Here is a 236,449-nt window from a genome sequence, read left to right on the forward strand (position 1 = left end):
AAGCAAAACAGAAGGAAGCAAGTCCCTCGTTCCCCCTCTAGCTTCCTGTGTCCCTGTAAGCCCTTTTTGGACAGAGTCGATGGTCACCCACCTGGCAAAGCCCCAAATCACAAAGATGAGTCTAAAGGGGTAGATTTGAAATGGAGAAAACAGCTCAGTATAACCAACCCATTTCAACTCTGGCTACTTAGCTTCTATACGTCTTTGAAATTCCGTAAAACAAGCAAACAAAAGAAGTTTATGCTTTTACCGCAAAAGGTGCCATCATCCTTCTCTGTTATCTAAATGGTATTTAACAGAAGAAATTGGTTAAGCAAGGCAAAAAGAGAACACTGAGACTTCACAGAGGTGGTAAGAATAGGAAGCAGTCCCCACACCTTGAGCTCAGGCTGCAGGTGAAGAGGCTGGGTTTGTCAGCGTTTAGAAGCCGGGAGGAGGGCAGGGCCGTGGGAAGCGTGGGCACAGGCACTGTCTGATGTTGTGCTGATGCCCCAGGAGCGCAGGGCAGAGATCCCTGGCTGAGCTGGGACAGAGGCCCTTGAAGGGAGATTCTGGACAGTTTATGCTGGTGTCTGACGGGGCGCAGTGATGTTGGTTCTGGAAATGTAGGGGGAAAAACTAGAAACTAGAATTGCCTACTGGAATCAGTTCCTGCTGCCAAAGTGGAAGCCCCTTCGCAGGGTTAAGCCCTTGTTCATGGTGGTGCCTTTGTGGAGTTTACTTCTTATTTCTTGTCATTAGTGTTCATTGAGTTTTGGGAACTGTGGGATTGTAGCTTTTAGGAAATCTGGTAAAATTTCAGTCAATATTACTATTTTTATTTTCCTATCCCTCCTGCTTTCTTTCCTTGGGAGACTCCAGTTTCATGTACGTTAGGCCATTTGAAGTTTTTCCCGAGCTTGCCGAAACTCTGTTGACTTTTTTAACTCATCCTTTTTCCTCTGTGTTTCATTTTGGGTCGTTTCTGTTTCTGTCTTGAAGTTCACTCGTCTTTGCTTCTGCAATTCCTAAGCTGCTTTTAATCTCTTCGGTTTGTATTTTTCATCTCAGATGTTAAGGGTTTTCATCTTTAAAAGTTTTACTTTTTAAAAAATATCTCCCATGTCTCTACTTAACCTGCTCAATATTCCTTCAACTTTATTAGCCGTATGGAAGACAGTAAAAATATGTCTTAATGTTCTTGTGTATTAATTCTGCCATCTTCATAACTGCTAGGTTAGTTATGATGGATTTTTTTTCTTCATTATGGGTCTTACTTTCTTGCTCTGGCTGCTTTCAAAATTCTTTTCTGGACCTTTCTTTTTTAATGTAAATTTTCAATGGGTGCCAGATATTGTGAATATTACCTCGTTAGGGGCTGGATACCTCTGTACACCTGTAAATATTATTGTGCTTTGTTCTGAGATGCTATTAAATTACTTGCTGAGAGTTTGATCCTTTCTGATCTCGCCTTTAAGCTTTGTTAGGTGGAAGCAAAACAGAATTTACATTAGAACTAATTTCAGCCCGCTACCGAGGAGGCAAAACCCTTCTGAAAATCCAGCCTATTGTTCCACGCATTGTGATGTTTTCCACTCTAGCCGGTAGTAATATGGACTCCTCCTGGTTCTGTGTGAGCGCTGAGAATTGTTCCTCTCATCCTTTTGGGTTGTTCCTTCCTCAGGCTTGGGCAGTTTTCTCATACGCACACAATGATTCATACCCCGCTTCAGACTCCACTGGGACCCTCTGCCCACCTCCAGAGCTCTCTTTCATGCAGGTCTCACCACGCTATTGTGCTGTCCTGTGAATGTCAGCTAGGCCACGGCCCGGGAGCTGAAGTTCACTGGACACTCTAAGCTTTGTCTCCTCAGCTCATGGAGCCTGTTGAACTCCATGTGGGATCTCCATCCCTGCACTGAAGCTTGGAAAACTCTCTAGGCAGACAGCTGGAGCAGTTGTAGGGTTTTCTGCCTTCGTTTTTCATCTTTCATTGCCCAGTGTTCAATATCTTGGAGACTGTTCATATGTGTGTGTGTGTATATGTGTGTAAATATGTGGGCTTTTTTTCCTTGTCACATGCTAGAGGGTAGATCCAGTCCCTCTGACTCCATCTTGGCTCAAACTTGGAGTCGCCTTTGTAAAGTCTATTCTTTACCATGTATAGAAATCTAGGTTGCCGGTTTTTACTCTAGAACTTTAAAAGCATCACGCCTTTTGATTTTTGTCTTACATAGTTCCTGGTGAAAAGTCAGTCATCATTCTTATTTTTCCCTCGAGCTGCTTTCACGATTCTTTTCTGTATCCTTCGTCTTCAGCAGTTTGATTATAAAGCTGATAGAGTTGACGTTCTTGGTGTTAATTCTATGTGGGTTCAGTGGGTTTCTAGATTTTTATATCAGTGTTTTCCTTTTTTCCTTACAATATTTTTTTTTGCTTTTTTTTCCCTTTTCCCCTCCCTAGCCCTCTATTACATATATGTTAGCCACTATCCCAAAGATCCCCAAATCTCTGTTAATATTTTTAAAATCCTTTCTTCCTCTTCTTCATGGAAACTTATGTCAATATGTATTCAGCTTCACCAGCTCTCCTTTTCCTCTGTGATCTTTTTTCCAATATCTATTAAGTCAATATAGTGAATTCTTCTTTTCAGTTATTTTATCACTTCTAGAATTTACATTTAGTTCTTTTTTATAGCTTCCATTTCTCTGCTGAGACTTTGTTCACTCATTAAAATAATGTTTCCCTTTAATTCTTAGAGCAATTTTCTTGTATTTCCATAGCACATAAAGGCTGCTTTATCTGCTAAATCCAACATTTGGGCCATCTCAGGCTCAGTTTCTTTTGATTACATTTTCACTCACGCACTACGGGTCCTATTGTCCTAACTCTCTGTATGTCTAGTTATTTTCTATTATATATGCTTGACATTGTAGGTGACATGTTTTAGATATTTTAGAATATGTTATCTTCCTTGGAAGAGTATTTGTTTTCATTCTAGGAAGCAGTTCTATATTGGCTGATCACTTTGATCTTGTGGAGCTTTGATTTTTGCTTTGTAGGATGAATTATGGCAAGTTCAATGTGATTTACAAGATCTTCTAATTTGATGGGACTCGACCTATAAACTCTCTCTCCTCTGCAAATCTTCTCAAGACTTGATTTCAGGCTTTGTCTGTACCTATCAAGAGCATTTTTTTTTTTTTTTTTTTTTTTTTTTTTTTTACTGTGGAGTCCTTACTTCTAAGGCATGCCCTTTTTTAAAGATGAATGTCCAGGATATTTTGTATCTCAGCTGGAATCCTAAGGTATTAAAATGTGTTAAACAAGACCCTTCACTTTTGCTGGGCTGGCCCTCTGATGTCTCCCAACAGGGTGACCTCTGGCAGCTCTGTGCCACTCTCCACCTTGCAGCAGCTCCTCTGGTGAGCACCAGGTGATGTTGCCCCATGGGAACTGGGTGGATTCACTTAGAAATTTCTGCAGCCACTCTTGGTACAAAGGCCTCCACTCTGGTGCCCCTTTTCAGAATCTCCAGCCATCTCAGTGCCCTGAACACCGATCTTTGCTTCCTCAGCTCAGCAGGACTAACTTGCTCTTATTGGAGCCGAGGGGCTATACCTCCTTTGAGGAACTGTCCTCCAGGAAAGGGCCAGTGAGTTTCCTTCTCCCGAGGATTGTAGTCTTGTATTTCTTATAAAAGGTAACCAGTAAATTTTACTTCTTCCACTGACCTGACTTAGGAGGCACTGGGTCATGGGAAGCTAATGTGAGAGATACTCTAATCACTTACAACTCCTCCTTCCACACTTTAAGAAAATTCATAGGAAAGTTTGAGTTTCACTTGTTTTCTAACACTATGTTTATAGAGGCTGCATTGCTACTGGGTAGAGATTTCACTAGGCTGGTCCTTCTTGCTTCTCAATGCTTACATAAGAAAGGTGGATCAACATTAGAAAGTCGTACAGATTCAGTAAAAGGATTTTTTTTAAATAAAGACTGGTTGTTTCTGAGTAAGAAAAGACAATGTTCATTCAGTAAACATTTTGTTAAGTGTCTACTTTAAGAATTGGATATTCAGAGAGAATCCGAGATGCAGCTTCTGCCATCAGGGCACACACAATCTGGAGAACCATTTGCAGCTTGCTGTATTAACCCCTGGTGCTAGTCTGACTGATCTCCTGGGGCAAAATTATACCCTCAAACTGCACTGCTGATTTCTCAGAAGCTGTGACTTTATGTTTGTAACATTTTGTTCTCCCCAAAGAGAATGCTTTTAAGTTAGCTTACTCAGAGATCTTTGTAGGGTTGTGCAAAGGGCCCCTGGGAATGAATGGGAAGGGAAGGTAGTTACCATTCTACAATCCTCTTCTTGGATCTTCCTTTCTTTATTTAAAACAAAACACAAAATACTCAAAGAGCTGTGGTAGCTATGGGCAATTCCCAGAGAAGGGTTCTATTTCCAACAGTTCTGGGTCCCAGACAGGAATTTTAGTCTTTATTCCCATCTTCCCCGCCAATCCAACCCATTCTCTTTCCACCATCTTGGGTCCTCAATCCCTTCTTTTCTGCAGGCCTCTCCAAGACCTACCCCCACCCCACCTCACAGCATCCTTTCCTGGATGCTTTGTTCCTTTCTGTTCACAGGCTGAGGACAGAAAAGATGCTGAAGAAGCTGGTGCTCTGAGCTGTCGTCTAAGATGTCTTCAGGTTTTTGATGGAGAGGTGCATTGTTACCAGGAAAAAAAAAATCTTCTAATACCCAAATGTTCAGATTTATCTTATTACATTTGTGAAAGAAAAATTATCAAATTAAAAGTTAGTAAAATTCTGCTAAGATAAAAGGAATTACTAAAAACTGTACTCTTAGATTCTAAACTGAATTGAGGTAGGACAGGTCTATCGGGTCTCCAAGGGCAGTGAGGTCTGGAACCTGTATTTCAGTATCAATGGGGTATTTTAATAGCTGAGATGCTTCCTAAAGAACCTTGGGCATATTGCGTTTAGTTTGGTGCTGGGATGAAGTGGGCAGCGAACCAGGGCTCCTGCCAGGCCCAGATGGTCCTGGTCCAGGCTGGTCACTTGGGCTCTTTCCTTCCTGACTGTGGTCCCAGGCACTTGGCCCAATTCCTACTGCTTTTCTAGGCTGCCCCACCTGGGGCAACCCTGAAGCAGTCAGTCTTATCCCTCAAGCATGGCTGTGGGGTAGAATATAATTTCTCCAGCCTCAGTCATTCCCGCTATCCCCCTAAATGAATACCTCGTCTCTTTCAGACAATGGAAAATCCAGGAATAAAACTCATGCACACACACACACACACACACACAAATGGTGAGTAACTCATATCTGTAGGTCTTCCAGAGCCTGTCCTGATGTATGGTTTCTTTCTCTGAGCTGGGATCATATGGTAAGGGTTTCTTCTCTCTCACCTATTCTTTTTTTTTTTTTTTAATCTTTTGTTTTGTCTTTTTTCTCCTCCCATCTATTCTTGGAGGAAGGAAAACAGGAACTGAACGTATCTGTGCTGAAAACTTTCACGTACAACCCCACTTCACAGATAAGTGTGTTGAAACTCAGATATAAGCAGCTTGTTCCACAGTCAGCGGAACGACTCAAATTTGGACTGACTCCCTCAGACTTCTGTATATCCTGCAAATCTTCTTTTCTCTCAGATATCCTAGGTCAGGGTATAAAAAATTTTTTTAAATGGAAAAAGCATTTTTTAACACATGAAATTTTATAGACTTTCCTACTGTGTACAGTAAGTAAAAATCAGAGTTTCTCTCGTTGAAGCGGGAGCCTCATTTGGAAATCACTGGTCCAGGTCCCAAAGATTCCCTGCTCCCCGCAGGCCCTCGGGGGTGAACAGGAAGGTGGATTAGGAGCTGGTCATTCCACAGCAACAATTAGACCAGGAAACACAGTCCTTGGTCTCAACAGTCACTTACTTCTTTGGAGAGTTTCAGATGACCTTTGTTTTCCATGTCCCTAAGGGCTCTGGTGACCCTGCCGTGGACAACCTTCAGTTTTGTCAGCGTCCGCGTGACACGACTTCCAGAGCTACACATGACAATCCGTCTTTAACTGAGCGACCTACCATGATCAACCCTTTTGAGAAGCATCAGTGGAAACTGACAGCAGATGTCCTGCTGTTCCGGAAGGCCAGGACCCGGAGAGATCACGGCTTAAGTTTCCTTCTGATGCAGCCGAATGGGGCTGTGAAAAACCAGAGGTGGTTTTTGTTATGTGCGTGTGTCATGTTTCTGCTGCTTTCTAAGCTCTCTGGCCAAAGTGGATGTCATATTCTGTCCTGGGCACGGCCTCTGAGTGCTCAGCCTGGGCCAAGCACCAGGCTGGTGATCGGAGAGCTAGGAAATGAGCCAGCTGATCTGAAGCACATTACATCAGACATGGCCCGAGGTGGGAAGGAAGGCCTCCTTGCTAGAAAGCAAGGAGGATTTTGGCTCTGAGAGATTGGATTCAGTAACTTCACCTCCTTGGCTGGGAGCCAGCCCTCTTGCCAGCAGCTCTCATATGGTCTACAAAAAGTTCAGACCCAAAGTCCCCGATCCCTGCCTTACGTGTTGACGTCACAGCCTTCCTTGAGAGATCTATCACCTTGCTGGGGGCAGGGAGAGCTTTAAGGAAAGGGGAGATAGCACAAAATCTGATTGAAGATTTTATAAGAGTTTAAAAAAATCTTACTAACTTTTCTAACTTTAAATTTGGGGAGCAATGTTGACTCTGTAGTGGAAAATTGTAAACCCTGAATCAGAACGCTGTCCATCCATCACCTTCCTTTCAAGTTAAATAAAACCATATAATGGGTAGGGGTGGCTATATTGGCGTTCAACATTAAATTTAGAAATTAGAGTCTTGTAGTCGTTTCTCAATTAACTTCAGAAATTGGTTTTTGCAGTCAAGGAATTTGATCTCAAGAGCACTTGAAGTTAAATATTTTTTTTTTATTCCGTAGTCTCCAGCTCTCTCTTTGCACCGTGCTGGCTACTATGAACTGCACGTGCTAATGGTTCCATGTTCAGGACCCTGCAGCACCTCTCAGATGTTTAAAACAAAACCCCACACACCTTAATTAATTATACAGAGGCCCTGGCTGTCTCCCCTCTGAATTCTTAAAGTTGAATCCTGGGGTGGAAATTAAACTGGTTAGAGGGGCCCAGAGGGTACATGAAAGAATAAAAGACAAAGCACCTTGATAGGATTTATCACATCTGATACCCTTTTCACCCACAAACTAGGGAGCTATTCCCAGGGAAATCCACAGTTCACTAACTGAGACCCAGGAGAGAGAAATCCCAAAGTCATCTGTTGGTACTAAAACCCAAATCTTCTGACAGATTGACCCTTTTCCCATCACAAACTCTCCAATTTCAGGAGCACCAGGGTACCAGTGGACAGTGATGGCTGCAGGAACCCCTTAAGGGGTGAATGATCTGGTCAAGGGCATTGGTGTCTTCTGGTTTTGGAAAGTTGATCTGGGACTATTTGATCCCTACCTCAAACAGGTGCTTAAGAAAATCATAAAATATTTAAGAAGTGCTTTAAGTTTCAGGAAAGTAACGTTCCAGGCGGCAGAAATGGGAAATGTGTTTCAGGTACCAGCTCGCGTCTCCTCGACTCCCCCAAGGTGGCCCACTTCATCCCGGCCTGGCTGTGTGTGAACACCTAAGGATGTCACACGTAGACTTGCCACCTTTCTGTAGCCATGTGTGTTGCTGAGAACAGAGTGATACATTATTCACATGTCCAAGAAGGGACTTAAAGGGGTGAGAGTGAGAAGAGAAGGAGGTAGCAGCAGGGAGGCGAGAAGGGGAGGAAGGGGGGCAAGTGAAAGCTGACAACGCCGGGGAGCCCAAGCTGTTAACCTGCGGGGTCTGGATCTCCTCTGCCGTTCCTCCCGCAAGGCGAACCTGAGACTCGCTGGCCAGCTCTTGCAGAGAACTGTGCCAAGCTCCGCTGTGGCCAGGCCGTCTCGGTGACAAGAGACAGTGGGGAGCAGAGCTGTTCACTTGGCATCCTTCGCCATCACTAAGGTCACTGATCAAATATGAAACTGATCCCACACACATGGCTTCATGAAGATGCTCAGGGAAGAAGGAAGCCAGAGCAAGGGGCAGTGATCAGACACACATGGGCACAGCCTCCTGAAACACACCCGGGAGGTCTCAGGTCAGCCACGCTGCCGCAGTGAAGCAGCCAGCTTGTGTTTACTTTCAATGCAAAACGTTTTCCTTTGTGTATCATCCCATCACCTCTTATTTCTCAGGAAGTGATACAAAGCAACAGGCTTCACGATGCCATCAGTGTCCAGTTTGTCAGCGTTCATGTCACACTACACAGTCAGGTACTGTAACTATACAAAATGCAGAGAATAAAATGTTACTAGTTACATGGGTTAAAATGAAACTGACAGCCCCAAAGAAAACGAAACAGAAAGAAAGCTGTCGGAATCCACAGAGACCCTTGACAATATTACCAAAAAAACAAAAAACAAAAAACAAAAAAAACCAAGCCAAATAATTGTCCTAGCATGCTTCAGTTCATTGCCATAACTTCGTAAGTTCCCAGCTCTTCGGGAGAAAGAAAGTGCGTGTTCACAGCCTACAGTTCGCAAAGAAATAGCTTTTACACGTATGCAGGTCAACGGAAAACAAAACAAGAATGCAAACTCTAGGCACCAAGATTGCTCAGACAGCAACGAAGTCTAAAGAACCTGATTTCCAAGTCTTCTGAACCGGATCTGGTTTGTTGAAAAAAGTCTAGACATTGACATTAGTCTAAGAGGGCCAAGGAAGACACACTTAATTGTTAATAAGGAGAGGGAAAAAAAAACATCAAGAACTAGAACAATTAAGACTTAAATATTTTTCCTACTCTACGTTGAAGCTGAATCCCAGCTTTTCGTATTTGGAAAAGATGAGCAGTTGGTCTGCGGGGAGCAGCCCTCTCTGTTCCCCCAGCCACCCTCTCCGCTCTGACCCGGTAGCCGATGGTGGAGGACAGGTCGCACTGGGAGGATTTCCTTGAAGCAGAATTACCATTTCTCCGTGAATGGCCATTTCTCTTTTTAACAATGAGGTATAATCTGACACTAACAACGCCTGTGCCTTTTCTTGGGCTACTAACTTGATCAACAGTGTGGGCAGAAAACACTCCAACATTCTGGTGAAATCACACACATACAAAAATTATTGCACTTAAAAACAACAACAAACTCAGCCCGACCAGCAAAGGGCCAGTGGAACTCTTCGCAGGTGCTGCCCTTCCTGCCCTTTGCGGAGCGTGTGGACCTTTCTGGAGCCCGGTTGAACTTGGTCCGTTACTGAATGTCCAGAAGTGAGAGAGTCCAAAAGACACTGTAGGCTCTTTAAGGCTAAGTCTTCCGGTGCTTCTATGAGAGAAATGATTTCCTTGGCCACATACTACAAAGCAGGACTCTTTTTAACAAATGGCTAATAGGGCCCCCAAACCACGCTGGAAGCAAGGGGGATGGGTGCACATCACATCCTGTCCTGTGAATGAGAGAGAGAGACGCGGTAAGCAGCCTGGGAGAGCAAATCCGCTCAGCAACAGCTCTGTGGCTGAAGTACAGCCGTCTCCTCCTGACGCCATCACCAGCTCTCATTACACTCAGCCCCACGGCCCACGTGGACGTGGGTTCCCTGTGCGCCTTCCTCTGTGCAAGTCCTCCTCTCTGTGGCTCTGAATGCCCTTCCCTCCACCTGCACTGTCTGTCTTTCTTTATTCTTCATCCTCTGCCTCTTCATGCTTTCTGTCTCTGTTGATGGATGTAAAGGTAAAACACTAATCCTGTCCTGGTACCACTGACCCATATCTTTCCATTTTCCTTCCACAACATACCCCTGTCCTCTCCCCACACTGTCAATGCCCCCCTCCTCTGCCAGCCTCAATATATTCAAACACCTTCCATGCTAGGTTTATTGAACTGAATTAGATTATCCTTTACTTCAGCCAAGATTACTTACACCTCCAAAATCTGATCTCCTAGTGAAAATGTGAGCACAAAGCATTGGTTATGTTATGAATTTTTTTTTTCCATGAAGCAATCAAGTAAGTGCTTGGATGACAGATGAGATCAAGGATTTCAAACCTCTGTTCTCCTGAGACTATTGGCAGCATTGTTTTTCTCCTTCGAGGTGTCTACTTCAGCTCATGTCTTCTTTATAACCCCTTGCATGATGCTTGTAATCAATAAAATAGTTGCATAAAATATCTAGATAAATAGAGTCGGATGGTACTATCCTGATATTGCAGGCACAGATCCAACATCAGAAGAATCCTGGGTTCAGGGCGGAGGGGATGGAGGGCAGGTCTTTAGGAGTTGCAGACCACTCCCACCAACCAAGGCTCACTGACGCGCTATCTGCTTCCATATTTGTCTCTCCCTATGACCACCTCCCTGTGACCACCTCTGTGGAGACAGAGTCCGCACAAATGGTTGCTGCTGCCTTTGGTTGTACCCCTCACTCCCTCTCCCGTTGTTCCAAGTCCAGGTGCCTGTGACGGGCTCTCCTCTACTTACTGCTCCGGATTCTGAACTAGGACTTGCTGACGTTCTCATAGATGACGTCACTGATGCAGAACTGCTGCTTCTTCTTCGTCCACATCAGCTGCACACACTGATGGATGAAAATGTACTGCTCCTGCGCAACAGGAAAAGCACGTTTTAGAGCAGGGTATCTTCGTGCGAATGTGTGCAAAAATGTAATATTTTAATACTTTGGCATTATTAAATACTATGACGTGATGTCAAATAATTCTTATTTATGAAACACAATTTTGTAACTGGGAAATCCACTGAAAATCAACTGTAAAAATATTTTGATTAGTAATAGGGCTTAGACCATCATGACTTAATGCTAAAGACAGTGAATATTCAAACAACTAATCAAGGGGCTATTTTGAAAAAAAAAGTGCATCACCTCATAATACACTGAAAAAATTCTAGGAAATTTAATAAATTAAGCCATAAAAGTATGAAGGAAAATACAGGTTCATTCCTCTCTGATTACTTTAAGGAAGGATTTTTCTAAACGTTCAACAATGAAATAAATTACAAACAAAATTTTCAAACTATTGTATGTAAAAAGCAGTTTAAAAACAGAATAAAATAAAGGGCAAACCAGAAACTAAGAGGCACACAAATATTTTCTACAATTGTGATGAATGTCAACACCCTTATTTTGGTTTAGAAGTCATCGAAATCAGTAACATGCACACTTAAATTGACAAGTAAATAAAATACGCCAACCACTAGACCAAAGGTCCCAGGAAGGCAAGGACTGTGTCTTTTGATTCCTAATGCCTAACACTTAGTTTGTGCTTATTTAATGTTTTTTTAAAGTAAGCTGAGGAAATATTAAAACATATGCAAAAAATGGCCAAGTAATAAAAAATGTAAATTAAAGCAATTGTTTTTCATCTACGTCGCAAAGCTAAAGGAAAAAGTAACATTCGGTGAAGCGTTGAGTCTGTTGAAGCAGTCATTTTTACCTATTGTTGGTGGAGGTACAATTCATAAAATGCTAATAAATGACACTGTGGACAGATAAAAGTAAGCAAGTAGGAAATGATCCAATTTAATGTCCTATTAAAAAGGAGGATGTTTTAAGTAAGCAACGGCATATCTAAAATGAAACATTATTCAGTCTTTAAAACGAGATTTATAGAGTTTTAGGCAATTTGGGATGATCCCCTTAGCACAATGCCGAGAGAAAACAGAATGCAAAATTAGCATATGCGTATAGAGCATTTGAGCTCCATTGTGTGAAAAGTGTGCTTGCCTGAAGGTCGAGTTGAGATCAGCCAAAATACTGAGGGTAGCTGTCTTTATGCCCTGAAGTCAAGGTCATTTCATGATTTCCTTTTTCCTCATTTCCCCAGTTTCTCTCTAAGTAACACCATGATAAGTAACCTTCAAATAAGAACCATTTAAGATAGTCACATGGGATTTCAAGGAGCCTTTCGTGTGACACCCTCACACAAAGGATGAGGTTAGGTACTTCGCACTTCCCTGGGTGGATACCCAGCCTCATTGTATTTTTCAACAAAATTTGGAGAAAATGTTTTCCCTTATTTTGTGACAATGTCACATCAGTAGCTGAGCGTCTCCTTCTTGTCGTGACATGCCCCTCCGTGGTTTCTGGCTCTGTGTCAAGCATGGGGCACCGATAAGATTTCTCAACCCGTAACTGCGCAGTGGCCAAACTTTGTGTCCAAAAAAAAAATTGTAGCTAGGCCACAGAAAAAGTAAATAAAAGACTATTTACAGACACATCTCTGCACGTTCCTGAGAAATCTAAGCCGCGGATCAGGAGGGCTGGCCACTCAAAGCAAGGCCCTAACTGACCTCCAGGGAAAGCCTGTTAGAGGAGAACTAAAGAAAGCCTTGATGAAAACAGCAGAGCGCGCAGGGGAGGCGAAGACCGTCCGCACGTGGCACTTGACAGTTTCAGAGCACTTGTCTAGATGAGCTCAGTTCACCGGGTGTGCACTTTACAATGAACAGTTCATGAATGTTGTCGTTCACACATCACAGAGGAGGGACGGGAGCTCTGAGAGGTGAGGCGAGTTGTACAGTGGTCGTGCTGGGACCCGGGCCTCTTGTGGGGTCAGGCCTGAGGATCCTGCTCTCTGACTACCCCTTGCTGCCCTCATGCAGAGGTCCACACAGCCTGCCTGGTCAGCCGAGAAAGGGGAGGAGGGCGTGTCAAAATCCAGCCCATGCATTGTGTTGCAGGGACCTGAAATGTGCATCTGAGGATGTGGTCAAATCAATCAGTGACTTCTGTTGTTTGGAGAGAGGGGTGGGGTGGTAGGATCAGGGTGATGGGGCAGCCTAGAGGACATAGGAAAATGAGAAACCAGCATGGGCAGTCACCTGCTACACTATATGCTGTGATTTCTATACACGTATAGACTCAGAAATCAACTGGAGACTCATTCTGGCCTCTTGAAAATCATTAGTTTCAAAGAGGTGCTCTGAGATGCTGAAGCTGAAGAAAATATTATTTTTTTACTCTGCTCTTTTCTTATGAACCATCAGTAAACTAGGAGGCGGCAGGGCAAGCGTGTGAATGGGCTCAAGGAGGATGTTAGGAAAATTCTAACGTTCAAAATACAGGTTGAACCACAAAAAGCACAGGAAGGAGGGAAAACAGAGGTAAATAAACGGACAAGATGTTCCAGACATAACTTACAAAAACCAGCACAAATAAATAACTGGAGAGGATCACTGCAAAATCCTGAGGGAACGCAAGAGTGAACCGTAACAGCTGGGAAAAACAAGTAAACTGTAGTGACCTCCGCCTCTTCTGCTGACTTTGAATTTTCCCATGAGAGTCCAGGGAAGGGATATCATACTTTAAAAAAGACTGTGTCCCTGGAGATGTCAACCTAAAATGCTACCATAAACAAAGAAGCAAGCAGAATTTGGGGAAAGAAAGTTGGGGAGAGAACAAAACTGGTTCTCAGCTTGGCAGAAAGTCACATGGTGGCTGCCCTAGTTTCATGGGATCATCCAACCTGAAGGAAGATAATGGTGCTGAAAATTGGATGGAGGGTCTGTCATGTGAAGGTGGTTTTTAAAAGGGGGTTAAGATTCTGTAGTTGGAATGAATGGTGAAAGCAAACAGGCTATAATCAAAGCCTATAAAGTTATAAAGGTTTTAATTAAGCCAATGAGGGCAGACAATTCATCAAATCCAAAATACTTGAAATAAGGAGTGGCTAAGAGCTTCAAAGGAAGCTCGGGGATTAACATACATAATGGGGAGTTTTAATCATATAGTAGGTTATAGATTTATGGAAGTGAAAGCCAAAAATATGGACAGATTCACAAAGCACTGTCTAATCACTAGGTAGTGCGCTTCTCTGGGAAACCAGGACATTTTAAACTTATAACAAGTTCATGTCCCCAGAGCAGTCGGTTAGAAGGCGGCAGGACTGGCATAGGTGGGCTGTTATACTAAGGAAGGGAGGATGCTGTTACAGGACTTAATCCTAATCACCCATGAGCCATCTGAATGGGGAATGAGTTACTCTTCCCAAAGTGCTGTGATCTTGCTGTAGCTCAGAAGTAAACCTTTGGAACGGTTGTGCCCAGCCGTGGTCAGAAGGGAACGGGGAGGTGAGGGAGAAATGTAAAAAGGGTGGGAAAGGGGAACCGGAAGCATGGAGAGACAGCAGCCATTACTGCAGGCTTTTGAGTCACACTGCCATCTAGTGGTGGCTGGTGGGAAAAGCCGGAGGAAGATGAAGGCACCTTTTTTTTTTAACCCCCTGGGAATTGAGTCAGAGGTCAGGCCAGGTTGTGTTGTATCCCACCAGCGTTCCTCCCACACACACTTCTTGAGAAGAAGGATTAGTGTTCACCTAAAGCTAAGAAGTTGCAAGTACGGCTGGGTGACCGGGATTGCGGAGAAGCTATGGTGCTTAGGTTTGGAGCGCACACAGGCGTACGCCGTGCACTGCTGGGCTGATGCCGTCTGCAGGCACCGGCCCCGGGGGTTGCCGCTCCAGCCTGGGTGCATTCTAAAGCTTCAAGGGAGGAGAGGACTTGGGAGAAGAGGAGGAGGAGGCGCACGTAACACTGACAGATGTTTCTGGGGATGCCTTCACATTGTTACAATGATGAATCCACTCTAAATCAAGGAAACTGGTGGCACTGGTAGATTGGGGACTGAAAATCCTTAAAATCAAACGGGGGACAGAAAGCATAAATCCAACCCATGTTATTATCAAAAGTGAACTGGGATAGAGAATCCCACGGGGGACAAACTAATGACAAGCTTATTGAATCAAATCTAGCCTTTTAAATAGAAATTAAATCACATCAACTCCATACCAGATTTGGTGGCATTTACTCAGATGCACTTTTACGTTCACCAAACTCTTAGTCTATTCAAAGAGCTTTATTCCATTATAGATACATCCATGTGTTCTGTATTACTGAAGGGCGTACGACACCAATAAAAGTGCAGGCACTATAAACCGAACAGATTTTCAGAGGCCAGTATCTGTTTCTTTTATACCTTAGAGTAGTTTGAATGCACACAATAAGAATGACAGATGGAAAAATAATTTCGTAGTGATGGTTTTGAAATATGAGATTGAATAATGGAATGTTTTCCCATCAAGGGCAAATTTCAAAATACATATGATTACGTTCCTACCTCTGTCTGTACCATGGACATCCGGTATGACCTCATTTCTGACACCAGCCCAAGGATGTCCACAAACTCATGATCCCGAATGTGCTGCAGGAGCCGGTCCAGGGCAATGAACGTTCCTGTCCGCCCGACTCCAGCGCTGAAAAAGAGGTCCCAACAGTACGTTATTCAGGAAGTGCTTCTATACTGTTGGAAACTAATCGGCCATTCATTAAAAACAAAAAGCCAACAGGTAGCATCACTGAGAAAAAAAGAAGACTAAACTGACAATATTTCCCACTTAGCTGATTTTTAAGTATGCATTGTGGTTGGTGTGTCTCCTAATGGCACAGTTCTGACTCTCACTGCCACCTCCATTTAAGAGGTATGGGTCTGCACTGCCTTCGCCACACCTGCCCCTCCTGCCCCGGGCTCTGTATTCCTGAGGGAAGTAATGATTCCACAGGGAGCCTGCTGGAGAGTTGGTTCCTGCCCTCAGCTTGTTGATACACATAAACAATTCCAGCTTTGTGAGCAGCGTCAGAGGTAAGCCCTCATGCCCAGCTTGAAAGTCTAGTTGGATGCCCACACCCTAGATCGAACTCTGGGGCCACAGTGAGTTGTGTGTCTTCAACCCTGGGTTGAGTTCATCATCCCAGACCTTCCTCAGGGCACATCTGCCCTGCTAGTGAGTGCTGGTCTGCTTCAATCTCCCAGGGACCTTTTAGGTAGTTGCCTGAAAAATCAAATTTAGTCTTTGGACCCAGTCTCTTCCAGTCCCCAAATCCCAGTGCTCAAAGTGTAGAAGTTTGTGGAGTGATATGAGCTGACCAGTTGCCCACCACAGTCCCCAGGGTTGCAGCGAAAGTCAGCTCTTATTTTCCTCCAATCACGCACAGGCTGAAGCGCCAACTGGTTCTAAACTCCGAATTACGATGCAATACGAGAAAAGAGAAATCAAGACGAATTTACACGCCGGATTTGCTGGGAGAGAAATCCAACATGAGAAACCGCGAGTTCAGAGCCCTGGTTTGCTTTTTCTCCCAGACAACTTTCTTCTATCACTTTAATATGATGAGAAAATATATATGTCAACATATAAATACATATACACATATGGCTTATACCAACAAAATGTACATCAAAATTATGAGCCTTAGTTTTGAGATAATAAATGTGTTTCAACCAACAACATCAAAAAGACTTTTAGAACTCCTAGGACTTCTCTTCTCGGATACAATGTTCTGTCTCTGGGTGAACACTCGGGAAGTCACCTCCGGAACTGTTCCTGCATGAAAGAATCCACGAGTCTGACCTCATGGTTGAGCAGCTTTATTTTCTGCTTTTGGAAAAGACCGTTTGGAGACTAGATCATTTCATCTGGCGAGGCAAGGCAAAGACAGCAAGGACAGTCTCCCTAATCAGAAACCTGGTAGTTTATGAAGCATTTTTCCTTCCAGGGAGACACGTAATCTTCCTCTCTCTCCCTCTCTCTCTCTCACTCACACACACACCGCCTAGCCATTCTAGTTCACCGGGCCAAGGTACTAGATCCAGGATTACTGGCTGTCAGTCCCTCCTCTGACATCTTCACCCCATTTCTCTCTCTCCTGTGCAGCAGGAGCACATTGACACCCCCTGTGCTTCTGAGGTTGCATCAACATTTCACAACACTATTGTGTCACATTGATGGATTCTGATGGAGCTTTGTTCACCTGGCAGGAAAGAAGGCTTAAATTCAGAGATAACCCTTTGTGTCAGGAATTAGCATGGTCCTTGATTTTTGATAACGCGATAGATCATGCAGCTCCTTTCATTTCAGCTGTCTGGAAATTTAGAGATAATCTTGAAGAGCAACCTAGCAAGTATGTTTATCTTCATGAGCTGAATGTTTTCATTTCTTCTCCCTTTCAACTTGCTCTTACTTCCATTTCTATAACTCAGGGCTGTGACTGGCTATTTTTAATTTGATCTTGTATTTGGCTGTGTTAGAAACCCCATGGAATCTTTGATGGGATAGGATATCCCATCGTGCTTAAAAGCACGGCCTTAGGAGACGGGTATGCCTGGATTTGAACACTAACTTTTCCATGTTCTCCTTGCATGAACTTGTGCAACGCCCTTGAACTCTCTACTCCTTAGGGCTTTTTAAAATCTGAAAATGGGAATAACAAGATTAATTTTATCAGCTACAAGGTATATGATAGCCATATTGCAAGTAAATTGTGTATCTAGAAAGACATCAGTTAATCAGAAATTTAAAATAATTATAATTCATGTAACTGTTAATGCAATCTGATGGGCATTTATGGGATGGTGGGCAATTTCCTGTATGAAACAAAGCCCTAACAGACAGCACATTTGGTGAGGTTACCTGCAGTGCACGGTCATGGGTCCTTTGCTCTTCGTGGCTTGCTGCCGGACCATGTGTACAAACTGCAGGATACTTTCTGCAGCGTCCGCGGTGGGCACACCGTGATCAGGCCACGCGGTGTAGTTAAAATGCATCACATCCTGCATCTCGTCAGCCTTTGGGAGAAAAGCAAGCGTTAATCTCTCAGTCCACCAGCAGGACGGCTCCAGCCCCCACTGCAGCTCAGAAGCCGCTGCGTAAGGTTACAGTAAAGCCACACCCCACACCCGGTGGGTACACTTCCCTCTCCAGCTCTCGACACTGTGTCTGACACGAAGCAGGCCCTCCAAAAAGGGACTAATTGTCTAAAGCTTCAAATGGCAGGATAAATAGGCTAACCCCTGCCTGTGTAGTGATAAGAGCTTAAGCAGAGCAGGGTTTGCATTCTGGCTCTGCCATGGAGAAGGTGCATCCGCCCTGAGGGATGAGTTAAACGCTAGAAGATGCTGTCGGTACCCGACTTGGGTTCGCTTGGCCAGGCCAAGGTGCTGCCAACAGCATCTATCTAGTGACACCCTCCTCCGCACAGCTGCCTCCCATTAAAGGGAGCTGCTTGGCTGGAAAGTGCCTGAGAGATCGCGTTCTCCGGCTGAGGGCAGTCAATGAGCGACTGACCCTGGGGCACAAAAAGTCAGGATGGGACAACCCTATTGTGTCATTCGTGGGACCTGGCTGAGGCTGAGCCCATGGCTGTGCGTGGCTGCTTCCCTGGGCCATCCTGTACTACTTCTCTTGTTCCCGTACAGATTTTACCCAAGATTACACTTCCGAAAAATCCTCTATATGACAGTCCCTGTCTTGGGCTCTGATGCTAGGGGACCCGAGTCAAAACAAACTCGCTGAACACCAGTTTCCTCTTACTTAGAAGGGTCTAATGAAAGCTAGGGTAGTGTTGTTGCAGGGATTAAGGTGATCATGTTTGTGGAGGGTGGTGCCTGTTCCGTATCATTATCATTGCAACTACCAGGTAATTACTACCGCTCCCTCCCATCAAGCACAGTGCATTTAAGTGGGTGCTTCTGGGAAGGCCAGGAAGTGGGTATGTTTTGTTTATTTCCCTATTCATGTGAACCCAGGCACCAAGTAGACTGTCGTTGCCTCTGACCTGAGTAAATATCAATTAGGATGTGGGTCCTTCAAGAATTATGTTTTCAGACCCTACTAATTTATACACATAAAATTTTATTCTGCTCTTGTTATCAACTGTCAGAAATATTCCAAACCCAACCCTCACAAAGGTATCATGGATCCCCCATCCCTCAAACTTGCTAAGACCCTAGAATCCACCCAGTAGATGGAATACTATATCATGATTTGGAAGAACTTGGTCTGGCTACGAGTTTGGAGCTAAAGTTTAGGTTTTCAGGTATTAAAGAGAAATGGATTTCAAAGAGTCAGTGGTCTTGGGCGAGGTAAAAATTGTAAATGTAAATACATGTAAATAAATAAAAATATAATATTTGTATAAATATAAATAGCACTTCAATTAGACCCACTGTCCCTTTGGCCCAAGGCCATCCATCCCCAGCCATGAGCAGTGCCTCCCTCTCCACGTTCAAGGATTTTTTCTGAGACACATAGAGCATGAACTCTGCCAAGATGCTGGCCATGCTCCCTGCTGTCTTCAGGAAGTATGGCAAGAAAGTAACTCAAGCATAATGAATTGTGCACAATGAATGAATTACTCAACACTATGAGGATTGAAGGCTACTCCATCACCAGATAACTTTGGTTGCTCAAAAAAGTTCATGAAAATGTTTGTTCTTTTCAAATGTGGATCACAGGATGAGCATAAACCTTGTACATTGTAGAACATATACGTGTGTGCATGTGTGTGTATGTATGTATCTTCTAATACAGTTGATCTGAAAATGTATCCAGCTAAAATTCACAAGATGGTTCAAAAACAGGAAAGCTTTAAATGTCATCAGTCTCTCAGCAGCTGCCGTCTCAGTGTCAGATGGGCGATTCTTGTCAGCTGAACAGCAAGGCATGTGCCAGTGGGAACAAACAAGTTTTTGCTGGTTTTTCGTCTCCAGTTCTCATTCAGTTCATGCCAAGTTTCAAGTACTGGGAAGTGACAAATTGGGTGTTATGGTCCTTTTCCTCCTTTCTTATTCAATGAGAAAACCCTGCTGGTTACGTCTTACTTCGCCATTCCAAAATGTCTCTTACCAGGATTTCCTTGTTTATGTAATTTTATCTGATTATACTCTGAAAGATTCCACATATTGAGATGAAGGGAATAAGGAAGTGTATAAGCAAAAAATGAAAAATAAAACAGATAAATGTATTTATTAGCAATGCGCAATGAAGGTAATGTAACCTTTGCAGGAGCTTAAAATTTAGACTCTGTATGTCTATGGCCCAAAGAGGGCACTCTGGGACCAGATGCTTGTAACTACTGTACAAAAACATTACCAGAAAATTCTGTTGTTCATCGTTTTATTCCTGTGTTTCAGGTCCTTTGCATGGTTGCCATTGAAAGGTCATCAATTAAGACCAAGGACAAGAAGCATGATATTTATCATGCAGTGATTGATGTCACCTTCCCTTGTCAAGGGAACAGTCCCTATTTTTGCTTTTTTCTTTTTTTCTTCTAGAGGCATAACCTAGGGAAAGATTTATTCTATTCAAATATATCCCCTATCTGTCTAGCAGTTCATACTGGCTTTGTGGCTAAAATAGCCATGACAGAATGCAGAGTTCAAACGGAATTCTGATTGTCAAATATTTTCTCTGATGGCATAAGTCTGTTGATGTTTTCTCAGTGCTTTATTATTTTTGAAAACTTTCATTCAGTCACTCATTTATCCCTTCCACAAAGATTTATTAAGTGACTAAGGGTTGGGATTACAAGGATTATTAAAACTGGGTACTTGCTTCTGACACGCATGGCATACGGGGCCGGGCAGGGAGGCAGACAGGAGATGAGAGAATTGTAACCAACTACAATGCCCTGTGACGGAGCCATGTACATGAAACCAGAGGAGGGGAGGAATGGGAGAGAGGTCTCTCGAGACTAGGGAAGGGGTGTGACATTTGAGCTAAAACTCTGTGTTTGAGCAGGAATGCGCTTTGGCCATTTCAAAGAGATGGTACACCAAGGAACGGTTTGTTACAGTTACACTGGGATTTGCCTAAATTCTCAGTGTAGCAAAACCATTGTTAACTACTAGTGGCAAAGAAGTGAATTGTTTCTTGTACTGATCAGTAAACGGTGAGTTACTGAGTGCGTGTGTGGTATGGATATGAGCTATCATTTTTGTATCGTCTATATGAAGGGTCAGCACACACTTTCTGTAAAGGGCAGGTGGTAAACATTTTACATTCTCTGGGTCATACAGTTCCTTTTGCTACTATGCAAGTTTGATGTAGCGTAAAAACAGTCATAGAAAATCAGTAAACAAACTTGTGGCTATGTTTTAATAAAATGTTACTGATGGATGCTGGAATTTGAAGTGTATAATTTCCATAGTATTCCATGTAAAATATTCTTTCAATTTTTTTCCCACAACCTTTAAAAAAGTAAAACTTATTCTTAGCTCATGGGCTTTAAAAAAACGATGTGTTTTTAACTTATTTATTTATTTATTTATTTATTTATTTATTTATTTAAACGATTTTTTTTTTAAAGTTTGCCACCCTCTGATCTATACTGGGAAGAAAGGCTGTGGACAAGGACATTTTAATGAGGACTTTCCTGTTAAGCTTTGTCCTCAACAGAGCACGTTCAAGTGGAAAATGCTGGTAAAGCTCCCCTCCTGTTTTCTGGGGCCGCTCTCTGTGAAGAAGGCCCCAGGGAGACTGCGGCTGATGTAAGGATCTAGCCCTGCACACAGACATTCAGCAAGGGCTCAAAGGCCTGTCAGCAGAGGTAGCAGGCTTACAAAAAAAAATAGGCTTTTCTGACCTTCTAACCACCAGAAATCAGCAGCATTTCAAAAGTGCAATGAAACCATGATTAATTAGGTCCAGAAGTACCTTTGAAATAATAAAAACCAAAGTAGAACCAAATATGGGACAAAGCCAAACAAAACTCAAACTGCTATACCTAAGACAACATTTTAGTTTAGAATGTGTTTGTATCTCCTACATACACTCACACACGGTCAGTGTAAGTAGTGACAACGTGTCTCTGCTTGGTCATGCCCGGTTACAGTGAGTCACTGTGTCTTCTGTCACCCTAGGCTTGTCTGAGACGGGGCAGTGCAGCCTTCTGGCTGCATCTCCTTGGGCCCTCCAGCATTTCATCCCCACCATTCTCCATGAAATGGGAAGCAAGCACATCACACCTGGGATTTTTCTCTTGCAGGAAGCAGGGACGTGATTCTCCTGACCCCAGGGGGGTTCCCTCAGCACGGGGACAGCCCCGAACCTGTGCTGCGTGACTTACGTAGTTGATCCGGAAGTGTCTGCAGGCCCAGTCGTCCTGCTCGTCCTCCGAGAGCATCTCCACCGTGATGTCTCCGTAAGCTATAGGTTCTTCCGTGAATGGCCAGTAGTGGTCACATTTCACCTGAGGGGTTAATAGCACAACCGTTTAAAATGAACAGGCGAGGGGAGAAACAGTCTATGCTCGCTGAGGGAAAACAAATGACTTGCCTCTGAAGGACTGTATAGGATTATTGCGAGGATGAAGGATGAATTAACTGGAAGTTTCTGGTACCCAGTAAGCGCTGACTGTATGTCACTGGCTCGTGCAAGGTTTTGCTGCTCAGGGGGTGGGGGGTGACCCCACTAGGCACTTACCCTCCTTTTCTCGTTGCACTGAGTGAGCATGACAATAATCTGAGACTTCTGTTGCAGGACCATCTTCCAAAAGTCATTTCTGGTTTCAGGCAGTGGCCCCTGTGTCGCGATATACTCCTGGGGTGAGTTGTACCCCTGGAAGGCAAGGAGCCACAATCAACACCAAATGCAGCTTCACACAAATGAGAAAAACAAACCCTGAAAATTCACTGGGGATAAACTTGGCAAAGGATCACATGCCTGTGTAGGCAGTCATGGCAACTGATGGTATAAATCCGTATGATTTTAAATATTTTTCTCGGGAAGCCTATAAAATCACACCCACGTCTTTTTACAACCACCACCACTGTTTTATAGACACATATAAGAAGCACAGGTGTTCAGGGGGAGCTCTTTGAATTTGGTTGCCGACACCGAAATTTAAACACAAGCAAGATGATCTTTAGTGTAATTATCGACTTTCACGTTCACTAGTCCTTCACAAAGAAATCTGAGTATTACTAATCTCTGGATTTCTTTTTTTCCGTTATTCGTTATTCTATACGGGAATAATGGAAACCGTTCTTTAGAACTGCATTGCTTGGTGGAGGACGGCTCTCTGTGGAGCTGTTCAACACATCCCCGTGGCCCTGGTTTTCCTCCTCTGGCTGGGCTAGAATTTGGATGCTTGATTTTAAAATTTTTTAAATTTTGTTTACTTACAGGGATGTAGTTGGCATTGATGTAGTCTGCACCTTCCTCTTCGTTCATGGAGACTAATCTTACTCGGCTAAAGTCATCTGTAAAGAATAAGGAGAAAAGAAAATAGTAAAAATTAGAGTGGATGGAAGAATCATCTTCACTCCTTGTCCCCAGTATCAAGTCAAATCTGTCAGTGAAAGGGCAGGTAGATAAAGTTTATTTTAGCTTGATATGTTAGCCATACTGCAATCTTAGTTTCTTGTTTAAATAATATATAAATATCTCCAGGATTCTCTCCCCACCAGCACTCCTGTCCCTGGAAGAGTTGTCTCCAGGTTTTTGGCGGAGACTGTGCGGAATATGCACAGGAACTAAAGTATCTGGTAGGTTGTGTGGAAGGCTACAGAGTGCAGCCTAAACACAGGACTCCCATCTCACTCAGGGGCATCCAGGGAATTCACTAGCTTTGGGAGACCTAGAGAAGTGATGATGGAGTTGATGGGCTTTTGTAAATGGACTTCAAGTGAAAAAAGTCAATCCTGAAATGTGTACAGATAGAAGATGTTATAACAATAATACCACCCAATTTTGTCAAGACCCCTTATGAAGGAGAGAGTTCTCCTTCTAGAGCTTTCCACTTTTTCCTTCTTTCCCAGCTCCCCCTAGAGTGTTGCAGAGAGGAAAGGTAAATCTATATGGGAATCTACTTTAATTGTCCTGTACGTACTTCATGTTACTTTTCCTTTGAATGTTACTTTTATTGCAAAACGCTAGCAAATAGCAGAACTTGCCGGAAGCAAGAAAGGACGCTTTTTCACACCTTGCACTCTGTCTCCATTTTCAATGAACTGACTGAAAATTGGTTATGAGCACAAATGATCTTACCCCTAATTTGGCTGAGACTTTTTGATCTCCAAAGGGCCAAACTGTCAATCCTTTCAGTTCAGATATAATTCATTGAAAAGCACAATAATTACATCTTCCTACATAGGACAGGGCAAAACGACATCAGTGCACCAATGAGCTCAGCGCAGCCACAGGCGTGGCCAGGAGGGTACAGACCATGACTGGGCCTGCCTGGCCAGAGATCGGTGGGACTGACTAATCCACAATGACAGTCCTTCAACCTTTGGGAGACACGAATAGGATTTGCGCTATCGACAATCTTACATGGCAGGATGTTTGTGTAACGGTTTTTACATCGGTTCAGGGGAAGGTCTGCCGCAAAGTGTGGAATGTCCAGTCCAATCAATTTCAACTCCTGTAAACGACAGAGAACAGATGTGAGATTCCCGCGCATGGTGTGGGCTGGATTATTGTTCACATGGGCTCATTGTTCATATTGGATTATTCTTCATGTCCTGTAACAGAAGGCTCACAGTGACCACACCCCCTTTGCCTTATGATGGCGCAGTGGCTCCCTTTGGGGACAGAGCATACTTCTCCACCCGACTTGTCACCTTGCTTTTGGCCAATGAATTGGATGGAACGCACATCTAATCAGAAGCTTTCAATGTGCTTGCTCAGCTTACTTTCCTCTCTTGTGCTTCCTGCCATCTGCACTAAAAGAACACGCCCAGGGAAGCTGCCAGTCCCAGGATGAGAAGACGCACGGAACAGACCTGACTTGAGCAGAACCACCTCAGCTGTCCCACGGGCCCACGAGTGAGAAAAATTAATGTTGCTGCGGGTCACTGAGATTTTGAGGTTGTTTCTTATGCAATTTTATTGCAGTAACAGATGACTAATGTAATACACAAACACATCGGATAGCTAAGTGGTCATTTGGAGAAGGAAAGAATTGAGTGCATCACACTCAGGGTATGGAAATTTTGGAAAGCAGAAATAGGTTTCAGACTTTCGGAGGTACAGGGTAACTGAAATGTATGCAATTTGCATAAATATATAAGGAATTGTAGGTATTTCTCCTGTAGGCAATGGGCTTTCGAGAAGGTAGTAAAAGAGAGAATGAGGCGAGTACGGAGCATTCTCCACATTACAAGATACAGGGTCGACAGTCATTAAGTCTGGTAATGAAACCCCCAAATAAGGATAGAGCAGTAGTGGGGAGGCGCACCTGTCGATGAAAATAAGAACACCCAAATATCTGCTGGTGTGTCACAGCACTCATGAATTCTAGTACCGGAAGGTGCACTGATAGGGCAATTTTTATATAAACAGATGATCAACGTACTTCAAAAAGGTTACGTTACTGCAAAAGAGGGTTTCTAAGCTGCTCCGTCATGTGTCTGATAGGAAACAAGAGGTTGGAGTCAGGCCACCTGGATTTCCCTGCAGGCACCACTTACACTGTGATCTACATGAACGGTGCTTCCTGGAATTGTGCAGTGCACAACCTATACAGCAGATCCTGTACAAACCTGAGGGTAATATTAGTAATGGCATACATAACCAACTACAAATGGGGTTGCATATATAGTATGCATTTTTCTATAAGCCTATTAAGGGAAGAAGTAGAAACACCACTTGCTGTAAGTTTTTTTTACTCATGTGGGATGTTACTCCTCACACTTCCTCCCAATTATTATTTCAAAGAATCATAAGCTGGAGGAATATTTCTTTGGGGGAAGAATTTTGGAGAGTTTTTGAAAGACTTTTGAGGGGAGTTGGAAACATTTGGCAATGTTTTGAGAAATTGAACAGGGATATTTCTTTTCATGCCATTTGCTTCTTGGTTCAAGGGCTCATGCAAAGCAAATGCTTTAGACATCAAGTTCTTGGTGCGTCTGCTGTGTCCACAGAGAAGGTCATTGGTAGCTAGTGTGTGTCCTTAATAGCTCTGGGATGCAAGCTGCAGTCAACAAGGATGAAGTGACCTTCAGTTGCCCAGATTTCTCTCTTCCTTTGATTTCTTATCACTTTGGCTTTTCAAGCTCATAAAAATCTCAAGTTCGTTGGCCCAAGTTGAAGCCAATCTCCAGATCAACAATGCTGACTTTGATCCTCCAATTCACAAATTTAAAAGATTTTTTTCCATCTCAGGCAAAACCTTTGCTTGCCAAATGCCCTTAAACAGAAGCTTGTCATTTTGCCTTTATAACTTTTTTTTCCATTTTAAAGAGTTTTCAAAGACTGATTATATTGTTCTTATAAGAAACAAAAACATTTTTAGCAAACTTCAACCAAGTCAGTGTTATTTTTAGATTAGCGCCTTAGCTCCTTTTGGAAGTTATAAGCTTACTTAAATGATACTTCCATTGCTTAAAATTTTTTGGAAATCTACTTTCTTTGGGGAGTGCCTTCATAGATAGTTTGTCAAAATATCTGGCTTATTTCAGTGGACCACTTATACACTGCTGGGTCTTGAAAAAGGAGTTCAGTTCTCCCTGACATCAGTTTAGTTATCTATAAGATAAGGCTAGTAATTTTTCCACACCTTCCTGATGTACAGTGACTATGAAATGAAATGATTAAACTCAACAAATATTAATACAGCCCTGTTGATCTTGACTGTGAAATGCTTCCTCTTTGTTTATTTTGCTTTGCCAGGCTCCATAATTTCTCCCTCCTTTGCTATTTGCACTAACCAACCAGCAACTCCCGCCTTCGAGTCCCCCGCTTTGAGAACAGACTGATAAACTGCAGGAAAAGGAACTGTGCAAGCAGATTGAGGCTGAAAGCTGGAGCACGTATGGAAGTTGACTAACCGACAGAACTTTAATTGTGTGTTCACTCCCTGCTGTAAATGCTCTCGGTTGATAGCAGAGGTTTAATTGACTGAACACTGGAAACGTAAATTGCCAGAGTTAAACTGCAGCAAATCAGGGACGGCATGTATACACAAAATGCCTTGCGATATTGTAATTTAGCCTGGCACTAAGTGGAAAATCAAATTCTGAGTTTCCAGCTCAACAGCTTTGCAGTTACCTTCTTTCTAACCATATGGAAACTCCAGAGGCTTAAATCTTCATGAAGGCCAAGTAGGAGGTGATGGCCTGAAACCAACATAAATCATTTTTGAAATTTCTTTTGCTAGTTTTGTTTCTGATATAATTTATCATCATGGGGTTCCCTCCCACCCAGGTTACATAGTTACTTATAGTGGATTAAATGATGGTCTCTCCAGAGATACGTCCACATCTGGACCCCTGGAATCCGTGACTGTGGTCTTGTTAGGAAAAAGAGTCTTTGCAGACATAATGAAGCATCACAAGATAAGATCTTTCTATATTATCTGCTGTATTAGCCCTGAATCTAATGACTAGTGTCCTTAAAAGAGACAGAAGAGGGTGAGGCCACGTGGAGGTGGAGGCATTGGTTCGAGTTATGCAGCTACAAGTCAGGGATGCTTGGAGGTGCCAGAAGCTGGAAGAGGCAAAGACGGATTCTTTCTGAGAGCAGAGGGAGCACGGTCCTGCTAACACTTTGAGTTTGGACTTCTGGCCTCTCAAATTGTGAGAGAAGACACATCTGTTGTTTTAAGTCACCAAGATTGGGGTAATTTGCTGTACTGGGAAACTAACACAGGCACCAGCACCAGCGGCAGTCTGAGTTGTGCTGGTTGTGTTTGAAGCACCGTCTTGAAAAGCAGAGCGCAAACACGTGCGCTGTGTTAGTCAGCTGGGGTTGCCGACACAAAACGCCACAGACTGGGCGGCTCAGGCAGAAGCGTGTTCTGCATGTTGCTGCCTTTGTCATCACCCAGCGTTCTCCCTGTTTGTCTCTGTTTTTGTCTTTACATAAGGACACCAGACATACTGGGTTAAGAGCCCACCCTCCTCCAGTCTGACCTCACCTTAATTACATCTGCTAGGACTCTCTTCCTGAATAAGGTCACGTGCTGAGGTACTAAGAGATTACGGCTTCAACGTATCTTTCTGGCGACACAGTTCATCCTAGAACAGGTACTCGGGAGGAAGGATGGAATGCTGTAGCGAGGGGAAACTTGGGCAGGTGAGGGGAGACTGGGAAGAAGGAATCAACCTCAGGAGAGTCTGCCAACAGCCAGAGGGGCCGTGGGCTGTAGGGTGGGATTTAGGGCAACACTCCAGTCACCAGACAGATTGCCAGTGCAGGTACTTGGCAACAGGGACAGCAAGGAATGACAGCAGAGAAAACTCAGGTCTGGGAATCAAGTAAACCCCCTGAGTGAGCACTGTTGGAAAGGGTTCGAAGTGACTTATTTCAATGATGGCTGCAGGAAGGTCTCCAGAGAACTGGACTAAAACACAAGTAAAAGACAGCCACAAATGGAAACTACAACCAGAAACCAAAGGTCTTCTGTGAACCGTATGGTAAGTAGTGTTGCCTTGTTTTGATCTTCGTAACCACATTTCCGAACAAAGGTGGTAAGGGTTTTCACTAGCATCCCGATCAAACACAAAGCACAGAAATTAATGGCAAAATGAGCAATTTGTGATACGTCTTGTGGGCTCCTAAATCCCAAGCTCTAAAGTCTAGCTCTCCAAAGCCTTTCCAACAGGAGACATAAGAAATGAGGAGCTGAATTTAATTCCTGGGTCCCAAAGCACCTTAAGAAAAGATGTATATTTTCATTAGAAGGATAGTCAATCTATCCAGCAGATCCAAAATCAGATGCAGAGTGAAAGAGAAATTTATTCAGTGAATGCAAATTAGCAGTTCATACAGCTTCACGTGTGATTTATAGTTGTACCGGTGATACATATGAATCTAGACATTCGTTTCAATTTGCATAATGCTTATAAATGATGTAATTTCTCAATATGAGCGCAATCTTTCAATGTCAGTAACAAAATAAATACACGTATGAAGCATCATTATAAACAGGACAAATAAACTGCTCGGAGACTGAATTTAGCTAGCCCAATTCAATATCCTCTTGGGTTCCCATTAGAGTAAGAAATATTTTTTTCCTTAAGCCTCAACTATTTATCAAGTTCAGGGAAATTTGAGGGCTACCACGTGAAAGGTTTGACATGCACCCTGAAGTCAGGTCTGGGAGTGCAACGCGCCTTTGAGAGTAGAGGAGGTTACCCTGACACTGAACCTCAGGATGTGGGTGGAGCTGGGGGCTGGCAATTCATGGGAGGCTGTCAAATAAAAAAAGGAAGTGAGTCAGACCACTGGGCCACTGCTTAAGCCTGAAACCTGCAATCTAAGCCTGTGATTTAAAACAGACTTCTGGAGAGTAATTTGTGTTTTCTCATCAGAGCAGAGATGCAGTATCAGGACTTGGCACCAACTACACTACATATTTGACCAATTATATTCTAAGAATAAAGGTATGTGGGAAAAAAAGCTTCATAATAAGTAAAAATACTAAACACTCTTCAAATCAAGGTGTGATGGCTGATTTTATGTGTCACCTTGCCTGGGCTACGACACCAAGGTGTTTGGTGAAAGTATTCTTTTAGATACGAATTACACTTACAATCGGTAGACTTTGAGAAAGCAGATTACTCTCCATGATGTGGGTGGACTTCACCCATTCGGTTGAAGGCCTTAAGAGAAAAGACTGATGTCCTCCAAGGAGAAAGGAATTCTGCTTCCAGAAAGCCTTTGAACTTGACTGGCAGCATCAGCTCTTCCCTGGGTCTCCTACAGATGGCAGCCTTGCCAGCTCCCACAATTGTGTGAGCCTAATCCTGTCAAGTAAATCTCTCCATCTCTCTCTTTCTATATACATGTGTATCCTATTATATTATCATACATAGGATATACATATAATAATTACATAATCATAATCAAAATATAATTATATAATGTACAATAATTACATAACATAATTAACATTATGAGTGCTTATATGTATGTGTGTGTATATACATCCTGTTAGGTTCTGTGTCTCTGGAGAGCCCTGACAGATACACCAGGCACACAGCTTGGATGTATCCCTGGCCCACAGTGGTCCAGCGTCTCTCAGTGGAATACTGCTGGCCTGGGACGATCTTTGCTGTGCAGGACTGTCCCACTCATTGCAGAGCAGCTCTGCCCTTCTCCCCATTAAATACCACTGGTAGCTCCCTCCCAAGTCCTGAAGACAACCACACACTCCCAAACCCCCTCTAGGGGACTGCCTGGTACGAGCTCAGTTGACAACAACTGATTTTGTTCAAATTAACCATCTTATAGATGAAGAAACTGAGATGATGAGAAACTGTGATTTTTTTCCTCAACATTAATCAGTGGCGAAACGGTAGTGAGGACCTGGGTTTTTGGACTCCCAGTTAAGTGTATTCCTATCCCCCTTATAAATCCTATGAAATAAACCTGAATGTGTTCATTGATACATTGAGCATATAAAAGTCTTCAGTATGTCATAAGCGTTCAATTTATGACATAAAATGTAAAATTCCACTTTTCACATATTTGAAGCAGCTGAAGCTAAGATCTAATCACTTACTGCTTGGTTCTCCAGTGTCCTCTCTTTGTTTGGAAATAATGTTCCCCTCTTTGGTTTAGCTGTATAGCGAGAGCTTCATAGATTGTAACTTCAAGGAGATTAAAAATGTACCTACGTTATAATTTTCATTGCCATTATCAGATTTATCTAGATATTTGTTTTCTTCTGCTTTTTGGCTTATGTTTTCTTATCAAAAGTCCCCTCCTTTCGTCGATTTACTCCTTCTGAAGTGCCATCCTCACCAGAGATCTCCAATTCAAATCGAGTTTCTGTTCTTTGAGCTGTAGCATTTGGTGTAGCATTTATAACCTCTTACGCACCAGCAAACAATGGCTAACTGAGCCAGGCTTTATGTGGAAGTTCCCATGACACAGGTGGTAGTTAGGGGGCTTGGTGTCTGATAATGTATAAGGTTCTTTTCATCCTTAAATGCCCTGTTAGAATGAACACCCACACCAGGACTCCTGCTGCTTCTTGCAGACCAGAGCTGTCCTTGGCTGATTCCAGGGAAAGAAGAAATGGTTGTGAATAATGAGGAGAAAGCAGCTACAGTCTACAACCTGGTGTTTCACAGGAAAAAGCAGCAAAAGGGCTTTTTAAAAAACCCACATAATTTGGCAAAGTTACTTTATCTTTCACTTCTGCTTGGTCTCCCTGAATCACGGACCACCTGAGCCTCCTGTAGGAGTTTAAAGGATGAGAGGTTATCTAGACTGTGTTCTGAGCTGGGAAGTGCATGGGAAGAAAGACTGAGGACCAATCACATCCCTTCCACCACTGAGCTCCCAGACTCGCTCATTTCCATACTCTGACACACGGTCTTAGACTCAAACACACATGCTTCAGAAAAGGGACATGTTGCTAATTTTGTTCTTCTTCTACACAAACCATGTGTAACTCTCTTTCCCCAATTTCTCCAAGAAAATAAAACCTCCCAAAGACCTATGAGGTCCCATAGTGCGATATACTTTATCCACTCACCTCAAATTGAAGAGAAAATTTATAGTCAGAGTCTTTGGCCATATCCTTGATGTAGGCGTCAAAGTCATCCAGTTGAACTGGGCTTTGTCAAACACAAGAAAGGTACTGATGTTATTAAGTAAAACCATTAAAGTTTAAATGTATTATCTGGGTCCTATAATGCTCTTAAAATCTACCCAAATCTTAACATAAATTAATCTATCAGATTAGTTAATCAACAACTTCAAACAAATATATGTATTGAATACAATGTATTTGCTAATAGGATGTAAAACCACAGGTGGATGATATAAGCTGAGTGACTTGCAGCAAGACTGAGGGAGAGGCCAACTCTGTGGACCCCGCCAGGGTGGAAAGGTGATGCGGAAAGGAGGGGATGACGTGGAGATGGGGAAGGGGAGCCAAGGGGCGGGGCAGCAGCGTGGGTGGTGGGGGGGCATTTGGAGTGAAGGGGAAAAGATAAACAGAAGGTAACTGGAACGATGGGGGGAGACTCTCAAAAAATGGCTTGTAGAGAAGGAGAGAGGATGAGAAGGACAATGAGAAGAAGGAAGGAGGAAGCTGGCTTGATTTGAGGTTTTGGCTTGTGGGCAGGTTCCACGTCGTCCACACTCCACCCAAACTCTGGTCCACATCCTCCTTCTCTCTGCCTGGGTCTTGGGAGGAGCAAGGCCTGAGACTGTCTCCCCTTTTTGGTCCCAAGACCCTGTCCTCCAGCCTCTCTAGTCTATGCCTCCACCTCACTTCACAATCCAACCAACGATTTTGGGCAGCAAAATCTTCCTATTTCGGTCCGATTATTCCTTCCAGCTGACAGTGTCTCTCCTCTGCTTTGGCTGTTCTTGTCTGTCCTACGTCACTAAACATATGCCAATGGGATGCGTACTGATTTGAAATAGATTAAAGAAAAAACTATTCTGTTATCTCTGTGTGCCCAAACATCCCTCAAGGCTAAGTAGAAATTTTTTGCATCAACATTTCTTTTGTATTACGTGCTTCTTTAGCACAGATACCGTAGATCTGGCTGGGACCCCTAATTGCCACCCCGTGTTAATTCATCAACATTCTATCCCAAGCAAGTATGAGGAATGGACTTGATTTATAGGAATGTTCCACTCTTTACATGTAGAGTTTTTAACTAAAGGCCCGGAGGTGATGATCTAATTAGGCTTTTGAAATCAACTGGTAGTTAATTTTCACCCATCAGAATTATAATTCTTCTGACTTAATAGTTCAGTGGATAAGTGAAACCACAGGCTAGCTAAAGTAATTACCCTTTTCCATTTATTATAAAGATTTCCTGAGACAATATCTATCGAAGTAGTTTATTACATCAAACAGAGTAAAAGCCTTTCCCTGCAATAAGCACAGAATTTGAAGCTACAAAGTGGCAGTTTTTGGTACTACTTTGATGTAGCTAAATGTTAGATTTTTTTTATAGATTTAGAACAGTAGACTTCCTTCTGCAAGATGTTTATAATTCCTAACAACCCGTTCTTTCTCAGATTTCATACGGTGAGAATTTTATTCCTGACTTAGTTTCTGTAGTACACTTTCTTAGCGGTCACGGTCATTCATATGTGTAAACACACCAACACTCAATAGTTCAGCTATTATAATATGCATTTGCCTTTTTCTTCAGCATCCCTTCTATTTAAAGGCAAGCGATCTTTTCCACTTGGAAAGTGAAGATCATTATAAAGAATACTTTTTTCAAATGAAATAGTAAGAAAAACTTACTTAGTCAGTTTCCTCTTCTTTAAACCATTTTTACTCCTGAGAATTAAAAAAAAAGAAAAAGCAAATTTATCTGGGCAAAAGAATTGATTAACATAATGATTAAACTTGAAGAGTTTTAAATAATTACATCAGGCACCTCTATTTTATTTAATTTTTATTACACCTACCTCAAGTTTGCTTAATTACCTTCCCATAAATGAGACGATAATGTTAAAATTTTCAGATTTGTTTTTTAAAAACTTTACTAGATTTCAGGAACATACCTGCACTTTATATTTCAGATTCCCCTCCCTCCCAAAATGAGTTGCTCCTAGGGGTTCAGTTGCTGAAGTGTTTTGTACACAGACAGAAGTTATCTGCTCCCTGGATAGTCCGGGTCCCACACGCGAGAAGGAAAGCACTGAGGAATAAAGGAGCGCGCTGATGGTGGCAGGCGGGGCATGTCAGTTTCTTAAATAAAGACTAAAATAACCTTTCCGGACACTTTAATTGAGAATGTGAATTTTTTTCTATCAGTGTTGTCGTGTATCTTACATAATTCTACTATGGCATTAGTCTTTTTCAGTTTTGAACTAGGTTTTAAGCTACCTGAAGAGTTGTACCTGCTTGTCCTAATTCGTTACTAGTCTGCAAGGTTGAACTCATGTAATACTCATGTATGTTTCAGTTAATTACATTTTTAGGGGGATTTTAGGATAATTGTTTTCCACCAACAAGTAAGATAACAGACGTAAGTCAGATAATACTTAGTATCTGTGGAAAGATTTCATTATTGCGTTTTTATTATCTGATGCAAATGGTGAATACTGATACGTGATTGAGTATGAGTGACAATTTTTATAAGTAATGTTTAGAGGTCTTTCAAGATTGATGGAAGCACCCAGACGTTCAGAACATAAACAATCTATAGTAAATAGCCATTTGTGATCTGAATACTCTTCTGTGCCAAAATTCTAATTTATATTGAAAATTATGAATGCTTGGGTATCCCCATTTCTGGAAAGTCTTTAGCAGAATGAAGCACTGCTTCTTCTGAGCTTTCATAAAACTTGGTTCAGGGAGCATTTCTTACATGGTCTGACCATCAGACACGTGCTCCTCTCCTGACTGTCCTTTGTCCCCAGAGCTGAGCGCAGTTAATGGGACACTAGTGGGTGGTCAATAAACGCTTATTTAGTTGAATTGAAACAAAACACCTTTGTTATGTTACCCACACAATTTTAATTCCATTCAAGATTTGCAGACACTAACTACTATATAGAAAATAGATAATCAACAAGTTTCTTCTGTAGAGCACAGAGAACTGTATTCAATATCCTCTAGTAACCTATAATGAAAACCAATATGAAAATGAATATATGTGTGTATATATATATATATATGACTGAAACATTATGCTGTATACCAGAAATTGACACAACATTGTAAACTGACTGCACTTCAATTAAAAAAAAAAAGAATTTGATATTAGATTTGGGCTCATAGGGGATCCCACTGGGGATATGGGACTTGTGGAGGGGAGAAAGTAATGCCGTGAAAGACACATAGAGAAATATCCACAAAGGCAAGTCGTGCTTCTGATTTTCCTTTTCTAGTTTCCGGTGGTTTCTATTTCTGCCCAGTTTTGAATGAAGACCATCCATTTGATAGTTCTTGTCCTTTTTTTCCTCCTTCATCCTCTTTGTCTTCCATACTTGGGATTTAGAGGAAATAGACATTCTAGTTTTTACTGTTCCCTTCCCTCCTCCCTCCCCCAACAAATCCACTGTCATACTGGACACAGCTGTACCATGTAGGCATTTGGGAACCTAAAGAAATATGTCTCATCATCACTTTTTAAAATTGAAGTATAGTTGATTTATAATATTGTGTTAGTTTCTAGTGTACAGCATAGTGATTCAGTTCCACCTGTACATGTATATTTTTAATATGCTTTTTCATTATAGGTTACCCTGGTCATTATTAAAGCCTAATTTGTAAGTTACCCCATCAATCTCTGTATTATTCCTTACAACTGCATATGAATTTATAATTATCTCAACATTTCAACATTAACTTTAAAAACTTTAAAAATGAAGATATGCAAATAAGCATAGATTCACCTGATTTAAGCTTAAAACAAACTGTGGAAAATGAGAAAGTCAGAGAAGTAAGCAGGGAAATGAATATAACAGTATATGCAATTTTCTTTCTTTTGTTTTAGTTGAATTCTGTGCAGTGTACTTGAAGGGTATTTGCTGCAGGCATTCTAATAATAAGCAGAATCCTTGAGGATGATCAGTCGATCCTGAGTTTAAAGCAAATGTGTATTTTGAGGGTCAAGATGGAATTTATGTGTACTGCTCATACCTGAACACTATCTGATGTTAAATACTTAAAGTATTGATTGACTATGGTGAAGTCCTCTACTGGAAACTGTTGTTAAGAATAAACATAGAATAACGTCATTGTAGTAATAGCTTCATCATAATAGCTTCTCATCAGCTAGTACATTCCTCTGACTTAAGTACTTACACATCAGTGTCCACCACGCGTCAAAAGTTTTCTATCTAGCTCTCTTTTTAAAGAAAATACAAATTCCGGTATTAACAATCCCCACTGTGAGGCAGTTCTGTTTTTATATTTCTCCCATTGCAACTCAAAGTCCTACACTTTGCCCCCTGTATTTATTCTGTCTTCGGAGGAGCTGGAGAGCATTTGATCAATTGCCTTTTTGAATAACTAACCCTCCAGATTGCTTAAAGCTTGAACTCTGCACCCCTCCATAAGCCATTTTCATTTCCAGTCTGTGAACAATTTTTATTGCTTTTTTCGGAGTCCTTCTCAAGTTGTCCACATTTCTGGATCTGTCTGTACATAGTTTAGTATCTAAACACCATGGACTAATACTTAAGGACAATGATTTTTTTCCTTTGGGAAACTGGTACCTTTTTCCTTATGGCTCAGAAAAAGCCCTTCTAGATACTTTAGCCTCAGAATTCAAGATTATTATTACTACACTATAAAAGTTGAGAGGGACACCCTTTGAGGTTTGATTATTAAAATGATTTTAAAAATCAATAAAATAAGAATTGAAAGGAGGTTGCTTTTTAAAAAATTTCTACCGCCCAGTAATTTATTTTAAATTTGAGTACTTTCAAATTCCACAAAGAAAACTGAAAAAGAGCAATCTTTTGTCTGAACTCTTTCTTCTGTGCTCTCAGTGATCTAAAACACCGCAACATCCAACATACACAAACCTCAGGGCAGGGCTAGTAAATACACACAGCCTGGAATCACAGTGCTCTTTGCTCCTGAATGGAATGGTCCCACAGAAAAAGCACAGGGTACGGCACGACACAAGGGCACCTGTTACATATGAAGTGAGCAGAAACACCCTAGCATTTTCCATATGCATGATGAGGAAACCTGCATAGGGCAGAGGGCCTTTTAAGCTCATTTAAAAGTCAGGCAAGTTGTCTGCAATGCATTTTTCAAATAATACGGAGCAGACTGCAGTCCACTGCAGGATACGCTGATTAGCCTTGTCTTTGTTGGCACTGACAGTCCTCCACGGTCACGTATCAGTGTTTTCACTTTAGCTTTTCTTTGAATAAAAGAAATTTAAATGCATTTGGACAATACATACTGTAAGATGTTTGCATATACTAAATTTAAAAGACTCAATATTAGAGTTTTTTTCCTTTAAACACAACAGAGTGCGAATCAGGTTCTTCACAACAGATTGAATATTAAGCAGTGCTTCAAAGAATGAAGGGGAAGGAAAAAAGGACCAAGTGAATAAACACTGAAACATTATTTTCAAAGGGGGAATAGTTTCCATGTTTATTCAAAGGAAGTCGCTTTTTAGAGAGGAAAGAACAGATTTCAGAGACACTTGGTTCTGGAACCTGGGTTTTCTATATAGTCGTGTGAGGTTAAGATAGTTAATCTCCTTATGCCTCTATTTCCACATCTGTAAAATGGGGCTGAGAATGCTCTCTGCAGAGTTGTGGGGGCAATTAAATAAGAGAATTACACAAACAGGCCTGCACATAGTCAGTTGTTCAATATTCATTGAGTTACCATTATTATAAAAATATGAAGGCCCCAAATACAGAGTATAGTATTCAGGGTTTCTCTACTTAGAGCATTTCTTCCTTCTTGGAAGTATAGCGCTAATGGATGGAGATGGTGAGAAAAACAGAAAGCATCATTTACAAAGATGAAAAGCCAATGGATTGACTCAACAAAGAAACGAATAACTAGCAATAAGTGGAAGAAAAGCTTGCCAAGAACATCACAAGACGAAAATTTAATTGGGAAGACATTACAGTTAGCATCTTGGTACCATTAGCTACGTTCATCCATTTCAATACATGTTTAATAATTTTACATGCTGCTAAACCCATATACTCATTAAAAAGGATTTTCCCTTCGGTTTACTTCTTGAAAGCTAACTTTTAAAGACTTTGTGTTAGACAAACAGTAAAAAAAAAAAATCACTTACCAAGGATTAATATAAAATGCCAAAAGATAATCAGTCCAAAGACATGAGGGTAGCAGGGTTAAGAAAGCAAATATACTCCTACGCCTGTGAGCATTAATAGATAACAGATGTAAAGATGAAAAAGTGAGCAAGAGTTAGTAATACAAACTGTGAACAGAGATCAGTAAATTACCTGCTGGGATTAATTAAAATGACAAGCACCTTAATTACAATTACATATTATTCAATTCTGTGAAATTTAAACATGAGGGCTTAAGTACTATGATACTACCAAAATCAGTTTTATTCACACGTGGCCTTGTTGTAATCAGATATAATTCTTTCAACTTGGTTTGTGTCAGTTAGTCTGCTATTAGGTGATTACACTTTGCATTCAGTTAAATGAGGCTCTGAAATGCCTCATTCGTTATCTCCAGTCTTACTCTTGGATATTACCCTTGCCGTGTTAAGTGTATTTTAAAAAACCTCTAAAACATCGTTTGATAGCTGACAGCAGCTTGTGTAAGGAAATGTAAATGGTCAGTTTATGAACACTGATTCTGGTAAGTAATTTTTCAGGACACATTCTTATAAAGCTGTACTGCTGGGTTTGATGTTCTATAATATTTAAAATTTAAATTAACACATCATTTCCAAAAAAAAAGTCACCCTTAAAACAGAGGTATGGTATGACACCCAGGTATCATTCATTCAAGATTCATTCAAGATACGTAGCTCATTACCTGTCTAGTTTCTAATCTTACTTACATTCAGTTGAGTGGGAGCAAAATTATTTAGTTTCACGTTAATTCTAATTCAGACTTGATTTAAAACGCCTGGTTTGAATCAAATTTCAGGTATTTAAACCATTTGTGAAATGGAACATTTATTAATGTAGATTTCAAAATAGCCTATGTTTGTATCTAGAGTTTTTCCGAGAATTAGGGGAGAAAATGTCACCTTGTTACTTTAGCTATTACAAGTCTCCACTGAGACATGTAGTCTCAGTTAGCCAGAAAATCCTGGTGCTGGCAAAACCGTCTTTACCCAGAGCTGCAAGAGAATTTTCTTAATTTTACAGAAAGGTCCTGGAATGAATTCTCTTTTGCCTCAGTTCTCCCAAAACTGGTCTCTCATGAATTTTCCGTATTGTGACCGATTGCGTAGTCAGTCAATTCACAGCCCTCCTGAGTCACAGGTATAACTGGCTCCGTTCCCAGATGGGCCCCTCATCACTACTCTGTGGACTGGGCTTTTTTAAGGGTGGGCCAGGCAAGAAACAAACATGAGTGAGTTACTCTCCTCATTCGGGAAACAGTGCTAATTACACTTGAACAAATCTAGAAATGTTTCTTAACTTTTTACCATCCAGAGTTTATCTGTTTCTCTTTCTTCACAGTTGGGTGAATCATATCTGAGTAGCCAAAATTCCATTCAGGTTGAAGCTTCAGGGCAGCACAACATATTGTCTTGTTGAAAAGAATCCTATTTCAACTAGAGTTTCAACTAGAGTGGGTCTCAACTAGTTGCCCACTTAAGGAATTAGAATTCATAGTTTAAAGAAAGCCCTCCCTCCTTCATTAATTCTGAGGGTAAAATTTCCAGTCTTTATATTTATTTCTTTCAGATTAACCATTTTGGGGCGGTTAGGAAATAGAAAAGAATCACTTACTGAGGATTAACCTGAAATGTATGTATATTTAAATGTGCTTTGCATGAAAGAAACAAACTAGACCATGGAAGCAGTGCTGGCGTATGAAGCGGTTACTTAGTCAGCAATCTTGTTGGGTATTCATTGCTGAGTATAGGATTATTAATTTTCCTGTATCACTGTTAAGTGTAATGTCAACTAATTTAACCTCATGACGATGCTTTCTTAATTCTCAGAATACCTCTTCCCTCCAGGTCCTTAATACTCAAGCATAAAGAAACAGGAGGCTACGTTTCTTATGGAAATTTCCTGGCTTTGACAGTCTGCTGCCTGTAAGCATAGGAGTTGAGAGCCCTGGGCTGTACACTTCTACTTGATTTTTGAACCGAAGTGGCTGCTCATTTCCCCAGGCACTAAAGTGAAAGTTTTAAATAGTGATCTCCCGCGGTTTGCATGGAGCCTCCCCTCCTGCCTGCAGCCACTCTTGTTTGGCGAGGCTCCTGCATTTCATTCCAGCTCTTCTGCAGCCGCGTCCTGGGTGACTTGCACAACTGCACTTGTCCTTTGTGTAATATGGTAAATACAGAGCCATCTACTGTATTTTCTCTTCTTCTTAATTGCATTAAACTTATATCAACGAACGTACTCAGTGAAAAAGATGTAATCTTCAAAAATCCACTATCATTGAAATTATGAAAGGATAATCGGGCAAAACTATCTATCCCCCTAAAATAATGCAGTAGGGTTTGGAGCACACACAGTGTAGCTAAGCCACGTAGAGACTCTTTCCAAAACAACACTCACCAGTTGTATGGAAGCTTTCCATCTCGCTCTAAGGATGCAAAATTAACAAAAGTGCCTGCTCCACACTCCCTGTTGGAAAGAAACCACAAAACCAAGGTTACTGCTTGACAGAGTGCTCTTTACCTTGACATAAAAGAAAGTCTTTAACAGCTAACCTTCACAGCATTAAATTTAAAAAAAACCTGATATAATTTCCATGTATTCCTATTTTGTGTATGATGCAAAATAGAAAGCTAAAACAAAACAATTTTTCACAAGGGCACACGCACCCAAATCAAGTTATTTGAAGCCAAATGATTTGGTTCATAATCCTTACCAAAGGGCACTCATGATCCTAACAGAAATCTTTGAACTATTTGGGGTACAGTAGTTTTTACAAAAAGCCTTCAATAGTAAGGTATAGAAACTCTCCTGGACTGACCAAGGGCTTCCCATTTTTAGCAAATGTTCTTTGTTTCTATAGCATTTAATTTTCTCTCTATAATGACACAAGGCTCCAACTGCATTGTTTTCTTCCTCCAGAATTCTCCCCTCGTATTGTGATGCTCATTTAATTCATCACCTGAGAGTAAAGGAGTGATGCGTATGAAAATGAAATAGATGGGATTTTGCAGAGCTTCCTATCCAGAAGTTTGCCTCTTAATCTGTCAGCAGAAAGTATTGTTAAAGTTTTATTTTCCAGAAGTGGAGGAAAAAGGTAAACATAATTCTCATGCTTTCCCCACCTTTCGCTTAATATCATGAGTAAATAACATAGCTCCCTGGGGCTCATGCGTCTCATTTTTCCCTCTGTAAGAAATTGATGGGCTTATTCAGAACTGAAGCAGATTTTGCCATTATTGGCACAATGTACTAATTACTTCAGTTATCTGCCTGTTCTCATTAGAGTGTTCAAAGACTAGCTTTCTTCCTTGAAAAATACACTAACATATCATTTCATGTTGTATGTATTATAAATTAGACCTCATCAATTGATGTTTCTATGTCAATGTCCTGTATATGGGATTTATTTTACTCTCTAATTCAAGGGTTCTTAATCTGGGGTCCAAGGATAGAATTTAGGGCTCAAGGAACGCAAGTGGGAAAAAGTACACCTTTTTTTCACAACCTCTAACTAAAAGTTAGCAATTTCTTTAGTTATTAAAGTAGGCAACAAGAGCCAATCATATCATCAGTACTTTTGAGATTTGAGAATAGAAATTGCATTTATTTTTCTATAATAGACTTGCTGCTGATATTAAAATATGGTTCACAGTCATCACTCTGATGAAATTATGAGCGTTCTTACACACCTTACTAAATATTGTTATGTGATGTACTAATAAAGATGCATGCAACTCATTTGTTTTCTGAATACTTTGATTACCCTATTTTCATATAATTAATTTCTTTTTTTTAATCCTATGTGTTTTATTTTAGGCACTTAGAAGGAAAGCACTGTTCTTGAAGAGATCCACAGGCGTCATTAGACTGCCAGAGAGAATCACGGCACAAAATAATGTTAAGAATATCCACTCTAATGACCAGCTGGCTGGAGTAGAATCACTCCTCCGAAAGATTCTGCTGTATGCATCACAAAGGATGCTCCTGCAATGATACCTTCATGAATACCACTGCTTCCATTACTCCCTTTGTTTCCGCCTCTCCCCATTACCATTGTGGGCTAACATTTATTCCGTGCTTCCTATGACTCTACCATAGCTGAGTTATTGCTCCTAGCCATCTGCTAATGTAGGGCTGTTATCATCTCTTCCTGATCTACATTTTTTCCTTGGCTTCCAGGACCTCATTCTCTTAGTTTTCCTTCCACTCCACCAAATGCCTCTTGTTGGTCATTTTTTTACCATTATCTCTTATTTTCTCCCTGAAAAGCTTAATATTAGTTTGTTCTGGTGCTTAATCCAGGGCCCTCTTCTCAAATTTACGCTTAAGTCCTGGATTTCATCCAGTCTGTAGCTTTAATAACATTTGTATGGTAAGAATCCTAAATTTCTATCTTTAATCCAGACTTGTCCCCCAAACACCGGACTCTTACGTTTGGTGGCCTACAACACACCTGCCCTTGCGGTCACCTCGGATTTGACATCGACAAAACTGGAGTCCATGTTCCTCCAACTCTGAAATCCTCACCTGGAATCCTATGTCAGTTGATAGCAGCTCCACCCTTTCAGTTGGTAGGTTTGAAAACCGTGCCACCAACCTTGACTCTTACTCACTTCCATTCCACATCCAATTCGCTAGCCAACCCCGTGAGCAAATACCTCTATTTTCAAAATATATCCAGAATCAGATCATTTCTTCCTACCTCCATTGCTACTACTCTGGATTGAGCCAGTATCACCTCTTGCCTGGATCACTGTAATGGCCCCTCCAGTTGCCTTCTCTCAATACAGACTCTTTTCTACACAGAAGTCATAATGAAAATGTTAAAACATAAGATCTCCTGGCCCCAATCCTGCAATGGCTGACCTCTACTCTGAACGAAAACCAAAGACCTTACAATGGCTTACAAAGTCCTGTGGGATCTTGTGTCATCTCCTGCTAGTCCTCCCTTCATCTCCTCCGCTGTAGCGACACTGACCTCGCTGCTGTTCCTGGAATGTGCTAGGCATGCTTCTGCCTCAGGGCTTTTGCTCTGGCTGTTCCCTCTTCTGGGCACACTGTTCCTCCAGATAACACATGACTAACTCCCTCATGTTCTTCAAGTCCTTTCTCAGATGTCACCCTTTCAGTGAGACCCACCTGCCTCCCAGGGCTCCTCCCCCCAGACCCTCCACACCTGACTGCTCTCCCTCACTCTGCTCTATTACTCTTCTCCCATCATCTGCTGATGTGCCAGGGAGCCATTTCACTTCCACTTTTATTGTGTATTGTCTATCTCCTCAACCAGAATACAAGCTCTGTGAAGGCAGAAATTACTGTCTGCTTCATCTGCGGCCATATCCCAAGCACCGGGAGGAGTCTGACACAGAGCAGGTGTCCAGTAATATTTGTGAAGTTAACGAATGAGGTTTCAATGAACCGCACAAAGTCACATAGGTTGTAAATTAGAATTTGACCCCAAGGAGTGTAATTTCAGAGCTTTATACTCTAGCCACAGTGCAGTACCACCACCCTCCTGATCCTTCTAAGATTTGTTCAAATGCTGGCATTCAAGAAGCTTGCTTTTTATATTCAGAACTAATCCCTTTTCTTGACTTTCACGGCATCCCATTTTTATCTACTTTCTGGTACAGGGAAGTTTATACCTTTAAATATATTTGTTTATGTACATATCTCCAGCTAGGTGCTAACTTCCTGGTGGACAGCTTGGATTTCTGACTGTTCTGATAGTACTATATAAGGTAGCAGTTAAATCATTATTGGATGGATAAGTTTATTTATGAATGAGTAAATGATAGAACTTTGAGAAAGGAGATGAATGTTAATTGACATTTCAGCAATAATGGGCAAGTATAAATTTGATCCAAATTTCCTAAACCCAGTAATACTCAACTAGGCAATATTTTTTTTTTAAAAGAGAATTGATGGATTGTTTGGATAATGCAGGGGAATCACAGAAAGAACTTGAGAAAGTGCTTGGATGATAGATGAATCAGTGATCAAAGGAACAGGGAATCAACAAAATCATGAATCAAAAGGCTTTCAAAACTGCAAGAAAAATGATACTGTCTGTGACTCTGTGTAACAAGGACAGAACCAACAAGGGTACCTGAATGGACCTAAGCATAAACTTGACAAATATTTTCTAATAAAACAGCTTCAGCAGAACCAATGAAGAAAGGGATTTTTTTCTCTCTTGTGGTCTCCACATATATTAAGTCCTCTCATTAATCATACTGAGTATGTCTTTCTTTTAGTCCGAAATATGTTTGAAAGTATCCAAATACAATGAATGGACCCCAATGTATGGGCTACTTAAAAATGACAAGATTGATAGCAAGGGGTCTGGCTTTGTGTAAACAAACACTCTTTCGCTTTACTATTTCAATGGCAATGTTTTCTAAAATAATATTTAAAAGTCTACTTAGAAAACACAGGGTAGAAATAGACAGGAAAAACTGAAAGCAAACTCACCGCTGTATAATTTAGGTCTGCAAAAGCCATACACGTCTGATAAATAAAAAAATATTTTAAAGGCTGTAGGCAAAAGGTTAGCAAAACACAACTTACCTAGCCATCTGCAGATGCTTTTTCCTCAGAATGATAAGGGTAACAAGCAGCAATCCAATTAGCAGCGTGCTAAGGATGGCCAGCACCGAGATGACTACCACGTTGGGATTCACCTCTGTAACTAAAGAGAAAAGGCAGACGGATTCATTGCAGCTTCCATGCCATGGAAACTGACAGAACCATTCATGGTTTTTCATCTGCTCTCAAGACTAGCGAACGTGTGCTGATGACAACAGCAACAATGATGTTTGTCTAAGCCTGCAATGGCCTCCTCCTTGCTATTACTTAGTAAAGTGGATTGACAAATGATGCGCAGGTGGCTGGAAGAATTGAGTCCATTTCCAAGACCCCCATTCAGGATGCTCTTCTAAAAGGAAAACGTGAAATGTAAAGAATGCAGGTGCCATGGTTTACGTTCATCTGGAAACAAAAAATCCAGAAGTCATTGTCATTGTTTCACATTTTCAAAAGCTTAGAGAGCGGCGGGCTCTTATTTTATGCCCACGACTTTAAAGTTAGAAAGCACAACTGTACATATCCCTCGCAACTAATAACGCACATGCAAAAGGCATGAGCAAGCCGCCATCTGCTGCAGCACTCGACACATCGCTGGAAGCAGGCAACCGGATGATCAGTAACCATATGTTTAGAGGTTTCCCATCTGTACAACTCAAGAGACTAAACCTATTAGTAAGTCGTAGGGCCTTTAAGAAGAGGGGTTGTGTCCCTTTCAATACTAGGTCTTCTGTGACCCACCTTCTACGGCGCTTACGCAGTGCCTACTCCACACACTACCTGGGGGGGCAGGGTGTTAAAGGTGGGAATTTATGTCACATCTTTTTATAAAACTCTTAAACGTGGACTAGAGGAAAAGAGGCGCTACCATCCCCTACACTGATGATAAAGGCACAGAAATAGCCGGCCCCCACAACCCCTAAGGCTCTGGGTTTTGGCCATTTCCCATCTGGTCAGTACAGCTGTGGGAAGAGTCCTGGAACAGAAGGACCATTAGACTGGTGGTCAGAAGAGATTGTTCAAGTTCGCCGCACTACTGACTGCCTTTTGGGGAAGCTATTTTATTCACCTCTCCTGGTCTCATTGTCTCACTTGCAAATAAGTTTAATAATAATCACCTGTTTCACTGGTGGCTGTAGCGATAACAGATATTAAAATATTTTTAGAAAAGTGTTAAAAGGATGTAGAAATGAGAGACCCTTAATATACTTTTCAGGTCTACTTTTGCCCTGTCTTCTGAAAAAGACAAAAAGAAAAAAGAAAACAAAACAAAACATCAAAGTCTACCCTAGCCGGCACTGAATATAACATATGATTAATGTTACGTACATAAAAATGAACCCAGTAAAGGGGTCATGTGGTACTAAGAAGCTTGAGAGAGCGTCTCAGATTGCAGAATCAGACTCAAGCAGGGGAGTAACACAAGTAACAAAACTCACAAAAAGAATAAGGAAGTGGCATTATTCTAGAATTTCATCAGTTTCTAATTTCCCCACTTATACTTTCTGCTGGATTGGAAACTTTTCTGCTTTGACCCAGGAATTCAGGTTCTCCATTATCTGATCAGCGACAGCCAGGGGCCAAAAGTAGGCCAGATGTACCTGAGTTGATCCGGGCACTGTGGTTACCACTGCAGAGGATGATGGAGATTATGCAGTTGATAACAACAACTAGCATTTAGATAGCATACGCCAAGGCTTTCTATACTTTATTTCTAAGCCTCAATACAACTCAACAAGGTATATATTATTATTCCAGTTGTATGAATGGAGAAAAGTTTCGGGGATAGTAAAAATCTTTCCCTACATCACATAGCTAGTAAGCAAAATTCAGGATTGAAATGAAGAGCTCCCTGAACCCAAAGCTTGGAATTTTTCAATGCAACATAGGTTTTATTAAAAAGACGGATTATCTATATTTAAAAAGAAAATTACAGAAAATCTGGAAAGGTATCATTCCCAAAGACACCAGATTCCACCAATGCCTGTAATTACCCATTGTTGAGACGGCTATGAATGTCGGGACGCTGGGGCTGTCGTGGCTGAAGCTGGTGACACTGCAGTTGTAGGCGGTGGCAGGAAGGAGGCTGGAGATGGTCACAACATGAGAAGAAACAGAAACCGGTTCCTGGCGATGCAGAAAGCAAGGGAAATGTCATGTTATCTTCATCTACTTTGTTTTTTTAAATTATTTTTTGGATGAGCAGGTAACGTGAACAGAGCAAAAAATTTAAAAGACAGAAAAGGATAGTGAAAAATCTTTCCTTCTTTCCATACTTTCCATCCACCCAACTCTCTTCCACGGAAGCAGCCATTATGTGAGGTTTTTAAATTTTTCTTCCCATCTATATTTTATGGATGTATAAACATGTAAGATATAGTTACAATGTAAGTGATAACATAGTTTACACATCATTCTGCTTTTTTTTTTTTATCTTGGTTATCAGCATATTTTGGCATTCTTTCCGTATCAGCACAGATAAAGCTGTTTCCTTTGAAGGGCTACATAGAAATCCACTGGAAGAACATACTTTATTTGACCAGTCCTCTATTAATAAATGTTTAAGTGGACTCTGATTTTTTTGCTATTACAAACAGTGCTTGTACAGTGAACATAATTTTCACAATTATGGGAACATATGTATATGTACACACATTCATTTAATACATGTATGTATGTGTGTGTGTGTATATATATGTATATACACATACGCATTTGTACACAAAACCTGTGTATGTGTGTGTGTGAATATATATATACACACACATACATATATATATATATACATATATATTCACACACGCAAACACACTCATTCCTAGAAGTTGAATTGCTGGGTCAAAAAATTGTACATTTTTAATTCTGTAAGCTATTGACAAATTCTCTTCCATACACATTTCCAAGGGACCCATCTACCTTCAATGTGCGATAACACCTGTTTCCCTATGTTTGTTTCAACACAACAAATTCACAGATTTTTTGAGCTTTTCTGATCTTATCAGTGGAAACTCTACCTCATTGCAGTTTTATTTTGCATTTCTTTCACCGTGAGTGAGCCGGATCATCTCTGTCTATGATTAAGAGTCTTTTGTGTTTCTTTCCTATGAAATATTTATTTGGGGGCATTGGTCATTTTCTTTTTCATTTGTAGTAGCTCTTTGTATATGAAGAACACTGCCCCCTTTGCATTCTCAGCTTTGCCATAGGCATAAAGACTTTGTGTTCTCAAAAATGTTGAATGTTAACTTATTCTTGAGTAGAGCAAGTTGTTAATTTGGTGGGCCCCTGGCCAGACCACTGACCAGTACAACCGGATATAAAAAGATGATCTAGCCTAACACTCTTTTTCAAAACAAGGATCTGCAACACCTCTGCCTAAAGATGTGAGAGCCAGCAGCACAGATGTCCCACTCCCATCTCCTTCATCCTATAAAAGACCGATTGTAAGAAAAGATGTCTGCTAACAGGACTTGGTTTTAGTAAGTAGCTACCTAACCATTGTTTTCTTAAAGGGAGACGTGACTGCAGTTGCAGAGAAGAAATTTCACTGCTGGAAGAGCAGTTATTTTCAAAAAGGATTCTTAGAACAGAAAGAAAAAAAAAAGATTCAGCTGTTCGGTACAGACCAAAAAGAGATAACTTTGTAGAAGAGACTGTCACAAAGGGAAAGGAATCAAAGCAAGTTATCTTAACACTCAGGATGAAAAGATTCTTACTCCCAGAAATCCTTTTCCTTTTCAGTCTCATGAACTGCGTTCTTTAAGAAGCATTAATTGTTCCTGTGTGTAGTATTGGTCTATGCACTGTAGTTTGTGACATCCCTCACAGACTTGCCCTTTTCCTTCCATGCCTGGCTGTAAAATATTTTCCCCTTGTGGTTTTGTTACCTTCAGGGATATGGGTCCATCTCTCTCTTTCCATCCGATTGGGCCTGGTGTATAACTCAGTATTCATCACGTCTGCTGGTTGTGATTCTACAACTTTAACAATCCCCTCTCTTAGCCTTCACTTCCCCAAATAAAATTATCCTCCTTACTAACTAGAGACAGACCCTTCTTTTAAATTCCCTTAGGAACATGGATCTGCCTAGTTTTATTTGAGTTATTTCTACTCTAATGCAATATCCACAGCTCAGTAAGAAACAATTTTGAAGGCCAATATTGATTCTACCAGTTGTGTTCCATCCCATGCCTTTCATGTAACTGTGCTTCATTCATATTTGTTAATTATATTTTTTTGACTTTTTTTTTGGAGGGGGTAGGTAATTAGATTTACTTATTTATTTTAAATGGCAGTACTGGGGATTGAACCCAGGACCTCATGCATGCTACCACTGAGCTATACCCTCCCCCCTGAATTATATTTTAATTCAGTGTCTTCAAACCTTTCATTGATTTCATGGCTAAAGGGAACACGAATCAATTTAACTCCTCCCTATGACCCAGAGTGGCAAAGAACTGGGGACAGAAGATAAGTACAAAGAAGGAAACAAACTTTGCTGACTTGGCCAGTTCTAATAATAACATATTTGGAGCCTGTTCTAAGAGTAATCGTACATGTCTATCACTGAAACACAAAAGTGCAAATGAAAAGTTTTCATTTTGTATCAAAGAAATAAAATATTTTATTTTGCTCAGATAATGAGTCTTAATCAACACTCACTCAGAAAAGGAAAATCAAAATGCACAGTACCTGGAGTTTTGTTTCCCGACTGGAGCCAAGTTGGTGACAGAAGACTTCGAAGAAATCAGCTATTCCGTCTTCCACCCACAGCAAAGTCACTGAAGTCTGGGTTTTATTCACTGCAAAGAGTGATTTCGGAGGAGCTGGTTCTGAGCAAAGATAAGTTTAAATTTTTAATTTAATTTAACAAGTCTTTCTTCTTTCACTAATCAGCAGGATAAAACAGGTGAAAAAATCCTAATATAGGTAGTTAAGAGCACCATAAACATTTTATATTGCTTTTGAAATATGTCCTTCCACAAAGACAGTCATCTAACTTGGAAGGCAAAATATTTTGCCTTTTTATCCCCTTTCATTTTATACTTCTCTTTTTGAAACACTTCTGTTTTCTACTTCAGCTTTACTATAGGCATAATCTATTAATAGTTTTTATGTCATCTACACTGGAGTTAGCACTGCCCACATAATACAGAAATTTCTGAGTGAGAATCAAAAATCTGTCTTAAAAGGCTGAGAAAAATGGAAGTGATGGGGTCCCTTCTAAAGGAGAGATGCAGTCTGGTGTGTAGCCAAAAACCTGTCTCTCATTCTCTGGAGACTATTTGGAATAATTTAGCCAGAGGAACGCCTTCTTGAAAATTTAGTCAATATTAAGAGGGGTCAAACTAAAGAGGTAATACGATTTTTTAAATAAAAGGATTGATGGAAGAAAACTGGACAGTAGATAAAACGTTAGAAGATTGATTTCTTTATCTTATTCTTTCAGCCATTTAATCTCGATCAATAAATTAATCCATCAGTTAAGTAAACTGTTCTGTCTGTGCCGTTTCATATGTATTTCCAGCAACCGAGTCACTGGACATGTTGGCTCGATACCAAAAGGTTGTCTGTTCCCCAGTTCTAGGAAGTGGTCTGCTATCTTATTCCCCTACTGCTGAGTCTCTCCTGGTCCCCGCCCTGTGCCCCTGTCCTTTGGGCATTGGCTTTCCCTCAAGTTCCTCCAGTACACAAAGTGCTACGCCTGAAACTAAGTTCTTAAGCCGGGGTCTCTCTTTCCTGCTGTCAGATCCCCTCGACATTGCTTGTTTGGACATGCATCCTGCTGTCAGACTCACATGATAGCTTCCTCTGCCCATTAGCATCTCCCTGACAGACAGCTCTCCACCCTGTTGCTTGTTACTAGGGCTTCTTTTCATTATCTGCCCCACCCTCCCAAGCCTGTTCTACAGCTGCTGGCTTTTAGCAGTGTTCGAGAAAGCCCGAGAGGTCATTTCACTCTTTTGACAAGTGATGTGTCTTTGTGTGGGAAGGTTTGGACCTTCTTCCTAGAGTATCATCATCATGGCCCTGTCCAGAACCAAGAAGTATGCCAGAATCATTCTTGATGTAATCTATCGCAGGTATCCTAAATTTGTGTCCAACTGAAAAAGAAGCATTTTTCCTTTCCAGAGGCAGCCTGACAAGGTGAAGCCAAAAAGTTGAAGGAGATTAAAAAAAAAAATGACTTGGTCTTGGGCAAGCATGATTCACAGTAGACGTCAGGACCCCTATTCTCATTTGTAATGAATTGTTCATCCTGTAGACACTGCATCATCTCATTTCTTCTCTGATGATGACTGTTGATGAAACACAGAGGCTGACCTCCACTTCCTACATCCTTCATAATTGTCACTGCCAATAGGAGTAGGAGTCAGAGGCTACGTCCTCCAGCAATTCTGACTCCTGTAGAACTCGGATCTTTGGAAGCAAGTGTGAGGTTGTCTCAGGTAGATACCCTGGTAAAGCGAGTCTTCCTGCTGACCATCACATAGGTAATACTCTTTCTCAACTCAGTGCACCCTGTCTTCTCTTATGATCATCCTAAAGTCAAGGAAAAGTCTTACCTTCTCCTTTGAAGACTTATCTGGTGATCCTGTCTCTCAGTGATCTATCCCTTCATTGACTTTCTACTGCCCTTAAGTATTTCCTTTGGGATCTATGTAAGTGTAGTCCAGATTCTCCTGGGTCCTACTAGATTTTTAAGAGCCGCAGCCGTGTATATGAACTATTATATACAAGATAGATAAATAACAAGGTCCTGCTGTGTAGCACAAAAACTATACCCCGTATCTTGTAATAACCTATAATGAAAAAGAATTTGAAAAAGTATAAATATATATATTTAAGTGAATCACTATGCTGTACACCAGAAACTAACACAACATTGTACATCAACTCTACTTCAATTTAAAAAAAAAAAGAACTGCAGCCGTGTGTTATAAGTTATTTTGTATTCATTTTGAACTAGCCACGTGTGGGCACTCAGTGAATCTTATCTTTCGACAGATTTAAAATGTTAGCTAGGATTCATTAACCAGAGGTGTTAGGATTCCAGCATCGGGCAAGAGCAGACACACTGGAGTTGAATCTGGATACTCTCTGCCTTTTTATAGTGATTCTATTTGTGAGAAGTCATCAGCTCTCAGTGGCAGAGTTAAAGACTTTCATGAATTAGAAGTATTCTCAGTGGTCCAAAAAAAAATGATTTAGGTACTGGAGTAGAGGTTTCTTTTGTTCTGGCTGAGGATGCAGACCTGGGTGATACATAGATCCTAAGGAAAATCTCCAAAGGATGTGGGACCTCTAACAGCCATGTAGCAAATTTTTTTTTTTCAGGGGACATATGAGGCAATAATTACTCTAGGGTCATTATACTCATTATCTCTGCATCCTTCATTGAAAGACATATGCATTTCAGCTCTGTAGGTCAATAAATAGCAGGCACAAATCACCTGCTTGAAGACTGGTTATGATCTCTGGGATAGGTGTATATAGACGTAATAGGAAGAAATTCCACCCTGCTATTCTAAAGAAAATAAAGTCATCAGAATATTTCATAAGTGGAGGTGTAATTGGATTGGGAGGGGCTTATAACTGAACTTCACTGCCCAAGACAACATCTGCCCCAGGGAATGTATCAAAAATTAGAATTGCAATGTGCAGTACAGCAGCTACCAGCCACGTGTGACTACTGAGCGCTTGAAATGTGGCTAGTCCAAACTGGGAGGGGCTGCAGGAGTAAAACACAGCCTGGATTTCAAAGACTTCATGTGAAAAAAGAATAAAAATATCTCATTAATAATCCTTTATGTTGATTATACATTGGAATGACCCTACTTTGGATTTCCTTGGTTAAATAAAACATATTAAACTCAACTTCACTGTTTCTTTCTACTTCTTTGTAATCTGGCTAAGAGGAAATTTACAATCACCTGTGTGGCTCTCATCATATTTGAATGGCGTAGCTACTGAGTTAGAACATCCCTTCCTGTTTGTAGAGAAGTCTAGAAATTCTTGGCAGAAGCTGGTCAGAGGGACTCCCCTGCCCTTCTGCTGTCCATCTCTTTTCATGAGAAGGCAAGGTCTGCTCAGCCCCATGGCTTAGGATGGCTTAGAGGGTCATGCCCCCATCCTTAGACACAAGACTAAAAGTGGGTGATGGCTAAATATTGTTTAGGCAATTTCATATCATAGGGAATGCAGTGACACACAGATGCCTTTCGAGTGGCCTCTGCCTCTGTTATGGTCTGAATTGTGTTCCCCAAAATTTGTATGTTGAAGCCCCAAATCCCAGCCACCTTAAAATGTGACTGTAACCGGAGATGGGGCCTTTCAAGAGGTGATTATGTTAAAATAAGTCCATTCTCCAATGGACTCATCCAATCTGGTTGTAGTGTCCCTAAAGTAGAGGAAATTTGGGCAAACGAAGAGACAACAAGGATGAATGGGTACAGAGAGCAGACATGTGAGGACACAGTTGGAAGGCGGCCGTCTCCAAGCCAAGGAGAGAGAAGCCTCAGGAGAAACCAAACCTGCCAACCCCTTGATCTTGGACTTTTAGCCTCCAGGATGGTGAGAAAATACATTTCTGTTGTTTAAGGCACACGGTCTGTGGTGTTTTGTTCTGGCAGCGCTAGCACGCTGATACAGTCTCTGATTGCTCAAAATATCAAATACAGTCTAGTTCACAAAGGGAGAGAGATGAAGAGTTTGTTAACGTCATGGAGAGTAAATGAGCCTTAATGTATAATGTACACCAAACACTTTATATAGCATACAATCATGTACATATTGGTTATAGAACATCTTCTGGTTATCACTTTTTTTCTCTCTCTAAACGACATTTTAAATTTCTTCAAAATTCCCCTGCACCATCATGTCAGGTGTCCTTTGGTTTAAAATTATTTCAGAATCCATGATATTTGGTGTGAGAACCTATGGAGATGGGGAAAGGAGACAGACAGTATTTTTAGAAAATAGGGTATGGCTATAGGGTTGTTTGCTTTTGAATTCTCTAAAAGCTTGCTAACATGGCTGGTGTCATACTCAAATATGTGGCCCTCTCTCTTTCCCTCTCTTCTCTCCCCCTCAATGCCTCTCCTTTTTGTGTTGAGAAGCCAACCTAATTTTATAAGAAAATCAAGTACTATGCACAGAACACAAGCAGAATGGACAGCAGTAACGCTATTCCTGCCATTTAATGCAGGATGGATCATGAGGGGCTCATTCCACCGCCCAGCATTTCCCGGGAGTGATGGTGACCTTGGGCGAACTCTGAGCTAGTATTTGATTTTTCTCTGCTCTAGAAGCAATTCTCCTTCTCTCCCTGGGAATTCCCAAGGGAGTCAGGCATCATATTTAGCCATGGAGCAGAACAAAATATATTTATTGCCCCACATCCATCTTTCTCTGACGGTTACGACATTGTTTCCTATTTTAATACGACCCATTAGCTTAGCCACCGATAGAATGATGTAAATGAGGGTAAGAGTCTGTCTGTAAGGGCCAACTAGTTTCATTCTGTTTATATCTTATACCTTTGAACTTGGTGAGTCATTTTATAAAAATGTGTGACATTGGTGATAAGGGGAGACTCAACAGAAGAACATTGTCAAAATTGATGGACAGCGCAGGATCTAACTCCAGCCCTCAGCCTCCCTGAGAACAATTTGCTAGCATCCTCTTCACACCCCAGAGCTGGTCTTTAACATCTATATTATAGTCAGTCTTTTAAATCTGTCTTTTTTTTCCTCAACTCAAGCAGTTTTACCTGAAGCAGTGCAAGCCACAGAACTTACATTCAACCTGGCCAAAGAAAACACCTGTGACTTAAGCAGTGTAAGCTGCATAAATTATGCTCAACTTGGTTAAAAACAACATCTGCTGAAGAAAGCGCTATTTGAAAGGAAAAAAAAAAACCAAAAACAAAAAAACCTAAGGGTGAGTTAAGATTGATAGGCCGTGAAATTAAGAAGAAGAAAATGTATATTAAACAACAGAAACCTTTATTCGACCTGAAGTTTATTAGATCCATTCTCTTATTGACTTTAGGAGATGCTTCTCCTTTTATACACTTGTAATTAGAACATTTAAAATAACCTTGGCAGATATAAAAAGAATTCAGGCAAATATTTAGCATGAAATGATAATTAGGCCCTTTTCATATACAGAACCACAGGGTTCCCTCAGGAATCAGAAATACCTGTCCTGTCCATTTTGTCTTAAATAAATTCTTCACGGCTTATTGATAGCAAGTGGGATACCCTTTTCTGCGAATCACTGGGTCCGTCTGTGTTATTACCAGCTCACATAACTTCTAGAGATTAGTAGGACTTTTCAGAGAAAGCCCTTTTTTTTAGATTTCCTTAGTTTCAAAACAGAAACTCTGACTTCCTCCTTTTTTTGGTTTCAGGAATATGTGTTTTTACTTTGCATTTTCCTTAGTTAGGACTTCAATATTGCACAAACTCCAAGAAATAGACCATGACACTTCCTGCATCATCAACCTTGTTGCCTTTACACGGAGCTCAGTTACGAGCTAAATCCTAAAGCTGGAAGGAATGTTAAAGATCATTTAGCCTAGACTCTGGTTTTGTAGAGAGGGCAACTGAAATTCAGAAGGCCTGGGTTTCCCTTGCTAAGCTGACACAACTCAACTTTGAGAGCAAGAACCCACAGCTAAGAGTCCTTCCTGCGTCCAGCCTCCTCCCTAAAAGTATGAGCACTTTCCACTAATTTCCATGTAACTAGGGATCATGAGGTCTTCTGAAAAATTCCTTTACCCAGAAGACAAGCTTTTCCAGGGAGGGCATTTGCTTGTGTATTTAAATTGGTGCCGGACATCCCAGTCACTGCTCAGTTACCTGCTTGACTCACTCCATCAGCTCCTTCAGGCTGTGGCTGAAATGTCACTCTCACAGAACTGCATATATCCAACTCACTGTTTCCAAAATTGTGAACACAATGACTTCAACATAAGAATAAACAAATTTTCTCAACTGGGAGTGAGACCAGGCAGGGCAGTACCTTGTAATGGCTGGGCTTTTATAAAGTCAGAAATTACATTTCATCAAAATGGATATAATTATTGTCATCTACTGAAATTTTATGAGAGAGAAGAGAGAGCAGATTCTAACATCCCTCAAACTCCTGACATCTGTGTCTACAGTCAAAGTATATTTCTAATCTATATAAAACCTTTCATGACTGAGGTTAAGGAAATCAAGCCAATGTCACAGTGCTCAAATTCCGAAACAGGAACAGAAAGCCACAAGAATGGGTGTGAGGCTCCTCCCTGCCCTGTTAAATGTGTTAATAGGAAAATGAAACCTTTAGAAAAATAATACCCCAAATCCAGGAAAACATAAGAGATGGATTAAAACATACTGTTTCCAGACCCAGGCTCAGTGGCGTGTAAAGTGGATCGAATTTCTCTAGGTTCCAGCTTGCTCGTATGAGGACACAGCACTGAATTAGCTCCAAATCTTTCCCAGCACTGAAGTTATCTGATTCCTCATCGTGAATCTGCTTGAACAGGTCTGCGGTCAGGATGGAGCAGATGTTTGGCTATGGCGGTGGACACATTCTGGTTTTTGCCTTTCTCTCACCTCAATGGCAAGTGTTCCTTCCAAGTCTCTCTTGCTGCCTCCTCTCCCTCTGCTCAGTGGTCCTTCTTGGCTAGACCCGGGGTTTCTCTTCTCTGTTTCTACTAAGTACTTGATGGTCTTAACCAGACACCCAAATTTATGTTTCCAGCCTAGAATTCTCCCCTGATCTCCAGACACACGTATCCACAGTCTCTTTACTTAACAATTGCTCTTGGCTATCCCTTCAATTGTTTTAATCCTTGACCCTTGCTTTACCCTCTGTTGACGCCTCCTCCAGTTTTTCTCAGTAACTTACACCATCATTCACCTTAGCTGTCCAAGAGCAAAGCCTGGGAATCATTCTCAGCATCTCTTTCTCTCGTTTCCTATTTTCACTCCATCATAATCAGAAAGTTCTGTGGACGCAACCTCCAAAGCAGCTCCTGAGTTCTGTCCACTCTTCTCCATCTCCTTTAGTGCCATTTTAGTCAAAGTTAGCATCATTTCCTAAGGCACTTGTTTGAAGTAGAATGCTGTTTTTAAGGCTAATGACAAATAGCCCCTTGATTGGTGTCCCTACCTTAATTGCTGACTCCCACATCCTTTCTCCCTTGAGCAACCAGAGGCATTATTTTCGTTTTTTCTTTTTCATACCCTGCCCCAGGATTATTTTAAATATAAATCAAATTATTTATTTTAAATTCTCTAAATGGCTTCAAATTGCACTCAGAATGAAATCTCAACCCCACGCCTTGCAAGTCCTGTATAATCTGATCTCTGCTGAGGCTTTCCGCCGCCCATGCTCTTTCCCATCCTTTTCATGGCTGATCCTTTCTTGTTATTCAGATCTCTCCTCATCGCTTCCTCAGAGGCGATTCCATAGCCATCTGCACCACACCACCCTGCTTTGATGCTCTGAAAAGCACTTATCGCCACCTTTCTCTGCGCTAGATCATAACCTCCTTGTGAGCATAAAATGAACACAGCCCTTTGGGTTCATTATTACAAGAAGTCTAGCCACTGAACAGTACTGAGAAATTTCTCAATATATATTTCCTAAATAAATTTTAATGAATGGATATTCTACTACCATAGATCTATCTTATGATACGTCCAACACTTCTCGTTCTTACTCATTTCCTTCCTTTTCTTCCTTTCTCCTTCTTTTCAGGTTGGAAAATCGGTCGTCTGATGCAACCTTATCAAATCCTCCCAAAATCTGCCCAGAGTTCCAGGTAGCTTCACCACGACTAGAAGTTATGACTGGTTGCTGGTTGAAGCCACAGTTGCATGCAGACCAATGAGTTCTTGTGAAATGACAAGTCTTAGCACAGATTTGATTGACATTTGTATTGACTGCCAGGGGAGCTGTCATCACCTATCACCATAGTACCACGAAACTTCTGGCAACCTAAAATTCTTAATGGCATGACTGGCTCAAAGCCCTGCAAACAGAACCACTGTTGGTACCAGTCTTCTTGTGGATGTTTATTAATGACATAATAATTGAAAAAATGTGGCAATTGTTTTGAGAGCTTTCTACCCTTGCACATGCCATCTTGGATTAATTTATATTGTACTGGATTCACTGATAGTCTGGTTTCTTTCCACAGATATAGATCTTGCCCTCCATGAGCATAAGCAGAGCCAATCCAAAGACACCTCTACACAGAGAAATGAAATCAGGGTTAGCCCAACCCGTGTCTGTCCTAGGTTAAAAGCAGCATTCTGATTTAAACAAGCCCTGAAAACTCTGTGTGCCAAAGCTGTACTTTTCTGTAAAGTAGAATTAATTTGACTTCTATGTATATCAAATGACTGCTGTATAGAAACATAAAAATGATAAGAATAAATGTTTTATAAAAAATTGGAGTTATTACTAAAGCAAAATGTTTCAATTCTCTCAAAAGTGAAACTTCTTTCGGTTAACTATAATTCTAATTTCAACTTTGAGGTCTGTGGTTTCAGTTCCATTCAACAAGTATCTACAGAGCATCTACAGCAGACAAGGTATTGTGTGTTATAGAAAAATGGAAAGAGCTTGTGAAACACAATAATGTGATTAGTAGGATGGAAAATGGACCTTTAGACAGATGAATAAAAAGAAGGGTTATTTAGTTTTCAGGGGAAAAAAAGGCTGAGAACAGCCACGTTATATAAGGATTGTCTTGTTTTCAGAGAGGAACAAGATAGAACCAATATTCTCTCTGATATTAAGATATCAACAAGGAAAAGCCTATTGATTCTAAGAGTTACAATTCACTAGAAATAATTGCTGTGGGAACTTGCCTTCCCTCCTTGAATAATTTAAAGGAACTTTCTAAACTGGTTCAGGCAGTCCTGTCTGTTACTGGAGAGACATGGAGGCTGAAAACCTCGCAATAACTTTGGGAAACTACTTGGTTTTTGCTCACACTCTTATGCAGTGTGAGTATAATTGTCCCAATTCATGACTTTAACCCATATTCCTGAGGCTTCGTAGATCATCCACAGTGTTACATAAAAATGATAGCAAAGTACACAAGAGGTCACTGAACACATACTTTAAGGGAGACTAACAAACCAAATGAGTTGGAGGAAGCATCTAGAAACTGAAGAAACACTTACAGCTGCTTGTAACACTAAAGCATGGGAAAAGAAAGGCTTGGGGAACCTAAGTATAATCTTCAAGTAATTCCAATTACCTGGAAACAAGTTTTCAACTTACATTTATAGGAAGGGCAAAACCAGAGATAATGGTTGGAATCATAAGGCAGGCAATTTTTTACAACAAGCAATGTTGGAAACTGGTGATCTACACCTCCCTGGAATTCAGGTATACACTGCTAGGAAAGACTAGATTGCCTGCAGTGCATGAAAGATTGAACTGTACTCATGATTCTCATTGGAGCAGTACCGCCCCCTAGAGGATGCTCAGAAACTTGCAAAAATGTTTCCAATAGTCACAATGGAGGGAGTTAACCAAACTTCTGTGGGTAGGGCTCAGAAGTTTTAGATGTCCTGCAATGATCCAGGAAGTTCCAAAGAGAAAACTGTCCCATGTCCCACATTCCACTTTAATTTCTAATTTTTTCACCAGGATAAATTCACTATAAATATGATTACAAGTGCTTTACCATGCAATTAATGTTGGAAAAACAATTTAAGGTTAAGCAAAATAATTTTGAAGAAAGTTGTCATGAAGAAGGACACTTAAATGTGATTAAGATGTTATTTAAAAGTTACTCAATGATTTACTTTTTCTGCCCAGAGTGCCTGTTTAGTACATCATGAATTTTCAATTACCTATTTGATTTTAAAGGGTTTTGGTGCAAAAGCTTAGTTTTTACTTTGGCAAATAAGAGCCAAAAAAAAAAGATTAAAGATTTAGTATCTTATGCATGGAATTATAAAGAAATGTAACTAGTGGTGTAAACTAAGAAAAGATTGTGTTTTGTTTTCTTTCAGATTCTCCAAGAGTCTTCTAAAAGTACATACCGACAGCATGCTGCTCCTGGCATTTAAGCTGCTAGTAAAACATCCTGGGTCATTCTTTGTTTATAGGTGCACATATGAACATATGTAGTAACAGAGATAGTTTGGGACTCTTATGGACAGACTCAGACACAAAGTATAAATTAGCAGACATCTGAAACAGTGAGGTCAGTAAGGTGCATTAAGTGCTTTGAAAATATTTTTATTGCCATTCTATATATTCATCTATTTTTAATGAAATTATAGTTGACACAATTTTATGTTGGTTTCAGGTGTACGATGATTCAATATTTTTATAGCTTATGAATTGATATTAAGATGGCTAGCTATGTATATATTTTTAATTTTCGAGTGTAAAAATGATGAGATCTCTGCTGTGAAAATTACATGTTGAAATGCATTTTTTTCAGGTTCTCTCTCTTAAACATACTGCCCCAAGAGGTCTGGCACCCAACTTTTTTGCCAATCTGTCCTCTTTCGCCTGCTGCCGATTACAGGATTTCACCTCTGAGATTCCTTTAAATAGGAGAGACTAAATACATACTTCAATATGTGGTAGCTTGTTGAACGCAGAAGATGAATTTTGTATTACATAGTGTAACTTCCTGGTTGTTTTTCATAGTATAAAGCATTATTCTGACACTATGCTACATGATAAATTCTAGCTCATTTGCAAGAATCTCATATTTTGCTCATTTTCTCTCATCCACAGGCCATTATTTTTCTTGGCATGTTTTCTCTAATTAAGGTTATTTCCCTCTTTGTCTCATCATAGGCAAATATATCTAGTCTCTTATTACTTATCCTAACTCTGGACTTTAGTCTAGGGTCTAACTGAACATATACTTGACAGTTCTTTATTTTTAATTAATAATAATTAATTAATTAATATAATTTTTATTCCTTTATTTGTTTTTATGCTTCTTATATAGAAGAACTACTTATTCTGTTACTTCCTGTAAACTCACATTTATTCATTTTCCTTATATGTGGTCATCAGGCAATTCCATTATGACTTTCAGAATAGCTAAAAGCTGTACTTGAACATATACGTAGGGAATCCATATTATTTTTTATGAGTTATTTTTTATCTTGGTTTCATATTAGAGGTAGGATATTATCAAATAAAAAATCAATATGTGGATTATTTTATATATGAATTTCAAAAGATACTAACTGAGGGCATTACATAACATTCATATCAAAAGGGAATGATGTCTGATAGGGCTGAGAACACGGCATGAGGTAATCTCTAAGGTCCTTCCATCTCTCAAATCCTAAGACTCCTTGGTTCCTCTAACCTAACTGTGAAGGACGAACGATCTCCCAGCACAGTAAACATTGCACTCACAGAAACTTATAAGTTGAATGCCTTTTTTGAGAGTATAAATATCTCTTTTGCATTTATAAAAGACAGTGAACCTTTTTTCCCTATTTCATTGAGTTGAGAAGTCCATGCTAAACCAAGAGACACAAACCCTAGTTCTCCCAGCACAATGATTTTCACACACACACACCTGCGTCCTCTTCTTACCTAGCTTGACAAGGCGGAGCATGGAGGTATTGCTTCCTCTTTCAGTGCAAGCGGTTACGGAGAGGTTGTAGATATCTCCTGGAGGCAGGCTGAGAATTGCAGTCATGACATTGCGTGTTACCTGCAAGATAGTCCAAATCAAGGATTTCACCTTCTAATGACCTTGAACCAGAATACGATTCCAAACAACTACAGGGCTATCACGAATATTCTCTCTCTGTTCTGAGCTGCAACCCACAGTTGATTAAACCTTATGATATGTTACTTCCTCTGAAAATGATAAATGCCTCAACTGAGCCAAATGCAAGGTAGCTCTAAACATGCATAATATATATCAGAACATTTATGTGTTGAATTTCCATGTTTGAAATAGGTATTACTCTAGTATTTTTCCTCCTATTCACAGCAAATTCTAGAAAAGGCAATTACGAGGTTGCCACTGATCCAAACATTGCTCAGCCTCAGCTGAGGAGCTCAGAAGAAATCAAGCCATGTCTACCAATACCTGGCTTCTTAACTAAAGACTCCATTTCTCAGTCTCTTCTATAGCTGGTCGGGACCATGTGACCCAATTCTACCCAGTGGATAATAAGAGAAAGTCGCTTGGGCATCTTAAAAGTCTATTCACACCCTGTAGGTGCTGGGCATCTGCATCCTCTCTTTTCCCTTCCTGCAGGCTGGAATATGGATGTAATGATGGGGAAGGTTCACCTGTGCAGATGAGGACTACACAGAAGGGCAGACAGGGCAACAAAATAGAAAGAATTGAACCTCTGGATCGTCCCTTACAGCAGAGGTGCCCTGTTAGTCCTGGGCACCTTGACAGAGACACAAACGTTGACATTTTTATGCCGCAGTCTTTTAAACAAATCTCATTATAGTCATTTAGTCTCTCCTTTAACTAATACAACGTCTAAAAGCTTAATAAGGCAGGAGAAAAGAAACCAGTATTTCCAACGTACTCAAATATTTAGGTGTTGGGGACATGTGGCGAAGATAATGAAATATATTAACTGTAGTTTTCTTGAAAATGTTTGGTATCCTGAAGCAAAATCTCAGACCATAACTTTAAATACAAGTGAAGTCAACAGTTACAACAATGACAACTCACGAGTAAAGATGAAAAGGTACGCCCTATGAAAGGTGGCATTTCATTGTTGTTCACTATTCTATCTCCTAAGGCTAAAACAGTGCCCACTGGCATACAAATATTTGTTTAACGTCTCAGTAAATGTTTAATGGTTTTCGATAGTGTATGCAAAGAAATGTTCAGATGCCCAATACTGGGATTCAAAGAAGCATACGCTCTTTTTAATTTTCTTCTTTCCTTCTGCAACAACCATCCAGTGGAGCATTCTAGAATGGGAGAGGTCAGTCGTGTCATCTCCATATGTCCAACTGATGTATAACAGACTGTTGAAATATTCCACAGAAGTGATTTCTGGAGCAACTGGAGCTACAAGGGAAGACAGAGGCAGACTTTAGTGTAACAGACTACTAATAATTGAAGTACTTACCATTAGAACATGAAACCCCATATAGAGTTAATTTGGAGAATTAAAATTCACACCACATGATGGTCCTCAGGACTCTTGGACCTTAGTCTTAAACTGACCTTCCTTTTGGTCAGTAATGTAGTGAAGTTTGGTTGTACAAGGGGGGCACCTGTTTTGGGGACCCCACCTTGTATGGCTCAGACACCAGACAGCCAGACCCATTTGTATCTGAGGACAGCAGGGCGTTTTATACTAATTTCAGTTACAAGATTCCCTAAGACGTTCACTTGCTTGGGTATGCTTGTTGCATCAATAAATTAGTATTATTAGGCATTAGTGAACTTATTTTCCAAGCAGTACTGGAAACTCCAGGGTCCTGTAAAAATAAATCTTTTTCATTGTGGTGCAGCAGAGAAGTTTACGGGAATAAAGGACAGTAGGATCAATGAGGAGAGGAACAGAAAATAAATGTTATGTCTACAAGATAACAGGACCACGTTATCGGCAGCATCTAGCCCAGTGCTTTGCGGAAGCAAAGAGCCTTCTAAATAAAAGTTGCTGAAGCAAGTATTAAGGGAAGGAAGGAAGGGATTTTTAAAAATCATGCTCCAAAGCAAAATGCTACACTGAGTTTATTCATCTATTTTTATATTTTCATACATTTAAATTTTAAAAAATTCCAACTGGGGAGGAGAGTTCACCATAAGCCTTACAATATATAAGCCCTGAAAGCATACTTGAATTACTTTTTAAAGTAGCTGATAATTCTGAAGATTTTAACAAACAAATACACAGTTGAATTTAAATTCTATGTGATGTTGTTGTGAAGATGCAGCCCCCAAACAACCAACATTTGGAAGAGAATTTCTACAAATCAAAAAAGACTTCTTTTCTTTAACATGCACTGATACTTACAACACACATTCATAACTAAGGATGCTTTCAAAAGCAATTACTCACTGAAGAGGTTTGTAACAGAGTAACCAACACACTTCTGCTTCATGATAGATATGAGTAACGTTTCTATATGTTCGACAATGAATTCTTGAGCTATCAGCAATGTCTATAGTAAGTAACACAAACCCACATCATATTGCAGAATATTCTAATAAAGGATAATAACCCTGGTTTCTTTATAGCTTTTTAACATCTCTCTACATAATTCATTATATGCAAGTATCTATGCTTATATTTCTTCAAAGTCTCATGTTCTAATTCGACTAAAGACAGGAAACATATTTAAAATTGCAAACCCAGAATTACATATCTAGCCCTTCACAGAGATTAGGTCTTTAGCTTTTTTCTATTCCATGTTGCTTTAAAATCCAGCATATTGCTGACAGACCACCAGATGTCACTCTTTATTTATTAAACATTATTTGGTGCACTAGCACAACTATGAACTTGCAGACAACGTTGCTTAACAAAGATAGTGGACTTGAGGCCCTGGTAAATCAGACCTCATTCAAATACTTTCTTCCTATGCTCTGTTATATTACACAATTTGGCAATCTGAGTGACATTGCAAACATATCTTACTTGCTTTAGAGTTGAAATGAGGGAAGAAAGGCAAAAAAAACCTGCTAAAATTTCAACTAGTTTTAAATACAGGTATAAAAATAAAACTCAGCCACCATGTATATTTTAATAGTGATTTAGATTACATCGTTTAATTCTCACACTACCCTAGGAGGTATTATGCCCATTTTATAGAGGTGAGAATGGAGACCACCTGTGTCGCTATATTTAGATAAGATTGTGGTCCGCCAGTGTCAGCTTGCCTTAGTAGTTGGTCCCAGGAGAAAATAAAAATTCCCAGTGATCAATTTATTGGAGACAATAGACTGCTCACCTCAGCGAGTAGCTTGCTTTGTCCACCTAAACCATTATCCCATGAACTTTTCCCATCCCCAGACGGTTCCCGGCTTTGAAAGGCACACCTAAGCCACTTCAGTTCATAACTCCGGCTCCTGTTAATACTTCACTTCTGATGTCCCCCTTCTGAGACACCACGAAGACTGTCCAGGCGGTCAGTGACTTAGTGCAGTGGGTCCTAATACACTTAGTTCTGTTCTACTAGCCAGTTGTTAGGCAATATTTTGAGTTGTACCAGTGAGAAAATAGAAGTCCAGGATCATTAAGATAATTTGCTCAAAGAGGGGAGGGTGTAGCTCAGTGGTAGAGCACATGCTTAGCGTGCACAAGGTCCTAGGTTCAATTCCCAGTGCCTCCATTAAAAATAAATAAATAAACCTAATCCCCTCCCCCCCAAAAAACCCAAAACAAACAAAACAAACAAACAAAAAAGGATAATTTGCTCAAAATTCTACAGCTGGAAATTAACAGAGCCAGGTCTGCTCTAGCAAGAGTTCAGAGGTGAAGTCTGCGCTGCTGTCTGAGAAGGAAAGAGCATTCTCAGAGCATCAATCTTAACAAAGTTAAGTATATGATTTATTGATACAGTGAAGTTCAATTATAATTAAGTATGTGATTATTAAAACCATCGAAAGTCTAACACAGGGCTTGTTAAATAATTCTTATTTTCTCCTTTTATGGTCGTCTTTCATTTCTCTACTCTAAAATTACTGTTAACATGTGGAACAAAGGCAACTCTAGATCGTGGCCAGGAAAGAAAAGCGACTAACTGCATAAGCTGGCTGTATAAGAATTCGCATGATGAATTTCTTTCCGTCATTTTTTAAATTGATAAATGTCAACAGAGTAAAGCTAGATGTCCAGGGTGGAAAATATTTTGTGAAAATCATTCCTCATCTAAACACTATTTTTTTTCTTAGTTTTTCTCATTATAACTCTAATTACAGCAGTCTAATCAAAAGTTCTTGAAAACTCTCAGTTCCAGCAATGAGGGTTATGTTCCCTTGATGAATTTCTTCTTCCTGTTTTTACCTCTGCCCAGCTCCGCTGTCTCTGTCATATGTTAGTGAACTAGATCATGTAAGGCTCGGAAGATCCGACACCAACAGCTTTTTAAGTGCTTAAATTTTGTGCTGTGCATTTTGCTAAGCAGCTTATTTAACTGGGAATTAATAATAGGTAATGATAACAGATAATAAATACTATAATCGTCCCTATTGTACACATGAAAAAAACTGAGGCTTAGAATTGCCTTGCTCAAGTTTACAGGTGAGCCATGACTCACACGCAGGCACACCGTCTCCAAGCCTGTTTCACCTCCTGCAGTGGATGATGCTGCAGTCAGCCTGTGACTTTAAAAATGGCTTAATTAGTAAGGAAATGGGGGCACTCTAGTAAATACGATTATCAAATGGGTAAAATCAATTGAGTGCAGTGTGAAGCTGAAAGCTCTGCCCGCTACGTTTCGACTCAAATCAATTCCAAACAGGGGCACATGAATCAAGGGCAGTGATTCAGAAAGAAATCAAGGGCAGTGACTCAGAATAAAAATTGTATTTTAATTTTTAAAGGCTCTCGTTTAAACAAATAATGAATTTTCAGAATCAAGTGTATCATCTTGCATGCTACTGATGCTTCATCTGTCCCGGGTGACTGGCCAGCACTTTCTGGAGATATGTCCCTTCAGAACCTCCGCAAAACAGTGATCTCTCCTCGTGGAACCACTCCCCACATGCTCACCTGTTATGAAGCTTATGGTGGAACTGTCACAGCAGCTCAGTTCTGGGTCTCCCCATGTCACCATGGTAACTCGGAAGTTGTAGTACCACGCTGGCAGCAGATTAGCTATTCTCTGAAAAAAGAAGACACATGACTAACGGGGAAAATCATATTTTTGGAACTGATTTATGTACTTCTTTTAGGCTATGAAAAAAATAAGTAATTTTTAGTTTTGGTCCTGTGCCTTTTTGTATTCCCAAATTTTCCATTAAAAATATTATTTTTGGAAAGAGGTGAGGTGTAAATAAAGTGACATACAAAAATATAATGTGATTTTTAAAAAGTGATTCAAAGATACAGAGTAAAATACTTCCATTATTGGTTTCCTTTTGCAGCTTCCTAAGTTACATCACATGAGTGAGACAGTTCTTATCTGTAAGTGACTGTCTGTACACGTCCTCCTGTTTCTAAGACAAATGACCTTTCACAACTCTATATTCTCCCAGCTTGGACCATAAGCAGGCATCCATATGAAGTGGCAGTTACCAGAGTTGTCAGCTGGGTAGAGGACAATTGTGCACTTCATGTGTGACCTATAGGTAACCAGCACTTTAAAAATTATTCCAGCCTTAGAAACAGCAACCTTCACCTGCTCTCTGGAAGAACACCCTCTAATGGCCTGACATCATAGATTTTTAAAGGCTGTTTTTTGGAAGGGGGAGGTAATTAGGCTTATTTATTTACTTACTTTATTGGAGGCACTGAGGATTGAACCCAGGACCTTGTGTATGCTGGGCAGGCACTTTACCACTGAGCTATACCCTCCCCCTTAGACGTTTCCCTGATTTGTTGATGTCAAGAACAGTCATCACTGGATTTAAAACCAGTGTCAACTAATTATTGAATAACTAAAGGAAATCTCTTGTGTTTCCCTCCTTAGGAACAGAGAGGAACTATAAGCACTTGAGAGCTCCACTAAAATGTGGGTTAGCAAATATACTCATTTGAAAGTGAAAGCCACTGGCACAATTTTTGCTCTCTGCCTCAAAAAAAAAAACAAAAAAAAAAAAAACCAAAAACAAAAACAAAATTAAAAGCAAAAACAACCCCAAACCTTGAAAATAGCAAGCTACCTGTGTGTATTTACAAAATGGTCTAATTTATAGATAACTTTTCAGACACATTTGGTACATGAAGGCAAGTCTGTTTACACAGGAAAACATGACAGCTGGTTAAGGACAGGTTACCACTGATGCAGTTAAGGAGACAGTCGCTGCTATTTCATAGTAGGTCGTCCACTCTGATGTCATTGTTGTAGGATTGAAATAAAACATTTCAACCACGTATTTTCTGAACACTCCTAAGTAAGGTCTGGTCCAGCTCAAAACCACTGCCGTAGGACCCAAGGGATAGAGCATTAAATCCTTTATTCCAGTTGGAACTAAGAAGAGAGGGGATTAAAAAATAAGAAAGCCAAGAAGCAATGTTTAACGTCTTCGCAATGGCTTCACACTCGTACTCAATAGCTAGATTTTTCATTCTTCTAATACAATCATTGAAGGACTAAACGTACCTGCATGAAATTTTCTTTTTTATCAAATAATGGAAGCTAAGGATGTCTACCAGGTATACAGTTGTAGTCATTACTTATTCTGAAGGTAGAATATTGAGTGAACAAGTCAGAGCCTCCCAGATATGATGATAATGAATTGAGTTTGGACGTTGCACCCTCCAAACAGTATCCTGATTAAGTTACTATTCTTGTGGGTGGCGACTTACCAATAGCGAATGTCACAGGGTCTGAAGGTGGTCCAATCAAAGGGCCTTTTCTTAGGTACATCACAACCTGGTACTGGGCACCAGGGACCAGATTTTCAATAATAGATTTGCTTGAGTTCACCTTTAAACCAAACACCCAATAAGATTTATTTAGAGCTGGGTTTTCAGAATGTGACACAGGGGCTGAAATTGTATTCAGGGACACTTTGTGAATCCACAAATGCCTTTGAAATCCAGAAGCCTTAACTCATGCTGGGGAAGGTCAGATTTCAAAATTAGAATGACTTATGGTTTATGTGAACACTGAAGCGAACCCAGAACATTCAAATTCTATGGCTGGATTTAATAAGTCCCGTGAACTGCTTTATACCCATCAATGTCAATTGTAACTATGTACACTGGAGACACACCAGCCTCTAACCATAATCAAATCAGCAATACCATAAGGATAGTCTGACATCCTAAACTGTAGTGTCAGCTGATTACATAAAAACATCAGTGCAGGAATGCCTTTAGTCTCTCGTCACTTAGAAGCATATAGTATCTATTTAGAGTGATGGAAATGACCTCAGAGATTATCTAGTCCAAATCTCTCATTTAATAGATCAAGAAGGGAAAGCTAGAGAATGGCCAAGGTCACTTATTTAGATCAGCGTTGCTACTGGAAGCCTAGCACTGTGATCTCTACTCCATGATACAGGCAAGTCACAAGGCGAAGCAGCAAGACACAGTGGTAAGCACTTTGCAAAGTGACTGTGACAACCTGCCAAGACTGAATCAGGAAGAAACAGGCAGTCTGAGCAGACCAGTCACTAGTAGTAAAATTGAAATAATAATAATAATAATAATAATAATAATAATAATAATAATAATAATAATAAACCTCCCAGTAAATGAAAGTCCAGGACTGGACTTGTACAGCACAGGGAAATACAGCCATTATTTCGTAATAACTTTAAATGGAGTATCACCCATAAAAATTCTGAATCACTATGCTCTACAGCTGAAACGAACATCGTACGTCAGCTATACTTCAATTTTAAAGGTACGGCGATAAGCACTTTGCAAGACTACTGTGACCCAATAAAATAATGTTGTAGAGAAAGTCTTTCATTTAGGTGAGCTTTTTTTTTTTTTAACTGTTATTTAAAAAAGAAACAAACATTCAGTTATGTAAAAAATGCCACATAGAGAAAAGTATTGTGAAGAGCTAGATGAACAAAATGTATGCATTGAAGTTGAATGTTGGTGTGCACAGGAACTGATGCCTCAACTAACAGGTTAAGAAACTGTGCTGCTTTGCCCTTTTGTGCCTCTAGTATCTAAGACAGTCATGCTTTGTGGGAAGAACACAGGTTCTCTATTAGACTGCCTGAGATCAAAGCCTGGCTCCACCCCGTAGAAGCGTGGAAATTTATTCATAATTTTTAACTTGTTTATGATTCTTACCTTGACTTCCTCAGTGATAAACTATCAGTAATACTATCATACACATCATGGAGTGTAAGGGTCCCTAAACCACAGTGTCAGTAAAGTTAACTCATGACTCATTAACCTTAGGGCATCTAAGGGATGTAAAATGGTAAAATTACTACAGAAAAGAGTATGACTCAGTGAAGAATATTGTTGACACCTTACCTATGCTGTAAGTTTTAAGTCTCATCATGGTTTTAAGAATAAACACAGTATGGTGGTAGCTCACAGCAAAAAAGAATGTGAAAATGAATATATGTATGTTCATGTATAACTGAAAACTGTGCTGTACTCTGGAAATTGACACAACATTGTAAACTGACTATAACTCAATAAAAAAATAGAATAAACATAGTATTGGTCATATGATATAAATGTTAAAATCTTTCCAATACCAGAAACTAATTCTACAACAGTAGAAATTGGATAATTTGAACTGGTACAACTTGTTCTATGTCTAAGTAGGGGAACAGTATAACAAAATTTCTTTTCCAGTAACTTGATCAAAATAAGATTAAGTTGAATTAATAAATTCAGCCGTTCCACATTTTCTTTCCTATTTACACTCAGAATTTCTTGTCCGTGTTTTAGGATTTTAATCCTGCTGGAAGCCATCTAGACTGTTTGTCATCTCATCTGACACCTTCATCTGATAGAGCATTTCCTGAAGAGACAAACCATGCATAAGAATGCGAATGTTATGTGGAAATAAACGGTACTGTTTTATTTCTTTAAGACATATTTTAAGTGATAAAACTAATAATGATAACTGTAAAAATTGTCCACACTGTAGAAGAGTGAATGAAGCCAGTTGGAAGTCTTTCTGTCCTCCTCCCACCATCTCCCACATTTTGGCAGGCAATCCTCTAGACCTTCCTTCATACATACATGCATAAATAACACGATATTGAACCTATAGATATTACATTATCAGCATCGCTCCAAACATTCCTCTTCAACTTAACACATTATAGACACGTGAACAGACCTGCAAAAGCTACCCTTGCTCACTCCTTTAGAATATTTAGAACCACACAGCACATAGAGCGCAGATGGTTTCAGGGGGGTGTTAATGTTTCTTTGGTTTGATAATATTTTAGGCAGTAGTTGACTTTAATCATTCAAATGACTTTCATTTGAATGAATCCTGGAATCAGAACCACTTAAATATGCTATCATAATAAATTCATCCTAGGGAAATTACACTGCCTTTTTAAAAAGTAAGAAGCAACAATGTGTACATATATATCACACTACTAAAAAAATCAGAAGAGGGCCAATGATACGGCATATGACCTTCATGACAAATTATAAACACGAATTTCCCTCTAATTGTTGAGTATTTGCTGAGCCACCAGCCTCACTTCTATCCTTTCATACCTTTTTCTTTATCCTGGACCTACTTAGGGGTGGATTGGAGGCGGGAAGGGGAAACACTCCAGTATTAAGCTTACTAAATAATGCGAATTTTATTCTCTAAAGATTACTACACACTCCTCCCCCAATTTTCACCCCATCTTTGCATTCCAATATCTCTTCTCTCTCATTTCTAACTGGTTTAAGTCTCCATTTCAGAGAACTCAGTAGAGTCCAGTGTATTTCCAATTAGGGACCAATTAGTCTTATCTCTCCTCAGCTTAACATATAGGAGCAAAGATGTACCAAAAGAGCACAGGAAATATTTGATAGACTTTTAAATAATGGGGTTAAACTGGATAATGTTGTATAGCACAGGGAACTATACTCAATAGCTTTTAATAACCTATAATGAAAAAGAATATATATAATATAATATATATACAACTGAATCACTATGCTGTACACCAGAAACTAACACAACATTGTAAATTAACTATACTTCAATTGAAAAACAAACACAAAGAATGGAGTTCCTTTGAATCTGAAATGGTCTTATTCTACATTTTGTAGCCCTCTTAACATTAGCCCTTTCTGTACATTTATTAGTTACTCAGGTTTCTATGGAGAATCTCTAGAACCTCTTCATTTTCTTCTCTGGACCCAAAAAGTATTCAGCTAGACCTGCATAATAATAAAAGCTGGCAATTTGGGGCACACATTACTATTACTGTGTTCTAGACGCTGCATCAAGCATCAAGTCCTTTTATCTTTATTACAACTGTATGAGGTTGGATGTGTATCTCTTGATATTACAGATTAAGACGGTAAGACTTATAAAGAGCTGAAGCCCAAGGGTCTGAAACCCCAGTCAGTTTGATTCTGGAGTCTATGCTTTTAGTCAGTACTCTTGACGCTGTCACGGTGGGCAGTGAGGGTGACCCTCCCCTCGTGCAGCTCCTGCAATCTGGCCAAACAGCACTCGCCTGGAAGTCAGATCACTTGAGCCTGGGTCTCAGTTGTACGACTCTGGGCAGGTCCCTTAAATATTCCGCCTCTTAGCTCTGTCATTTCCTCATTTGTGAAGCTTGATAGATCAATTTATCTCTCTTTCTGAGTTAGTCACTTCTTACTTATACATTCCTATTAATTGTTACCCAAACATTTATAGACCAAGCAGATCACATATAAAAATAAATATACATCCATATATTGTATGATGTTCCTTAATTCTGAAATTCATGATTGTAAGTCTTTGCAGTAAAAGCACATTTTACTTCAAAGAATTGTCTGGGTCCTCATGTAACTCCGAGCACTGCATCGACATAGGATTATTAACGAATAGCACTACAATGGTTGTTGAGAGGGATACACCACAAAATCCCTTTCCCACGAACATTTGCATATAAACTCATATGCAAAACAGCAACCAGACGTGAATTACATACATATAATGAGGACAAAGTCAAATTCAGGGGTACCAATGTACCTAATTGAAAGGCCAGACACTAAGCTTCATGAAGTCAAGGTTCAAACCAAATTTGTTCTTATGTCTAGCATCTCACACAGGACCTTCCAGAACAGAGAAGTCGATGGAGCGGTGGGGAGGAGCAGGGGCACTAGCAGCGAACCTCATAGGTGATTTAGGTAATAGATAAAGCCATGATCCTGTGGTACAGGTGATGAGATGATGGCAGGGAAAGAGTAGGGAGAATGAAACCATAAGAGAGTGAAACATTGTGATTAATCATTAACCTGGGTTCAGCGTTAGAGTCACTCTTCTTTTTGAGCTGCATTTTGAATTTTCTATTTAATATAATCACCATACTTCTGAATATAGAACTGAAGGAATGTTATTATTTTTTTCTTTCTGGATAGTGGATGCTTTAAGCAATAACCTTAGTCGGACAGATCCTGGTGAGAACGTCTTCCGGATTTCTTGAGAATGGCCACGTGACTCTAGGCCAGTTTTTGAGACTTTTTGAACTGATGCTTCCCCTTTGAAAATGTGTGTGTGTGTGTGTGTGTGTGTGTGTGTGTGTGTGTGTGTGTGTGTGTAGTAGGGCAATGGATGATGATGATGTAGTAATAACATAATCCTCAAAACATTCTTGTGATTGAGATAACACCTAGCACAGTGGTCTACTTCCTGCCCTCCCAATATTTCAAATACTGGCCTCCCTGCCTATAATCCTTAACCGTTTCATGTTTGCTTTGTTTGCATTTCAAGAAGTCTTTATCAAAGTGCACTTAGACCAGGCTTTCTCGGATTCATTTGTAACTCACAATATCTATCTCTACGTTTAGCCTTCAGCTTCTATGTAAAAGATATGTAATTTGTACATTAGATGGAGCAAAAAGAATTGTACCAGGGAGCAATCAAGTTCTAGGTCATGTTCTGCAGGAGTAACACATTTTCTATCAATGTAAAGAGTCAGTCGTGTCGTGTACGCTCGGGGAAGGAAGATAATAAGCCGCACAGTGAGCTGTGATTACTAGTTAATCGGTTTAGCATATTTACTCTTTAATTTAATTCAAGTCAAGAGGTAGCCTCATCTTCAAGTAAGGGCTTATTTCAGCACTCTAAGGCTTCCGAGAGCTCCAAAGGCCATGATTCTTGGATTCATCTTATTAATTTAAAATTTCTCACGCTTTGAATTACACTAAAGCCTAATTTTCATGGGATAAATGGAAATATTCCAAATAGCTTTCACATGGCAAACATCTTTTTTGAATATGTATTAAATTTCCAGTGTATGCCACATAAATTGATAACTTAATTTTTTTGCCTTTAGGCCAGAAAATATTGTGTTTGTAAGACCCCAAGAATTAGTACCTTCGATCTTAGGAAAAAAATAAAAGCAGGTTTTAGGAAAACAAGACTGGGCTCCAGGCTTCCTGCGGGTATTCACGGCATCTGTGAGCAGGGTCTGCTCTGGGGCCCAGGCTGGCGGCTTCATTCAGTACTGATGATCTGGTGTGGGCGTTCCTTCCTGTAGCCACGCCCAGAACTACTGATTCCCACGTGTCTCCACTTGCCTCTTGCAGCCCCTTGTGCTCGGCTAACTCCTATTTAGCCCGCAACACTCTCCTCGGTTATGCTTAGTGAGGAGGGAGTTTTTCACTTTATGTACTTTCAATTTTTCAATTTTTTTCCATGAGCATGCATTATTCCTTTATAGTTAAAATGACAAGGAAAAGAACTAAAAAAAAAAAAAAAAAAAAAAAAAAAAGAAACTAAAACAAGCAAACAAAAACTCCCCCAAACCTTCTGTTTGGTTGTCTCCTCCCCAGGAGGTGTTATGACCGGTTTCCAAATCCTCTTGTCCCAGTCCATATTTATTCATGCCCTTCTTTCTGTGAACTCATAGGGCTTCTCAATTATCCACTATTTAAAATTTACTTTTTAGTTTTTTACTTAAGTATGGTCGGTTTACAATGTTAATTTTTGGTGTACAGCATAGTGATTCAGTTATACCTATATATATATATTCCTTTTCATATTCCTTTTCATTATAGGCTATTACAAGGTATTGATTATAGTTCCCTGTGCTTAACCTAGGCCTTATTTTATACTCTGCGGTAATTATATGTTCATTTACCCATTATCATCATTAGATTATAAACTCTGCAAGAGCAGGATGTACGGAAGCTGCCTAGATCCCCAACGTCTATCCCAGCACCCAGCACATCGGAAGTGCTCAGTGAATTCTCTTAAAGGTGGGATGAAAGCAAAGGGAAGACGGTGGCCCTAAGAGGGAAAGGGAAGGCAGCGGTGACGGAAGCGCCCTGCGCGCGGGGCTCCTGGCTCCGCCCCCGGCTCGCGGCACCGCTACCCACAATGCACCCGGGAGGCACCGAGGCGGGTGCCGAGCTCCGCGCGTCGCCTGCGGGGCTGTGATGCGCGGGGTGCGCGAGCCCGTCCGCCCCGCCTCTGCGCTACCTGAGTGCAGTACTGCTTCTCTAGCCTCTGGCTCTCCTTCTGTTTCTGGCACGTGAGTGACACCACAGACACGATGGTGCCGTTGTAGTTCTCTTGGGAAGACGTCCAGGACATCACGGCCGTGGTGGAGCTCAGAATGTGGACGCTCACGTGCTGGGGCTTCTCGGTGAGTTCTTCAATCCACTCTCCCGAAGGACCTGGACGTTCAAATCAGAGCACAAGGGAGGTTTCACGCTGAGTTTGTTGAGCTACAAGATTCTAGTTTTAAAAATCAGGTTGTTTCCCTTTTGCTCTTGGATATTCAAAGTTAAGACTGGCAGCCAGACTGACAGGGTTTTACATCCTCTGCTTAGCTGCAGCCTCCACTGGGTGACCAGCCATTAACCCGAGCAACAGCGTGGCGGCCGCAGCAAAACCAGTTCCGCTGAGAGACAGGAGCTCCACTTCGTTTGTTACGTGCATCTGAGACTGTTCTGGTAAGTTCTTCACCAGAAGGAATTTACTTCTCTTTTAACAAGGGGTGGGTGGGGCAGTGTGGCATTTATTTCATCAGTGTTTATAATTCCTTTGTTGTTGGAATCTTTGCTCTCTGGAAGTAATGACTTTGAGATTCAAATGAGCCTCTACTACCGTTGTGTGAAAAGAAATTTCAATTTGGTGACAGCGGGGTCAAAGAGGCAGAGTTGTGACTATGTTAGAGAAGAAATAGGCAACCGCCGGGCCCAATTACAGAAGCTGGCTGGAACCGGGGAGGGGGGAGGGTAACTTGAGGACACGGTGGATTCCTCACTATAAAATATCTCCCCCAAAGTGCCCGCCATTAGCTTTGTTCTCTTGAATTTCCAAAGTGGTTAACACAGTGCCTGACACGTAGTAAGGACCCAAGAAACGTTAAGGTGATTATTATCTCCCAAAAGCCCCTGTTAAAATGCCAGTTCTTTTATTTGCTTAGGATACATTTCTCAGTTCTTTCCTAGGAAGCTGTATTTCTGGAGCCCAGGAGAGAAGGGTCTGTTGGGGAGGGCAATCCCAGGCTCACAGTAAATGAGGCAGGGGAAATAACAATAAAAACGATAAAGATAAAAATGATGGCACAGAGCTACGGCCAGACTCTGTTTTAAGTTTATGTGTGTTTACATATTTGAATCCTTTACTTTTTTAAACTAATCCATGAGGTCAGATCAATACTAGTATTAACATCGCTTTCAGATGAGAAAACTGAAGCAGAGGTAGTGTTAAGTAGAGCTGAAATTCACACACAGGAAGTCTGGTTCCAAAATCCATGCTCTTAATCCCTTGTATGAAACTTCCTGGAGCTACCATGAAACAGTGAAAAGCTTGTGTTTGGAGACAGGAAAATTGGCCGCAAAGTCAGTTTTGCTCATTATTAGTGATGCAGCCTTGGGTGAATGATTAACTTCTCTGAATCTCAGTCATGCATTTGTCAGATGGATGAGTCACAGAACGTTAGGATTGAAAAGGACTTCAGCGTTCTAATGCCTTATTCTCCTGATGAGGAAATGAGGCCTAGAGATATGAATGACCAGCCAATGTCACAGAAGTAGTAAGTGCCTGGGAACCAACCCAGACCTCCTGTCTTCTGAGTCAGGGCTTTGTGATAACTTATCATGATGCCATCTGATTAGTCTACTTCACAAGACTGTTTTTGGGACCGAATGAGATTATAATGTGTTAGAGAACTATCTAAATATGAAGTGTTATTACTATTATACATATTATTGGGGTAGTAGGGACACAGGGAGAGATGATGGGAAGCAAAACAAATTCACTCACTTAACGATTTTACATTTGGACTGACCTGATAATCAACCCAAGGTGACAGGTCACTCCAGGCTCCGTGGAAATGGACTTTGCTATGAAATATTGCTAGAGTCTAATTCTCGTCCTGACACTAGGGAAAGTCACTACACTTTCTGACACAATTTTTATTTCCACCTGAAAAATGGGATAAAAGAAATGTTCCCTTCATAAGACTGTTGGGAGACTAATGCAAATTTCTACCTTAATTTTCATCTCTGAGGAAAGCCTTCAAAACTACATAAATACAGTATCCTTTTAAAATCAAAGGTATATACACAGTACACCTGAATAACTCATTATTGCAGAAAAAAATATCTGAAGCTCTGAAAACATTCTTTTATTGGCAGAGAAAATGCAAAATTTCTAGTGCTCTATATTTTCCTAGATGAATATTAATATGATTTCTTTGAAACAGTCATATTTTTGAGCAATTTGACACATTCTCAGCAGCTCTGGTCAATTTGGTTGCTCTAAGAGTAGACCAGAGTACCTGACATCGGAAAGTGGTTCAATAAATATCTGTTGAATGTACAACAAAATTAATAAATAAGCAAATATAATGACCCCAGCCAAGGTTTTACAATTTGGTATGAGAAGCAAGATGTACACAAATAGAATTGATCCGGAAAAATACCACACTCACATGAGCTCTGTGTTTTGTGTTGTACACTAGGAAACACAGTAGAAATTCAGAGAAGGGAAGAGCTAATGGCCAGAAGAGTTGTGGGAGTTTTCTTGGAACTTTCAGGGCTTCTGTATTGGCAGAAGGAAATCTCTGGGTTAATGAAACATTTTTAGCCTCATGGGGGAAAGCTCAACGCTAAGCTTGCCTCTCCTTCTGAAGTGATATCACATCAAAGATCTCCCGTAACTGACAGACATGCAAGGCAGTCACAGGCATTTTTTCCACATGTCTAGTGGTTGCCAGTGGTGACAATTTTTGTTTCTTAAGTAAAATGGTTATGTGGGATATTTTCAACATTTTTAAGTTGCTAAAGAAACAGATCTCTTCCCTCTGTCCCCTCCTCTTTCCCCCACCCATCTTTTTGGGGATCCTTTGATGAAAGGTAGTATTTTGCCTCTGGAGGAGATACAGTGGTCATCCTTTGTGGAAAGCAGTTTTTATCCATTACCTTCTGGTTTTTCTTTCTGCTGATCAGAGACACATTTATCTCCTTGTAAACTAGGAAACTGATTTTTGGCCTCTAAACTTCTAGTAAGTGTAGTCAGATTAGCAAAAAACATGACAGACACACACTATTTTTGTAACTTTTAAAGATGAGCTGTTGCCTTGCTATTATCCCTTATGGAATCAGAAGACTCTGCCCTAAGGCTTGATATTAGGGCTTTTATGATGCTCTGGCTTAAGTCTTGCGCTAACTTTTGGAGACCACCTAGGTCTTACTACACTTGAATCTCTGGCTTTCTTTGAAGCTCCCCAAGCTCGATACTCTAATGAGACTTTTCACAGAGTCCAGCCATATCAATTTTTTTCATGGCCTCACACAAAAGTCCTATTTCCAAAACTGGGTGTCCATGGTCTTGGAGAGTTTGTTATGGCAAGTGTGGAAGGTCAGTTGAATAAATGTTCAAGTATCACAATAATAATAATAATAATAAAAATCCTCCAGTTAAATCCGGAGGTAGGGTTGCTACTATTAAACATACATTTATTTCCTCCACTGTCAAAATCTCACGCATCCAGGCCTCTCATGACCTTGAAAAATTCTCAAGGTCTCTAAGGTTTGATGTATAATTGGCGCCTGAACATCATTAATCTCAGCAGTTCCATTGTTCTAGCTCCCCTGTAAATGCAAGATAATTTCTTTGGTACTTACTGATATAGAAGCTGAGTGATTTTGCTGACTGACTGTTTCGCGTTTCACAAGATCCCGAGGAACTGAAGGTTGTCACCGATAACTTATATTTCCCGGGCTCCTTCAGTTCTGTGACAAATTCATGTGCTTCTTCACCCACTGTCAAATATTCAGTAAAGTTTTCTAAATCATGTATAAAAAAAGAGAATATATATGAGTTGATATCTGGAAGGGCCTTTGCTATAGACAAGTCAGTAAGTTTAAAAACAGTATTTTTTGTATTTTGCCTCCTTCCTTTTGTCAGGTTCAATTATACCTCTAATCTAAAATTGCTATTAAAAAAAAAGAAGACTAAGAGTTCAAACTGTTTCTCACGATACTTTTAAATAACCAAATTAAAATATGGTGTCCAAATCCATAAAATAAGGGGTGGATATATACTGCATTCTTACATATTGTTAACCAGTAAAATTATATGCACAAAACAGAAGTATAACGTTAGAGGAAGATATTAATAATCAACTTTCTCCTTTGGATATAAGGGATTAAAAAAACCCAGGACCAAATGTCATGTAAGTTCTTTGTGGTTGCATTAAATATCAATAAATGCCTTAAAATATATTGAATTGTCTCTAGGCAGAAATCATCCTTCTGGATATATTTTCTGACACTAGTAATATTTTTCCCTCATTGGTTTGTTTCCAGAAATTTTAGCAGTAAAAATGACTTTTATATTGCTTCAAAGTCCATCTCCTACTGCTTCTTACTTCATTTGAAGTTGTTATTATCATCTGGTGACCACAGTAGCCTTCAACAGAACATACTGCGGTCAGATAAAACATGATATAACCTTCATGGAAATAGTCATTAAAAAAATTCTGTTATAAGACTCTATTTTCCATACAATATATTGAGGAACAGAAAAATAAAAGACAGATTAAGCGAACTTTTTAAAGAAATATGAATAATTTCAGGAAAATGTTAAGACTTTTGACTAAAATAATTGGAAATGATGGAGGATTTTAATTTTATATATATTTGGGGATGGCTGATTGTTTTATAGTCTATATATTGCTCTATAATCAGTATAGAGGAATCCACAGATTTTGTATTTTATTCTGTTAAATAAAATAGGGGCAAACGATATGTCAAAAATGAGACTCGGTGATTTGACTGCCCTTCCCTGTAAATAAGGTTGTCAATTTAACCTCAAATTTTGACAACTTGACAACCTTTGCCGACCCAAACTACTGGCCTGGAAAGTATCAAATGAAGTGCATTATGTTAAAAACAAAACAAACAGCAAATAACTATTAAAACCTACCAAACAGTAATTCAGATCTGATTCATGACCCAAATTTACTGAATGCCACGGCCCTGCTTTTCATAAATTAGTGGGTTAAATATGGAGAATTACCCTCAGATGCCAGCTGAGTGGATACAATATATAATATTAATAGCTTTAGTGGAAGTACCAGCTACTGTTTATTTTCTGTTCTACTACCGGCTCCTCTTTGGGAAAATGTGAGTGGTGCTGGCTTCAGGGGGCACAGCCTAAGGGGAGTGAGAGTAGCTGCATAGGCAGGACACATGTCTGACACTCTTGTAAAAGTAGCTGTGTTGTCAGAAAGATGCTTTTGCTGATTCCTCACAAGTTTGTGTACTGGAAAACAGAACGTCTCCCCAGGATATTTTGTAACTTGTGATGGTTAGAACTGTCATTCAAAATCTTCCCAAATATAGTTTCCTCAATGGCCTGGGGTACACGAAGTGTCAGGTAATGAAATGTACACATTCGCCCGTACTTGCAACCTATCAGCTACCCAAACTGGATTCTGGCCCAATCTGTTCATTTTTGTTTTCTGGTTTCAGTCTGCATTGGATACTCAACTAAATTCTTCCTTTTCTTCACCATTTTTCTTCAGATCTTAACTGTGTACCCTCAGTCTTTCTTCCTAAATTTCATTTTTAAGTGTTTCAATTTCCTTTCCTTTGCGCTGTTCCTTATTTCCTCTCGTTTCCGATTACTTTACCTTCTCTTTCTATGTGGATATGGAACCCATCAAAGGCGGTGGGTGGTTTTGGTGGTAACCAACTCAAGATCATTTGTACAGGGAAAAAAGAGAAAGAACCGGCTGTTGATTTCTCAGTCTCAGTGAGCGTACTGTTATTTTCATATTCCACGGGAAGAACACTGACGAATTCATCTTCACTGTCAGGAGTTGCAGATGCACTGTCCCACCAGTATGGCGGGGATGCGGTTTCATAGTCACTGCTGTTAAAGTCAGGCCAACCAGAAGAAAGGTTGCCAGAGGGAATTTCAGGAGTTCCATCTGTGTAATGGAACAATTTGTCTTTTCCCATTGTATCTTGTGATCTCATGAATGATTCCTCTGGGAAACTGCCACTCTGTTCTTCCCAGTTGTTTTTGTTCAAGTTTACAATACGAACTGAGATGTTTCGAGGTGGGTAAGGGGCTGTAAGAGAGAGAATTTTTTTTTTCAGGTAACTGTTAACTATTGTAATGAATATCCAATCTATTGAGTCAAATACACAAGCAGATTTATAAAATAGTGTTTAGTTGTGCTTTTACTGTATAGATAATTTACATCAAGAACAAGTGTGATTTCAAGATTTGCAGATACTAATATATGTAAAATACATAAACAACACGTTTATACTGGATAGCACAGGGACCCATATTCAATAACTTGTAATCTATGGTGAAGAAGAATATGAGAACGAATGTATGTTCCTATGTGACTGAAGTATTGTGCTGTACACCAGAAACTGACACAGCATTGTAAACTGACTGTACTTCAATACAAATATATTAAAAAAAAAAAAGAACACCTAAGATTTTGTGCATGGTGTGCACACATTAAGTGTATCACCAATCACACTTCAAATACATTGCTTTGTGATACTGTGCTTGTTCAAGTGGTGATTTAGCCACTCCCAAAGCAGAGTTCTATGTATATTTTTCAGCTTATCACAATCTCCTTTTTTAAAAAAACTCAGTCTCTGTCCCTAAACCTTTCTTACAAAAAAAGCGGCTATTGTGCACTTACAGCTCTCAAGACAAACACTTCTATGACATAGTTGCACTTAGGAGAGTTACATGTATGAACTGCGTTCAGAAACAGGAACACACGTGTTGGAAATTAGTCGTCACTCCTCACCTCTCTAAAATGGAAACTACGTACACAAAATGAGTTTATGAATTATGGAAACATAGTAGAAAATTATGAAGGCTCATCACCTTGGTCTCTGCCTGCAACAGTTTCTACCTATCCTTCAAACAGAGCTGAACCATCACCTGTCCTATGAACATCTAATAAAAAGTAACCTCTCCTTCTTTTTGTGCTGTTATACAACTTTGTACCTCTTTGATAATATTTACCACATCCTGCCTTGTGTGAGTGCCATTAGTACCTCTACCATTTTTGAGGACAGGGAACTATCTCACCAGACTTTGTCTTTATCTCTTTTAGTACTTAAAATAACTCCCAGGTAAAAGGTGCTGAATAATGTTTCTTTATTTGAATAATAAAAAATACAAAAAGAATCTTAGATTTTTATTGACATGGAGTGAATAACTTACTTAGCTGAACTGGTTTCTTTGCCTTGGCTTAATTAATGAGAATTATGACATCTTAGACTTTCAGATCAGCAGGGTCTCAGGGTGATCTATTGTAACACATTCCCTGTGTTTGTATGAATAGTATCTCCAACATTCCTATTGAACACTTGGGCACAGTAGGCTTGAAAAAATGTCAGCTATATTGGTAGTGGCTATGGGTATTTAGAACATGTATATTTATTTTACATATCCATTCTTCCATCTGCCTACCCATCTGTCCATCCATCCATCTATCCATCCATCCTGTGACTGTTCTTCATGTTAGTGATGCTGCTAAAATTAAATGCTGCAAATTTCAGATACATCTGAATCCCAATATTTTCCTTTAATAATCTGATAATCTATACTAGAACATCTCGTATCTGTTCTTCTGTCATATGGGCATTTTTTCAGGTTGTAGAATGACTGATGTCTACCTGATCCAGTTAACTTACTTAATTATAACTTTTGGTGGTATCACGTACTTTTTTATTCAAAGATTATAAATCTATTATTACATTGACATTTAAAATTTTTCGTATTGAATATTTTACTCAGTTCCTTTTACATTGATAGCAAATTTGTTTCAGATTATTAAAAATATATTTTCTTTCTTAGCTCTGGAACAGAGTTTTTCTTAGAATGATAGAAAGTATGTGTACAACAACATATAATTTAATAATTGTTTCCAACAAGTTTGACTTATCAGTTCTTACCAGAAGACTTACCAGTTCTATGCCTTTTGGGTTCATGACTGACACCACTGTACTCCACAAGAGTGCTTTTATTAAAAGTTGCCTCAGATACCAGCTGAAAGGTGATATTACTATAACATATCCCTGGCAGCCAGTGATTAAATACTGTTTTTCCCTTAAAGAAATCTAAGAAGAAAAAAATCAGTTACATTAAAATTGTGGTCTTCTAAATGCCACATATTTCTAGAAATTTCTAAATAATTTTGATTAAGTATCCATGAAATACTACTGGCATGGTTAATAATAAAACCTTGATAGAAGACTAGAGATGAAAATTTGGAATTTTGGACTCAAACCTGCAAGGCTTTTTTCTGCAAGAATTGGATACAATTGGAATTAAATTTTTATCATAGGAACATTTGGTGTATTAATTAGAGAAGATAACATACAGAAATTATAGAGATTAGGTTTATGCCAACCATTTACTTTAAGAAAAAAACCCGAGGCATTTTGCCAATTTATGACTTGGGAAAAAGTAATTTTACAAGAAATGTTTACTCTAGACTCACTTGTAGAATATACCCTATTTTTAAAGTAAAATGGTTTGTCTGTCATTTGGCAGGTAAGACCTGCTTGAAAAAAGAAGAAAACAAAAAAAAAATTGAATTTTATTTGAAAAACATTTTATTTGGAAAATAATAATATATTAAAAAATCCAGTCCAACTTAGAAAGAAGTGAGGGAAAGAAACTAAAAGTACCACTTATTGAATGAAAAGCCAAAAATAACTTAAAAATTAATTAACTAAAAAAGAGTGTATTCATTAACTTATTTTTAAACTTACGGATTTTAGCTTAACAAAGTTAACAAAGGAAGTTTTCAGTGACTGCTTTTCAATCATTTATGAACTTGTAGTTTTATGTGATCAATAAGCAAATAAGGTCCTAAATATTAATTTGCAGATAATGCAGTAATTTGTGGAGTCTATGTTTATTTGATTTTTTTTTAAGTTTAAAGAACTGTAAGTTCACTACATATGTTTTAAACACTGTCTCATTAAAAAAAAAACAAAAAACAAACAAACAAACAAAAACCTCCCTGAATCAGGAATTTGTAAAAATAGCAAGTTAAAGTGACATTTTTCTGGATATTATGCCTTGTGTTTGCAGACCTGTCCTCTACCTGGCTTCCAGATGCAACCAGTCAACTTTGAGACCATCATCTACACCCACTGCAGATAAATGTTAGGGTGCTGTGTCCTGAGAATATTTAAATTCCTCCAGTTCGTTTCAGTCCCCCAAAGCTGAATGCCCCCTCCCCTTCTCTCCCTCTCGCTCTTGACCCCTCTCCAACCCTCCCCAAATAGTCTACTCAGAAAAGGTGACCAGGTTCTTTTGAAATGATTAATTCCTCCAATCCCTCTTCTCTCTCTCCCTGCCCACGGGGTCCCCATCAAGCCAGTAAAAATAGTGAAACCAATTTTTGGATGTTAATGCAGTCACTTAGCTGGTTGCACTGATAAATATATACCAAAAAGCCTTGTCTTTTGCATTGGAGAATAATCTTGGACCAGCTCCATGTGAAACTTTGTGAAAGGCACCTCTAGCTTCCCAGTTCTAGAAACGCCCTAATACACTCAGGAGGAAATCATTAGGTGAGGTGCTTCTAAATTTAAATTTGAGTTTGTCTCCTGCACCAGACATGTAGGAATAATATTTGGCAAGAGTAACTTGTAAGTCATAATAGGTTTTCTTATGCTCATGCATGACACGTGATTCTAAAATAATGAACCAGACGGTCTAAGACTCCCCCTAGCACTTTTTCATGAATTAATAACTATTTTTATTGGTTCACTTATGACCGAATAGTGAATTATAAGACCTCTTCAGAACAAGAGCAAGAGAATTTGGCAAAAATCATGTAAAAAAAAATAGTCATCACTTCTCTTCTTCTTTAGCCTCTTACCTTTATATAACATTGTCCGGAAGTCTTTACCTTCCCAATAGCTTATGTTGACTCTTGTGAAAACGTTATATTTTTCTGGATAATGAATTTCAAACAGGACTCCTGTTTCAGGAGAAGGTTTATAGTCATATATTGAAACACTGGTTACAGGTAGAGGTTCTGCAGAAGAGAAATTAATAGAGAAAGGGGAATTGGGAAAAGAGGAAAAGGCCATTATCAATACTTGGAGAAGTACCAAGGATTACATCTATCAGAATTTACACGTATTTTAATTAGTTTAGTGTCTCACAGATAATTAAAATACGTTAGATAAATTGTTTTCAGTCATTCACTTCTGCAAATAATGCTACAATGAATGTTTTGGGACCAACCTAACCCTAAACCTTACGTTGGAAATCCTGGATAGTAGAGTATGCCCATCTTCAACTATATGAGATATTGTGAAAGTGTCTTCTAATTTTATGTCAATTATCTGTGTGTCAGCAGTGTATGGTAGTTCTATTTCTCCATATTGTTTTCCAGCATTTGATTGTATCAGCCTTTAAAATTTTTGCCACTCTGAGGCACGTGAAATATTGTCTCTTCTAACTTCCTATTCATAAAGGAAGTTGAGTATCTTTTTGTGTCAGTCATTCAGTTTCCTTTTTCTTAGAATTGTTTGATTCTTTTGCCTGTTTCATGGGTTCTTTTTCCATATTTTCCTGCTAATTTGTAATTCAGCCTCTGTCATGTCCTACCTCCCCATTGTCATTTTTTATTTTGTCCTATGCCTTTCATCTGGGTTCATCTTTCTTCTTGCTGAAACACATAATTGAATAGTTACTTAAGTTAGAGTGTAGGTGTTAAATTCTCCTAGGCTCTGTATTTTAAACAATGTCTTTATTTTATCTTTATTCTTGATGTAGTTTAGCTGGGTATAAAATTCTGGGTAGACTGATTTCCCCTCAGTACTTTGAAGATATTGCTCCATTGTCTTCTTGCACCAACTACTGCAGAAGAGAAAGCTCCTATCAGTCTAATACTTATTCCTTTGGAGATACTATGCTATTTGTCCTTTGGTACCTTCTAAACTTTTTACTTACTTTTATTTATGCTTGGTACTCTGCAGTTTCTCCATCACATATCTAGGTGTGGTCGTAGTGTTGAATTATGCTCTAGGTACTTAAAATGCCTTGTCAGTCTGTGGATTCATATCATTATTTAAGTCTTGGAAATTTTCATAGTCATTTCTTCAAATATTGTGCCAATCACCCCGTCCATTCTTTTTCTTAAATGCTTAATCTCCTCAGTTAGAGCCTCTCCCACCACCATACCTGTGAATTGTCTCACTGTGCTAAATCATGGAGCAACGACAGTATTATCTTTTAATTTACTAACTTTACTTAAGTGTTATCAGTACAGAATTTATCTCACCTATTGAAGTTTTTCAACTAGTTGCCTTTAGATTTGATTAATTAAACTAATTTTGCCCTGTTCAGCCAATTAAAATATTAAAATAAATAACTGTATTCTTTATTTATGAAAATTTAACTTTATTTATGTGTATTCCCTGTTTTTGTTTTGTTCCTGCCAACTTTTGTTTCATTATTTCTTAACCTTTTTAACAAGTGTAATTCTTTCATTTATCACTTTGTACATCGTATCATACATAAATTTTTTTCAGATTGCTACATAAGATATAATCTAAAATGTTGTCATCTTTATGTCTACCTTTTTTTTTAGCATAGATTTCTTTCTGTGTTCTGAAGTATAAGCCCTGGGCCAAATTTTGTTTTCTCATTGCCCGATTTCTTGCTTATTCCTTGCTGTTTCAAGGCTTATTCCTTAGCATCCTTTCAGCTCACAAAAATCCACAGTCTAAGCAGGGTATATAACATTATTTTGGGGTTCTTGATATTGTGGATGGTATAGTGGTTCTCACAGATTTATCCCCTGAGTCAGAGGGTAACTAACCTTGGTCCTTGGTAGTAAGCCTGTGTGTCCCCTGCACCTCTAGGCCTCCATATGTGCTCTTTTCACAAGCAGGAAGAATCTTTACTTCAAGCAAGGAGCCTGGCTCTGGGCCATATCTAGTGTGGAGCACTTCAATTCTTCCTTTTCTCTAGGGGGCAAGACTGAATACTGTCTTTTTTTAGACCCAGTGCACAGAGGCTTCATGACTTCAGACCACTTCCCTACTTTGAGTTTCTGGTTTGCTTCTGATTCATGGAGACACCTATCTTATTTTTTAGCCTAGCAGTATATTTCTGGTTTTCTTTTTGCTTCTGTGGTGGGAACAAAGAGTGTATGACAAAGGGGGAATTTACTGCATTCTTTGTACAAAAAATTTTACCATGAAATGCCCATTTTTCTTTTAATAACAAAATTTTAATAACATTTGCTATGGTTATTATTTCCTTATTAGGGGTCCCACATAATAAAAACTGATGTTCAAATTGAAGAATACTTTGTGTTCCTTAATTACCTTTGAACTATTCATGACAGATCATGAATAGGACAGACTTTAAAGTTTTGAATGTGACTATCTTAGAAAATAAAAAGAAAAAAAAAACAAAAGCAAATGTGGAGCAAATACTGCTCCAAGAAAGCAGAGGTTGTTAGTATCTGCTAAGTGCTAAGAGATGTTTCTTTCTGAGATTGCTCTCTTTTGATGAACTAAAACTAAAGAAGCTGTTGGATCAGTGATCAGCATCCCTTGCTTCTGATGTGACCAACATAAGAATATGTGTCTTCTGACATAGTCCTCTCGAGGCAGATGGATGTGGGGTTAGTCACTCACTTCTGATGGCAGGAGTAGGGAAAAGGGACCAGTTTAGGGCCCAGACCAAAGCTCTTGTCCTATGTATAGATGATAATTTGAGACCTGAACTGATGATTCAGCTGTATCCAAGCAGACCACTGAGGTGAGCTGGCAGCAGCATGGGAACCACCATGATCCAGGAAGGATTGTTACCATCACACCCACTAATTTAGTTCAAGTCTTCATCATTTCTTTTGTAAGGGAACAAAATTTGTCACATCAAAATGTGTCTCTGGCATGAGGATTAATTTAGTATTTTTAAAAAACAGAAGACTCAAGAAGAACCTATGATCTTCCCCCTAACTGCCTAAAAGAATTTAGACATGAGGGCCTGTTACCCACATAGAGCTATCACCAGAGGTATCTGCCAGAATATGGGCTAGGATGGTTGGGGGGAAAACTCAGCAGGGCCTAGAGATCAGAGTCCTCTGTGTGTCTTCGGTCTCTGCACGGCCCAGCAAACATGTGTTTACCAAACATTTGTTTGTCTATCTCTGTGTCAGTTGCCTTCCTCCCCTCTGAAGTCCCAAACCACTACCCCCAACATCCTCTTTTGTCTTCAGCTGAAAATCACTTTTAAGGTGAAAGTTTTGGCCATTTTGACAAGATACCAGTTTTCCTGGGTTTCTCCTGTGTATACTCATTATTAAATTTTAGTATGATTTTCCCTTGTTAATTTGTTGCTCATCAATTTAATTCTTGGACCAGCCAGAAAAACCTAGAAGGGTAGGAGAAAATTTCTTCCTCTCTGACACTTTCCTGGAATATTTAAACCGCTTTCTAAATTATTCTTCCTGCCTCCAATCTTACCTTCATTTTTCTTATTTATTTCTGTTCAGAATTTTTAAGACTGCAGGCTACTTGATACTCTCTGTCTGAAACTAATCACCTCCACCTCACTGACTTTTCCCTGCCTGATCTGTTTTGTTTCTCTTTTGCTCCCAACCCTGTGAGCAATTTTCTATTTCATCCATTGGTATTAATTATACTTACTGATCTTCTACTAGATGCAACACACGTTGTTAAGGAGTCTATTTAAATATTTTTAGTACATACAATTTTACATTATTTCATAGCATCCTCTGCAAAATCTACAGCCCACAAACCAAATCTGGCCTGCCACATGGTCTTGTATGATTTATGAGCTAAGAATGGTTATTTATATTTTTAAAAGGTTGACAAAAGTCAGCAAAAGAATAATATTTCATGGCACTTGAAAATTATATAGATTTCAAATTTTGGTGTCTTTAAATAAAGTCTCCATAGAACAGAACCGTGCTTATTTATGTATTGTCTATGGCTGCTTTTCTGCTGAAACAGCAGGGTTGAATGATGGCAACATAGACTGGAAGGCCCACAAACATAAAATGTTTATTACTTGGGTTGTTACAGAGAAAGTTTGCTGGCCCCTGCAATAGATTATAAATTAGCATCTAAGAGAAAGTAATAATCTGCCGAAGGCTACATTATGGTTTCCAGATTTCTTTGGCACCGAAGTTCATGCTTTGATCCGCTACTTAAAATCCCTGTTTGGTAATCTGTCCATGGCAATGCAGGATTCAAGATCCTGTGGCTTGCAACTCTGTTACAAGAAGGAAATTTCCACAATCGAATCATGTAATGTCATTTCTTTGTATAAGAGCTGTCATCATGCCTCACTTATAGATTAAGGTCTGACCTCTTTTGTAAAGTATTCAAGGTGCTTCCCAATTTTCTAGCCACATTTCCTGTCCTTTTCTAGCATCACTGATGCTTTCCATCTTCAGTCTTGCAGTTTCACAAGTGTGCCACGCTGTGCCCGCCTCCATCCTTTACATACACGATTCCCTTTGACTCTGACTGTAACACTTTCCATTCTTTATTCATTTGGCAAATTTTCACTAATTTTTAAATGATTGTTTCTTCTGAAGTGCCTTCCCAATGTACCCTGAGAAAGCTGCCAGTCTCTTACATAATTCTTTATTAGCATTCATCATATTTTTGTAATGTTTTCTCTTTTCCCCTATTGTACACCATCTTTGAATATGGGTATTTTATTTATCTTTATTTCTCTGCCACCTAGGACAGGGCATAGAGAATGCAGGCAGTAAATAAAATAAAAACTCATTTATTTTTATTTATAGCATTATTTTTATTTATAATGGATGAATTTGTGTAGAATATTATATTTGTAGAATGTCTCCATGTGTGTTCCGCAATGTTTCCAGCCACTCTTTCTAGGTCTTTACCAACACAAGAGACAGCTTTGTGTCAATAGCACTTTCCAAATTTCTAAGAAGTTGTTTTCATGTATTAATTTTGCCTATTAAGAAACTACTCCTTCTCTCTAAAGTGAACACAATATACTGAAAGTTCTCAATCAGTTAAATATTAATCGGATGTCAGAGCCTAAGGGTTGGGAAACTCTTTTGAACTGGCCAAGGGACTCGTTTGTGCTGAATTTATTCCTTGCCAGGTTTCTCAGCTGTCTCAAAGAGACACCAGACTCAGAACAACTGTAGAGCAATATCAAAGGACTGCCCCAGGGCCAATTGCTTTGTCACTGCTTATTTCATGAAGACAGGAATCTAACACACAATAAATGACTGCAACAAATGTACCCTTTTATTTTCAAGAGCAGTGTGTCAACTCTGTGAGCAGATCCTACAAATGTTTCCTAAACTTTCAAGAAAAGCTTCCCGTTAGAAAAAAAAAGGAGGTGAAAATTCATCATCAGCTGATACATAATGGAATTCTAGAGCTCAGAAGTAATCTTCATCATCACGTATTCAATCCCCTCTCTTTTAAAGGAGGAAGCTGAAACCCAAATATCACCTCACACTTACTGTCACAGAAAAATTTGTGCATTAACCACCAATTCTTACATTCCCAACCTATTATTATTGGTCCAATTAAAAGGCAGAGATTTTTCAGATTGGGAAAAAAAGCAAGATCCAACTCTATGCTGTCTATAAGAAACTCATTTATATATAAAGACACAAGTAGGTTAAAAGTTAAAAGATGAAGCAAGTATACCACGAAAATACTTTACAAAAGAACATTAAAATGTCTGTATTAATATTAGACAAAATAGACTTCAACACAAGGCATATTATTTGGGATAAAAAGGGGCATGGCATATAGATAAAAAGGTGAGTTCATCAAGACGACATAGTAATCCTAAAAGTATTTGCATCTAAGAACATAACAGCAGAGCTTCTAAACACATAAAACGTAAACTAAAAGAAGTGAAAGAAGAAATTAGACAAATTTACACTCTATGTCAGTCATTGCTAGAACAAGTTGACAGCAAATCATTCAGGTTGTTGAAGACTTGAACAACCAACTTGACCTAATTGACATTTATTGAAACTTCACCCAAGTGCTCACAGAATGCACAACAAGATAGGCAATGTTTGGGTCCATAAATAAATCTCAGCAACTTTCCAGTAACTGAAATGGCAAAAGTATGTTCTCTGGTCATAACAACATTTACCTAGAAACCAATAAAAAGATCTCTACAGAAATCACCAAATTTTTGGACATTCAACCACACACTTCCAAGTCCACATGTCAAAGAAATCACAAAAGAAAATAGAAAATATTTTGAATAGAACTTACTGCAGGTGCTAACATATCAGCAAGATATTCCAGAGATCTTTCATCAACCTACTTAACAAATTTCTTCGTGAACCGTTACAAAGAACCGACTCCTCCAGCTTTGTCTGGTGGGAGTAGCTGAGCGCATGCTAATGAGTGTTGGATCAGCCAAAGTCACTGCAGTTTTATTTTGCTCTGTGCCTTAGTCATTTTTTTCCTGGATCTCTCTCCTGTTACTTGCTCAACTAAATTGAATTAATATTTATTGATCACAATTAAGCATAAGGCTCATGGTAGGTGCTTATGAGATTGTGAAGATAAGGCAGAGCTTCTGATTGCAAGGATTTATGTCATAGGCATTTATATACCTAGATCTACTGTCTGGATCTATTAACTTCTGATTCACCATTTCTGGAGCTTACTTAAGACAGTATTTTACCAAGCAAGTTCTTCCTTTAATTTCACTAGGTCCTTGATTTGTTCATTATATCGGTCAACCTTGAAGGTCTTGGGTCTGTGCCATTCCTAATTTTTAGGACTCAGTACTGATCTTGGGACTCTGCCAAGGGAAACTTTAATTAATTTTTGACAGACATGTTAAAAATATGTCCTTTAGCTTGGTTCTGCATTCTTGCTTCTTGATGTTTCTCTTTCCTTGTTTATTTTTCCTGACAGAAAATATCAGTATGTCCTTTTCCTTAACTGTGGCCAGAAAGATCATGTATAGGTGAGAATTAAAAAATTACTGTCACTGGAAAATGTGTACTGTGGAACAATGACCAAGAAGGACTTTGCTGAGACATTAAATTGCTCTAGTGACAAACCTACATCTTACAGATAACAGTTTTTCTTCCATACCTTGACATATACAGTAGAGTCAAATTTTACTTTGCGATTAGCTATTAAAATCAGAGAGTAAAATGAAAATCACATACAGTTAAAAACCATTCCTGAGTAATTTCTAGTATCAGCATGACCTCTTACGACACACACATACTAAAGGCTAAAACGTCAATGAATTTTTTTCCTTGGCATTCTTTTGGACAGTGGAAGCCTAGGCTATTTTGAGGGTGAGGTGGGGGAGAGCAACTGGTAAATAACAATTTCTTTTTCATCCTCTCAACTAAAAATGCATAATTGAATTTGAGCCAGCAAAGTACAAGTATAAATTCATTGCCTCAACAAGCAAATTGCTTAATACGAGAATATATGTTCTAGGAAAAAAAAAACTTAGTTCTGATCATAGTATTAAATTGTACAGCAGAAAATGATATGGTCCAATCATGAATCTAAAATTGTTATTCAATCTCAAATACACTACTGAGGTTGACTTTTGTTTGGTTGAGAACACGTTTTTGTGTAGCAAAAGGTTACAGTAAAACCTGATCAAGCCTCGGTAAGAAAGTATATTCTTAACGTAAAGCAGAACTTTGAATCTTGTCACTTGACTTCAAAGCCACTGATCTAACCATTCTGGGCGGACCCTCCCTCAGTGAGACCCATGGGAATATACACAACGAAGAAACACAGAGCACAGCATCGCACATGACGCTTACTTGTTAACACAGTGATCGATCTGGATGGCTTGGTAACCACATTTCCATTTACCACTACCAGGGTAATTATATAGTACAGGCCATGATAACTGGCCTTAAAGATAATGGGAGGAGGCAGAGTACTGTTGAATTCCTCAAATTCGAAGAAGTAATTTTTTGATTCACCAGTTATCTTCACAACATACACAGATGATGGACTCATCACATCTGAAGCTTCTAAAGAGACAGCGATACTGTTGTCATCTTGGACTCTGACATGGAATGTTGTAGCATTCTGTTTAAGAAAAGAGAAGTAAAAGAGAAAATGGAGGTCAAATTTCAGGTTCCTCGCAGTAAAATTATACTGAGATAATTTTCCCAAAATTTACGTTGTGACAAGCATTGCTTTGTGAAATAGGGTGACATAAGTATTTTAGTGTATAAGGAAAAGCAGAAAGAGGGAGATTAACCCCTCCTGGGACTATTCATCTTCTTAAGTTTTATTACTTTTAGTATTTCTTCTCCACTGAAAAGCTGCTTCCAGTTCACAGATTGTGCCATGTAATAAACACAAAATAAACATCATGGAACTGCGTAAAGATGAATGAATGAAAATCATCTTGGCACTCGACTTCTGGAGAAGTCTTTGGTTTCAGCTATGTTGAAGAAGCTGTATGGTTTGAGGAAATATTCTATTTTACTTTGGAGGGAGTAACACTATGGTCATCCTAGGAAAATTCTAGAAAAATGTTTCAAAGTAGTTATTTCCTCTCTGACTTCTCGTTGTCAGTTCTGAAAACTAAAAAAGTCAGGACTGAGAAACCTGTGATAATCCTCCTCGTTAAAGGTTAGCTGGCCCTTAATAAGAGACACTAAGATGTTCTTTGAAGAAGGAACCAGACTGAGGCTCCATAGTCACCGATGGAAAAGTCAGCAGTTAGTGGACTGAAAACTTTGAAAATGTGTATGAGCGGTATTTGGAAAATCATCCGTGTAGTTGATTTAAATATTCCTTCCCGATTCTTTCCCACACCCCACAGGTGTGTTCTTGTGTTCTCTGGTCTCAAACAAGACTCGTATACTTCACGACACTTGCTGTTTTGCTTTTAATTTACCTTTTGCATACATGGTGTCCAGGGCAAATTATTTCTTAGATTTGAGCCTCAGGTTTCTCTTCTATGAAAGTGGGACAGAAAAATTGCTGAAACTCATCAAAGACTGACAAAGATCCAGGTACTAAGCTAGGCAGGCTATAAACACAGTTATCTTATTTAATATTCAGAGTAAGCTCAGAGTTAGATACTCCTATTTTGAATCTCAGTTTGTAGCTGAGAAAACAGAGAGCCAGAAAGATTAAGTCACTTGCTCAAGATCCCACATCTAGTTTGGACTCGTAACCGCTGACTTATACACAAGTCACAAGACTGAGCCTCGTTGTTCCACATGCCTCTGCCTTCTCCTCTTGACTTATTTTGCTAACATTGAGTCTGACACACAGAATATAGCTGATAAGTGTTTGTTAAATGAATGAAAGAATTGCTGATTGAATTAATTAAATGTGGGCATTCTCCTCTTAGAATTAATCAACTTATTGATTGCAGCACCTCACATATTGTCAGCAGCTAAATCAAGCATGCAAGATGGATCAGTCCCCTAAAAGACACTATACAAACCAATAATATACTGATATTGTTTCTTTCTATTTAATTTTTTAAAAGAAATCTAGTTTTTACAGGTCCTAGTATTTATAAAGAATACCTGGGCTAATAACAGAAGTTTAATTCCATATTAACATTCAGTAGACTTAATTGCGTTCATGACATCCCTACCACACTAGACTGTAAGTTCTCTAAGGACAGTGACTGTGTCTTATTTCCAGCTGCGTCTCCAGCTCCAGGACCAGGCCTGCCTTATGCCAGATGCTTTGTGACCTGGTGACCTGGGCAGCCCTGCGAAGATTTCTATAATACAGGATTGTCAGCATGGGTTGATTTCTTGACTGTCCCTTTTTCCAAATTGTCTCCCATCCTCAGATACAGGGGTATGTTTCTAAAATTGAATTCTGTACTTTTGGGACCAAACATAAACTGTGACCCATTCTACATTACCAGTGGTCAGGTGGAAGTGTGAGGCTAAACCAAGCACTGAATATCCAACAGCCCTGAAATCTAGTTTTTATTCATTATTGATTATAGATGCTGATTCACTGACTCAAAAAATAATATGTTTATGAACATCAAATATATAACTACTGAGACTTTTTAAATTCTGTTTTAACAGCCAGTAACTGAAAGTGTTTGTAATGACGAAAAGAGGAATAAATAAACTCAATTTTGTAAAGTGTTTGAGAAATATATGTCTAATGTGTCATGATGCTTTGTAGACAGTTGAATCTTCCAGGGAAGGGAACTAATCTCCCAAATGCTAACAACAGCTTTGGGGATGATTGTATCAGCCAGGAAAATGCGCATTGGCCCGTGTGCTCCCAGGTTGCCAAAAATAAGTCAAGGGTGGGCTAATCAGATTCAGTCAGTGGGACTAATGAGAAGACGGCAGCAGGCCAAGTGCGATCCAGGCAGTGAGCCTAAAAGAAATGTCATCTATGCTATTTCTTTCTTCTCTGTCCTCTCTGCTTCAGCTTTTCCTGGAATCTATATTCAGGAGAAAATTCTGAATGTACGCTGCAGGCATGTCATCCCTGCTGAGAAGCAGAGCAAGAAGGAAGTGTTAAAAGTCATCGAAATGGATCTGGTAAACTTAAGCAAGGCCAATGCCGATTTATTTGGGGGACAGAAAAAATGTGTAAAACTTTTTTTTTTTCCCTGAGACTGGTAACGGTATTGCTTCACTCTGCAGTAAAAAATATTTTCACTGAAATTTCCTTTGCATAACAAAGTTTTATATAGAAATGCCTCCAGTCCAACACCCTCATTTCACACTTGAGAGCACAGTGGTGCACATGGCACACAGCTAACTGATGTCAGAACAAGGTCTAGGACACACATGTTAGACGCCCTTGGGATTTCCCCTTCCTGAACTAGACGTCAGATGCTTGAGGCAGCAAAAGGGGCCTGGGTACTTGGCTTCAGCAAGGAAGGGAGAACCCAGGAGCCTATAACCTGTTCTTTCGCCAGTCCTAGGAAAGAGAAGCTACTGGAGACAGAGTGGGCAGCACTAAAGGGAAGAAAAACACAGGACGAGTCCTAGGGCTGTAAGACAAGGAAGAGGACTGGCCTCAGACCTGTACCCATCACAGGCCCTAGGAAGTCTTCAACCATCCCTGACAAGTGGAGCAACTGTGGTCTATTGACCCATCCCTTGATCTGGACCAGGCTTTGCACAGAACATTTTATATATATATGTGTATATATATATATTTTATTACTTACAACCATCTTCAGAAGTAAGTTATTATTCCCATTTTACTCAGAGAGATTTAATAATTTGCTTAAAAACACAGCAGTAGACGTGGAATCAGAGAGTCTGAGCGTCTATTCCTTCTTCGCAGCATGTTGCCCGTCAGAACGTGGGACAGCCCAGGGATCTCTCAGCTGCATCTTCGTAATTTATAAAACCAGAGTAATTCCTATAAGTCATGGCGTTTTTGTAAGGGTAAAATGGCTTTCGTAAAAATGTTAATAGTGTGGACTCAATGAATATCAGTTGTATTTCAAAAGTTACTGTGTTTCAGTGAAGTTTTGAGCCACTCAATGACCTTTAAACTATAGAGGTTCTATAAACATTCATTTAATTAGCTTGAAAATCCTACAGAATCCTGTAATTATATTCACTGGATGTTTTATTCACAGAAGCTTGGGGAGCTACCCATTTATTGATTCAGCCACAAACATTAGCTGAGTGCCAGCGTGGTGTGAGTCATCACCCTAGGTGTTAGCGAAAGACAAGGTATTTGAGCTCCAGCGAGAGAGGCATACCCAAATGCACAGTCGTAACCCAATCTGAGTGTTATTACTTACAGACTTCTAATTTTTTATTATTTTTGAATAGATAAATGATCATTAAAGTTTTTTATTGAAATATAGTTGATTTACAATGTGTTAATTTCTGGTGTACAGCATAGTGATTCAGTTCTACATATATGTATCATTTTTCATACTCTTTTTCATTATAGGCCATTACAAGGTATTGAATATAGTTCCCTGTGCTATATAGTGGGACCTTGCTGTTTATCTGTTTTATGAATGGTAGTGAGCATCTGAAAATTCAGAACTGCCAGTTTATCCCTCCACTTACGGACTTTGAAAACCTGTCCGGTTGATGCCTGCTTTTACTGCCAGTCTGGGATCTCTCCTTAGATTGTACCCTCTTCTTTGCAGCTCTGCTTCTTCTCCCATTATAAAACCAGTAAGGGATGCTAATGGGGGTGCTGATTACAGTGACCCACTCCCAGAGCAGAGCAGGAGGTGCCTGGACTCACTCTGGGTAAATCACGGTGGCCATCCCCTCTCCAAGAAGATAGTTATGGAGATGCACTTGTGGACCAAGCCAGCCAACCAGAATGCCTGCTCTGACATTTGATAACCAGAATTAGTGGGAAGGAGCCTTTTCTTCTCTGGTCTCAAGTATGTATGGATGCAAAGCTGGAGAAGTCAGTGTCTGTAATTTCTGCCCTGTGGAGATAGCTGCTTGAGGGAGGCTGTCTGATTTGTTCTGAGGCCCCGGTCTCAGTCTTCTTAAGGCCCAGCCTCTGTGCAGTTTGGTGACATAAGTGAATAAATCCCAGTTTATGGTTTAAATTGCTTAAGCTGGACTTCCAAAATTTGCAGCCAAAAGTCTTGGTCAATACAAGAAAATAGTTCAGTGTTACAAACGCGTAGAGAAGAAAGTAATTCATTCTGCTCCTCTGGATGGATATGAGGGAGGATTTCAGGGTAGAAATGATACTTGAAAGATACTCAGGAGTTTCCCAGGGGAACAAAGGTCAGGGAAGTCATCTGGAGAAGGAAGAGAACGCACACTGCTCCAGAGGGGTTAGGTTGTGGTCCTGCTGCTCAGAGGAGGGGCTTAATAGCTCAGTGCCAGCTGTGCTTTGTTATAGGGAATCTGGATATTTTTTAGGTCAAAAGAAATGACGAACTGCTTTTATGCAGAAAAGTGGCGTGATTAGGCAGACCACAGCTTAGAAAGGCTGCTACAGATCAGAGTATTGACCAGTATAGTTAGGAAGTGGCTGACTGGGTCCATCTAAGGCCGGCAGACAGTAAGGAGGCTGTTGTTACAGTTCGCATAGGACCTGATGAGAGTCCAGGCAGGTGCTGCCTATGTGACCTGCCGGTGTGACTTGCTTCTAGAACATTGTCAGTGCTCCAGCTGGCAGCCCAATAAACGATTAGACTCACTAGAGGGCATTTTAGAGGGAACACAGAAAATGCTGCTGTGCTAAGGCTACCCCGTAAGAAGCAATGGGAGGCTCGGTTCTTTTTAACAGAAACAGTAGCTAATTGTTACTACAATATTTATGACCTATTTTTCTCATTGATTTTCTTTGGGACATGTAAATTTTAGGAATTGTATCTTTTTAGGACACTTAAACCATAGTTCCCAGAACCGTTCTGACTTTCACTCTACTTACCCAGTAATCAACATTACCCCTTTTCACGAACAAGACTGGCCAGCATTCCTTTCTCTATCGTGCTTGTGTGCAGCAGCCTGAGCGAACCTATTTGACTGAAGGTTACCATGGGAACAGTTTCCAGGACCTACTGTGCTGACAAGTCTAGGGACCCGTGAAGCTATGCCTGGCTGATGACTGACTGGGGAGGAGCTGGGTCCAGAATCCAGGAAGCCATCACAATCATTTGTTCTCCACAGTCCAGTGATCAGGCAAATTCTGCACATATGTGACATTCTTCTGGCTTAATGTGTTACCAAAAAAACAGAGGTTCCTGACAGGTTAATTCTGTGAAACAAGCATTATATTTTCATAAAAGGAAGCACTGACAAACATAATTTTGCCTGAATTTTTAAAATTCTCCATCTCTCTTCTCTAGCTTTACCAGTATTTATCGTTTTTAAACGGTTTTACCTCAGAAAGACGCTTGTAGAAATGTAGCTTGTCCCACGTATTGAAAGATAATGTGAAAGATGATGGCGTTAATCATTGATGAGTTTAGTCACATTTCCCCACAGGCAGGAAGTGTCTCTCCAGCTGTGACACCCATTAATTAAATCCTGATGGCAGTTAACAAAGAGTGCTGTGTGTGTCTACCACACACACACTTCACCGCACATGTAGGTGTGGCCCTTGTGACCTCTGTTAAGCACTGCCCTGTAACTCCCCTCCTCGTTGGGTTGTTCACATTGCCAACAGCAGAACTTGCAGACCTTTAAAGCAAATTGCTTCTTGTGCCCTCCACCATCATTGGGATTTAATGATTTTCCTGGAAGACTGCTCCCTCCAAGCCAAATAAATTAAGGCCCAGAAGTCAAAGGAGATGAAGTGCTGTGTACTTAACATACATGCTCTGCTCAGCGTCTACCTTCATGGAGTTTAAAAAAAAAATGAGTGCCTGCTGTATGCTTGGTGCTGAGGGTAAGATGGTGAAGAAAAGAAATGTGTTCTCTGTCCCAGTGAAGTTCAGAGTCTACAGCAAAAGAAAGGAAATACACCAAGTTAAATAATTCAGTAACTACAAGTGAAAAAGGCCTTGCAAAGAAGTGCCTGATGGCAAAGGAGGATCTAACCTAGAGGAAGGAAGTGTCTGTACAGATAAGTACAGGCTGCAGTAAAAGTTGGCCTGATGATGATTTGGAGAAAGAAGATGATCTATGAAGAACAGTGTGTATGAAGATTTGGGAGCTGGAGAAAACATAGTGTATCTGAGAAATCAGAATGGTTAAGAGTGGAGACTAGATCAGGGGATGCTCTGCAAGTCTTTCTTAAAAAGTTGAGGCTTGTTGCTCCAGGTGATGGGAAGGCACTTAATGGGTTATTGAGCAAAGGAGTAAAACAATCAGATTTGCATCCTGTAATAAAAGCAAAAAATCATTATGCTAACCACTGGCTCCCAAATTCCTATTGGAGGAACTTTTAATAAAAAATACTTAATTAATGAACCCCTTGGGACAGAAGGGAACGGTCTAATGGTATGATCAGAGGAATCTAGGCAAACCAAGGAATAGAAAAAGGCAGCCAAACTGGCATTCAAGTTCCAAAGAAAAGAATGGCCTTATTGCAGAAAGTAAGGGGGAGACAGAGGAAGGAAGGGGCTGGAAAAAGCACGGAGAGAAGGGACAGCATGAGAGTGTGACATTGGGACACAGAAGGAGCAAGCAGCCAACAGAAATGTCCAGATGGTGAGGAGGTCAAAGAGCATTCTAAAACTGGGCATGCCTAATATTCCATCTGAAGTTAGCCTTCTGAATGGTAAGCACTCCTCCATCTCCCCAGACCCTGATCTTTACTGATGAGTGCCACAGTCAGACATACTTTGTGTGAGTGGCTCATTTGTGGGACTTGCTGAAGGGGCTGAGTTTCACGTGCTTGTGTTAGGACACAGGAGTGGTCATCGGGGAAAGTGGTACCCAAGGGAAGAGGAAACTGGGGGAATGAAAACCTCCTCCAAATTAACAAAATTCCCAAGGGGATTTGAACATCCATTGGAAATGGGAAAAAATTTAAAATCAAATTCATTTAGGTCTCAGGGTGGGCAGGAAGGTCCTTCTGGTTACAGTGCTGAGAACTGGTTGGAGAGGACAGGCAGCAGTAGGTGTGATGGAAATATTCTAGGGGAGAAATTATGGTGGCTCAGAAGAGTGTGGGGTCAGGAGAAATTTAGTGGGAATATTCCTCAGAATTTAATGACTTGAGATTTGATGGGTTGTGGGCTGCTTGTGGTGCTGATTTTATACCCATGCTCACACCTCGTCATCATTGTCATCACTATAGTATAGAAAAGACTCAGGTGAGCAGATATGAGCAGGGTGGGAATGAGGGTGATGCGTGTAATCAGTTTAGTTTGATGCATAACATGGGGCATATCCAAGGTCAAATGCCAACTAGGTGGTGAGATATGTGGATCCAGAATTCAGAAGAGAGTTCTGGATCTAATATTTGTAAGAAACTGACTTAGAGATGGAAGCCGGAGCCTGGGAACCGGGGGGATACCGCAGTGCAGTGATACAACTACTACTATTAATAGCACTTACTTTTATTAAGAATCTACTATGTGTTAAGAACTTTTTAGGCATTACTTTGCTTAAGCGTCTTAACAACCCTCTAAAAATAGATATTATTATTATCATTTTCCCGATTTGTAATGGAGCCTCAGAAAGATTAAGTAACACGCCTAAGGTCACATAGATTTTATGTGGTGGACATGAGCATTAAATCCACGTTTCTCTGATTCCAAAATCTGTGCAATAACCTTGACACTCAGCTTCAGGTCTGTGCCCACAGACCGTCTTTTACCTTATTCCTTTGCAACCATGTGGTGTGAATGTCGCTTTAAGATCACTTGTCTTTATTGCATGGGGAGTTAGGGGACATTCAGAGGTAGTGGAAAGTATAGTCACTTAAAAACAGAGAGCTCAATACGATTGTCACTTCCATTACATACAGACTATCCGGTAGAGATCCCATGGAACCTTCGTTTCTGCATTCATAAAATGGGGAGAAAATGCCTACCTTACAAGGTGGTTGTGAGATTAAAATGAAAAAATGGAATTAAGATACTTGCTGTATTTTTTTGCCTTGCACATACTGAGTGCTTTATTTTGGTGGTTTTTTAAAAGATGGCAGTTACACTTAATGAATTTGACTAAGGAAGCTCTTATTGGCCGCACTGCAAAGCTTTCTGAATATGAGAAGAAATCTAAGAGACAATAAAAGAAATTTTTCACTTGCATAGGATCCTCAACATCATAATACAACTCCAAAACAATCATGCAGTTTTTCAGTGTGGATTTTTCAGGAAGAGCGGTAGCTCAGATTTGCTGTTACTTGAACTAGTTATAAATATGATTCATTTAGAAATATTATTTTTTATTGTCTTTGTAAAGTAGCTTCTAAACTAGTCTCTCTCCTGTTTCTCCTTTCTTCGGATTACTGAATCATGAGTAAGAGAATTACGAAGTTATAGGGTCTTGGTAAAACAATAGGATTATGAGAACAGGATTATGAAGAGTAAGGAGCATAAAACTTAGGGTAAGAATTTTCTTATTAGATTGTTGAACACAGGCAAGTTATGCAGCCTCTCTGAGACAGTTTTCTCATCTGTAAAATGGGGTTACTACTTCCTTTAACTATACTTTTGTGATGACTATTTTGGGTCATGTTTGTAATCTACCCGGCACAGCTGAGTGCATTCCCAGTGCCCAGTGGACAGCGTAGTTTTGATTATGTGAATGTTCTGAATTTAAAAACTTGGGGGCAAAAAAATCACTGAGCTTATTATTCACTAGCAAATAAAAATCCAGATTCTTTAGTGTGACACTTACAGCTTTTCACCATCTATCCCCAATTTACCATCTTATCTGTCACTAGTTCTCTGTCGAGAACTCCATGAACCCCACAAACTAGTCAAACTCCCCATTCCATGTGCCCACGGGCTTTCTTGCCCCTGTGGTTCTATTGATGTGTTCCTTTTGCTTGAAATATCCCTTCCCTCACCTTGAATATCCAATTCTGGCACTTATCTCCATCAAGTGCCACCTTCTTGGAGAAGTCTTCATGACCACCCCAGAAAGGATGAGTCTCTTTCTTCCCATAATCCCATAGTCCTCCATCTAAGTCTCTCCCAGCACACATCACTCAGTACATGGGATCCTACAAACTGTGTAACAGGCCGATTTCTCTTACAGTAAGGGGTGGAAATCATTTTAAATGACTCTTGCCAAGATTCTGCTGTCCTCGGGTTAAGTATTTGTAACATCTACTTGGACCATCAGAGGTTAACATTTTACACATTCGTCTTCATTTCACAATGTTAACTTAAAATTGTCACTATTTCTTACTTTCCACGGCATGAGTGATATGTTCAGCCGGCACTGAGGCTATTTTGAATTACAAGAAGGCTGGACCAACAATTTGATATTTATGTTTTATAAATGAAGCTTAGAAAATATCTTTGTCTTTGGGAACAGCTGTAAAAAGACAGTATACAATTTACTGCACCAAATGAAAGCATCCCATTCTCTGGGAAAAGATGGCATTTACAGAAATTGTGCCATGGTAGTTGGTATGGAAATAACCTTACTTTTACTTGACATACTGCACTTGTTAATTGGCATTTCGTCATTAAATATTTTCCTATTGCCCTGCACAAGGTGTATTTTAAAAGGTGAAAAATAGAAATGTTTACATCACTGAAATAATTTTAAAAGGTGGTCTTTAATCGTTGGAAAATTTTGATGGCACAGAATCTAATGGTTAAGGTGAACATTTTTCGTAGGATTCTGTACAGAAATGTTTAAATCTCTGTCTACATCTTTGATTACTGTTTTAGTTTCTGTTCCTAAGGGCAGCAGCTATTACTGGTAGCATGATACAAATACCTCATCCAATTTGCAATAATCTACACAATTTATGTTCAGCAAAAGGTCTTTAGTTACAAAGCTTTACTTAATTCATAGTAAGACTTAATGAAGTCATAGCATGCAGTGCTTTTACCAAGTCGTGGCTGAGTGTGGGATCCACGTGATTTTTAAAAACCAATATCCACGTGCTTGAAGTTCTGAAACACACCTTTCCTTTCTTGAATATCCTGAAATATAATACTTACAATCACTATTAATTTTCCATTTGCTAACTACTCTATTTCTTCCTCCTTGAATAATATTCTACTTTTACCTTCTTCTCTTCCTCTTTTTTTTTTTTTCATTTTTTTTTCTCCCTTTGTATTTCTTTTCATGGTCTGTCTTATGCTGTGTTTGGTTAGTTCTGTGCATACATTTCCTGGTAGATTTTAACCTCCCAAAGAGAATCAGACTTCAGTTACTATCCATCACAGAAGCTAACATAGTACTTGGCTATTTGGAACTCAATAAATACTTACAAACTTAAATCCAGTCATCCATCTACCCTACGTTTATTGAGCCTTTAGCCACATATTCTTACTGTGTCTGTTCAGCTTATTCTTATGTGTCAGACTGTTTCTTATTACAGCTCAGTTTCTGGGTTATTACAGCAAAGTCATATCACTGTATTTTAGAAATAAAAGATTACTCAGCCAAACTAAGATATTAGGGAGAGAGAGGCAAGGAAGTAAATGGGGAGAAAGCAGGAATCGGATGAAGAGGAAAGACTAAGGGAATATAAAGAAAGAATGGGTGAGAGCTAATGAAGAAAATTAGGAGTAAGTGTAACAGTGAACAATAAAAACAGTGGCGCAGTAAGACTGGCTTTTTGTATCTTTGCTGGTCAGGACTCTTACCTGTGTTATCATTTAATATCTCCCAGAGAAAAAAAATCAAGCTGAATTTTGATTAGTGTCTCAATTGTTTCCTTATCCACCATCCACCTTCCTTTCTTTTCTTCTGTGACTGTGTTATAATTTATTTCAGATTTGCAGATAATATATCCTTAAAGACTCATGTAGAAACCATTAACAAATCATATGTTGCTATGGGAACTAATAGAGATTTAATCATCTAACTGCCCACGCAGAGGCCGTCCATCCACTTGGCTAAGATGGTGCTGCAGAGATTCAAATATTGGATGGGAGACTGGACTTCAGGACCCCTTTCAGTTTATAACTTCAGAGAGTTATGAATTAATAAAAGCTGAACCTATGAGTAATTTCTAAGAATATTAAGAAATGTATGCCAGATTTCCTTTTAGGTCATAGGTACCCAGGATCTTTTTTTTTCAAAATGACCATTGCTCTCCAGCCTTTTCCATTAGCTTAACCTTCAAGGAAACAAATCATGGAACATTTACTGGAAGAATTTAATAATACTCTATGACAATTCAACACAGTATTTTCTAAATACATTGTTGCAGAATTTATAATAAATATGATTAATTATATATGTTTAGTACATAACAAGATGATTTTCGGTTTCATTGGAATAAGAAATACCATTAACCTGATGCATTTGTTTAGTTGATTAATGCATCTAATTCTTTGTGTAGTCCCTTTAGGATTCAAAGCGAGAAAGAAATTTTTACTTATCAGGTAATTATAATTAAGCCCAAACTAACTGCTATAATTAAAGAGAGAAGAGAACAGTGGTAACAGTAATAGCTAGTGTATATTAAATGCCTAATATGTGCCAGGGTTTGTTCTAGGTGTTTTAGATTAATTATGCCTTATCCTAAAAACAATATTTAAAGTTTATTATTATTATTTTATCAATAACTAGGAAGTGGAAGACATAAGTCAAATGATAATCTGTAATGCTTACTTGATTTTAGTTACAAGAGCACGATTGTGAGCAAGGGGGGCTGGCTTCAGACCTCTCAAAGTTTAATTTTAAATGAACAGTAAGAAGCATCAACTATTATGACAAGAAGCACAGTGTACTCTGGCAGCAAGAACACCTTACCTAATGATGATAAAGTTGATGCTTAAAAGATTGTCAAGACTCTGGTAAACAGGCTGGAGTGTAGGGGATGTTTCAGGCAGGAGGGGCTGAGTAGTATGTTCAGAGACAGAGGAGAGCACAACATCTTCAAGGAACAGGAAATGACTTGAAGATCATGACCAGGTGTCTGGGCATCACCTTGGGGCCATTGAAGTGTTCTAAGCATGAGATGACCAGAGTTAGAGTCTCTTTTGAGAACAAAAGAACTAGCAGTGGTGTGGAGCCTGAATTGGAAGAGGGCAAAACCAAGCAGATTAGTTAGAAGACTGTAACAATAATTGAAGCAAGAGTTATCTGGACTTCGCAGTGGCAAAGGAAACAAGGGTGGCAATGAGAGATCTATTAAGGAAGCATTAGTAGGTCGCAACAAGTTGTCAGGGTAGGAAGAAGCCTGGAGATTCTATTGTCCAAACCCCTTCATACAGATGAGGGAACTCAAGACCTGGAGATGGGAAAGAACCTGCCTAGGGGTACCTGCCTGCTTAGAGGAAAACTATTAAATGCAGTTTTTCTTAAACCCACTCCAGTGGTATTTCCATTGTGGTATTTTGCCGTCCCAAATCTACCCAATCAATCAATTTTTCCCATTTCTGCCATAAGAAATAAAGCTTACTTAGGTGGACTTTCTGCAGAGATGCAAGGCAAATTTGGCAGTTAGATGAGCAGGCAGAGTTGGAATCTGCTGTTGTATACAAGTGGTTGCCTTCTAGGGGCAATGGAAAATGCCCGCAGAGTTTATCAGTTTTTGACAACAAATGAACAAATCCCTTTGAAATGAACCTGACATGATATATTGAACTCTTAGTTTCAAGAGAACAGCAATCCAATATACCTATAATTTTTCTTTTTTGTTTAAAGACAGTAAGATGCAACCCAGGTTTGTTGCTGGCAAATTTAGCTCTAAAAACTACTTCCTAGAGCCTCTTTTTGTGTGTGGCAACTAATAGGTTTGTGGCAAATTCAGGAATCAACTTTTGGATACGTCCATTAGGAATTCTACCAGACATTCATTAGTTGTCTTTAAGTTTAGTAATTCCTTCATCATGGAGTGTGTTATCTCATTCCTAGAGCTAACTTTGTGTTTTTACTAAGACCCAGCATAGGACAAAATTGTCATGAAATCCCTCCCAAATTGTGGTCGATTTTATGACCATGAAGGAACCCTGCCAACTGAAAATTGGCACTTGCCATCTACCTCTGCTGGGATTAAATCTCTAGCCGCTGCAGCCACTGACCTCCAGCACTCCCTGAAAGGAGTTCAGAGTGGAGATCAAGAATGAGGTGCTCTGTGCTCTGGGAAAACTGGCAGAACAGGCCTTCAGATAGTTAGATATTTTCAGGAGAAGATTTTATGAGCCCAAATTCTTGCACCTTCTCATATCTAGAAAAGCACTAAAATCATTAGTGGTGACATCTGCTCCTCCTGACTAGCAGCAAGCCTCTGTCTAAATGTGTGCTTGACTGCAGGTACCTCCTTCACTAAAATCATACATCATACTGAGTTTCCCCCTCCCTCTTTGGAGCAGTTCCTCAGAGCTATCTGAGAGGCTGTCTCCCGGGCTATAGCCCTCATTTTGCCCCAAATAAAACTTAATCCACAACTCTCACGTTGTGTGATTTTATTTCAGTTTCGGCACTGCCTTCCTCATCCAAACTTTCGCCATCTCTCTTGATCCAGTGAGATCAGAGATGGCTGGAGGCGAAAGAGTTAAACTCGTAAGTGGGTCACATCCAAAGCTAAGGAGGCAAGTTCCTGCTGAGACAGGTACCCTGCTTTTCACTCACGTTGCTTTGCCTTTTTATTCTCTGTAAATGGACTGGAATTGAGCAATGAGAACCTGCTGTGATTTTTTTGTTGTCAGATTTACTTATGCACAATTTTGGAGCTGAAGTTCTTTTATGACATTTGTACTTTCTACTACTTCCCCTGCCCTGCCCCTGACACCCATTGACAAGGAGAAAATTTGTTGTTGGACTGTTCCACTTGCCGTAAGAGTTATGTGGTAAGAAGCAACCGTCCATCCATAGGGCTGGTTCTCTTACTCTTTCCAGGCAGCCCTCTGCTGGGGGCAGAGGGGGTGGGAGTGGGGGTGGGGGGCTTGGTGATTCATGTGCTAAATGTAGGTTGCAAGAAGCAGCTACCAAAGGAGTCGCAGGAGGTTGGGCCACTCGCTGTGAGCCAACATGACGCGTGGTAATTACCCTAAGCATGAATAATGTAGGCCCCTTGCAGGTGTTACTTTTTTTTTTTTTTTTGTCTTTGGATGATAAAAAGGAAAGAGGGAAGTACAACTTGGCCTGCTCTTTCCAAGCTGGCTTACCCCAGGAGAGTCTTTTTCTCACTCCTTACTTATGCAGTGAGATGGATCTTGGCGGCACCTGCTGGGATCTTTCCCTACTTCGCCTTTGGGCCCCAGGTAGACAAGAGAGGGCTGTCTGATGCTCCCATTATTTTAGCTGTTTCAGCAGCTTCTGCTCTGAGGACCCTGTGGGGCCTCTTTGCCCCCCATCCCTTTGGTGAGATGGGGGAAGGGACTAGAAGGTTTTGAAAGGTGTATTGTTCTCATTCTGCTTCTTCTAGTCATTCCCTTTACCCTGACCAGGTGACTTTAATTACAGAAGTGTGGGCATATTAGTAAAATTTAAGCCTCAAGTAACGTGAAATTTATGTAATTTTAAATACAAACCCCACAAGTGTAAGAAAAAAGTTGGAGATAATTTATTTCTTTTCAAATTGAAGAACACTAGAATAATCTACTGAGGAAGTACACTCCATTATGCATTTTCTAAACATATTAATACCATATTAACAAAGCCTTGGAGTCCTAAGTGATTCACTATTTTAAAAAAAAACCTATGTATTATAGTACTTTTCATTAATATGCTGTAAATTCTACTTTGCAAATATCAATTTCGTAAGTGCTCTCTATCCCAGAAGAAATAAGTTTATCTAAGTTAGATTTGGCAGATACATTTCAGTTGAGCTGTTTCTGCTCTTCTTATTTTGACATTTGGCTGAGTTTTGTTCCAGGCATGTCAAAGGCCTGCCCTAGGGAGATAAGGATTAATTAATTGAAGATAACGTACAATGCAGAAGGTAAGGAGAAATTTGCGGACTTGTTGTTTCTGTCAGTTCAGATTGAATCATTTTAGTGGAGCATTATTTTTTTTCCTTAAATGGAGATACCAAAGTATATTTTGTAAAATAAAGAAAAATAATGATTATCCATATGTCATGGGCATATAATTGTTAGTTAAAAAGGGAGGAGAAAAAAATCTTACTTAGATATAACTGCAATTATTATTAGGTTAAACCATATGAAATTACTAATATTTAACCAAATACTTCCTTGAAACTGGGTGCTTTGAAAATAAAAACCAAATAACATCAGCCCTTGTATTTCCATACAATAAATGCTTCTTGGGCACCTACACTTTTTCACATTCTAAGGCTGTGTACTTGATTGATGGGGGCCCCAACCCAGCTTCTTATCAAAGTATATAGAGATATGGTGATAGAGATATAAAAATATTGAGCAAATGATCAATTCAGAAATAATAATTCACTTCCATGAGTCATAATATTTTACTAAAAGAAACATATATTCATGGTGTAAAAATTAAGAATGTATAGGAAACAAGATACTAATAACAAAGGGAAAAAAGTCCCTCATAAACCCATCACCCAGAGGTAGCCACCGTTACACTTCCTGACTTTTTCACCATGTTACTATTCTTTAATAAAAATGAGATTACATGCTTTACAAAATGCTTTTACAAAAAAAACTCTGCACTTAAATAAACATTCTCTGCTTGTATTGATTTTAAGTGTCTGTATACGATTCCACTTTTGGGTGCTTGGAACTTTATAGCGTTTGCCAATTACAGAGCCCATAATGAGAAAAGAAGTCCTATGTGCCTCAGTAATTATTACTCAAAGGACGATCTGTGGGACAATCTAGTCTGATAACCATTTATTAATCATCTGTGGCAAAGTAAGCGCATCAATTGAGGGTAAGCATTAAAAGTCATTTATAACAATTTGTCACAGTATGCTACATTTGCTGTCATGCCATAAGAAAAAAAACCATCATTTCTCACTAGAGCCTGGATATTTCTTCTAACCTTGGATAGCTGATTACTCCAGATCAATCTTTCTCAGAAACTCTGAATTAGGAGAAAGAAGGAAAAGTGGGTGCTATAGAGTGGTTAATATGGAGAAAGAGAAAAAAAATTGGTAGAGTTAAAGCATTTTACAGGGAGACTGCCAAAGAGAAAGGAGATGCTTTGTGAATTCATTTATTTCCTTAAAAAAAAAATGGCAAAAGAACAACAGATTTATATCCCATGTAGTGTAAAGCTGCACCAGGAATGACATTAATAAACAAATTATTTTTGAAGGAATGACAAAATACTAACCAAGTGAGACTACATGACCCATTTGTCACGTCAGTTATACAAAAATCCGTATGATTTTCCTTTGCCTTAGTTTTCAAGATAGATGAAAAACCGTGCTCTGTAAAACTATCCCAAATCGTATAGAACCATGTCTCTCATAAGTCATTATTTGAATGACTCATTTCACATACTTTTGGAAGGGCTGTCATGTTTTTGATAGTTAGAATTACTCTGATCTTCTGATAGTGGGGAAGGTCTATTACCCCATCTCAGCTTGCTGCCCACATGTTATGATTATGGGAGGTGCTCCATATATAATAGTGACTGAATAATCTGATCAGACCTTCTCTGCCTTTGAAAATTAAGTTAGAAACTGGGGACATGGGTATTTTCAGGAGCTATACGAACAGAGATCCTTGGGAACAGAAGGGTGAGAGCAGGAGCTATGTCCTGTACCACAGCTGCTAATGCTTCTTTGCAGTAACTCATTATTTTGAAATTGGCTGTCTGTGGTTCTTGCAACCTTAAAAGGACAAGATTATACATATGCTATAATTATTTAATCAAATGCCTATTTTCTTGTATTTAGCTTGTTTCACATCGTCTATTATTATTAGTGATACACTTAACATCCCTATAACTGAATCTTTGTGCACATTCGATAGCTCTTTTATTTATTTATGATTTTATTTTTTATTTAATAGCTCTTACAAATGTCAGAGAATTTTCAGACATTCACTTGATTGAAATTTTAGTAGTTATTGAAAGAAATCAACTCAATTTGACCAGTTTGTCAAAAGGCTACTATAAAAAGTAAGTGTGTTTTATTAATCATAATAGCACCTGCAAAAATTGGAAAAAAAACTCCCAACCACATATGTGTACGTGATACTTTCCGTGTTTTCTGTGAACAATGCTTGATGCTCAAATGAATTTGCAAATCCCTGGCACAAGTATTAGGTTGTCCCCTTCTCCAGGAAATACCGATCTTTGCTACTTCGCTATTCATCTTGAGAGGAAACAGAGCACTTGCCGTTGGTTTCTTTACCTTTACTCATATGAGAGACATGCTACCAAAATGAATTTACTTTTAGTGTAACTTTGTTGCTTGTGGATTAAAGCCAAAATGCTAAATAGACACCTACCTCTATTTTGAAATTTGATATGAAATGAGAAATTCATGCATTTGAACATAAGATAGTTCATCTGAGTTTACATCTGTTTTCATCTGATAAAGCAATAATTTTTAAATGGTTGAAAGTCCCTTGTGCTAAGATTTGGTAAACTTTGTAATAAAAATAGAGGAAATAATTCTGTGAGGCACATTTTACTGGACCGCTCGTTTCCAAATATGCAACTTTTATGCATCCTGGGTACAAAGGACCTGTGATACAGACACACAAAGGAAACTCAGTGGCTGCACAGTGACCCAGAGACCAAGTATATAATCAGCAAGTGGACAGAAGGCTTTGGCAGATTTTAAAACTTAAGATACAGGGCAACATTTTGTCTTGAAAAAAGAGAAAATAAGCTGCTGAGCTCAAGATCACAATGAACGTTAATTTAAACAAACTAAAGATGCTTGGGTGGTCACGGAGTGTTAGCTCAGATGGCTGCGTAGTAACATGCAGCACAGTTATGGAGAGAGGAGGCGTGTTCCTCTAGGATGAGGACGCAGGTTTAAAATGAATTTCTTAAAATTGGAGGATAGTTGATTTACAATATTGTGTTAGTTTCAAGTGTACCTCAAAATGATTCAGTTATTTTTTTCAGCTTATATTCCATCATAGGTTATTAAAAGATATCGAACAAAATTCCTTGTGCTATACAATAAAAGAAATTATTAAACAATGGTAAACAGTTTTTGAAATTATATATGGTCCTTTGGGTTATAATTCCAAAATCTTCCACAAAGTTCTTCTATTATTAATAATTTTTTCTAAAGTAAGAAGCTGAATAGAAGAATGAGTGAACCCTTTGATAATTACCTGAATTATTTTCATTTGCTTTTTGAGTTGCATGCACATAAAACCTGTTTCATCGAACTATAATAATTATTAGAACCATTAAAATGATAATTGCCTCTGAAAATAACCACGGGTTTCTTTTAATCTGGCAATTAGATTGCTCATCCACTAAAATGTTTTAATTACAAAAAGATAATTTAACGTAGCATCTTATTGTAAAAGCTTTGAGAAACTGAGGTGAGAGAAAAATGAAATACTTCATGATACGTTGAGTGGAAAGAAATAATTAAGTGATGTGACTTTCCAGAAGGTACAGTTTTTGGAGGCACAACTTCCAAAGTGAGTGAAATAATGAATTAATCACCATCTGTGATAATGAGGGATTCCAGTCACTGTATTCCTCTCTCAAACCCAACCTCATTCTTTTGGAAACTAAAGGCGAAGTCTCATTTGACCACAATTCTGGTTTTTAGAGTCTAATATCGTGTATCCAGCAGTTTCTCTCAGGAAAATGCCCACTTTTTGTCAAGGGCCAACTACGGGCTCCTGGGCCAAGCACCCAGGGCTTCTAGGCCTCGGACTGGAAACAGTAACAAACTGTTTTGTCCCTTAAGTGACTGGAAGTTCACAAATTGATCAAACATTTTAAAATTGAGGTCAGCATCAAAATACTAGATACAGTTTTAAAAAACGAACGACTTTACTATTTCCATATAGTCTATGTAAATGCTGCCCTCAGCAAAGCTGAATCTTCACTAGGATGATTTGAGAGTTTGACTTCAGAGTGGTCCAGATATCAATGCACAACACGCACACCATTGACCTGAAGGGGGGTTTGTCACCTCTTTTCCTTGCAGGGACATTTCGAAACCGCTCGTAGGCTGAAATCCCGCGTCCTTCCCTCGTCTTCCTTGGTTTCTCTGCAGAACCTGACGTTACTTAGTGCTTTTACGCGCTCTTCTCTGGGCTCCTGTCACACCACAGACTCCTCCCCTAGTCCCATACCTGCCCAACCGTCCTCTCTGTCGCCTCTGCCTCCCCCTGACAGCTCCTTCCACCTGTCTTATGTTCCTATCTTAGACTCTCATTTTTTCCTCCTCCCTACTGTCTTTGTTGGTGATTCACCAGGAATTGCGGTTTAGTTACCAACCCTCGTGCAAAACACGCTCAGATCTGGTTCTCTGCTCTTGGTATTTCTTCCGAGCTCCAGACCTGGGTACTCAGCCTCCTCCCCGAGATACCCACTCGAATGTCTGAAAGACACTTCAAACTCATGGTTCTGAAAACAAACTAAACCTCACCCCTAAGCCTAACTTTTATTTGGTATTCCCGTTTCAGAAAAGGGTCCACTGTCATCCACCCTTTGCGAAATCTGGAAGTGTGGGAGTCAACGTCAACTCCTCTCTTTTATCACATTTGATTTGAATTTACCATTTCAAATCAGTGAGGGAAACAGTGGCTAATACAATAAAAGATGTAACATTTGAGGGGAAAAACATGGTCTCTAACTCAAATTGTGCAGAATAATGAATTGTAAATTGATTAAAGTTTTAAAGCAAAAAGTCACAGAACTGCAATATTATTATAACAATGTCTAGGAAGTAATTTTTATAATCTCTGAGTTGTAAAGGTCTTGTTTAATGAGATATAAAATAGAAGTATTATTAAAAAAGAAACAGAGGGTCATGTTTTAAAGAAAGCAGCTTAGCATCTGGCTGAAAGTGTGGGCTCTAGAATGTGTCCTGGACTCAGACCTACTGACAGGTTTTGAAACCTCTCATGTTCGGTTTCCTTACTTGCAACTTGGAAATATTAATACCTTCCCCCTAGGGTTGTTGCGAGGATTGAATATGTTAACACTTTTAAGTCACATTAGAAAAATACCTGGTACCCAAGTGTTTGTTTGCTAGACTTAAAAAAATAAAACTCATGTACAGGGGGTAAAACCACAGACAAAATAACAAAACAGGCAAAATGCTGTAGAAGCATAAGCACCACATAAAAATGACAAATGGGGACTGTCAGTCTTCGTAATGAGTTTCTACAAGTCCAAAAGCAAACTACAACAAAGTATGAGCAAAACAGGTGAAAAATATAAATCAAAGGAAAATGGAAGCCAAGTGGCTCAATCTCACTCTAACTTCTGGTCATTGGGAAAACACAGACTTAAATGGTCGTGAAATCACTGCAGCTTTCGGAAGGAAGCACTGATGCTTCAGGGAGAAGAGGGGCACCTCTCTAGCCTCCCAGGTGAGACCTGGTGGCCTGTGGGGTGACAGTCCCCATCGAATGGCCAGCACAGCGGGGCCCCAGCTCACCCTCCCCACTACGCTTGAGTTGCCCTGGCCTCACATCCATTCCTGAATATGTTGCACACCTACTGAACATCTGCTGATATTTCCTCTGGCTGAAACGTCCTGCTTTTCTTTCTTCATCTGGGAACGTTCTCTACATCCTTCAAGAGTCAGCTCAGATGTTTTCCCTTCTGGGAGATCTTCCTTAGCTTCTCGGGAGAAATAAAGACCTTTCTTTCATGCACTCATTATTTTTTGATCTGTACATTAACTATGAGTTGATCACCATCTCCTAACTTGTTTTATCACTCTGTGTGCTTCTCTCCCAAAAGATTACAATCTTCCTTTCTTTCTTTAGGACCAGCACATAATAGGGACTTAATCTTTGTAAATGATGAACAAGTATTTATTTTAAAATACTTCCTTTCTGTTTTCATGGATAGTTACAAGTTGATTCCACAGTAACGGATCCATTCGTATTTAAAACATAAATCATACATTTTCCAATGTTAAAGGAAAGTGGGATATTTAAGCATCAATCAATGCCATTTTTTAATTTCCATTGTCATACTCTAGTGGAAAAAGCCTCTTCAGAAAAACAAGTTACCTTGTCAAATGTGTGAATTTTGATGTTCTATACATACAAGATTTAAAATAGAATGTGCTCTCTGTAAATGAATACGAAGATATTTCACTGAAAAGGCAATACATACGCTGCATTTCCTTTTCTTACAATATTTATTTGAGAATATTCGGTTACAGCCCAAAGTGCTGGAAAAATGCTGATGATTGGACATGCTGTCCAGCAAGTCAGAGGTGCTTCTCCTTGTTGGCTGCCTGTCCTATTAGCCTGTCATATTTTAAAAGGCTAATGAATTCTTTTTTGATGACCAGACTCTTTTCTGACTTTTGCACTTAAATTCTCAGCTGGAGGAGGGTGAAAGCAGAAAGACAGGATGGACCTACCATAAGCTGTCCCTAGCATCATCTCTTATCATCAGCGTTCACGGCATCAAGTCTGAGTCATCTAAATGGGTTAGAGAAGTAATTAGGCTATTGACAGGCAGAAGCTATGGTTGCGAGTGAACCTATGATTACCCTATTTCTTGCCTTTTGATTCAGCGTAATACTGAAAGCCAAGAAGCAACTCTTAAAACCAAAAAACCTGAGTTGCCATTGCACAAATGTGAAAACAAAACAAAACAAAAAAGCCCTCTATGTTCCCCAAATTATGTGATAGATGGAAATGAATCAAAATGTTTGCATTCACCTTAAGGCTTAAGCAATCAGAAAAATTGGGTTTATGAACAGAATAGTCAATGGTATCTGATTATTCAGAAATATTTAAGTTTTATAATAGTAATTAGAATAACTCTAATAATATTTAAGTGCACTTAGCTACTTATTTCACACTCTGGTCCAACATAGCTCATCTCAGTTTACACTTCTACATGAAATAGGCTATAATTAAATACAGAAAAGATTTCCAATTACGAGCTAATTCATGTTTTACCAGTTTATTTCTTACATCTTAACCTTCTGCCAAGCATTCATTTAGAAGATAATTAATGGTCTAAACGTGTAAGATTAATAAATTATAAAAACTCTAAGAAACCTTTGAGAGCACCTCATCCAGCCACCTTGTTTCACACAAGAGCCACCTTGTTACCCATGGAAGGTAAGGGGTTCTCCTAGGGTTCACTCCCTCACTCCAGTGGGGGGTAGGTGAGAGCTCATCGTCCTCTGTCCCAGCAGAGGGTGCTTTCTACCAGGTGACCCTGCCTTCACCCAGTCTTCATTTTCTCTAAAATGATTCTCTCCCTGAATGCATCGTATTTTCTCTTTCTGACCTTTCCCTTAAAAAGTTAAGCAAACAGATAAGAATTTGCCTTTGCATATCAATGTGATCATAACTTTTTAGCACTTAGGGAGAGGGATGTAAAATGGGATGCAGAGAAATTGATAGATGGTAATTATCCCATTATTACAGGGAGGAGAAATGTTCTTCAGTGTTATGTGACACAAGACTCTCATCTTTAATCCACATTTTCTGCTAAAACAGCAGCATTGCTTTGTGCTGTCTGATTAATTGCTAAATATTTACCTTCTTCTAAATATTTTATATCTTATTGCCCAGTCCCTCATTTATTATAGCAAACATTTCTTACATCTTGTATTATTTACACGGCCAGGAAATATGAGAAGGATGTTGGAATTAGCCACTAATGAGATGAGCCCAAAACCCTGGGGCCACATCCCTGTGCTGTCAATTTGCAGCCGTGTGGTTTAGACAAGTCACCTAATTTCTCCAAGCCCTGATTTTCTTCCTGAAAAAATGAGCATTCTACTATTTGGAGGAGTGAGAAAAATGTATATAGGCTGAACCTTATTCCATGGCCGTTTCTCAGGTTAAAAATGTCAAATATTGGCCATGTTATTTGGTTCAACCTAATATAGAAAACATTTGGCACATAGTAGACACTCAATTAGATATAATGTAATTATTATAATTATCTTTCAAGATACTTTTTACCATTTCGTTCATCAGAATGAATTAGAATTCGAATTAGAATTAACATCCTCATGCCAAATTGTCATCTTCGCATTTATGTAGCAGCTGCAAAATCCTCAGTTTGGTGATTTCCAAATTCTACCCCCTGGGGAAAATTATTTTGGATTCCTTGCAAAGCTTTACTTAGCAACTCTGTGGCAAAAGAAATACCTTAAATGGAATAGTTCCTTTTTTTCCCCTTTTTTTAAATGGAAGGCTTTGCATTTATTTCACTGTTCTCTTGTAACTAGATTTTAATAATAACAGACAAAATGTTTAAAAATATATCATGAATCAGGTGTGGTCCTACGAATGTCATATGTCCTCAACAAAGTAGGAGCTAATACTGTCCTACTTTGAAAATGAAGAACTGAAGTACAGCCCAAGGTCACAGAGCTAGTAAAAGCCAACCTGATGTTTGAACTTCGTACCCTCTTCTGCTTCACACTAGAAGTCACAAATAAACATATTTCCAGGGATCTTGAAGGAGGGAAGCAGTCTGAATTGCCTCATGCTCTGGCAGGTACTCTTTTCTGACGTTTTATAAATGCTATTTTTAATGGGGAGCCTATGGCTACATTGGCCTTTCTTCCAAACTCCTGAGTCTGAAAAATTAGATCGCATCAATTAGCCCCCTTTTTATCATCACTGGAGCATCTTAAAATGATAAATGAACCAGTGGGCACAAGTGAAGGGGAAGGAGGCTTTTCTCAGTGAGAACACGAATGTTTGCAAAAGCTCAGAGCTGATCTGCACCTCTTTGGTCTATGCTTCTAACTCACCTTTGTTCTTTCAAAATGACATCTATTTTGATCTTTGGTGAACTCTGACTTGAAAGTCTAACTAGTTTAATGTGCATTAGTAATGCTGTAAATTTTACATTGTACAAAATGTGTCACCTATCATGCGAGGTCTGACTCTTGAAACTTTCAAAAGTATCACAGGTTTCTACTTTTATTACATTATTTGTGTGTGTGTGTGTGTGTGTGTGTGTGTGTGTGTGTGTGTGTACGTGTGCGTGTGTATAGTGTGACTGGTCCCTACGATCACTTCCACTGAAGACCCTTTAAGGAAGACCAATTATATCTACACCTCGGAAAGCTTATAATCCAAGCCAGGAAACAAGAAAACCACAAGAACAGGAATTGAATTAGGCAGATCACTCATTCAGCAGACATCTGTTTAAGCTCCTCTCTGTTCCAGGTCCCAGGAATCTAGCAGCGAATACAGTGGACATTAAGCAGTTTACAGGGAAGTTACTTTACATTAGTAATTAATCTGTGCTATAGTATGAAGAACTTGGGGTGATTAAGCATGTTCACATTGTGGGGAGTAGAGAGGCCCTCTGCATTGCATCTCTTTGCCTGTGCACCCCAGAGTTCTTGTCTATAACGAGGCCCACAAGCTTATGCTTGAATGAAAAGCAGCACACTGTTGCCTTCATTGAAAAAGTCTTGCCAAGAAAAAGATAGTAGCTGAAATTGATAGCATGCCTAGTGATGTAGGTAATTTATATTCTGGCACAAGGTCCTTATATCATTCTACCAAGGTCCTTCTCCGGCTGCAGGCTAGTAGGAAATTGTTCCCAGACGGGCAGCCAGACTTCTGACCTTACTTGGGACTGCACTGCCTTGGACTACATCCCGCCTTGTTGAGCGTTATCAGTGGTGGACCCAGTTTACAAAGGCTGTGAATTGGAAAGCGTGCTTAAGGAGAGTCTAAATCTTAGTGTTAATGGCCCTGAAGAAGCCCAGGTCAGCGTAGGCTTCGGAGGCAGGGCAGATAGAAAAGAGAAATTAGAACAGAACAGCGTTCCTGTCCTTCAATTACATTCCTTTAATTACTCTGGTTAAGACTCTACCATCAGCTCCTTTGTGAGAAGGAATTGGAGTGTGGTCAATACTTACCAGGAACTTGTTAGAGTAACATCTCAGACATAATGTGTGTGCAAGTCTCCTGGGGACCTTGTTAAGAATTCGATTCTAATTTAGTCAGTCTGGGGCAGGCCCTAGTTTCTACATTTTTAATGAGCTTCCAGACAATTCCAGACTTTTAACAAGTCACACTAAGTCATGAGATGTTTATGGTATTTCCAATTCATTGCATACATTATTTTTTTTTATTATTATTGAAGTGTAGTCAATTATAATGTGTCAGTTTCTGGTGTACAGCACAGTGTCCCAGTCATGCATATACATACATGTATTCGTTTTCATATTCTTTTTCATTAAAGGTTATTCATTGCATACATTATTATAGCAAATTGGGTTCAGTCATTCTCAATATACATTTTTACTATTTTAATGAAGACATGAATTACATATCCTCTAACTGTTGTATTCAAAGTTATTAAAAATTCATAAGTAATATGTGTAGAATTCACTTATTGATGTCTATATTTGCACAGGTATTATTCATTAATTTTTAACCTTAGTGCTGGCTTCCTTTGCATTTAGTTGGACTGTGTAGAAATAATGGACTTGACCATTCCCATGAATTTGTTCAGATGGTTCCATAAAGCGCCTGAGTTTAGAATCCCCCGGCTCTCAGGAAGGCATGAACAGGGCTAGAGTAGATAAGAATTAGAGAATCTTTCAACTACATCCAATCTGTATCAGTACGTATAGACAGAAACTCAATATAGAATTTATATCCTGGCCACTTTTCCATTTCTCCTCATACGGTATATTGATTTTTCTATTACTGTTTGTCTCTGGCCAACCACTGACACAAGGGCAGATTCAGAAAGGTAATGAAGAGAAAGCCAAGGAACTCAAGTGTTGCTGTTTACGACTTAGAGAAAACACCGCCCAGTTCCACTTAGTCACGGAGAAGAGCATGTTGAGTTGCCAAGAAAAGAGAAAGTGGCAAAACCACTGCCAGGATGTAAAGAAACTGTTGTTTCCTAACAGAGGCCTATTGATAAAGATCCTGAGAAATCAGATTAGCAGAGGGAAGCCAAGAATCATGACCATGAACCACAGCAAGTGGGAAATGTTCAGTAAGCTTGAGACTCGGGATTCATTCGTTCATTCACCGTGTCAAGGACATGGCATTGGCAAGGGTTCCAAAGTCTTGAGTCCGTGCCTTTCAGTGCTGCTCAATAAAACGTGTTCAGTGAACATGAGCTAGACACTGTACAGAGGCAGGCAACACGAAGATGAAGAAGAAATCATCCCCGGCCTCAAGTGGTCCACTGCTTACAGGACTGATGGAAAAATAAATCAGAGATTAAACAGGATAAATGCTGTTTGCCCCGCATCTGAGTTATACAGTCCTTGAATGAAAATAGATGTTTTTGGGGTTCTGATGATAACAGAGCTCTTTATCATGTGATAGACCCTTGTTTTTATAATTTTCTTTTTCTAAAGCAAAAAGGAAACTTCTCTCTTCTTCATGACAGCCTTTTGATAATTGAGGCTGGCTACCATAATCATATTTAGCTAGTTCTTCAAACTAAACACTTATTTCTTTTTCCAAAGAATAGTAGAAAGACATATATTTAATTCTTAGCACATTATTTTACCTAATCAAGAGTGAATCATACATTCATCTCATCTAACAAAAACCCTGGTTTATAGAAGAGAAAATGGAGAAAAGAAGGAAATGTGGGGACAATTTAAAACAGTAAGTTTCTCTTACCTTCTCTTGAGAAAGCTACTGATTAGCTGGGAGACAGCAAAGAGACCATTTAGGGCACTTTGCCCCTGGGCAGCTGGATGGGTCAGCAAGGAAAACAATTTGGGTTATTTATGGATTTTCCAAAATCTGAGTGTTTTCCTGTGAAGTGTGCATGGCAGCTGTCTCTGTATCCTGTCTCTGTTCTTTCTTAGCCTCTCCGTCTTAGCTGTGCCAGCTCACCACCTTTTTTCTTATTAGAACTTCTCATGCACTAAATGCTTGCTAGATTCTGCACCATCTTGGTGGAGTTAGCTTTTGAGCTTATTTTTGAAGAAATTAATGGGCAGTGTTGGCCTCACACTCTCCATGGTAACATTATAGTCTTAAGAAATAATTGGATGGATTGAGACCAATTTGGCATAGAAAATCAAGTACAGATTCGAGAATGGTACTTTCTTAAATAGCTATATTGGATGACTAAATTTCCTCTTGCAAGAAAAAATAAATCTCATCCATTTCCTCCTTTTTTTTTTGTGCTTTTAAGAATAAAATGTTAGTTGACACTGTCTTGCTTCTCTTGCAAGTAATCAGATAATTGATTTTCTGGCCAAGGTAATTGTGAGGAACAAAAGCCACCCTAAAACGTGATTCATATTATGACTGAGGCAGCTAAATAAATTAAAATTTGAGATAAATACTGTCAAAAGTATGAATCAGACCATTAGGAGGACACTGAACAGCAAGGGCACACTTCCAACAGAACAAGCCTAAATGCTTAATTTACTAGAATAAAATAAATTTTTCTGTTGGTTTTTTTGGTGGGGGCTTTTTTTTTTTTTTTGCAGAGGATTGAGTTAAGAGAAGGCAGAATAAAGAAGAAAAGAAAAGGCAATGTTTCATGCCAGTGCACCTAGCTAGATTCTGATTGAGCAATGAACGTCTGCTCAGGACCTGCTAGATGCGGGGCACTGTGCCAGAGGTTTGCATGCTTCTAACTGAGTGTGGGACCCAGAGAACGGCACCACTTGTATCATTTAGGAGTTTGTGATAAATGAATCTAAATCTGCATTTTAATAGGGTTCCTAAATCTTATGAATATCATTCATATGTAGAGTTTAAGGCACTCACTTCTAATGCAAACAGGAGAGCTAACATTTCTTAAACATTTGTTGGGATGTGTTAAATTATTTCTGGGAATCCGGGTTTTAACAAGGGACCCAGGAGATTGTTATGATTAGACAAGTCTGGTAAACACTGAACTGGATAAATAACTATACAAGCAGGTGGGGTAAAGATCAATTGTTTCTCTTCTAATTACCGTGCAATTTATGTTTTGTACTTATCAGATAAGTGGCAATATTTCTTTAGTACGTTGATGCTTAAGCTTTAAATTTCAATGTCACTTGATGCCGACTCAGCATTTCTAAACCTCTTTAAACTGTGGAACGCTTTGCTCAAAAGCAGTATTTTCCCACTTAAAATCTTTTAATCACTTAAAACCTTTGTTTAATCTCAAAAAGAGTGTGATTTTAAAATCTAATAATGTATTTTTAGTCAAAGAATATAATCATCCACTATAAAATACACCCAATCATCAAATGTAATAAGAACACCTATTCATTGGCCTGTATTTTTCTGTAAGTAGAGAAAGGGTTTTGTTTTGTTTTATTATTTGGCTTGTTGGCTTAAAACCACACACATTCATTGTCTTAACAGCTCTGGAGATGAGAGTTTGAAGTCACCTTTACTGGGACAACATCGAGGTGTCCTCAAAGCCATGCTCCTTCTGGAGGTTCTAGGGAGCATGTTTTCTCCAGCTTCTAGGACTTCGTTCCACGTGTAGCAGGAGAGTGGGGCATGAGAGGATGGCCATTTCCCGGGTCTTAGGAGAGTCCTTGGGAGGCACCCTGCCAAGTGAGGGCCCATGGCTTTTTGCAGAAAAGAATTCAGGAATGAGCCATAGTAAATGAAAGTGGAGTTATTCAGGGAGATACACACTCCACAGACAGAGCGTGGGCCATCTCAGAAGGCAAGAGAGGCCCCAGGAGGTACCCATTCCACAGGCAGAATGCTGTCTGGTCCATCTCAGAAAGGAGAGTGGCCTCAGGGTACAGGGCTTGTTAGTTTTTATGGGCTGGGTAATTTCTCACGCTAACGAGTGGGAAGGTTATTCCCACTGTTTTGGGGAAGGGACTGGGATTTCCAGGAATTGGGCCCCTGCCCACTCTTTGGCCTTTTATGGTCAGCCTCAGAATTGTCATGGTGCCTGTGAGTGTAGCATTTAGCATCCTAGTGCATTATAATGAGGCTCAAGGTCTACTGGAAGTCGAATCTTTTGCCATCTTGGGCCTGGTAGGTTCTAACCAGTTTTGTCCTATCCTGTTTTTCTCAGTGGCTGTGTCATTCTTTTAATGGTTGTGCCCTGCCCCCTTTCCTTCCTGTCTCACATGCATTTCTGGCTGGAGGCCCCCTCCTCCATCTTCAAAGCCAGCAACATAGCATCTTGCCTCAGCTGTCATTGTCTGCTTCTTTTGTTCTGCAGTCAAACCTCTCTGTCTCCTTCTTATAAGGACACTAGATCACCAGTTTATTATAAAAAGATGTAATTGAGGAACAGCCAGGTGGAAGAGATGCAGAGGGCAAGGTATGGGGAAGGGGCAGGGAGCCTCCGTGCCCTGACTGAGTGTGACATTGTCCCCAAACCTCCATGTGTTCACCAACCTAGAGGCTCCACTTAAGGTGTTTTATAAAATGTAATACTGTTTCTAATAATTAATGGCTAGCATTTGAAGGTATATCTTTCAGGCAAATGTAAAGATTATCAAAGATTATCAAATATGCATGTAGAAGACACAAAGTAAACATTATTCTAAACAATTACTTAGGTTTATTTATAAGTCACTTTCCTATAATGACTCAACTAATTATAAGTAGGATGACAAAACATTAGAAGTTACGGGAACATTAATTAAGGGTTTTCTTCATCCCCAAAGCAGCAGCAGCTAAATGTATATCTTAAAAAACAGAAAAGAAAAAAAAGAAAACATTGTGGGTGGTTTACCCAATGACCCCCATAATAGCCTTTCTCACAGAAAAATACTTTATTTTGCAGCATTTTAAAGCCAGATTATAGAACTGCTTATTAAAAAAAGCCATACTTTTTTTGAAATGTATATAATATGTTATAGCTGACATTGTACCTTGGTTTAAGGACATACCAAATATTGAAAAATATCTAATTTCTAAAAATTGGTTTTCAAAAGGAACAGTATCCCTTAGGGCAGGAAATAATAACACTGTGTGTTTTGAAGTAGTGTAAGGCATCTTTCAAATATTATTCTCACCAGAAAATCTGGCATTTCTGGACTAAAGAGTGTTAGTTTCAGGCATAGGTGAGTGACCCAAAGACATTTTGCAGTTTTGCTGACATGTGGGTCAGAGGCTAGTGAGTGAAGACAATAAATATGGTAGTAACAAATCTTGGCATGCCCCTCAAGGAGGCTTGTTGGCTCTCTCTTCTTATTCAGTGACACTTACTTAGATTGTTTTTAGACTGCGTGAATCGTGCAGCTTGGCCAATATAACTCATTTTCCCACAAATTGTGATAGAACCAGGTTAAACAGAGTAAAACGATCCCAAATCATGATGAGTCTTTGTGGTAAATCATAGACTATGCGGGGATTAAGATCTTTGAAAAGAAATGGAATAATATAAAATCACTTTCCAAGTAGACGGCGTTCTGATTGCCTGATTTAAACATCATGGTAGTATTTAGTGTTGTCCTTTAGATTTTCTGTCTTAAATATCAAATGGGTCCACCAAGCTCTTAGGTCAAAGTTGAATGTGGTCTAGTGTCAAGTTCAGACTTTAGAATGGTATTAGAATATTCCGTACCAATACCTAGTCAACGGTGAGTACGCTGAGGTCCCAAAGCCCCGCTACTTTGGTGTCAGCTTCACAGATACTCTCACCTTTTCTGTTCCCTTTCCAAGGGTAAGGCATACGCTCGGGAGGAGAAAGGAAAGCAGAGGATTTAAAGAAGTTAAAAATAGGACCGCTTCCTCTAAAGCCAACTTGCTGCATCATCAGGAAAAAGCCCTGCACATAACTCTCTCTTATTTTTACATGAAACTACCGTCTACGTTTTACATGTAGCCAGTGGAAGCAAATATTCAGAAAAATTTAGGCAAATAACTAACTGGGACCGTATATAACCAATTAGAAGGTAGTGGAATTAAAAATTTGAATAATTGCTTTAATTGACTCTAGAAATAAAGATAGAACCTGAGTTACCAAACATCCTTCTTACTTTTTTAATTAAGTGATTTTAAAAATGACTGAATGACCTAAAGGGCATTCATTATCTTTTAAGATACAGTTCGAATGTCATTTTTTTGGTAATCATCAACATCACATGTCTCGTAGAGGTTTAACTTCCTGAGACTTTAATTTAGTGAGCTAACATTTCCTCGTTACCAAAAATATTGCATAATCATCCATGTAATTCCTTTAGGAAGTTAATTGCATAGGATCCTGATCTCAGCTTGGAAAATTAGCTGTCAGGGACACATAATTTCTGTGTGCCAGGATTTAAACTACTCTCCTTCCAATTTTTATTGTCAAATATGAGGAGCTATATTAGATGCAGAAGTCAATAATATATCACTCCTTCAATAAGGCACTTGTGGTTTCCTGGTCATGAATGATTCTAAATTCCACTCCCCTGGCTACAGTATTCTCTCACAATACTTCCATTTCTATTAGGATGCAGTAATATTTTTACGATTGGCAGGACTTTCCATTAGCTGATGATGACAAGCAGATTTGAATCTAATTTATTAGACTCCAACTACTTACATAGAATAACTTAAGTTTATCTTTTCAAGTATACCTAGAAATTACTAATGAAATCTGTTTTCATCAGAAGTATATGTAACTTAAAAAATACAGAATTATTAATATAGAATTAAAGAATGATTATCAAATTTAACATTGTGATCATGTAGCATTTGATTATTATTTGAAGGGTGGCAAATAATATCTGACAGGGTGGTGAGTCTGACTAGCGCTTTGGGGGAAAACCAGAGGACAACACTAAATAACACAGGATTATATTTAACTTCCACTTGGTTTCTAGCATATTTTTTACTTCTTTTGTTCTCATTTTTGTTTTCTTTTGGAAAAATTAAAAGATTTAAAAATACCTGTCCTTACAAGCTACAAAGGAGTGATTTACACAGAATCACATTTGTGTGTTTGGGAAATGAAAATACATTGAATATTTACAGAAAGTCCATAAACTCACATGATGTAAATGGTACATAATAAATAATACATATTATTATCATTCTGATCATATTATTTCAGTTTAATTAATAGATAGATACTACTGATACCTGATGTTTGCAATGGAAATGAAAGTAAGCAAGCATGATGGTAGCTGCTTGTTAAAGAAAGTCTTCAGTACTATATTTTGTTTCTAATGAAGACTATTGTTATTTTGTCCTAAAATTTAGATAGATAATTTAGATTTTTCCCCCCAATCCATCCCTCTTGGAATCCACATGCCTTTGTTCGTTGGGGACACCATGCCTGCTGCTAACTGGAGAGCCAAGGGGGACAAGCCTGATCTGGGGCTCCGGCTACCCCACCCCTCAAGTCTTTACCAATAAAGGTGGTCCTCACGCTTCAGAAACTCTCAGATTCCCCAAAAAGGAGATATTACAAAAATGCAGGTGTAAAATATTCTCCAAAAGAGGATGCTTCTCTAGAAGCTGAGAAACCCGGCTCCATCGCCCTTGGCTAGAAACCCTGCCCCAACCACTGCCCCCATCACCTCCCCACACACTGCACCAGCCACCTCTGCTCAGGTAACCTCTTGCCACATCCCCAGGATATCCCATAAGTAAAGCCTTAGCACTCACTGTACCCAATACCCCACCTTATTCCTTTTTCCAGATTCATCCTTCTTGCACCCTCACAGAGTAGGTGTCCTTCGTAGCCCTTCCAGCTCTCTGGTTTTCCCTCAGAGCACTAGTCAGCCTCACCCCCTGTCAGATATTATTTGCCACCCTTCAAATAATAATCAAGTGCTAAATAATCACAATGCTAAATTTGATCATCATTCTCTAAGTCCAAAACTTCTGTACAAATACAACACAGAAGGAACCACTATGTTGAATGTTGAACACTGCACATTTGGTTAAAAATACTCTCAACCATCAGTAAGGGAAAAAAACAAACTCCATTATTAGGTTAGGATACTGAGACTCAGTGTGATTTGCCGTGGCTACACGTTAAGAAAATGAATGAGAGAAACATGATTCAAATTCAAGACCTTCAATCTTTGCATACTTTATTCTTTCCCTTTGCCACACTGATTTTCCGTGGTAATGTATTCAACAATAATCTTACTGATATAATTATGCACCTGTGAGGAAAAATGGTCATGGAGTTTAATGATTTTGTGCTAATTCTGGAATTATTTATTATCCATTGTCTCTTGAGGTTTCTGGGGAGATTGGACAAAAATATAAAAAAGGCAAATATAAGTACAGAGTAGCATATGGCAAAGACAGAACAAACAGAGAAGTGTTGAGAATAGGTAATGATCACAGACAGCTGAAATTTCAGAGACTTTCCAAAAAGAACTAGGACTTGAATTCAACCTTGAAGCAGAAGGAGACTTAAGATATTAATAATAGCAAGAACCATTTATTGGATCCATATGTGTCAAACTTAGTTCTTTATAAATATCTAATGCTCTTGACAGCTCAAGGAGATTGATACTAGTATTGCCATTTTACAGGTTAAAAGAAAATTGGGCTAAGAGAAATTACAGTGCCTTTGTCTCCTTTAAAGGGGAAAATAAAGTGCATTTAAAATTTTTCTCACATCTCAGAGATAACGTTTGTGCAAATAATCTACATAGACAATTTGACCTCTATCAAGCTTTAAAAAAAGTTTTCAAATGACCTAAAGAAAGAATGGAATTTCACATCACTGATCTACTGTCCAAAACTATGGCCATTTTATCAAACATAGGATGTCATTGATCTTATTTAGGGAGAATTTACTTGATAATACAGCATTTTATCAAGTATTAAAGTAAAAATGACCAAATTTATCTCTGTTTTTCTAATGTGGGATAATGAAAAAGAATAGTGATGATACTAGCAGAGACCAGAAATGACCAACATCATTAAAAATGCTCCCACCCCCAAATAGAGAAGCGTTCAGACAAATCCAAACGAGGGAAATATTCAAATGGTTCATATAAAATATGTATTCTTTCTGGAAACAATAGGATCTCAATCCTAGGAATCCGAAATTGAAGAATGATAAGAGAGAATACTTAAGAAAATAATCTTGAGCTAGAGTCTGGGATTTTAAGGAAATCAAATCAGTTCTTTCGATCAAATCCCCCATCCCATCCCATCCGCACCTGCTCGTTCTCATCATTTAATTTCCTTATCTTGTAGGAGCAGTCAACTTTGAAATTGCTTGGCAGGCAAAGTGAAGGAGCCTGATAAATAAATAGATTATTTCAAGTCTCCTACACAAGGAAGAATGGTCATCTCTATACTTTTCCTTTATAGTTTTCATTTCTACCCTCTTCTCTTTGAACCTGTAAGAGCCAATTTTCATATTTGGTGAACAAAATAAAGAGTAAGAGAAAGTAAAAATGTTTGGGATTATTGCAAGAGAAAAGTTAGAAATCCCAGCTGTAATTGCAGGGGTTGGAAGTTGGTCATGGGCTATAGTACAGAAGCTGATCATACAATATACATGGAGTTTCTTTGTTCTGCTTTGACAGTCTAAGTAGACAGTAAGCTACATGAAGAGGAGAAATGCATCTTCTGCTTTTTCTGTTTCCCTCACAGGATCCAGGATTGCCCAAAGACTGATTATTTTTGAGGACCTTTTGGGCTAGACACTATACTACATTCCAGGAATTAGATCTATACTTTCAGATTTGGTGATCAATTGCATCAAGAAAAGATGCTGATAATTTTGTGTTTATGTACAAAATGAGTTTTCATGAGCCCTTGAAATAAACTGGATGATGAATAGAGATCACAGTAGGGTCTAGACTGATACTTGTTCTTAGATTTTTCTAAATAATGCTGAGTCAAAAAAAAAAAAGGAATAGATTGGAGGTCAGAATATAATTTTACCCTTATCTCAGAGATGAGGCTTATCTTAAGGTAAATGGTGAGGGGACCAGATCCCTGAAGTTGGTAGAGGAACAGTGGTATTCTTATTCCTGTGTTCAAAAGCTGGGGAAAAAATTCAGATTGTGACCAAATTAAATAGTGCAAATAACAAATAGCTATAAACTCCTTTGTACAAAACCACTGACTATTTCCACATCTTTGCTTTGGTTTTTATTTCAGTCAGGATAATACTATTTAGTCTTTAAATCCTTGCCACTTTAGTGACTAGAAAAAAAAAAATCAAGGAAAGCAAAATGTTGTGCTATTTCACTTTAAATTGGTACAAAATTATCCTCTTGGTATGATTTTTTTAAGTCCTTATCTTGATATGCCAAATGTAAATTGAGAGTCAGAAGGTTAACAAAATATTATAATAATCCTTTCTGAGCCTTATCATTTATGTGACATGGTGTGTACCTTCTATTAGCACAATTATATCTGGACACTTTGAGTCTGCAACATTCATTTTTTAACTGTGACCTGATTCCAAACCCTGGAGGAGACAGTCATAAGTAAACTTAATCTAAGACCATGTCATTATTACCTCTGTTTAGCCAAGGAAGTTCACTAGAGGAAAAATGCATATAAAACAGAAAGTGAGCAAACAAAAGGCTTTAATACAAAAAAAAAAAAAGAAGAAGAAGAAGAAGATTAAAAATTAGTTATCTAATTCACTTTTAAAAATGGCAGTATTTCAAGGTGGACACTGTACATGAGACTATAAGAAAAATTGATGCTGATTAAAGCATGCTCCACGACGGAAGTTTCAGGGTTCATGATTGATCTGGCTGCTCCAAAAACATGAATTTCATTTGACATTTCACGGTTCTTTATATCTTTTCTGGGCTTACAGAAACCATTTCCCTGCATATATTCCTAAACACGTTGTGCAATTTATTTTAACAGTATCCATGCAATGATGGCATACACAGTGGCCAGCAGAAGATGGATTGTGTATGTAACTGTGATAATTACAAATCAAACCATCCTGTGAGTTAGAAATAGTTAGTTATGGTTCCAAGAGTGCTATAATGGACTCAGGTGACCCCCGAATTCTGGTCCCAGTGCTACCACTACCTTCTTATGCTATGGTAGGCAAAAGACAGCTTGTTTGTTCAAACCATCAATTAAAATTAAATAATTAAATGACGCAATGAAAAATTCCATTCAATGACTGTAATATCTTCATCTGAAATGAAGTTTCCTTTAGCAACTATACAAAAATATTTGGAATTTGCACTTGATCTCTCAATGGCAGGTGTCATATTCGCATCCTTTTCCATTTTCTTTACACTGTACACCTCATGCCATGTAGCTCGTTTGGTTCTGCTCCATTGGTAAGATTGTGTAGTTCCATTAATCTTGGTAAAAGGAAGCAGTTTATTATTAACTCATCTTCTCATATGAAAAAAGCTTATGGTTCAGGATATATTATTTAGAATATTAATAACTAATTGACTTCTAATAAATTGAAAATGAGAAACATTTTAGAATCCTTTCTTCTCTTTAAGTGCACTGCTCTGTATAGTCAAATGAAAATAAAGATAATCTTGGATAATGGTTTCCCAATTTTTTTTTCACCAAGAAGAGTATCATTGATTTTCTTCTCCCCACATGGTTTCTATATTATTAAACATTTTGGTCTACCCAATAGGTAATAAGGAAATAATGCATATTTCCCTTTGTGTTGACTGAAGATATATAGGACTATCGAATTAGAGGGTCAGATTAGTCTGAGTTACCACTGCTACCATGCTGAGATGATTAAAAAACAAGTTGGTCCAAAGCTCAGAAATATATAAAGTTTCGGTTGGTCTGCGTGGTCTTCATGCAGGCAAATGAGCCATTTCCACTAGAAACACCAGAAGAGCTTTTCTAAAATTGAGAGTCCCTGGGTCCTTAGATCTTTTACTAGATGGCATTCATGATATATTCATGTGAGTGTAACAGTAAAGCAATCAGACTTACTTCTTCCCTTAAACACACGCACAGAAACGTAGGTTTAGCTAACTCTCTGCTGTCAAACATTGAGACGTACTGCACCTCTTAAAGTGCAGAGGTCAGCTGACATGGAGAATGGAAAGAATATGAATTCTGAGTTAGAACATCCTTATTAAACATGAGTCATTTGTAAATTTTTTTCTCTTAGTCTCAGTTTATATATATATACATGTATATATATATACACACACATATATATGTAATTCAACCTTGAAAAAAGGAGGAAATTCTGCAGTATGGGATGCATGGATGGACCTTGAGGACATTATTCTAGGTGAAATAAGCCAGACACAGAAAGACAAGTGCTGCGTGATTCCACTTTTATGAGAAAACTAAAAATAGTCAGATTCATAAAATCAAAGACTGAAATGATGGTTACCAGGGACTGGGGGGAGGGTAAAATGGGGCATTATTAATCAATGAGTCATAAAATTTCAGTCAAGTAGGATGGATAAGCCCTAGAGATCTGCTGTACGACACTGAACCCACAGTCCATGACTGATGTGTATCGTAAGAGAACAGATCTCATGTTATGTTCTTAATAAAATAAATAAATATAATAAAAAACTAAGATGAAAGTCAGACATAAAAGAATTATCAACATTTATCATCTTGGTTATCTAGAATATTTTATATGTATATATATATATATTTATTTATATGCATTTGAATTATTATCAAATAGAAACCTAACAGCAATTTATACAGAAAACTCTCAGGTCCCCAGGAGTATGTCCAAAGACCCCAGGTGAGAAGCACAGCTTTAAGGCATAGTATTGTGGATTTATTCCTTCAGACAAGGGCTCATATTGTCAGAATTCTATAGTTAAAAATCCCACTAAGCAGAGGCAAACACATTTCACAAAAAAATCTTAAGTCTCAAGGAAGATTTCCTATTGGGTTTTTCTTATTGCTCTGGCTAAACCTTCTAATTTAAGTCCCCAAAGCTCCTTTTATGTCCTACATTAAAGACAGGATTCAGTCTATCCCCATCTGGTTACCAAAATATTCCTGACACTTCTTCCACTTATATTGAAATAAAATGCTAGGCCATTTCTGTGTTTAAGAAGCATGACCTATAGTTAGGATTCAATGAAATGATGAGATACAATTTATACTCTAATGAATTTTAATTAATTTTTAATTAAATATAGAAAATTGAATGTTCAGGCAAAATACAAAGTTATAGTTGGCAAGGAGAAAATGTGTAATAGTCCTGCTTTTCAGTCAGCCCTGCAGAATGTGTCTAAGTCTGATTTGCACAGCAGTGCAAAGCAAGTAGCCACGTGAACCAGTCTAAGGAAATCCGACCTACGAAATATTTTACAGTTCATTTGAATAATCGCTTTAATGTGTAGTGAATTTTTCGTTATTTACCTGAAGGATATCTACTTTACATTTTGTGGATAGCAATTTTGTCATCCCTGAAGGAGTTTAATCAAACTGAACAGATGATGTGAGCTGAGGCAATGCATACTCATTTCATCACTGACCCAATCGAAACGTACTACGTCCATATGAGCACATGTATTTCACAGAGAAATTCATACAGAGAAAGAGACATGGCTTTTGCTCTTTGTCGCAACTACTCTTCATTGTGATTCAGTCATCTTTCCTTAAATATTTACTGTTCTCCCTATTGTAGTCACACTGACACCTGCCAAATACTTACGATTCTTCTCTTTGGCCCCCTGTAGTTGGATATAGTCAGGTGACTAATTTTGGCCAGTGAGTTGTAAGTGGAAGTGTCTTGTGCATCATTTTTGGGTTGGAGTGTTTAACTCTTGGTTAAACCCTTAGAGAGTCATTTACCTCTGGTTAAATTTCTGGAGAGTTTCCTCTTTCCCTTTCTCTGGCACAACGACCAGCAGTATTTGAGATGATGGCTGTTCTTGTGAGCTATGTCCCTGAATGACAGTGATGGGGAGATGGGTAGAGACTATAGTCATATAAATGATTAGAACACAAACCTCTATTGCTTTAAGCCACTACAATTTTAGGGTCATTTGTTTCCATTTCATTACCCAGGTTATTCTAACTGATACAAACTCCATGCAACAACTTGTGCTTGGGGCCGAGGATGCATCAGTGAACAAGACAGAAGTCATCATTGGCCACGTGGTTCTTGTATTTTGATGGAGATGCTTAGCTCCATGCACTAGAATGGAAGCTACCTGAGAGTAGGGATTTTTTTAATATTTTGTTCATGGCTGGATCTTAGAGCTTAAAAAGTTCCTAGTGCGAAGTAGAGTCTCATCTATGTTTATCTGTTAGACAAATGAAGGACAAAGAGAATGAGCTAATAAAATATTGGTATGTTTCACAGTGGAAATGTTCAGAGTGTGGAGACATTCCATAATGATGTGAGGTGCCCAGTCCACCTAAGGGAAGAAGAGGTGACATCCTCTTCTTCAGAGAGTGGCTTTGAGAAGCAGGAATTACCCAGGTAACGGATGGCAGCATGAGAAGGGAGAACGTGTTCTGGGCAAATGGGACGGCGTGTGCAGATTCACTGACATGGAATGACCCCAGCGTGAAGGAGAAATGATGGTGATTTAGCTTAAAGACAGGGATGGTAGGCACAGTGGTACAAGGGGTGGTGCGTGAGACCACTGGGGGGCCTTGTGGGTCTTGTTAAGGACTGAAGACTTTAGGAAAACTGGAGACAGCGTTTGAAGGGATTCTTATATTCAGGTTGTTGTGAGGAAAATAGACTGGAAATACTTTAAAAATTGGAATTTATGCAGGATATTTGTTCGATTTATTCCTGCCTCTGACTCAGAATTAAACACAGTAATCTGGAGCTTAGCAATTTACCTCAGTCTTCTGATTAAAACTAAGCACTGACTGGTTACAAAGGAGGAACCTGCTGTCTGCACAGCTCCCTCCCCACTAACGAGACATCGTATAAAACCTTAGTCTCATATTAGAAGGCAGTGTGGAGAGAATGCACACAGAATGTGCTGGAAGATAGCGTTCATTTCCATACCAGGGTCTCTTTTGAAGATCTTTGGAAGCGATTTCTTCCTAATTTGATACTAAGAATAGATTTGCTTATCTTAAGAAATATTCTTTTTACATTTTGAGGACAGGCAAAAGTTGAAGCTAATCAATTTCCCTTTCTCTGTGGTTGTGTTTTGAAATGCTCAGGACAAACGTGTGACCCACTTGAAGTAACTGTAGGGGACAGCATGTGGCTGTATATTAATCTGTCTCCTTGGTACGTTTCTGCCCTTGGTTTTGCTTTTTGTTCTTACCTCTCATTTAGGTCATCCTACTATGTTTTATAGATTCATGTTATGTCATCTTAAATATCTTTTTGGTACTAAGGATAGTAAAAACAAACATTTCAGAACCTCTAGTCAGGTGAAGAACAACCTGGGTGTAAGAGTTAAGCAAAACACTTTTCTATGACATCACTTTTAAAAGACAAGAAAAATAGGAGGCTGATTAATCTTAGTAGATTAAGAAAATCACTCATTGGTTGCCTACTACGTGTCATAGCTGCCATAGGTTCAATGGTGAGGTCTGTACCTTTATGAACGTCTAGTTTAGCGGGGCAAAGCCTGGATCTGTGAGAAACAGGATTGTATTGTGTGAGTTCCCTTCACTGCGTACTAGTAGGGTTTAGAGCCTGACTGCCTGGATTTGAGTTTGACCTTGGGCAAGTTATTTGACTTTCTTATACGTTAGCTTCTTCATGTGTAAAATAGTGACGCTAGTGGTGCCTACCTCATAGGATTGTTGTAAGGATTAAATGAGTGAATGCGTGAAAAGAATTCGTGAAAAGAATTCAGAATAGTGCCTGGCAGGGTTGTATTATTGCTAGAAATTATTATTACCTATAAAGAGAATTGGAGAATGGAATAACGCTTAAAAATGTCCCCGTGAAAGACACAATGGGATATCAAAGCTTCCTTTTTCTTACTTGCTTCTAAATGAAGCACCATAATGCTGTTGAGAGTTATGAGATCATTGAGAAAGAAGAGACCTCGGGAATCATCTTGGACAATTTCCAATTAATTAAGAAATCTCTGCCACTTTCCCAATGGATGCTCACTCAGCCTCCTTGATGGCATTTGCATGAATCTGGAGCCTACTCCTGAACAATCCAATCCATTCCATTGTGGGGTAGCTCTACTGTGATTAGAAAGCTCTGGTAGGGTTAAGCCAAACTCTAAAGAAAAAAAAGAGAGACACTAAGAAGACTGGGTTTCTGTCTTGAATTCATACACCAGTGGTGTAATAGCTTCATATGTAAAACATGGTAATTACTAAGTTGTACAGTTCCTTTCATTAAGTATATTATATTGAAAATATTTGAAATATAATATGTAAACATTTAATCCACAAGTATTTACTGAGGACCCAATATGAATCAGGCATATAGTTAAAAAGTGTAATTTCTGTAAAGGATTAGATTTCTATGATGTTGAAACAGGGACGGACACTCCAGGGATTCAACTAAATTTACTAAATTCTTACTTATATGGTAGGCAATTTAAATGTTATTCAATTCTCACACCCTTTATGGTACGTATATTGTTCTTATGGTAAAGATAAAGTCACTAGAAAGCCAACATTCAGAGTTATTTTTCTGAATAAGGACAGCTTTGGTTGGACCTGAAATTGGAACACATCTTTGTCAGTTTTTTCCACTGATCCGGAGGTTTAAAGGTCAAAAATAATAACAGATAGTAAAAATGCCCCTGTGGAGACTTGGCTTCAGGGTGCCAACGAACCATTATTTAAAAACTGTAGGCCAAAAAAAGGGAAGTTTATTAACATTGGTTCTGAATATTCGAACAACGCTGTGCTTCTGTGAGTGGCTGATTTCACCAGTACAGTAACAGTCTATTTATGTGCTTCTCATGATGTCATTAGTATTTAAAGTGGCTCACCATTCACTTGCATCGGTCCCATTGTGACCACTTTAAATTTCTCCTTATCTCTCCCATACTTATCTTCACACTGAAGATAGGAGCAGCGCTGTGTTGAAAGCATCAGGTAATTCTTCTCTTGCCTCCACGGTGCCAATCTGTGGATACTGGTTTTGATTTGGGGTTTATTCCTTTTACTCTTAATTCTTCAGAGTAACTGAAAACAGGGGTCTAGAAGGGAAATCCATTTCCATAATGATACATAAGCCCCACTTCCACAAGGCCTATTTTGGGAGGATTTAAGTCTTCAAATAGGTACGGTTTTGGTAACATTGGTCCATTAGTGCTCAGAACTTTCCTGTATACTATCTGCATCTCCCTTGCTTCCCCTCACAGAATCCAATAGACTGTAAGATCCCCGAGGGCTGGAACTTCTCCTGTTTTGTTCCCAGCTCTGAAAATAGTAGATTGCACATAGATGCTCAATTAAGGTTGACTGATGGGTGAATAAACTCAGACCAGACCCACAAACACTATCCCCTGGGGGCCATTTCGCCTTCTCAAGGGACTGGATGGCAGGTTGTATATACTGTGGGAAGGGATAAATTGGGAATTTGAGATTTGCAGATACTAACTACTATATATAAAATAGTTGAACAACAAGGTCCCACTGTACAGCACAGGGAACTATATTCAATATCTTGTAGTAACCTATAATGAAAAAGAGTATGAAAACGAATATATGTTTGACTGAAACATTATGCTGTACACCAGAAATTGTCACAACATTGTAAATTGACTATACCATAATTAAAAAAATTTTTTTTTAATTTTAAAAAGGTGAAATAAGCTTGGGAAACATGGGAAATCCAAGTTCACTGAAGTATAGCTATTTCAATAAACACTGGATAACTGAGGCCAATTCCAAACAGTCTAACTGCAGTAAGTCCTCAGTCTCCTGACTGTCAGCCCAAGCCAGGACCTTTCAATCAGAAAGAACTAGCTTGGAACCTAACTTCTTCATTGTGTTGCCTGGAAAATGGGGATAATGATATTAATCTCTGAGTGTTCTTGCAAGGAGTAAACAACACATGTGAAAACATATTTCACAGTGATTGGCACATAGTCATTGCTTAATGAAAGCTTGTTTGTGTTCTTCCTTTGTATAAATAAAACACAGTTGTTAGAGATATAAATATCAGTTGCTTAGATCTTGGTGACTAAGGAAAGCAAATCTAATTAGAAAGAAATGTAATCTTTGTGTTACAAATTTTGACGGTAGGCCAGTGACTAAAATATTGTATTATTTCAGTGTATCATAGTACCTTTCTATAGAGGACAAATATGATATGGTCTTAGAATTTAGTGATGCATTATAAGTAAAAGAAAAATACCCAGTAACTCATGTGAGTGCCAAGCTCCTGGACAGCCAGTGGTGAAACTTCCAGAGCTTGCTTTAATTATGTCAGTCGCAGAATTCAGCCACTTTCTGGGAGAGTAGTTTCTAAAAATATTTTATCTACAATATGTGGATCCTTCCACACTTCCATTTTCTTTTGTTAGACTTCCCATAGGAAGGCAAGGAATTAAGTCTGTTTTACTATGAATGTTCAAAGGGAAGGACTATTGGAAGAGGAGAAAATGACCTAATAAAATGCTTCCTTGATTTCGATTTCATTTGCTTCCTCTACAAACTCGTGATAAGAGTCCATATAATGTCGAAGAGTGAGCCTGTGTCAGATGAAAACCTTAACAGGGAATGAACCTGTAGTCACTTTATCTGATCCTATGAATTTTTGTTTCTGGACTCTTTGTTGAATGAAGAATTCCCTTTTGATTTTTTCTTTCCCTAATCATACATTAATATCACATCATGTTTAGAATTATATTTTGGATCCAACATTTTACAGTTAGTTCTTAACCATGTAAAGAGTGCTGACTCAAAGCAACTTCTATGGAGTAACTTTAATTATAAAGCATAGTGGAGGTGACGTCACCAAGATGGCGACAGAGGTGTTCCTGATTTTGCGCCTCCTCGCAAGGAGAACAGTCGAAACTGTTCAAGAACAGGACACCACTGGGAGAGTCCTAGGACAGGAGAGTGGAACTAAATCACCTTCCTGCTCCTCAGAGACCAAGGCAGACCGCGTTAGGAGGGAAAGAGAGCAGCTCCGTGGGGACTGCCCTGCCTCTCCTCCAGGCCCGCACCGCGCTAGACAGAGAGGGCTCTCCTGAGCCTTCAGTCCCTCCAGTGGGAGAAGAAAATCCAGAGAGAACAAGCAGCTCCCGCCCCCAGCACTGTGTGTTGCTTTGTGGGAACCCCTGCTCTGATCTCACACCACAGGCATTGTAGGCACATCTGTGGGGCTCAATCACTGAGACTCTGACTGTGATGGAGAAGGGGGAAGGAGGAAGGGGCTTGCAACAACCAGCATGTGGATCTTGGCAGATTGAGTCCCCACCCGCAATCCCCGAGTAGTAATCCCAACTAGTGGCTTTACTTATCTGCAGAATCAAGTTGGGGGTGCACTCTGACCAGGGAACTCAATGGGGTGCAGATCTGCCTGATCTGAGTCCTCAAATGAGAAGTTTTGCTGGCCCTGCAGCCCAGCTTGCCCACGCCCAGGCAAGGCGCTAAGTCACAGCCCTACCCACTGTGGAGAGTGCCTTCCAGCCCAATCTGACCAGAAGGGCTGGTGACACCTCCCGGAAGCTGTGCAGCCCAGGGGCGCTCAAGCTGAGGCAGGCGGGTAGAGCTGATTACCCCCAGAGCAAAGTTCATGCTGGATGTGGAGGCTTCTCATGCTCTACACCCACAGGGGGATTAATTCACAGCCCAGGCTGAGGGTAACTCCCAACCAGAAAGTCGGTTTGGAAAATTCCTGTAGCCTGGGGCGCTCCTCCTCTCCCACCCAGGCATGGGGTGACTCCCAGCCCCATCTGACCAGAAGGGCTGGCAAAAACACCTGAAAACTGTGTGGCCCAGTGGCGCTTGAACCAAGAAAGGGGCAGGCAGAGCCAACCGTTTGCAGAGCAAAGCCAGTGGCCCTGTTCGGCCAGGGAACTTGGGGCATGGGGTAGGACAACAAAGAGCTTTAGCAGTCTTCGAGCTGCTTCCCCCACCGTACCCAGGCAAGGACTCTAACTCATGGCCCGGCTCGCTGCTGAATATATCCTTCAGCTAGTCCAAGCAGGGAACCTGACCAGAGTACACAGGGAATGGCAAAGCTCGTTCAGCAGCCCTGTGTACAGCTGCACTTGAGCAGACAGCACAGCCTGGGGCTCCCCCCATCCACAGAGCCGGATCACTGGTCTCACCTGACCAGGGAATTCAGTGCACACTCTTGTCTGATTTGGGTCCCCAAACAATGAGCCCATCTGAGTCCCATCTGCTGCAGGGAAGCTAATCCACAGACCCATTTACAACTGAATGTAGTACTTAATCCTGACTGTCTAGTAAGCCTGACCAAAAAAGCCAGGCAACTGCAGAGCCCCATCCCACAGCCTCACTTGGGTAGGGGATCCAAGCCAGTGGTCCTATCCAGTGACTCCCAGCCAGTGGCATGCCACACCACCCCCAACCTCAGAGTTCAAATAGTTGCTCACCCCACAATAGACCATAATAGCAGGCTGTACCTGTCCAAGGACATTCATACACCAGCATATGCACCCAGAAACCCAAACTGAGCCGACTGGTGAGGGTCTGTCTCTGCCAAAGCAAAACTGTCAAGTCAGGAAAGGAACCCAATTACTCAGATATGCAGATACCAATATAAGGAATGCAGGGTCATTAAACAAACAGGTACTGTTTCTATACACGAACAATGAATTTTCTGAGGAAAAAAAAGAAAAGAAATTGACCCCATTTACCATAGCATCAAAAACAATAAAACACTTAGGGATACATTTAATCAAGGAGGTGACAGATTTCTACTTTAAAACTGTAAGATAGTAATGAAAGAAACTGAAGAGGAAACAAATAAATGCATAGGTGTTCATGGATTGGAAGAAATAAAATTGTAAAATGTCAACACTACCAAAAGCCATCTGTGGAGTCAATGCAAACCCCATCAAGATTCTAATTGGCATTTTTTACAGAAGTAGAAAAAACAATCGTAAATTTTATATGGAATCACAAAAGACCCTGAAAAGCCAAAAAAAAAAAAAAAAAGAAAAGAAAAGAAAAGAAAGGAATGGAGATAGCCAAGACATGGAAACAGCCTAAGTGTCCATCAATGGATGAATGAACAAAGTGTGACATATGTGTGATATATACACGCACACGCACACCACACAATGGAATGTTATTCAGCCATAAAAATTGAGGAAATTCTACCATTTGTGACAACATGGGATGGACCTTAGAGGCATTGTACTAAGTGAAATAAGTCAGACAGAGAAAGGCAAATACTGTGTGATCTCACTTACATGTGGAATCGAAACCAACCAACCAAACAAACAAACTTTTAGAAAAAGAGATCAGACATATGGTTACCAGTGGCAGAGGGTACAGGAGAAGGGAGGAATGGAGGAAGGTGGTCAAAAGGTACACACTTCCAGTCATAGGATAAATGAGTACTAGGAATGGAATGTACAGAACAATGACTATGGCCATCACTGCTGTATGATTAGATAGGAAAGTTGTTAAGAGAATAAAATACCAAGAGTTCTCATCAAAAGGAGAATTATTTTTCTTTTCTTCTATATTTTCTTTTTATTGTCTCTATATGAGATGTTGGATGCTAACTGAACCCACTGCAGTAATAATTTCACAACACATGTAAGTCAGATCATCATGCTGTATGCCTGCCTTCAACTTACATGGTGATGTATGTCAATCATTTCTCAAAAAAAAACTAAAAAAAAAAGAAATGTAACAACACTTAAGGCTATAGTATTACTTAGAATATCTCTATTTTTCTCCAAACGAATCATACACACCTAACTGAATTATTTTTCTGCACTTTAAAGGAAATTTTAAAACCACAACTGAAAAAACAAGTATGATTCAAATAAGTCCAGTACCAATGATTACACTTTAATTTGCACATGCACACATACAAATATATACACTCAAATACATACATATATATAGACATGAACCTGTGCATTTTTGTGCATATTCACATATACATTTATACATCCCACATCATATATGTTCAGATACATTTCCATGAGAACACATCCAATGAAGCATCCTATGTTTTAAAAGAAATAAAGGAAATGAACGTCTGTGGAATACAGTGTCTTCCAGTAATGTTATGCTGCGCACACAACACACACACACACACACACACACACACACACACACACACACACACACACACAGGTAATCTGTGTTCTCATTGGTAAAAAGGACTCATGAAGAATTAGACACCTGCTTCTGTTTATAACCTTAACTAGTCCCAAAGGCCTGATTACTTTGAAACAACCATATACTTGTCTTGGTTCATTGCTTAATCAATCTTTTCAGGCACACCAGAATATCCCCTTTTCCGATACAAGGGCTTCATCATCAGCGTGTGTGATCTTTAATTCTACAGTGCTGTCATATATTAAGAGACAATAAAATGAAATAGGCTGTTATCTCTTAAAAAGCACCAATAATTCAAATTTGGACAGCTTCAATTTGAGCAAGGTAATTGTGGAATTATGCCTTCCTTTTCTCATGCTGCAGTCTAACATTTAATAGTTTTGCAAATCTTCCTGCACTAAGCTACAAGCAATAAGAAAGTAAAATTAAGATGTTGGTCATAAAATTAGCCAATATAAGAGACTAGAGATTTGACTCCAAGAGGGGGCTGTGGGAAGATTTTTAATTATTCATATTGAAATTGGAAGAATGAAGACATTTAGGAGAAAGAGGAATCTCTTTTTACCTTCTTATGTCTTTGATTTCTCTCCATCATCTGAGTAAAACTCATTCTTACTGTTTCAACACTAAATAAAATCATCAGCGGCCACCACCTTGCTCTGTTTCCTCCTCCCCTTCAAACTGTCATCCCTTCACTTTTCCTCTTTTCAAGGGCCAACTGATTAAATAGTTCAAACTCATTGCCTCAGTTTCCTCAGTTCCCCTGCAACCCTCAGCCCCCTGCAGTCTGACATTTTACCCTGCTCTTCTGCTTCAACTGCTCAAGCAGAGGAAAATGTCGTCCTATTTTCTATACCTATTGGCCCCATTTCATTCTAAATTCTATTGTGACACTCAGTGACATTTCACATTGATTACCCCTTCTCTCTCCTTAAGAGCATTTTCTTCCCTGGGTTGGTTGATTATTGCTCTCGCTTCATTCTCCTTTCTGACCCCAATCTCTGTGTCTTTTTTACGGGACCTTTTCCCTCTGCCTCCCTCTTAAGCACTAGTGTTACCAGAGTTCTCATCCATTCTATTGTTTGTGATTTCTTCCACTCCTGTGGTGTCCTCTCCAGGTGATAAGCAGAGTTTTGGTTCAAGTCCGTCTCAAACGCATCTAACAGGAACATAGAAAATCCCTGTGGTTATTCCCAAGGCTTCTGAATGTGTCTTTCGGGCAGCTACACCCTGTCCTTGGGAGAACCCTTACATTGACTACCTGACGCTGAAACTCCTGCTCTCTGCCACTGTTACGGTCTGCTGGAACCTTGATCATTTTTATATTATGCAACACCTCAAGTTGATTTACTATACTGGCGACATAAATAGTAGTTGGACATGATTAACAGCAATTGGCCAGTATTTTAGGCATCCTAATAGATTGCCTATGAGTCAGCAGGCAAACGTCAATAGGAAAAGCTCATAGCCAAAAAATGCCCTAGGGTATCAGAGCAAGGCCATTCCTTTAAGAGCAGAGAATTGTGCAACATCTGAAAAATGATTCCTGGCATGATATGGATCCAAGTAGAGGCCTAATGTCCAACCTCGGAGCACCAGTTGACCATGGGACTAGCGCTCTGTTATGTAACCCACTGAGTCATAAGTTTGGGCAGGAAGAGTCGTGATCTATTGTGGAAGGACCATTCAGGATTAAGTCTGAGGAGTCCCACAAGACACAAGTGAATTACATAAACACGTGGTGAAGTGCCCGAGTCAGCTGTATGGCAGCAAACCCCCTCCCAGCGCCCAAAGCTGTGGCGTCACGGGCCTCCCTAGGACGAAATGACGGAGGAGACAGCCATCTGGGCCCGATTCACAAGTAGGTTGGTGTGATCTGTTTGTAGTCGCTTGACGGACTAACTGTTACAGTCTAGGCTCACTTCGGGATGGCTCCAAGGGACCTGGTGAGGGGACCTGGTGAGATTAGAGTCCCAGACAAATAGCATTTAGAAGTTCACTTCGCATGGAAGGGAACTGGCCTGGGTTTGGGGCTCCTGGTCAGAGGGAGTGGTTTGGCTCCTCAGTCAGGACTCAGAAGAAAGACAGAAGGTAAGACACAACGAAATCTTAGGAAGACGAACGTGACTGGATATATATGGGAGTGGGCACAAAGTGTGCATTTGTTCGTGTCTCATGTTAATGCCCTCCAAGGAGCACCCACCTCAGAAGAGGCACCCAGTGACCTTCAAGTAGACAGGAGGACTTGCCCTGTGCACGTCAGCTAGCCTCTTTCTTTGTCAGTGCTAGCCGAATGGCACCATGAACAGAGTGACCACATGGGTGCAGTGGCAGGGATAAAGCTTTGCAGACTCAGCCTCAGGGCTCCCTTACTTTAGCATTTATCCAGCTGCGGCCAACTAGTCAGGACCAGAGAGCAAGACTGACCATGTAACTCCTACTTCCTGCCATGAGACTGCTTGCACGATAGTGTGGAGCATCCATGGGACCATGGCTGGCTCTAATGTGTGCACAACCAGAAATGCATGACTTCAGTTCCAACCGGAAGTAATAGATATGGGGAGCAATGGATAAATGCTTCCTTGTGTTGCCCTCCAAGTCACCAGTCCTGAAACATACGTCATAAGGCCTTCTAGAAGATCCTGTGAGACTGAACAAGGGTTGCAGCTTACCAATAACACATTTTCAAACTGGTTTTTCTTTTCCCTGTTCAGAACCACTGCCTCTCATGCTTGGCTTCAAAGATTAGAAATCTAAATAAAATAAAATACCTTTATACAAGCTGTGATCTCTGGCTTGCTTTAGAGGGAAACCTAGGTTAACACAGGACTTGAAAAAGGTTTTGAAAGAAACTTATATTCAGAGGCTCTGGGGAAACATGAAGTGAAGGGGCAGCTAAATCCTGTCTGTCAATTTCTTGAGCCTGACTTGCCATAACAGGCAATGCTGGGAGTGGAGCCACTTACTGGATCAGGGAGATTAACAACTGAATCCCAGATTGTGGAATTGAATATGAAATTCACCCAGAAATTTTTGGCCTTACAAGAGTTGATTTAATGTGAAAGGAAGAAATTGGTTGATAGACAAAGCTGAGAGAAAGGATGAACTTATCACAGTAAATAAATAACAACAAATTATTGAATGTGACAGCAATATTTGGGGAACACGGTTAGACAAATCACTTCATTAATAAACTGAGCTCCCTAAACGAGAAACTAGAGTAAAAGTTGCCCTGAGTGTCATTCTTTACTTTCACATTTACTGTACCATTCACTCTGCGAATTCTTGTTACCTGGTTATTTAAAGATTCCCTGGAGGGGAAAAAAAAATACTGTCAAAATAGATCTCTCTTTAAGAAGACAGAAAAAAATAGGACTTTCTTTTTCAACAGTCAGTTAGAGGAAGGAAAGAGGTTAAATAGTTTTTTAGGATGAAGACAAGAATGAACACCTCTTTTGGATTTCCATTTTTTAACAGGGGGATATAACATATAGTTATTAAACATGAAAACCTTCCTGCCAGTCGCATCAGAGAGCAAAATTACTTAAGGAACTTTACTGTTAACACCCTATGGGTGTGCTTGCTGATAAAGACTTTTTTTTTCCAACTCCTCTGAAACTAATCAGAGCATTTTAGAGCAGCACATTAAAATGCCCACTAAATTTACATTAAATTGGACAAGTTGTTATCTGCCCTACTGAAAAAAAGCACATGGGGTATCTATTAATCACTGCTTAATGCTGAATATTAACACACGAACGTTTTCCCATTAAAGGGTTATTCAGCTCAAACACTAGGACCTTATCATTTTAGGTGTTTTATTATTCTTTTGGCATTTGTTAATGGCAGGCCTCTCTGGCTATTACCAAAGGTCTTTCAAATCTTATCATTTCTGAGCAGTTTAAAGTATGGGAAGAAGAAAGGCTTCAATGTCTTTTTAATTAAAAAACAGAATATTATAATAAAACTAGGATATGGGTGGATGTATAGCTCTTCTGTTGATTCCAAAAGAGGTGTAGACAATTCGTATGTAATATTTATTCTTGAATTTACATAATTGTTCCTTGAATTTGTTTGAAAAATTTAAACTTTCCTGGGTAATTTATGTATTATATTCTCACATGATAGAAATTTATCGTACTTCCACTAGGGAGACAAACCTGCACATTGCTTTTTACAGTTAAAAAAAAAAAAAAGAATTTGTGCTTGCAAGGAAAAAAAACCCCACTCTTTTTCGGTATTCCTTGAGGCCTTCTGCAGTGGCCTGGCTGGAGTTTACGCTAAAATGAGCACTGTTTACAGCTATGTGGGTCTCTTTTTTGCTCTCCTTGCTGAGTGCCATGATTCACACAAATCCAACGGTGAGATCACAGGAATAATCAGCCCTGTAGGTGTTCTCTGAAAGAACCAGAAACAAACCCCTTGAATTCTGGTGTAACACTGATAACAGAGAAACTGTTCTTCTAAGATTGGTACCATCGGGAAGATATGTTTCTGAGTTTGAAAACCACTGTTGAAGATTTTTCTGGTTGGTTATGAAGTAAAATATTAGTGTTCCAGCATGATTTCTTTTACTTAAACAACTTGCGTTACGGGCCTGTTACACATTTCTTAGTTCATTCATTCATTCAGTAGAGACGGACAGTACCAGGTTGTGCACTAGATGTGACAGCAGATGGCATGGCCCCTGCCAAAAGTAAATTTATGGTCAAGGGGGAGAGGCAGGCGGAATTGGGAATAAAACACTAGGGGAGCAAAGAGGAAAACGTATCAAATGCTGCTGAGGACATCACGGAGGGCTCCGCTGAAGAGAGAACATTTGAAGAAGAGCAGGTGTTATCAGGTGGGTGAGAACAACTTCTGGACACAGGAACAGCATGGGGCTTTGGAGCTGGTGAACATGGGTGGAAAACTGAGAGTTCTAGGGCATCAGATCAGGCCCTCTCCCCCGTTTTTTAACACCATGTTAGGAAGTTTGGGCTTTTTCCTGGGGGCAGTACCATGGCCCTCTACAAGGAAAGCCACGCTTTTCTTTAGGATGCTCATGTTATTTCAGTTTTGAGACAGAGTTGGCTCTGAGAGTTCTCATGGGCTATGTAATTTGAAAATAGAAAAGCTTTCTCACTGATATTTCAAGTCAGCCTCCGGTCTTCATCTGAAAAGATTCAAATAGCAAGTATTAATACCTGGTGGCCTAAAATAAAAGGCAGGGCCAGCACAACTATTTATACAAGCAGTTTCTGGGAAACCAAGAGCCTTAAGTCTGGATACCTGTCTGTTAGGGAGGAAGATGTGGACATACAGGTGAGTGTCTGAGAAAGCCAGTTAAATACTGAGCATCCTTATCATGAGCAGAGCTAAGCTACACAACCTTGTGTGTGGGGTCTACAAGTCTGAGAAAATGTTACTATTATATATGCTACTGACTATGGGACAGGAATCTGAGACTTTTTAGTGGAAAATAATGTTTTTTGCCTTTATGTGGAAAACCCACAATATATAGTGTATCTTCAATCCAGTATGCCTATATGGGTTTAACCATATGAAATTCCCTATATGTGACTGTCTTTGACATGCAAATTGGCAGTTTCATATGGTTCAAAATAATACATGCACACATACGTAAGATTATATAGATCAAGTTATACATGCTTATCAGGTTGTGTAATCAAATTATCTATCTATCATCTGTCCATCTTTATCTTATAGAGAGAGAGAGACAGACAGACAGACGGAAACAGAAAGAGACAGACAGAGGCAAAGAAACAGAAGAAGCACTGAAAATTGGCTTGACTATTTATTGTGACAGTATTCACCAAATGTGTTTTACAACAATAAAATGAGATATAACAATTACTAGATATTTCTAACTCCTGATAAAATGATTATTATATTTTAAGAATAGTGGAACAGAAGTATATTTATATGATGAGAAATACTTTATTTAAAAATTAACTCCTTATGTAAATGCAATTAGACTCATCTGGGACCTTCTTACTCTATACTTCTATGTTTCCTCATCTGTGCCCCTTATGCTACATTCTCTGTAATTCGTTCAGATCTAATTTATAATCTGTCAGTTAAGTGTATTCTGCTAGTTAACGCCTCCATTTAATTTTTAATGTTCATTTAATTTTCCCATATGTGGAAGTTATTGTGGTTCCTTTTCAAATATGAGTGATCAGTTTTAATAACCTCTTGCTCTTTATATTTTAGCCCTAAATTAATTTATTTAAATATACCATCTATCCTTATTGTAAATTCTGAATCTTATTAGGCAAATATCTGAAATCTCATACATTTAATTACGTTGCTATTTTCCTAGTCTCCAGCTTATACCAGATTGTCTCCTTAGGTTTTGTGTGACTCAAGTGTGCACTCATATTTGTGAGCTGTGGTAAGCTTGAGTGAAAGGTATATTTCTCCAGGTACAGAGGTAGATTCATCATAAACAAAATATTCCTTGCAGTTTGGGGGCCCTACATTTAGCATGCTATGTGGCTGCAAATATCTAAATATGATTTAGCTTGTATTTGCAAATTCTCGAAGAGGGATTTTTTTTTTTAAATCCCCACCCAGAACCAAGGCTAAGACAAAAAAAAAAAAGTGTATAAACATAAATATAAATACAAATATTGCTTTTTGTCACTGTTGGTCAAGTTTTCTTATTGGTCACCTTCTACCCAGGACCCTCCTCCCTCTCCAGAACCAAGTGTAGACTTTTCCGGAGCTGCCTATGTGTGGCTTGGTCTCCAGTCGGGTTCCCCACACTGGTGGCGCCACACTCGAGAACACTGCACCCATGGTTGCACTCAGGTTGTGAAGAAGTTATTCTTTTCGTTGGTCCTCTGCTCTTTCTTCTTCCTCGAGTCCTGTTCTCCTCTGCAGCTCATCCATCCAAAATTACATTTAAAGTACTTTGTATCTGGAGGGTTCTGGGAACCTTAATCAACCGTAACGTCTATAATAAAATGGATTTTAAAGTTGCAATGATTGTTTGCAGCCTACAAATTGTTGAATTCACCACATGAATGATTGCTTGGAAATCAGGCATAGAAATCTCTGGTAAAAAATAATTTAATCAAATGTATTTCGTTTAAGGTTATGAAACTGTGTTTCGGCTCAAATAAATCTGTGTGGATACGTTTGCTGATTCATATATGTATCAATTTAGCATCACTACCTAAAATATTCTTATCCGGAATCTTGACAAGGGAACAATGCTTTCAGAGTGATAGTAATATTTTCTATTTTTTCCATAGGTCTTATTTGTAAGATAAGAAGATTTTGTCATATGTGGGGAAAACTCAAAATTGTTGGGACCCAGAGATATTTTAATTGTAGCATTTACCCAAAGTGGAAATGTTTTGGATCCCTCAAATTCTGTATTATTTTTAACATCTCAAGGGATTTATTCTTTGTGATATGTGAGTGCTAGGGATGAAATTAGGTCTCCCCCAAATTCATATGTTGAAACCCTAACCCCTGATGTGACTGTATTTGGAGACAGGATAGGACTTTTAGGCAGTAATTAAGACTAAATGAAGTCATAAGATCAGTTCTAATGTGATGGGATTGGTGGCCTTTTAAGAAGAAGAAGAAAGAGATCTCTTTCCCTGTCCGTTGTGAGGGGACATCGTGAGACTGCAGCCATGCCAGGAAGAGAGGGCTCGCCAGGAGCAGAGCTGGACTTCCCAGCCTCCAGAGCTGTGGGAAGATCCATTTCCGTGGTTTAAGCCACCCAGACCATGGTGTTCTGTTTTGTCAGCCTGAGGTGACTAATACAGTGAACTGAGGCACAAGAATCAGAGTGCATATAAAGATTTATAATGAAAGTCAAAAGTTGTGCTTAGTTTAAAATTCTTCTAATTTTTATGATCCTTTTGAAGTGGTTATGATCCAGCCTTTGCACACTGTCTTTTCCCCAAGAACAGAACAATAACATATCCATTCAAAGGGCTTTCCATCTGTCACTTGAACATGAATATACTGCCCAGTTTCTCTTTGGAGACTTCTGTTGGAAGGGTGATGACAAACCCTTTCATGCCCTCTGCCATTCCCTCTTACATGCCACCTGTCTCAGGCCCTCACTGCTGCCACCACCAGCTCTGCATGGGCTCTAATGGACTTCATGATGGCCTGTTCTGACGGCCTCTCTCTCCACAGCCTGGGCTGTGAGGTCATCCCCTCCAATCCCAGGGCCTCCCCGTTAGAGCTGAGACGTGTGATATCACCGTCTGCTCAGAGCCCGTGCACTCCCACTTGGAAGTGTGGGGAAGTTAATGTCCCTTGGGGTAAGTCTTGGAGCTTTGAGAAATGGGAGCTTGCAAATAAATCCTTCTCTATTCCTCCCCCCAAATGGACCATCTTAAGATGCAATAATTCATCCAGCCTCTTGAAAGATGGTCAAAAATGTGTGCAGTTTTCTCGGTACCAAGCAGCGGCAGACTTTGTAACCACATGTATCTTGTTCTCACTTCTGAGCTAACTCCCTTTTCCCTTCCTCCTGCTTTCCTGAGATTGCACTCTCTAATAAGACAGTAGCACATGAGCGTTCAGCAAGGCTCTGTTGGCTTGAGAATCAAAGCTTAGAAAGATGGTTGTAGAAATGATAAGAAATATTTTTAGATTTTCCTAAACTATTTTGCTCAGTTAATCTTCCACAAAAGGCTATTATTAGCTATGGTACCTCCACTAGAGAGACAAGGGAATTTTAAACTCATAGTTTAAAAAATCACCTAAAGTTAGAAAGCCACAAGATGTGCATTAAATGTGGAAAAATATTTTCCAACTAAGAATTTAAGTCTTAATCATAAACACTGCCTGAGAGATCTTTCCCATTTAGGGAGGGGAAAGGGAGAAGAGAATGAAACATTTAAGTCTATTTTTTGCCATTAACAAAGGCAAATGTGTCTGTGATCAAATTTTCTATGGGAATTCAGGGGAAGAGGAAATATGTAGCAATAAACCCAGGGGGAAAAATGTGCCAGTTTTTTTATCATGAAGTAGCAGCACGGTGTCTTGGGATGTTGCTGTTGCCTTCTTGTCTTCTTGGTTATTAGTAAAACAACAATTGAGGTTTGGAACTGTCAGGGGGTTAAGGTTGAGAACAAACTGATACATAGCCTTAGAAAAGTCATTTGACCACCGTTACCTGCAAATATACAACATGACCACATTAATGGTCTTAGCACTGTAGTGCAAGGGATATAGAAAACAGCCACAGTGAACGACAAGTTTCTGGTAGGGACAAGGCTGCTTAAATTGATGTGTAAGACATTGAGAGAAAACCATTGTTAGGTTTGAATATCAATGCCAAAGAGCAAGCACTTATTTTAAATATCCCATCTAACCCATATTTAAAGAATAGTGCAAGCACAACTGCAAAAATTACAGGATAAAGTTTGTGACCCCGATACAACAAAAATCTCGAAAAATAGAATTCTGAGACTGTTTACTTTGTGTGAGGATACCTCACTGATCAATTGTAGAAACTAGATGACTTTCTCTCAATCAGAGATAAATCTAATAAAAGCACATTATTCAGCCTATTCTGTCTTATCTTTAGGTTATTATATTCTTAGGATTTGATTATGCTTTATCTTCAAAATTACAAGTCTTTCAATGATTATTCTGTCTTCTACAACATCATTCACCATCATTCACCAAGAAGTGTGTCTGCTGCTTTAAAATCTTCTTCCAGAGGAATGAAATACTGTCAGATGACTGAATGATATTTTTCAGGACCAGTTGATTGAAACCCACTCAAATGAAATTCTTATCTATGTGATCATAACTATTTTGGCTCAAACTTCTTTAGAATACAATTGAAAGTTCAAAAAGGAAGACAATGAAAACAAGAAAAATTACACTGTGTATTAGAGGTTACTTGTTTTAGTTCTATTTGTAAAATTTATTTTTCTACTCTTTCTCTACTTAATCACCTCATCAGATTCCAAGCGAAACTGAAATAAAGAACTCCCTGGCCCACTGGCCAAATTTCTCCTTTAGATGCATTTCTCTGCATCAGCAAAAGGCAACATAATTTTAAGTTTAATTGACATATCCAAGATCCCATTTGATTTTGCCAAATGTGCCTTTAAAAAAATATGTATAAATTGCTGATTTGTGTGTCCATGTGCTTGTTCATCTGCCTTTTCTGTCTCTGCCTTCGTGTAGATTTCCCAATCTGTCTCTTTTATATGTCCTTGCCATATTTATTTATTTTCCCCTCCATTGGCAAAAACTTACATATAAACTTTTTTTGCATTTATTTATTGAATTCCCTGTTCACAGTTTTAAAGATTGAGCATGGCATTATAATTTTTCTCTTGCGTCTATGGTCCAAGATGGAAGCAAAGTTGGGAACTAGCATTTATTAATGTCTTCTGAAATAGCCTACACTCTATGTAGTATGTATCTCTCTCAATAAATCTACCTCTGTTTGAAAAAAAAAAAAGTTGCATCACAACTGAGGGCCTTCAGAGCAACTCTTCCTCAGTTGCTTTATACTGTTTCACACTGAAGGATCTCTTGGAGAGGCAGCTCTTAGGAGTGGTGGAAATTGAGAGATTTTTAAAGTTTCCCAAAGTTTGTTTTGAATCTGTCCTCAATATCAGCTGAACTTTTTCATCTTTTTTTCCCCCAACTCACTCTGCTGTTTCTTGAGTGTACATAGTATCAAACTTTTCTATTTTTTTATTTAGGGCAATGTTTATCTGTTAAAAGTTGAGGAAACAGAGAGGCTCAAATAATACAGATAAACTAGTATTTATTAAAATTATAGTTATTAAGCACCTGATACACATAAATCATTTTATATAACATGATGACTGATACTTAATCGACACTCGGCAAATACCGATTTCATCCACTTGTTTACAACCAACCATAAATTTTATTAAAGATGGTAGAAAATATGGCAACAGATACGGATCTGACATATCATAACAGCTTCTTATAGGCACTGCAATTACTTCTACTTTAATCTTTCCACGTATTCTAACTGGATTCCATGTAAAACATCTGCAGACATTAATTACTGCCTGTCCTATAAACTGACACTCCAGTTTGCCCTTGTGACAGTCATGTCATTAACTGACTCAGAACCAACTCTAATTAATCAGCTGACAAATATAGATGGTCCACCTGCCTACACCCGTTTTAGTCTGAGTCTAGCACAAAATAATATCCTTTGCAGCACTGCCTGTGAAAATTCTGGGCACTGAGAAGACAGTCGATTTATTTCTGAGGCCAGATTATAGTGGAGAACTAAGTGTACTCATTATATTTCAAAATCAATATCTAGCTTATCTTGAGTGATTTGTTCAGTTCACAAGCTAGTAGGGAGAGTCCAGTGTGTCCTTCCCGTGCCCATCCCCCCACCTCCAACAACTTATTAATGTTGGTAAGTTCTTGCATGGCATTTACTTTCAAGTCATTAGCTTTAGTGTTTTGGCTGCATTCCAGTCTGTGTAATGACACTGTCCTCCCTCTTTAAAGAAAAATAAAATCCCACCAAATCATGATGGTTTTAATTACAGAAGTTATCTTTACTTCCACTCTGAAGACAAGTGAGAAACTACCAAATTGAATTTCCACTGCCACATAGCAGCTGTGGTCAAACCAGAGGCACTGGGTTTTACGATAGGTAGAAATCTCCTAGCTGGTTCCATAATGGACTTTAGAGTCTTTCTGATACAATGCATCATGGAACTAGACTGTGCTATTACTGTTCAAGCAGCTCTTACTATGGACGGCAAAAAGTGAAGATCTTCCTAGTTTATTCTCCTTTAGGCTCTAAGACTCACGTTAATCAAGTATCTCAATTCTTAAATTGCATCCCAACATGCTAAGAAGGCAGAAAACATTCTCAGCACATACGAATGAGTGATGCATTAGGAATATATACAAACACTTGGCATACAGAAGAATTCTTAAGGAACATCTAGTGATCAGAGTGTCTTTTAGGGGCGCTCAAAATTTAAAGAATTTTACAAAGTAAAATTCCCTTAAAAGACTATTTTAATTTGCAAACAAAATTTTAAATGCTTCACATAAATGGAATAAAATTACAAACACGCATATGCCTACAATATATGGCTGGCTTAGTGAATGCCTGAGGATTGTCATTTTCATGTAATCAATAGTTAAAATCAGAATGTGAACTTGAGGTTTTGCTACTAGTTTTAAGATTAACTGAAGTTGCTGGTTGTAAGGTATTACAGCTTTTACAAGATGTAAGTTTTTTTCCTAATCATAATACTTGCTCATTGCAGAAAATTTGGAAAATCATTATCTCACCAACTTGAATAACCTAATATGAATAGTTTGGTGAAGATCTTTCCATATTAGTATCTACATTATAGTAATTGCAGCCCATTTATTTTTTCATTTAGCACTACACCATGAACATTTTCCATGTTGGTGTTATGCAACATTAAAATTCTTGCTTGCAAAGTATGAACACGCCTTAATTTATAATCTCTGGTTGTTGGAAATTTAGGCTGTTTAATGTTGTTAGTATTCTGAGCACTGTTGCAATGAACATTCTTCATACATGTCATTGCAGTCATCTTTAACAAAGGCTTCGTATCATCTTTCATTAATCCCTTAGGATAGATTTTTGTGTAGAGTTACTGGGTTAAATGTATTCATGTTTGCAAGACTTTTCATTTTTAATGTCATTTGCTCTTGAGAAGTTTATAGAAGTTTTCCTGTATCACTACCAACAAAAAGAATTATGATTTTTTTGCAAAAAAAAAAAAAAGACGAAAGAAAGAGTTTCTTGGTAAATTTTTATAATATTCCTGCCTCTTGGCCATTTTTATTTTCTATTTTGGAATCACTCATTAATTACTTAGCCTATTTTTCTATGGAAATCCTCATCTTTCAAATTGATTGACAAAAATTCTTAATATAATCAGAGTATCAGGAATATAAAAAATTAAGACACTTGTCATACATGCATAGCAAATGGCTTTCTCCCTTAACTTTTCTTGGCTTTAAAACGTATTTATAATAAAATTCGACATATAAAAGGTTTAAATTTGTATGCTTTTAGAATTATGCTTTATGTTTTGAGAAGTCTTCCACATGGTATAAATTAAATTACTACTCATATTTTTAAAACATTATTTTATAGTTTTAATTTGAATTCAAGTCTTTAATCATTTGGGAATTTATTGTGATATTACAGCTTTTTTTCCATTGAATTGGTTATGACAGACTTGAAGCTGCTATCCGGAGAATAATTTACTACCTTCTTTTTTTAACTCATTGATGGATTTGAACATAAAGGAGGCTGGAATTTTAGGAGTGTAGAGCAACAGGGAGAAAAGCATTCCAAATTTTCTTTAAAATATGTTAAATGCTTATACTAGTTTTTGTGATAATCTTAAAGTTGTACAAAGGCTTTGTCTGTGAGAAGTTGACTCAAACTCGAACCTCTGTTAAGCATGAGTCACGTAATTGAAATAACGTATATACTGATATTAATCTTTGAGGAGGAAATAAACAAATTTAAAAAGTTTGATTGATATGCCTCAGTTTTCACTTGTCAGAATTTTCCAGACTCTGTAAAGTCTTTCTCGGTTATATTATTAAATATATTGAAGGAAACGTTAGAGGCTGGAAATCACTTTGAATACTATTAGTGACTCTGTTGTAACCAGTAAGCTAAGGAGGAAAGAGACTAATGAGCTAATACAATGCAAAGCTTAAAGTCTTTGTTAGGTATCAAATTTATAATCTAATCATTCCAACTGAATATTTTAGTTAACTAACCCACTATGTATTTCGAATTTGGGAAGGCTTACAGAGGAGGTAAAATTGGATGGATTGTTTAAATAAGCCATAAGGATATTACTGAGAAGATTTCACATCCTAGTTGGTAGGTTTATACCAAGCTCTGCATCTTTAAGTGTTGCTGTGTCTGTAAGAGCCAAAATGGCACAACTGAGGTTGAAGTTGAAGACTTCAAGGTTGAAGAGGAGAAAATTGACTACTTTCTTCACCCGTCATCCCTTTGCTTTGAATTATAGGGCGTGTCCCATTAATAACACTAAAACTCAAAGAAATCTTTTCCCTTTATAGATTATGTGTCCACTGAACCCTTCCGATGAGAGATTTCTGCTTTTAATTTTAGTTATAGAAAATGATATTGACTGAAAGCCCAATTAAAACTTCCCTTAAGACCTGCAGCAGTCCCCCTCACAGCCACTGGGCGGTTAGAGAATTAATGAAGCGGCGCATTGGCAGACTAAGCTCCATCCATCTGACAGGCTCCCGTAGTGAGACTTAGAATTTGCCCCCTCAATAGTTCTCCGCCCCAGGATTTCACAGCCCCGAAGTGAGTTGACCCATAAAGAAGAATGTGTAATCGATAGCTCTCTCCTGTTCTCCCCTCCCCACTCTTCCACCACCCCTCCCAAAGCAGATAAACTTAATTTTCAACTAAGAAACAACCCTCTTTGTCATCTCAGAAATAAAGCAGGCCCACTTAACTACTTCCAAAAATTAAAGATGCAGCAATAAATGAGAATCATATGACATTAACATTCTCAGTGCTGAGTCTACTACGACAATTTGGGAGACAAATTTAAAGAGAAACGAACAAGAGAATAGAAGGTCAACCTTTTTGGAGAAATTTACCTAGAGGATAAATCCAGACTCACCAGTAAATGTCATATTTATCTACACTTTTGATATTTATTCATTCATTTCCAACAACACATTCATTCAACAATATTGTTTTGAATTCTGCTCTGGGCTATGTGCTGTTCTAGGTGCTCAGGGTGCAGTGGGGTTTAAAGCAGGCAACCCCCCTGCCTTCCTTGTAGAAATGAAGACAATCAATTAATAAGGCCAAGAAATAACTTACATAGTGTTTCAGCGGCGGAAGTGCTAAGGAGGAAAGTATAGCAGGGAATGCTGCTTGCAAGTGATGAGGAGACGGTTAAACTAAACTGTAATATAAAGTGGCCAGTACAGGGGCTCCCAGAGGTAACATCTGAATAAATAGCCACATATGGTAACGGATCAATACTAGTTATGAGTTACCTGAAAATAGGGACTGTGTTTGTAAGCAACTCTTGCCCCCACACCTGACTGGCTGCGATCCAGGATTAACACTATTCCTAACATAGTTAGATATTGCCAGTTATCTGATGACAGCAGGCACTCCGCTCCATAGCTTTTTAGTGGCAGGGATGGATGCATACTGATCCAGCCCCAAATTTTGGTTCTGCCTTTCTTATGCCAAGAGCGAGCATTTGTAAGCAAGCGAATTGGGTTGAAGAGGGTGTTCTTTGTTGATGGAATAGAAAAAAAGGAACTGTCCTTTTCTATTGATTTTCAACAGGATATGACAGATAAATAAAAAGTCATTTTATACACGCAAAGAATATTCCACAGTGAAATTACTATAGCCACAGAAAAATCCAGAAAACGGAGGCTAGATTTATATGAAACAAGCATTTCAAAATCTTCTGTGCTGTGAGTTTAAATGACTAACGTTTGTTGGCAGTCTTACATCGCCTATGATACAGGGGATCACAAAAAAGCTAATACATTTTATCGGTCTTGTCTGCGACAACTCTGGACCCCAGTTCAGATGACTACCTTTAGATTTTGGGGGGAGGCAGTACAGCTTAGTAGCTACATAGTCTGCTCCACTGCTTACCAACTGTGTGCCTCCCTGCTGCCCGACTTCTTGCTCTGTAAAATGAGGATAATAGTACAGACCAGATTTGGGAGTTAAAACGATGCTTTCTGAGCTGGAGTAAATAAAACACAAGAAATGGCAAAGGGGATATGAGAAAGGACAGGAAGTCAGATCACTGTAAGCAGCAGGGGTTCCAGCACAAGCAGAGAGGGGAAAGGCAGCTTAGGTCTAATTCCTCTTAAATCCCACGCTAGGAACCCTGTTTCTTTGCTTAACCCTTCTCTCGACTTTTATCTCAAACTCAGATTCTGTTGAAAACTTTGCATTTCCTTTCCCCAAAGGATAAAGATGAGCAGTTACAAAAACGACACACCCAATAGCCCAGAGCAGGACTTGGTAGCAAGACCAGCGTTTGCTTGTAAAAAGGAATGGCTTTTTACCCTTCGCAGCGGCCAGGGAAGCCCGAGAGAGTGAGGGGTGCTGTTTAGCAAGAGGAGCTTGTGTGGTTGCCTCTTGGTGGAACTTGGGCCCGTGAGGATGAACCTGAAGTGACTTTCACCATCTAGGGATTTGCTCAGCTACTGGCAGCTATTCTGGGTTGTATCTAGTTAAGCTCAGTGAATGTTCCTTAAAGGGTCTCTCCCTTTCATGTAAATGTGTTATTTAGGAAAAAATGCAACTTCCATCTGCTTCCGTCTACCTACGGTAAATTCTTGCAGTTTTAGAAGATATATATTAAAATAGGTTTTTCAGTTATTTTAAAACCATTCCTCACTCCCCTTAAGCAAAAGAAAAATCATGTTGCAATGAGCGAATTTTTGAGTCCTAAAGGAGCTGAACATATTACAAACAGTAATAGTCAAAAGGTTGAATTGCTTTTACTTTTTGAAAACTAACTTTGCTACACATTTGTTTGAAATGCACTGACGTAAATTGAATAGCCATGTGCACTGGCAAGATTTCAGGGGAGAGGAGGGTGAATGGAAGAAGGGAAACAGAATCCAGAATTTAAGGTTCCTCAAGAGCAGTATTGGATGGTAAGAGGTTGTGTCCAGTGTAGAAAAAGCAAAGAGTAAAAATTAGATTCAGAATTCTTGGCAAAGACAGAAGCAAATGGTCAAAGCTGGAGAAGTGATGCTGAGCAAGGATGAAGCCTAGTTGTGAAAAGGAAAATGAGTCAAGTTCAGAAGGAGAAAAGGTAAAGAATAGGTCAAAAGGCAGAGGTCAAGAGATTTAACAATCTACCCATTAAAAATGGCATTGTTTCTGGATTTCCAGGCCAGGGGTCTCTAACAGCAGTGAATTGGTATTAGAATAGCAAAATTTGGTTTATCAGTTTCTTCAAAGGACATGTTCATATCGTTTAATTAATGGGCCCAGTGATTCTACGATTTGAGTGATATCAGTATGCACTGTTTCGTTGCATGACAAAATCATTCAGTCCTTTTTTTTTAATTGAAGTATAGTCAGTTTACAATGCTGTGTTAATTTATGGTGGACAGCATAGTGATTCAGCCGTACATGTATATATTCTTTTTCATTACTGGCTATTACGAGGTATTGAATATAGTTCCCTGTGCTCTGCAGTAGGGCTTTGTTGTTGGTATCTGCAAATAGTAGTTAGTATCTGCAATTCCCAAACTCCCAATTTACCCCTCCCACCCTTATTCCCCTCTGGTAACCATAAGTTTGTTTTCTATATCTGTGAGTCTGTTTTGTTTGTAAATGAGTTCATTTGTGTCATTTTTTTTAGATTCCACATATAAGTAATATCATATGGTGTGATATTCTTTCTCTTACTGGCTTACTTCACTTAGTATGACAACCTCCGGGCGCATCCATGTTGCTGCAAATGGCGTTATCTTATTCTTTTTTATGGCTGAGTAGTGTTCCATTGTATGCTGAACAAGAAGTATACACCACAACTTCTTCATCTAATCATACAAATATTTAGGTTGCTTCCATGTCTTGACTATTGTAAATAGTGCTGCTGTGAACTATTATTCAGTTTTTATTCAGCCAAATGTATACAGACACTGCAAAAATTCAGAGAAAGTGTGGGGGCAGGTATCTAGCGTTGTTGCTAAGACTTAATAAGCCCTGCAAATCATCCCACCTCCTTCTCTGTCAAGCAAGGCTAACTCCCCTGTCAGTTTAATTACAGTCAGGAGCTTGGATTGCTGGGCTGGGGTGTGGAATGTGCTTCTCTCCCAACACAGGGCTCCTTGTCACAGCACGGACTTGACTTGTCGTGATATAGTAATAGAAAACCCTACAATTACAACGAAATAGACAGAACGTTGATAAATGGGGTTTTGGACTAAAGCATTTAGGAGCCCACAGAAATCAATTATGGTAAATATTTCCAGAAAACCCACCTGACATTCTCCTGAGAGTTTTTAACTATAGTGATTTATCTGCAGAGAGAGAAGCCAAGAAAATGCTTTTTCTACCTGGGAAATGTACCAATTCTGTAATAATGAATATTCACAAGGTACTAATGACCTCTCTCTTTTACATATGCTTAGAGGTTTATCTTATCTACTGGCACAGGTGTCAGGTTGCACGCTTTATGTTCCAGAGTGAAGCCTCAAAAATGTCTCATATGTCATATTTCCAGATCCTCTTGTGACTTTTATGTAGATCATATTTTTCCTTCTGTGTTATACAATGGTCAATTGTCAGTGTTTGCCAGAATTATGAAAGTAACATAGATTTAACAAGTGAGGCATAAATTAAACAGATAGTCCTCCACCATTATCTCATTTTAGCTGCACCTTGTTTCATTGATTTATGTGTGGTGTATATCCTAATATTTTCATGTGCATAAAATTCTGATGCTGGCAAATATCTGTGAGTTTACAAATTCCATCATAAGATGAACTCTTGGAGTTTTAGTGAAACTGGTAAAATGAAACATTAAGTCAGTGCAAATCCTTCAATCTCTATTTAAAGAAACTTTAAAAGAACAGTGATGGCATTTGTTTGCAAAGAGCTTTAAGTCCATCACAATTATTTTTTGTTGTGTCAAACTAAATGAGGCTTTGAACTATGAAGACTTTTACTTATGTAGAAAGAGTCACATTCTTTTTTTCAGTAATCAGATGAAACCACTGACTCATATTTAGCTTCTTGTCAAATAAAGCTTCTAAATTTTGTATTTTTTAACTCACTCTGTTATTCTGTTGCTATTAAGTCATATCTTCCCCACCTTGCATTTGCTCGCTTGGACCCTTGGACCCAAAGACAAGGTCTTACATTTATCCATGGTAACTTTCATCTTGCTTTCAGCTGATAGCTCCAGCCTATTCAAATCTTTCTGGACTCAGATTCTGTCACCCAACATATTCATTATCTTTTAAATCTAGGCATGTTGAAGGAGGTGTGTTTAATTTGTAGCCCAGCCAGTGTTACACAGCTGTTCTTCGAAAAATAGAGCATGATTAAACATCATGTGGAGGAGAAGTAATTGCTTCCTTTTGTCCCTGGAGAAGATAGTTTCAAAGTCTTGCAAAACTAAAATATTGAGGAAGCTCAAGGAATTAATATTCTAAATATTTACTTTCATTCTATATTCATTTCAAACTTCATTCCCTAGGGAAACTAAGCCCCAGTTTGTTTTGTTAAGAGAGTGCCAATTTTCCTCCCTCGACATCCTCAAGGTCAGCACAGAAATTAACTTTTCGCCATCTTGAATTTACAATTTAATCTTTCTCTTAAGTTTCATCCCAATCACATTTTGCAAGGTGTCCCAAGGGTAGTTTGTGTAATTAACTTTAGAAAGCTCGAGTAATAATAAAAAATACATAATGTTTTAAAATGTTTCAACTGAAAACATTTTGGTAAATAGGTTTAACTTTTCTAGTTTGGAATGAGAAAATTCTGTATGCGTTAGTCTATAATAATGAGACTAGTTAACTCTGATTTATATTTTTTAAAAGTTTCATGTAATTTATGAATGCTTGTTGAACATGCATGTTATAATTTCATTTATTTAGAACTAGAATTTATATTATAGTTTAAGGCATTTCTAGATTAGGAGATTATTCCTTTCAGTGTAGTGATTCCTGTTTTACTGGACCCAGTTCCTAGTTCCCAGCTCATTTTCTAGTGAGCTCTAAAACTTCATAACCTATATCATAGAAGAAAGGGCATGTGAACGAAGACGCATTAACCTGAAAAAATGCTCTGTAAATAGCAGGCATTTCCTATTTGCTGTTTGCTTTGTAAAGGCCTGACCTACTCTGAGTAAATCTAACATAAGAAAATAGATATTTAGGGACTTTGAAGAATAGATGAACTTTTAATACTGGAATTATACTGTATTTGTAAACCAAAATAACAGTAAATATGGCACTACTGTATAAAACCTGATCTCTAGCTCTGGTGCATACGGCTGAGAATGAGGCTTATGGACTCGGGACTCAACTCTGTGGTTGGTCATTTTGCACTGTTTTCTCAGTAGTTACTGGTGGCTTTCACAGTTCCTGGTGAATCTGGCACCTTCAGTGATTTTCAGGGATGCTTCAGGAGCTTGCCAATGAGATGCAATGGCAGTGTGTTTTCCAGTAATAACAACATGGGAAAGTCCTTCTAAATGGGGTCCATGGGATAGTTTGTGCTTGTAGGTTACGCGGTTCCAGAGGAGCCGGGTATAAGCATGGGAAGAATGAGGGAAGAGTCATCTCCTCCACACAGAAGTTTGATGTACTGTTGAATATTAGGGGCCACATATATAGTATATTTTAGCACAGCATCACATCTACATGGTGACAAAACTTGAAAGATTTCTTTTTTGACATTTGCCAAACATCCACAAAACTAACTTCATGTTTTAACTCACTGTCATTTGTTCTCTTCATCAAGACCAGTTGCACTACTGGATGCTCGATTCAGTTATTTGACTGAACAGAATAAACTGTTATTCCCGTGGCAAATTCAACATCCATTAGTAGAATACTTTGTTAATGAAACTTGACCAAATAAAGCCCCATTCTTCTACTGTTCTGAGTTTCTGAAGCAAGTGATTCCTGAACCATTTGCTAAATATTTATCATATATTCTCTTGTATTGGTATAAGTTTTTAACATACAACTATACACAATAAGTTAAAATATATGTATATGACTAAATAGATTATAAACTGTTTAAATCCTGGTGGCTAATAACATGTTGTTTTTTTGTTGTTCCTGCATACTACTTTGGGACAAGTACATAAAACAGGAGATATGACAATTTTTCTTTGTCATAGATATTCATTATGTTGATATGTTATTTGTGTTTTTTGACCATGGATACAAAGTGTATCATGATATGCTTTGAAAATGCATCTTCTGTGCTATAACCAGAGATCTTCAGTCATTAGCCTCAGGTCACTCTTCCTATATTTTTTATTTTCCTTTTTTTAAATTATTGGAGTATAGTCAGTTTATAATGTTGCATCCATTTCTAGTGTGTAGCATAATGTTTCAGTCATACATATATATACATATTCCATATTTTCTGAGCACGGACTGTTTGTCAGACAGGATTGTAGATGCAGAGAAGACAACAGTGAGTCACATTGATAAATTCCTTCCCTGATGCAACTCATATGTTAATGTAGATACAGAAGTAAATAAAATACTTCCGGCTTGTGATACATTTTATGAAGGATATAAACACAAGGCTGGTGATTTTAGAAAAGTGAAATAGTGGGAGGGCCCATTTTTGACATGTGTGTTCAGGAACAACCTCTTTGAATATGTTGATTTTTAAGTAGAGTCTTGAAAGATAAGGAAATCATAGCTAATCACTTGAAGAGTTGAAAAATATTTGAGGCACAGAAAATTGGGAAAATTACTGACTCTGAGTAAGGAATGTGCTTGGGGAATTCTAGAAACGGCTTCATGTCAGTGTAGTTGAAGCAAAGCCAGGGGGCTGTACAAGATGAGGTTAGGTAGTGGAAAAACAAACTCTCTGAGCTCACAAGAGAGGTCTGCAGTGATGCTGGACACAGAATTGACGTGAAAAAACAACTTGGTTCCAGTAAGTCAACAAAAACAAGTTAGAAAAGCATGATAAAAAAAATAAATCCATTCTCAATGGCAACCAAAACTTTTTAATATCTGAGAATAAATCTAGCATTCAAAATTAATAAAACAATAGCAAAGGGCTTGCAAGAATGCCTGAATGGAATAGAAAGATATATATATATGTTCATACATGGATGAGAATCAATTTTATTTTAAATGTTAATTATGCTGCTCCCTCCCCCCCATCCCTCCACTCCCTGTCCCCGCCGCAACCAAATCTACCCATTAAAGTACAATTTGCCTCTAGTGGTCTCTAAAGTAATGTACTCTTTCTTTCAGAAATAGCAGGTTAGATCTTCTGGGAAATACACGATGTTCTTGTACCTCATTTATATCAAACTTGCTTTGGAGTGTAGCCCAGTTTCAACTGAGGTTCTGTATGACAGAATTAGACCAAATGCTGGGGTGCAAATTTGACCTCACCCCATAAAATATATCAGGAGGGAGTAAATGAAAGCGATGTAGAAAATGCCAAGGGTCTTTTGGAAGATTCAGGTAAACTGAGCATAAAATCGCTAGCAGATGTAAGTAAAATTGAACAGAAGTTCTGGCAGTGACAAACTTTCCATGTTGGCCTGGGCTTTGCACCTGCCACTGACAACTTCTGTTCACATTTTGCCAGCAACATCTGTGACAGGAATAAACAGGTAAAAGATACACGCAATGAATTGAGGCAAAGAGCGCATTAGATCAACAGAAGGGAAACCTGGCTTTTCATTCTATCGTTGCTTTAACTGCTATGAGAACGTGGACAAATCCTGTAGCACTGAGCTTCTTTCATTTGTGCAACTCGGAAACTGGATTGGAGGTTCTCTAAAACCCCAAAGCCTGCCCGAGCAGAATTGACCATCTGCAGCAGAAAGCAAGCCGGGTTCACGGTTTCAGGCCCGTCTGAAATGTCTGGAGACTCAGGGGAGCAGGTAGGTGTAGGCGTGAAATTGAATAACTGTCTCCACCAAGATCGGAGAAGCTGGGCTCGAGAATGGACAGACTGTCTTAAGGAAACGATGTCTATGACTGTTCACTTTCCTTCACACAGAGTCAGCCCACAACGAACATCTGCTGATTTGAAAATATTTTCTTAGTGTTCATTTCCATTTCATTTAAGCCATTCGGCATATTGAAGCGAATCAGTCAAGTCACTGCACACGCCATGCAGGGGGCCGACGGCAGGATGAGTAGAGCTCCCTTGAGCACAAGCTGAAACAATCACCCGCAGCCGTCAGTTGTTGACAGCAGCACTCAGAATACGCTCGCATGCAGTAATTAGAGATGGAGAGGCACCATTTCAATGTATTTCAGCAGCAGAGCTGCTAAGAGAACAAAGGCAATCGCTTGTCTGCTTATGGTGAATTACTCGAGACAGCAGGACCTGTTTATACTCCACACCAGGCTAGCGTGCACACCACGCGCACTGCACAAAACTGCTGTCACCAAGGTGACAGCCACCCCCATGGTGACTGCATAGAGGGATAAACAGTAGAATGAAGGCAACCTGGAAGCTGAAAGCAGCAATTATCCACAGCTTTGACCATGACTCTTGAAACCTCTCTAACTAAAACCACACCGTCTACCTGTCTAATGTACAGAAAAAAGATCTATAAGAATAAAAAACGGAGAGGGGTTGATGATTTTTAAAAAGCATAAAGGAAAGACATAAAAAGAAAAATAATAACATTTTTGAGCAACCACTGTATTTAAGATTTAAACGTGGATTAACCTATTTCATCCTTCGGGAAGAATGAAGTGGCTTTCAGAGAGGTTTTAAGTACTTGGCTCAGGGTTACAAAGAAGATAAAACCTGTTGTTTGCTGTAAAGCCTGGTGAACATTCTGCTATACGATCCAGCTCTTAAAGGTGGAAGAGGAAGAAGAGGGCAGCGTCTCCAAGAATGAAGGGCTGCTTCATTCCTACTTGATGCTATCGAACAGGCATAAACATTCAGAGGGGAGTGAGCTCCAGGGCCCAGGAATACCCGCTTTTTTCCTTTATGGGCATTACTTCATATCAGAATCAGAAAAATCCACAGCTATGAAATGTCTTTTCTTCGTTGTTAATAGAGCACCCAGGATCAAAATTAAAATTTGAAGTGACTTCTTTGCATAGAATAGAGAAGAAAATTTTGGGAAAAAAAATCTAATTCTTAAAGTTGCCTCTAGAAAATTCACACACTTGAAACCCTTCTTTCTCCAAGACAAAGTCACATGCATGAAACACTATTCTGTGTAAAACTCGATATGAAATGTTTACTGTGTACCATGATTTCCCTGTGTATGTTACATTGATTGTATCTGAATTTCCTTTGGCTGGTTAAAATTCTGAATTTTAATTCTATTTTAGCCAATATTAACATCTATAAACTTTTGACACCAAAAAAACCAAAAGGCTACTTATTAATTCAGTGAGTCTCTGAGCAACGTTTTTGCCTATAACGGTATCAGGCAAGGCTCCAGTCACAACTGACGCCTGTCATTTTCCGTAATTAAAAGTACACAGTCATATTTATGCATTCTGCCTCTAGCAGCTGCAGTTAGATGAACTGTGAACAAAGAAAACATTTTGACACAGTTAATTATATGGCAGTTTTTCTTTGCTAGCAAATACCAGCTACCTCCTTACATGAATAAAGGAATTTTTTGTTATTTTTCTTTTATATAGTAATATAAATAGCCATGAAAAACTTCAGTTTGCACTTACAAGGAGTTTTAACTCGTCAGTCTAATAAACATTAAACTATCTGGCAACTTTTAATGAAGAGATATGATTTTCAGATTTAAAGGATCTGATCAAAGTGTTCTTTTGCAGGGCAAGATTTCAAGCGTTTTTTATTTGATTTGATTTTTTTTTTTTTAAACTTCAGATGAAGAGAAATATGAGAATAGGATTTAATTTCACTTTTGCAGTTGATCAGAGATCACGGATAACTTCCTGCCTTCCTTGGCCTGGATCTGAGGGCAGTGCTGCTTCTTAGGGAAAGTCTTATCAGGCAACACATGTCCATCGTGGAAGTGTTTCCTTAATAGTGAGAATTAAAATTGCTCAGAGAGCCCTGGGCTGTTTCTGGGCAGAAAAATGAGATTCACAGCCCAGTTATCTGCTTAAGACCATGCAACGAACATGGAAATCGGACCACACTTACAGTTTCTGACATGCAACCCAAACTATGATTAATGATGGAAAAGATCGTTTCTAGTCACTATCTTCAGTCCTTCGGAGGAGAAGAGAGTTGGGAGTGAAGCAGTGAGAATTGCAGAACAGGTACTCAACCCAACGCATAAAAGGTCCATCTCAACGAGAGCCCTGTTAGGAGGCAGAAATATCGCCAACATGAGTTCATAGCTGCCTTCATTTCTACATTCATTTAAATCTGTGTGCTCCGCTCTTCCTTTCTCCCTCGCTTCAGCCTCCCTCTCCTAAATTCCTTTACTCCTTAGACTTCCAAAAATAATAGAATTGAAAAGATCAGTACAGAAGTAAATGATGAGGTTTTGGGGAAAATGTGCAGAGGGGTGGAATGGCTGTGCTGGTAACCACATGCAGAGAGGATTCTGGGCTTTCGAGACTATAAAAGTTTGATTAAAATATACAACAATGTACTGAAATTTACTTGGTGGCTATGGGACCAGGCTTTGGAGTCAAACCCATTTGCCTGAGTTACTTCAAGCCTTGTTTTTCTCACTAGCAAAATGGGGGTCACCCTACTTGTCTCAGAGAGCTGTTGTGAGCATTCAGTAAGATGATGTAGGTCAGGCACTCTAAATGGTGCCTCTTGTTAGCCCTCCGTAATAAATAAATAAACATATACTTCTAGACTAGAAAAAAATGAGGTTCTTGTTACATCTATAGTCAAATAAATGCTTGCAGTTCTTTTAGATGAGTGAAACTACTTAAACGCTAGCAATTTTTAGCTTTATGGTGTGTGTGTGTGTGTGTGTGTGTGTGTGTGTGTGTGTAGTGAGGAGACTTCCATGTCTCATAGATGTCACAACCTGATTATGAATAGGAGTGTTAAAATGAACGTGTGGAAAATGAGCTGTTATATGTGAGAAAACATACATGGATAATGATGCCAGAAACCAGACCATGTGCAAAGCAATTCCTTCAACAATCAAGTTCCTCAGGAAGTAGACAGTAGATATTTATTTCTAATACATATATTTTCTGGATGGCTGACGGGAGTCTGCCGCACAGAGGCACTATGAAAGGATCTGTGTGGATTCATCGTTAGGCTAAATGAGAGTAACCAAGCCTGGTTATGTGTGCTCGGCTTCCAGCTCACGTGCAGCAGAGCTGAATCACATTCCGCTGTCATTAGAATGACCTAAGCAGTACCAGTTCACAGTGGAAGAGGACACCCCATTCCCAGTGGACCGCCACACTTCCGGAAATCTATTCCTCCCCTTGCTTCTCTATCCTGGGTGTTCCCTTCCCTGAAAATAGCGGACTCTACAAGTATCAACCATGAAGGGCTCCTAACGTTCTCTAAAAATGGCGCTCAAATAATTTGGGGAGAATTGATCCAGCAATGGTAGCTGGTGACGTGAAATGAGCCCCTGAGCTCACTCTCCCTGTTGCCAGATCCATTACCACAGCTCCGTGCAGCGCTCAGGCCCCATCCGGGTGCCCCACTGGGCGAAGGCCGAGACCCAAGGCAGTGGCGGGATGTTTTCTAAGGCACATCCACGAAGAGGGGCTCTGGCTTCCTCTGTCCCTGCAGAGCAGAGACATGGAGCGCTGCGCGCTTTGCAGTCTCTGCTGGCGTGGAGAGCCCCTGGGGTGATTTGCAAATGTCATCTCCTCTGAGGTCACTTATTTAGGAAACTTTCAGTATGTTTAGAGCTGGTGGAATATGAGTGTTTGCATGGGGTGGAAAAATATATTTTGGGAGGGAGAGAATCTTTTAAGTGAACAAAGGTTTTTTTTTTTTTTTAATTAAATCTATATAGGTTACACGTTATAGACACTCAACTCAAACCAGCTTAAGAATAAAAGGGATTTATTTTCTTTCATATTGGGGAAATCCAGTGAGGCATGTCTGGATCCAGGTACTTTAATGATATCATCAAAATGTGGGCTTTTTTTTCCTTTAATAACTTTACTCTCTACTCTGTCGGTTTCATTATGTGTCCAGTTTTCTCTAAGTGGTAGCAAACTGGCCCAGAGAGCTCAGGGTTTTTGTATCCTTTCATCTCCTAACCTCAGGAGAGTCTCAGTTTCCCTGCACCCCTCTTAAATAGCAAAACCTGATTATCTCTACTTGGCTCACATGCCCACTTCTAGACCAACTTTTGTGTCCAAGGGGACTGGATACCCTGATCGCCTAGCCGGACATGCAACCTTATAATGGAGGCAGGAATGTTGCCAGTGGTCCTGCCAGAATCACTTGGACTAGAGAAGGAATAATTCCTGTAGGAAAGAATGTAAGGAACATATTCATGACAGATTTCAAGTATTTATTGGAATATGTTACTTGTCAATTAAACGCTGGACTTGAGAATTTGGTGGTTTCGAGAGTAGTTTCCAGACCCCTTTTGCTTTTATTTCCAGGGTGACTCTGAAGCCAGACCATTAGTCTGTAGCTTGCAGACTGTAACACTTTTAATGAAACTAGTTTCTCAAGTTTTTGAATCCAGAAACTTGGAAGGTCAGACTGTTTCCAAGTCCCTCACACCCTTTATTCTCTGCAAGAAACTATTACCACCAGGAGTTTCTCAAGTTTCTGTTTTGTATGTCAGGGCCACAGTAATGAGGGGAAAAGAAAAAAGAAATCAGGAACTCTCCTCTAAGAGCTCATATGCTAAGGGATCCGGTGCTGAAGCTGGCATGGTGAGCAAAAGGATGCCAAGCCTTGCCGCTCCATGGGCCAAGTTCTGTTCCAGCCACATGTCTGTAGCTTCCATTGATATCAGTGGGAGGTGTGTGTGTGTGTGTGTGTGTGTGTTAACTGAGGACAGAAGCTGGCTGTGTATAAATAGCTCTGCAGTGGTGAAAATCGCTTCTTGTGTGTCTGGTACAACAGGGGTAGTCTTTTGCAGTTAGTGGCTGCTTCTCCCTCTAATAAAGCCACCAGGCAGTTTCAAGAAATCCTGTATCAGAATATTGGAAGGCAGTGATTTCATTTAAAAGATTTTGATCCGAGGACAGGGAGCAGTATGGCCCTAAATTTCTCTCATTTTCCACTAGCAAACTCAAACCAGATTTAACAATTCTGTGCAAAACTGGCCTTTGCTCTTCTTTTGGCTGAGCTGTCAAACTGCTCATTGACAAGATATGCAGCTGACTGGAGGGAGTGCAATGGGAAGTCAATATGTTCATTTAGGGGTTAAAATGTTATCTAAGGCAAAAGCTTACATTCGCGCTGGTTGCCACTCCCATAGAATTGCATGGCATAGAGGGTCTTCCATGGGAACAGAGCTCTGATCTTGTCAGGCAGGACGCATGGGTAGGATTTCAGACTCTTGGTCACCTGTCATTCTGCCAGCAGCCCCAGGCTGGCAGTCAGCACACCCTGAGCCATCTTCCAGCTTCAGATGAGAATTTCTTTCAGAGCAAGTTAAGGATAGATTCATACATCACCCGTTAGAAATAGGAGATTTCTCCAAGATTTTCATGTGCAGTATTCTAGTCTATGAAAGTTATAGGTAGATGCTTTTCAAATCCATATCTAGTCCTCATTCTAAGCTCATATCTAAATGGCTTCCAGCCACTTCTACTTGGATATCCCAGTCATACCTTGAATTCATCCCAAACTTAAATCTATCTCACTTTGCCCCAACTCAGAAAATTTCTACTATGGCTTCTTAGCTGACAAGTGCTGTCTTTAATCGAATAATTCCAGTCAGAAAACTGGTAATAAACCTTAACTTCTCTCTTTCCCTCTTTACCACATCTACTCAATCTGAGCCCGGTTGACTTTACCTATTACATGTCTCCATTCTGCTGTCTTCTTTCAGCTTCCTGCTCCTGCCATGCAGAATGGATCAGAGCTCGGGTTCTAACCCCATTCACACCCAAGCTTCAATCCCATTTTTGTTACCTCTTTGAGGGGAGCACATCTTTTTGAAGGGTGCATCTGTCTAAGCTTAATTTCTTTATCTAGGAAATGGAAATGACATCTACCTCACCAGGGCTGATTAATAGGGGTTAAATTAGATTATACGTGCAAAGTGCTGGCACAGATGCCGACACACAGTATGGTTCTGGCAAATGGTAGCTGGTGTGAAGCAGGGACGTCATCCTTCCTCACTAAGACTATTGCAGCAGTCTCCCTGCATACAGTTTTGCCCCTTTTCTATTCTTTATTCTACATACTGATGTTTAACCTTCTAAAATGCAAATCCTTCCACATTATTCATTCAAAAATATTTTGTATGATAAATAAGTCCCTGTGTCACTTACCCATCTATTTATTCCATCTCAAACTGCACCCCTTCTTTGCCTGACATCTTATCAACTGGTGCATTATCCATTCATCCATCCAACCAACTGGAAAACTAGCATTGATCATAAAGACCCATCTTAGAATTGTCTCTTCTCTGAAACTTTCCCTGATCCCATTCCAAACAGAGTTGGCTCTGTCCTCAATTCCATCACTGTTTTCTGAAGATTAAAACCTATATATTTCAAAATTTTCAATATTTCATTATCCGAAATTGGTCTTACTTGTCCTTAAATGTGTTTTTCTGACCAGACTCTTCTGTGGTCTTCAAGAATCCTTGAAGAAGAGACTGTCATCCAGAGTATATCTCAGTCATTGTTTGCCCAGGAGAGTTTAGTCTGGTGCTATGTTAGTTTTCTATTGTTGCCATAACAAATTTCTATAAATATAGTAACTTAAAACAACACAAATTGATTATCTTGCAAGTCTATAGGTCAGAAATCTGGTCTTAAGTTTGTGTCTTGAGGAATAAGCAGGGCTTTTCCAGAAGGACCTAGAGGGATGGAAGGGAGAAGAGTTCTAGGGAGAAGAGGAAAATGTAAGCCGTTCCCCCAGTTTGGAAGGAGAGGGTCAGGAATGGTCTGTGGTTAAAGGCTCATCTTGGCTGAGCCCTAGAGGGTGAATAGGCACTTGTTGAGTTTAAGGGGGGGTGTGGGAGAAAGGAAATTTCCAGGCAGAGAGAATGGCAGTAAACAAAGGACTGGGGGATGGTGAGAATGAGTAAGAAGGGTGAGGAACTGAGAGAAGTTCAGAATGACCACAACATAAAAGCAAGAAATAGAGAAGAAATTATACTAGAGGAGGAGTTACAGACGAGATCAAGAAAGGAGGCTAAGCCTGTGAAGGAGCATGGATTTTCTCCAAAGAACCATGGAAAGCCATTGATGTGCTTTAAACAGGGAGGTGAGACGACAGATTTTCATCTTGCTCAATTCCATTATCCTTTGACTAACTGAACCCCCATGCGGGAACTAATCTATTCTTGCTCTATCAAGACATTCCTCTTTCATTGACTATCTTATTTCTTTCTCCACAATGGATAGAACATACAGGATGCTTCGGAAAGATCGGCTGATGTTCTTCTAGTCTACAAAATCAGCCCTGAGGGAAGCATTAACTTTGCCTGGGTCAGCAACAGATTGGGTTGCACAGAGGTTCCCTCAGGCTCTTTCTGTCTCTGGAAAGGCGTGGGCAATTTCCTAGAGCTCTGCATCCAACAGAATGGGAAGCAAACCTCCACACATAAAGATGAGCCAGGGGTGCTCTTATCATATCCAAATTGGGATGCAGTGGGGGACACAAAATAACACGTAAGATAGCACTTTGAAAACCTAAGCAGAAAGCAGATATGAAATACAACTCCTGGAGGCAAAGTTCTGTGTGGCAGGGTTTGTTCTCAATGGTAGTACATTTAGGACATCCAATTACTGCTGCACGAGAAGAAAAACTGAGCAGGTACTCAGGCCTGACGTTCGGAACGGGGATTTGAGGATACAGGCAGTTTATATGTTTATTGGAGAAAACAGAGGCACTAAAACCTAAAAGTCTAGAAAGAGGAAAGAAGGCAGAAACTTGGATGCTAAGATCCAAAAAAATAAAAGAAAGATGCTCAAGGCACTAGAGAAATGAGACCTATCCTTTTGGTAGGAGTTTCTGATTCACACTTTGTTCTTAAAAACTAAATAGCTGGAAGAATTTTTAACACTTCTGGAAAACAAAAAGTCCTCTTTCCACGTCCTTGTCCTTCATGAAGTCTGCAGTGCCTCCCTGACACTTACAAAGATAAAAGGAAGTGGAAGGACCTGGAGAGCCTCTTCACAAGCAGTAACTTTTAAATTTGTGGTTATTCTATAAAATAATTGACACAGGCAATTGGATTTCTTGTTACAAGATGTAAACAAGCTGTATGCTAGATTCAGGAAGCTATCACCCCCCACACAACGCTCAAAACTGTAGTTATTTTCTGATGCTTTAATGTATATATTTCAATGATTTATATATGAGGGCAAAAAAAAAGGAAGAAAGAAAAAAACACTCTGTCTATAAAAGTAGTAATAAAAGTATCGACCAGAGAGTAGAGAGGGAAAGATGGGTTAAGAAGAGAAACTGCTAGAAAGACAGGCTAAGGGGCTGGTAGGTGTACACAACTGGACTCACTTTATTCCTCTGTCCCCAAGAGCTGTTTTAGCACCCAGTGGAAATCGTATCCAAGTCCAACCTTGGGAGATGAAGTGGGCAATGATGAACTGATCCTAAATGCCGTGATCTGTGGAATTCTTCCTGAGCAAGGTCGTTGTATCAGAGCATTCCAGGATTTATCGTGGAGGTATGGTGCCATGGAAGTGAGAGGTTGGTATGCTAGGCCATCTGGTGAGATGCAACTTGTCAATCTCCCAGATGGCTTGTGAAAAGAGAGAGCCTTGATATTGAACTGAGATCAGCATATGAAAAGAGCCATAAAATCACAAAATTAAAACGCTTTTTTTCCATATATTACTTTGAACCTTTCACTAAGGAAATTTTATTTGAATTTTATACAATCTGAAAGAAAGATCACATATAAAACCTTTAATTTATAATATGGAGTCACTTCAATCATATATACCACAATTGCTTTCACCTCTTGTAATAGGTGTTTTTATTAAACTTAGGTTACTGGGTTAGGAGGAAGAAATTGATGTTATTTCTATTGATTTAGTTCCATATATCCAAGTTTTGTAAAACTTCTGTGAAAGGAAGTCTAGTGGAATTCGGTTATGCTTCGGAAAAACATACACTAATAAGTCAGTGCCATGTTTGTGACGTACATACGTCATATTACTTGACGATGATCTGCTCTTTGAACTTAAATTTCCAAATAATGTATTTTAGAGCCATTTAATTACGTTCACTGATCATTCTGAAAATGACATAATCAGAAGAAGTTACATTCACAGTATGACACAGGGCCCATGTTCCTGTAATTCTAGGATTTTTAACATTAACAATGTTCAAAAACATTAATTTTGAAATGGTGCAAATATCTTCTTACTACTTCCCATTTCTTTTTTTTTTTTTTTTCCAAGACATAAAGCCTGCTTTCTATATTTACCTTCTATTTTTGCCAGGACACAATAATAATTAGGTAGACACATTAAAATTCTTTAAGTTGAGATGTGTTCATAAAAACAATAAAGCTAATTTTTTAAATTTTAATTGTGAATTCATATAAAATGGCTACTTATTTCAGACATTGAATATAAAACACAAATACATTTGAGATAAATAGAGCTTTTAATAATTTTTAATATCTCTATAAACACTGGGGAACTTATAAATAAATACCTGAGGCAGAGTATCAGATATAAATAAATTTTGACCTTGAATCTATTTTTACATTTAATTAAGATGTCAAACTTTTATAAAGATAATAAAACAGAACACATGTAACACAACTTTTTCCTTTCTTTATATTTATGTTGTCTTGTTTTTCAATCTTCAAGCATGCTACTAAGCATTTGATTACTCACTGTCCACTAGTTTATTCAACTCGACTAGAAAATAAACAATGTAAATGAGGGGAGGATCAAATTAGGTAAGTAATTTTTGCTAATGTTAATGTGATGGGTATTGAGGGGGAATCCAAGCTGCTGTCTAAATAGAATTTACATATGTTTGAAGAATTACTGGGACAGGAATTCCAGAAATCCATCGGCTTATAGCTGAGAAGCTGCAATGGGAAAAACATAAAAACAAAACACAAGCCTGACCCAGTAAGAAAGCCTTGGTTATCAAAGGGATGGAAATTTTTGAGCGCATCAGGGAAGGTGCTGCGTTTGGCGGAGGTAGTACCTGGTAGAGTGCGGGAGAAGTCTAATAGGGAAATGTGGGCTTGGAAGGGCAGAGATGGTCCCCCAAACTGGGACTCCATAGCTAACGCCCCACTAGACAGTCTGAGAAATCCACCGAGTGGGCATTTTATGGGAAGAAGGCAAATGTCTCATGTGCCTTTATAATTGGACTTATTATTGTAAATATGAATCCATTTGTACCCACAGATGAGTGAAACCCAAGAAGACAGTGACTGCTTCACACAATATTTAGCATACAATTGTTGCTCCATAAATGTTCATTGAATGAATGAGTGAATTATTGCTGAACATATATGAAAGATGATTAGTGATCATAGACAGGAATGCTGTACGAATAGAATGCTTGACAGTATGTTATGTATGAAGTTAGGGGGAAAATCACTTTTTTATGGGAATGATCTGATCAGTAGATAAGAAGTACAGCTGATGTGAAAATATTTTGCCATTAGACAAAAACATTTAGTGAGTTTGCTATATCTTTCTATTCATATAATCAAGCCATGATTACAGGTGACCCAAAGTTAACTTGGGTATGGCAAACTTTAATTTTTAAGAAGGAAAAGAATGCATTATTGTATTATTATAGCACGTCATGATACACACTACACATGTGGACAGATATATATGTCTGTATATATATACGTGTGTGTGTGTGTGTGTGGAAAAACACCTCTATACCAGCGCAAATAAAACAGGGGATGCAATTACTTTAACAAGATAATATTTTGTATTTAAATTGTGCTTTACAGTTTACAGAGTGCTTTCACAGGTCATCTCATTTAGGCTGCACTGTAATCCCGTGAGGTGGGAGCGTTTGTGAGTCTCATTTCTGCAGAGAGGTGACGGGGCTAAGTGATCGTGGGCAACTACTCTTTTCTTTGCGCTGCCTTGTTTCATTGCTAACTCTGAACATGTTTTTCATCAAATACTTGGCTTTCTCTAACCTGTGGCATATACTACCTTTTATTAAACAGCTATTAAAAGTTAGAAAATATATTCATTCAAAAATTCTCCCCCCACCCCCCAGCCATCATTGTGTTTTGAAGAGATAGAAATCTGCAAAGGCAATACACCTTGAATAACAGTGCAGCACGTTTTGTCATGAGCAGTTTGTTTCTTCAGAAATTATCGTGAAACAGATTGAGAGCTAAATATGAAATGCAGAGCTCTCCAGTTAAAGCAGAAACCTCATTTCATTCAGATCAACTCTAGACAGACGAGACAGAAGAAATGACTGAACGAGTATTCTACTTTTTTTCCATCCTGGTAGAATACCTCTCAGCTCAAGGGTCAGATAGTTTACGGAGGGGATGGTAAGACTGACTGCTTGGCCAATAGCTTTCTCAGGAGGACATAGTCTAGCAGGGTAATAATCACGTTCTGGGTCCTTCCTTCTATAGAAGCGTTGTCATTTTCATAACTTTCATATACAGAGCTTAGTATCTCATGAGCAAACACAAAATTTTTAGAAAGGAAAAATGACATAGCCTTGGGCAAATGAAGTAAGCTCCTTACAATTATATTAACAATAAATGTTGTTCTGCCATATCTTTTTACAGATACTCTAGGAAATTAAATAAAAAGAAGAGAAAAACAAACAAAACTCTTATCTTCAGGTATGCTTTTGCTTTGCAAAACTAATTTCACAGAACAGGCAGATATGTAACAAGGGGCCTCTTGGGGAGGTAATTTTTTATTCAACTTGACATGCAAGTTATGAGTAATTAATTATGTCTTCTGTTTACACTTTGTCAGATAAGAGTATTAAACAGGAGAGCCGAGAGGAACACAGAACAGTGCCATTAATCTGTTTAATTTGCAAATCTAATGCAATCAAAAGGAAGACATAAGTGTTAAAACATTTTTTGTCCAGGTGGGCTCTTTCACAGAGGGAAAGGCCTGTCTGAGGTGTGAATGTCGCATGCAGTCAGCAAGCCCTGCGATCCCACGCAGGCTTCTAAAGCCAGGGCCAAAATTATCCCTCGTGCTTTTGGCATTGACTCTGAAAGCTCTGGATACACAGCAGCTGAACCCCCGGGCTCTCCACATCAGCACATTCCATTCCATTCAGCTCTGGGCAATTATCTACCAAAGCGCAGACACCACAGATCTATTAAACCGAAGGAGGTGATCAGCAAAGGTATAACCCTGACACTTGTGAATTTACAGGAGTCCCCTGACAGTCAGCAGGCCTGGGTCTGGGGCCATGTGACTGACAGATTGATGAGTAGAAAAGAGAAACTGCTGGAAAATCTTTGGGTGAGCAGAAACTAATTCTCTCCAGGACTAACCCATACCCCACTTCTCTCCAAATGGCCGCCCCACCAAGGACTTAGAAATGGATCCAATCACCCGTGTCTCAGGAGATGTCTATAGTAAGAGGAAGAGGCAGGAGTTGTGAGCTGGTGAGTTGAGGAAAGAAAAACCATGACAGTTTTCACACAACACAGTGTGGTGTAGTGGGCAAAGGTTCTATGTTCCAACAGAGGTTTCATTCTTAACTCCTTCTGTGTCCCTCTGAAACTTTTTCCCCGTTATTGAAGTGGTGATAATAACATTCAGGATTACATAGGGATAGGCTGAGATCATGCCTGTAAATACCCTTGGACAAACCCAATACACAGCAGCCACCCAATAAATGGTAGTGACCGCCAGCATCATCACCATCATCCTCCGTAAGGCAGTGAGGTTTGGAAGAACTTCTGATTTCCGTCCAAGATACAAATATCAGTTCTTTCCTTTGGGACAAACTTTACATACAAATGTGGTACGATTGGTGGTCTACTGATTGCTGAGTTGGTAGGATGTTTATGTACATAACAGAGAGGTTTAGATCCGTTATTTAGTTTTGTCTAGCGAAATGTAATTTTAACTTTGTAGTTTTATTTATTTTTTTATAAGGGAAAAAGCAGCAATTCATTAGCAGCAAAGAAAATCTGAGACAATAATATTAACCATATACTTAATTGATAGCATGATGTATTAACTTTGTAGTTTTAAATAAAGTGGGAAACTGTAGAAGAAATTCTACATGTGTGGGTTATATACATGTGAATAATAATTACTATAATGAACGTGGCCATTTTTTAGCCCCATGCAGAGGATATGAATTTGAAAGTATGCTGACGGTTACAACTTGTCTCTGAAAAAAAAATCCATTTATTTTTCATTTATCTCTAAGAATGCATACAGATTAATGCATAAACAACATGATCCAGGGGACTTTAAGTCTAGGGACTAATTTACTGAACTACCCAAGCAACAGAGGATTATTTTATCTAATTAAGACAGAGCACACGTATTTAGAATTAAGCATTTGCATTTAACAGCAAATTCAGAATTATAAAAGCAATTAAAGCTAAAATGAGGTATGATAATTTTTTCCTGCACACCACTGCTGAGTGAACACTCATTTGAATGTTTGCCTTTGTAGCACTATTGAACAGAAGGCTATGAATAGAAGCTCATGGCTGGGCAAACCCACCTTTTCCACCCCACTTCCAACTCAAATCTGTCCACCCTGTTTCACTCATCCCTCCTAAACAGGACAGATTTTCTCATGTTCCTACTTTTGTTCCCCTGTTTCTCCAATCTGGAATGTTTTCTTTAACGTAGTTTATCTATCTGAACTTCAATGGACCAAGATTCAGATCAAAATTTATCTTCCTTCATGAACCCAGTGCCCCTTCAAGTTCAAACGTGCTGTCCCTTGTCTCAGGGGAAAGGCGCTTAACTGAGCAGAGTTTTCTACTCCTTCAGCCTTCTCTTACTATAGTCAGTCAGTATATTGGCCTTTTAATTTTAACATGTTTATGTTATTTTCCCTTATACTATAGACTTCCTGAGGGCATAACTTTGTTTTATACTCTTAAAAGTGATGACCACAGCGCCTTCCTTATATGTCCAGTTTAATACATGTTTGATGATTGACTAGCTAATGTATTTAAATATCTATTCACCTTCATATATCCTCCATTCATCTCCTCTGTTTTACTCAAACCTCCTAAGCTCCTTTTATTTTCTATTTCATTCTATTTATCTTATTCCCAGATATGTTACTTAATAATTGCTAAATGAATGGAAGAATGACATTACTTCATCAATCAAAATATTTCCTCCTTACCTCCCACAATGGTAATTTCCATGACTCCATTTTTATACTTGATCTTAGCCAAAAGCCCGAGAAGCGATCCATGACTCCATTTTTAACTGCGTCTCTGAAGAGTTATTAAAATGTTGTCTTTAACATTGGTATTACAGGGATTATGAACGGGAATGCCTTAACATTTGGTCCTTCCCAGAACTCAGTGGATAAGTCTCCTAAGAATATAGTTCAATACACAATCTTCCTCATAATGCATTTGACTTTCCAGATGACGTTTTATTGAGGTAGGTCCTGATTCTTTTTCACATTTGTTTAGACAGCCTTACCTTTCCTGCAAGTTCAATTGTTGTCTTTCAGAGATAGTCCTCATCAGAAAGAGGCTATATTTGTCAACTAGTCAGTTAAAATACTTAGCAGAGTGCCAGGCACACACACACAAAAAGTTAAACCAAACTAAACAAAATTTATTTTTTATACTTTTTCTTTGAGAAAATTACAGATTTATAGGAAGTTGCAAAGAAATGTACAGGAAGGTCCCATGCCCCCATCCCCCTGCCTCCTCCAATGTTGACACTTTGCATATCAAAAAGGAAACTAAAACAAGGAAATATCCAGACTATGAAACTGACATTGGTACAAGCCATGGAACTCATTCAGATTTCACCAGTGATTATGCACTTACTTGTGTGTGTGTGTGTGTATGTGGATCTACTCACTTTGATCACCTTTATAACTTCGTGTAACTACCACCACCATCTAGATACAAAGCTGTTCCGTTATCACAAGGCACCTTCATGCTACCCCTTCACAGCCATGCAAACCTCCTCCCCTCCCCATCCAATCTCTAATCCTTGGCAACTACAAATTTTAATTACAGTTCCTCTTGTAAGGCTGACTCATTTTGTTTGGAGCAGAAGTTTTCAGAGATGAGTGACATGGATGAGGAGCTAGGGACTCCTTCCTGCATTAAACATGTTTGTTCATGTATTCAGGAAGGAGTGACCATCTGTCCTGGTTCTCCCAGAACAGGCCGACTTGTTTCTGCTGTCCTGGCATAATGAGCCCTTTCAGTCTTGGAAGTGCCGGGGTTGGTATGAGACATTATACAATCACTCTGATTCAGATTCCTTAAAGATGCCAAGCATTGCTATTATGTCTGCTCAGCTAGAGTAGAATTCAGGTTTTGTAGACTGCTCTTCTGTAATCTGTCTGAGTACCTGCGGAGTGACTCTGGAGTCTGAGAAATGAGAAAGTCTTTCAGCAATGAAGTCTCCACTGTTTCTACCTTCTCCTTTTCTGCTAGGAAATGTTTCTTCTTGTGAGTGCGTTTATGGCTGGGGACAGCTTCCAGGCTCATGTCTTAGCTCCAGTGTCATAGTTCCCCAACTGGAGAGGAGAGTATTTTTTCCTGCCATTGCCCATTTGTAAGTAATTGCAGGGAGAGGTTCTGATAGGTTTGACTTACATCACACACCAATCTCAAAGACAGCGGTCGTGAGATGCAGTCCCCAAATGGGCTTAGCTTAAGTCAGGGTTCATCCCTTGACCAATCACTCTGTCTAGGGCATTAAGGTCAAGTAGGACACTTTCCAACCACATGAATGAGAAAGGAGGGGTCTTCCTCAAGGGATGGCAGGTGGTGGAAAAGATGGCAGACTTTGCCATTGGAAGAACGGTGATCTGGGCAGCCAGTATAACTTGTGTCTCCAGTGAAGAGGTCAGCACATTGCCCAAATGACACACAGCTGAGGACGCAGCCAAAATTGAACCCTGTATCTTCTTCTTCTTACAAAACTATATTCTTATGTTTTTTTCTACACGATATTTAGCTGTGGAGAAATGGAAAATGAATTCCTGTCAATATAGCATCTTCTGAAGTTTTTCTACATGACTAATTCTGAAGTGATCACACTAACGGAAGGCACACACATAGGTGATGGTCCTCCGTACTTCATGGTCACAGTCACTATGAATGGTCATTCATGTCCTTCACTGGTGCAAATACAATTGGGAATTGAATGTAATTGACCCACAGACCTATGGCTTAATTCCTACAATTGCAGAGGACTGAAAATGCTCAGGTCTTGAAAAAATTATCATCATACATTTAAGTGAAAAGAGCATGCTAAAATAGTAGGAAAATTTGATACTATCTTTTGGTTTTTTTTTTTTTTAACATACCCACGCAGATACACAGACAGGAAAAAATTTGGAATGATAATATCCCCAGATGGCAGTTATTTTGGACTTGAATGTGTAGGAATGACTACTTTCTTCCTTTCCTGTCTGTTATATTTTACATACTTTCCACAATGAACATGTATTGGTTTTCAAATGCTTGATCCATTATTATAAAATTCTTGTGTATGGTGATACATGCCTGGTTCAGACTTACTTAAAGATTTCAAATTAAGAACTCCCTACTTCAGAACCACAAGAAACCGCACAGTAAAAAGGCTAATTGAAGGTCTGAGCATAGCAACAAGAATTTCAATAGAAAGAATCTCATTAGGTTCCCAATTAGCCCTCAAAAAATAAACAAAAAGATGTGTCAACAAGCCGATGAAAAAAGACGTAAAGATACAGCTATCTTTTGTTAGTTGCAAATAGACAGAAAAAAAATGAATCCAAGGAAACATCCTGGAGTACCTCCAAAAGGTGGCTGGTTTTTAGCAGATTTAAAAGTTTCACCTAATTAAAAGAAGCACTTAATAAGCTAAGTTCTCAGGATTAAGTCCATAGTACTTAATTCTAAGTCCTTGCAATCATTTTAGCACAGTTTAGATAATACTAGAATTTCCATATTACAAATCTGCAAATCCCAAGTATCTGATCATTTTGACTGAGGCCTATAGTCAGTTCTGAGAGACTAATTAAAAGTATAATTTAGTTAGGGGAAATTGTAGAAGCAATTCCCGTTGACAATGCAAAATAAACTTGGCTACACCTCATCACTATATTTGTATGTAAATAACTCTATAATAACCTAGCTTATTCTGAAATCCTTTTAAGGAGACCACATGACTCACTTTAATAATGCATTACAGACGTTGTACAATTCCCTTGGCTTTTTATTATTACCTTATTAATCAACTTAACATTCAGAAACTTTAGAAGTCAATTTTTCGTCCTAGATACAATCTAGGAATTTTAAGTACATTCAAGTAACAAGGTATATTTCTTATGGTAATGGTGTTGGCCCTTATTGTAAATATGATGTTTTTACTTCATGGTATTTGTCAAGAACACTCTTCATTTTAAGGATTACACTTCAGTTTTCAGAACAATGTCAAAGTAAATACACATCCCAAAGCAATATTACTGGAATGTCTTTTGTCTGGGCCACCAACTTGACTCAAATAGGAAATTCCTGGTTTAGCTGAGAGAAAGGATGATGGATGACAATTAGCCTAATTTTGATGCCCCACACAGAGGCAGAAAGAGACTCATATAAATGCATACTTGGAGATTTCCAGAAATTTTGATTTGATATTAAGAAAAGAAAGATTGCAAAACTTAAGAAGAGTAATTTATTAATCACTATATTATTATTATTTTTATGTTCCCCAGATGCACTTCTCCTTATTATAAATTCATTTTAGAGTGATGGAGTGATTTTAGATGGGCTGTTCAAGAAAGACATGTTGAGGAATTGCCCTTTGAGCAGACTGGCACTCTCAACCCCTTACTGTGGTTCATCATGGAAAGTCATTGGGAAGAATGAGAACTGTCTCCTGCCCAATGGCTCTTGTGGCCATAAAACAGAAGAAAGGACAAAAGGTAGAAAACCTGGGCTGGTGTAAACAGCTTAAAGTGGTGTGATGGAGGGCCGAGGACAGGACAGGGATGGCAAGCTTCTCACATTTTATCTTTATAGCCTGTCAAGTCGGTTGGCAAGCAGTTGTTCATAATATGCAAGAAAGGGGGGACAGTCACAACATAGTGTTGTACTAAAATGAAATAGAAAGACACAGCAAGAAACATTTCATCTCAACACCAAACCAAACCAAACCAAACAACAAAACGACTGTCCAAACATGGAACAGCCACCTCTCAGCTGATAGTAATTTCACCATTTGTGACCAATTGGCAGTAACATTACAGATAAGATCTAAGTACCAGCCTAAGTACTGAACCAGATGAACTTTGAAAAGTACAGTTTTATGACTCAATGAAATACACTGAACAAAATATATTGTTCTTTTAAGTCATATGTTAAGACAATCATATGGGAGAAAAAAGTGTTAAAATTAACTTTCTATCTTTTTAATAGTCAAAAGCCAAAGAAACTTTTTGTATACACAGTTAACAAACCCAGAATTAGCATAATCCATAAAATAAGGAAAATATGCATTTTTTTTCTTCAGAGACAGTTTCTTGAACATCAATCCTTGATCAGAAAGTTGGGAATAGTTGCTCTCCTTCATTCAAATTCTTCGGATTCTGAGATTTAGATTATGGTCACTCTTACTGCTATGTTTTCCTTATCATTAAGGTTACTTTTCTCATTTAAAAAAAGAAAGAGATAAAGAAAAAAAAGTGTCTCGTGTACATGCATAGATATTGTTTCTGACAATGTATTCACTATTCCCATGAACCAATTTTAGAAAAAGAATTCTGCAATCAAACTTGGGAAATGCTACATACAATATTTTCCTTCTGGAAGCACAATGCATATTAACATAGTGAAGGTTCTAAGAAACCCTAGTACAGAAAATAATAGTAAATGAATGAATACTAGTTTAAACAAAGTTAAACAGATTACTTCCCCAATTCATGTCACCACAGAAGTATTTATTTTTAATAGCATCTGTTAACATTGTAAGTCTCTAATGTTCCAAGGCAGTATATTTGGGGAGGTTCTGCTCTGAACATTTTTTTTTAATTGTTCTTCCTCTTTGATTTAGCTTTGGCTGTTTTTGCAATCCTATTTCTTTCCTTCTCTTTTTGTTTTTGGACATTACACTTATTGAGTGCTTACTGTAAGCACTGCTATTCTAGGCACTGTTTAAAGTACTTTCTGGCCATCATCTTACTTATTCCTGACAATAATCATCTGAGATATATACAGCAGATCACCAAAGGGACCCCAGAGAGATGAAATAATCCCCACCACCACCACATCCTGCTGCTGGTAAGAGGCACAGCTGAGAGAGCCGAGATTGAAATCAGGTCTCTCTGACCTGAAGCCTGTGCCTTTAACATACAAGTGACCATTCTTTATTCTTCAGCTCCTAGAAGCATGCCACTCTTCCCAAGCTCCAAGAGACCAACAACCTACCCACTTCTCAATCCAAAGATATTTTCCAGATCTTATTTTATAGGACCTCTCTGTTGCGTTTGAAGCTGTTGGCCAGTCTCTCCCACTTGAAATTTCCTAGGCTTTGGGTTTCCTTGATTCTTATGCTTCTCTGGCTGTTCCTTCTTCAACTTCTAAGCTACCTTATTATCGTTAGTGCTCCTCAGGGCCCCACCTTGGCCCCTTGCTCTTCTCTCCTTTGCCCTCTGCTGGGACATCCCCATTCACACCTCCAAGCCTGTCCTCTCACCCTAGGCATCATATTCATATCTAAGTACCTGCTTTTTTAGGCACTTCAAACTCAAGAGGTCCTCCAGTAACCTCATGATGCATGATAGCAGTGGAGGTCCCAGCAGGACACTCGGGAAATTCTATGGAGTTTAATCAATAGATTATTAATGTGGAGCAGGAATAACAATACTAACCAGGGATGATCAAGTACCCAGGGACAAGCGGCAGTGAGAAGCTATTACCCTAAGGGGACAAGGGATAGACGCTGTTTTTGGAACTTGGCCAGAACTTCATTTGGTAGGAGGGGCTGACTACAGAGTTGGAAGATGGAATGAAGACACTGCCTATCAGGACCCAGCCAGGGTGAACACCAGGGGAGTATGGGCTCCGATTTCTCTCTCCTAGCAGTAATCTTCTGTTAGATCCTCCTATTAGTCAAGATCACTACAGGCCAAAGGGCAAGTCTTTACAGGGAACCTTTCTGGCACTGAGGGCGGAGAAGGGGAGAAGCTTATCTGGAGGAAATCAGACACTACCTGTACATTTGGTATCTTAAAGCTGCAGCATCTTAGGCAAAGGTGTCAGTTACCCGCAAAGTACCTTAGACTCCTCTTTCCCCAATTTCTTACGTCTAACCAGTCTTGTCGGTTTAGCTATTTTGAATACTGTCTGTCTTCCTTTAGCCCCTTTTCCCATCACCCTAGTGTCAAGGTTTGTCATCTCTTAATTGGACCATCGGAATACACTACACTGTGCCTAGTATGTAGTCTAATGCATTTGTGGTGTGCGCTTACAGAGCAATCTATTAGAATAAAAATATATGACCAAGCTTATTATTTATCACATTTCTGATAACATTATTATTGATAACTTCAGAAAATGTAAAAACATATTAAATATAATTTAGAATCTCATTTATGCATTCTATTGCTGTTTCTCCTGGAAATTTTTTTTTCCTATTTTCCATTAAGATAAATGAAAATATGAAATATTTAAAATTGATGCTTTTCTCAATCCATTGTTTCTGTTCCACTGTCTCCTCGTCAGATATTCATAATTAATGGTCCATGTGAGCAAGAAGTGACTCTTTGGTAAGAGAACATTTGCATCCTTTAACGTTTCATCCACTTCTAAGGTAGATGTTACTGTGGTGCTGAAAGGATAGCTCCCAGTCACCTGTCGACATACTTGAGTTTGCTTTGCCAAAAGAAAGACTAATAACAGAACTAGAGTAGACACACCGAAGACATGAGTGGTAGGTAATTACCTCATAACTTCACGACACTTCTCCAAAAACATCTCGCTTGAATTTCTTTTAAAAATTTTTATGTGCAGTATAGTAGTCAAACTAGGACTTTTTTAAAAAGCAGTCCTTATCTTTTTTTTTTTTTTTTTCTCATTTTCCCCAAATTAAAAACCCTGAGGCAGGATAAACCAAAGAAGACACGAGAAAGTTAATTGTATAGATTTGTCTGTCACTGAAACTGAGAGGTGGCATCCCCTGTAAATAGAGAAGGGGAAAGTCTAGAGACTTTGTAAAGGGTATTTGCAGGTTGGAGATGAGGACTTGGAGAAGTCCTCTCCAGGTTCAAGCTGACGCTCCTTGTTCAAAGAAAACCACGCTCACCACCCACCCCCGGGCAGTCCTTTTGAGACTGGGGAGCTTAGCCCCCCGGTGTGTAATTCCAGCAGAAGGTAAATTAACACAAAGCCGCCGCACACTGCGCTGGGGGAGGGTGGAAAGGTTAAGCAGCACTGGGGTGCAGTAGCGACCAGAAGGGAAAGTGACCTCATTTTGTCTGAGGAAGCATCATCCAACAAGCCCACCTTTGATGTGGATGCCAGCGGCGGGGAAAGAGCACAAAGGGTGAAAGCTGGAGGGAGCAAACTTCCCTATTCTTCCACCCCATCCCTGAAGCCCGCCGGGAACACGGAAACGCGAGGACAACAAAGCTTGCGCCCAGGCTACACAGCCAGCGCCTCCAGCAGCCCGGCCATCGCGCCCCGGGGCGCGCCGCTCCCCAGCGACAGAGCGAGGACCCCGGAGCGCGGGCGCAAGCAGGACCACGGAAGCTGGGCGGGGTGGGGGGGGTCCCCTACCTTGAGCAGCACAAAGAGCCAGAGCAGAGGCAGGAGGCGGCCGTGCGTCCTCGTGGGCAGGTGCCCCATCGCGGATCGGAGGGGGAGCCGGGGGCACTGTGGCGCCAGCTGGATACCCCTGCGGCGGCTCACAATGGCGAACGGGGGCTACCACCTCAGACCTCGGGCGCCGAGACTGCTCCCGGGGGGCGCATGCTGCTTTTCCAGTCCCCCTGCGCCCGCTCTCTTTCCCCTTCTGCGCCCGGGGTCCTCCAGGAATGTGCCAGGCGCTACTGTTCTTTACCAGCTAAGGATGGAGAGGGTGGGGATTGGAGAGGGCGAGGCTCTGCCGCCGCCACCACCGCGGCTGCCGGAGGAGGCGCGGGTCCACGTGGTGAGCTAGAGGAGGGGGCCCTGCGCCCAGCCCGCCGCGGTCCGCTGGCAGCAGGGATACTCTCTGTCTGGGCTGCGGACTCATAAAGTGACAGCAGCCTCCCAGCCCTCCCAGCAAGATCCGCCCGCCTCTTACCACTGGGCAGCCCCCACTCCAGGCTCCGCCCCAAACCTTTCCAGTCTCTGGGACTCAGGAGTTCTGTGCGGTTTCCCTGATTGTTCTTGAGCAAGTCAGGAACCAGATCCCAGCCCCTTCTCCATCTTCCTACACTTGCTCTCAGGGGAGTGGCGGTTGTGATTGTACTGCTAGAGTTCAGTGTGTGTGTGTGTGTGTGTGTGTGTGTGTGTGTGTGTGTGTTGGGAGGATAGTCCTCCCCTCTTCCACTCTCTTCATTTAATTTAAACGCTCTCATTCTGTCTATCCCACACTCACCCAGGGGGAAATAGCACAATTATATACTTTTTTTTAAATTTGAAGTCAGGAGTTCCTGTAAACGTCAAGGGCTGTCCTTTGATACCTGAGTGGCACATAGAAACGGGTTGGGTCACATTATATTACATATATTTCTAAACATCTAAATATTTATATACTTTTTAAAATATTTAATCATTAAAGAAACTCAAACTTTTCCAGAGTGGTTATGCCATTTTACATTCCTGCCAGCAATGTATGAGTAGGGGGAGCGGGGAAAGAGGGTGTGTAATTAAAAAGTGGTAACATTAGAGATCTTTGTTGTGATGAAACAGTTCTCTATCTTGACTGCGGTGGTGGTTACCCAAATCCACCCGGTTGATAAAACTGCACAGAAACACACACACACACACACACACACACACACACACACACACACACACACACAAATGAGTACATTTAAAACTGGTGAAATCTGAATAAGTTCTGGTGAAGGCTACCGATGCCAGTTTCCGGGTTTTAACACCTACTATAGATACATAAGATGTTATCTTTGAAGGAAACCAGGGGAAGGAACATGGGACCTTTCTATACTATTTTCTTTATTAAGTCACAATTGATACATGACATTATATTAGTTTCAGATATACATCTGAATGATTCAATATTTGTATATACAGATGGCTGGTATGTATGTGTATCTGAGAAAGGTTTAGATTGAATATATTTACACAAGTATATATGTGTACTATGTTCTCATACACATAAATATGGAATAATGGTCTGAATTTTTGTGAGAATATTGTCTCTGGTGTCTTCCTTTAGAAACGTCTTTTATTGTCACCATCTTCCCCTTCAGATGCTCACTTTGGTGGCCTTATGCCAACTCTTTGTTGGCCTGGACCTTCTCTTTCTCTTAGGAAAATACTAGTTGCCTGTCCATCCCTCTGGGTCAGACTCATTGGCTAAAATCTTACTCTTGGGACAGGACTGGTGGGGCTTTGGTTTGGTACATTTTCTTTTTCTTTGCAAGCTCCTGAAAGTGGCATTCTATTCCTACCCACTCCCAAAAGCGGTGCTAAAATGATCTTATGTCTAGTACCAAAATGATACTTAGACAAGTGACATAATCAAACTCATAAGGTGCCAACGATTCCTCTTTTGAATAGAGTTTGATGTTAAAGTGTATGGGTGTGTCCGTGTTGTGGATTATAGATAAATATGAAGATATGTGTGTGTGTGTGTGTGTGTGTGTGTGTGTGTGTGTGTGTATCGATACATGGATGTAAGTGTAACTGATGTAGGTAAGGAATTAGGAATCAAATCCTTTAATCATGCATTCATCTTGTAAATGCCAGAAGAACTTGCACAAGGATGTGTGTTTTTATAATAATCATATTTTGCTATGTTGTCTTTCTATTTTTTTCTTCACCACTTATATCCCAGTTTGCTCAGCTCTTTATGCCCTCATACATGTGTACACAGGGACCACTTTCGGGGAACAATAACAGTAAACAATAAGATGTAAAGCATTTCCCAGTAAGGTATCATTTATTAACATTAATATTCCACTAAGTGACACTGTGCTTGGCTGGCCTGAAGACAAAGGATATTATTTCATAATCACAGAAAAATGCTCTCTCCTGAGAAAAGTATTTTATTTAGCTATTGCTGGAAAAAAAATAGTTTCATTTGTTTTTAGTGCACTTAATACAGTAACAGTCTTGTGAATCTTTCCAGGAGAGACACTCAAGAAGAACGCGAATTCTGTGTCATCAGCCACGTGGGGCTTTCAATCCATAGAGAGTGCTGTGTGTTTCTTTGAACTATTGATTGGTTTTTCCAATGAAATACTTCCAAAGTATGGTAAATCTTACGTTGCTATTTTCAAGACTCCAAATCAGCAAGAATAGCCATGGACATTATAAAGTGCATACCACCATGTATGCATCAAAATGTTTCTTCTGATTTCATTATCACAACAACGGGGCTCAATATAGAGAGCTGAGATCATTAGCACCAACTGTTTCCCCCATCGTGCTGCTTTTCATGGAGAAATGATACATGTGGATAAGACAGAATCTTTTGCATGCCCTAAGACAGGCATTTAAAAAGGAATTCTCACAAAATGAAATAAAGCTCTCTACTTTCTTTGGAAATAATAATAAGGTGGTTAATGAGCAAGAAACCGGAAGATCTTACTTTTTTTTTTTTTTTTTTTGTAATCTGTAGGAAGCTTCATCTTTGTTAGGAAAATTAATCTTTTCCTAAATATGTAAAACAGTGCGTGTGCCTATGTGTTCACATCTGTCTCTTCTACAGGAAGAGAAGCAGCAGCAATGGCAGAGACGAGCTGTAACCCCTGTGAGAGCTTTAATGTGGAGTCAAATGGAACTCTCACAATGCCCTTCCAGTGGAGTTCAGTCCTGTCCTCCAGGGACCGACTCTAATGCAGTTCAGTGTGTCTCGTCCTGGCTTCCCCTGCTGAAACCGCCTAGCAGGCTGTCAGCAGTTTTGGTATTACATTGTGTTTATGGGGGTTGCTCAATGATGAACACTTTACTCTTTATATTGCAGAAAAGACTCAAGCCATTGATCTCCAGACTCCATTCCACTTAAGAAGCTATGCCTTCTGTCATCCGTATCTCACGTATTACAACTGTTACCTCACATGGACTGTGGATTATATGTAATATGGTCTCAAGACCAGATGATCAGGAAGCTTTCTGATTTTCTATTTATTTGAGCATTTGTTTTCGTTTCTCTCCTGATGAACACTGGTTTCTCGCCTAAAAGACAGTGCTGACAATTCATAAATTCTGTCTTTCAGAATGAGAATGACTGGCAGCCCTCAGGTGAATAGCATGTTCCAACTGCCAAGACTTTTTATTCTTGCCGCACTTGAGAAACAGTGAAATTCACTACAGAAGGTCGTTTCTGCTTTTACGTGAGCCTCTTTTTTCTTCGTAATTAATTCCTGTGAAGGGATCTATCTTCTTTCACTTGACCCTTAACTAGTTTTATGAGAAGTCAGATAAGAATATTGTATTACAAGGTATAGGTTTTATGACACAAAATTACCCACTTATTCAAAGGAATAAGAAAATATATGTAGAAAACATGAGCAGAAATTTCGATTGGACACAAACTGCAGGCTGTAGAATGAGTCACCCTGAATAAGGAAGGTAGGTGGTCATTTCAAGATACTATTCCTTCTTCCAGTTATATTCTAGAATTGCTGTGTGTTGTTAATATTTTCTTTAATAGACTTAATTTTTTTTAAAAAAAGACATTAAACAGTCCTAAGTTATACAGTTTTACTTTTCATATTTTTACTTGTTAATATGTGATGCATTGGCTAATGAGCTTTTATAAAACATTTTTCTGGCACATTGTTATCATTCGCTCATCTAACTTTTCTTCATAACTAGGTTTGTTGACTCTATAATTTAAAGCATTAGCATCCTGTGTGGGAGGAATCACTTTACCTTGGCAAAAGGCATGGCTAGAACCTGAACATAATTTATAAATAAAGCAAGACATATTTGCTAAGTGAAAATGATAGTCTGTGCACCCTTCTTTCATGTCCTCCTTTACTTTCCTTCAACTAAAGATGGAATGCAACATTTACTGTCTACTGTGTGTCACACATAGTGTCTATATACTTAAAAAGGGGTTGCCAGTATGTAATTATGGAAAATTTGGTCATAGTGATTTCACAGTAACTATGAAAAGATTAATCACATACTTCAAAAATGCACTGCCTTAACTGCTAAGAATTTTACCAAGAGGCACAATACTATTGCATTGACAATTTTATTTCAAATCAATTGCATCAAATCAATTTTTCATGCTAAAAATTATGAAGTTAATGATGTTTTCAAATCTGTGTGAGATGGGGTAAAGATGACTATAGTGTGAAGAGGAATAGGGGATGCCACTGATAGTTTGGTGTCATTACTGGTCCTAGAAGAATCCAGAAAAAAAAAAAATCAAAGATGGCACCAATGTTCTGGGGGGAAATTCCAGTGCCAAGGGAAGAACGTTCTCCTCTTAAAAGGACATAAAGAAAAGGCATAACTGTGAAGCTGTACGTTTCTAGATACGTTCGTGAAGTATGATTATCCATAAAAGGAACAATTTGGGAGAGGGAGTTGCATGTAGAGATTTCATCTGTTTTGTTTGGTAGTTTGATATTGCAGGGAAAGTTACAAGGGTAAGTATTTATCACATGCGTAGAGGATGCTTTGAATGAAATCCAGTTAGGGACCAATGTATGTCAAGCCTGTGGCCATTCTCTGTTAACTCGCTGTCTGACGCTACAATAGTCATTTCCAACCTTTTCTGCTCAGCTCAATTGTCCAACTCTCTGTCCCGCAGACCCTTACAGTGCTTTGGTTTCACCTTTTACCTTACAGAGAAAATAAAAGCCATCAAGGGACGACTTTTTTTGTCTTCCTTGACAGTAAACATAATCCCACCCATATCTGTTCCTAGCTTTCTTGTTAAAGACAAAGAGCTCGCTCTCAGTAACCCTCTAAGGCGAATTCCACTGTCTGTTTTCTAGAACCCATTCCTTCCAGCCTTCCCTACCCTCTTACTTTAAACCGCTCCCTTTTAACATGTTCCATCCCTCGGCTTTTTAACCATGTTCATACCTTTTTAAAACTGAAGGAAAGAAAATCTTCACTGAATCATACATGCTCTCAGGTGTTGCCTTTTCTTTCTCCTGATGCTTCACCCTTCACAATGTTATTTCCCAAAGTGTTGCATATATTCTCTGTCTCCATTTTTTTTCACCATCTATTTATTTTTCCAACCACTCTGGTGCGGCTTCTACCCCCATCATCTCACCAGCACTGCTCTCATGAAGAATCTCTTGGTAATATATGCTATGTTGGCTTCTCCACCCTTTCTGAAACACTCTCATCTCTGACTTTCAATAACTCTGCACATTTCTGGTTTTTCTTTGCTGTCTCTGATTGTTCTCTTGAAATCTCCCTTGTTGGAGCCTTCTTCCTTTCCTGTCCATTTAATTTAATTGCAATTTTCAAAGCTTAATCCTAAACTCTATTATTTCCCTCTGTTTTCATGCCCTCACCAATCTAATCTATGGCCATGTTTCAATTCCCACCTATATAGATGATCCAAAGAGTTATGTCAGCAGTCTTCATACAAAGCTCTTTTGACCCATGCAGACCCAGATCCCTAAATGCATGCTTAGGAGTCTTTTTGAATGTTTCAAACACCTCAAACGTAAAAATTCTGAAACAGAACTCATAATAATTCCCCCAGAATATCCTATCTGCATAAACAATGCCAACACCAAAGCATCTGCACAAGCCAGGATCCAGGGAGTCATCCTTGATGCCTCCTGCTCCTCCCCTGCAGCACCGCATCCAGTTAGATCCAATGTCCTGTCATTTTACCTGTGAAATAATGATTATGTCGATGCACTTCTGTCTGTCCCAACCATCTTCATCCTAGTTCAAATTATCAGTATCTCTTGCCTGAACTATTACAATACCTTCCTAATTGCCAGAGTCTACCTGTTGCCTCTACGACTCCTTCTACTTGAGCCTGAAGCATAATAGAACCTAAGGGAGGTTCCATCTGCAGCCTGTGGGAATCAGTTTTTGAGGCGCAAATCTGATCACTCTGACTCTCTCACATTAATCCAAGCAATGGCTTCCAAATACTTCTAGGATAAAATTCTTCTTTGTGCTCCGTAAATCCCTCTGTCTCTTATCTGCATTCCAAGTCTGTCACACTCCCATCTCTTTTGCTCTCGAAACTTCTAAAACTCCAGCATATCACGTGTCCTCCTGACACTGGGACATGTGCTTGCTCTCGGTGCCTGGAATGCCCCTCTCCTCTCTTTAATCTGATCTCTGCTCCAACTGCAATTCCTGGGCCTAATCCCATAGTTTAAGGTTTCATAGCCTATTTACTGTTTTTATTATCGAGATCTCATTTTTAATCACCATTTATCTAAGGAATGTCTCCTTCACTAGACTGTAAACTCTGTAAGCACAGGAATTATGTTAAGTATTTGCTTGTTATCTTCTCCAGAGCACTTAAGTCAGTTCCAGGAATAAAGTAGCTACTCAGAAACTATGAGATAAATGAATAAAGCAGCATAATTGTCAGTGATAATTTCATTTTCAAACATGGAAATATGAAATATTTACATGAATGTTTTGGCTTGATTGTTCAAGATGGGAAGCTCTACTCCAGGCTCACTTCTGCATCTTTCTATGAAACAACAGAGTCAAGAAAGTAATACTTGCACATGAATGATCCTGGGGAATGTTGTACATTGGTAAGATTGGTGAGCGATCAAGGAAAGGAACACAAAACAGCAAGTAATTTTTATTTACAATGATAATTTTACTCAAAATTTAGTCAATCTTTCAACTTTTGAATGAACAAAGAGACCACAGTCTATACAAAAGAATATCACTCAGGAACAAAAATAAATAAACTACTGATAAAATGCAACAGCGTGAATGAATCTCAGATGCATTATGTTAAGTAAAGAGAAGTCAGCCTCAAAAAGCCACCCGCTATAAGATGCCATTTATGTGTCGTTTTGGAAATGGCACAACTATAGGGGAGAAAAAAAAAAACAGATCAATGGCTGCCAAGGGTTGGAGAGGATGAAAGAAGTTAACCTAAAAAGGGACACAAGTGAACTTTGAGGGTGATGGAAACATTCTAAGTCTTGATTTTGCCGATGGTAACATGACATGGGTTTGTCAAAACTCATAAAATTTTACCTTAATAAAGACAAACTTTACTGTATTTTTTAATTTTATAAAAGACAAAAAAATCCAGGCAAGACTTAAGTATAGTCCAAAACACTCTGTCCCATGACAAAGTAGTTTTTTAAAATGACAATATTACTTTACATCCATACACATGAGTATCAGTATTTCTAAGAGCATTTCAAAATGTTTAATGATAACAGTATTTTAGGATAAATTCTTTCTGGAGATTATGTGATTGGCTTTCCCAAAATATCTCTGGATAAAATCTTAGAATTAAACTTATGAAATCACTTAACTCTCTCCCATTTTATCTCTTTTTAGCTGAAAGATTTAATGGAGTATTTATTAAGTCACTCAGCAAACATATGCTTTTCAACTCCTGCCCTGTTGGGCTCGACAAAGATACAATTGTTGACTTCTGGGAGTTTTCAACCTAGCAGCAAAGATTAGTATATATACTTAAAGACTTCGCCTTATGTCTCATAGTCCAGAACTGTCATATGGGCCCTTAACTTCAAGGGATCCTGGGAAACTGAACATCTAGCAAAAGGGAATGGAAATGTCATGACTAGAGGAGGGGATCAAGAAGGCGAAGTAGAAAGACCCTGAACTCACATCCTCCATGGGAACACCAAACTTACAACCACTTATAGAGCACCGAGCTATGAGAACGACCTGATCTAGTAGAAAATATTTTCTACAACTAAAGATATAAAAAAGGAGCCACAATGAGTTGAGTAGGAGGAGCAGAGACTCTGTCTAGGGAGGACCCACACCTTGGCTTAGCAACCCACAAGTAGGAGGGGAATCGTAACCACAGAGGCCCTCACCAAGAAGCAAGGGGTCCAAGCCCCACAGTGAGCTCCTCAACCCATGGATCCTGTACCAGGAAGGTGAGCCTCCAGGAAGCTGGACTTTGAGAACCAGTGGGACTTACATTCAGGAGAGCCTGACACATAGAAGGTGCACAATAAATATTTGTCAAATAACTTGATAAATTATAACTTAAGACCTATGTTAATTTAATTTGTTTTATCAAAAGGAGAGATTTTTAAATTATTCATATAGTACCAAAAAAGTAAAAACGTGCTCTAAGATCAATAGGATCCTATAAAAATGACCCAGGAACAATATCAAAGGAGCTCAGATACTGTGTTTTAATGCTCAGAATAATAATAAAACCTAGAAAGGCCCCAAAGCAGTGATCTCTCTGATGTGTTCAAGGAGCAGCCAAAAGGGCTTGGTGTCTATACATATACACTCTTTATTAAACAGTTTGCCATGAGTATTTTCATTCTCGTTGGATTAATATTTATTTTGTCATTAGCTAACCCTTAATTAGACAAAAGTTCTCACTCATTTATTCTTTTTTTCAAACTGTATTTTTTAAGTGCCTACTATGTTTCCAGTATTTTGGGCTTGGTCCTGTGGCTATAAACATTGTTACTTCTATTATCCTTCTATTCCTTATGCTTTGAAAAACTCTCATTTGGATTTTTTTAGCGGAAACCAAGGGTGAATATTGTTATTTTCAGAATGTTGAAAATAGATACACAAACATCAAATACATATACATGCATCTACCCTGTTTTACCAACCACAGCGATGTCAGCAAAATTCCATTTCAGAAACTTTGTTGCAAAAAAGTGACTAAAAAAATCCCACTACAGATACATTCAAAGATTTTATAAAGTCAAACGAGTTAAATTACTTTGAGTTTAAGAAGCCAATTAAATATCGGAGTTGTGGGGTCCTTTGGCAATGACCTTGAAGAGCTGAAGGATGTCCTGGGAATCTCCCTGCTTCACTCCTGAAGCTGCTAATTCTTGCAGGTCCCCACTGATCCATTTCAACTACCATCGGGCTCTTGATCCTAAACAAAATATGCAGGCCTGTCCTTGATATCGTGAACTCTTATTGCGTTAATTTGCTTAAATATAAAACCTCAATGTAACTTATGGTCGTTTTTTTTTTTTTTTTTTTTTTTTTGGTGGTAACTGTAAGGTGAGGAAAACATTTCTCCCCAAAACCTGCAGAAGATTGATTTCCAATTTCTAGACTCCCTGGGTCTCACAAACTAAGTGACCAGGTTGACAGCGATTTAGTGAAGAGTGATTTATTTCCATGGGTAACATGTGTGCCTTCTTCATCTTCCTCATAACATTTGAACTTCAAAATGGTAGAAAAATTAAGTCGATGCCGAATTACCGTGTCCCATATAACATCCGTAACCGCAGCAGCTAACCAACCTGCATTTCTGCTTCTTAAAAGCACAATATCCAAAATTACTAGAAGTTCTTCATAAAGCATGAAATTACCTCCTGTTAGAGTCACAAATTGGAACGGGAGCATAAAATAAAAGTAAAGGTCTGTATCAACACGAAGAACATTTGCCTTCTTACAGATGTGCAAAGCAGAGCTCAAGCAGGTGCCAGGTTCTGAAAAAGCCCTAGAGCAGCTAAGAAATAGTTAGAAGCATCACGCTTCTGGGAAATGGAGTTTAGAAATGATTAATATGGGAAATTTCTTCTACAGAGAATGCAAATCATCCCAGAAGCAAAAAACTTTTAAATGTCATCACTTGTGCTCAATGAGAAAAACATACTTAGAAATGCCGAGAGATCAATAAACTGAATGTCCCACTTCTTATGAATTGTTCATGAAAGTTGCATCTACCCAGTGAAGTGTGGAAAATAATGAATGCCCTGGAATTTGCTGGTCTGAATTTCAGTGTTACAGAGATTTCAAAAATAAATGAGTCACACATGTAACTTTAAAGGTTAGCAATGTTAAATAAAACCAAAAGGAGTCATTGAAAAAGAATGAGATGCTCTTACAAATACTGAAATGTAACAATCTCCAAGATATGTTAAGGAGGAGAAGCAATTTGTAGAAAAATATATATGATGTAATCCCACTTGTGCAAAAATAGGCATGTGTGTCAGTGGATAGGAAAAGCTGCCAGAGAATTGATTTCTGAAGAAGGCAGAACGGATGCAAAGTTTTACATTTTATTTGACATACTTTTATAAAGCTGAAAAATTTCACATTGAGAATATATTTGATGAGCCCACAGGCTTTATAGTCTATAAAACAATGTACACGAAATAGATACACACAGAAAAGCCGCCAGTTATAAGATAGAATTGGAACATCGCAGAATAATTTAAAAATAAGTGAAAGAATTACTAAAGACATGGGAATATTGGAATATAAATTGGAACAGCATGAATGCGCTTGAAATAGACACAAAAAAGTAGTCATATACTATTTTATCAGGATAAACATCTGTAGGAAAAAGGTCCTCGAACCAGATCCACATTACTAAGAACCATGCCAGCATTTTGGTTGGCCAGTTTCCCATAGGCAGCTGGGACAAAATACAAGTGTATAACAGTGCCTATGAGTTTTCGAGTTGCAAATAAGCTCCTATCACTCCATGTTTTGGGGAAAAAAATCAGTATTATTGTAGCAAGTGTATTACTTTGGAGTGATGATAGATTAGAAAATGTGTGTTGTACTGTATAACAGCTAACACATTTGATTCCTTGCCGATCCTTTGGAATACATTTTTTCCCATGCAGTATCATTAACGTTGCCAGTATCAGACATTTGTGCTGCTTAATATTCTGCAGTGAGCCAGGAAAAGCCTTCAATGAGTTTAACTTTCCCTCAGGATTATGAATTTCATTAGAAACTAACAGCAATTAAAATATGTCTGAGAGAAGTTAGTGACATCTGTATTGAAATAATGGAGCCAGGAGGATGTCTCCATCAGCCTATTATGGTTAGCAGAGATAAGGAGGGTAGGAAAAAATAAATGTGTCTTGGTCGTTTCCTTTCATACATACACCCAAATCTACACGTGATTTGATTCTGAAATGTACAGGAATAAAACACCTTTTATATTTCTGATTCAAACAAGCACAAATTTTTACTCGGGGAAATTTTTTTTTGTCATTTGTCATTTCTGATATTCTGAATCTCAGAACACGATAATTTATCCCATCACAGAGGGAAAGAGTTATTCATTTATATCTGCCCTCAAATCATATCAGGGAGAATTTAAACTACTTTGGCATTTCCATATTTCATGTGAAATGTTTCTAAATAATTAATGAAAGATTCCAGAAAATTGGCGCTGAAGACTGAAAGCATGTGTAATGTAGACAATTGAAATGCAGACATGCTTATCTTTCAAAATAAATAAATATTTTAAAATCCCTTTGCATGGTTCTGTTCAGGATGTTGAAATGGACTCAGTTTTATTGTAGGGGATGCATTATGCCCCAGTGCATGGGAATCTTGTGGGTCCTGGAAGCTCAAATCTGAACAGTTCTATTTCTCATCCTGTAGAAGTAACTAAAACCAAATTTCCGAGTCACCTTAACAATGGAACCAAATAGAAGACCATGCAAGGCCCTGTATGTGGTGACAGCCTGGCAGTGTGTGTCAGGAAGGAGGAAGTGATTCTGTCTCCTGACAATGAGCAACTTCAGGGCCCAGACGTAGACCTAAGGCCTTAAAAAAGGAGCAAATGTGACAATGAATATATGTATGTTCACGTATAACTGAAAAATTGTGCTCTACACTGGAATTTGACACAACATTGTAAAATGACTATAACTCAATAAAAAAAAGTTTAAAAACAAAAGAAGCCTTTTTAAAGGCCTTTTTAAAGAAAGAGAATAAAAAACTGAGGACCCAAAATTAGGCATGAAAGTAAATATTTATTTAGAATGAGAAAAAAATCACAACAAACTGCGAACTTTCAAGTTAATAATTGCACAAACATCATAAAAATCCAGAAAAACAACCTGCACTTGTATCGGCTATATTCTTGTTAGAATTTTTGCCTACACACTTTGGTACCTACTCTGGTTGCCTCTTTGTTTGAAAATAATATTGCGATATCATTTTCAGTTGAAAAATAGAAATATCATCCAGCTTTCCCTCTAGCACGGTTGATCAAAACTTATATTTTATTACTAATATTTGGCATGCATAAAACATTGACTTCCCACACATATTCACTTTATGGGTGAACCTTAAAAGCACAAATTCTGATTTCATATTGCTTAACTGCCATCAAAAAAATGATCTGTTTATAATTGTATATGCTACATTTTAAGAATATGTCTGACAGGAGAGAATGTCCATATTAACAAGTTACTGAAGATAAAATTCTCTCCTTACAATTTTAACGTCTGATGATTGGAAGAATTTTTCAGACACGTGTTCACAACGTTGAGCACTATTTATGAGTAACATTTCTTTCTGGTGCCCCATCTTGGTGTCAGGATGCTAGACTCAGACAGTGGGCATTAGGTGAATTCCTGGAAGCCATGCCTACACCGACAATAACTTTTTATTTCATGGAAGTGACTGTGACCTACATAAATCTGTTTCTAAACCCAAAGTAAATGCCTCACCAACTTAACTTTTCCTTTAGATAGATCTTTAAAATACCTGGGGCTCTAAGCAGAAACTGTACAGTGGCAGTAAAGTCAGAGTATACAGAGACAGGTGTCATAACTAATTACATTTTAAGGTCTTACTTTGCCAAATTTTATAAAAACATGTGACCATGACAACATGTCGATAGGGCTCATCCCAGAGCTTTGTAAGGGGTCTTGGGTCTTAAGTTTCATTGGCTTCAGAGCCTCTGCCAGCCACTCACATACATACCTTCCCCTTCCTTCCTCACGGATGGGAACAGGGCTGGCGTCTTCTAGCTCCCTACGTCCTCTTTGGCTGTAGTCTCTCCTTACTTCAGTTTGCTAAAAAATGTTGGTAGGGTTAGTAGTGGTTACAACAAGGTGACTTTTTTCTCCAGGATTGTCCCCAACCATCATTACAAAATCCAGAAGGCATTCATCAGGACTATACAGAGTAAACACCTTCAGTAGTGCAGTGAAGCATCTGCTACCACGTGTGCTTGTATGTGGCGTGCATTTACTGTAACCTGTTCTGTGAATACATGGCAAGTGGGCGTTGACTGTAAGTGAGGGCCAAGGACACTGAGCCTTAGTGAGAGCATTTCATAATTAAATTGAGTGACAGTCATCACTACACTTAACACTACAATGGCCTTCATTTTAGATCTTTATCCCCTATTGTTTTCTTAAAATATTTCTGCCTGCCACACTTTTCAAGTTACCATTGTAGCTACTTAAAATGAATATAAAGCAAAAGAATTCCTGAGCCACTGCTGCTAGGAAGCCAGATACTGAGAATATACAGACACAACATGAAACTACACAACCCAAGTGGGTCAATTTTCAGTTTGATTTTAGGCAAGGAAGAAACCTTTTCCACTAAAGGGAGTCAAACACATTTCCTCCTTCTTCACCTTAGGATTACAGAAAACTCTCATTGTATACAGAACAGGGAATATGTCAAAGGTGACATAAATATAAACTAATATTTAAAAAAAAATAGGACAGAGAACACCTGGATGAAAGGAAAAGAAACCAATCCTGGAGGACAAAGTACTGACCCTCATAATGAGAAAATTCCAGAGCGATCAACCTGCCACGAGGTAGCAGCTCAAAGGTATAGGAAACAGTGCCACGTGAGGGGCTCAGCACTGACTTCCTGTGGTTGGCGGGTTGGGTGCTCAGCAGTGGGGCAACAGCCACGCCAATCTTGATGAAGGGGCAGCTAGGTTGATGAGGTCATGCACAACCACCATCCCTGATGGATATTGTGAAAACAGTTCTATATATTGTTTACCGGTTGTCTGAAGACATATACCATATGCAATAGAATTGCACCCCAACATCTAAGGAGTAGTGTGCCAGATGGTACGATTATGAGTCTTCAACAGACCATTCCACTGCTTGGTTTTCTGGAAAAGGGGATGTGTGGAACATCAGTGAGTTGTGGGAAGAGTCCATCGCTGCATTTTGTAGGGAATAAAGGTCCCCCACTTGGATGTGATGTTGGCTGGGAGAGCACAGCAATGAGTAAGATTTTCTGTAAGCAGACAAATGGTTATTGGGGTGACAGCCCCGCAGACAGGAAAGGCATTTTCATATCCAGAGTGACTGCATACCAGGAGCTGTGCTGATTTTCTCTAACAGAGATACCCCATTCTAAGCCACACCTGTGGTTGGTTAGCATCACCTCCCGATCAAGTTTGCGCTAACTCACTGCCAAACAGGTGAGTTAAATGGTCAGAATTACACCCCCAGAAACTTTCACACCTTTGTGTGTGTTCTTAATGGTGCAGCCATAATTTTTAATCTCCTTCCAAGGCTGCCCACTGGCAGACCAAACCAAAAGCAAGTGAGTGCGTTGACATGGTCTACACAGGTCAGCCCCCTGGGACAAAGAGATGGAAGGGCACATGGAAGATATCTGACTCAAGCTGAACGATTGTAAAAGGAAGTGAAGGCATACAGTTTAGAGATAGTTGTCCAGTCAAGAAAGATAACGCAGTAGCAGAAGAGAATCAGAAGAGGCATGTGTCTAATATAAACCATGCTGAGAAGACATTTTGCTGGCTAGAAAAAGGTATCTGTTTGAGCACAGAAAAATTCAAGGTAACTTTGATCAAGACCAGTAGTAGAAGGAAAATCTGAACTTTTGATGTAGCCAAATGGGAAACAGGCTGGTCTGTAGTATATGCTAAGAGGTGTCTATTTTTAGAGACAGATTTGTTCCTTAAGCTCATTCAAGCTATATTCTGTATCTAGCCATTCAAGCTGTTCTTGTCTACCTACATATCCTTTGAAGCTTCATTTATTCTCACAGCCTTTAATATAGTAACTCTGCATTATTAAAGCAGTAGCCTCCAAGGCTTTTTAAGCTCTCGCTTTCATTAGTTAAAAAGTTCTACAAAATTCATGTGTGAGCATTTTTCAAATTTATTGACTCCATAAAAGTGTAACTGTTCTAATCAAATATGTACTTTGTAAAACACCCAAATTTGCATTTTAAGGATGAGATAGAGCTAAACAAGACAATGTATTTTAAGTGTTTTATGTTTAATAAAATAAAAACATTCAGTGCTCAGTAAAAACATATTACAAACAGTAATTTTTCGTGAGAGAAATGTGTTGAATAGGCTTCACTAATATTAAAAATCTTCGTTTGAATATTCTGTGATACAGTGATTCAGTGTCTGTCCTAAATTTAATTTTTACAATATTTCTTATATTATTGTTGAAGTTTGATTAATGTTTGCTGATCACTTAAAAATACATCTCCAGATCTCTGGGGTTTTCTTGCTCTGCAGCCGTCTCTTCCCTGACTCTCTGTCCTGCAAACTCTAGCCACTTCCGTCTTCCCAGACCCTCAGCTTATTTCTTCAACTCAGACAGGTGACTTGGTCCCACCTAGGTTTCCCCTCCTTGAGCTCCTGCAAGACACTCTCTTAAAGCAGCAAGTTGAGAAAATCATAGGTTTATCTTCCTGGTTTACCACCTGTCACGAATCACTGATCTCTATGCCTGAATTCCAGTGTTACAAAAATGACAATTTTATTTATTGTGTCTATTTTTTAAAAAATTATTTCAGTCTAGAAGGTAAATCTAGTTACTGTTACTTAGTCTTTGGCAGAAGTGGAAGCTCCTAAATTCATTTTACTTTAAAAATTGGTTTGAATGGCTATCAGATCTGAAAAAAAAAAGGTACCTCCAAACATATACATAGATGCAAATAAATGCAGTACTTAGTGGTCCGTGCTTATTATATCTTGCATATTCTATCCATCAATGACACATACACTTTTGGTTGAAACGTAGCTGTTGTATTTCTATCTTCCCAGATGCAATCATTTCTTGAAAACCAGTGGAAATATGCTGCATTTTTATATTTTAAGAAAATGATTTGAAGTGTATCAAAACCCTTTATTTGGAAAATTTTTTGAAACAGTTTAAGTAAATCTGTGGTCATATTTTTAAGTGTGCAGAGATGACACACAAAACAGCTTCAGAAACAAAATCACACAGTGACGCAAACACTGGCAGGGAGCGGTTCTCAGAATGTACTCTGCGTGACAGGGAGCTCTTTTTAAAAACAGGTAGGTTCTCACTTGTTAACAATCTCACTTTTACCTTGAAGGAAAAGATTAAATCTTTTTATTTTAGGAAACCTACCTTATGAATAGCCTATTACCGCGAGTCACTTGTTCTCACTGAAAAGGTCAGCAAATTGAGTTTCATGTGCCTTGAAACATCAGTGGAAAAAATTGTAGAGGTCTGTCTGCATTTTCCGGATGCTTAGATTCCAAATGTCTTGATAATTGCGATGGTTCCACGTTACGATTGTCTAACATTTCAAAGCAGAAAATACACCTAAATGGTGAGATGCAAATAGCCTTGATAATTTTGAATTATTTGGGCTTCCCTCCTGTCATGTCTGTTTACATCCTTGCTGTTTCCACCTCCTGATGTGCTCGATAAAGAGCTCAAACATGGAATAGAAGATTCTGCCAATTCTTGTTGTTGGCCTATGAGTTATTGCTATTATGTTTTGGCCAAGTTTCTTTTTTACAAGGTGGCATGACGTCTCTGGCAGGAAGCCATCGCTGTCACCTTCTCTGCACTTAGAACCTGCCCCTGCCCCGGCTTGCTTCAGCTGCCACGTGTGACACATGCCTGCCTTCCATACACAGTGACCTGGGGCACATATGACGAGACAGTAAAGCTTAATTTCCCAGTTTTTTTTTTTTTGAATTTAAACTATGTATTTAAAAATTCTGGTATTTTAATCCATATCTCACAATCCAGAGAAGACTGAGTTGGCTTTAGACCACGGAGTTTACTCAGCTAAAGTAGAGAGCTACAAGAAAAGAGAGAATTAGATTCTTGAGGCTCCAGCTATTGAGTGATGGAAGCAAAGACAGACCACACAAGCAACTACGGGAACAATTAACAGCCTGCAAGCAGAAAGGATCCATCCCACAGTGTAAGAGTGCTCACTTTTCTCCACACTCTCTCCAGCATTTATTGTTTGCAGACATTTTGATGACGTCCATTCAGTCTAACCAGTGTGAGATGATACTTCATTGATTTGCATTTCTCTGATAATTAGCTATCTTGAGCATCTTTTCATGTGCCTCTTGGCCATCTGTATGTCAAAAACAGATTTTTCAAAGCAGCTAGAGACGTACTTTTAATTTTATCATATTTGGAAAGATGTGGTCCATGTAGGCAAGATGCATGGTGGTTGATGAAATGATATTCAGATGAATATACATGTGTATATTTTAGTGTGTATTAAAATTTTAATTAGCACTTCAAACTTGTAGTTTCAGATGTATTACCTTAAAAAGGAGTTTGTTTGGAAACTATTTAAAAACAACTATCAGGTGAACAGTTGCATTCGTAATATGCAAATATGGTGAAACAGTGCAGGTGGGAGGTGAACCGCTGAGGGTTTGAGAAATGCTGCATCGGCTGCTTGCAGCTCCATGTACGTCACTTATGGGTTTTGTTGACAAAGAGCTTACAGGCTGTTTTAGGCTGGGTTCCTGAGAGGCGGAGCCTGAGGCAAGGATTTTTGTGCAGATGATTTATTGAAGGGATGCTTTTAGGGAAAACATGAAGGGGAGGAAAGGAAGGAGAAGAAGTTCGGCAAAATCATGATGTGAGGAGAAACTTAGCTGCAGACTGAACCCCCGGGGAATCTGGGTGAGTAAACAGAAGAGTTGCCAGGCCCAGAGGCAAGGAGACCCCGCTGTTAGAACCCCACTTCAGTCTGCCATGGGCTACATACCACGTGGGGAATCGGCACAATTTCCCTGCAGTCCCCTGGGGAGGTGGCAATCCTCCACAGAGGAAAGCAGCTGTCCCAGACACTGGAAGAGAGGCACGATGGCCTGGTAAGGGGACCTGAAGGGGACACCAAGAGCATATGCCATACAGTCTCGCTCAGAGGAAAAAACATAATGGAAACAGCAGTAACCATCCAAAGTGCCTTGAGATAGCTAGCTGGTAGATTATCATCCGGGCAGCTCTTGGAGCCAACTCGGCAACAATGACAACACATCATTTGTAAGAACTTCAGGCAGAAGAGGAATCTCATCGGTTCTAAGGGTCACGTTGACTCTCCCTGTCCTGGTGTCTTGCTTTCTATATTGACCTCCCTGGGGCTGACAGCCTCGGATGACACCAGCCGTGTTGGGACCTGCCATTGGCAGGGATGCGCCTTGTCTGATGGGTATCCAGGCCTGAGTGTTTCCTGGATGTGGTCCTGCTAGCTTATACTCTGGATTTCTATTCAGTCATCCTAAGGAAGAAATATTCCCTCTTCATTATGGAGTCTATTATGTAGGGATAAAATGGGCAGAATCAATTAGGTGTGTGGCAGGCACTCAGAGGAAAGAGAAATTAGGTTTCAATCTGCAAAAGACCTGGCTTCCGGCGATGGCTGGCCCACTTCAGGGCATGCCAATTCATTGCCGTTGACCAAATATTTCCACCTAATGTCTCGTGAACACAAAGCGGATGCATCTGATTAAGTGCTCCCAGCTCTGGCTGTCCTGAGTGCCTCTCTGGCTGCTCGCCCTCCTGCTGCTATTCTGGGCGCTGGGCTGGGAGCTGCTGAGATGCCCCACGTGCACCCCCGAGGCTGCATCCCCAAGGCTGCCTCTCCGTGGAGCCTGGTGCCCGGCAGTGTCCCTGGGCACTCTTCGGTCCAACTCCTTTTAGCTCTTTTCTGTTTTGTTCTCGCCAAGTTCTCCTCCACACGTGTCCTGCCCAGCAGACCTCGCCCCCTTTATTCTTCCTGGAGGCTTCCTATCTTCTTGGGGGGGTCTGGCTGCTAATCTGCTGGAGCTCCACTGGGAGTGAGAATGTTCAGCAAATTTGGTTAATGACAGCTGACTTGGGTCCCCGGCAACCAAGCCTGCACGGAGTATTTCCGGTTGGACGTCATGCTGTGTGGCCCAGCGATTAACAACTGCAGACTGTAGAGCCAGACTTGACTTCATTTGGGTAATGCCACTTACTGCCTGTGTTATCTTGAGCAGTTTATCTGCTTTCCTGATCTACTTTCCTGTGCCTGAGAACGACTGTCTGTATAATGGAAAGAACCTACTTCCTCGTAGGTTATCCCTGTGGAGTAGTCCTCGCAGGTTATTTCTGTGATGCATAGAAATGGCTAAAGATAGTCCCTGGTACATAGAAAAATGATGAAGTATGAGCGATTTTCATTATTAGCATTATTTACATAGCTAATATTTATATTCTTCATACAGCTCTTCTGTTCTAAGCAACTGAAGGTCTCTGACAGCTTAGCTGATGAATTCTCATCATAACCCGGAATTATTAGGTTGTATCTTTCCGTTAACCAAAGGAGAGCACAAAGAAATCTGCCTTGTCTCACATTAAAGTATTAATTTTATGCAGCAATGGAAAAGAATGAGTTTGATTCATTTCTAATACCTTGGAAAGATAAACAAGATATAAAATTGAAAAGCAACTGAAAGTCACAAAACGGTTTATGTAATATGACCCTATCATCCCATTTGATGTTAAAAAACATTTATACATATATATAATTACATATGTGATTATATTTCTAGGAATTATAATATGAAAAAATGTTAATCTTTATAATTACTGGCACAGGAATTATTTTGTTGGAAGAGACCACCTTTGTTGAAAAGAAATTTCAGGAAAATCCCTGTGCAGCCAGCTTGTGTCCAGGAATCCTTGGTGAAATGCTTCTGTCGTTCTCAGGCTCTCAAGCCAGCACATCACTGTTACTCTTATTTACAGTTACAAGTGCTGATGGGGAGCGGGAGAGTCTGGGGTGAATGTGTGTCTGGTTAGGGTACCCAGCATGGGGGTCCCTGTCTTCCTTATATTTTCTGCTAACTTTGGTAAAAGACTTGACAGAGAAGTAAAGCCACAGAAATCTTCCATAATCAGTGATTATGCACCAGGCACATTCACTTAGATTTCACCTACAACTTTCTCACTAACCCCCTGAGTTAGTCATGGCAGGCTCTGTTTTACAGATGAGGACGATGGACTCAGATAGATTTGCCTGACAGCCAAGTTCATACAGCTAGTCAGTCTCAGGGTCACTGCTGAAACCCAAGGGTTTTGTGGTTGTGGTTATGTTGTTTTGTTTTGGTTTTTTATTCCTGCCTCACATGGGGTCCTAATCTGCCTGCAGATGTTAAACGCAGCCCCCCTTGGGAGACTGCATTCTCTAACCCTCCATCTTATCTCATAGTTTCCTCTTCCTCCTTGTTAATCCCTGCCTGCTGCTTGCAACCTGGCCAGTTTCTTCCCCATCTATTCTGTAGTTGGTTCTGTTTGTGCTTTAGTCACGTTGTTGTGTGGAGATTTTCTTTTTCTCAGTCATCTCTATATTTAGTCTAACAGACGAGCTCATTGAGGGCACTTCCATGCTTTGTTCACCTCTCCCTTCCCAGGGGAACATCACAGTACCAGGAATTCAATGTTTTTTGAGTACGGATTGGTTGGACATATTAGTCAGCCATAAAAAAGAATGAAGTCATGCCATTTGCAGCAACATGGATGGACCTATTATCAAATTAAGTGAAGTAAGTCGGACAGAGAAAGACAAACATCATATATATCACTTATATGTGGAATCTAAAAAAAAAAAGGCACAAATGAACTTATATACAAAACAGAAACAGACTCACAGACATAGAAAACAAACCTATGGTTACCAAAGGGGAGAAGAAGGAAGGGAGGGATAAATTAGGAGTTTGGGATTAACAGATACACACTACTATATACAAAATAGGTAAACAACAAGTTCCTATACTCAGTATCTTGTAATGACCTTTAATGGAAAAGAATCTGAAAAAATATATATATATAACCAAATCACTTTGCTGTACACCTGAAACTAACACAACGTTGTAAATCAACTATACTTCAATAAAAATAATATTTTCATGCAGCAAAAAAAAAAGGGGGGGGGGGAGACTGGTTGGATACATGGATGAACAGATATGGTAGAGCTGTATGTGTTCATGGCCTTCTGCCAACCTCCACCCACCTCTACATCTGCCCTTCATTCCTCCAAGTGCAAACACAGTCCCCTTCCCACCACTTTTTCCTTTATTGCTACCGTGAAAGTTTGCCTCCCTTCCTTTCTCCCCACTGTTGTTCTGTGGGAGCTGCAAAAGCTGTGTCTGCAATGGCAGCATTCCTACTTGTCCCTCCTGAGAAAGCCTTGGCAGAGGAGAACAGCACCCAAGTGGACCCCCAGACCTCATCCAATGAGACAGTTGAGAGACCCATTAATAAATAAAGTCAGAGCCTTTCCCATAGCTTTACATTTGTGGACGCCGGGTATATTACGTGAATGGCTGACTCTTGACATTTTAAAACTATAAAACATAAGTCCTTGAACCATATTTGTATTTCATTTATGAGAGTGTGAACTCTCATGAGAGGAGAGAGTCAAGCCAAAAACTACTACCATCCATTAACCCTGGTAGGGAGAGGATGCCGTTTATCCGCAGGAGTGTGCTGAAATCCTGCCATCTTGTGGCCAAAGGAGGCATGACATCTGTTGATTTTCTAAATTCTGAAACTGGCGTAGGGAACAGGAAGCAACCACAAATTACCTAATTTACAACCATTCTTCTCTGCTACAGTGCAGAGTGAACTGGCCTATTTCCTTCCAGCTCCACCTTGGTGCTCAGCATCTCTGTTTCTGAAAAAAAAAAAAAAAAAAGTACACATTTCAGTCTTTCCAAAAATGTATTAGGCAGAAAGCTCGCTTTCACAGTCCATGTACCCAAATGAATTTTGCTGCCGGAAGATACATAGCACAGAAATATTTTGGTTTCTTTGAATCTCAGGAAACAAAAGTAATTGATACCTCACACGTGCTTTTCTCCACTTTTCTTTTCTTTGTCTGTGCGCACCCTCCATAGAAACATAGTTCTAAACACACAAATATCAGCGAGGATTCTAACAGACGTTTAGTCGACATGAGGGTAAACAAAAGGTAAGTAAGTGATGAGATGGTGATTCTTCAATGAGGCTGCGCAAGAGGCCACGCTATCGGATGTCAGCGGAAGCAAAAGCCAGCTATGTCCTCATCTCCTTATTTGTCCAAGTGGTGCCCCCAAACGGGAGGAATTTTTCTCTGAAAGCCACTGCCCCACAGAGCGCCTGCACATGTAGAAAGTCAAGGGGACATGGGAGCCACTGATTTGATATTCTTGTCAGTGGGCAGACTGTACAGTGATTAAATGCAGTGGATCCAGCATACATTTATCGTAATTTGATTAGAGACTAATGAGCTATTAATTCTGCTAACTAACATGTAAAACAAACCTCCAGCCCGGTTAGAGGAATCAAAATCTCTCCAAGTGCTTCAAATTATCATAGAGATTGTAATTTGTTCTAGGAAAACTTCCTGTCTTCCCCCCCCCCCCCCCATCATTTATAGCATTAATGATGCTCAGAAGTTAAGCAAAGTCCGGTGCCAGGTGAAACATATTTTGTGTGCAGGAGTGTCTTACTTGGTAAGAAGTCCAATCCAGGTACTGGAGGTGCTTTATAATAACATCACACTGCTGCAAATCATAATTCTGTGAACACCTGAGCTGATGCAGAACTTTCGAGAAAGAAACTTTCTATGACATTGGAAAGGCTGTGCTTTGTCACATCTGAAGTGAGCTACTGGGGACGCTGTTTCAAAAGCACTGGCTGTTTATGTAGATCTCTGGGCCCCACACCCGACGTATTGGACCAGACCCTCTGGAATGAGCCCCTGGACTCTGCATTTCTGAGTCAGCTCAGGTGACGCTTGTGCTCACCGATGTTTGTGAATGCTTGCCTCTAGAATAGTCGTTCTCAGCTTCCCAGAGAGCATTTTTTAAATGATTCTTTTTTTTTTTTAATGATGTCCTATCTCCCCGAGATTCTGAATGAATGGTCCTGGAGTGTGGCTTAGGCATCTGGCTTTTTCAAAGCTTCCCAAGTGATTGTAACATACAACCAAGGTTGACAACCAATGCTCCAGGACAAAAAAAAAAAAAAAAAGAAAAACGCAATTTTTTTTTTCCCTATAAAGGCCAGATAGTAAATATTGTAGTTTTTGCAGGACAGCTGGGCTTTGCCACACCTCCTCTCCTGTGCTGTTGTAGCTTGAAAGCAGCCATGGATCATATGTAAACAGAGAGATGTGAACCGCATTCCAGCAGAACGTTATTTACAAGAAGAGGTGGTGGGCTGGATTTGGCCTGCGGGCTGGAGTTTGCTGACCTCTGGTCGCCAATTTAAGGCAAATGCTTAAGATCCACCCCAGGCTTACTAAAGCAGACTGTGCTTTTTATACTGTATACACATCAAAGTTCAAGAAGCTCTCCTCTAGGAGACAGCATGATGTGGAAAGGTGATGGCAAGTATTTACCACACCCTGCACCCCACCCAGGGCAGCTACTGTAAGAAGTCACGGCAGCCTCTTCAGTAAGGTCTCCAAATGACTTCGGAATCATTCTTAGCTCAGAACTCCAGGTAACACCACTTATTAGCTGTGTAATCTGGGACATAGCGGTCAATTTCCTGTTTCCTCATATATTAAATGAGATAGTTTACAAAATTGCCAAGCACCTTTTTTCCCCCTAATGTTCTGTAATTCTAAGTGTGGCCTAAGTAGTTGACATAAATTAGTTAAAAATTAAACTAATTGAAACAGAAAGCAGAAACCAGAATTTTGTCCTTCAGAAATTGAGAAAAATATCCTAGTGCCCAATGACTAGAGGAAATGACAGAAATCCTGAAAGAGAGGATGAAAATTTTCTCCTAAGAAATCGAACTCCCATCTCCTAGAAAACATCACGTAACTGTCGGGAGAGAAATAAAAGAGGATACTGGAGAGTCATTTTTTTAAAAAATCAAAAAAGAACTGTTCCTATGGATCAAAGAGGAAAGGAAAATGAACAGACAAGTGAAGGCGCACATTTCCCAGAAAAGAGGATGGAATTTGAAGACATTCATTTAACTTTTTTTTAAAAAAATAGCTTTTCCTTCGCAAATATGAAAGAAATTCGCTGCTTCCCCATTAAAGGGGAACTGTTATGAAGTTTGTTGATTTATGGCTCCTTAAGCAAGCACATTCCCTGCTCTTCAGCTGTTTGGATTATAAACCAGGCTGCACACACCGCTCCCCGTCTTAGTCAGTCCGACCTCGGTCAAGGCGGTGTGGTGACCCCGGGGGGCTAAGGTTTGCAGAACCAGCCCGTGTGCTTCGACACAAGCACTCAGTGCGGCGGAGGTTTAGATGGGGCCCCTCCTCACAACTGCCGTTAATTCACAGGGTGGAGTGTTAGACGTTACAGCATCCTGCAGACAAAATAGGACTAAACCTGAATTCTCTCCCCGCCGTTTACGATTGCTTTGACTTGGGCCAAATCCCTCACCGTCTTGGACCTTCAGTTCCTCAACCATAAAACAACCACATGCCTCAGGACTGATGTCAGCATCAAGCAGATAAAGAGGGTTTTTGCCCAGCCCACAACACACATCATTCATTATTAGCTTCCTTCCTGGGCCTTTTTTTTTTTTTTTTCTTTTCAGTTTTTCAGAGAAATAAAACTTTTTCCCCCTGGTGAGTGCCTGGTGATGAATATATTATTTATATAAATTTGTAAATCCAGCCATGGTGAAAAGAGACTCTAAACACCTACAAGTAAACGGTTTAATGCATGAGCTGAACTTTAAAGGCACAACCTGAACATAGTTTCACAGTTTTATTCTAGCCACTGCCTCCCTGTTTGCTCTCTCTCATCTCCTTTTCCCATCTGTTGATGCTCTCTTGAGTGATTCCAGTTTTCCAGTCACTTTAAGGTATTATAAGAACATGATTATTTTTCAGGTATAAAAATGCCCAGTTAAATCTAAATAAAAACGTTCATCTCAACTTCGGTTCAAAACTCGTCTTCTTCACCCAACTCAGCCCTGGCTTAGGGCTTGAGGATCGGCGATGAAAAAGAGGGGTGTGACTGAGGGCACAACTAGCACAAAAGGCATCTTAACATCCGTTTTTAAGAGTATCATTTATACATGGAACCTAAAAAAAATATACAAATTAACTTATTTACAAAACAGAAATAGACTAACAGAATAGAAAACAAACTTATGGTTACCAAAGGGGAAAGGTGGGAGGGATAAATTAGGAATTTGGGATTAGCAGATACAAACTACTGTGTACAAAACAGATAAACAGCAAGGACTTCCTGTCTAGCACAGGGAACTATATTGAATATCTTGTAATAACCTATAATGGAAAAGAATTTGAAAAAGAGTATATATATGTGTGTGTGTATGTGTAACTGGATCACTTTTCCGTACACCTGAAACATTGTAAATCAACTATACTTTCGTTAAAAAAAAATGGCCCTTTTGAGTAGCCCCAAGTCAAGGTGGGTTAAAGGTGTTTGGCTGAATTTCAGCCGCGCTGGGCCCCCTGACCAGGCACCTTAGTTCGCAGTCCATGCTGCTGAAGGGAGTGGCGTGAGGGAATTTTTTCCCCATTATTTGTCCTGACTCTTCCACTCCCCCTTCTCCATTTATTCTTTGGCTTCTGGCTCCTTGTAGTAAAAGGGAAAGTGGATGCTTTATTTCCAGAAAAATGCAACTAGTGTAATTCAGTGAACGGTGTGCCCTGTGTCTCATGTTTAGATGCTGCCTTCTGGTGTGGGGATCTGATGGATTTTGGGAATACCCGGTAGTCCTTGTGCATAATTCCAGCCCAGGTCTCTGAGGACTCTGAGGCGACGCACACTCTGTATGTCTTCAGCTCCCAGCCCCCAGCCGTGCACCCTCAGCCTCTCTATGCTGTCGTCTTATTCCTGCAAGATGCACTTTTGACTGAGGTCCTATTTGTCTTCTAAGGCATCTCTTTGGCCCCTGGGACAATACGGCCGTCCTGCATTGACAAATGGTTGGAGTGGAGTTTGTCCCCTCTCACATCTCCCTGTCATCAAAAAGAGTCCATAGCCTCCTGCCTCCAGACTTCTCCAGGCAAGAGATAGGCGTCAGTCTCTTTATTCACCTATAATTGAGGGGATATGTGCCTAGTTTTTCCCAAGAACTGTCTCACCAAGCTCCACTCTGGTGTCAGACAGAAGCAAGCCTGACGCTTCTACAGCTGGGGACTTCCTGCAGTCATGCCCATCCTCTGCAGGAATCCTCCTTGTTGACTTGCCACGGAGTCTTGGGGGAGGGAGACTCCCCTGCTTACAGAAACACCCTCTCTCCAGAAACTTTTCTCTACGACCATGTGGTGCATATGATGGAGCCGGCTTTACCCTTGACGACAGGGAGCTGTGAACCAGGCTGACCAATAGGATCTCGTATTCCCCCAGACACAGTGATTGGTTTAGGAATGAGGCTAAACCAGGGCTATCAGAACTAATCCTTGGACTTTGACTGAAACATTCGGAAGACAGTATTCTTCTACTGTGTATGCTGAGAGGATAGAGCTATTGGAGTCCTCTCACTGCCATGAAGAGAAGGCTTGCCTGGAAATAAGGTCAGTGTGGAAAAAAAACAGAAGTAAGAGATGAAGAGAGTCTTGACAAGATCATATCGGCACTTGGATCCTACGTATAGTAGCTAAACCCCCTTACATTTCCCAGTATTACTACTTTCGGGTAACACACACTTCCACGACAGCATTCGCTGAATTTGCTGGGATTTTATCTACCTCCTTTACAAGGCTGAGATCTCTGTATTCTCCCGTGGCCAAAACAACGCAGTGCTTTTCATTTGTTAAGCATCCAATGACTATTGGAAAAAAATACATAAATTTTAAAATATTGATTTGAGTAGCACCAAATGCCCTACCCTTTCAAACTTATCATACTGAGAGTCACTTGTCTAGAGTGAAGGAACTGATTACCCAAAAGATGACAAAGATGGAGATGGTTACCTACGTTAAGCTTACTTAAGGCAAACACATGGGACAGTTTTAAGGGGACAGAGCCTGTCACCACTACCATCGGTCTTTCCCTAGTCAGGGAAGTGAGAGCTCCTTAAAGATAACTATAGCTTTTTTCACTCATGAGTTGGTGAACAGCATGGAAGAACCTAACGTCCTACTTCTCTGAATGCACAGGACATGCATTGACAAGTGTGAAAACCCTTCCCTGCTCATCCACAACAGACGCACTAGTACTGATGAATGTCGTTTGATCTTACTTGTTAACCATCATCTAGAAAAGCGTTTCAAATGGCGAAGTTCAGGAAGAGGTGAAGTCCAGAAAAAGGAAGGGGCAGCTGAAGGTCCCACATACTTGGAGAAACACCAAAAAGCATCAGAAAAGTAGAATTGAGGAGTGAATCTTGAAGCAGGCCATAGATCACCAGAAAACTCCCTTTGGAAATCTTTATGATAAGCACTTCCTGGGACACCCAACTGGTCTTCAGTCCATAAACATCACTGAAAGGTGTTAAAGGGGAAACACGAAGGAAGAGAAACGAAAAACCAAGGGCTGTTCTTCACTCCAACATCAGCTCTGATATTGGCCTATTGATGATGATGAAGAAACTGACTCCTCCAGGTGAGGGGAACGGGGATCACCCTTGTTCACGGGAAGAATAGAAACCAGTCTCCAAACTGCTCTCAGCAGAATGTTGGCACCACTGCCTGCCCAGATGGCCTCCAAAGGACAGAAAACATGGGCACCGCAGGCACTCACGAGAGAATTCAGCCACCAACCGGCTGCTGGTCATAGCACATTCCAGTCACCAGCTGCTGACAGCATGTTCCAACTCCAGGGAGATGTTCATAGAGATGAAGCCAAGGAAGAGACCAACTGTGAATTTCATTTTGTTCTCTAAGATCCCTCCTTGTGTTTCACTGGATAATGACCAATCTTAGTTTCCAGCAGAAATGTTTTCACTTACAGTGCAATTTATGACCTCAGCTTTTATAGAAATTGAGACGCATGTGTTTTTCTTTCTTTCTTTCTTTCTTTCTTTCTTTCTTTCTTTCTTTCTTTCTTTCTTTCTTTCTTTCTTTCTTTCTTTCTTTCTTTCTTTCTTTCTTTCTTTCTTTCTTTCTTCTTTCCTTCCTTCCTTCCTTCCTTCCTTCCTTCCTTTCTCTTCCTTCCTTTCTTCCTTTCTTTCTTCATTTAACATTTTTCCAGTTTTATTGAGATGTAATTGAGATGCAATATATAAGTTTAAGGTGTACAGCATAAAGATTTGACTTACCTACATCATGAAACGATTACTGCAATAAGTTTAGTGAACATCCATCATCCCATATAAACACACAATAAAAGAAAAAGTTTTTTTCTTTGTGATGAGAACTCTTAACGACTTTCATATGTAACGTACAGCAGGGTTAATTATATTTATCATGTTGTACTTGTTTGGCTTACAAATAGTACTGTAGCTATTTAACTGCCTTTAGACAGTTCCTCCACCCCCAGCCCATACCTTTGATAACCACAAATCTGATCTCCGATTCTATAATGTAATATTTTCAATAATATATATATATATATATATATAAATACATCACATCTTCTTTAAGCATTCATTTATCAGTGGGCACATGGGTTGCTTCCATACCTAGACTATTGTAAATAATGCTGCAATAAACACAGGGACACATATATCTTTTTGCATTAGTGTTTTGTTTTCTTCAGTTAAATATCTGACAGTGAAATTGCTGTATCCAATGATAGTTCTATTTAATTTTTTGAAAAACCTCCACAGTGTTTTGCATGGTGGCTGTACAAATTTACATTCCTACTAACAGTGTAGGTACAAGGGTTCCCTTTTCTCCACATCCCCACCAACATGTGTAATTTGTTTTCTTTTTTAATAATAGCCATTCTGATGGGTGTGAGGTGACACGGCATTGTGGTTTTGATTTGCATTTCCCTGATGATTAGCGTTGCTGATCATCTTTTCACGTGCTTGGTGATCACCTGTATGTCTCCTATGGAAAAATGCTTATTTGGGTCCTCTGCCCATTTCTTTGTGTTTTTTTTTTTATGTTGAGAACATACATGAATTCTTAGTATAGTTTGGATGTTAACCCTTTACTAGCTGCATCATTTGCAAATACCTTCCCCCACTCAGTAGGCAGCGTTTTGCTTGGTTGATAGTTCCCGTCACTGTACCAAAGCTCTCTAGTTTTATATAGTCCTGTTTGTTTATTTTTGTTTATGTTTCCCTTGTCTGAAGACATAGATCAAATATAAATATATTACTAAGATTGATGTCAAAGAATGTACCTGCTCTGTTTTCTTCTAAAAGTTGTATGGTTTCGGGGTCTCACATTTAAGTCTTTAATTCATTTTGAGTTTCTTTTTGTATATAGTGTAAAAAAGTAGTCCAGTTTGAGTCTTTTGCATGTGGCTGTTCGGTTTTCCAAAGTTCATTTTATTGAAGAAGCTCTCTTTTCCCAGTTGTGTACTCTTGTCTTCTTTGTCATAGATTAATCGTCCATATATGTGTGGGTTCATTTCTGGGCTCACTCTTCTGTTTCATTGACTCACGTGTCTGTTTTTGTGCCAGTACCATACTGTTTTGATTACTGTAGCTTTGTAATATAGTTTGAAATCAAGGGGTGTGATGGCGCCAGCTTTGTTCTTCTTTCTCAAGATTGTTTTGGCTATTCAGGGTCTTTTGTGTTTCTGATTGACTTTAATTTCAGGTATCCAATCTTTCTCTCTTTTTATGTCTCTCTTTTTCTTTTAATTTATTTTACATACTTCAAAAAATTAAATATTAAATATTCTGTCCTACATGTATTTTAATATGCTTTATCCAAAAGTGAATAGAAAATAAATAAGAAATAAATGATTAAAACTTCTCTGCTCTCCTAAAAACAATTCTTAAATATATAACTCATTGTTGAAGGACTCACTCATTCACTAAATATTTGTGGACTGCCTACTATGAGCCAGGCAATGTTCCAAACTGTGGAAAAATAACAGTAAACAAAGCCCCTGCTCTCCTGGAACTTACATTCCAGTGGAGTCATCTAGGATAATAAATAATTATCACCCAGGTTGATAAACACTCCTTTACATCAAGGCAGCCAGTTCAGAACAAAGGCTTCGTAATTTCTGACGATGGCATACTGGGGGAGAACGTGAGATACCAGGTTTAAGGATGAAAACATATTGGTCTCTTTCTGACTGGATCCCTGGTGTGGCAGCCAAGGAATGAAAGCACTGAAAACACGATGGCAGTGGCTTCAGGCAATGACGGTAGCAGAAAAGCCAAAAGCAACAGAAGGAAAGAAGCTACTGGAGAGACGGTGGCTGTGGCTGAGCAGGGAGCCCAGCTGCGGACCTCTTGGATCACGAATGCACTTTAGCTTTACTCCAGCCTCTAGCCCTACAGTTCGTGCTGTCGAAGTGTCATAGTAATAGCTCCTTCTTCCTCAACAGAAGCAGCACCACATCTCAAACTGAGCCTCTTAGAAGGTGCTGGAAACCAGCACAACCGTTCACTCTGGGTGATGGAATGGTAGGTGTCTAACTTTCCATAGAACTTCAGAACTCAGTGAACAGTGGTTTAATGATTTCTTCCTATAATGTTGACCAGGAGGCGGTTCAGGTGTTAGCATTCCCAAATTATATAAAAACTGAGACCCAAAGCTATTTATGATTTGCCCAAGCTCCCAAAGTTTATTGACGTCAGAACTGGGCTGGGTTCCTTTTTCTTCGTCCAGGGCTCTCCACACTTCATCAAGATGTGGTAAGTAGGAAGTGGGAAGATTGTCAGGATAAAAGCAATCATAATCTAGCTAAATGCTACTTTAAGGCAAAATTTAAGGAGAGATATACCTGCAAATTTTGAATCAAAAGAAGAACTGTTGTAATCATTCTGTTTTTAATTTTCCCTATTCATGTCATCCTCTGGTTAGGTTCATGAGTGAGAAATTCAAAGCACAGACACAATAAAAATAAATCCTTGCTTTATAAGGAGTGGGGAGCTGTCTTACTGGAGGGAGAAACAAAAATATTTGAGAGAACTTTGGATGGCTTCTATGATTTCAGGTAAAAGATGTCTCTCTGGATAACTGAACTGAATGAATCCTACAAATCTTTCCTGTTCTTAGTTCATTTCTTTTCATTTTAGTTCACTAGGAAGACTATGAATGATTGATAGCAGAGAAACAAAAGATGAGCTCTTCCTACACCTGAGATGGAAGAGTGTTTAAATGTGCACTTTGCACTTGTAGTGAAATCAACGCAACTTGTGTGTCCGTGATGCTGGACGATTAATCTTCCGTCTGCTACGTTAGCAGATTTTTTTTATCAGAGACCATAATAGGAGTCAATTCTCCATCAAAGAAGTGCTATAACATATTATTGAAATTTCCCCGAATTGGGAAAGATATCAAATCAAGAAAAGCTTGTTTCTCCCTTGTCAGACAATTGTTTCAACACACTCGTCCTGAGAGCCTCCATCCATTAGCACCACCTTTTCATTTTTGTTACGACAACAGAAAATTAGCTAAAATCTGACTCACTGCCATTGTGAAAAATACTGGCCGGCCTGATATTTTCAGATAGTTGGTATAAGCAGCTCCCTACGAGAGATGATTTCAACCACCGTAGAATGGGAAATCAGTCTCTGTTATCGCTTGATATTTACCTATGACCTCATTTGATTGACACAGGAAATAAGCAGTGGCTTTTGCCTCTGTTTTTCAGCCTAGACCTTACGTTTACATGTAAATTTACTGGATTATTTACCCCACACAAGGTTGCCTCCTTAAAAAAAAAAAAAGACTTCCCTGTTCTGGACCTGACGCCTAAAATCTGCAGTCGTTATTAAGATGCAAGTACCACCCAGAAGTGCCAACAGCCCACTCATTGCTTCTCAAAATTCAGTGTGTATCACAGCCACTTGGTGTACTTAATAAATACACAGATTTCTGTGTTTCCTACTACAGACTTGATGAATCAGAACCGTGTGTGAAGTCCAGGAAGCTGCCTTTTTTCTAACAAGCAAAATGAGAACTAAAGCAGATGGAGATAGAGACAGCAAGGTAAATAAACAGGTCAGGGTCTAGTCATACAATGGAACATCTTGCAACAATGATTCTTATTAGCTGGTTGACCTTTTGAGAAGCAGGCACATTATTTCAAATAAGAATTACTTGGGCCTTAGAGGAAATGAGATACAGATATTTACGAGAAACAGGTTTTGTCAAGAAGAAAGGAAAACTGACAAGAAGATGCTGAGCACATGAGGAAGATGATGGGACGGATTTACAGCAGAGAGTAACTGAAACGCATCGGAAAGAGACTTGCTATTTCAAGACGAAATTTGTCCGCCTCATGTATTGCCTGGAAGTCAGCTCTCTAGCAGGATGTGGATGATTTGCATTTTCCCCTCCTTTCTTTTTGTAACCGTGGATATCTTATTTATCATGACCAGCTTCCTACTAGAAGAGCTAAGAGTTCTTTGATAATGATCTCAGTTTCTCCACATAACATTTAAGCTACTAGAGAATTTTGCATGATGAAAAGGGGTTGGACTGAAGGCTGGACTTGGACACTGTGAACATGCAGGAGTTTCCCTCTTTCCCAGGCGGCCTCACACCGGTACACATCTGTAACGCACGTGACCGTGAGAACGAAACGTTTAAACGCTGATGCTCTTAAACTTCTACAGTCAGAGAGGATGTTCAACAGCTTCACACAGGACGCCTTATAAAACGATAGATGATAAAGTCTTGAAGCAATAAAACTTTTACATCCTGAGACTCTTTTACAAATGGTGGTAAAGTTTCTGATACAAGAAAATGGTGGTGTAACACAGACCAAATGAGAGACGCACAGGAAAACCAGGGAAAAGTCAGTATCGCTTAGAAAGCAAAGGGGGACAAAGCAAATGCAACTAATGAGTTCTCCCTGCTACGTTGTGTTTTTATTCGTTTCTGATTTACCAGGAATGAGTACTAAAGTGAGGTTCTGAAATAAACTACTCAGATTATTTACATATGATATTATATGTTTTCAACCTTCTTTTTGCACACTTACTTAATTCCACATATATTTTTTTTAACCACTAACTGTATACAAAGGCAATGAAGATTTTTGAATGAAACATTTTGTAGGAAACAAAGCTTTTAGCAGGTGAGATTCCTCAAAATGGCAGATGATGTCAGAACTCTTATGATGATCAAATAAAGGATTCGACTCTCTCTTTGTTTCTACATAAGCTCATCGATGTTAATTTCTTCTCCGAAAAACATTATAATTTCTTTTAGTGAGGTGCACACAAGATCAAGATTCTTAAATGTCATTTAAAAAAAAATAGGACATAATATTTGTGAAAGATGGTATTTGACATAGTACTGAGTATTTTTTCTCATCTGACATAACATTTGATAAATTAAGGTACAGAAATGGTAGAAAAGTTGACTTAAGAACAAAGTGTTTTTAAGAGTCATAGATTTTAAAATTCTCTTTTATCAGCATATAATCATTCTCATGTAAAGGAAGAGAAATTCCATTATCTTATCTCTTATTTTAGTCAGACAGTATACATCAGGGTGGTTTCCAGCATACAATACACAAACGGAATAATTGTTGACCAAAGATCCAAAGAGAAAAGCCAGCTCATCCAAACTATAAAATTAATTGATTTGTAAATTATTTCTGAACACTTAATTCCACGTGCATTTATTGAACACTGACTGTGTGCAAAACCTTTTAGCAATGAAGCACTTCAGAGGAAAGACAGCTCACAGGCAGCAGGAGAGGTGTGTGTGTAGATATATATATGATTTTGATATGAACTGGATATGATAAATACCATGAAATACAAATTCTGCTGGAACACAGGCTCTTTGAAGACAAAGCCAAGAACTCTGCTCAGTAATACAAATAGAATGTGCTATGGGGATATAGAAAGGAAATACGAAATTTCATAAAACATCAGGGGGAAAAGAGGGGACTTTAGACACCATAATGTCCATAAGTTTCTAAACACTTAAGATAGTTTAATAGTGTTAATGAAATGGTTTCCTGTCCCCACCCTTGCTTGACTCCTGGAGATGTTATTATCATTCTGTAACACTAGGTGGCACTACAAATGCAGGCATTGAAATGAAACTTCGTTTCAAAGATTTGTGCTAGCCTGCCTAGAATGGAATCATTTACCTCTTCTGAGGGACTTTCCCTGAGTTAGCCAAAGCTAGAGAAAGAAAAATACTGGCGGGGGTAATACAGTTTTGTGCAAGAACAAGGATTCTATCTATACTAGGATTTTAATCAATATTTCTTTGTTACCATTTGAAAATTAAATTTTCTTAGGACTTTGCCTCTATAAGATCTTAATTTATTTTTAACATAGGAATTTAGAAAAAAATGCTTTTTTTGAATTTGATGCATCATATCAAACTTTTTTCAAACTTCATTACATATTTAATCAAATTCCTTGGGCGTTTTAAACTGTAATGACAATTTCAGTGTATCTGGATTGTCTTAAATGGTTAATTATCTCAGGCATACAGATTATATTTTAAATACCCAAATACAGATCTAACAACATCTTACTAAGCACTAAATTTGTAAATCCAATAAATCAGATGTATAAACATTGTAGATCAAGTTCTTCTAAGCATTTCAAATAGCTCGAGACCCAGACCACACGCACAGTATCATCATGATTCCTTACTAACTGGCCTGAGCCAAGATACATTGCTGTGGGCTCTTTGGCATGGTCACATCTCGACTAACATGTGAGTAGGAGCTTTCTAAAATTCTCTTTTCCTCTGAAATTAACTTCGTACTTAAATTTATGTGATTGCAACTCAGTGCCTTTGCCCCAAGCAACTGGTCCTTTAAATTCAAAGGGAATTTTCAGGTCTTTGCCCTTAAAATTCTTATGTATAATTATTATATGACATCCTCATTGAGGCCTAGATGTGCTGATGGAGTTCAGAACCTTCTCCTCAGGCTGAGTTCCACCCTTTCCCTTTTCAAAATTTGTGTATCTCAGCTGTTTCATCGACACCAGTCTGGAACTTCCTTTTATCTTAGAGCAAGGGAAGCACCTTTGTCTCAAATAGAGTTTCCAACACTAGACACTGGAGTCAGAACAAGCAGATTTGTGCCTTTGATCAAAACTGGGCCAGGCGTCAAGTCTCAGCGGCTGATCACAGAATACAGTGACAGCCAAACGAGTTCCTCGAACTTTCAACTCACTTCTGCTTTCGTTTTCATGTTATCTGCTTGCCCACGGTGACCAAAAGTATCAGAGAATTTTATATGCTACCAAAAGGATCAGGCACTATCGGAGATCACATTCATTCAGCTCCACAGTTTGACACAGAACAATATCTGAGATTTCTTCATTGACCTGCCCGGGGTCAAATAGCTGGGCAAAGGCGGATGGAGCTGAGACTTGAATCCAGGGTTTGCACTTTTTCTCTGTGGCTTCGCTGATGTGATGTGGGTTTACGACAGAGGTCAACGGTGTCTTACATCGTCCCTACAGAACGTTGGGGGTTATTTTACTCAATCCACTTATTTTATGGGAGAAGAATTAATAACCTCAAGATCATATAACTAGTGACCTTGGGAAATGTCTTGATTTTATGGGCTTCAATGATAACTACTGTTTATTGAATAACTAGCATGTAGCAGGACTGAAGTTGCTGTTTCCATGTATCACGAAAATCTTGTAAGGAATTAGTAACTAATTTAACAGATGAGGCCACTGAGACTAAGATGTTAAGTAACTTTTTCATGGTAAAAAAAAAATCAGGAATGAAATTCAGTAACATCTGCTCACAAACCAGTGTTATTTCTTCAGCATTGAAAGGCCTCTTCATTGCTAGCATTTTTGTTTAGTTTTAGTTTTCACTGGCTTTTTAAAAAATATAAGACTCAAAAGACTTTAAAATATAAGGCAGTCTTATAGTTCATTAAGAGTTTGTTTCAAAGTTGCTTTTAAAGTTATCTTTTATCTAGGTATATTAAGTCAGATTTCAAATGACTGCAGCTCAGTGATTTATATGACATAGGGTTCTAGATGGGGCCTGTTTATCTCCCCGAGGAGAAATAATCTGGAGGTTCTAATAGTTCTGGAAATACTTTATCTTAGGGACACAGCCTCTACAGTTAACAATGTGCGGTGTCAGAAGCCCAGAGGTAGGTGGTCCGGCCACTGTGCAGCAGTGCTGATGGGGACTGAGGTTTGAACCAAGTTTCTGCTCCACAATCTGCGGTGGTTTGCTTGAATCCTCGTGCTTGTGGCTTCAGAGTGGAAGGGTACACCTGCCAGTATCTCTACTGCACTGCATCCAAAGAGAAGGTCCCTTTGTACCAAGAAAGCAAAAGTTTTCCAAGGAACCCCACCCAGCAAACTTCCATTTATGTCTCTCTCCACTCGCATGGGGCTAACCCTAGAGAGAAGGTTACCAGGGAGAAGAGGAGGGTGGGTAAGTGTTGACTCAGACAACCTACAAAAGGTGGATTACCAAGAGCCTCTGGAATTTAGAAAAAGTGGGCAAAGGGTGAAAATGCAATGACAAATCCTGAAAAGTAGAAGCCTGTTTTATATCCCCAGGATTTCAGCAGAGTCAGGAAATACTCAAGGAGCTGCCAGAGTGCTATGCCAAGTTGGGGGAAAAGCCAAATCCACAAAGTGGGATGGTCTACATCTGTCTCACACAGGGATTAGGTCTAAAGCATGCACGCTGTCTCCTGAAAATCCTTTAGAAATGAATCAAGTTAACCACGGACACAGCAATTCTCAGTAAGTCCAGTGTAGCAAATTTCGACTTCAAGTCTTGAAACAGATCTCCTTTTATTTTTGGTCAACCACCGGAGGAAACAGTTGGCTTTTATTTATGCACTTGGTTGTATTAAAAAAAAAAATTCATACCTTTAAAACGATAATTGCACTCAAGTATCTCAAATAATGAATAGCATATGTGCAGCAAACACTTGTGAATTCCTCACCAAATACCTGTTTTCTTCTCCCTCCTTAAACAGAATCTTGACACTATTATCATATTTTGACCCTCTCAGATTCTGCAAATAGGAGTGGCCAAGTGACTTCTCTCTGCCTAAAGACTGAAAGTATTGAGTGGAACTTCACATTCGGTTTAATAAATATTTATGAAGTAAACATCTCGGCAACCACACCTATCAGATTTTTGAAATTTCTTGGGGGAGAATCATCCATGTTCTTGTCCGTAGCTACAGTTCGTTTCTTTTCCTTGTTGCAAGGTGTTTCATTGTAGGATTATATTCTGATTTAATATTGTAACAACTTTGTATGGTGATGGATGGCAACTGGACTTGTTGTGGTGATTATTTCCTAATGTATAAAATTATCGATTCACTATGTGATACATCTGAAACTAACATAACACTGAATGCCAACTATAACGTAATGGAAAAGGGATGATGTCCTGATCTGTGTATTTACTTTGCTATCTGTATATCAATTTGGTTTCTCATTTTGCTTCTTATTACACATTCTTACTGTATGTATCTTGGTGCATAGAAGTCATGCACTCATTAATTAATTACTAGGGTGTCTACCTCAGAGTGGAATATGGAGTCCTTGATTCGTTGAACAACATGCACATAGGTCATTAAATTCTCTTATCCACATTTTGTAATTTTCAATAAATAGGTCACACTTAACTATAAGCCACCAAATTACAATATGACCTGAACTGCCCATCATGAACGGAGTGTTACCTGACCCACCAAGACCATAAACTGGGACATGCACGGTAATACCCCGTCACCCAGTGGGGGTGGTACACACGCCATCAGGCTGGAGCAGGCTCTGCAGGCGCTAGTAAGATACACGAAGAAGTGGCTCCAGCGCCCACGGTTCCCCCTCCTGCTACACTGCCTTCTCTTTCCCAGCCTGCACCTGTGTCCTCGTGGAGCGCTCCCTGCAATCAGAAGGCACAAGAAGAGGAGACTCAGGCCCGGTTTACAGATGGCTCTGCGCCACATGCAGGTGTCATCCGGAAGCGGACGCATGCAGAACCGCTGCCCCTCTCTGGGACATCCCTGAAGGGCAGCGGTGAAGAGAAATCTCTCCAGTGGGCAGAATCTTTCCAGTGCACTTGGTGGTTTTCTTTTCTTGGGAGGGAAAATAGCCAGACATGGGATTACACACTGATTCATGGGCTATGGTCAATGGTTTGGCTGGGTGGTTAGGGACTTAGAAGGAACATGACTGGGAAGTTGGTAACAAAAAAAATTGGGGGAGGAGAGATATGGGTAGCAAAAATAAGCCAAAAATTGCAAAGATGTCTGTGTCCTATGTGACTGTTCACCAAAGAGTGATTGCAGTAGAGGATTGTAACAATCAGGTGGACAGGGTGATCATTCTGTGCATACGAGTCAGCCTCTTTCCCCCAACACCACCGTCATTGCCCAGCTGGCCCGCGAACAACATGGCCCTGGTAGCAAGGATGGAGGTTATGCACGAACCTTCACTCACCAAGGCCAACCTGGCTGCCGCCACCACTGAGTGCCTAGTCTGCGAGCAACTGAGACCAACACTGAGTCATCAGTATGGAACCTCTCCGCAGGGCGACCCGCCAGCTACTAGTGGCAGGTTAATTACATTCCATTGCTTTCGTCATGACAGGGACAGCATTTTGTTCTTATTGGAATAGGCATTTACTCTGAATATGGACTTGCCTTCTCTGGATGCCGTGCTTTGGCCAAAACTATGTCTTACCGAATGCCATATCCACACATATAGTATCCCACACAGCATTGCTCCTGATCAAAGTACTCACTTCACACACACACAAAAAAAGGAGTGTGGTATTGAGCCCATGCTCATGAAATTTGCTGGTCTTACCCTGGTCCCCACCATCCCAAAGCAGCTGGCTTGACAGGACATGCAATAGCCCTTTGAAGATTCAGTGTCAGTGTCAGTTAGGTGGCGATGTCTTTCTCAGGGCTGAGCCACAATTCTCCAGAAGGCTGCACAGCCTCAGAAATCAGTGTGCTGATTTCCCAGACAGCCAGGATCTGGGGGTCCAGGATCAAGGGGTGGAAATGGGGGTGGCCCCACTCACCAGGCCCACTGGGTGGTGGTCTTAGAGAGCTGTGACATGCTTTCGTTATTTTTCTTCAAAGAACCAACTTTTAGTTCTATTCATTTTTTTTTAAATTCTCATTGAATTCTGCTCTTATTTTTATTATTTCCTTCTGTCTGCTTGTTTTGGATTTAATTTGCTCTCTTTTTCTTTTTTCTTAAAAGCTTACGCTGGGTGTGTGTGTCTGTATCCATACGTATGACAGAGCCTCCAAGACCTTGTAGTTCATTGTAAGGGCCTTGGGTTTTATCCTGATGTATCCTAGTTAGATGAGGAGCCATGGGAGAGTTTTGACAAAAGAGTGACATGATCTGGGGTATTTTAAGGGGGTCTCTCTGACTGCTTTATTGAGAATAAGCTGTAGAGGGTTAGAGAGAATGGTTACGAAGCTAGTGAAATAACCTAGGGAGTGAGATGATGACGGCCTGTACCAGAGAAGCGGTGATAAAAGTGCTGATCAGTAGACAGGCTTTGAAGACGGTGCCAGCGGGATTGGTTGTGGGGCACGGGATGGAGGAATTGGTTGTGGGGCATCAGAGAAAGAGCAGAATCAAGGATGACTAGAATTGTGTCTAATGCAAACGGAAAGATGGAGTTGCCATCAACTGAGATAGAAAAGATTGTGCGTGGCATAGATGTAGGGGAGAAGATGAGTCATTAGTTGATGAACACGTCTTCATTAAAAAAAATTTATGAGATAACCCAGTGGGGATATAATTAGAAATATATGAGTCTAGAGTCTTGCAAGGGAGGTCTGGACTGCTGTAGGAGAAATCAGAATAGAGATAGCATTTTAAGCCATGACATTAGATAAGCATAGAGACATAAGAAGGAAACTGGTGTAGAGAAGAGAGAAGGTCTAAGATCTTAAGCCCTGGATGATCTAGGGATAGAAATTAGGGAGAAGAGGATGAACCACCAGAAAGAATGTGGCCAGTGACTTAAGGAGAAAAGCAAGAATGTATGTCTGGAAGCCAAAGAAAGTGTTTCAAGGAACATTGACTAACCTGTGAATGGTGTCAAATACTGTTGACAGGTTAAGTAAGCTGAAAACTGAGCACTGGCCTATTATTTTTGGCTTATTGGCTGAACTATTTTGATTTAGCAGTGGAAGGTCATTGGAATGAGGATTTAGAAGACAAAGAAAGAAAAGAACTAGAAATCATGAGAACAAACACCCCCTTGGGGGACATCTTGAGGGGAAAAAAATGAAGCAGAGAAATAATATTGTGCAGTGGTAGACAGTTTAATAAATTTTAAAGTAATTTCCTGCTCCTTGTTTCCTTTGAGATTCTCCATAAGACAGAGCAATGATTTTCCGTTTTCTAATTAGGAAATTAACTCAGAAAGGTACAAATTATCTTGGCTATGATTACAGCTAGCAGGTGACAGAGCCAGGAGCAGAGTCCAGAGCTGACTTCTAGTCCACACTGTTCTAGAATGCACACTGTAGAATGCCATTCATGGCGAAAATAAATTCTGCCTGCGTCGTGGTTCTTCCTGGGGCCATACTCTGCTGGGTTCATTGTTCAGCTCAGTCCACAAGCTGATGTTTTGCAAGTTGAGGAAGTAATTTGTTTGCTCAGCTCCAGAACCCTGTGGGTGTCCAATATGTGTTGATTCATTGATTAATTCTCAGAGGAAAGTTGTAAATCCCAGTCTGTTTGCTTCATGGAAGAATATAATCACAATTCATGCATAATCACTATAATCACATATTTACTTTCAAACTAAGACCTTTTTGATTTTCTCAGTGACAACTGGGGACCTCATTTCAGTGGATGCTTGTAGCGTAGAATCATCCAAAGGGCCATGATTGTCATGATTAGCATATAAATTTAATTTAATGTCTCCAGCAGGCAGAGGAAATTATTCAAACACATAATATTTTTCCGTGGCCCCAGGCAATTTCTTTTTACAGGAAACTGGTTAAGTCCAAATTACTGTCCATCAGATATGGAAAGGAAATATTGCCAAAGATATGTATAAATATGCATTTATGTTCTTCGGTTGTAAACAAGGCATTTCTGAGAGTTTATCAGACCACTGAGTGAAACTGCTGGCTAAGTCTGGTTTTGATATGCTCCAGTGTGGAGAGAGGAAACAATATATTCCTGGAATGGAGGGCTCGGTAATACAGGGAAAAAAATGTTTAAAAGTGATAAATGATAATAGAACAATAAATGGAATTACCCCCTAATCACACACACACACACACACACACACACACACACACACACACACACACACGCTGCTAAGTAAGGAGAATCAATCATGAGAGAGGATACCCGTTGAGGGTCTGCCCGGACTCTGTAGTTTCACGGTCACTGAGCTGTAAGGAACTTGGATGTCCCACTGTGGTACAGGCTTGTAATCTACCTCAGAGAGCCAAGGGGGCAACTATTTCAGGTGGAATTCCTCTAGGAGTTGGGTCAGAGAGCTGAGAGCAAAGACCTCTCCTTGGTTCTAACGAGTTGGAAAACAGAGGTATTAGAATTCTGCAAACACACAAGGTCCAGAAGAACGCCTGGCTTTGAGTGACATTCATGCCATTTAAAGGGGAGAGAGACGTTTGCTTGGAAAGTTTCCTAATTTTTACGTGCAATCCACAGAGGTAATGTTTACGATGATTATATAATTATGTAATCATTATGCATTTATCTATATAAACATACATCACGTGACTCGGTACTTTTTCTGTTACATGTATCTCTTTGTAGTCATAATACTTTTAGAGTGGGCAGAAATTTCAGTGTCAGAAATGCCATATTTCTTCTTTTGCTGAAATTAAATAAACCCAACTCTAAACACATACTCCACCAATCTTTCTTGCTAAACCCTGAACAGCCCTCCAGCGTTGTGCAAAGGTCCTGGGGTTTTATGCAAAGCAAATATTTGAGAAGGTACTTCCAAGATGGGATCCACCCTGGTCCCTGCTCAGAGGCCCCTTGTTGACAAGCCCTTATGGTCCTTTGAAGTCCAGAGACCTGGCGCTCCTTTACAGACTGCGACACAGGCTCTTTGCTGTTGCTAAGACTCAAGTGCCCAGAGCCCCAGGGCACAGTCAGAAAACATCCTCTCTCCACCCTAGAAAGATGCTGGGTTCTTTCTTCCCACCTTCACCCTCACTTGTTTCCTGCAGAGATGCTGCTTCTCCCCTCCACATTCAGGAAGCATAGATTAGTGTCTCTAGTGAGCTGAGGCTTCTACAAAGCGCAAGATCAATTAACCTGGTACAGCTTCTACCATCCACCAGTTCAATTATAAGCTACCAGCTCAGGGGTGGGCGACGGTAACATGCCGCAACCGCGAAGTAGAGAAAGGAAGGGCATTACAGGGCCAGCGTATTAGCTGCTCCAGAAATGCCTGGTGAGAGTATGAAGTGAAACGGTTCGCCCACTGGTTAGCTCTTGGCTCGCTGCGGCAAGAACATTTGACTCCATGTCTGTGTCTTTGTGACTCTTCACAATGACCTTCACCACAGCTCCGTTCTACGAGTCTCTGTTTATTTTCTTTGGGGTTGTGGGGCGTGGGGAGAAGAGGCAAAGGAAGGATTCCAAGGAGAGGACAAGTGGGCCGAGGAGAAGGAACGGGCAGGTTGTAGAGAGGCTGTGTGCTTGGTCACTTGCTCCTGAAATCCTGGATGCCGCAGCGGCAGGGAGGTCGGAAAGCTGGCTTGCACTTCTTCCTTTGGCGATGCCTTTTTGGTGAACAAATGGTAAGGAGAAAAGGGGAAGTGGAAAAAATGGAAAACGTTATAAAATTAGAGGATGAGAAGATGGAGAATGTTTTAACCTCTTTAAATCTTTCCAAAAAATTGCTGTGAGCGGTTTCCCTCCATAGTCTTCCTCTCCTTCCTCCCACTTTTCTTCCTCCTCTTCCACACACACACACATACACACACACACTCTTTGCACGTCTCTTCTCTGTTGCAATGTTGTCTGCCTTATCTTCCTTGATTTCTTGAGTCTTTCATGTATATTAAGTATTCATAATTTGCTGTCATGTTTTTCTGAATACTAGGCTAATAAAATGTTTTTAAGGGCCTTAATGTGTAAACTTCCAAATACATTCTCTCTTTTCTATGTTTTTGTTGTAACCAAATCTTTAACCAAGTGGATGAGAGACCCAAATATAAGGACCAAGACAGATACCTTGGCATATTTTCACCACGTAGGAAAGAAAACTAGCTCCAAATGAACATTGACCAAAAGCCTGACGCAGTTGAGGGAAAGGCAACCCTTCCACTGATCCTTAACAAAGCATTTTCTTGTTGAAATGCATGGAACCACTACTATCAAACTCAGATAAACCAGACCGATTTTAATTTGTTTATCTTTCTTTTTAAATTAGAAGGGGAGTTTCCAACCGATTGCTCTCAGAAAAAATGTGTAACTCCACCATGGTGGAAACATTTTATTCCTTGTTTCTCTTAGTATTTGCTTTTCCTAATGCCAATTGATTCACTGACCTTCCTGAATATTAAAGAAAAGAATCTTATGTAATTGTGCAATGTTGGCCACAAGAAGGTAAGAATGCAATTTTACGGTAAACTATAAAGGAATTTAGGCACAAGTCATCAAGGCATAAAAAATTCATTGAGAATCATGCAACCTGAGAGCAATTTTATGTAGGAGTCATGATATAGGTTCACTTTAGTTTAAATAGCATTTCAAGCAACACAGTTGAAGGAAGCTGTGGTGGTTGGCAGTATGGTGATGAGGAAATTGGGCAGGTAAGTGGGAGAAATAGTAGGCGCGTGCAGTTGGATGGGCTGGGAAAGAACATCAGTGGGAGGGAGGGTAAATTATCAACTAAGATGATCCAAGGTGTGAAGCTGAGGGCTTATGTACTTACTTTATCCTCTGCTGCTTTATGTCAGGAAATTCAGGCAGTTTACAGAGAATTAATAATACACACGAGTGCAGTGGCTCAAATTATTTGTCATAAAGAGGTTTCTTGTCCCACCCTTCCTCCCTTCTCTCCCTCTTCCTTCTCTCCTTTCTTTTCATTCTTTCTTTCCTTTCCACAGATTGCCACTTTTGAAAAAAAAAATGAATGAATGAGTTCCTAGGAAAATGAAAGATAAAGAAAACACCCAAACTGGCCTGTTCTTTCATCGGTGAGATGAGATCACTGATCACAGGCCTGGATGTCAAATTGCCCTCAATGCTCAATGTCTGTACTTGTTCTGTGCAGACCATATTTTTCGTATCACTGCACTATTGAAACACAAATTAAATTAAAACAAAACTGAACAAAGCAAACAAACAATAACCCACAGCATCCAGAATCAGAAATTGGAAAATTAGACTAGAAAGCACCCCTGGTACGTTTGCCCTTGTGCTTGGCCCTTCGCTCTGTCTGCCTTTATGTAAATCCCTCTGGTTTACGTGTTGTAGTCAGAGTCACTGTCTCCTGGCTTGTGACTGCTAAAAACCCAGCTCGACAGGCTCCCGTCGGAAATGTATTCGTTTACACGAACCCCACGAAGAACAGGGTTAAGAACCGATGTCAGAGGTTCTTGGAACCTGGCGATGTGGTTATTACATAACCTCCATTCTCTTTTTCTCATCCTCCCTAAATGAGCTCCCGAGTCTGTTGGGGGAAGGGAAATAGGTATGAGAAGCGCCTGACAACTAGGTCCTGGTTACATGGGCTCTTCGCCAGTGTCTGACCTGCTCTGTGCTACTTAATCAGGGTATAAAGAACTAGAGGAAATGCATGTTGAGAGCCTCCATCCACGTGGGTTCCTGGCTTCTGAGATGTAAGGGGTTTCCACCTCCCATCTCCCTGTAGAGGTGCGAGAGGTTTTAGAGAAAGGACATAGGCTTGTTTGAGTGGAACAAGAGGCAGGTACACCATAAGGATACCATGTGGGGTTGCCGTGACGTGGCTGAGGGTTACAAGAGACCGCCAATGTCCAAGATTCGTGTGACCACCTGTCCACTGCAGGTCACGGACAGTGAGATGGAAAAGCAGTTACCAAGCAAACAAGGAGGTGGCTGTAGCCTGGCAAAGGTGGTCACCAAGGGGGCCACTGCCACTCTAGTCTCTTCTCCTCACCCCGGATCCAGGGAGGTAAAGAATCAAGAAGAGCCAGAGCCCCTCCACCTAGAGCCACGGGAACTGCCTGCGCCCTGGGGGCTGATGGGGTGGGGAGAACAGCTGAATTGCAAGTGGGATTTAAGTGCTCAGATACACAGGACTGAGCCTTAAAGCTGAATGAGACCAACTGATCAAAACTGATGGAAAACTTAGAGACACAAGCTGAGGTATTGCCCAGGAAGATACGTGGGAAACAGCGGCTCAGCAAATACTAGGAAAAGAAAAACTTGTTATATATGTGTACCTTAGGAGTTTAGACCCCTTAATAAAATGGTTCCATAATTAATCACTGTGGCTGTTATGTTGAATGATTGAGAAAAGTGACCGAAGATGTAGAGAAGCCTTCAAGGGACCATTTTAGAGTGGTCTGTGTGAAAGATGATTGTGCCCCGGACAAAAGTTATAACAATAGTGACAGGTAGATGAGGATGGATTTGTTATGCATGTTGCAGCTAGGATCAACAGGACTTGCTAACATAGAAAAAGGGCATGGTGGGAGGAGAGAGGGGTCCTTGGGTGGATGATAAAGCCTTGTAAAGAAGTGGGGAAGCCTGGAGGAAGAATCAGATCAGAGCTGGGAGGAGGCTGCTGTTGAGTTTTGGATCTGCTAAGCTAAAGATGCTTACAAAGCATCTAAGTATGAATGTCAAGTGTTCAACTAGATGTTTAATTCTAGAGCTCAGAGTTCCATGGAGCCTTTAAATGGGTCCCTCTACTTTCTCTCTCTTCCTAAATTTTCTCAGGCAGTCCTCTAGTTTAAACGCTATTTCCATCTCTATGCAGGTGACGCCTGTGTTTACGTAACACTATGATAACTATGCCGTCTTCTATGTCCCCATTCGGGGGAGGGAGAGAACAATTCCACTGAAAAGAATTAAAAAGACAAGTTGGGGGAATATAAAGATGCTTTCTACTTTCAACCGACTGGGTATAACATAACCTGTGAGCATTATTTGGAAGTATCTGCACACAGTAGGTTGAAGCCCCAAGGGGCTTCAATGTTCAGAAGTAAGGGAGGCAGGGACTTGCAGAGGAGTTTAGGAGAGACTAGCCACAGAGATGAGGGGGAAGACAGATGGTTGGTATCACAGCATTTTGAAGACTAAAGGGCAAAGTCTTAGCATAATAGATGCTTCTCCACCAGAGACGAAATTCGCTTTGGTTCCTGATGTTCCTCGACAGACATAATCCATTAGTCCAAGAGTTGATGTTGGGACACACTGCAATTGATAATAAGACTAAAACTGTTAGTAAACCAAAACCTTCATGAAACTACCCTTTAAATAGAAGTCAATTGCATTTAGTTCTTTTGATCAGTAACAAAATCTAACCAACAGAAAGCACCAAAGGGGCACATTTCAGTTTTGAAGTTTTGTGGGATAAGGAGGACAAATTAAATTTAAAAAGCAAACTTGAAAATAAAAGCAAAAAAACCAACTGGTCAAATAAGAAACTAGTAGGAAAGCGGCCAATAATCATGCTCACTTGCGTGTATCTAACTACTAAACATAATTTGCTGGTTCTTTTATTTGGTTTAAAAAGTTGACATCTGAGCTGAGTAGAAGCTTCCATTTCTAGGCTGAAGTAGAAATAAGCATATTGTACACTGAGTATTTTTTTATTGTCCAAATGCAATTGAAATGAATAATCTTCAAAATGTCTGTCTGGCACAAGTGAATACATAAATGAATTAAAGAATGCATGTCATGTGTACCATACCCCAAACACATGAAACGTTTGAGAATGTATGAAAAGTCGAATTAACATTTCTCCATCTGCATCCCAGACAGGGCATCATGTTCTAGTTAAGGAATGTGGTACAACTTACCCTAATATAGCCTAGGCTCTAAAAAGGTTTTAATTATAAATTTTGTTTTGACTTTGCAGTTCAAATCATTTAACTTCTAGCAACTATTGTGACAACTATTGTGTATATAATTTTAAACAAAGATTTAGCTGTTAGGATTAAAGATTAGTTTCCACATTTTGTTTAGTTGCATTCTCTCCCTAAAAAGAGGCTCAAAAGTAAGACAAAAGGACTTGAGCAATATTTTATCCATCACTGGAACAACAGTTATTGTCTGTAAATCCATCTCGGACTGAAAGATAGTTTTTAGCATTTTCTAAACTCTAATCAACAACTTTAAACATTGGAATCTAGAAATTTCAATGAATGCATCAATTCTCTTTTTTGTGAGCAGTGGTAATTAGGTCTCTGCCAAGTAGAAAAGGGGCTTTCTGGCACAAAGATGTACTTTTTCTTGATCATATAAAGTGGTAATTATTTCCATTCAAGGCTATTTTTAAGTTGTTTGCACCTGCTTTCATGTTTATGAAAATCAGCGCTGGCACTTCACTAGATAGTTGGCATAAAAACCATTAATGATTTGCTCCAGTAAACATGAACAGAAAAGAGTGATTCTTGTTTTCTTTAAAATCCTTAATCGTAGGAATTCACTTTCGAAACTTTGTTATCCTTTGTTCTCAAATTACTCATTTGTCAGTCGTACATCGTGGCTTCTTTCTGCAGATCCTCCACATGTGTGCTGCACGGGGGCCAGTCAGCCAGAAAGCCCGGCGAGACTTGCAGTCTCGGGAAAGCAGACCCCAGGCACGAGTGCTAAATGTGAGGGGCGCTGGTTGGTGCTGAGTCAACCTGGATGGGTCAGTTGCCGGGAAACCGGGAAGCAGAACCACGTCCAAGAGCTGTTCATTGGCAGTGGGACCAAGGTCAATGTCCCCGAAGGTTGCCAGGAGTTCCTACAGCATCAAGTCAAAGGGAGTCATGAGTGCTACACTCGCAGGCTCCCAGAGCAGCCAAAAGAGTGCGGGTGGAGGGTTAGTACTGAAGGGTTCTCCAACCTGGAGACAGGGCATCAGTTCTCAAAGGGTTATGTTATCTTCTGATACTGTTTGCAGTTTTACTTAAATTTTAAAATTTTCATAGGTGATTACATAGGCATAATAAAATATTCAAAAGGTATAAATGGATACATAATGAAAAACAAGTATCTCTTCAAGCCTTCAGTTGCCTTCCCCAGAAGAAACCACCGTACAGGCCGCTTGGGTGTCCCCCTTTCAGAGACAGTCTGCCTGTGCGTGGGTACACCTGAGTGTGTACAAAGACAATTTAAAAGTAATTGAGAGGGTGGAGGAATACATTGGGAGTTTGGGATTTGCAGCTACTAACTACTATGTATAAAATAGACAAACAAGGTCCTACTGTACAGCATAGGCAACAATATTCAATACCTTGTAATAGCCTATAATGAAAAAGAACATGAAAAGGAATATATGTGTGTATAACTGAATCACTGTGCTGTGCACCAGAAATTAACACTACATTGGAAACTGACTACACTTCAATGAAAAGCTAAAATGAAACAAAATAGAAACAAACCAATTGTATCATACTGGTTTGCTCTTTCTTTTCTATTTAACAACACATCTTGGATTTCATTCCTTCTCAGTACAGAAAGACGTTATTCCTTTATTCCTTTTTCATGGATTCTGCTGCCTTTTAATTCTGGTAGTTGGGGCTACCCAGTTTAGCTTTACTTCATCAAATTCCTTTCACTTAAAGAATCTTTGCCTTAAATTTAAATTAAAACATGTGCTTTAAGCATCTACAAAAGTATCTGGCAAGGGGGAGGGTTTCACTTTTCTTTGTGTGGCATTGAGGAGGGTACTCAGTTTTCTCATCTGCATGACAGGGCTCCCATCCACCTTGCTGATATGGCCAGTATGGCTGGCTGTGTACCAAACACATGCTTTCTCTTTCAAAGTATCGAAGGGGCAGTCCAGGCAGTCTGCATTCCCCAACTCTTTTTGTATCTGATGTGACCATGTAACTACGTTTTGTCAGTGAAAGATGAGAAATAGTAGTATTTTAAGGCCACGTCAATTAAAACTATAACTGTACATTAAATCATATAACTAGGGTAAAGACTGAATTAAATAAGATAATATAAGGAAAGCATTAATGCGCAGTAGTGCTAAGTGGCATCGATTATTAATATTGTAACCTATACATGGCTCTCCATTTAAATAACCTATTATTTTTTCCTATACCAACTTTAATAAAGACTTAGTACTGGGTCATGTGCTTCAAAGTCAAACGCACTTCACAGAAGCTCTAAGGAGCAATGAAGATCCTAACTGGGGAAATAAAGGAGCAAATTTATTTGCACACCTCATAGGAAACAACTTAATAATAATCTTTATTAGATTTTTTTTTCTCCAAGAGAGATTCTTGATATTTTCTCCATAAACCTCTTAAGTTTTATTCTATTGTCCCAACACATTAGATTCAACCCAAAATTTAAATGACCTCACTTAAAGAACTATTCAGGGTAACTGGACCCATCCTCCTTTTTTTTTTTTTTTATTAAGATATAATTGACATATAACATCATATTAGTTTCAGGTGCCCAACATAATGATTCAATATTTTTATGTATTGCAAAATGATCGCCACAGTAAGTCTCTAACATCCATCACCACACAGTAACACATTTTTTTCCTGCAGTGAGAACTTTTATGATCTATTTTCTTTGTACTTTTCAGGTATACGATGCCGTATTATTTAACTATATTCACCATGCTGTGTATTACATCCCCAGTACTTATTTCTTTTATAACTGGAAGTCTGTATGTTTGACTCCCTTCACCCATTTGCCCCCACCCTCCTTAATAGGCAATTTATCAACAATCCATTGTTGCTCAGCTTGCCTCTTCTCCAATCATATTATTAAAATATTTATCCAACAAAAGTTAGTCTTTACCCAGAAAGGGATTTTTTGCTGCTAAGAAAAGTAAGATCCACCCCTCTCACTCCCAGTTTCATTGGAATCATAAAAGGGTTTCTTAATGTGATTCCTAGTTGCATTCTGGAGATGGACTCTGGTAAGGAATACCCTCCTCTCTCGGACTAGAGTAGCCCCGGAGAAGTCTCTCAAGGGAAGCTTTGAGTTACCCGACCAAGGGCAGCACCTGCCAGCCAGCTCCAGTACCTTCTGCACCTAAACTGTGTTTTTGAGATTCACTATGGATTTTTGCTTCTGACCCTGTCTTGGCCACCCCTCACCCTCTTCTACTGAAGGTAGCTTATGGACTCTGCCCTGCAAATACTGAATTTGATCCTAACACCGTACTCCAACTCTCTTTCCTGCCTTGGAAAAATTCCACCTTTGTATTCCCAGCTCGTGGCCTCTGCATTGGAATTCAGCCTCAGGGCCTACCCATTTCACCGACCATCTGGAATATGTGATTTCAACCCCCATCTCCTGAACTCCACCAGCCTTCTTTATGTGTGGTGTTGAGTTGGTTCTTTCAGAGAAGTTACCCCCCCCCCAACAAATGCCCATCGTCTCTGGGCCTACCAGTGCATCGGAGGACACGAAAGGCGAGTGGAAATACACACACTGTATCTGTGACTAACTAGGGTGCAAGTGTGAAGGAAACTCCTTGAAAGAGTTTCCTAAGAATCAAAACTCGTTTCATAGCTGTCTTCCCCACAACGTACTGCAATTCTATACGCAGTGAACTGTGTCTGAATTATTCCCTGAAGTATCCTCAGAATCTAACTCCGTGCCTTGGTTATGTTAGGGCCTCAATAATGTTCCTTAAATAAACAAATGTTGTAGATAACTTAGATGTAAAAGGCTAAATGAGCAAATATATTTTAAAAAACAAAGTCCATATTCCAAAGAAAAAATGACTAAGTAGTATCTGATAATTACTAACTTTGTAAATGTAAGCAAGATATTATTTGGGTTTCACCTTCTTTATCTCTAAAATGAAGCCAATGGTAGCGTGAAAGAAGTTAGTACATCATAGATGCGCTGTCTGAGGATAATTAAAGGTACCCCTACGGGCTGTTGTGAGGATGCTTTGAAGTAGGGAACAGAAAACACTCCGCAGGGATGTTTTCACACGC

General features: G+C 39.5%; 1 protein-coding gene across 2 annotated transcripts; it reads right to left on the bottom strand.

Annotated features, from left to right (window-relative positions):
* Window positions 1-8,227: 8,227 nt before the first annotated feature.
* PTPRO (protein tyrosine phosphatase receptor type O) lies at window positions 8,228-185,532 on the bottom strand. Of its 2 annotated transcripts, XM_032473092.1 has the most exons (27): window positions 184,816-185,532; window positions 92,286-92,559; window positions 84,351-84,509; window positions 82,420-82,572; window positions 80,103-80,546; window positions 78,091-78,252; window positions 74,432-74,628; window positions 67,660-67,780; window positions 67,128-67,321; window positions 65,902-66,013; window positions 62,095-62,246; window positions 60,791-60,911; window positions 48,887-49,026; window positions 46,189-46,321; window positions 44,180-44,300; window positions 40,007-40,075; window positions 37,573-37,656; window positions 33,084-33,119; window positions 31,344-31,425; window positions 24,188-24,278; window positions 23,039-23,115; window positions 22,337-22,471; window positions 21,981-22,103; window positions 17,546-17,700; window positions 15,196-15,331; window positions 10,545-10,665; window positions 8,228-9,513 (listed from the first exon to the last, which is right to left on the bottom strand). In XM_032473092.1, the coding sequence occupies exons 1-26, from the start codon at window positions 184,882-184,884 to the stop codon at window positions 10,561-10,563; spliced, it is 3,645 nt and encodes a 1,214-aa protein (XP_032328983.1). In that variant the 5' UTR covers window positions 184,885-185,532; the 3' UTR covers window positions 8,228-9,513; window positions 10,545-10,560. The 2 variants fall into 2 exon arrangements, with proteins under 2 accessions (XP_032328983.1, XP_032328984.1); XM_032473093.1 differs by lacking the exon at window positions 37,573-37,656 and having other exon boundaries at window positions 184,816-185,531.
* Window positions 185,533-236,449: the final 50,917 nt, after the last annotated feature.

Source organism: Camelus ferus, chromosome 34, assembly GCF_009834535.1.
Source record: "Camelus ferus isolate YT-003-E chromosome 34, BCGSAC_Cfer_1.0, whole genome shotgun sequence".
In the NCBI taxonomy this organism is placed as follows: domain Eukaryota; kingdom Metazoa; phylum Chordata; class Mammalia; order Artiodactyla; family Camelidae; genus Camelus; species Camelus ferus.

What these genes read in the sequence shown, in the direction of transcription:
- PTPRO (XM_032473092.1), bottom strand. Translation starts at nt 184,884, where the DNA reads ATGGGGCACCTGCCCACGAGGACGCACGGCCGCCTCCTGCCTCTGCTC. An exon ending in TATCCACATAGAAAGAGAAG is followed by an intron (nt 78,253 to 80,102) that starts GTAAAGTAATCG and finishes TACATGATTTAG; the next exon opens with AAAACTTTACTGAATATTTG. An exon ending in TTACACAAACATCCTGCCAT is followed by an intron (nt 23,116 to 24,187) that starts GTAAGATTGTCG and finishes TATTCTTTACAG; the next exon opens with ATGACTTTAGCCGAGTAAGA.